The sequence below is a fragment of the Poeciliopsis prolifica genome, unplaced genomic scaffold (assembly GCF_027474105.1).
Source record: "Poeciliopsis prolifica strain line A6 unplaced genomic scaffold, Auburn_PproV2 SCAFFOLD015, whole genome shotgun sequence".
Lineage (NCBI taxonomy): Eukaryota > Metazoa > Chordata > Actinopteri > Cyprinodontiformes > Poeciliidae > Poeciliopsis > Poeciliopsis prolifica.
Window position 1 is genome coordinate 5,026,107 of NW_026562390.1, and position 234,117 is coordinate 5,260,223.

Below are 234,117 nucleotides of genomic sequence, written 5' to 3' on the forward strand. Positions count from 1 at the left end.
TTTCCTCTCTATTTCAGCTAACAGACAATATTTTAGAGAATTAAACAGCTAAATATGATGATAAAGAATAACCAGTGTTCAGCGTTCTGTAAAATGCGTAATGTAAAATTGTGTAAACTTTAGGTGGTTAATATTAATATTATCATTTAGAATTTGTAATTTTCCATCACCAATTAGCGATTCTCTCCAAATACAGTTCCCTAAGGCCACCGATTCCATTTTCGACTTTTAAGTGGGAGATACAGCCTGGATTATTAGTCACCCTCTGCAGCATTTGTGGATCATTTTTCTCCTGTGTGCCTCTAATTATGTCTCATTAGGAGACCCAACCTAAAGCCTAGATGGCAGTGTTAAGAGGCTGATAAAAAGCTAAATATATCTTTCGTGTTATTTAATCAATGCATTGATCCCCTTCTCATTATAAACACCTGAGACATACAGACTGAAGGAGCCAGCACACGACACACCTAATCTACACCACCTATGCAAACAAAATCCAGGAGGATTATGGGTGTTTCATCACAAAAAACATTAATATTTATAAATTAATTTCACACATTGTTTAACCTGAGTTAACAAACAGCTTGTCTCTTGTGTGAAATAATCGCTAGTGCATGGGAGGTTCATTAAACCTGAGAGTAATCCCACCATTCAACCCACGTGCCTTTCTAATTTTCTGGCCCAAACTGTCTATAGTCACACCTGAATACAAAAACAATTGCCCCGACTGTTCCTGGTATTACCACCTTCTTGTTGAAGAAAACAACTGGACACCAAGAGAGACAATCAAACATAGGTAAACTGATAAGTCATTTTTGTGAAGTATTATATACAGTATTTATCCAAACCTGATGGAAGTGCAGGAAGAATCATTCTCTTTCTATTGCTGGCACACTTTTGTGAAAATTGTGATATTAGCAGTGTATGAGCTGTTCATCTTTTTCTTATACCTTGAATATGTTTTTGCAGCCATGAATTAAAAAAAAAGATGCTTAAATGTCTCATGATGATTAACTTTTGCCCACACTTCTCCATTGTCTTATGGAAAGTAGTAGGAGGGTCCTGGAGTTCTTGTTAACAAAATATTTTAATGAAATCATGGCAAAAAAATAAATACAAATAGATGTAAAAACTATCCAGTCTCAGCTACAACAACACATTTCTGTATGCTGAGATAATTTGATCCCTGATCTCAAAATAAATATGAAAAACTGCCTGCTGGCAAGTGCTCTCCATCTTAGTCCCTTATTTCCATACTTTTCAGTTTTAGTACCATAAGAATCAATAAATGACAATTATTAGTTTAATATATTACACAATATGGGTAAAAGACGTTCCAAAACTTAATTCGAATTGTCAAGTGAGTGGTTCAAATGGTTCCATGGCAGACAACTCCTTTGAGATATTCGTTGGATTACCAAATATTTGAAAGTACTAAATGGAAACAGGGGTCATTTGACTATTAGAGTTATATGTGTCACTTGTGAAATCATTAGAATGAAAACCTTTACACACTTGTGGTGGCAGAAAGATACATCAACTTTAAAGAAGTTAGTTTATTTATATCAAATAGCTAAATCTGCAGGAATACAATATATATATGTCTCTGATAAAACTATTGTTAGTCATTTATTTGCAAAGTTGGTTACTTTGGTTACTTTGTCACAGAGATGTGTTTGAAGTTGTGGTTGCAGTACTGAATGACTATTACTCTCCAACAATCAGTGTTTAACTCAGGCAAACGCAATTTTCCTTTCATGATGTGGTGATTTTTCAACCCACTTGTCAATCTTGGAACAATCCTGACTCAATCCTCAGTTGCTTTGAGTTTGGTCTTGTTTATCTGTTTTCTTCCTTTGCTCTGCTAACAGAGAGTTCTCTTGTTTTGTCACAATGAGAAAATGGTTTTGTGTGACCAGACACCAAAGCTCTACCAGTGTTTCATCTATAAGCAGCTGTGAGGGGAGACTGATGAGGGGGAAGTGATTCAATTGATTGCTCTGTATTCTGACAGATGCAGTGGTAACAGCGCTCCAATGACTCACCACTCCTTTGCTCACACTTAATGACTTTTTTTTCTCTTTTTGAGGACATGAAGAGATAGTGCTGCAGCATAAAACAATATCCAAAGATAAGTTTGTTCAACAGCCTCCTTAATTAAACCTCAACAGCCTCTGCTTGGTGTGGGAACAAGAGATGTTTCCATAATGTCATCTGATTACTTATGATTCCAGACAGGACATCATTAGTGTGGATGAAAGTGGATTTCAGTTAAAGAAACAATTGGTTACCTACCAAGTAAGCCACATATCCAAATTGAAAAATAGATAATGTCCACTTTCTGGAGGGTTTTCATTGATTATGTGTAAGGAAAGGCAGATTTTGTATATATATATATATATAGTCAAAAATATTTTTGCATTTGCTGAATAATCTTTGAAGGCTAAATTTGAAAGATAAAGTTCCTGAATATGTCTTGTGTGAGAGCAGCTAAATGTTAATCAACTCAAAGATGTTCAGTTCACAAAGCTAAATATAAAACATAAGTTCTTTGCCATTCACAAATTGAGAGTGAACTTGATGTGTGTTTTTGTAGCTTCACAACAGATGTCTTTCTAGCCAAGGCATCTGGATAACTTTGTCAAAAGGCCTCATAAAATACACTTCTTTGAGAATTTGCAGTTATAAAAGGCAACAGTGTGCCATGCTGTTCCAGTGGTTTAAATGGGATGTCAGAGAAAATGACTGTGAGGAACATTGAGCAACATTGGGGTGTTCTCCATCTATCTCTTGCTGCAGATCGTAATCAGCTGACAGAAAAAAGGTTTCTACACTTTCTCCTCACTACCACAAACACAAATTTAGGATTTAGAATGTCTTTTTTCATTTGCAAAACATAAAACACAACCAATCTTATTAAGGTAAGATTGTCTTAAAGTACAGTTGGCAAACTGTGAGCAGCTTTTCCTGTTATGCAAGTGACTGATTGCATTCTCAATTTCCTTTCTTAAATTATTTTACTTTAAAATCTGCAGAACCACAAAAAGGACATAACTTTCTCAGCAATGAAAAAAGAATACCATATTATATTGGTTTATCATTATAAAAGTCAAAATTTTACACGTTAATGTTTTGGCATCCTACAGCTACAGTGTAAAGTTGCCTTTATGCCAATAAAACATCACAATCTGCACCTTAAGTAGAAAATAATTCCTAGTAAGTAGCAGAGAAGAATTTTAGACAATTTCTCTTTTGCTTTTTCAGAAATAGAAAGCTGAAGATTGGGCAGGAGAAAGATATGGAGGAATGAAAATGAGACTAGACAATGCATGGCTGACAGCAAGGGAAAAACCACAGAGGGAAGAAATAATCATAAGAGGTGAATACATTAATGAGAGGAAGGATGATGAGCATGAAACTGAAAAAAGAGAAAGGCTTCAAACAGGGAATTGTAAAGTGTCAGATAAAGACAGGAAGAGAAATTGAAGTGGTGCAGGACACCAACCATATCTGGACATTGTCCAGATATTGGACACTGTCCAGATATTGCAAAACATTTTTCAGAGCACTGCACTATAAGTGAAATAATATTTCAGCTTTGCTTGTTTATTTGTTTTCATAAAAATTGTAAACAAACTGAGGTTAGATGAATGCAGACATGAAATGTGAAAATGTGTAACACATGATCAATTTTGCTAATTTAAAGACATTCTCTTAAACATGAATTGCAGCAATATAAAAGCTTAGTCACTGAGTCTCATTAAATAAAATAGAAGATTACAATCAATAGACATTGTGAGATTCTCAAGATGGCAGCCTCTAGTAAAATGTACATCATTTCATTGTATTAACACAATACTTTAACCCAAAATGCAACCATATGGGTATCTTCTGTTTCTAGAAAAAACAAAAGAGAGAGAAAAGAGAAACATCCATCTGTTTTGGGGGAACAACAAAATGTTCTGCTGGTGTCTGCAAAGATGTCTGTATTAAAAACCTCTAAAAATTGTTGAGTCACAATCTGTCACCAAACAACCCCAAGTCAAGTTCAGCCCCTCACCTGGCAACCCAAGTGGATCTCCACCGACTTCATTCAGGATAATAAACTACAGCTGATATGGCTGCTTAGAAGAAAAACATGTTTTTTTTATTGGCTAGAGCAGGGGTGCTCAAGTCCAGACCTGGAGAGCTACCATCCTGCAACTTTCAGACGCATCCCTGCTCCAACACACCGGAATCAAATGAATGGCTCGTTACCACACCTGTTCAGAGTTGAATGACTGCTGGTGAGGGAATTTAGCCATTTGATTTGGGTCTGTTATGGTAAGGTTGCTTGGACTTGAGAACCCTAGAGAATGTGTGCATTTATTTTATCCCAGTCATAAGTATGAAGCTGTGTGGCTTCTTTTTTATTTTTGCTCACAATGTCACTGTGAAAATGCCAAAGAAAGTTGTAGTTTCTTTGGCAATATGACAAAGGAACTTCACAACAACATTACACAGCAGGATTTACCAAAAGACTTCGACTGAAGGAAGGTTCTGTTCCTAGTGTTTGTCACAAATCTGGAGATGTAAGTGCACAATAATGTGTTGTGTGTCTTGTATTGTTGTTCAGCACGGAGATGATTTGTCAGTTAGAAAATGTTAACACTGTGCTAAAGGACAGTCTGTTTGTTTGACCTCAGGTAATATATGTGCATTTACTGTTGTAAAATGGAAGTGACAGTCTGAGAAGATGCAGTATTTGTGAAAATACTGACACCTGGATACTGCTGACAATGTTTTCTTTTTTTTTTTTCTTTAATGTTGTATGTATACAACATTAAACATTGTATGTATATTTTTAAAAAGTTGCATTTCTGTATTAATTATTGTGCTTTTTGGTATGGTTCGGGGCCAATGATGTAAGGCTTCACCACTGTGTGTCTGTTTGCCATTTTTATATGTTTGAGGTACTAATGTAAATATTGAGTAGGAGGGTTTGGCCAACAGCAGCTTATTTGCATAATCGTGATGCAGTGCTAATACGGCGCAAAAAGCTGCTGCCTGACTACCATCAGTTTTTAGCTGTTAAGTTGTCAGTTTAACACGCAAAACCTTAATATGTGATGTATAAAAGGAATGCACTGCTTTGCTGCCAACTGTCAAAACTGCAGCGACTTGATGACAAGATTAGCAAAAAAGTTTTATTGAAGAAAAAAAACTGCAAAGCAGAGGGAAGTGGCTGAGTTACGCTTTCTTGACTTTGTAATCGTAACGTCTAGAAGTAATGCGAAATTTGGTGTTTTAGTTAAAAAATAAGAAGGCAACAAACACGCTGTCTATGACAGAGCATCAGTAGATTGTGTTTAAATTAACTAATCAATTGAATTGAACATTTTTGTTTTAAGAGCTCTACATAGCAAGAGTTCTCTGTATTGTTGGACCAGTTTAAGTCATACATTTCTCAAATGATGTGACTAAAAGCTCATAGTCATTATGTATCCTATGATTTAATTGCTCCTTTTAGGCAATTCCACCTTGACAGTGAATTTTTTTTTTTTTTACTTTTCACAAACGATGCAACAGCTATCAAAAATAAACTGTTTCTACTCTGATTTAAATAGATCTTTTTGTGTATTCTTTATGGCTCCAAAAAGTAGGATGTTACCAGAAGACTCTTCATTCGGTTTGCATAATACACTTTTGTAAAAAGTGCTAATAAATAAAAAGTCATGCCTGTAAATCTAACCACAGAGGAAATCAGACAGCCCACATGATTCCACCTGGTATATCCCCTGCGATTTTAAACCAAACAGTGAAGGCTTGCATTTTTTAGCACATCTATCACATGTGGCAGGAGACAAAAGGTTGTAGATTTCACTGGTGAGACTTGGAGGATTTTTATTTATCCCCTCAAAGGCAGATCTGTCTAATGACAAAATAATCCTCTTAGAGAAGGCATTAACTGTGATCAAAGAAAAGACTTCGGCATTTAAACTTCCTTGTTACGCTACTGTGGAGTGTTTCTGATCAGAAACTGTAGTTACTTGAACTCTTTTTTTTCTTTACATTTTATAATGGCATGTAAAACATAACCACATCCGATATATTTTTATGACAATGTCTCAGACATATTTATTCTCAAAAAGAAGACAAAGTAACAGAATAACCACAAGCCATATGTTTTTATTTCTTATTTGTGATCTTTAATACAGTTAACACGATTGTTTAATAGTAGCAGTCAATTTGAACTAATTATATTCAGTGTCTACATGCTGAATGCAAAGGAGAAAACAGGATTGAATGTTTGTTTTCAACTGGGACCTCAAAATTGAGCAGGGAGAGATGAGATGTTGACAATTAAGCCCTAAATCCGTCACTGCTGCCTAATCGTTTAGAAGATTTCTTGGATGTTTATCTATTCGGCGTGCAAAGTCAGTTGAAAGTTAGCCATACCAACTTATTGGCAAAATAATGCAAATCAAATAAATTTCAGCAGAATAAAAAAAACTAAATCTAATTAGTCTTAGCACATTCAGGATTAAATTGTATATCTTTGTTTTTAGGCTCCTTCATTAAATACAGTCAATAGTGATGTGTATTTTGGTGTGTTATGATAAAAATTGGCTATATTTTTATTTAAGTATGTAATAATTTTGATACATTATCTGACAAACTTGAACATACTGTAACTAAAGAGTTTGAGATTAGAATTCAAGAGTTAAGAGATTATATAGGATAGGCATCTTCAATAAAGTACTAACAACATTAAGTGTACCAAAAATATCAATGTATTTAAGCATCCTATAGACTCCTTTGTCAATTAAAGTTGACTCTTCCAAAGTAATTGCTGTTTAATCCATTATATTGAATAACACTGACTGCTACAACAGTGGTTACATGGCTGCTTCCTGAGTGTGTAGAGGAGGCCAGTCTCCTAAAACTGAATTATTCTCTGCTGTTAAAGTTTAAAGTTCAGCTTCCTCTGTTTGGTTGGCTCTTGTGTCGTAATTGCTGAATCTGTGACACTTGCAGACACAAAGACTGATGGAGATTCCACATGTTTGTGAGTTGCACACAGCTTAATAGTAGCTTTGACACTTGGAAAGGGGAGGTGAAGGCAAGCTATTGATCTCCAGTGCTGCTCCCCAAAGTATTTAATTGTAAATTTGAAATGATAGGAACAAAGCTATGGCTGCAAGAAACTGAGGAACGCCAGACTTCATTCTTCAGCTTTTACAGCTATTGTGCAAAGTTATTTTGACTAAACAAATCCAGTTTTCAAACACAATATTTTATTTTTAAATTATTGAAATTCTCAAAGTTTGCTTCACAGGTGATATTTAGATTCAAACTGTGACTGTCACTGACATTTTGTCTCCCATCTAAAAGGTTTCTTCAGTTCTGAACATGATGGGAAGTAACAGGCGTATAGGATAATTACTTATAAGACTATCAGTCATTAATGAGGCAATTGTGAGTTGTTTTGATCAGTATCTGCAGTTAAATTTCTCCAGTGTAGAATCCTAAACGTTTCTTGCTGCATACATATATCATGACATTAGTGAGTTTGTGCTGCAGTGCTTAATATTTAGTTTGAACTGGTTTCTGCCTGAGAGTATTGTTGGCTTAATATCCACTGAAATATGCTTACAAAATGATCTGAGGTAAAGATTCCCACCCCTGAAAGAGAACAATTTAAAACACAGTCCATTGGATTTTTCCAGTGGACTGTGTTTTAAATTCTCTTTCAGGGAAAATGTTTGATATTCAAGCCAAGCCAGCAATTGTAATTGACACGTTGACAGTGGCTTTGTGTGAAGCCTTGTTTCACTTTCTTGTGCAAAAAGACATGGAAAATAATAGAAAATTGTATGACTGCTATGTTTGTTATTGGTATTCCTCCAATAATATACTAATATTTCATTTATGAAGAAATTAAACTTGCAGAACTAGAGAAACCTAACTTTTATCTTAAAAGTGAGTTCTGAGTTCGCAACAAAATGCCATGGGTCCAGTAGGGAGCAAGAGTTCATGCATTTTTCATGTATCCCTAATGTAAGAGACTCACTGTGGAGAGACTTGATCTTTATTCTTCAAGAAAATACTGTGATTAATTCTTCACCACTGCAGACTTCTAATGCAGTGTGCACTGTTTGAAGCTCTGCTTTGTAATGTCTAAATTTTACAAGGCAAAAAACCAAAAAAACTTTGTCACTGGCCAATATAACTTGGGCTGCCCAAGGTCTCCAAAAAGACATTGGAAAATATGTTGTAATATTTTGAGTACCACCAAAAAGCTTTGAGCAGTTTGGTAAGCAGAGGATATTAAGTACCTCACTTTACAATAGTTCAAGTCAAATCAGAAATACTTTAATCCCAAATAGAGATTAAATGTTGCTGTCCCTCATATTATCTAAGTTTTTTTTTCCCCAAAGACTTACAGTTCACGTGTATAAAAAAAAAAAAAAAAAAAACTCAACAGTGAAAGTAATTGACTTTACTACAAATTTTGCAATTAGCAGCCATCTTGAAATCCTAACTTAGGGTGTTAAAAGTTCTGCCACTTTCTGTGTGGGAAGTCCAACTTGGGTGGGATGTTCCAGTTAGTTTCTCCAACTGGGAAGTCGGGACTACTGATTGCAAATGGAACGTGGCATAAAAGCAAACTGCAAAGAATGTGGCCGCTTGTGCACAAAAACCTCGGAAGTGGGGTGCAGTGGTGGCACAGGGGGTCAAGCACAACCCACCTTAGTTCTCGACGTGGCTGTCACAGATTCGATTCCCGGCGTGGTGACCTTTGCTGCATGTCTTCCCCCTTCTCTCATTACCCACTTACCTGTCGATTCACTATCAAATAAAAGCCACTAGAACCTTAAAAAACAAACAAACAAACAAAAAAAAAAAAGACTCTGGCCAATATTGTCTTGTTAGAACAAACATATCAGAACTGCTGCATTTCCAGAGATCATAAAGCAACATCACTCTCCTTTGGTACATTTATGTTCCAACTTCACTTGTTACTTTGCTAGTTAGAGTTCAACAAAGAGACCCTTGGAATGTCATTTAGGAAATTACTCTTAAGGTTATTGTGTTAATAAGGACTAACACTGCCTATCTAAATGATAGTGTGTTTATCATCCTCTTTCCTGTATTTTTTCTTTTAAAATGTTTTTGCCTTATGTTGTTTTCTGTATAAACTTCCCCCCTCTGATTTGTCGAGCAATAGTTTGTTTACTTATTAAACTGCATCTGGGTAGAAAGCAGCCTTGGATTTTCATTTCAAATCATTTTCACCATTTATTAATGTGCTGATCCTTTCCCATAGCACCTCTCTGAGAGCTTGTTTATCTGAAAGCCAAATATGAGGCGGATATTTAATCCAGTTCAAGTGGAATTACTGCCACTGATGTTGCTTTAGTTCTTTCCACACGCAGTAGGTGTTCAATCAAGGCTGGGAGCAGCTGTTTACTTGTCTTGAACGCATAAAGCCTACCCTATGTTTCAAAATATTACATTCATTATGAGGATGCTTTTTACTGATATGGAGGTTATGTTAGGGTACTTTTTCTTGCTGTAAAGACTAAATCCAAGCTCTCAAATGTCCCCCTGCGAGACCCTGAACAACGCAAGGTTACGTAAAGAGATGATTAAAATCTGAAAAGTCAGTAAGTCATCGCTGTCCTTCTGAACCCCATTGACTTGCATGTAAGAATTTTGGGGGCAACAGTTAATAAAGACTTTTTCTTGAGATTGAGTTTTCATTATCCGGTCAGTTTAATAATAAGCAGAACATTTTGTGTTAAAGCTTTGAGTAATTTCAACCCTTTTTCAGATGACTTATTTATTCTCTTTCTTAAAAAAAACACTATGTCATGTGGTCAGGTTGAGGACATGTGGTATAATAGTTCATGTCCAATTGTGTGTCCCATGGAACACCATTATACATGTTGCATGCGTTACCCTGCTTTAGCACACTTGGTTTGAATTGATTCTCCAGAAGTGTGCTGCAAAAACTTGATGGCATGTCTAGGATGTGATGACCAATTAAAAACCACTGATGTGTCAATATGTCTGACAGTCCTGTAGAGCCAGCATCCTGCATTTTTATGCAACTGGATAAAATAGTGTTTCATCAGCAGGCCCCTGCAGAGCTTTACATGCTGTGGAGGCACTCTGACCATTTTCCAGAACTAGAGCTGGACATCCACCATAAAGGGCATTGAGTTTGTATTCACTATTTAGCTTCATATGTTGACCTTGGTTCTGCCTGTTTATTAGTGTTCCAGATCTGTGTGTCTTTTAGTGTTTGTCTAGCCCAGTGGTATTTAATCCTGGGCCTCAGGACCCACCGTTGTTCCTGTTTCAGATGTTTCCCTGCTCCAGCACACATGAAGCATGAAGCCAGGTGTGTAGAGGCAGAGAAACACATAAAACATGCAAGACAGTATGTCCTCAGGATAGAATAACACTCATTTAGCCAATCCCTGCTGCTTGTTTCTTCAATTTGCCTTCAGCTTCTTCCACTCAATTAATTAGCCTCACCTGTTTTCCCCTCCAAAAATCCTCCTCCTCGGTGTGCTCACAGTATATGTTAAGGGTTATTTGGTTCATTATGACATCCTCCTGTTTAAACAACCATTTTTATACCACCTGGAGGTTCTGCCTCTCCCTTTGCAACAAGTTTGGACTTTTCATTTTTCTACCAACTTTTATGAGAGTACAAATCTGGGCTATGCCACACACCTCTGAGTTAATAAAATAAACTCACTCGGGGCAACATGGATTTAGTTTAACTGGACCTTTCTGCTAATGTCTTCATTAAAATATCAGTTTTTCTTTTCACTTTTAATCTTGTATATAATATTGTTTTATTGCTGGTCTATGTTCTGTTTATAACTTCCACGAGTCTTCACCACAAATTCTGTTTTTTTGGGGGGGGGTTTTCCCACAGAGCAACTGCAACAAAAGCTCAAAAGATACAATTATACTTGTCCAGAAGCCTTTTAAATCCTTTTTCCTGGTGTAAATAAGTCATATTATGTCACCAGCTTGCCTTTTAATGGCACTGCATTTTGCATTGTTTATCTTTTATTGTGTACTTTAACGCTCGTTCATTGTTAGGAATTCAATTACAAAGTTGCCCTGCTGGTGACAACTCAGATAAGTAAAAGCTCAAATAAACTCTTAATGAGCTTAATTTTATTGGACTTTTAATTTATTAATTAACCTCCTTTAGGCTATTTTTGGAAGTCTATTCTCAGCTGTTCACAATCTATTTAACAGAGGACAATTTATGCATGTGGTTTGCTAAGTGATTTCTCATGTCGGACAAAACAGTTGATTTGTGTGCTTTTTTTGATAAAGACATTCAAAGAACAATAGAATGCTCACTATAGTTTCAATGAATCTAAATATGACATGACATCTATGATGCAGGATTAACTTGTGAAGCACCCTCATTGTAACATGCATCTTTGAGATAAAATTTCCAATGTGGCTTACATAAGTCTAAATTAGGTAACTTTCAATATATTTGTCTATGTATTCTTTTTCCATATTTTTATTTTACTTTTTAGCCTGACTAGTGATTTTGCTTAAAGTTCTCATATGTTGAGAATCTCCCACATCCCTGTTGAAAAATCTGCGTAATATTTTTCTTACCGTTAACCTCATTACTTTTTGAAGGATCAGCGTATAATGCTTTACATCACTCCACGACGTAATGAATTTTGATTGCCAAAATTCATCTCCTCTGAGAAAATGTTTTTTTAAGCATTTCTTGTGAAATAACATGAGAAAAATTATATTGACTTTTGTTGCTCATTTCAAGAGGAGAAAAAGTTTTTTTTTTGTCACAGGATAGATTCCCGGTTGCCTGTGGGATTTGGTTTCTGATTTACACTAAGCCTGTTTTGTCTCCAGTATACAGTGATGGAGCTCCAGAGGGGAAAGAAGCTCTGCAGGGAGAAGGGCTTACAGGGTGGAAGTCAGCGGGAGAGGGATCAATGAGTGTCAGAGAAGCTCAGACTGAACCGTCTGAGTTGTAACGTAGTTATTCTTTCAGCCAGTCTTCTTTCGAAAAACTGAACTGATTTCTACGTTGAGTTTAGAGAAGCAGTTTGCATGCCTCAGTACTAGCATTTACACATTTGTTGCAACACCTATTTCAGTAACTCAGATGGGCGAGTTAAGATTATGTACATTCTCTGCTGTTGATGAAGGTGAGGTAAAAGTAGAATAAATGTTTCATTTAACGCTTATAATTCTTAAAAGTAATTAATGAAATGCATACATTTCTTATTTTTACAAATGACCTATCGGATGTTTTGATTCACCAGAACAAAACTTGAATGCTTGAAATTATTTCCCACGTTCATGAGATGTTGGTCAGGAGTGCATGTTGTCCATGATTGAATGTTTGGTGAATCAGATATCTATCAGATTAACTTTGAGCATGATTTTTGTACCATCGTTGGAAAACATTTTAGTGGCAGTCAAATCACAAGTATTGAAAGTAGTGGACCAGAAAGTGGGAAACTCCATCTACTAGTCAAATATTATTTCTTCCACCAGCAAATGACAATGAATTAATATTGAGGACATACATTAAGTTTTTCTGTAGTCAAAACTGTTTTTCTTATTTCAATTATTATTTTTTTTAATTTAACACTAGTTGGATGTGTAAGTATACTTTGAACAATTAAAACATTCCATTCATTGACATTTAGTTTCATATGAAACACATCTAGCAGTAAGCATACCTTGAAGAAACTCTTTGTAGTCTTCTAACTTCCATTGCTGTGTAACCAACAACGGAAACCATTGTTGGTTACACTGGATCCCAAAGGCCTCTGGAAAAATCAACGTGATAAAGATTGACATTTGTTAATTGTATGTGGTGTTACAATTTGCCATTCCCCCTCAAAGCAACAAGGCTTTTTCTCAAGCAACAAAAAGGAAAAAGTAAGTAACAAATCTCAAAAGTCTCCATTCCGAAGTAAAGATCAGATGGTTTCATTTTGCCAGCGTCCAAACTGTGATTTTAATCAATGTCATGGGGCCCCAGACTCACATGTGGGATTAATGCACCCCAGCAATCTTTAAAGCAAAACTATACATCTGTCACTCTTTTAAGAATCAATCAATGTCTTCAGGCTGCATTTCTCACACAAGCTCTGTCAGCCATTGTTTCCAAATTGCATGACAAGAATCATGAACCAACTGCTGTATCTCATACTTTTTTCACAGGAAGAAAAATTTAAAAGATGTCAAGAAAAATAACTAAAAACATTTAATTACGAATTAAATTAGTAGGAAGACATGTTCCCTGATTGATTTGTGAAGCTCACTTTCTGAAGTTTTATTATGCCTACTAAAAGGTCATTCTTGTCTTTTTTTTAAAAAGTATTTTAGCTTTTTTTCAGGCACATTGGACTCTGAAAGAGGACATTTCTACTGCAATAAGCCCTGTATTAGCTTATTGTATTAGAAGTCTCTACTTCAGGTATTTTCTGGTTCCCAAAAAGGGGGGAACTGGATTCACCCTATCCTGGATCTGAGGGCTGGCGTATTTATCTTTTCATTGTCTGTTACACTGGAGCAATCAGTTCACCTGTTGACCTGACATCTGTTTTTCAGGATGTCTGTTGCAATTGCACCGTGTTCTCCTTCAACCTGTGCTGTCCCTGAGTTAGCGGCTATCTGGATGCTGTAGATAGCTTGAGATAGCATGGCATCTTGTTTGACCACAAATCTGGATGACTGACTTCTTCTGAGAGAGGATGCTCAGAGCAGAAGCACACACACAGATACTCATTCGGCAGCTATGCAATCTGGGTTTCATGATGAACCACGGGAACATGTATGCCCCAGCACAGAATATTGTCTTTCTGGGACTATGCACTAGACTTCATTTATTTCCTTTCTGTCAGTGGTCATGCAGGACATGTTGATAGCCTACCTCACTACGATCCACCTGCTAAAATCAGTCCTTGTCAGGCTGTGCTGTTTTCTACTGGGATTGATAGCTTCTACGGCACTAGTGGTCCCACTCAGCCATTTGTACATGAAAGATATTCTGCACTAGGTAGCAATGCTGAGACTGTCGTAGTGCATGGAGAGCGCTAATCATGGCAGTGTGTGGTGCGACCTTAGCTCAGTTGGACGTTTCTCCAGCAGGGGATGCCTTGTAAGTCCCAATGTCATGAAAAGTGGTCACAAGTTTGTCAGAATTGGGAATTCATAAAAGGTACATAAGGCTTTATGCTTTCCAAAACAAGTTTGCTTCACCTCATTGCACATTGCAATGTGAGTTACAGTTCATTTGGAAGTGAGCGTAGAGCACCTCTTTTGTTTATATTAAATTTACTAAAACACCCTAATGGTTTGCTTAATGGTGATCAAAGATTTCAAGCTGTTCGTAAGTCTGAACCCCCTTCAAAATGATGACCAAGTTGCATGCATAAAACTTGTCAAAGTTTAGTTGGGGCTACTAGCCCTGACTCATTCTTATTTTGCCCTCCCAGCTTTCTTTGATTTGACAGGGTCAAATCATAATTGCCTGTGGTTGCATGGAAGAGCAAATGGTTCCTGCTTCAGAAGTCTCCCAGCATCAGCTTTCAGTACAAGGTTTGGAGGACAGAGGACCCACAGGAGAAAATTAGATATGCTTTAAAGCCAAGACCTTGGCAAACAGCCACAGTTGGTTTAAAACGTGTCAGTAACAATTAGGCCAGGAGACCCTGAAGGGCGGGTATTCTCTAAGCTGATTTAAATAGCAAAGCTAACTTGCCATTAAGAAATAGTTGTGCAGTTTTTTTGCACCTTTGATTGTATTTAAAAACCCTTGAATAGAATTTGTTTGTGTTCAGGTGGGAGCGAATTCTTGCTGAGAATCTCTGTTGAAAAAGTGTTGAACAAGTTAAATACTTTACTGACTGACAGGCATTGGTTAGGCTGCAAATATTGGACACATCCTAATATTTCTACTTTTGAAGTGTTGCATAGTTGTCCACCTTTAAACCCTTCACTTAATTAGTTTAAAACATGATTTCCTTTCTTAGAATAGGTTGCAGTATGTATGTACATAGATTTATGCTCTAAAATATTTTTAAATGGAGAAACATTTTTATATTTAATACCAGGTCCCTTTTTGAAGCCTTTGCCACCCGATCATATCCAAGGGATACACATTTTAAAGTGTATTCCTTTAAAATGGAATATACTTTTTGGCTACAATAATTTTGAGATAAAAATTGTACTATTGAGTTATACAATGTATCTGGAAAGTATTCACAGCACTTCACTTTATTCACGTTTTGTAGTTCCATCTTTGTTTCAAATTGTAATACATTAATCTCTTTCCAAAAAATTCTACCTATTATTTTTCCCATCATGACAATGTGATTTTTTTTTCACAAATTAATTTAAAAATAACAGTAATAAAAAAACAAGTAGTCATATTTGCATAAGTGTCCAAAGCCTTTGCTTGATATTTAGTTGACCTGCCTTTGGCAGCAATTGCAACCTCATGTATTGTTTTTAATATGCCACAAGCTCGACTTGTGTATATCTTTAGGCAGTTTTGCCCAGCCCATTCTTCTTTGCACTATTTCTCAAACTCCATCAGGTTAGATGGGACTCCTCTGTACACAGCCATTGTCAGATCTCTCCAGAGATTCGCTCTCGGAAGAGTCACGGTGGTTCCAAACTTGTTCCATTTCCAAATGATTGAGGCCACTGTTCCAGTTGGGATCTTCATAGCAGCAAAAAATTTTTGAGCCTAAGGGCATTCCCTTCTCTGAGGTCTACCGATTCGTAATTTCTTTGATGTTATGCTTTGTGTTTGCGCTCTGACAACTGTGGGACTTTATAAAAACAGGTGTGTGCCTTTCCCAATCAAGTCAAATCAACTTATTTTCTGTCAGGTGAACTCCATTTAAGCTGCAGAATCATCGCAGTGATGATCAGTAGAAATGGCTGCATTTTGGGATTCATGGCAAAGACTATTACTTCTTACATAATGTGGTTCTACTTTTAATAAATTAAGAAAAAGTTCCACATTGCAAAAAAATATGGGATATTTGTGTATAAAGCCATGAGGTGATTGACTTATATTTTCCCAGCATTGTGCTTTGTCTGATACCTTCTTTTCTTTCACAATAAAGCATGCTTTAGCATGTCATACTGTGAGTACTTGTGTTTCCATTACAAAGTCACTGCTGGGTCTCTGTTGCCTGCTGTGTGAAAAGCAGACAGGCCAGACAATGAACCAGGTTATATTGATGTCAGTGTTTTGTTTTTTTTTTCTTTTGGTGCCAAACAACCTTTTTAAATCTTCACAGTAATGCAATGCAGATATGTATTGCTGGTGTTTTGCATTGTCTATGTGAGAGTCTCACACCTGTTTGAATTAAATCTGTTTTTACTCTGATAATATAAATAAATTCCACTTTAAAACTTTTAACGTTCTACAACATTCAAAAAAAGATGCATATACAACAATATAACTTGGACTAAAACTTGCTCAATTTACCAGTACCTTTACTGATTGTTCTGTTTTGGCTATGAATAACTATTAAGTACCGAGGGCCATTATTAACAGAGTTGGTCATTTGAGTCAAAATTAATAAGTTGGAATTACCTTCTGTCAGGAATTAATAGCTAAGCAGCTCTCAGTCTCTGTTGATATGAATATCTGCCCAGTAGCGTGTGCCGTTATTAGAGATGGAGTGAATTGAAGCGATGGCATTCTCAAACAGAAAGCTCTGCACATGTTGACAGAATAAACACACATACTGCGCTCCAAAATATGACTCAAATATGTCAAGTTACAGTTAAAATACAGCAGTTAACAAATAAATTATCAAGTAAAAGGGAAACTACAAAACAGGTTTCAAAAAACTTATTTTATTGTACTTTGTAAGTTAGACATTTTATTCCCTTTAATATATTTTTCTTATTTATATAATTACCTTTTCTTATTTCAAAAGTAAATTTTATTTCTTCTGCCTAACAGAAATGCCAAGGTAGGGATTGACTCACAATCAAATCAAAGTTAATACAAGAATCAGAATAAACCACCTAAGGAAAATTCCACAGAATATTTACTCAAGATCACATTAACAGATTAGAAAAATATCAAGTTCATTGAACCTTTCCATCCATATTTCTATGTACTTTATATTCTATACTTTCAGTCACCGGAGGGCACGTCATGAAATTGTGAAGTACTCTATCAGAGGAGTCTTGCAGATTCTCCCACAGAAAATGATTGTAATTATAACTTTACTGCAAGTTTTTAATTATAACCCTAATACATTTAAAGCATTTTTAATGATTTGTACTGTAATAAAAATCTAATTATCTCCTGAAATAAAAATTTTGTGGTTCAAGAGCTGAATATTCAGGCTCTTTGAAACATGAGTATCTGCACTCAAAAAATGTTTTTTACAGAAGCATGCATATGGGAATTTGGCTGTCATCCAGATGTACTGATTTTATTGTATTTATTTTTTGTTTAAATTCCAAACTAGCCATCCAAACATAATCCATACTACAAACGCATTGTTGCTCTGTAGAGCTTGGAGCAGCTCTATGGAGGAAGTGTTCTTCATTAAACAAAGCTTTGCCCTGGTGTGTTGAACGGATTTTCTCAGTTAGTTCATTCTTTGGTATTATATTTACTCCTTCATTTGCAGATTGGCAGCATTAATCCTCTGTCAACAATTAAATTGTGCTGCAGTGTATGATCTCTGCAGGAGCTTCTAAACAGGGTGTGCTAAAGAACTTGACTTCTTGGTAAAATATATTTTCTCACAAGTCTTTAGGAAAGTTCAAGTTGCATCGTTTTAAAGTGATTGATTCAATTCTAACATCGCTGATGTTTACTCTGTAGTCTGCGAAGCAAAACATGCCACCTACAACAGTTGATTTTGATACAAAAATGAAAATATTCACAATAGTAGCATGGCATTGACTAACAAGACATTCTTTTTTGAGCAGAGAACAGAGTCTGCTGAATCATTGATTTAAGAGAAATCAATGGGAGGTGGTGGAAACCCCGGGACGACCTGATAGGGGAGGATGAAGCCGGAAGTCATAAACAGTGGACAACAAACATAAAAGTGTGCACAGATACAATGAAGCCAACCCCATGATGATAGTGGCGTCTGGCTTGTGTAGAGCTGTTTGTGGCATCAAAAGCTGACGGTTCAAACGATGAAGCAGAGAGGATAATTTAACATGCCCCCAAACACTGTGCACACTTCCACTTAAAAGCCCCATGCTTTGATTCAGATGTGGTCCTCTGTGCTTGGATTCTCCCTCATCAACTAAAGTTAGCTGCATTAACTCTGATTCCAGCAACAGGGAGACGAGAAGTTTCTGGAAGGAAACTCTACAATGTCATAGGCACCTTTAATTACCCTGGGAGGGACGCATGGGTTTAATAACACTTGCATGCCTGTGGTTGAATGCCCTTATTGATGGAGTTTTATAAAATGACCGATCGCCGTTTTGAGGCTTGAAGTTGCAGCAGAGAGTTTCATCACTATTTTATGCATCAAACAGAAGTTCAGATCAGTGATGGACAATGTACTCAACTCTAGTATTGATTCTCAATGTCAATGCTTACCAAACAACAAGTAAAAGTCGTTTGGTCAAAGGTTAACTCAGTTGTGAAGTACTTTTAAAAATATGTATATATTGAGAAGTAAATTCAAGTATGCAAAAGTAGAAATTATATTTTCTAATATTAGTACAGTGCTGTATTTTTTTTTTGAGTGATTCTACAGAACCTTGCAACTTCCTGAAATAGCCATGTGGAACCTCTGCTGCAAAAAGTCTGCAGTACTTGTAAAAACTTCAGCATGAAATGAGATGAAAAACCAACCCATTTTGTTTTTTTTTACTTAAGAACAAATGACTACTTTTCTCTCCCACATATGGTAACTACAAGTAATACCATAATTAACACAGAAGCTTACAAATATCAAACATTGAACTAAACCTGTATAAGCTGGACACAAATACAAACTTTATCAAATACAAAACATTATCTGATTTTCTTAAGTTGATGTAGCCATCCATGTGATGGCGCATAAATATTTCAACTAAAGGCCGAGCCATATTCTGCAAGAAGAGAGATGTTTTTACTGTTTCTCGAAGTGGTAAGCACAAGAACAAGGTTCCCTCTACGGTGAGCGTTTTATTCTTCAGAAGAACTCAAGTGCAGAATTTTTGCCTTGTCGATTTTGGTCTTTCCCACTGCAGCATTTGTCAATCTAGTAGTATCATCCACTTCAAATTTTATATCAGTCACACAGTAGTTAGACACCACACAAAAAAAGCTCTGCACAACTGATTTGTCAAACTGCAAGAACTCCAAAACCAGGACTGGAAGAAGCAAAGTTTCTTCACTGTTCAATGGTTGCCTCAAATAATCCTGAATGGACAGTTAAAAATATTTTTATAAATTATAGTTGAGTCAGAATTAAGCAATTATTCGACATCAGGTTCATTTACATCTGCCGGTTATAATTAAAGCAGTTTAATTTCCAATACTTAATGCATCTTTTGCAGTTGCCTTCCAGCCGCCTTTTATGCTGTGATTTTGCAACACAGGTTTAAATCACCTTGCTGACAAATATTAAATAAAACTAAATATTGTCTGTTTTTGTGATCAATAGTTATAATTCTGCAAGGAAGGTGACAATGGAAAACAGAGTAAATCTGAAATTTTTATGTTTTATTTTTTGCCTTAAACAGAAAAGGTGGTGATTTAGTTGGCAAAATTATGTTTGGCCCAAAAATTACTTTGGCCATTATTTTTAGGAAGGTGACAAACATATTGTTTTAGCTTTTACATGTTACTTCAAATAAATTTACCTTGCTTTAACATATAGATATCTCTGCTTATTTCTCCCTCTAGTCAGATTTCTTTTTCTTTTTCTTTTTTTGTTCTCCATATCATGAAATTTCCATTCTCACCCCCTCAGCAGTTGATGTTTATGGTTAGGAGTCAAGCTACTGTGTTCTGTAAGTATTTAGGGGGAGGGTTTCAATTTATCTGGTTTTTGCAGACAGGTTTTCAGTGGCAAGCAAGCTACTGATATGCGCAATGTGTAGGTACTCAACTGATGTGCAGGGAAGGGGGGTTTCTTAGTATTTGCTATCAATTGAGTTTGCCAGCTAGGTGACCAAGCAAACAGCCTGCAGTGCTATGCTAGTGATAAGTACAAAGCGGCTCAAGAAATGCAGCATATTCACTGCCAGCATGCTGGGAAAGTGTTGCAAACACACAGCATTGTGGGACACAATATAATTGGGTGATTCATTTCAGTTAAATTTGATTACTTTTTTTATTATAATGTATAATACTTTACTTCAAAGCATAATGAAGGGTTGAGATAGAAATTAGAAGACACTTTTCCCATAGTCCATAATTTCTAAGAAGAAAAAGGGAATTCTGAACAACTATTAGATTTTTTTCCATTAGTACTGAATGCAGAGCTTAGAGAGAGACAAAATAATGACACCTGGATTATTGAGAATGCTGTAGTTATCTACCTCAATTCTGGTGAGATATTTCCATGCACCCATCATAAACACAAAAATAGTTAGTAGATTTTATTGTTTAACTTTGAGGCTGCTTAAAATTATCTTAAAGTAAACAAATTTAGAGAATTTCTCTAAGCATAAGAAATGATTAAATTTGGATTTTGTGTATATATAGAATTATGGAAATAGTATCACATGTATACATGTACATTCATTCTACTAAATGGTGCGGAAGACTATTTTAAGTTCCCAAGGTCTTTTCTCATTTCGATGATTGAAAACGTTTCATAGCATTCAGACTGAAAAATATTCAGAACACTCATTGAAAATGTAAGAATTGATATTTTAAATTAATGTCAGTTATTTTTCTTCATATATTTTCTGTACAATTGATGATTCCAAAGTGATTTGTTTAAATAATTATGTGAACTGTTTATACATTTCGACTATTTTGTCGAAATGTAGAAGAAATTTGGTAACCTTAGATGGAAGAAACAACCTTGATGTCTCCAGTCTGCTGTGAACTGGGTAATTTTGGGATACCAGTATCACTGGTATACTGGTATACCAGTGATACTGGTATACCAGTATACCAGTGATACCAGTGATACTGGTATACCAGTATACCAGTATACCAGTATACTGGTATACCAGTGATACTGGTATACCAGTATTACTGGACTTTCCAACATAGTCCTGGAAAGGACTATGTTGAGTCCTTTCCAGTTTTCCAAATTTCTAATGTTCAACTTATGTGGATTAATTAAAATTCACAATAAATGTCCATTGTCTGCTTGGTTCTTGATTTATTCTTGAAGCACTGAAACGGTTTGTGTCATAATAATTCTCACCTGGAAAGTCAAACCGGAAAATAAATCAATAAAATCCACAAACTGACACCGACATTCCTACTTGTTGTTGGTGTATGTGCATTTCTAATCTGCTTCAAGGTTTGTACAAGAAAACCAAAAATCATTTCAGTGTGCTACATAAATGCAACCAAAAACGGAAATATGTACACCTGCTGTCAGGGGAAGGGATTAACCATCAGCAAGGTATAATCCCCAATCATCAGCATGCTGAGCACTTAACACAAAATATGGCCTGGTTTTGCCCATTCTGAATATGGGCGGATGAAAAGCCCAGACTGTGACATTTGTAGGATGCTTTTTTTTCTGCAAGAGAAAATCACATTTGATTAAGCAGACAGTTTCAGAGGCACTCAAAGAACATGGAGGGCTGCAATAAAAGACGGAAAAGGATTGAGAGGCCTGAGTGGCCAAAGCAAATCTCACTCATGGATGCCTTTAAAAGTGGAAGTGCGTGTCCACACAAGTGTTTTTGAGAATTACCACAGATGCCTGTATCTGCTTTCAAAGTGTAATTTTAATGTTACTTTGCACTAATAGCATTTGGCAGATAAAAATGTAACCTTTTCCTTCAATTTACCGCCCAGTCCTTTTTTATGTTGAGTCCTTTCATGGCTCTTTTGCCCATGGTTTCTCCTTCAGACGAAACTGTGATCATGACAAAATAAATTTTTGTTCTGATCTTTCAAAAAGGTTGTTTGGTGTCATACCTTTGAGTGATTGTCATCATCTTGAGAAATTCTCCACAATTATTCAGTAGATGACTTCTTTCTGTCACTGTATTGCATAATATGACAAATAGCAGCACCAAATCCACTAAAATCAGATTAGTCTGAGAACATTGACGGATTAGCTGTTGGTTTCTTATATTACGTCACCCTACCGTTATTTTATTAATCCATCTATTTATATACCCACATAATATCTATTTATAGATAGGAGCACTTATCTGGACTTCAGTCCTATCAATATATTTCAAATGTTTGTGTGTTTTCTGTTTTATTTATTTTTATCATTGTAAACCATTTATTTCTGGATTATTAACTGTTGATGAACTGTCATGTGTTTTAGCTTACTAATGTTATAGTATTAAGTACTCATGGCACAGAGAATTAATATTGATGAAATAAACATTATCCAAAGTAGATATAATTCTTATGAGACTCTTGAAATGTCATCAACTCAAGATGTTCATTGCAACACAAGTAATCTGGTAACAAAAACGGAAAAACACTAAATTTGTCTATCTTAATTAATAAACTGGGAATGGAATAAGTATTAAATAGATTAAAAGTGAAACTACAAAGAGGCTTGGAAAGTCAGCAAACAACTTGATGTCCAAACCAATTTGGAAAGGTTTCATATAAACTAATAGCATCAATGTAACTTCAAGTGTGAAATAACATAATGGTGAAATTAAAAGATTACTTTAAACCTATATCTGAAAGTGCATGAATAATTTTGAATTTAACTGGTAGTTGCATTTTAAGAGCTCAAAGTAGTTGACACTTTACATAGTATGAAATTTAGTGCTAACGTTGCACTAACTCCTGCTGACTAACGTTGCATATTCAGCAAAAACAAGATTACAATAGGCCAGCAGATAAAAAAAAATGGCATTATTAGCAGCATAAAAAGTAAGTAGAATTTGTCTAAGCCTTTATGTTTTTCATCTGACTCAAATCAATCACAGATCAATGCACTGAACGTCCCCAATAATATGCAGGAGAACAGAAATACCCCAAAAGAAAACATTCTGAGGGACAAAGGGAAAGGCAGAGAATAAGTTAGACTTTCTATTTAGTACAATGATTGTAAGATGAAACCCCTGAGGTTGTAACATAAAAAAGCTATTCACCAGATTGTCTTGAATGAACAGTACTCAGGACAATGCAAGGCAAGTATTCACACACATAAAATCTACTTCTACAGAGATGTGATGATAATGATTTTGTGTAATATTAGATGGAAAATTGGAAAGCAGGGTATATTGTAAGATCTTGCGTATAACTGCAGGGCACTGTTTCTGTTATGTGTTGGCCAGCAGTAGTTGAAATGAAGATATCAACAAAGGTGTGCATTGTGTATGTGCTGAATCTATTTGGAATGAATTTGGAGAAATATACTGCAAGGGACTGGTTTATTGCCAAGGATATTATGACACGCAAAACATCTGCTTCAATTACTACAAATTCCTCCTCCTCTCTTACTAGTTGGCAGATTGTTTTCAGGTTGTATTCCAGATGCGTAAACATACATCCCAAAATGCAACTTTCATTGTTTGCAAAGGAAAAACTTGAACTTAGAATGAAAAGTCAAATATTTTTGTGAACGTTTTTTTTTTTTTTTTTAATGTATTTATTTTATTATAGGTAAGATGAAATAGAAAAAAAATAATAATTAAACAACATAAAAACACATTTTCATTTGGATGGTGAGCTTATTTTTTTAACTTGAGTTTTACATATTTGTGTCATGTTTTGATTTACAGACTGACATTACTTAAAGCAGTCCCATGACTATGTGTATAACTTGCTTGCCACGTGGATTATGCTTGATGTGCTTTCTTAGATTTTTCCCATGTCCATCTTACCTCTAAAAAAACTAGTCAAGCCACAATCTTCTTATAACATCAGTTTACAATTGTTAGTTCGGATCTTTGTGCTGAATGAAAACTGCCAGACAGCAGATTGTCTCAAGGTTCTTGGACAGGCTCTTCTGGGGTGAAACAAGAACACACTGTACTGTTTTCCCTTTTAAATATAACCCCAAATGTTTGAGCGTGTTAAAAACCAGCGCAATAGTGGAGTCTCATAATAATTGTGGGTGCAAATATTTATGCTGATTCATTAAGCAGTCAGGTGGTAGTTTTGACAATTGGCAAAATGATCCTACCAAGCTAACTGAGCAATCTAGAGCTATGTTCACACAGCAGGCAAATGAGACTCAAATACGTGTATTTGACATTTTAAACACCCAATTCGAATCTTTTCATCCCCCAAGAAATCTGAGTTGTACCACTTCCATACTAAATCAAATAAATCTCTGATCATTTTCAGTGTTTTCAGTCTGAACAGTTTGTGACTTTTGTCATTGATGTGAGACATACATTATATTTCTGCACCAACCGAATCCAGACATAAACATTGGCTGGAAATTATAATTATGAACATTTGGACCTTATTCCACATCAAATCACAATCTATTACCTGCACTCAATAATTTGGTTTTCAAAACTTATCACAATCCAGCTGCATCTCAATAGTTTTGAAACTATTGAGTTTAGACCATAGGGCAGCCATTGTCTGGCACGCCCTCATACATGCATGGGTAATATTCTTTGAAATCTATTTTCTGCCACCACGTCTATGAATCAGCCCAGTGTCATGTTTGGTTCAGAGTCAAAACAGATGGTGGAGTCTGTGCTCCACCACGTCATTGGAAGCACACATTTTGATGCTCCCCAGAAGTCTACCTTTATAGTTGTGCGGTCTGAGTCCAGCGTGAATATGGCCTAAACCAATTCAAGAGAGGTTGGAAATATAAATATCATAATGTGTCTGCAGACAGAGTGGTCTCAAAGGTCACACCATAAATCATAGTTTTTTGGAAATATTTCTTTCTATCAGTCAAAGATCTGCCATTTCTGAGTTTGTCTTTCAAGCTGAAATGAATTCCCTTGTGAGCTTTTTGCTAAAGCTGTCAGTGACCTAAAACACAGATGTTCCCATTAACGTACTTATTTATTCCCATCTTTCTTCATGACCCAGTTTTGTTAGTTCTGTCTTTGAAGTCTGCTAGATTTGGTTTCAGGCTCAGTGTTGCTTCTTTTAGTTTGCTTACTTTCTAACAAGAACCTAGGAGACACTTTAGCACATACACTTACATAAAATCCCATAAAGTGTTGTAAAATTGAGGGCTGACCCTCAGTTACATTGTATAATTAAATATTTGCAGGACAATTCAGATAACAGGCCTCTTGGTAGCATATTTGTGACCCAAAACACAATTCCAGCCAGCTAAAAGTTTATTAAATCAAAGAAAACAATGAGAAATTATATGTTCATCCTGTTCTCTGTCCCTTCTTCCATTTAACAATATTACATATTGGCAATTAAAAAAAGAACAAAAAAATGTTCTGTAAATCTTGTGGCTGTCCTACTTTTTTAAGGGTCCACTAAAATAAAACAAAACTCTCAAATGAAACGAGTTGAACCGCTAAGAAAAAGTTTACACAAAGCTGCACGCTGCACTAATTACTGACCCAGGCCTCAGAGGGTTTTTAATTAGTTTATTCATTTCTAAATGCCGTTGGAAGATTTAAGAGGCCTCCCTTTAACTAGCCTCTCTGACCTAAATTGAACAAATTGGGATGAGATTTGTCCTCGGAACTACACTCATAATTGATGAAAGTGTATTTCTCCCAACTAGATACTACAGAAGCCAAGATACACAAGTATATATATATATATATATATATATATATATATATATATATATATATATATATATATATATATATATATATATATATATATATATATATATATATATATATATATAAAGCCAGGGATGAGTGACACTAATAATTTTATTTTTTCAACTGACTCACTATTATATGGATGTAATAATTATACATTTCATATAACCACCTGAAAACCATATAAAAATTAATTAAAAGTATATTGACCTCTACCGTAGTTGGTATTGGTATTTCATCAAGCGGTGCTTCAAAGGATGACATGGTTCGGGTGTTAAAAAATGTTGCCGGTGCACTGAGTCTGTGGTTAAAATTAAACCACTTGCATGCACTTCAAATTCTGCTTTTCTCAATTCTTTTCCACTCAGTTACAAAAGTGATGTAATTCAAATGTAATGTAAAAAGCAATTATATTTGCACTATACCTTTTAAAAAAATGGCTTTGTGGAAACAATTTTGAGTTTACTGCTGTTTCTTCAGCTTAGCACATGCATACAGGATGCTTTAAATTGTATTGATTTGACAGAGCTGATGTAATAAAGAGGGTTACATTGCTGTATCATTTGACATTGCCTGGTATCCCTTTCTTGCTTTTCATTTGCTTATAATGTATGTACTGAGAGGGAGTAGAAACAGACTTGGCATCAATTTGTGTGCAGAAAAGAGTCAATTAGGAATCTAGGCTAAAACTTTAAAAATGTTTATTTTAATAGAGCTATCATACTTTATTACAATAATATAATATTCAGTGACGGCCTAATAACAGATTCTGATGAAAAGCTTGATTGTATGAAGTTGGTAGCAAACTCATGCCCAGAATAAACTGACACAATTTCATTATAACTTAATAGCTGTAAATGAAATTGTTATCCATGAAAAGAGGAATCTGAGTTAAATTTTTAGTGATTATGTAAAAACTCAGTTCAATACAACAAATAAAACATATGAAACAACTGTTATTAAATGCACATCTATTATGTTTTCTGAATAGTTTTAAACTCCTTAGAATTTCAATTTGAAGATATCACATTTACATTAGAACGACACATTAAGTTATCAACCTGTCTAGAAATGAATTTATGCATTTTGTGAAAACCAAGTGAGTATGTATATATATATATTATATACATATATACTTTCACAGTTATGTGTTATTCTGTTGTGGTTAAACACTTAACATTTCCATGAAATGTACTGAATTTTGTGGTTGGAAACTGACAAAATGAGAAAATATTTGTTTCAGTATGTTTGCAAGGTATTGTACATGAGCACAATTTTCCAGAAATTGCAGGCAACATAAGAACATGACAATGAGCATGCACAACTTGTTGTAGCCCATTCATTCCTGTTTTGAACTGATAATTAATAATTTTCAGCAACAAACAGGTTTTCTTATGCAAATGTCATGCAGTGTAAAACAGCATGACTTTACAGTATTCAGGTGTTTGTCATTTTAGTAGTTTCAAAAGAAAGGAGCTGAGTGATTTCTTCCACTTTTTGTCAGAATTCTGGTGTGTAAATGTGTTGATTGTTCATTTTCAGTGTATTTGTAAATAATCTCTTTATATCTTTTTATTCTGAGTCCCTTGTGTTAGTCTGCATGTGGATCTGAAAAAAACCCTGTCTTGTAAAGTCTTGTTTCACTTGTAAATGCCAAAATTTTGTGAACAATGAACAGAAAACTTGAGATTTTTTACAATGCCCTTTTGACAGAAAATTACACACACCCCACACAGTTTTTGCCCAGTCTACTGATTTCCAATCAAAACCTTTTTATCTTTAAGCAGGAATTACTAAAACGTATTTATTTTTGTTTAAAATACCTATGTGTGATGTACTGCATATGCCACTTCTACATGTATAAAACATGTCATTAAAGGTAGAATGTTATCAGCTTGTTGTTATGGCATAAAAAAGAGTTTAGCAGCCCATTTATGCAAGTCAAAAGATGAATCATGACTTTCTGTTTCTCCAGCTGCAATTGTGAGTCTGTGAAGTTTGAGCTCCCAGGATCCTTGTGGTCTGTTTTGTGTTTCACCTTGTTTTTCCTGTGATGATACTTTGGTGTGAGAATGTTGCTGGTGAAATGACTGCACACTTTGCCTGTAATAATTTTTTTTTCCACTGTCCTGTGGGATAACTTGTCATTCCTACACAGGCAGCTTCATGCAAAGGCCTCAGGGTTTTGGCAGACTGCTTTAACATCTTGACACAACTCAGCCTGCTAATGAACTGCATTACAAACCCACAGGGCAGCAGGGACACACAGGGAAAACTTGTTTACGTCTTTTTGTTTCTTCAGAATTAACTTTGTAATTGATGATGGATAAATTGCTTGGGTAGATTGAAGTTTTGACAGAAAAATGAATGATAAATTAAAGAAAAAAAAAGGCTTTTTTAAAAATAAAAACAGAATCGGAGTCCCATTCTGTTTCTGTTTTAAGTGGGTATCTGTTCAATTTGTTTAAACCTCGACATTTCAATATATTCCCATTTGGATTCCTGTCGGATCTGACCAAGGTGAGTTTGCCCATGAATCAACTATATACATGGCTGGGCAAGTTTTATTATTTGCTTAGTCAGGTATGGACATAAATCTTACCTAGTGACCTCAATCAGCCTATTATGTGAAACCGAAGAGACAAAGTGTCCTTAATGACAGATGGACTCTGAGAACTGTATGTTCTTACTTAATATGTGTTCATGGTAATACAAATATTTAATCACTCAGTTCCTCACACTTTGTGGTAATGTTAAATATGACAATTTAGCTCTCATATCTTTCACAAGTGATTCTTTTTTTAACCTTGCATTTGTCAGAAGCCCATTTTATGAAGCCTAGAAACCCAATCTAATATTTAAAAAAATGTTCGTTTTTACTGTCTAACTTTGTGGGATTGCCTGATATTTGTTAACCCTTTTCTTTAATTGAACAAGAACGGCAAATTCTTTTCTTCCCCTTTTTATTTATTTTATCTATATCTTGGCTTTTTTGTCCTATAGCCTTAAAGATTGTTTAAGAACTCTTGAAACATCTGAGTCAACCTGCTAAAGCAGGCTTGCACAGGGCCTCAACCATCCTGCTTTGCTCCAACACAAAAAGCCATTTCATTTTTGGGGTCATGTGAGTGTGAATACTTGACAGAAAATGGCATGAAAGCAAATATTTTCCCAGTTTTTGACATGTTGTGGCTATGGTCTGAAACCTTTGATCAACTGATGAACATCCTTTTTGAGATGAAATGCAATTTCCAATCATTTGCCAACTCTTGATTTATTTTTGCTTCTTTCTTCCTTTTGAATTTTGAAACTACTTGTTCTACTTACAACCCAACAACATGAGGCATGCAAATGCATGCAGTTGCCCTTGTGGTTGTACTGTTTCATTCTGAAGTATACATGATGACTGAATTTTTTAAGTTCATCTGTGAAACATCATTAACATCACTCTCCTCTTTTATGAATGTCTAAAAGCTTTTTATGCAGAAACCGCCACACGAAAAAAGAGAACGAAGATGTGAAAGCAGCTTTAAATTTGAATTCTTGTTTCAAAGCTGTTACGGAAACAAACTGCTGAATCTCTTATTGTGAGAAATAAACCAAAGTCTGTTCTTGATTCAGTTTATTCTTCTGATTGTGCACAATTGCTATTCAAAGCTCTCTACTTTAATAACATTCTGGTTTGATTATGAGGTCAGTGCGTGATTCTTAGATGCAAAGCATTTAGCTGCTTTGAATCAACAGAGTCTGTCAGACTCAGCTAATTAGTGAGTTATTAAAATGGGGGTGGCAGTGCTTTGGCAGGACTTCACAGACTCCGGTCCTTTTGGTTGTTCCTGCTTTTGGCAGCAGCTGTGTTTGTTTTTGAAATGGAAAGCCAAAGTATAGTATGTCTTTCAGCAATACATTGTTTGTGTACATTAATCTACATAGCTGCATATGCAACTGCCTGTGATTTCTATAAATAAAAAAATAGAAAAAAAAAACTTTGAAGCGATTGTCAGAAAGCTACATTATAATAGCAGCAAACAGCTGCAAGAAGCAGTAAGCGTAAACAAAGAAGAAACGTGTTCGTATACACGTCAGGGTCCTTTAAGTAAATGCAGAACCCACTAACCTTCTATGCAGCGTGTCCCTTAACTCTAGTGGGAATGTAAACATTCTCATTTATATCAACTGTAGAGTGAGATTGTCAGCTTGGCCCCCCTGTCCTTTATGCATAAACCTCATTTTCCGATCTGCTGTGCAGAACCTGCAACATCTGCAGTGCAACATTTCAACTTCACTCTGAATGGAATTCATCTGATTCTCCTTCATCTTATTATTCTCCTTGAATTAAAGTAACTAGCAAATTCTTATTGCTTCAAAATGGAAATGACATTTTAAAGTAGTTTGTATGTCAGGAAGAGTCAGGAGAAAATTCTCCCATTCATAAATAATCTTGATCAGACAGGTTTTATTTAGCAAAGCAAACAAAAGATAAAATAAGGAAGCTATTTTTCAGCATTTTTGATGCTGAAAAAGCTTTTTATTCACTTGATAATTATTTCAGTCTTATTTAAGTATAATTTTCATGAGAAATTTGTTAGAACAGTAGAGGTTATGAATCATGCCAGATTCAGGATTAATGGTGGACTGTCAAACCCACTTGAACTACAACAGTGGTCTGCAAGGATTTCCCATGTCTCCACTTTTATTTCTCCTAAATCAAAACACTTCATATGAGGGAGCTGTGCAGTAGTTGTGTAAAACATAGCAGCGGGATGTGGACGAACGTGTCACTTTCCACACATAATCTTTCAGCTTTTATGAATATTTAATTGCACAACTTGTCCAGAGAAATTCTGTCACACTTTATAAACGCTACATGTAATTTTTTACAACATGTCTGTTCACCCTAAGAAAGTCATGTCAAGTTATTGATTCACATGCAGTTGAAGGAAGGAAGGGGAGTCAAAACGTTGACATACAATTTGACTCGGACACTAGGAAAAAAAAGAGGTTGTTGCTGGAACTTGTTTAATACACGGGTTATTATTTGTGGACAGTTGGTTTTGATCTAAGCAATTCATATATTCAAGCAATTAGTTTCTATTTACACAAACAGGAAAGTTTAAATCTTTATATCTTCACAGTGCCATACACTGAGGGATATTCTCAACACTCAGCCTTGTGTTTTCTTCCCTTAAAAACCAAACTTCAGCTGTTTTATCACCTCAGAGCAGAGATGCTGTTTTTGGCAAGTGAATAGAAATATATACTATTTTATTTTCATATATTTCACAAGACAAAGGTATTCAAGAAGATAATCACTTTTCTGTTTTATGTGTTAGGAAAGTCTGTTAGTCCTGTCTTGAAAAGAGATTTTTTTTTTTTTTTTTTTTGGTATTAGGGGATTTTGTTTCAGTTTTTTATTTTTTTGTAATTTACAGGATTACTTTTTAATATATATAACATTATTACATATTTTTTGGGTTTCAGTACCAGGTGTGCTGTGAATATCAAAGTTTGGTCATTTGTGCCCAGAATTACATTTTTTGTTATTTGTCCTTTTGACAGGGGGTGGACGGCCTTCACTGTGGAAGATAGAGGAACGAAATATGTCCAATGTGTGAGTCGATAACTTCTGATTTTTTTATTTATTTATTTTTTATCACAATTAGGGCTGGGAAGAATAAGGACATCCTTCAACCTCCCCTGTTTAGAGCCTGTTTTCGTCTTTAGCTGTTTTATTTTTGTCTTCTAATGAGCCATGACAAATGCCTCATAAAAACTAAACTGAAACCCACTTTCCTTATCTATTCTTGTGCTACCTTTTACTTTCCTTTTCCTTTTGGGTATGCAATTATAAATCCCTTTATGTATTGCTCATGTTCCTTGTTTTTAACATCACCTTGTGTGATTCTGTTTTTACTGAACTTAGATTTCCCTATAAAAAATGTTGAATGTTCTTTATAATTTTTCAGATGGCTGTCTGTTCTGTCCACACCATTTTTCTTTTTTCCCCTCTTGCTCTGATCTTGTCTTTCCAAATTCCTTTGTCTTCCAAAGTTGTTTTTGAAGGAACGATGCATTTCAGAGGGATTTCAAGAAAAGCCATCAAAGTGCCAGTTCTTAGTTTATCCTTGACTCTTTTTCCTTATTGTTTCATTATTTCTTCTTCAGCCGAAACACAACCAGCCTACACAAATACATATGTAACATAATCCTCTTATCTCCTGTACTGAGTCACAGTCGTGCTGTTTTCCAAGTACGGTTACTTGGTTTTCCTTCATGTCTCATTAGATATAGTATTCTTAAAATTAAGCAAACTAAGATCAAACATAAATAATCAACATGTAAGCACTTTTGCACCTGACTGGTTTGAATAAATAGTTTGAGGGGATCAAATCTGCAATATATGGTTCCAGTAGATGATGAATAAGTTATAAATTCAACAGAGTGACACTCTGACATGAAAAATGGCTTTTTCGTCATCTAGGCAAATGTATTTGAAAAGTAGAAGATGTTTGACTACCTCAATATAGTAGAAAACTTCAAACCAAACAAAGTGTGACTTCCACCCTGGCAGGGGACTTTTTGTGCTGTGAGGCTCATCAAAGTTTGGTTGTCAAATTTATGTTTGTTTTATAAATCTAGAGAAGGTTTGTAAAAATTGTCCTCTTAGTTGCATTGAGTGCCCCTTCTTTAAAGTGGCAGCATTATGTTTTATTGAGGCACATTGTGCCATTTTGTAGCACAAGCAATCAACTTTACCTTCAGTTGTTAGAAAAGGCTGCATGTGTCTAACATAACATAAAATCTATATATTTTTTTTCATATAAAACCTTAAAAATGAGTCTCTGTCTCTTTAAGAAGTTTCTGCTCTTTCTGACATGCTGCGTTCAGCTCATCATCACAGCAATGTTTCTTGATTAAGCCATTCAGTGTTCTTAGGAGTGTTGTAATGGGAAATAGTTGCCATGAAGAGATCAGCAGATGTGGAGTCCCACCAGGCCTCGCTTTTTGTTTAGGCTAAATTTTATACATGATGGTCTGAGCTACAGCACGTCCAAAAGGTCCAATGTCAGCCAATATGACTATGCACTTCTATAAATAGATTACAAACTGTGATAAAATTAGTAAATTCATTTCCAAAGTCGTATCCGTAAACCTTCCTCAAATTGGTGCTACTGATATAAATTTTAATCAGAAAATTAAATCGCTTTACTGTCTTGCAACTAAATTGATCCATTGTATTTTTCTACTTGTTTGCAATTAGAACACAATCAAGCATCCATTTATCCTCAGTCATGCATGGATAGGCAGCGATTATTCTAATGTAATTAAAACCATTTGGGGTTATACATTTAAAACTAACTGTGAAACCTTAAGTTGACATCCCACCCTTAATGTGCGTGTGTATGTGACTGAAGGGAAAGAAAATGATGATTGCCAACCCTGGTTGCAAAAAGGTTGTTTATGTTAATATTTCACCGTCGATTTGGCTTGAAGAAAGCCAAAATTTCTACCAATTATTCTGTATAAGTTGTGAGAAAAAGTGACATGGAATAATTCCTTATTTTTAAGCTGATCGAGTTTTTATTTTCTCCATATGTTCACCGAAAAACACTTATTTTGTTTTTAAAGAAATCAACATTTGGAGAGTTTTGGAGAGTTTTAACTTCATCAGCAAAATCGTCACTAATGGGGTATTTTCCATGTTCGTGGGAATGTAGTCTACACAGAAGCTTTTTGCTCTCCGGTTTACACAGATTAATCATGATGTGCAAGTACCATTTAGAAGATCAGGAGGAAATGGTCAGTTAAGTTTTTAGATTTTTTATTTTATTTTATTTTTTTCAGCAAACAGCTGAAAGAAAGCTATTTCAACAAAAGGCCTAGAGATATTTAAAAGTGATGTATTAGAGCTTGTCGATTTCATTAGAGGAGTCTGAGCTACTGATGGTCTTTAAATAGTCCAATCCTTTTTTCTATCCTCTAATAACAGACCAACGAGGGATTTAATGTCTGACGTGATGTCTGTAAGAGCTTAAAATTAGAGACAGTCCAGTTCTTCATTGAATTAGAAGTCATAAATCTGTCAGATATAATCAGCTGGAAGTTTAGGACTTTCCTACAGGCCAAGGAATGAGTTGGCAGGAGGAGTGTTTATAAGACGAAAATCTGTCATGGTTTGTGATTCTATAGGTATAAACTCAGAGAGATGTAATAGAGCATATAAGACTGATCATTCATCCTCAGGGGTCTTTAGTCAGGATTAATTGTCTAAGGTTTACAGGGAAAAGTAATATCAAACGAAGAGACAGATGTGATTAAAATCACATTTCAGTCCAGCAGGACTGTCTCACCCAAATTACTTCACATACATCAGTTGCTTTAACAGCTTCCAAGTGAGCAATTTCAGTATGCAGTTGAAAATATTAAGTTTTTTTTTTTTTTCTGTGAGAGCATGAAGTATTAAACCAGTAAACTCTATCAGAAATTCTATAGTGATATGGAGAAAAAAACAAGCTGTGCTGTGTGAGTTTTCTGGTGTTTATTAAAAAGCATCTGTCTCAGATCTCGAAGAAAAAAGGACAAAGCAGACCTTTGGGACATGACTAAAATGGTGCATAACTTTGAAAAAAAAAAGCAAATCTAAATATTTAAAACATGAAACTATCATTTTAAAATCGATTTGCTATTTATTGGTGTGCATTTTTTTTTTTAGATTCTTGTCCCTTAACTTATTGATAACAAAATCCAATTGAGTATTTGTGACATGTATTGGCTATATAGTTATTACTTCATCTACAGGAAGTCTTGGTAATCTATTTCAAGTTGGTCAAGCAGTGAAGAAAAATAAATAAAGTAAAAAATACCAACTAAAAGTAAGCTAGGGTAAACATATACAACTGTTGCAAAGTCAAGTCAAGTTTATTTGAGTAACAAAACATTTCAAAGTGCCTTACACCATAAAAACATAATACAGTGACCAATGGTGAAACATTGGTATCATCACCAATAAAAGGCAGAATAAAACTATTAGTAATGCTTCTTTAATCTGGCAAACAATTAACATTTTGACAATGATAAATTACCTGCTTTAGTCATACATGGCAACATGAGCACATTTTGCCTCTGGTTTAAAGTGATAAAGGTCTGAATGCTAACTCAAAGAGCCAGCATTTTTACCAGACATAGTGCAGTGTGACATGCTGAGTCAATACTTTAAAATCACAATAGTTCAACACGGGGACAAAAGGATGTTTCTTTATTTATATACATATATATCTTTATATGGCTGCAAAGAAAGAACACTTTCAAAAATGGTTTAGGTCAAAGCTCTATTGATAAATGATCAAACGCTAACTTTCTTTCCTTTGTTGTATAAGAGTGTAGCAAGTCATAAATTTGGTCTTCTCAAAGTTCAGAAACCATTTCAGACATTGCTGCAGTTTTTCATAAGGTTATTCTAGAAACTCCATATCTTGGGTTTTCTACTGTCTGAATGACTTTGTCAACCTAATAAGTCACATGGTTTTGAGAAATTTCAAATCTACACTGTATCTGCAAATGTCTTGAGTCTTTCATGTGAAAAACTGCACATTTAAATTATGAATATGCAAAACTCTTCATTTAATTCTCCCATCTGCAAGTTAGATTCCACTTGCTCTCCTCCCATTCTTCCCTCACACTCATTTCCTCTCTGAAATTCAAACCAATTTGTCATTATCAGTTGGATGTAATTATGCATATTTAATGGTGGCATTCAGATGATCCTTTGAGTAAATTCTACAAATGGAATCATTTAAGTGTGGGATTTCATAACACTTATGAATGTGTGAAGTTGCCAGAAATTAAGCAGACTGAAGATGGAGTCACTCTTTTCCTCTATCTGCTAATGCGTTTCCTGCTCCAGATATCCTGTGGCTGCTTTCATTTCTGTTTTAACAGATGGATCTCTCTTTATCTCCTTCTCTTCTTGGAGTTTCTGCCATTCTACTTCTCCAATCATTGATCTCAGATGCTTTTTTCTGTATTCTATTCCTGTCATCTATTTCAAATGAGAAAAGGTTAGGCATTATCAATAAAGAATATTGTATTTTTTATGGTTGGTAGAAAACTTTTTCTTTTTTTTTTTCTTTTTACTTTTACACATGCTGTTACATTGGTAGTTTTTGACATGCTGTACCAGTATTGTAGTTCATATTCCAGATTTTTTTGTAGCTGATATACCACAAACAGGTTCAGTTATGTTTTGTAATTTCTAAAGATTTATTTAATTTCTACTTTCATTCATCAATAGAGTTATGGATAAATCATAACTCCATTTGTGAGTTATTATCTCGACTTGATGTTGTATTTATTAAAGAACTCAGATGTGATTTCAATTTCCTCCCACTTTAATGCTCTTTCTGTAACCTGGTTTGTTTTGCAAATTGATTTACTACAAGAGGATTTATTTTTTTTTTAGCAAATTGTGGCTGTGACAGAGTATTAGCATTACTAGTTGGGGAGATGGTAAGTAAAATTTAGAATTTAGTGAAATGTGAATATGGATCCATTAAATTAAAAAGATGCAGTCATGTCCTTATGATCAAGGTCCTGTCCTGATTTATACACTTTTAAATTGATCTGGGTGTCCCTAAATGAGCTCAACCCTACCTCGTATACATATAACCTAATACACACACACACACACACCCACACACACACAAACACACACACACACACACACCCTCCATGGGCTGCCACCTTATCGTGGTGGGGGGGGTTTGCGTGTCCCAGTGATCCTAGGAGTTCTGCTGCCCAGTGCAGACGGTTCTAGGTGAGGGACCAGACCAAGTGCAGCCCAAAGATCCCTTATGATGATACGACCGTTGGAAACAGGGGTTGTTCTCTCCGTACATGAGGTCCCACCCTGGAGCCACCCTGGCCTGGGGCTGGGGCACGTTGGTGAGCCCCTGGTGGCCAGTGGTGGTATGACAATAAAAACCCTTGAATCCCTGAACTATATCAACAATATGTGCACCAAGCAATACATACACTTAGCATTCCACAGATAAATGCTTTTAATCTGGTTAAGAATAATAATTGTACTGTCAATAAATGACGTCTAATTGATGTTCTTAGTGACCAGAGGAACAGTAAGGCCTTAATCAGCCCACAGGTTCAAACTGATGAAACATGAGGATGGAGGCTCTCTATTAAAACATTCCTCACCATCTTCCATGTTCTTTCAGCAAACAGTTGAGACAGAGCTGGTTTTGGTTCCACCACTATTGGCCTGCTGCTTTAGCCGCCATTGAAAGTTTTCTTAAAAGTCTGTCTGTCAGTCTGCAGATCATGTGACCAAACCAGAAAACACACTGGAAATATAGATTACAGCATTCTTTGTTTTACCTGGCAGCCATCTTGGTAGGCGGTTGCTATGACAACAATAAACAAGCCACAACAATACCAGAACATTACAACCGTTGTTTACGTCTATTTATGATACATTTTCTTTCCCACTCTCGTTTTCTATCTGGCCCCTTAATGGAAATGAGTCGGATGTTCCTGATATACGGGATAAAAACAATGAATCATGAATTATTCTTGTTTTGAATGTAAACAAGAATAAAGAGTAGGATAATTGGTGGTGGAATGATGTCACTCCACCAGCAAAGGGAGATTCTGTGATGTCACAGCCGATGCCGTCAGTGATGTCATCAACGGGAGAATTGTATGTGACACAATTCTGCAAATTGGTCATTGCTTGCAATACCCCTGACTTGTTCAGACGCTCGCAAAGCTCTTTAAGGAAGTTTTCCAAACGACGATTTTAGCGAAAGCATTAGGAGAAAAAATGTCTCATCATTCACCAAGATTCAACTTTGAACTGATTGGACCCCACGGGAGAAGGGAAGCCCAGCAGAACCAGCAAGGCGGGTTCCCTCCTGTGCAGCCCAATGCCTCCCACGGGGAGATCGGAAGGCTGAGCTCCCTCCAGGAGATGGAGAGAGCTGGAAGGTACGAAGACCACCAGCGACTGGCCCACCTGGAGGCAGAGCTGGAGCGAGAGAGAGAAGAGTAAGGGCCTCCAGGAAGAAATGGAGGCACTTCAGACTTCGTACGAGGAGCTGAGCTCCAAGTACGAAGCTGAAGTAGCTCTGGTGAGGCTGGAGGCCCAAACACAGAAGGATTATGAAGAGGGAATCAAAAACCTGAAAGCAGAGAAGGAAGAGATCATCGAAAACCTGTCAAGAAACATCAACATCATGCGAAAGAGGGAGAAACAGATCCTAAATGAACTTGACCAGGTTTTCTATTCATTTGAGGAGCTGAAACGCAGATATGAGACGGACATCATCTATTTTCAGCAGCAGATTGAGTCGTTCCGTCAGAGGACGGAGCAAAAGGAAACCACTCTTTCTAACAGAGTCAAGAAAGGAAAACTTCTGCGGGAAAAAAACTTTTCTTCCCTGCAACAGCAAGTTGCAAAACTGCAGCAGCAAATCACAGCGGAGAGGAAATGTCATCAAGAGAAGTCAGAGGAGGACCTGGCCATTCTCCATAACATCAGAGCCGAGAATGCCGTCCTCCTGGAAGAGACCAGGCAAGAGATGAACATCCTGCAGGAGAAGGTCAGCAGCTCCCAGGATGACTTGCAGAAGGCTGACAGTAGGTACAAAGAGCTCCTCTGCCGGTACGAGACGGACATCATCCATCTGCAGCACCAGAATGAGTCGTACCGGCAGAGGATAAAGCAACAGACAATAGCCCTTTCTAACAGAGAGCAGCTACTCCAGGAAAGAACGTTTTGTGCCCTAAAACAGCAAGTTAGAAAACTGCAGCAGCAGATCAATCAGGAGAGAGAAAGTCATCAACAGAAATCCGAGGAGGACGAGGCGATGCTCCACGCCATCGAAGCCGAGAACGCCGTCCTCCTTGAAAAGACCAGGCAAGAGGTTAAGATCCTGCAGGAGAAGGTCAGCAGCTCCCAGGATGAGTTGCAAACGGCTGACGGTAGGTACAAAGAGCTCCACTGTAGATACAAGACAGACATCACTGATTTGATACAACTAACGGAGCAGTACCAACAGCAGGTGACTTGTCTGCAAAATGACTTGGAGAGAGCCAGCCTGGATCTGTCTGGCTCTTTCCAAGTCATTTCTGACCTGCTGAGACAACAGAAGGATGGTCCCCAAGAGAAGGAGGTAAGTTCTCTAATTCAACTCGACCTGGTCCAAGTTTCCAGCCAAGAGGATTCTTCGAGGAGGCGCTTTCTGGAGGACCTTGTTCCACGACCAAGAATCCACGGAGGAGATCCCTGGCGAATCTGGCATGGAAGAGTTGGACCATCCACACACTGACACCATGCAGGAGGGTGAGAAGAAAAAGTCAAAATTTTCAATTTGGAAAAAAATTCGTAACACTCTGCGACTGAAAAAGTAAAACAAAAAAAAGAGTGAAGGCAATTAGAGAAGGAGCAAGACATGCAAGAGAGACTGAGGACTGGAATCAGACGCAGGAAGGTTGTAGCGTCTGCGTTCGGGGCGCCATGCGACGCTCCGACAGCAGGACGTTTACAGCAGTTACGTTTTTTCCCCAAATTCGATCCCTTCCCCACCAAATTGAAAAAACGTGGGCAGCACGGTGGCGCAGCGGTTAGCGCTGCGTCTTCACAGAGACCCTCTGTGTGGAGTTTGCATGGTCTCCCCGTGTTTGCGTGGGTTTTCCCCGGGCGCTCCGGTTCCCCCCATCTCCTAAAACATGCAGGTCAGGTCAGTTGGTCGCTGCAAATCGCCCCAAAAAGAAACTCCCAACACATTTTACTGTGTTTTATTGCTAACCTTGTCAAATTTAGGTTTCATTTAGGACGTGACTGAAAGGTTTTGTTTGTCAACCTGCGTTTGATTCCCAGTCCTGGGGAATCTGCTGCATGTCTTTCCTTCTCTCTCCTCCCAATTTCCAAATATTTGGGAGGAGCCTAAAAACTTAATTTGAGCCTAAAAAACTTAATTAGACCCTAAAAAACTGAAACATTGACTTTATCTCACAAATGGACCCAAAAAAAAATCAACTTTCTTTCTCTCTCTCCCACAAAATTAACAGATTACTTAACACGCACACACACCCTTACAAGCATAACCAAGCCTTCCCACCCAATTGAAAAAACGTGGGCAGCACGGTGGCGCAGCGGTTAGCGCTGTGTCTTCACAGAGACCCTCTGTGTGGAGTTTGCATGGTCTCCCCTGTTTGCGTGGGTTTTCCCCGGGCGCTCCGGTTCCCCCCACATCTCCTAAAACATGCAGGTCAGGTCAGTTGGTCGCTGCAAATCGCCCCCAAAAAGAAACTTACTTAACATACACACACACACCCACACACACACACCCCCTCCATGGGCTGCCACCTTATCGTGGTGGGGGGGTTTGCGTGTCCCAGTGATCCTAGGAGTTCTGCTGCCCAGTGCAGACGGGTTCTAGGTGAGGGACCAGACCAAGTGCAGCCCAAAGATCCCTTATGATGATACGACCGTTGGAAACAGGGGTTGTTCTCTCCGTACATGAGGTCCCACCCTGGAGCCACCCTGGCCTGGGGCTGGGGCACGTTGGGGAGCCCCTGGTGGCCAGTGGTGGTATGACAATAAAAACCCTTGAATCCCTGAACTATATCAACAATATGTGCACCAAGCAATACATACACTTAGCATTCCACAGATAAATGCTTTTAATCTGGTTAAGAATAATAATTGTACTGTCAATAAATGACGTCTAATTGATGTTCTTAGTGACCAGAGGAACAATAAGGCCTTAATCAGCCCACAGGTTCAAACTGATGAAACATGAGGATGGAGGCTCTCTATTAAAACATTCCTCACCATCTTCCATGTTCTTTCAGCAAACAGTTGAGACAGAGCTGGTTTTGGTTCCACCACTATTGACCTGCTGCTTTAGCCGCCATTGAAAGTTTTCTTAAAAGTCTGTCTGTCAGTCTGCAGATCATGTGACCAAACCAGAAAACACACTGGAAATATAGATTACAGCATTCTTTGTTTTACCTGGCAGCCATCTTGGTAGGCGGTTGCTATGACAACAATAAACAAGCCACAACAATACCAGAACATTACAACCGTTGTTTACGTCTATTTATGATACATTTTCTTTCCCACTCTCGTTTTCTATCTGGCCCCTTAATGGAAATGAGTCGGATGTTCCTGATATACGGGATAAAAACAATGAATCATGAATTATTCTTGTTTTGAATGTAAACAAGAATAAAGAGTAGGATAATTGGTGGTGGAATGATGTCACTCCACCAGCAAAGGGAGATTCTGTGATGTCACAGCCGATGCCGTCAGTGATGTCATCAACGGGAGAATTGTATGGACACAATTCTGCAAATTGGTCATTGCTTGCAATACCCCTGACTTGTTCAGACGCTCGCAAAGCTCTTTAAGAAGTTTTCCAAACGACGATTTTAGCGAAAGCATTAGGAGAAAAAATGTCTCATCGTTCACCAAGATTCAACTTTGAACTGATTGGACCCCACGGGAGAAGGGAAGCCCAGCAGAACCAGCAAGGCGGGTTCCCTCCTGTGCAGCCCAATGCCTCCCACGGGGAGATCGGAAGGCTGAGCTCCCTCCAGGAGATGGAGAGAGCTGGAAGGTACGAAGACCACCAGCGACTGGCCCACCTGGAGGCAGAGCTGGAGCGAGAGAGAGAGAAGAGTAAGGGCCTCCAGGAAGAAATGGAGGCACTTCAGACTTCGTACGAGGAGCTGAGCTCCAAGTACGAAGCTGAAGTAGCTCTGGTGAGGCTGGAGGCCCAAACACAGAAGGATTATGAAGAGGGAATCAAAAACCTGAAAGCAGAGAAGGAAGAGATCATCGAAAACCTGTCAAGAAACATCAACATCATGCGAAAGAGGGAGAAACAGATCCTAAATGAACTTGACCAGGTTTTCTATTCATTTGAGGAGCTGAAACGCAGATACGAGACAGACATAATCTATTTTCAGCAGCAGATTGAGTCGTTCTCGCAGAGGAAAGAGCAAAAGGAAACCACTCTTTCTAACAGAGTCAAGAAAGGAAAACTTCTGCGGGAAAAAAACTTTTCTTCCCTGCAACAGCAAGTTGCAAAACTGCAGCAGCAAATCACAGCGGAGAGGAAAAGTCATCAAGAGAAGTCAGAGGAGGACCTGGCCATTCTCCATAACATCAGAGCCGAGAATGCCGTCCTCCTGGAAGAGACCAGGCAAGAGATGAACATCCTGCAGGAGAAGGTCAGCAGCTCCCAGGATGACTTGCAGAAGGCTGACAGTAGGTACAAAGAGCTCCTCTGCCGGTACGAGACGGACATCATCCATCTGCAGCAGCAGAATGAGTCGTACCGGCAGAGGATAAAGCAACAGACAATAGCCCTTTCTAACAGAGAGCAGCTACTCCAGGAAAGAACGTTTTGTGCCCTAAAACAGCAAGTTAGAAAACTGCAGCAGCAGATCAATCAGGAGAGAGAAAGTCATCAACAGAAATCCGAGGAGGACGAGGCGATGCTCCACGCCATCGAAGCCGAGAACGCCGTCCTCCTTGAAAAGACCAGGCAAGAGGTTAAGATCCTGCAGGAGAAGGTCAGCAGCTCCCAGGATGAGTTGCAGACGGCTGACGGTAGGTACAAAGAGCTCCACTGTAGATACAAGACAGACATCACTGATTTGATACAACTAACGGAGCAGTACCAACAGCAGGTGACTTGTCTGCAAAATGACTTGGAGAGAGCCAGCCTGGATCTGTCTGGCTCTTTCCAAGTCATTTCTGACCTGCTCAGACAACAGAAGGATGGTCCCCAAGAGAAGGAGGTAAGTTCTCTAATTCAACTCGACCTGGTCCAAGTTTCCAGCCAAGAGGATTCTTCGGAGGAGGCGCTTTCTGGAGGACCTTGTTCCACCGACCAAGAATCCACGGAGGAGATCCCTGGCAATCTGGCATGGAAGAGTTGGACCATCCACACACTGACACCATGCAGGAGGGTGAGAAGAAAAAGTCAAAATTTTCAATTTGGAAAAAAATTCGTAACACTCTGCGACTGAAAAAGTAAAACAAAACAAAAGAGTGAAGGCAATTAGAGAAGGAGCAAGACATGCAAGAGAGACTGAGGACTGGAATCAGACGCAGGAAGGTTGTAGCGTCTGCGTTCGGGGCGCCATGCGACGCTCCGACAGCAGGACGTTTACAGCAGTTACGTTTTTTCCCCAAATTCGATCCCTTCCCTACCAAATTGAAAAAACGTGGGCAGCACGGTGGCGCAGCGGTTAGCGCTGCGTCTTCACAGAGACCCTCTGTGTGGAGTTTGCATGGTCTCCCCGTGTTTGCGTGGGTTTTCCCCGGGCGCTCCGGTTCCCCCCACATCTCCTAAAACATGCAGGTCAGGTCAGTTGGTCGCTGCAAATCGCCCCCAAAAAGAAACTCCCAACACATTTTACTGTGTTTTATTGCTAACCTTGTCAAATTTAGGTTTCATTTAGGACGTGACTGAAAGGTTTTGTTTGTCAACCTGCGTTTGATTCCCAGTCCTGGGGAATCTGCTGCATGTCTTTTCCTTCTCTCTCCTCCCAATTTCCAAATATTTGGGAGGAGCCTAAAAAACTTAATTTGAGCCTAAAAAACTTAATTAGACCCTAAAAAACTGAAACATTGACTTTATCTCACAAATGGACCCCAAAAAAAATCAACTTTCTTTCTCTCTCTCCCACAAAATTAACAGATTACTTAACACGCACACACACCCTCACAAGCATAACCAAGCCTTCCCCACCCAATTGAAAAAACGTGGGCTGCACGGTGGCGCAGCGGTTAGTGCTGCGTCTTCACAGAGACCCTCTGTGTGGAGTTTGCATGGTCTCCCCGTGTTTGCGTGGGTTTTCCCCGGGCGCTCCGGTTCCCCCTACATCTCCTAAAACATGCAGGTCAGGTCAGTTGGTCGCTGCAAATCGCCCCCAAAAAGAAACTTACTTAACACACAAACACACACACACGCACACACACACACCCCCTCCATGGGCTGCCACCTTATCGTGGTGGGGGGGTTTGCGTGTCCCAGTGATCCTAGGAGTTCTGCTGCCGTGCAGACGGGTTCTAGGTGAGGGACCAGACCAAGTGCAGCCCAAAGATCCCTTATGATGATACGACCGTTGGAAACAGGGGTTGTTCTCTCCGTACATGAGGTCCCACCCTGGAGCCACCCTGGCCTGGGGCTGGGGCACGTTGGGGAGCCCCTGGTGGCCAGTGGTGGTATGACAATAAAAACCCTTGAATCCCTGAACTATATCAACAATATGTGCACCAAGCAATACATACACTTAGCATTCCACAGATAAATGCTTTTAATCTGGTTAAGAATAATAATTGTACTGTCAATAAATGAGGCCTAATCAATGTTCTTAGTGACCAAAGGAACAATAAGGCCTTAATCAGCCCAGAGGTTCAAACTGATGAAACATGAGGATGGAGGCTCTCTATTAAAACATTCCTCACCATCTTCCATGTTCTTTCAGCAAACAGTTGAGACAGAGCTGGTTTTGGTTCCACCACTATTGATCTGCTGCTTTAGCCGCCATTGAAAGTTTTCTTAAAAGTCTGTCTGTCAGTCTGCAGATCATGTGACCAAACCAGAAAACACACTGGAAATATAGATTACAGCATTCTTTGTTTTACCTGGCAGCCATCTTGGTAGGCGGTTGCTATGACAACAATAAACAAGCCACAACAATACCGAACATTACAACCGTTGTTTACGTCTATTTATGATACATTTTCTTTCCCACTCTCGTTTTCTATCTGGCCCCTTAATGGAAATGAGTCGGATGTTCCTGATATACGGGATAAAAACAATGAATCATGAATTATTCTTGTTTTGAATGTAAACAAGAATAAAGAGTAGGATAATTGGTGGTGGAATGATGTCACTCCACCAGCAAAGGGAGATTCTGTGATGTCACAGCCGATGCCGTCAGTGATGTCATCAACGGGAGAATTGTATGTGACACAATTCTGCAAATTGGTCATTGCTTGCAATACCCCTGACTTGTTCAGACGCTCGCAAAGCTCTTTAAGGAAGTTTTCCAAACGACATTTTAGCGAAAGCATTAGGAGAAAAAATGTCTCATCGTTCACCAAGATTCAACTTTGAACTGATTGGACCCCACGGGAGAAGGGAAGCCCAGCAGAACCAGCAAGGCGGGTTCCCCCTGTGCAGCCCAATGCCTCCCACGGGGAGATCGGAAGGCTGAGCTCCCTCCAGGAGATGGAGAGAGCTGGAAGGTACGAAGACCACCAGCGACTGGCCCACCTGGAGGCAGAGCTGGAGCGAGAGAGAGAGAAGAGTAAGGGCCTCCAGGAAGAAATGGAGGCACTTCAGACTTCGTACGAGGAGCTGAGCTCCAAGTACGAAGCTGAAGTAGCTCTGGTGAGGCTGGAGGCCCAAACACAGAAGGATTATGAAGAGGGAATCAAAAACCTGAAAGCAGAGAAGGAAGAGATCATCGAAAACCTGTCAAGAAACATCAACATCATGCGAAAGAGGGAGAAACAGATCCTAAATGAACTTGACCAGGTTTTCTATTCATTTGAGGAGCTGAAACGCAGATATGAGACGGACATCATCTATTTTCAGCAGCAGATTGAGTCGTTCCGTCAGAGGACGGAGCAAAGGAAACCACTCTTTCTAACAGAGTCAAGAAAGGAAAACTTCTGCGGGAAAAAAACTTTTCTTCCCTGCAACAGCAAGTTGCAAAACTGCAGCAGCAAATCACAGCGGAGAGGAAAAGTCATCAAGAGAAGTCAGAGGAGGACCTGGCCATTCTCCATAACATCAGAGCCGAGAATGCCGTCCTCCTGGAAGAGACCAGGCAAGAGATGAACATCCTGCAGGAGAAGGTCAGCAGCTCCCAGGATGACTTGCAGAAGGCTGACAGTAGGTACAAAGAGCTCCTCTGCCGGTACGAGACGGACATCATCCATCTGCAGCAGCAGAATGAGTCGTACCGGCAGAGGATAAAGCAACAGACAATAGCCCTTTCTAACAGAGAGCAGCTACTCCAGGAAAGAACGTTTTGTGCCCTAAAACAGCAAGTTAGAAAACTGCAGCAGCAGATCAATCAGGAGAGAGAAAGTCATCAACAGAAATCCGAGGAGGACGATGCTCCACGCCATCGAAGCCGAGAACGCCGTCCTCCTTGAAAAGACCAGGCAAGAGGTTAAGATCCTGCAGGAGAAGGTCAGCAGCTCCCAGGATGAGTTGCAGACGGCTGACGGTAGGTACAAAGAGCTCCACTGTAGATACAAGACAGACATCACTGATTTGATACAACTAACGGAGCAGTACCAACAGCAGGTGACTTGTCTGCAAAATGACTTGGAGAGAGCCAGCCTGGATCTGTCTGGCTCTTTCCAAGTCATTTCTGACCTGCTGAGACAACAGAAGGATGGTCCCCAAGAGAAGGAGGTAAGTTCTCTAATTCAACTCGACCTGGTCCAAGTTTCCAGCCAAGAGGATTCTTCGGAGGAGGCGCTTTCTGGAGGACCTTGTTCCACCGACCAAGAATCCACGGAGGAGATCCCTGGCGAATCTGGCATGGAAGAGTTGGACCATCCACACACTGACACCATGCAGGAGGGTGAGAAGAAAAAGTCAAAATTTTCAATTTGGAAAAAAATTCGTAACACTCTGCGACTGAAAAAGTAAAACAAAACAAAAGAGTGAAGGCAGTTAGAGAAGGAGCAAGACATGCAAGAGAGACTGAGGACTGGAATCAGACGCAGGAAGGTTGTAGCGTCTGCGTTCGGGGCGCCATGCGACGCTCCGACAGCAGGACGTTTACAGCAGTTACGTTTTTTCCCCAAATTCGATCCCTTCCCCACCAAATTGAAAAAACGTGGGCAGCACGGTGGCGCAGCGGTTAGCGCTGCGTCTTCACAGACCCTCTGTGTGGAGTTTGCATGGTCTCCCCGTGTTTGCGTGGGTTTTCCCCGGGCGCTCCGGTTCCCCCCACATCTCCTAAAACATGCAGGTCAGGTCAGTTGGTCGCTGCAAATCGCCCCCAAAAAGAAACTCCCAACACATTTTACTGTGTTTTATTGCTAACCTTGTCAAATTTAGGTTTCATTTAGGACGTGACTGAAAGGTTTTGTTTGTCAACCTGCGTTTGATTCCCAGTCCTGGGGAATCTGCTGCATGTCTTTTCCTTCTCTCTCCTCCCAATTTCCAAATATTTGGGAGGAGCCTAAAAAACTTAATTTGAGCCTAAAAAACTTAATTAGACCCTAAAAAACTGAAACATTGACTTTATCTCACAAATGGACCCAAAAAAAATCAACTTTTTTCTCTCTCTCCCACAAAATTAACAGATTACTTAACACGCACACACACACCCTTACAAGCATAACCAAGCCTTCCCACCCAATTGAAAAAACGTGGGCAGCACGGTGGCGCAGCGGTTAGCGCTGTGTCTTCACAGAGACCCTCTGTGTGGAGTTTGCATGGTCTCCCCGTGTTTGCGTGGGTTTTCCCCGGGCGCTCCGGTTCCCCCTACATCTCCTAAAACATGCAGGTCAGGTCAGTTGGTCGCTGCAAATCGCCCCCAAAAAGAAACTTACTTAACACACAAACACACACCCACACACACACACACACCCTCCATGGGCTGCCACCTTATCGTGGTGGGGGGGTTTGCGTGTCCCAGTGATCCTAGGAGTTCTGCTGCCCAGTGCAGATGGGTTCTAGGTGAGGGACGAGACCAAGTGCAGCCCAAAGATCCCTTATGATGATACGACCGTTGGAAACAGGGGTTGTTCTCTCCGTACATGAGGTCCCACCCTGGAGCCACCCTGGCCTGGGGCTGGGGCACGTTGGGGAGCCCCTGGTGGCCAGTGGTGGTATGACAATAAAAACCCTTGAATCCCTGAACTATATCAACAATATGTGCACCAAGCAATACATACACTTAGCATTCCACAGATAAATGCTTTTAATCTGGTTAAGAATAATAATTGTACTGTCAATAAATGAGTCCTAATCAATGTTCTTAGTGACCAAGGAACAATAAGGCCTTAATCAGCCCAGAGGTTCAAACTGATGAAACATGAGGATGGAGGCTCTCTATTAAAACATTCCTCACCATCTTCCATGTTCTTTCAGCAAACAGTTGAGACAGAGCTGGTTTTGGTTCCACCACTATTGACCTGCTGCTTTAGCCGCCATTGAAAGTTTTCTTAAAAGTCTGTCTGTCAGTCTGCAGATCATGTGACCAAACCAGAAAACACACTGGAAATATAGATTACAGCATTCTTTGTTTTACCTGGCAGCCATCTTGTAGGCGGTTGCTATGACAACAATAAACAAGCCACAACAATACCGAACATTACAACCGTTGTTTACGTCTATTTATGATACATTTTCTTTCCCACTCTCGTTTTCTATCTGGCCCCTTAATGGAAATGAGTCGGATGTTCCTGATATACGGGATAAAAACAATGAATCATGAATTATTCTTGTTTTGAATGTAAACAAGAATAAAGAGTAGGATAATTGGTGGTGGAATGATGTCACTCCACCAGCAAAGGGAGATTCTGTGATGTCACAGCCGATGCCGTCAGTGATGTCATCAACGGGAGAATTGTATGTGACACAATTCTGCAAATTGGTCATTGCTTGCAATACCCCTGACTTGTTCAGACGCTCGCAAAGCTCTTTAAGGAAGTTTTCCAAACGACGATTTTAGCGAAAGCATTAGGAGAAAAAATGTCTCATCGTTCACCAAGATTCAACTTTGAACTGATTGGACCCCACGGGAGAAGGGAAGCCCAGCAGAACCAGCAAGGCGGGTTTCCCTCCTGTGCAGCCCAATGCCTCCCACGGGGAGATCGGAAGGCTGAGCTCCCTCCAGGAGATGGAGAGAGCTGGAAGGTACGAAGACCACCAGCGACTGGCCCACCTGGAGGCAGAGCTGGAGCGAGAGAGAGAGAAGAGTAAGGGCCTCCAGGAAGAAATGGAGGCACTTCAGACTTCGTACGAGGAGCTGAGCTCCAAGTACGAAGCTGAAGTAGCTCTGGTGAGGCTGGAGGCCCAAACACAGAAGGATTATGAAGAGGGAATCAAAAACCTGAAAGCAGAGAAGGAAGAGATCATCGAAAACCTGTCAAGAAACATCAACATCATGCGAAAGAGGGAGAAACAGATCCTAAATGAACTTGACCAGGTTTTCTATTCATTTGAGGAGCTGAAACGCAGATATGAGACGGACATCATCTATTTTCAGCAGCAGATTGAGTCGTTCCGTCAGAGGACGGAGCAAAAGGAAACCACTCTTTCTAACAGAGAGAAGAAAGGAAAACTTCTGCGGGAAAAAAACTTTTCTTCCCTGCAACAGCAAGTTGCAAAACTGCAGCAGCAAATCACAGCGGAGAGGAAAAGTCATCAAGAGAAGTCAGAGGAGGACCTGGCCATTCTCCATAACATCAGAGCCGAGAATGCCGTCCTCCTGGAAGAGACCAGGCAAGAGATGAACATCCTGCAGGAGAAGGTCAGCAGCTCCCAGGATGACTTGCAGAAGGCTGACAGTAGGTACAAAGAGCTCCTCTGCCGGTACGAGACGGACATCATCCATCTGCAGCAGCAGAATGAGTCGTACCGGCAGAGGATAAAGCAACAGACAATAGCCCTTTCTAACAGAGAGCAGCTACTCCAGGAAAGAACGTTTTGTGCCCTAAAACAGCAAGTTAGAAAACTGCAGCAGCAGATCAATCAGGAGAGAGAAAGTCATCAACAGAAATCCGAGGAGGACGAGGCGATGCTCCACGCCATCGAAGCCGAGAACGCCGTCCTCCTTGAAAAGACCAGGCAAGAGGTTAAGATCCTGCAGGAGAAGGTCAGCAGCTCCCAGGATGAGTTGCAGACGGCTGACGGTAGGTACAAAGAGCTCCACTGTAGATACAAGACAGACATCACTGATTTGATACAACTAACGGAGCAGTACCAACAGCAGGTGACTTGTCTGCAAAATGACTTGGAGAGAGCCAGCCTGGATCTGTCTGGCTCTTTCCAAGTCATTTCTGACCTGCTGAGACAACAGAAGGATGGTCCCCAAGAGAAGGAGGTAAGTTCTCTAATTCAACTCGACCTGGTCCAAGTTTCCAGCCAAGAGGATTCTTCGGAGGAGGCGCTTTCTGGAGGACCTTGTTCCACCGACCAAGAATCCACGGAGGAGATCCCTGGCGAATCTGGCATGGAAGAGTTGGACCATCCACACACTGACACCATGCAGGAGGGTGAGAAGAAAAAGTCAAAATTTTCAATTTGGAAAAAAATTCGTAACACTCTGCGACTGAAAAAGTAAAACAAAACAAAAGAGTGAAGGCAATTAGAGAAGGAGCAAGACATGCAAGAGAGACTGAGGACTGGAATCAGACGCAGGAAGGTTGTAGCGTCTGCGTTCGGGGCGCCATGCGACGCTCCGACAGCAGGACGTTTACAGCAGTTACGTTTTTTCCCCAAATTCGATCCCTTCCCCACCAAATTGAAAAAACGTGGGCAGCACGGTGGCGCAGCGGTTAGCGCTGCGTCTTCACAGAGACCCTCTGTGTGGAGTTTGCATGGTCTCCCCGTGTTTGCGTGGGTTTTCCCCGGGCGCTCCGGTTCCCCCCACATCTCCTAAAACATGCAGGTCAGGTCAGTTGGTCGCTGCAAATCGCCCCCAAAAAGAAACTCCCAACACATTTTACTGTGTTTTATTGCTAACCTTGTCAAATTTAGGTTTATTTAGGACGTGACTGAAAGGTTTTGTTGTCAACCTGCGTTTGATTCCCAGTCCTGGGGAATCTGCTGCATGTCTTTCCCTTCTCTCTCCTCCCAATTTCCAAATATTTGGGAGGAGCCTAAAAAACTTAATTAGAGCCTAAAAACTTAATTAGACCCTAAAAAACTGAAACATTGACTTTATCTCACAAATGGACCCTAAAAAATCAACTTTTTTTCTCTCTCTCCCACAAATTAACAGATTACTTAACATGCACACACACCCTTACAAGCATAACCAAGCCTTCCCACCCAATTGAAAAAACGTGGGCAGCACGGTGGCGCAGCGGTTAGCGCTGTGTCTTCACAGAGACCCTCTGTGTGGAGTTTGCATGGTCTCCCCGTGTTTGCGTGGGTTTTCCCCGGGCGCTCCGGTTCCCCCTACATCTCCTAAAACATGCAGGTCAGGTCAGTTGGTCGCTGCAAATCGCCCCCAAAAAGAAACTTACTTAACACACAAACACACACACACGCACACACACACACCCCCTCCATGGGCTGCCACCTTATCGTGGTGGGGGGTTTGCGTGTCCCAGTGATCCTAGGAGTTCTGCTGCCTAGTGCAGACGGGTTCTAGGTGAGGGACCAGACCAAGTGCAGCCCAAAGATCCCTTATGATGATACGACCGTTGGAAACAGGGGTTGTTCTCTCCGTACATGAGGTCCCACCCTGGAGCCACCCTGGCCTGGGGCTGGGGCACGTTGGGGAGCCCCTGGTGGCCAGTGGTGGTATGACAATAAAAACCCTTGAATCCCTGAACTATATCAACAATATGTGCACCAAGCAATACATACACTTAGCATTCCACAGATAAATGCTTTTAATCTGGTTAAGAATAATAATTGTACTGTCAATAAATGACGTCTAATTGATGTTCTTAGTGACCAGAGGAACAATAAGGCCTTAATCAGCCCAGAGGTTCAAACTGATGAAACATGAGGATGGAGGCTCTCTATTAAAACATTCCTCACCATCTTCCATGTTCTTTCAGCAAACAGTTGAGACAGAGCTGGTTTTGGTTCCACCACTATTAACCTGCTGCTTTAGCCGCCATTGAAAGTTTTCTTAAGTCTGTCTGTCTGCAGATCATGTGACCAAACCAGAAAACACACTATGTGCGTGTGTGTGTGTGTGTATATATATATATATATATATATATATATATATATATATATATATATATATATATATATATATATATATATATATATATATATATGTGTATATATATATATATATATATATATATATATATATATATATATATATATATATATATATATATATATAAATAAATCCCTTCTCACCCACCGCGGGTGATTCTTATCCTCTGAGCTCGGGTCCTCTACCAGAGGCCTGGGAGCTTGAGGGTCCTGCGCAGTATCTTGGCTGTGCCAAGGACTGCACATTTCTGGACTGAGATGTCTGATGTTGTTCCTGGGATCTGTTGTAGCCACTGCTCCAGTTTGGGGGTTACTGCCCCGAGGACCCCGATGACCACAGGCACCACTGTGGTCTTCACCTTCCAGGCCCTCTCCAGTTCCTCCCTGAGGCCCTGGTATTTCTCTAGTTTCTCGTGCTCCTTTTTCCTGATGTTGCAATCACTTGGTATTGCTACATCTACCACAACGGCTTCCTCTGTTGTTTATCCACTACGACAATGTCTGGTTGGTTCGCCATTACCATTTTGTCTGTCTGGATCTGGAAGTCCCACAGGATCTTAGCTCTGGCGTTCTCCACCACCTTTGGGGGTGTTTCCCACTTTGATCTCGGGGTTTCCAGTCCATATTCTGCACAGATGTTTCTGTACACTATGCCTGCCACTTGGTTATGTCGCTCCATGTACGCTTTCCCTGCCAGTATCTTGCACCCTGCTGTGATGTGCTGGACTGTCTCAGGGGCCTCCTTGCACAACCTACACCTTGGGTCTTGTCTGGTGTGGTAGATCTGGGCCTCTATTGCTCTGGTGTTTAGGGCCTGTTCCTGGGCTGCCAGGATGAGGGCCTCTGTGCTGTCCTTGAGTCCAGCTTTTTCCAGCCATTGGTAGGATTTACTGATATCAGCCACTTGGGTTATTTGCTGGTGGTACATCCCATGTAGGGGTTTGTCCTCCCATGATGGTATCTCTGGCACCTCAACCTCCGTTCCCTGTTGTCTGAGACATTCACTGAGCACATTGTCTGTTGAGGCTTTGTCCCTGATGTATTTATGGATCTTAGTTGTTTCGTCCTGGACAGTGGTTCTCACACTCACTAGTCCTCTGCCTCCTTCCTTGCGGCTCGTGTACAGTCTCAGGGTGCTGGATTTGGGATGGAACCCTCCATGCATTGTTAGTAGCTTTCTGGTCTTAATATCTGTGGCTTTTATCTCCTCCTTTGTCCAGCTAATTATTCCAGCAGGGTATCTGATTACCGGCAAGGCATAGCTGTTTATCGCACGTATATATATATGTATATATATATATATATATATATATATATACATATATATATATATATATATATATATATATATATATATATATATATATATATATATATATATATATATATATATATATGTTCGCCATGTCATATATATATATATATACATATATATATATATATATATATATATATATATATATATATATATATATATATATATATATATATATATATATATATATATATATATATATATATATACATGTGTTGTGTGTGTGTGTAGGTAGGTGTGTGTGTGTTTTTTGTTTTTTTTCTTGCTTTTTTTGCATATTGATTATTTTTGTCTAATCACAATTGCTTATCTATCTTTAAAAATTATTAAAAGTTTTCTAATAACGTTTTGAAAAATATATTTTAGAACTGTCTAGGCTTTGAGTTATACTGTAAAACTGTCAAAGTAACCATAATTACTGTCTTAATGTGAGCTTCAATATGTTTGAATACTTGTTTTATTTTCTGAGATGATTTGACTGAAATGTTTATCCTCACCGCATATCTTTGCTTCTGTTTTGGCTTTTCCACACACAGTCACTGATGGCCTCAAAGTCGACCCGTGGCATCATGTCTGGAATAAATTGTTAAAATTCCTCTGTACCAACAAATTGAATCTTGGATCGAATCCATCTAAATCACAATGTGGTACTGCAAATCAGTTCAATCTCGCATTTCAAGCATGTTCGCCATGTCAAGTTTAAAAATTAATTTGTGAGCCATCAAGCTGGCAAAGACTTTGACGGTTTCTGAATCAATCTGAGGGTATGGAATGTAAATATGAGTTGACTATTGTACCGATTATATAACACAAAATAGGTGTATTTGTTCACTATAATAAAATATAGTTTTATCTGACCCTCACCGAACCATTCGGTGAGAGTTATACCTGTCTATTTGGAGCTTTTTTTGTCATGTAATCTTATTAAATTATGCAAGTAAATTGTCAAACATTATGACTTCTCTTGTTTAACATTTGTTGTGTTATTAATCTAATGCAAAAGGGTTGTAATGTAACCCTTTTGCACATAGATTATGTAATCATTGTAGCTGTGATTGTCATAGGATTTAGTGGCGTTCCACCACTCCTCAGTGCCTTTGTAGATGAAAATGGATACTTTTTGTGAATTAATATTCTTTTAAATTTCATATTAAAGCTTTATTTGACTATTTTTGTCAATGCACAAATGCCATCGCTTAGCCACCGGAGCACACAGAAACAGAGGAAAAAAAAATAAATAAATACGCAGAAAAATTACCAGTATACCTATACAAATAATAATATATTGTTACTGATGCTGATCAATCTGATGGCCAATAGGAAGCAACTATTCCTGAATCTGGCTATTCTACAGTGGATGCTTTAGTAATCAAGTTTGCTCTTTAGTTCTGCTAAATAAATAAAAATACATGTATAGTGTAGGTGTAATTTTGTATAAATATAATTTCCTAGAGGTTTATATTTGTTCAGAATCAGAGGAGTACCAATTCATTCTTAATTTGTAAATGCACAGTCCTTCATCAGTTTGAAGACTTTATTCAGGACTTCTTTAAGGCTTCAGACGTTCATGTGATGCATTTTTGTTGTAGTTCGTAAGTTGTGATGGATTAAAACATTAAAACAAGATATTTGATTTTTTTTTTCTGAACAGTGTCACTCTGCCAAGTTTCTAACTCATATACTTCATATATCCTTTTTATAGCAATGTCATAAAGTTTAATAGTCATATTCAATAAATGCCTTTCAGACGTTTTATTTCATGAGGTTCATTATACTATTTCTAAATAAAAATACCAAACATCAGCAGTATTTTACAGTCGATGTTTACTCACAGTCCTGCAGTTTTGCTCCCAAAACCATTATCATGATTATATCTTGACAAAGGCCAAAATGATGACTAACCCTAACCCTAACTGAATATTAGACAGCTGAATTCTAAATTTTAAGAAATGTCAGATATATAGCTACATGTTTACCTTTTACTAGATAGAATGTTTTATCAGCAGCTACATTTTCTTCAAAAATGGTCATATTATCAACTCCTATTACCATCTATATGCTAAGTGAATAAGGTGTAGGATGTTGAGACATCTGGCAGCACTTTAGAATCGACTGAACTCCTCCACTCGTTCCCCAAAGGCAGTGCTCATGAAGACAGTGACAGACTTGTTTCAAATCAAATTTTTCATATATCCCTCATGAGTTACTGTTATAAATGGCGTAGGAGGGAAGAAAACTGCAGACATTTTCATGTTTCAACAAATGGATTTCAGTTGTCATGCAGTTCTACACCACTAGAAATATACATGTCATAATTAGCATATCAAATTTCTGCTGACATTTAGCCAAGTCAGGTTAATGCCTCCTATTACATTACAAGTTCAAAAATGTATGAAATGTATTTTATTGCATTTAATCTTTCTCTCATTTACTAACAAAATGTTCAGCATATTTGTGAAGCACAACCAAAACTGTGATTTTTTTTAAAACATTTTTTCAAATAAAAATCTAGAAATGAATGTGTAGTTGTTTACTTTACTGTAATGAAATGTAGTGTTATCTGACTCTCTTGAGAAGTTTCCAAATTAGTAAACAAAAAAATAAAAAATAAAACAGAAACAACCAGAAAATTAATGGAAACTGTGAGGGAATATTAAGAAAACTCCTTTATTAAAAGAAAACGGTTTAATACAGAGCAACATGGAAGAAAACCTTTCAAACGTGACAAAAGACTTGACTGAAACAGAGATAGTTTAGATCAAAGTGAACAATAGAATCTGATAGATTGATCAATCAAAGTCCAGACATAAACCCCACTGAGAAGCTGTCTTAATTTTTAGTCCCTAGTGATGCATGATTAATAGAGAAATACAAGCAATAGCTTCTGCAGTGGAAGATGTTTGAATAACACACTGTAAAATGGAGGCTGATCATACTTCCAAGAAAAATCTTAAAGTTTTATTTGAAGAAAATATTGAAAGATGTCATTTTACTTCAGCATCAACATCATGCAGTATTTTGCATTGGTCTGCGACACAAACTCTCAAGAAAATACATCAAAATCTGAGATTGTAACATAATGAAAAATTGAAGTGTTAAGGGGTATGAATACTTTTTTTATTGTATATTCATTAATCAGACAATAAGTTAAAAAAAATCCCCCTTTACAATTTTGAAGCACTTTTAACATGGTTAAAGAAGCTACTGCAGCTCTCAATGCAGAGGTCCTGCGGTGTAGGTGAGAGTCCAAAAGGATTTTGTGCTCCAGCTGATGGAGGTCAGCAGAGTGTGAATGCAGAGTCTGCTTTGGGCCCCAGCAGGCTCTTAGCAGCAGCCCCTCTGTAAACACAGGATCAGCTTTCTGTGAACCAGATGGAATTCTGAGGATATTCTCCTTTGGCAATGGGCCACAGCATGTGTTGTAGTGTGTGAGCGCGTCTATGTTTGTGTGTCAGGATTGTACCCACACTTCCCTATTTGCGCCTGGACCTTTCCACTTGTTTAACTTCCAGCTGCTCTGTCACCTTCCGCTTAGCTTTGGTTAAATCGTCTGTTTTCACATGAATGCAAGCTTTACGTTTCCTGTAGCTGACAGGCGACCAGACCTCCCTTTATTTAGAGGATGATATTTTGTATGTGGCCCATTTTGTATCATCCTCTAACTTTCAGTCACTTCTCTTTAAAGATTTGTGTCGCACTTTACCCATTGCTTGCATGTATTAAAGATATTCCTTTCATGTATGTGTAATTTGCCTTCTGCAATCTGATTTCCACATGTGATTTTTCCTCTGTAGTTGATGAACAAATGATAGTATGTCAGCAGGAGTTTCTACATGCTTCAAAAATGCCTTGTTCTCATCAAGTTAAATTACATCTTTTCTTTGTTCTATGGCACTGTCTTGCTCAGTGTCCTCTTTGTCCTTCATTTCATACACGAGGTTCAGATGAAAAGAAAATTTACCTTTCACTGAAGTGAAAACTCTGCTCTGTTTTCCTCATGATTTTTTCCAGAGCATTTTCTTATTTAGCTTAATCAATATCCTGATAAATGTGGAAACAAAATTGATTGAGAGGAGGAAGAAACTGCCAAATACCTCCGAGAGAATAAATACTCTTCAGTATTACAAATTATTAAAGTCTATTTATATTTCTCCAATTTTCTTGTTTTTCTTTCATCTTATTTGCTTTTATTTGCTTTTGACATCAGTGATCACTCTGAAAATGAATGAAATGATTTTTTTTTTTTTTTAGCTACTGCATGCACAGCTAGTCATAACTAAACCCTTAAGAAAAAAAATATAAGGTATACAGGTATGCCAGCAAGTGGGGAAAAAATATGTTTTGGATAAAAAATGTATTTATTTTTTGGTCTGGACTAAAGAAATTATAATTTCCACAAAAAGATCAAATTTTTTTCTGGAAGGTGTTCATGGAAGTCAACATAACTTCTGTCACAGTATTCTTTAGTTAATGCTTATTACTGTTACTGACTCACACTTGGATAAACTTTTCCTTGTTAATCAGTCAACATCATTTGACTCTATTACTGTTCAGTAAACAGCAGAGTTCATTGTCAACTCTGAAAAATATATTTCTGTCGCAAGTAAAGGAAAAGAAACACTTTCCCACATTTTCAAAAAAAAGGTTTTGACTCTGCATTGGAACTGATGCTGCATCTGCATGTTTCATCATCAACAGAGCAACTGAAGAAGTGGTTTTCACTTTGTTAAATACTCCTTCTAATCTTCTTCTTACTGCATTTCTGTTCTAATGAAAAAACTAAATAGCATAATCCCCTACATGCGTGTTTATTGAATCAGACACTTAAAAAAAGCAATAGGAACAAAAGCGTAAGGTCAGAATTTGGACTCCAAACCGTCTTGCTGCAAGGGTGAAAGTTTCTCTTCTCAAACTAATTTTTTCTTTAGATGTTTCCTTTACTTGTTATAATAAATTGGATTCATCTGTAGTCTGAGAAGTTTGATCATGGGTACATTATGCTTGGGGAAGCACTTTTTGGGGAAACTAATGAAGATCATCTTAAAGCACAAAAATGTTCTTTCTATAGTTTAGTGGTAAAATCTTTCATCTGCTGAGTGTCTGACATGTTTGGGTGCAGAGAATTTTAAGTAGGGTAAATAATTTAAATACCACAGAGCTTTGGATCCTGCTTAAAAAATAGGGCTGCCTTTCTTTCAGAAAATAATTGTATTTTCCAAGATTGCTTAAAGCAGCCACATATTTTTGTTTTTGTTTTGTCTTGCCGTACAATAGTCATTTCTCTCTAGGTTTGCCTCACTGTTTTCTATAGTTTATTACAGTAAACAAATGTTCAAAATAGTTTGAGAGTGAGAGTCCAAAAGGATTTTGTGCTCCAGCTGATGGATGAAGCAGAGTGTGAATGCAGAGTCTGTTTTGGGCCCCAGCAGGCTCTTAACAGCAGCTAAGAGCCATTCAAAATAGTTTGCAGCCATCAATAGCTGGCTGCTCAAGTTTTCCTCAAAATTGAAAACTGCAAAATTAAGACCAAGTTTTGCTTTATTATTGAGAAAAACACAACAGCGCACATTCAGGTGCACAACACCTCATCGTGGTCAAACAGCACAATTCTGCTGCTGGGAAAATGTTTCTGCACAGGAAATCTGGTCAGAGGTGATGGATTATAGTTCAGACCTTAATGCTATAGACCATGATAAATCTATGGTCTATAGCATTAAATCCCCATCCAAAATATGCACTGAAATTTGTAACAATGTTCAAGTGGAATTTTAAAAAATCGCAAGGTACTGTAATTAGCAAACTGTTGAGTTGTCTGCTCTCTGATTGACCTTGAATAATTGTTTCTTCAATTTTAATCATTTATTTTTGATATTTAAAAAAAAAGGATGTGGCACGACTTACATGCTGCAGACTTTTGTAAAGTTTAGTAATTATCTTATATTTTGTTATTTTTGAGAAAACAAGTAGGTTGTCACTCTGAAACTTGTCATTATGCCGTGATTATGTCATTAAGCAGACTGGAAAGAAAAAAAGAGATAGAGACAAATGTCTCTCTAGTGTGAAATTCAAACACTTTCCATCTGTTCAAAAAACATTATTTATTCCAGCATCACTCAGTAAAGATAACACATCTTTACTGACGTGTTAGTAAAGACACATCAGTGTCTTTACTAAAGGACACTAAAGGAAACACTAAAGGAAACTGTGAGAGAAAAAAGGACTTAATACAGACATGAATTGAATCCAGTACAGCAAAGTTTCTATGTTTTATCTTTATGAGCTTTCAAATGGAACATGCTGGACATTGAACTGATGGCAACAAAGAGTCAGAAATGTTAGCCGTGCTTATGGTGAAAACTGCTGCACAAGTCGTGTCAGACAGTAGGTGATGTCTTCTAATAAGCAGAGACAGACTCTTCACAGCAGGAGAGGCAAAAATAAACATTTGAATAGTTTTAAGACTTTATTTTTATCTTATTGTCAATCAAAATTGCAATTGGCTAAACTACATATGTGCACGTGAAAGGATTTAAATAACTGCAGATCCAAATTGTTCTGGTCGTTGCTCTGGACTTTGTACCTGTTGTGACCTTTCTCAGAACTTTGTTTCACCTGCATTTCAATTCATCCCAAAGAGCTCCTGCAAGACCATTATTCCAAAAGAAAAAATGAATTTTAAAGAATTTATGAAAGCACATTTTCTCATGGCACTCAGAAGTGATATTCAGAGCCTGCCTCACAGATGATTTCCATCTAGATTTTAACAGCCATTCACACCAGAACTTCCAAAGTATACGAGATCTCGAAAGCACTTCAGGCCTCTGTTTTTGGCTTTTTCAGCACACATCTGTGAGTGCATTGCACTGATACAGTATGACACACAGGTCAAAGAAATCTGGCAGTCTCCTGCCAGAATCAGTGTATGTGTGTCAAAGGGGTTTTATTTGATTATTGTTGGTTTTTATCTGCACTTACAGCTGTGCTAGCTTTGATAAAGCAAAGACGTAAAGCTTTTCGACGTGTAATTGTCCTCTGCCTCTGTGGAGAAGATAACTTTGAGTCGAATGGAGCTGAGTGAAGTGGCTTTCTTGCAATAAGCCGTTATCTTTATTTTTTTTTTCCTTCCAAAGCAGACGTTCATATATTTTCTCTTCTGACGCAGAAAGATTGTGGAATGTTCAACTCTTTGAGTCACAATCCCAGATGTCAAAAGTAGAGGGAGGAAAACTCTCAGTTGCACAAAGTGGCAACCCTTAAATGCTATAGGGAATAAAACCTAGACTGAAGTTGTAAAGTCAAGATTTATTTATATTATGTGCTTTCAAATTTCCTTCCGACATGAACTTTCTTGCCAGGTTTTCATGTGGTTTTAATAACCTCTGACAACAAAGTTAACTTTGCAAGCTAAAAGTACAAGAAAAATTATGCTTGGTGAAAAGTTAAAGAAAGAAAGATAGAAAGAAGGGAGAAACCTTTTTTGGTTGTATTTTAATTACACCAGACATGTACACTTTGTAAGAAAGGGAAAGTGATTGTAAGAGAGCATGTAACTGGGTATTGGCAAGGTTATACTGAGAATTGAAAGTTTCATAACTAATATGATGGATTTGTTTTGTTGAGTGGTTTGTTGATCTTTGAATTAATATGTTTCCGAGAGTCCATTCATGTGTGAAATAACCAATTTGTACTCATTTGAGTAATTTTTCTTAACTTTGTATTTGCATTATTATCAGCTTGCTAGCTCTATAAATGTGTGCATTTATTGAGTCATTTCATATATGAGTAAGTTTCTGTTCCCAATCCTGCTCTTATTTTGTGTAAGCGTACACAATGCTCTTGAAAGGAAACATTTATTTTTTTCTGATGGGGAAAAAAATGTAGCCACAATGACACATTCCCAAACTTTTTCCATAGTGCCTCAAAGTAATTCAGCTCACAATGTTTTATTTCAGATATCCAAAGATTAGAAAAAATGCTTGTTTGCAAATGTATGCTTTAACTCTTAAAGCACATTGTGGTCAAGCATTTAGTCTTCTATGGTAAATATTTTGCTTTAATTATACTAAAATTAAAAAGGGGGTACGGCTAGCCCAAATTAGTGTAACGCCCCATTTGGCCAATCCAAAAGAAGACCTGGAACAACAACGGTCTAATCCTGACCATTTTGCATGTTTAGTAACTTTCTAAAATAAAAATATGAAGCTTTCCTCGTGCAAATTGTCATTAAAAATTGAATTCATATGCTGTTGAGTGACTTTATTTTCAGATTTTAATAAAATGTTCTCCATAGTTGAATAGTTCTGAAAGGGTACATTCTAGCCAAGGTGCCAGAATGCCATTATATATCATGTTCTATACAAGTTAATATATAAAAATGCCCTCTTTAAATGAAACAAAACTTTTTATGTTGCCTGGCAAAGAAAAAACACATGATGGAGAATTTGTGGGGTCACAGAACAAAGCATGTGGACATAAAAATGCAAGATCAATCTGACAGCTTTCAGGAATTTTTGTAAGGCTTGGTTGGTAAATATTTAAAAAACAATGTTTGACATGCTGACAGACTTCTAATGAAGGAGATTGAAGGATGCAAGTGAATTAAATCATGCATTCTGATTTTAGGATAAACACTGCATACATCCCAGGTAATTGCATCTTATTCATTGCTTACACTATTTCCCCCTTACAAGAGAAAAAGTCAAATCGGTCAAATTAGTTGGATGAAGAATAAATAAATTACTCGGATATGAATTCATTCTCCAGCTGTTACACATAATTTATTCATGATTTGAAGCCCATGTTGATTGTAAACACTAAGGTAATTTATTTTCCATTCTTATTGAAAATAGTTCATTTATTTATTTATTTTTTTATGCTAATTTGAGGATTGTAGCACGGGTCCAAGCAGCTTACGCACATCTGAACAAGAAGTGCAACAAATGTCCTCACATGGTTTCTAACAGTGGCTGCATGTCAGCTTGGATGGTTCTCTGAGTGAACAAAAACGGCAGCATGACCAAAATACCCCAAGTTTACTAAGCCCCTGATTTCAGCCAGAACAAACTATCAATATGAAAAGTCTCATCTCAAAGAAATGTGTCCTTTGATTACTATTCACACTGAAATCATTTTTTTTTTACTTTGGGGACTAAATTGCAAATTAATTATGACTTATAGAATAATAAATGTTACTGGATGGAAAGTGTTAAACCATGAAGTGTTGATTTAAGCTGTGAGCCATCAGTCTTTTGATTCAGCTCCTGTTGTGAACCCGACCTCACAATGTAAAGGTGCAAGGAAGGTCACTGAAACCGTTTGAGTGAGTCATTTATAAATCCTAGTGTATTTTTTCAGATTTCAATCTTTCGAAAATCAAGAGTAAACTGATCCTGTCATGTTTAGTCATTTTAACAATAACATTTAGATACTACAGTAATATTTCTATTTTGTGTCTTGAGTTGCTGTCTTATGTGTCTTGCAGTTAAATAAGTGCTTTCAATTCACGCTTCAATTGCTTCATTCTTGCTAGCAGAGCTACACTGTGGGAGCACGTTGTCTCTGGCGCTTTTCAAATCACTTAGCAGCTAGTGCACTCTGTAAGCACAATGTACAATGTATTACAGAGCCATTAATTTCTTTTTTTTTGTGTTCATGTGATGTTTCAGCAGCTCTTGCATAAAAGCATTTGTTGTGATCACAGTGGTTTGAGGCTCTCATGCTTTGTCTCTCTTTGTCTTCCAATTTGTTTCTGTGCCAGATTGCTCCACTTTCCCTTTTTTTTCATATTTGGGTTGTGTTTTGGTGTAATCGTTTCCCTGAAAAAGAAGTGATGGGTCTGACTGTGAAATCAACTAGTTAGGGAAACGGGAAGATTGCACTTTGTGACTTGGGCAAAGGCAGAAGAAAAAAAATAAAATAAAAGCAAATTGTTTCAGTCTAAATGAACATTGTGGTATGAGGGCTGCAGTTTCTACATGGCTGCAGTTTCTGTACAAAAGCGCAGGCTCCCCTCAGCGTCTCAGCTGGACGGTTCATGGTGCTTGCAAGAGTGCCAACTGACCAACTGGACTGTGACAGAAATTTGTGAGAACCCATGGAAACAAAATCGTCCATTGTTCCCTTAAAACATGAACTGTCTCTGATGAATTTTTGTCCAACCTCTGGAGCTTACAACACAATGGCCTCTGAAAGAATGCTGCTTTCAAAAAATGCAGCTCCTCTGTGACAGAAAGAATCTTGAATAAGTGTGGCTACAACCTGACCGGGAGTCATTAAAGGGTTAAGTATGTGTTGGACTAGTGTGAGAAATGTATGTGCAATGCATTTCTGTGGTAAATGCAAGCAATTTTACTTCATTTTGACATCTTTTTTTATTCCATGTGCATTAGCATTTTATAAATAGTGTTAATTAAGATGAATAACACTAATCTCATAAATGTATTACATTATTATTGTAATAAAAGTACATTAACAACAATAATTTTGATTTATTCTCTCTTTTTTTCCTTGGCAGATATATCACCGAGCTATATCTTTTGCTCGCTGTTGAATGGCCCACCATCCTCCTCACACATGAGGAAAAGTGAGGTTATAACTTGTGGAAGCTTCACCCTGAAATGTGGGTACTGCAGATATGCTGGGCTACCTTTGGTGGGTAGTGATGGCAATTATTTTTGAGTTTGATGAAGCAGAACTAGCAATGAGAATGTTTACCCTGAATGAGAGTGGCAGAGGAAGTAAATAAACCATGATAACGACCCCTCTGTGCTTGCACGGGAAAGCAGGAGTGTTACATTTGCCCATTCACAGGAAGTGTGTGAGTTCTATTAAGCTCTTGGGGGCTTTTTTTGCAACGTCATTGTACAGTACTGTCTCAGATCTGTAACGCCCTTGTTAACCCTGCTGTGCTTCAGACTCACCCCATCAAGCCTCAGCTTCAAAGGGCCAGCAGGACTTTGTTGCCCCACCAGATTGCTCAGCTTGGTTGCGATGATCAAGCTTTCAGCGTTAATACGCTCCAAATGAATTCCTTTTTTCACCTTGTGTCTCTAAAGTCCTTTTCTCAAAACACTTGAAGCTGTGGGTTTACCAGCAAGACTAAGGTGGTAAGGAGTGGTAAAGCAAACCCATCTCTTTTACCTCTGAGCTGCCAAGCAAAATATCATCTCTGTCAGAGTGAACTATTTTTGCAGCTTCGCTGTGTGATGTGGTGATAGATGCAGGGCTATGTGACTTTGGACAAAGTGATACCAGGGCCACTGAGGTGTGGTGTGTTAGGCACATCATTTCTTACAATTAACACACATTAAACGGGTCAAGGTGAAGTGCACCCACACATCTCATTTAGTGTTCTTTAATTATAAATGTTCACAAAGTGATCTTTAATCTTGTTTATCCATGGAAAAGTAAGAAATATTATACCACTTATAAATGAACTTATTTTCATTTTTAAACAAAAATATCACTAAAATACATTTTGATGCTGAGGACACCAACTGATGGTAGGTTTTTATCCATTTGCCTTAAATACCATAATTGGCCTGCATCTTTTAGCTTGTATCGGTCTCTGATATCAGTATGAGGGAGATGTGCCTCCCTCCCATCCTTCAGCTGTGAGATGTTTGAGTTTCTCTTTAAGTATACAGTCCATTTGTAGTCTCTCCATATAATCTCAACATTAGAATCAGTCCTTTGTAGACTTAATGGTATGCTTTGGGTCACTGCCATGTTGCAGGTTTCTGCCTTGTTTTTTGTTGTTGTTTTGTTCCCATATTATCCTTTAGCTTTCTCTGATACAGTGTAATTCATTTTGCATTCTATGATGAAGAGCTACCCATTTGACTATGACACTTTCATCTTTGTGCTTCAAAACTACCTTACGGTTCCTTTTCTGGAATGCTGTGTACAGTTTATAATGATTGTGTATTTCAGATTTCAAATAATTTAACTACAATCTTATCTGTATTATTATGCAGGTAAGAGTTTTTAGAATTGCATTACACACCATATTTAGAGCATACAAGACTAAAAAGCAGTGTGTTATGTGTCAAAACAAGACCCCAATCCATAGGTTCTCTTTAATTCCTTTTGCTAATTATGACCAAGATTTACTTAGTCACGCATAATCATAAGTTATTCTGTTTTATTTGGAAACCTGAAGAAAATGTGTGAAATATATTTCAAATGTCTTGGCAAACACTTTGCATCATTGTAAATCATTCACAGGGTTCAATATTCATTAGTATCAGTGCTCTAGGACTTTTTGATTTGCAGTAGAGAAGGTTCCAGAAAATCTATCTCTGCCTGCTCTTCCCTATTGACGGACATAAAAACGTCTTCATACTTTAGACAGTCTAAATTATGATTTTTTATGTCAAAGCTGTGGGGGGAAAAAACCCTTGCAAGCAAAATAAATTATTAGACAACCAATGCGCCCAATCATTCCCCCATGCTAGAATTTCAAACAAATAAACCAACCATTGCTGACCCTGCAACATAACAGCTTGGTACAGATTTATAACATTAGTGCAATAAAATATATCAGCTTTTTTATTTTATTTATTTTATTTTTTTTTTTAAGGATTTGCAGTTCTTCTCTCTGGATGTGTTATGGCTTCTGGCAGTGAATTGTAGCAATGTTATGCAAATGTTAAATCAAATATCAATTTTTATTGATATTTATGCGCAGACGTACAAATGGAGGCGCTACAAACACAAACAGTTTTTTTTATAACCTGGGGTTATTGTCTCTCCTCTGCCAATGATATTCAGTTTTTTATTTTTCACTCAACACAAGTGCAACAGCAATATATGTTGATTTATTCACAAGTAAGCCTCATTCAACTAATTTGAAATCTTGTCATTCATCACATTTTTGTCAAATAGAAAATATTCAACATACTGATCAAGAAATAAACATATATGATTTGTATTATAATTATTTACAGCAGATTTTGCCTTATGCTGTAACTTTTATTTCAAACTCAAGGTCCAAACAAAAACCAAAAGCAGAACAAAATGCATAACAATCAAGCAAACACACACATCCACAACTATCCAAAAATAAGATTAGATCCTATTAATATCCAAATCACCTAAAATGTAATCACAGACTGTAGACGTGTCTCCACAGCTGTGGCCCCAAGCCCCAATGTAGAGCTTGGGGGTTTGGGATTACTAAGGCTCATCTGATTATGTACAGTTATATTTAAAATGTCTTACCACAATTAAATGAGCAGCTTTATACATAATAGTCCAATACAATTCTGCAAATCTCTAAGGTAAAAGGTTCAATAATTTTCATTTTAAATACCATATAGTTTCATATTCAGAAATGTCCAGAAGAAGGAAACCTCTGCAATCAGTGCAGTGTTTTTAAACCCTTTCACCAAACACCTTAGCAGATAAATAAAGTCACCTGAGATTCACAATGAAAGAAATGTTCTTAATTAGCAACATTGTTTGGGTGGAAAGATGTGGAAAATGGGATGGTGTGGCAGACTGTTTCCTCTTCCTGTTATGGGTGAAGAGAGATGCAAAGGAGAACTGAGCAGCAAAGCTCACGTCACATGAATTCACAAATTTTTCTTCCAAAATATTTCCTCTTGGGCATCCTGTCCACAAAAATATTGTATATATTTGTATTTCACATAGAATATAAAATGCATTAGTATTACCATGTTGTAGGTTTATATATGTATGAAAAACCAAGGCCAAACAAAGAACATGCTTCAATCACTTCCAGACATTTGTTGTTTTGCTGTCTGCCAAACTATTTTAATCTACCTTCATCAGCATATAATGTGTGTAAGGGTTCAATCAAATCAGTCATGCTATCATAAATCTCACCCTGATTTCTCACTAATGAGACTGGAAACAGCTGCTCACAAATGCTTTTTGTGAATAATAGATGTGGTGAGTTGGTGCTTTCTCCTCTTATAGTCTTGTAACTTTCGTCAGATCCAGACTGCATTAGCTGGAAAGAAGAAAGGACAATTCTGAAAAGGCTTCTGGTGATATTTCTACAAGTGGAAGTGGACTTTATCTAAAAGTGAAAGAAAATCAATGCCAATCAGGCACAAACAACTAAAATATTGTTTTGCAATCTCTGAACATCCACAGTTCTTTCTATTATAGATGATATGTTCTTTTAGGTGATGATTGTTTCATACAATCATACAGATTGTATGATTGTTATCTTAACAGTATATTTCACAGTATTCATATTAAACTCTTAATTTTTCGTAATGCTGCAAGTGACTTTCCACAGAAATAGTATATTATCAGTAATTATATTCTGCATAATTGGTTCACGTTATTTTATGTTCACAACCTATTGTTAGAATCAGAATTTCATTGATTAGAAAGGTGAGATTATTTACTGGTATACATGACATATTTGAAGAAAATGGTTCACTTTGAACTGAAATCCCAAAGCAATTTCTATTATGCCAAATATTGATATCTATTCATTCATGTCCAATGTGTTAGATACCAAAGTGAAAAAAAACAAAACATATATATATATATAAAAAATGCAGTTATTTGTTTAAATGCATCGAAGTTGTCAGGTTGGTTTCCCAATCAGTGACTGACTCCAGTCCTTACCACTAACAAGATTCTTTGTGCGTCTGACCACAACTACTGCCGATTGGTGTCGATTTTCTCCAAAATCATGGGTGAAATCAAATGCGTAGTGTGTCACCAGCATTAGAAGGAATAAAAGTGTTCTTCAGTTTTCCTCATATGTTCATACTTTGACTGATAACTGGTGAAGTCAGTATCTTCCATTCTTTTGCTGTATTCTAGTTCATTACCCTTGCTAAGTGTGTGGGCATAAGAAACCTTTTTCACAGGAAATGTGGCCACCTATTTGCAATTTTCTTCCTAGATTTTGCAGCAATGACCAAAAAATAATACTTAATCGAATGAAACACCATATAGATTCCCTTTGTTGAGCAAAAGTAATTACTCACCTTCCGACTGATGTCTGTCCATATTTAATTTATCCATTTAAAACTTTTTAAATAATTAAACCAATGTTTTGACTACTTCTTAAAGCAATACACTGTCATATTTAAGATATTAAGACAATTATAAAATGTGAAGAATAAAACAGGACAAATGTGACAAGTGGGCCAATGCAAATACACCTCTCAACCCAGAAGCAGAAGTGGATTTCACACCATTCATCCCAATACAAATACAATACAGAAAAATGTAGATACACGTCCTTCATAAATGACCTCAATTTCTTCACATTTTGATCCACATAAGATGTTTTTTTTTATATTTATAATTTTGTATTTTGTCTTATCAATTTGTACTCTAAAATGAACCTTTCCCTAATTTCCTCATTTATTTTCATCAGGATAAATCTACTAAATGAGAACCTACTAAACAGCCATGCATACACAGCCTTGTGCCATGTGCACTTTCCTGTTACAGAAAGGCACTCTGGTTAATTGACAGCAGCCCATGATTTGTGTTTGGTGTTGAGCAGCCTCCCTAAGGGGCTGTTAGTGGAAGATACGGACATACCCCTGGCCAGCCAGAATAAATTGTGTGTCTCAATCAGCATTTCCACGACATCAGCAAACGGCAACAAACTCCCTTCTTAGCCAAAAGCTTCTCCTCTTAGATGTTGTTACACAGCTAACCAAGAATGAGTGTCAGCCGGCGTCGCTGGATTACACGCACACAAACATATATCCGGTTCACACACCATCTTCATGCTGTTTGCTTGTTTCCTAATCTAAAGCAAAGGTTTTGAGGGGAATTAGTTTTAAATTAGTTCCAGCCATGGCAAACGTAAGAAATCTTGCTCACTTTGTGTGTTTCTGGAAATTCCTTGATCTTTTCAGTCCATTTAAACAAGAAGTAATTCTCCTTAAATTGCCTTTGAGCTGTAACAATACTGACTCTGTGGAAAAAAAGAGGCATTTCTTACATAATTCTATCTGAGACACAAGAGGATATTATTTTTAGCTTAACCACTCTAATCTGTCTCAGACTGTAGGAATTTCACAGTTGTTTTTGAATTAATGGTCAGATACTTAGTATGTCACAAATTGTTAACATATTTTTGATGTTGAATAAATCCATCCGTTGGGATTGCATAATTATCTTGTTAAGGATGCCAGAGTTGGCAGGGAGTCTGTCTAAGCTGACTTGGAAGTGGCAAGGATCATTCCAGGTTACGTTTACACTGAGGAAATTCAGAATCTGTCCACTGTCAGAGCACTCAGAAGCAAAACAAAACAATTAGATTCTTGAAGATGTTGCAAACACTTTTACTGCTCTATAAAGATGGTGTCCTACGGGTGGTAAACTTTGTTCATTTTATTTTTTGGTTTAATCTGAGCCATTCACTAAATTGAGCCAATTAAATTAAGTGGCCTGAGTCATTGTTTTTAAGCACCTTCTGCTTGTGTCAATAATGAAATCAGGCCTGGCAGTATGGGCAGGCATTGGGAGTCTTTGCTCACCTAAAGAGTCAGCCATGTCCCTCCCCTGCACTGGAAGTTTTTTTTTTTTGTTTTGTTTTGGTTTTTTTACCTCAAAGTGGCCAGTTTTCTGCTATCCTCATCTCTGTTTGATACTGGAGGTGGCTCCCACACATCTCGATTTGTGTGTGGACCCTGCACTATTTTCAGTCGTTACAACTGTTTAATTCATTGGTAGGATGTCGAATCATCAGACCTCCCTTTAAACACAACATATGCCCTAAGAAGTGCAACAGAGCAAACCAGCAAAAGGCAAAGAACATTGCACAGTTTTTTTTCCTTAGTGAAACTTAGTGAATGAGTAATGCTTTTTGCTGCAGGTGATGTTAGATACATTATTACTACCTAATGCCAATATATCATGTCAAGCTTGTTAACAAGAATAAGTTACTAGTATTGTTGTTATTTATGTTCAAAAGTGAGTTGTACTGGTTGCTTTTACTTGAGTAACTTTTTTGGAAAAAAAAAGGTACTTGAAAGAGTAGTTTTACTGCACTGTACTTTTTTCTTTTACTTGATTGTTATTAGTATATCTACTCATAGTTAAATAAATTGATTTTATATTTAAAGAAATAGACTTCACAGATTGGAAACATTCAATTCTTTGATTTCTGAAATCTATAAATTAATGTTTATGCAAATTTGAGTATAATTACTTAGCATTTTTAAATGCTTATTGATTATTTTGTATTGACAAACATGCTTATTTTATTTGAAAGATTACATAAAGGTTTGTCTATGTATTTATGCAAAACCTTGATTAGTCTGTCCCATCAAACCCCCAAAATAAACCAATGCTCCCCATGCGAAGCTCCTCTGGAGCCATGGCTTAATGAAATGAGAGAAGAACAATTTACAGACTGAAAAGAAATAATGAACTGATTTCCTCAAAGCAAATCAATGTAGTTTTATTATTCTGATAATTTTCTCAAGATAGAAAAAAAGAATATTTTCCCACTCTATAAAAAATAAAGTCTATTTTCTGTTTATTTTTTGTTTCTGTTATGACTCTTATTTTTGTCTGTTGTGTGTTGCACCATTCTTATGCTGAGAGTTCTATTGTCTTCATTTCCACAGATAGTCAGTGTGGGTGCGGTTGGTCAACCTATGTAAACTGAATCTGCTGTCTTTCCAGAGTGTGTGCTAACTCTGGCAGCAAGCTAATTTGACCTAATCATTGGCGTCAGCCATGTTTTCATTAGTCGTATTTACAGTGAGTCCTCAAGTAAAAGAACCAGTTCAACATAATCATATCTGTCAGCAGTATTTCTGGCAAGACTGCTTTGTTTTCTAGTCAGTGCCTCACTGGAGCAAATGAACCAGATCAAGCAAATCAGCTGAACCTCCAGTGTTTCCAGTGGGTCTACCGTCTATGGGTATGCTGATTCCCCGTCTTCACTTTGCATTATGACCCATACTACTCCGGTTAATAATGGAGACCTCAGATTCAGAAATCCTGCTTCAGTTCAAGATTTGAACTGTTCATGAACCAATGACCTCTGGCCCTAAATTTATCCATGGTCATAACTTCCCAAATCTCTCAACACTCATGTATTCAAGAGTTTACATTTATCTTTGACAATTTCGAGCATTTATTTAAAAGATGGTTCAGCTCAATAAAATAGCTTTTTATTAGGGAAAATAGGAAAGGCAAAGACAGTTAATTTTTAATGAGGACGAGGGCTGCTGGAGGCACAGGAGCTCTGCTGACGGCTACGTACTTGTCAATCGCAGCCCAAACAATTTGTCTTTTGTTCGTTACATGCCCAGCCAGTGGGATGTTAGTAACCACAGTGTTGTGCACAGTGTGAGCTGTCACCTTGCACCTTTGCTGGGTAATGATGCTGGAGAAAATATCTGATTCACAGCTTGTGATTTATTTGTCAATGATTTTTTTTCCATTTTGTTTAAAGATTATCTACATTTAAAAATCTGAAGCGACTTTCTGTATAAATAAAAGATAAATATATGATAAAAATCTGTGCAAGATATTTTGCTCTGACCAAAGATTAAAAAATGGAAAAAAAAATATATTTACTTCTGAAAACCACAAAGCAAGCAATGCCAGTGCTGTTTTACCTGAAAGAATCACAAATATAGCCTATATGGACTGGTCAGACTTGGACTGAAATATCATAAAGAAACAACGTATCAGGCTTATTCGGGTTATATTACTGCAACATCCACAGCTTAGGGTAAATCAAATTATTTTTGCACAAAACCTTTAATTGCTTTGAACTCTTGAGCTTTACAAACAAATACTATTGATGTAATTTTCTTTATTTTTCTGCTTTATTTCAGCTACACTCTTTTATGCATCAAAAACAGGCTTTTGATTATCTACAGGAACAAAATGGGTTATGAAAATGAGCAAGAAAAGCATTTATATTAGTCATGAATTTACATTTTGTTTCCTGTTGTTAATCAAAAACAATCAGGAATTTACCTTCTGCTTATTTAAAATTTGTATTTGATGATTACTATTGAAAGTAAAGGACTGTTGCTGCAGAAGTATTCTTATTTCTTGAACTTTTTAAATAACAGGTCAATTAATTTTCTTGGGATTTCATTTGATAAACACAAAATAATGCTTGAGTGTCACTTGGAAGAAAACTATTGATTATTTCCAGAAAAATAAAAGTAAAATGTTGTGTGGTGTAGCTAACTCTCTGATTCAATACTTTGCAAAGCTACCTCTTACAAAATCACAATTTTAACTCTCTGGTTTGTGGAGTCCAAAACTAAAAGCTGGTCTGTCAACAGATTTTACCCCCTTAGGGTTAGTGAAACATTTCTTTTTCTCTCCAATGAATTGCACTTTTCCAAATAATTTTAGTGATTTACCGTAATTAAAATTGTATCTATACCCTATTTATGCAAACATTTATTGGGTGCCACATTCAAAGGTAAAAGCTATGACCATAAAGTTATTACCAACTACTTCTTCATGCAAAACACTGTGACTGAGGCCTGAATCTAAAAAAATAAAATATACAATTGTTAGACATTTGGACTGAGCTAGAAACAGCCAACACTTCCAAAAATAGTCGAACTCTTGATGGACTAACCATCTAACTGACAGACACGCTCCTGCAGGCTGCATTTGAAATATTTCTTTCTGCACTCCAGACAGCAGCTTTGAGGGCAATGACTGATTGCAAAGCGTTGAAGAGGGCCACCAGCCGGCCCCCTAGTCAACACTCTTGGAGAAATTTTGCCCAGACCCGAGGCAATGGAGAGCGGAAACTGGATTCAAACAGCTGACCTCTTTGTGTCCCTTTTCTCATATTGAACAACCTCCGCTTTTTCTTCATTTTAACTTTAGAACTTTAAGCTTGTTGGTTTACTGTGCTTTTAATTTTGCATTTAATAACACATTTCCCCCTGGGATGAAGTGATAGTGCATTAATATCTTTATTTTTACATTAATTTAATGTAAAACATCATATTTATTAAAATGTGATCAGAAAAACAAATGCAACCACTGAGTTTTCTTTGAAAAAATTTCTAGTTTTGTACTTTGATGAGTCCTGAAAGCTGTGAAAATCTATATTTTTTTCTGTAAATAAAGAAAAAGTCTTAACTGAGCAAATATAATAAATGATGTTTTAACTTCTGGAACCCAAGTGAGTTCCTTGAATAGCACGTTTAAATTCATGGCTGGACAGACCAGAGAAGAGGCAGAATAATGATGACAATCTGACATGTGGGGCAGATATATGAGGCCATAATAGATGATGCAAACGGGTGTATGATGGTGAAAAAAAAAAGATTGACAGAACAAAACACACCATACACTGTGACAAAAGCTTCATTTTGGCAGATATAAAATTGTGGGGTTTTGGTGCATGAGCTACATTTTCTGGTTTTTGTGTGATGTTGCGACTTTCATTAATTTAATTGCAGACTATAAGACCAGTGTATAATGTACAGCATTTTATTTTTTACCATGTATAAAAAATAATAACTCTTGAAGGTTTTGTTCGGTTGCATGATGAATCTAAATGTATCTCAAGATTTCTTTGGTTGAAAAATATAATGAGATTTGTTGCACTGCACATGAAAATAGGATCTGACTGCTACATTAAGATTGGCCAATTTCACGTTCCTTGCATTTAATAACTGGAACTTTAGCCACAGATATATTAGAAATCAGACCAGTGGAAAAGCTGTTAGGATTGTTGATTTGACAACAGTGTGACTGCTGGTGGCATTTGCAGCTCTGGTTATGGAAATATGTGGTTAATTAGAAATGTCAGAGAAGATTGGTAAGACTGACTGGAGCTGACAGAAAAGACAGCATTAATTTAGACAATTACTTTTTATTCCCTCTGTCACACATAAAGATCTCTAAAAATGCATCTTGCATTCAGCTGCCAAAGGTCAAATTGAAATCTTTTGACCAAAAATCTGATGCTTAGATGAAAACATGCCCACCAAAAGTGGATACATTACTGGAATCCCACAGTAAAATATGGCAAAACAGACATGTATTTGCACAGACAAATGCACAGAAACATAACTTTTCACATTGTCAGTACTTACAGAATATTTTTCATTATGTTCTCTCATATGTTTGCAGTCTTTATCACTAATGCACCATTAAGCACATTTGTGGTACTGTCGATGTAGAACAGCATTTTGCCAGAGGGAACCTCAGTAGAAGAATGCATCTTTGTTTATCTTATTGGATGAAAGCCACCCTGCCACTGGAATAAAGCTGCCCAATCTTTCTATTCTTAATGCTGCTGTCTGTTCACCCCTGATATTATTTATTCGTACAAATCAATCCTCAGACTAAATTATCAAGTTGGTTTTAATCTTAATACCGCTTCAAACCCCTGAGTGGAAAGCTCTAGTTTGAATGTTATTATTCTTTGTAATCCAGGAACAGAAAGGGTACAGGAGTGTGACTTTTTTTTTAATTACCTTGTAAACTGCCTGTGATTTGGGAGATATGGTTAATGGTGAAAGTTACAACGTAAAGCAGAGAAAGTGAACAGCAGAAGGTTGAGTGAACTTGACCAGACTGTAAGATTTACTACAAATTGGATGTGTAAATACATGTGACGATATTGTAGCAGCTCATTGTATAGAAAGCAGGTAATGAGGCTCATCTTATGAGCAATATAAAATAGAATATGGACTATAGAAAAGATTCCTGTCTGACAAAATAAATTTGTGGAAAAATACTAAGACGGTGTATGAGGACATTAGAAATGAGTGGCTTAGGGTGATAATGCATAGCTAAAAATAGACAGAAAGCACAATTATGCTGGCAGAACACCTCAGAGATTCTCATTTTCTCCAAGAATGCACAAAGGATTCTCAAATCCAGTGAGGGAAGAACAGAAGTGCTGAACCAGATTAAGCAAGCACAAGACATTTTTCACTGTCGGCCCTCTGACCAGTCAGTTGGGCCAAAGCTTTACAAACTTAAAAGAGATTTATGTCACCCAGGAGTGTTAAGTAAATAAGGACTTTGGTTTGCCAGATTCATATTCAGTTGTGAACCACAATGTCAGGAGTGTTTGGAGTCAGTTTTTAATACTGGAGGGAACATTTAGTATTCATAACAGTGGACATCTTGCAAGGGTGCAATTAGAAAAATTATGAGTGATAAGTAACATGAGTCAAACAAAGTTAAGCTATAATAAACTGCATCCATATCTTAATATTTCACCTTAGAAGAACATAAAATCATCCCATTAGTTGAAGTAATTGTTTTTTTTCCTTGTCTTCTGCAGTGCGCTAAGTGCACAAGCCCATATTTATTCATACCCTTGTCAGAGTTTGATTTTATGGTTAGGCAGGTTGGGTCAGCATTCTTCTGAATTATTTACACACATGTAACAACTCCATAAGCAGTCATTGTCTAAATGTTCATGTTTAGGTGATGATGCAATGTGTCATTGTGGTAATTTATTATACGAGACGATGCAAAACAGCATAAAGTGTAAAACCCAAAATCCAATTTGTGTCAAATTTCAATGTCACATTTAATAAGAGAGACAGTAATAATTAAAGTGTGTTTTCAGACAAAAACATCATAATCATGCTCTCTATTATCTCACTCTCAGGCAGGCATTCTGGTGTGTCACATAAACCCCATTGGGGTTTATGTGACAAGTAACTTGACACATAATTATGAGCTACTGTGGCACTGAAGTAGTGTTCAAAATGCAAAAACAACTAGAGAACCCTTATTATCTTGTTACTGTATAGACAAGAAAGAGTAAACATTTGGAGCACAGGTGTTCTGTTCTGATGAGGAGTAACAAACATCTATGTAAGTTTTACCACTTAAAGAGACGCACAGGACTAAGAACTATTTCCATTTTTGTGTCCTAAGACTGCACTCACTAGGTTAAACAAAACGTATACAGTCCAATCACACAATCCCTTCGGTTGATCCATTGTGCACAAACCCGACACTAAGTCTTCATCATACATCCAGAGAACTGTAGTAATACAGGAAAGCCAGATGAATCCAAATACAAATCAGCAAAGGGACACATTTAGCCTAAAGGATCCATTTAAGAGAGGCACAAATGTATTATTCAAAAAGGTACAAAAATAATAATAATAAATGCCTGTAGCATAAAAAACTGCAGTCACAGACATAAATACCCATATAAATACATCAAGATAGTGTAAGTATACTAAAAAAGCCACATTTGCGGTTAAGTAAATTATTTTCTCACAGACAATATTTCAAAACCAGGTGCAAATTTACAAATTCCTAAATTATAACAGTAAATTATTATTCATCAACTCTGGTTAAAACCTATGAAACTTACCAAAGATTATGTATTTTTTTTATGTAGTCGAAAGTGTAGAAAGAAAATCTGCTTTATAATTTAAGTAAAATTTCACACAGAAATGTGTACTTTATTTTGGCTACTACACTCAAAACCGTTCCAGGATTTGCGAAGATAGAATAGTGTTTGATGAAGCTTCCGTTTAAACCCATAGGTTTAGTAATTTAAAAGTTGGAAAGAAAGTGAAAACATTATCGATCTCACTGTAAGAGCTTTGTCTGAGGTTAATTGGCTGCACCGATGACCTGGTTATGTTCTTCCTAACCCTGCGTTAATTGAAATACTTTAAAACAACAAAGTGTATGTCTTACATAAAAACAAAGAAGATGAGCGTGACGCAAACTGAGAACAGCCTAATGCGTATAAAGTAGCAAATTTTACAACAGCTGAAACGATATTTTATCATGAGTCACTGAAATCTTTTGTTTTCTACAAACATACAGGCATTGAGTCACATGTAATAGCGATACAGGATGACTGTTGTCCACTCTTATCTCACTGATCACTGTTATGGATAATTTATCCAAATGAGAAACCCTCTCAGTCTCAGTCTGGACTCCGAAAAATAAGATGTGGAGAAAACAAGAACTGTGCCTCATCCTCCTGAGCTTCAGTGAAATGCTCTGAAGTTTGTTTACTTGCTCAGATTCCTTTAGTTATGTAACGTTAACTGAGAAATCAAAGAGTGAAATGGAATATGCTAAAATTCGAAGATGTTCATTAAAGTATGGTAATCTGAAAAAGTAATCAAACATGAGGCCAATTTTACAAAAAGCTGAATGACAAATGCTGTCTTTTTTCTCAGATTGTGTCAATATTAAACTATCCTAAGTAATTCTGACTAAATCAAGTAAGAAAAAAAAAGAAAAAAATGAAGTATTATATATAGGGCTGCATCATGAAAGTCTGGATCTGCAAGCGACTCTTTCCAAGGGTTCATTCTTGTCATACGTGCCCCAATGAAAAAACACTGGCCCTCTGGTAAACTTGGTCTAGAACTGCCAGTGAGAACTACTTCTTTTTTTCTTTCAAATATAACTCTTATAAGTAGATCAAGGGTGTCACCTTCAAAGCATACATCATCTGATCTAAGGCTCATTAAAACAGCTTATGTTTATTTCACAAGACAAAATCACAGGCTGATAGCAAGTGAATAACACTTGCCAGATATATAATGACGGTTGTACTTCAGGTCTACTCGCTATGGATCATTTCTCTAACGATCTCTTGGTACCTATAGCATGTTTCAAGGTGCTAGCTCACTAACTCTGAGATTCATCTATTCATTAACTATTACCTCAAAAAAGCTGCAGTATGCACCTTTTATTAAAAAATTGTATTTTTACAAATTTGTTAAACTGTCACTATGTTGTGACAGCATAACATGAGGCAGAAAAGATCTCTCTTCCTTCTCCTCTCTGACTTTCTATTGCAATCTGAAGAAATGCACCACTTCCGACCAAAACCAATCAATCACTTCTAGGAGGAGTGTCTTAGCGCTGTCAATCAATCTCTAGAATGGGCTGCTAAATGTGCTAATGGCAGAGAAACAACTCATCATTGCTAGAAAGCTATTAATCAGCCATGCTATCTCGCCTGGCCTCTTGGCTGTGATTTTTTTATTTTTTGTTCTACTCAGTAGGTGGAAAACTCTAATATAATAGGGAGACATGCAAACTCCACACAAAAAGCAGCGAGTCAGAATTCAGACATGGGACCTTTTTGTTGGGAGGCAATAGGGTTGACATCTGCTCCACTGTGCATCCAAATGTTAGATGTTGACAAAATCTTTAATATTTTTTTCTTTTTGGCAAGGGTTTGACTATTATTGCATTACAGCCATAACACTCTTTGTAAGCATTTTAATTTCAGAATTTGAAGAATAATTAAATGTCATTGTTTTAAACAACTGGTCTGCAAAGGGTGAGTTTTGGTCTGTTGAACACAAAGTCTGCTGTGTTTGGTTTGTAAAGCCACAGGGAAATGGCTACAACTTATTTTAGGAATTGAGGTATTTTCTTTTACTTATCTCTGTAATTACTTAGTCAGCATCTGACTCTACAATGAGGAGTGAGTTAGAATGGTCTATAATGAAACCTCAAGTCAAATGATTTTTCATTTTCCATGTGTTATATATTATCACTTAAAGATGGTTCATTATTTCAAAATAAACTTTTGTTTCAGTGGTCGTAGACTTCAGTTTTGGCTGAAAACATTTTTGTAGGTCTTGTCTTACTGTGATTTCCTCCAACAGTCCAAAACCATATGTCTTAGATTAATTAGAGATTCTGAATTGCCCTTCAGTTTGAAGGCAGACGCCAGCACCCCACCCACAACCGTACAAGCCTGTCAAACCGAAATCCTTTAAATCCACTGCATACCACGGCAACATACACGCAAAACAGACAGAACTAATTATATATAAAAACAGAGGAAGTTGGCCATGTGTGGAAAAAAAAAATGTTGCCTTTAGATTTATTTTTTAAAAATTGCAAAAGTTGTAGATGGAAAGTACTGCACTGTTATGACACATTGGTGGTATAGGAATGCCAGGGGAACACTTTAAAGTCTTCTTAGAGAACGCCAACTGATTACTGAGAAAGGATTGGATTGTAAACCAAACCACAATCTTTTCTTAGCCTCAGTCAAGCAATTGTTGTGCTGCAGTTAAACTGTTTGTGTGACTGAAACAGAACAAAACATCATTAACTGCATTAGACTGATTAGGCACTGTTCACAAAATTGAAGCGAGAATGAACTTTCAGTTCCTTCTAAAAGCAACCCCCAAAAAATTAACTTTTCGAGGTCAAGGACAAAGCATGTCTTCGATATATTGACCTTCAACACTAGCTAACATTGAATGATTTTCCATGCTTGCTGTATATTGTTTTACATAATTTCCACCCATTGGTCTCTCAACAGACCACTGAAAGTTTCCAGACAGGAAATATAATATTGCGGGAGGTTATGTCATACTTGGCTTAGTGTCAGGTTTCTCAGGGAGCTGCTGAACTGCCTCAGCTGTGACTGGATTAGCTGAAGGCTGGGGTCTTGTTGCTTGGGAAGTCAGAAAGCTGTATTTTACATCAATGTACTTCAACCTGTGCTCTGAATGGTGTTCAACTCAACAATTGTGCTCACCTGATTAGAAACATTTTAGAATGGGTTAAAAAAAAAAAAAAACTTTAAAACAATAAAGTGAAGAACTTTAGTTGAATCACTGACACACTCTTTGTGTAATTTGGGTTGACTGGCTTCTCATGGGAAGGTTCACCACCTCTGCTTATTTCCTCCAGTTGTTGATCCAACTTTGATTTGGTGGAATCACAAACTCTTAGAAATGGCTTTGTGTCCTGTTACAGAATAACAGTTGTCAATAGCTGTTTTTCAAAACATTGAAATTATTTTTAAATGTGTTGCTTACTGTGAACTTTCAGTTGTTCAACTTCAATCATTTAGTAGTTCATCTGCAGGTCAGGTAATAATCAGGCCTCTGTTTTGCTTGTGAAACTCAGCTCAGCTTTCAGGTTCAGTTTATAAGTAAGCTAAGCTTCATCGCAATTGTTTTAAAAACATCACTTACAAGAAATATATATCATTAAAAAGAAAAAAACAAAAAACAAAGGAACATTTAAAAGTTCCAAGCTCTTCTGTTTTTATGAGGTATTTGAGCACCACAGCGACTGCAGATGATAAATGTAGCCACGCAACCTGTCAGCAGATGTCTTTGCAAAATGTGTGAGCGGGACATGATGGGCATAGTGAAGATGAACAAGGAAGACGAAAAGCTCACTGCAGAGCGTAGCCCATGTGATGCATTGCCTGGCATCATCCCCTGTAGTGCAGCTCTTTGTGTTTTTCAGGGTCACTGTGCAGCGGAACTGCAGAAAACCAAGCAACTCTAACGATCCTTCCTGTGCTGACACTTATTAATGAAAAAAAAAAAAGCATGGAGTGAGCCACCATATAGAAAAGAGTTTGAGATCGACGTAGGACATGTTTTATTAAAGCACAACATGCAGATAAGGGTTGTGTTTTGACCAAAAGACAAACTTAAATATGATAAATAAAAATATCTGATAACAGAAGACGTGATTTGAGAGAGAGAAAAAGATTACCTCAGGGCAGGTGTAGATGAGCCTCAGGCAGCTTCAATGAACTACTTGCAAAACTAGGAGACAAAACACAAAGCTTCTGGGCTGGAGGGACCTTCAGGATTACTCTTTATCCTGTTTAGCATAAACAGAGGACACGCATATTGAATGCACAACTTAGCCTCTTTAATTCTCTTGTCCATCACTTGTATATTTTTTATAATTCCTATGTCTGCAGGCAGCATTCTGTCTGGCCAGCATTAAGATTTCATTATGCTCTGCTCGAGCTGATGTGGATTTAATCAAGGGTCTAATCGCACTGTTGCCACCAATCACAAATACGTTTTGAGATCAATATGCATTTCACACGTGCAGAACCCTGTTCACTGAAAACACTGCATAGTGTGCTGCATCTTGTGGAAAAATCAAGCAGCTGGAGTGTTCCATGAATTAAACATGAAAGTCATACTGGCACAGCTGAAACCCCCTGCATTCTTTGACGACAAATGTAACCTGTAATGAATAATACATTAGAGTGCTATAAATCTACTAAGTGAGCTGTAATTGGATTAATCTGGCCATTAATTAAAAGGGAATGACTGGGGGAACACCTCAGTCGCTAAAGTAAATTCATCCCTAAAAAAATGTATCCATTATTTATATCCAGGCCCAGATGCAGTCATTGTGAAAATAAAGTACACCTTCTGTTTCCTTGACAGAATTCTTAAATCTGACAAAATGCATAAAGCAGGCTTCACCACATCATTATTCATTAAACAAATACAAAGCTAATATGAAAATATATCTGCAGTATTTCAAAGGGGAGCATCTTTGTTTTTATTATGACAATTCTCAATCACTGTGCAAGACAAGTTTGGCTCAAACCGTCCAATAAGAGTTTGTTTAGTTGTCTTAAATGTAACGTTTTGGATCCAATTAGTACCAGAGGAGGAGACGGTGCCTGATTAAAGAATCTTACATTGCGAGAGCCCTAAGTAAACATACAACAATTTTACAGTCATCTCATTTACACAAAATTATAGAGCAAAAATTTACACCATGATCAAACTGGTTTCATTCAATTTATTTGCATCCATCGGTCTAGAAACTCTTACAAAGCCAATTGTAAGTTTACCAATTGGCTGCATAGCAGTGAGTCATTGTCCACAAATGAAGAACATATGGCCAACTGGTGAATCAAATCTAAAATTACTCTAAGAGCAAATAAATGTGTCATCTTGGAAGTTAGAAAATAACCCAGAGTGACATTTAAAGTGCTGCAGAAATGTCTTTCATCAAACAACTAACGTCAACTTTTATGGTCCAATTCTAAGAGAGACACTGCAAAAATTACATTAATGGAAAGTTACAAGGTGAGAACTTTTTCTCTATGACTCAAAAACTAAAATAAAAAAAAACACAATAAAGGTTTTGGAATGACCTAGTCAAAATCTTAACCCGAACACCTCCAACACTATTCATGCTTAGAAAAACGTCCATTGTCTGAAATGCGGAAATAATACCATGGTCAATGAGTTTGTTTTTTATTGTGTTTTATTGTATTTTATTGTTTTTGAATTTCTATTTTGTTTGTGATGTCCAGCTTTTTTTGGTCTCACATCTGCTTTTCATCCTACTAATTAGACTCACCTGGTTTCACTTTGCACCTCTCTTGCATTTCTGACTGTTCAAGGTTCTCTCATATTTCACTAAAACGTCTGTCTTCTCTTTGTTAAGCCAGTCCTTTGTGCCACTTTATGTTTCTTCATGTCGGTTTTGCTCTCTGTGATCTTGCATTTTGCATGGATTTCCATCAGTTTTTTGTGCATTTTGTGCATTTTGAACTCTTGTTTATCAAGCATCATCAACTCCGCTGTACCACAAAACATACGTTCTGCAGTGAGCAAACATAGTGATAATAATTAGGGAGCAATGCAATATTCCCATTGCAGCATGTGTTTTCTCTTAATCATCATTTGAACTGATGATGCATTTTGTATTATCTGATCATCTTTATAATTGCCTAAAAAGTAAACTCAGAGGGAATCTGTAATTGAGCCACTTCTTTAAGCAAAAATGTAAAATAAGCAAACCTCAGATTCTCAAGTACTACTGTCCATGACCTCCAAAACTTGGCAACAGTACTTTTGAACCATAAGAATAAGTGACACTTCTATTCTTCTCACAGATTCTAAGACAGTAGTTGTTTGTCTGTGTTTTATTTTCCTGGTTTCCTCTCCTGTCTCTGTGTATCTTATCTCCTCTATGTGTAGGCCTGCTCCCTGGGGTTGCACTCACCTGAAGATCATCTTTTTCTCAAGTCCTGGGTATATAGGATTGGCAGCCCTCTGCAGCAGATGCCTCATTGTCTGTTCTTATCTCAAATCTCTCTAAGGATTCTTCGGTTACACCGTGCAACTATTAATTTGTTTCTTGAACTTATATTTCATTCATAAGCCTTTCCAACATGTGTGTAGCATGAAACGTAAATCTAAAATTAAGGCCCTCTCTGCAAGTGAGTGTATATTTTTAAGCTTTTTATTCTTGTTGGGCATGGCAGAAATTGTACATAACCAAGAAATTGTTAGATAATATACTGTGAGCTTCAGAACTCCAAAATGTTTTGTGTTTTTTACTTTACTTCTGCATGCCTGGCAGAGAGAGCTTATCTACTTATGGAGTGGACAGATGGCAGTTTTATAGTCACTGAAAAGAAAAGTGACAGGATTAGTTAAACTTAATGTACATGTAAATTAGAATCATAAAACAACCATTTATGTGGGTAAATTCTGACCTCATTTTGCAAGCTGTAATCTTTGTATATCTAAATATTGTAAAAATCGATCCCTGTTGAAAACACTCTGACTGATTAAGCAGAAGGAAAGATGAAAATCATTAATGGACACAACAAAACTTGTATTTGAAACAGATGACAAAAACCACTGAAGAGCCGAATCGATGCCTACTCACTTCTCCAGCCTCGTCATTATGGTCTCATTATCCACAATATCAAAGACAGCTGTCAACCACTTTAAAATTATTCTGCCCATATACTTTCATAAGTAGTTAAGAAACTATGACATTATTGAATCACCTACATAGTCATTAGAATTACTCCTGATCCAATCCACGACAACCTACCTGCATACCTGACTTGACTGTTTGCCCTCGAACTAACCCATCATCAGGAAACTTTCTTACACACGTATCCGAGCTTGCAAGATTACAAAATCCAATTTCATACTCGGCAAGCCGGTGTGGGCCCACTGAACAGCCCAACAAATCTAATAATATTCACTTAACAGGCTCTTGATGACAATGAAACAGTCAAACTAACAGATGATACCTATCATGTTCTTGCAACACAGATCTTGCCGTCTCAGAGGAATGAAACTACATTATGACAGTCAGCATATGACTTGGCGTTTCAATCTGTTTGATGGAGCTTTAATTCACTGCCAGTTTTTGACTCTTATATTAAACAAAGGTTCTCATTTAAAAAGTGTGGTTGTCAGGGAAATCTGCACTTGTCGGCATCTTTAATATTGTTTTATGCCTCCAAAACACTCTAAAGGGAAATTTGATATGAAGTCGTAAAAGTATCACAGATTGTTGTAAGTCAGCAGTGGTGAGAAGCAGTCAAGCTTTGTACCTTATTGAGAATTATGTTTTTTGTTGTTTTTTTTACATAAAGTATTTGTACATTTTACTGTTCCCGGATTTGCTGGACTGGTTTGGGATTAAAAGTTTAAATTACAAAACCAGCCCACTTCTTGTTGTGACGGGAAGGAAATTGAATACCTAAAGCTCCAGGTTGGAGTTTGCTATCCTGTTTCAAAGAGATTATGAAGTTCAAATATTCCATCTCTTTCACTCCAGTTGAAACAGAATGCTTTCTTCTGTAGCTTTGTTTATTGTCGTCTCAGTCCAGTGGACGTTAGGATTTCCCTTTATACATAAGAAAAAGAAAGTAGGGTTTGCAAGTCACTGAACTTCTTTAATTTCTTCAACTTTCTCAAGTTTGTCTCTTCAAGGTTTCTGTTAAGCATGTTTGTGGGATTAAATTACACACACACACACACACACACACACACACACACATACACATATATATATATATATATATATATATATATATATATATATATATATATATATATATATATATATAACCCTGCCCTCTCGGGTCACCCGAGAGGGCAGGGTTCGAATCCAGTCTGGGTCCTTAGGCAAGACCCTTCAAGCTACTGCCTACCTCATACCATGAGAGATACTAAGTTGCATAACATGCCGGCTCAGACGTCGCCCGGCCAAACAAGGTCTGCGTCAGGTGTTGGGGAACCAGAGCACCTTGATGACAAATGGGCTACTGGAACAAGACGGAAATGGGCGAGAGATGAAAATGTGGATCTGTTGGAATGCTACTACTCAAGTAACCCTAGTGAGAGAGGTTACATGCAAAGACTGGGGAAGGAATGGTTACTTCGACATCCCCAGTCAACACTAAGCGCTAAACAACTAGTAGCTCAGTGTTCCAACATCCGCAAACGGCAACTGCTATCACAACTTGAGATTGACGAGATACAACACAAATGCTACGGCAAAAGGGAGGAACCCGGATGTCAGGACTGTGGGGACTTAACTACAAGTCCCCACCCAGTGAGGGGATACACGGCCCCAATGAGCGAAACAGAGCTGAACGAGACAGCTGCTGACCTGAGAGAGAGAATCATGACCCGAATGACAACCAGGCCTCCCCGGCGCCAATTACAACGGCTGAGTGAAGTACCATCTGAAAGTCTAATTGAGAATGTGAATGCAGCATTGAGAACGATCCCTACCAACACCATAACAGAAACCAATGAGCTGATCTACAACTCAGCATCAGTGATCCTTGAGATACTTGGCTATAAGAGCAACCATGAGACCCAATACCCACCATGGAAAAGACGGTTAGAGGCTAAAATCAAGGTAACAAGGAGGGAAGTGAGCCAACTGTCAGAGCTCCACAAGGGTGCAATGAAAAGACCAGTACCCAGAAAGTACAGGCAGATGCCCATACCTGAAGCACTCGAGACTGCCAAACAGAGGCTCCAAGCCTTGTCCAGCCGCCTAAAGAGATACACAAGGGAGAATGAATCCAGAAGGATTAACCAGCTCTTCTCCACTCAACCAGCTAAGGTGTACTCTCAATGGCAGGGTAACAATAACAACAGAGCAGACCCACCAAGGCTGGAGACGGAACAATACTGGAAAGGCATATGGGAAAGGGAGGCGTCCCACAACAGCAATGCACAGTGGCTGATCTCTCTACGAGAGGACCACAGCAACCTCCCTGAGCAAGCCCCGGTAACCATCACTGTGACAGATGTCCAAGAAAGAGTCTCAGGTATGAAAAACTGGACAGCACCAGGGCCTGACATGATCCATGCCTACTGGCTAAAGAAACTCACTGCTCTCCATGAGCGAATGGCAGCCCAAATGAACCAGCTGCTACAAAGTGGGACTCACCCTGAATGGTTAACTGAAGGGCGGACAATCCTAATCCAGAAGGATCCATCAAAGGGTCCAGTCCCACGCAACTACCGACCAATAACCTGCCTCTCCACAACCTGGAAGCTCATGTCAGGCATCATAGCGGCCAAGATAAGCAAACACATGGATAAACACATGAGCACGGCACAGAAGGGTATCGGTGTAAATAGCAGAGGAGCCAAACACCAACTCCTCGTAGACCGCACAGTTGCCCGAGACTGCAAAACCCGACACACCAACCTGTGCATGGCTTGGATTGATTACAAGAAAGCCTATGACTCAATGCCGCATACTTGGATCATTGAATGCTTAGAGATGTATAACATCAACAGGACTCTGAGAGCCTTCATTGCAAACTCGATGAGGCTGTGGAAAACCACCCTTGAAGCCAACTGCAAACCACTTGCACAAGTGTCCATCAAATGTGGCATATACCAAGGAGATGCTCTGTCCCCGCTACTGTTCTGCATAGGCCTGAACCCCCTCAGCCAAGTTATCAACAAGACTGGCTACGGATACAGACTCAAAAATGGGGCCAATATCAGTCACCTACTCTACATGGATGACATCAAGCTGTACGCCAAGTGTGAGCGAGACATCGACTCACTGATCCACACCACCAGGATCTACAGCACGGACATTGGGATGTCATTCGGACTAGAGAAGTGTGGTCGGCTGGTCACAAAGAGGGGGAAGGTCATCCACACAGAAGGGGTCTCACTCCAGAAGGAACAATAGCAGACATAGAGGACAGTTACAAGTACCTAGGTATACCACAAGCAAATGGCAACCTCGATGAGGCCACAAGGAAAGGAGCCACAGCTAAATACCTCCAACGAATAAGGCAAGTCCTGAGAAGCCAGCTCAATGGCAAGAACAAAATCCGTGCGATAAACAGCTATGCCTTGCCAGTAATCAGATACCCTGCTGGAATAATTAGCTGGCCAAAGGAGGAGATAAAAGCCACAGATATTAAGACCAGAAAGCTACTAACAATGCATGGAGGGTTCCATCCCAAATCCAGCACCCTGAGACTGTACACGAGCCGCAAGGAAGGAGGCAGAGGACTAGTGAGTGTGAGAACCACTGTCCAGGACGAAACAACTAAGATCCATAAATACATCAGGGACAAAGCCTCAATAGACAATGTGCTCAGTGAATGTCTCAGACAACAGGGAACGGAGGTTGAGGTGCCAGAGATACCATCATGGGAGGACAAACCCCTACATGGGATGTACCACCAGCAAATAACCCAAGTGGCTGATATCAGTAAATCCTACCAATGGCTGGAAAAAGCTGGACTCAAGGACAGCACAGAGGCCCTCATCCTGGCCGCCCAGGAACAGGCCCTAAACACCAGAGCAATAGAGGCCCAGATCTACCACACCAGACAAGACCCAAGGTGTAGGTTGTGCAAGGAGGCCCCTGAGACAGTCCAGCACATCATAGCAGGGTGCAAGATACTGGCAGGGAAAGCGTACATGGAGCGACATAACCAAGTGGCAGGCATAGTGTACAGAAACATCTGTGCAGAATATGGACTGGAAACCCCAAGATCAAAGTGGGAAACACCCCAAAGGTGGTGGAGAATGCCAGAGCTAAGATCCTGTGGGACTTCCAGATCCAGACAGACAAAATGGTAATGGCGAACCAACCAGACATTGTCGTAGTGGATAAAAATCAGAGGAAAGCCGTTGTGGTAGATGTAGCAATACCAAGTGATTGCAACATCAGGAAAAAGGAACACGAGAAACTAGAGAAATACCAGGGCCTCAGGAAGAACTGGAGAGGGCCTGGAAGGTGAAGACCACAGTGGTACCTGTGGTCATCGGGGCCCTCGGGGCAGTAACCCCCAAACTGGAGCAGTGGCTACAACAGATCCCAGGAACAACATCAGACATCTCAGTCCAGAAATGTGCAGTCCTTGGCACAGCCAAGATACTACGCAGAACCCTCAAGCTCCCAGTCCTCTGGTAGAGGACCCGAGCTCAGAGGATAAGAACCACCCGTGTGGGTGAGAAGGGAATTTTTTTTTTTTTATATATATATATATATATATATTTTTTTTTTTTTTTTTTGGGGGGGGAAATGACATTTTGAAGAAAATGTGTTTTTAGTGCTTCAAAAATGCTGACAATGTGACTGCATGGTAATTATCAGAATGTCAGTCTTTCCTTTGAGTCTTCTTGGTTTAGTGACTAAAAAAATCTCGTATATTTTAACAGATCTAGATGTGTCAATTTTTAAAATAGTTAGTGTTTTTCACGCTCTTGATTTTCAGCCTGTACAGTTGCAGTTTTTAACACCTTGTTTCATTCCAGTTTGTATGAAATCATAAGTACAGAGAACAATTTAGTTTAGAGGATCAGTCTGTGTGTGTTTCTGCACCAGCTTCACCTTAAGCTGCCCTCAGAGAACCAGTCATGATTTTTCCACTGATGTAATATGACTGGTAAAATCAAATTAAACTTAAACTTAAAGTGAAACTGTCCAAAGACACTGTCATTTGACAAAGTCAAAGGCTGAGATGCTTAAAAAATCTTTTCAGCAGTACCAGTAAAAGATGCAGCATAATCAATGATCAGTTCCTCTTCGCTGACCTCACAAACCTTGTGATGAACTGCCGACCTGTGCAGGGTGTATCTTGCCGCTCGCGCCCACGACTTCTGGTGGAGACGGCCCACCCCTCGGCAAGGATAGATGTGAATAGATGACCAAGGACGGATAGATGGATGGGTGATCTTATAAGAAGTGGCAGGCGTGTCACAATAAGACAGAAGAGTGCAGTTAAATTGAAATGATCACAATAGATCACATCGTTTTTGAAAATGGACAACAGAATTTTAACTTGCTTAAAAAAAAAACCCAACATAGATTAGATTCCTTTTTAGCTTGTCATTGTAGCATCTGAGGTTTACAAAAACAATAAGCTTTTTCTGCAGCATGAATGTCTGCATCAGATGTAAGGCAGGTCGACTTGGGATGCACCAAAAATCTAAGAATATAAAAACCTATTAAGCACGTCAAACTTAACCAAACAACGTGAAATTAATTGTCACCTTTATGAGTGTTCAGTCTAGGACTGTTTGATTTCTTGATGATATCACCTTAGGCTTCTACTCTCCATTTCAAAAGGAAGAACATGTGAATTATGAAATATAACCTCAAGCAAAGTCTTCTCACAGAAAGTTATCACAAAGAGCTGAAAGAAGCCACAGGAGGAACAATAAAGCTTTCATTGGAGAGTTAATGCTTGGAAGCTCTGAGCACTTGCAAACTTTCTAGAGCTATCACTGAGTCTGGGAATATAACCTGATCAAATGATCATGATCATAATCCCCAAAGCTTAAATTTATACAAGCCAGTGTGTAACAAACGTGTCTGTATTTTTACAGTAAACAATAACTTTTCTTTGCAATTATCTTAGACTGGGAGAAAACAAAGCACTGAAAGAAGCATAATCAACTTTGAACGTTTATCTAAGTTCAACTTCAGTCAATAAATCTGCTATTAGCAACATTTTTTTGTGTTTTAAGCTTTCTTCTGCAAGCTGTGCAGAGAGCAGATGTGCTTGTATTTTCCAAAATGAAAGGCATATGGAGGGAACAGATGTCACATTTTTGTTCTCTTTAAGACAGGACATGATTAGTTAAACTCAAAACTATATATAAAGTAGGTATGAAGTATGATGAATTACTTTTGTTGCTGGAGTTTCTTACATGGCTGAAATCTGTTCCACGATCAGAAGCTCTACGGTTCCACTGTCATTTAAGAATTTGTCCTGGTGTCTTCAAACTAATTCACTCAGAGATGGTCAACACAAATTTAATGACCAATTACTTAGGTTGTAAACACTTAATAAATCGTTAATAGGCAGTCATAACTCAAAGGGAAAAGAGGAGTTTGGGGACATGCATATTTTCTGGAAATATTTACCTCTAGAATAAATGCAAGCCTCTTTTTGATTGTTTTGTTGCCAACAGGAAATGGATGGTACTGCATTTTCATTACAGTTTTATTGATCTATTCACATTGACAAAAATCATCAAAGAAACTACTTTTTTCAGTTTCAGCAATAAAGCTGATTACTTTGTAAAAATGTCAAAATACATACTTATTACAAACATAAATACAACATTGTATGTTGATTATGTGATGTAAAGAAAATGGACACAATTTGTCCAATTATAAAGTGCCAGGCTACCTTACATGTTGCAGCATCGCAACATTGAGACACTTAAGATGGATAATGAAACATAATTAGTATTAACCAAACAATACTAATTTAAATAATTTCTTTAAATAATTTCTGATTTATGAATGTAAAATGTGAGCAAGAATTCCATTTCAATGATCAAACACAAACACGTCCAAGACTTAATATAAGTTCTTTGTGCAATATATTGTGCTAAAAAAAATGATGAAAGGTAATATTTCTATTTTACCATATAGCACAAGGACTTCCAGAACTCTAAGAACTCGGCACAGAAAGTGCTACAAAGAATATTCTGCACTATAGCTTAAATAGACTACAACATGACTCAAAAATTCAACTCAGGCTCCATCGATGCTGGCCAAAAGGTGGGTTTTTTTTTTTCCCAATCTGACCAAGATAATAGTTAAAATTTGCAAGGAAAATAGTCTGAAGACTGTGAAATACTTCAGGTAAGATGCACACAGCAGGCTGAGATGCGCAAATGGCTATTTTGACCTTCTCTTAATGTGAAAGCGAATAAAGTGTAGCTTTTTTTTCACCAGCAGGCTTACTGAGAGACTCAATGTTCAGATGCTACAATTAACGTAATGTTGTGGCTGCAAAACCAGTCTAACTGAGGCTGGGAGCTCAGCGGTAGCACGGCAAAACATAATACTGCTGAGCAAAAACATGTTTTTCATGTGATTTTCTTCTTCCTGTGATAAATGACTGCTGAGAGGCAAATGTGTACATATGAGCCATCATTCACCAGAGATGAGGTTTCAATAAGTAACAACTATTTCTCTCTGCTACTTTTTTCTTTAAGTGTATTAAAATTCTTTAATTTATTCCCTTAAATGAACTTCCTGACTGTTAAATTGTTAAAATGTACTGCAGAGGCATGTGGCTCTAATTGCTAATAATTACAATGTGTACTTCCATTACCTGGTGGATTTTACAGTTAAGCACAAAAAATAATTAGACTAATTATTTTTTCCTTTAAGGAAAAAAAACAATATTTGTTATGATTTTACCTGTTGTCCCATGGCGTCTTCTATTTTTGCTGATGTCCACTAATATATGGTAAAAATAAAGAATTAACGAGCGATGCAGAAAAATAACATCTTTGCATTTCAGAGGGTTTTTGTTTAGTGACCCAGCTTCTACTGTAATGCATATTTTATTCTATTTACTGTAACTCTTCTTATTATCCATGGCTAGATCCAGTTTGAGTGGTAGCCAATACCTTTATTTGATAGGCAAGACATATTCACAATAAAAAAACATTAAAAACCTGGACATCATGGGCTGTGAACTTGCTTTTCATTTCCTAACGATGCACTGACAATGCAGTACAAATTGTCAGTTCACGTCAACCCATGGCCCCTAGATTTTGAGCAATTTATGTAAAACTGGTCTTGTTAGAACTGCAGCATGGCTAGCTGAAATAGCATGTTAGAAAAGGAGAGACAATGATGAGCCAGATCACATGATTCATCAAATCAGAAAGTTCTCTGGTCGTCACATAACTTGATTCTTTTACCCTCTTTCTCCAGACTCTGGGACGTTGACGCCTAAAGAAAATAAACATTCGCTTTAAGATTAAAAAAAAAAAAAGACTTTTTAACATAACCATAAGGTCAGTCTTTTTCTCATTAGTCTCGCTTCTGCCATTGTCTAGTTCCTTAAAACAAAGATACTATGAAGTTATATTCTAGCTGTGTGTTTGTGTGTGGCAGCACTGATTCCAGCCACTCTTTGTGAATCTACTTGCAAGTCCCGACTGGTCGTTTCTTCATAACCCTATTTTCTTTGCTTTATCCATATTTTTTTTTTTTGTGCATATTCTTCCACTATGCTTTTTTTCCTCAAATATCCATCGATATGCTTGGTACAGCGCTCTGTAAAAGGCCACCTTCTTTAGCAGTGACCTTTTGTGGCTTAGTCTCTTTATGGTGGGTGTCTGCAGGACAATTTCAAGTTGGCAGTTTTCGCCATAATTGTAGGCCATATTATAACAATAACCTGGCATTTCTATGCTAAATATATCTTTTCTTGATCGTATGCAATATTCCAGTTTTCTTGGAAAGTGCCCTTTGGATTTTTATGATCAAAATCCTTTTTTATGTCACAATCATTTGGTCAAAATGACCAAATTCATTAAGCTTGTAAATTCGAATCATAAAACAAGTAATGAAAAATTAATGTTTTGAATGGAATTCCAGAAATAAAACAACTTTTAAATGATATTCCAATTTATTGAGATGCTCTAATTTAACCAACAGGACTCCTATCTGTAACCAGATTCTATGATACAGCCCTCCTTTCTGTAACGCTTTCCATCATGGAATTTTATTTTCTTCTTTCAAGATGACAAATGTAAAGATACTTGGGTAAGAAAGAAATCTGGTTTAAAAAAAAGTTCTGGTTGAATTCCTTGAGTTAAATATTATAGGATCTGAAATTTGTTCTTTTATCTATCAACATGTTCAACCATTCTGGGATCTACAGAACCTTTCCTGTATATGCAGCAACTCCACAACAAATAAGAGTCACCTTACTGAACATACAATGCAACTCGGTCAATCATCCTCAAGGTCACTGATTCCACTCTATTCTATAAGAGCTTCTCTTAAACTTAAAAAAAATGTTATTCAAAATTTGCACTTAAACTTTGTTTCTGAGCCTTACCTGTCAGTTTGCACTTGACTCCTGTGGATTCTTGAAGAACTTTGTTTTCCTTTAAAGCTTTGGATGAGTCGATATGTTTAGCGGTTTTAAATTTTCCTGCAGCTGACAGTATTGACTTATAAAACGGTATATATTATTAAAAACACTAGATAGAAATAATCACAAAAACGATTGAAACAGTATCATGAAGGCCAAGGAGCTCAGCAGAAATTTTAGGAGGAAAGAGGTGGAGAGATTCTCACAGTTAATGAGTTAAAACAGGTCATTCTGGGAACCCCCCCCCCCGAAAAAAAAAAAGAGTTTAAACAAGTTCACCTTTCAAATGGGTCAATGACCCAGAGCTATGATGAAATGGGTTAAATTAAAGCATGTAAATATGTTAGAATTACACAAGAAATCCAGATCCAAATATAGTTGTGATTCCAAGCCTTGAAAGTTGATGTTCACACTCCATTCAGTGTCTCTGAGTGAGACTTTGTGAAAATCGTGTTTTGTAAGGTGGTAGACATATAGCTACTCCAAGAGATGTTTTGGTCATTCCATGAAGTAGGATTTCAAGGATTTCCAGCTTTTTATTTGCTAAAAAAGTAAAACCAATTATTTCCCCTTCAGTTATCAATTGCTCCACCAGTCATATAATATCCAATTAAAACACATTGAAGTTTATGATTATGACGTGCCAAAGGAGTGTGAACACTTCTGAGACACTTCCATGCCTCTCCTTACTGATATCACAAGCAATCTGGAGAAAAGAGCAAGATATAACAGCTTAGAAAACCCAAAAGTTTTCTCTTTTTTTAATCTCCGAGATGTTTTTCTTTTGTGTGTGTGTGAGAGAGAGAGAACTGAAATTAATTGAAATGTACGTCTCGTTATGAACAGCACAGACAAATTTCGAGCGTAAACCCCAGCAATACTCTCCGATTACTCAGGACGCGCATCAGGAATCCGCCTGTCTCCAGGGTGGCTGAGAAAAGCGCTGGTCCCCACTCCCCTCTTCCCCCCACTCTCCCCCTTCCTCTCCCCCTGAGTGTTTCAGGACCGTGGCTGCGCTCCTCACTGCGCGCGTCAACAAGCGCTCTCCTTCAGCCCAAGACGAAGCCCCACGCAGCTGCTGTGGTTCCTCAGTGCAAGAGACTGCACAGACAGGAGCGGAGCGCCTCTCTCTCTCTTCCTCTCTCTCTCTTTTTCTCTCTCTCGCTCTGCTGGGATATTCACCTCCAGTGGACTAATCTGAGAAGGATCGAGACCTTTCCCGCGATCATGACCCATTAGTTGGTGGCTCCAAGTGTCATTCTGAGGAAAACCAAACTTGTATAAATCCGGAACGCACCCATCGCCACCGGTTTTAATGTGCTTCATGTGTTTGCGCTCCACTGTAAGGTAAACCGGCGCATTTTCACAGTGTTTCGGCGCGTGGTTTCATCCCGTGGATGCGGTCGTCGGGGTCGTTGTTCGAGCCCAGCAGGAGCGACCTGTCATAGGGCGTCATGATCCCTCTGCTTCTTCGCATGCGGATGAGGAGCGTGTCACCGGAGATGCTGATTTTTCTGCCAATTTTGTGTTTTTTACCTCTGACCGGAGCAGCTCCTTCTCTGGCCACCGAGCAACTGGACACGGGGGTGGTGAGTGGACATCACTATTTTTGTTTATTTTACCTGGAGGTGGGAAGTTTTGCTCTTTGAGGCTGTGAAGAAGTTGAATCCAGTACAGTTAAAAAGTGTTGGATGTGCAGTTGCCATTACTTTCAGACCGTCTCTGCATCCGGGGGGCTCTTTGCCTCACGGGCTGCTCCAAACATCTGAGGGGATAAAAGTGATATCTTGAGTTCAAATCACTGTTCATGCAATGGCTTCCAATGAATAAATGTAAATATATTTATTTGCCGAGGCGGGATATCGACCTCCCCCACAGCGCGCTGACATAGTATATATATACCCTGCAGTGATGAATTGCAATCGGGGCTCACTTCCAGCACAAAGACGCCTCAAGCCAGAAGGCGCTAAAGGAACATTTATCTCAACAGTTCAAACGGTGTTACTTACATCGAGGTGCCATAAACTATTATTTGGTGGCAATTTGGCTCTGAAATAGATTCGATTTTGTGATTTACAAGCTGAAGTCTGGAGAGTGTAACTAATTTCATTCACATTCCTGTACAATTTCCCAAAATAATGTTCTTTTTATTGAGTAATGTTTTAAAAATACTAAGTTGTTTCACTTTGTATCTGAAGTTACCTTGCATAGTGGAATGAGAAAGCAAGCTTAGCATTAGTAGTTTAATAGACAGCTGTGGTAACTGAGATGCACCAATTAATGCAATGATATAGGGGATAACCAATTTTCGCATGATTGACTCTGATGATAATTGACAGTTGAAAAATATTAATTTTAATTTCCCTTCATCCATTACCATGTATTCATTTAAGATTGGGTAATGATGCCAACAGGTCCAGTCCTTGGAAGGCCTGTCATCATCTTCCTAATTTGCAGTTTCCTCCACTAACTTTCAGTGGTGAGATTCAAAACCAGACAACACATTGTTAATATTATTTTAAGTCAGAATATGTTGGATATACTGTAATTGAAAGTATGTTTTAGACTAAAATTGCCTTCAAGGGAAATCTTGTTTAAACCAACTCAACTGACTCCTTTCAGTGCAGAGGAGCGACTCACACTGTCTCTAAAACTAATTGTTCCCACCCTACTGCAGAAGCTTATTTAAGCTATTTGTATCTGGGATATGGTTACAGCAACTCACGTTCACTCGTGAACAAGACACCACTTGTGAACTTCTCTGCTTGAGGCAGAGCTCAAACCCTGACCTGGGTGAAGCAGTCAATTTTTTTTTCCAGTTGAGAACCATGACCTTATGTTTTTCATCCTGGCCAGTTTGCTCTTATCTATAAACTGCTCTAGTGTAAACTGAAGGTCAATGCCAATGGAAACCCCACATACAAAGTGCATTGGATAAATAAACAAGGTAATCTGGTCATTTCTTGTATTTCTAATGGATTCAAGCCTAGTTCCTTTATTGAAGAAATCACAATGCATTGTTTTTCATTTTCCAATAATCTTTTGGAAAGGTGGACAGGAGTACATTGGTTGAAATTGGAATTGGCAGGTCAAACCTCAAAGAAAGCCAGACATATTTATTAGAAGAGAAAAGCCTATTTCTTGCATTTCTAAGAAAAACTCTTGATACAACATCTTATTTTTATTTTTTGACTGAAAATGAAAATGAAAATCACTCATTAACACACACTCCATCCTCAAATCACTGTTGGATTCTTGTCTCTCGTCTTCTCCCATTCTTGTCAATTGATGACAGCACTGCTGTCATCAGCTGCAGGGTTGGATTTGTTTCATGCTGTTTCCAACTTTAACTGTGGATGTATTTTTGATGGTGGACCCAATCCCAGCCGAGGAGTGCTGCTTTGTGAAAAGTCATATACCTTCTTCTGTTTACCAAACCTGCAGATACAACTTGACGACTTGACCACAATTTCACACCTTTGAGGATTACATTGTGCTGTGCACAGTGAAGAGAGTACCAAGCCATGCTCAAAGATGACAAGCTACTACTGATTTGTCTACTGTAGTTCAGGGCATATATCTTATTTTTTGGAATTTCTCTCTTTCAGTCATGCTTGGCGTTTAGCCCACATGTGAGGTCATTAACCAAAAATGTATCTAGAAATTTATATAATAAGGAGAAAAATAGAGGAAAAATTTTTGAGTAGTACAAAATTTCCCCACATCCAGAGATTTATAAGATATCTTTATTTTAAGCAGTTGCTATCTGTATTTTGCTATTGTGATGAAAAACTAGAATTTTTGCAGGCATCACGTAGATTGTGTCATTTTTGTTCAGGTTTCTGACCTGCATTTTCACTGTGATACAGATGGGATTTTCACTGTGATACAGATGGGATATTATGACTCAAAACTAACACATTTCTATGAGCAAACAAAGGTTGTGGAAAGCATTGCAGCAATAATAAAATGAAATAACCAAGACACTCAATTTCTGTCTTGTATTCTGTCCATGCTTTACTCAGGAGAGTTGAACTGTACTGCAGTAATGTTGAGGTCAAAAGGTTATTCTGAGGGAGTTCTGTGTTATTTCACTCAAACTCTGTAAAGCACTTACTTTTCTCACAAAAGTCACCTGGCCTTGAAAAGTCACTTGAATCTAATGATACATATTTAATTGGTGATGAAAAGTCAAAATCCTGATACGAATATGTAATCCATCTGCTGTCTGATTAGACAAAACATAAACCACTGATACAGATACAGGAGGAACATTTAGAGAAAATGATTATTAGTTTAAATAATAACATGTTCCACTGATATTAGCATGCATTTTGTACTGAGCAGATACAACAAAAGATACAAGCACTGTAAATGAAACACATTTCTTATCAGAGAAACATTACGCTCATAAACAACAAAACATTTTTGCAAAAATAATTTTAACAAGAAGAGTGTTATTAGTAGATGACAAAAAATATCTTCATCTGTTTAATTTTTTAAATCTCAACCCCCCTTTTTTCAGTTTTACAATCTTTGGGGGAAGTAAAAGCACTAACTCCATTTTTTTACAGAACCTATAAACAATCACACCTATTCATCACCCAGTGGTTTTATTCCATACTTTAAAGATGTTTAAGTTTTCTTGTTAAATTATGCTCATATTTGAAGTTGTATATATGTTAGAGTTTATTGGCAAAACTTTCTGAAGGTTTGGATCATCAACCCTTCGAAGCATAAGTGAGTTAAAAATGACAAGCTGTTGTTATTTCATATTCAAGATATTTTGCAAAAATGGGATATTAAAATTCTGCCATTTATAATTTGAGGTTACCCCTACTACATTGTGTAACATTTAAGTTTAAGCATTGCTACCCCAACCCACTATAAGAGGATCAATAAGGTCCCACATTCATTTCTTATGGAATTTCATTGGAAGATTTGACTCTGTTCAAGTTTGACTGACAGCAGCATATATTGTATGTTTAGATTTATACTATAAATTCAATATATTTAGGCATCATTTTGAGTTTTACCCAATGATTGTGAGCATTTGTACTCTGTGAAAAAAACATAGAGAAAGATTAGCACTTGCTTGCTAAGTAATCTCTGTCATTTTATTCAATTAAATTTAGTTTACATTATCACCAATTCACAACATATCATCTCAAGGCAAAGTTATTTTAACACAATCATGCATCCCAATTGATCCTACTTTTCAATCAGTGCATAGAGTTCAGATTATTATTGAAATTGGTTGAAACGTTTCAATCCAAGAAAACTGAGCATTTTGCATTGAGTTATGGACTTGTAGCATTCACTCCTCCTGCCCCAGCATGTAGAGACGATGGACAATCCCTTGGATTGTGTCGTTGACTTTATACAGAGTATGCATGTAGAAACAGTGGAAAGGAAAAACTATTATTGTATGTGCGTGCGCACATTGATTGAAACTCGTTGATTTTAATGCGGGTCCATTTTGACCCAGTTATGGAAGAGTATAGGGTCCAGTCACTGACCCATCTAAAGGTTAACAATTGCCAATCCCTTTATCCTGACACGTGTTTACATCATCTTGCAACTATTTACTGAGTTGTTGGTTTTTTATATGAGCCAAGTTACAAGAAGCACCTGTTCATGTTTTTTTTATAAACCTAATAACTAAAACCAGTAGCTTAGATTAGCTTGCAGCTTTAGGCAGCTGCCTGTGTAGTATTGTGACTTTTATTTTATCGTTTCTTTTACAAGGAAAGTTTTCTTTAACTCCTCACACCTAAAATATATATTTTTTTAATTTTAAGGAAGCACTAAAGATGCTCTTTCTAGATTATTTCCTACCATATAGACTTTTAAAAGGATGTGAAGGTATTCAATTTTAATCAAGTTAGAAATATTTGTTAAAAATATTTGTTAAAAAATCATTAAAATGTTATTTTGTTTTTGACATATGTTTGGATTATGTGGGTTATTGTTCGATTTTGCTAAGATAGAAACAAATAATAGATGCTTTTCACAGTCTCTGCTCCTCTATTGACATGCTTAGATATCATGATTCTCTCCCAGAAACCCCATTTAATCTATTATTTAAAAAAAAGAGAAAAAAACTGAAAAGATTTTCTGTCAAAAGATTTTTTAGTAATTGTCAAAAGAACGATTTTACACCTTTTCTTTTTCTTTGTTGTATATTTAATCTCTAGCTAGATGCTACTATGTTTACTTAACATTCACAGTTTGTAGTAGAGGGTAATTATTGTTTATCTTATCAAGGACAGAGACAGGTATGTCTGCTGTTGTTGCTGTTGTTCAGAGAGTTTACTGTGATCATGGGAATCAGACAAGCTGACTGACAGCTGTGCGCCCTTCTCCCCTGCGACTGGCTGATTGACTTTTAAATAAGACTTTCTCCCACATTGATGAAATTGCTCTCAGCTGTTGAGAACAGGTGGATAATTGGCTGTCTAGGGTTTCAGGGGCCTACTGCATCTCAGTCCATTTGTGTTCATAACTGCCATGCATTTGGGACTCAGCCTGCAAAAACAGTCGTCTACCCGCAGAAGCGTGTCCTGATGTTCAGTTCTGTTGCTCCACAGTCCTGTCACACTTCAAAGCCCTGACAAGGCATTTAGCTGAGCAAATGCGCTAGCTGTTTCCCAGTTTTAACTACTGTACACAGTATTAGCTGTGCTGTAAACTTCAGTGTAGTTTTGAGGCATCCAGTTTCTAATTTTACGTAGATTCAGCCTTGAACATGATTGTAAATCACCAATTTTGCAATATAGCATTTGAGGAAGCTTCTATACTGCAACTACAATGTAATTACCTCTATGTGTGCTCCATTTATAATGTCACTTAATCCTTCTGGGCGATCTTCAGTACAAATTTATAATGAGTGACTTCCTGTTTGCCTCCCAAACAGTACTGCACTTGTTGTAGCAGCAAATACAGATATCAGCACAATACAACTGTAGAAGTCGAACAGAAGTCACAAAATATTTGCTGCTATCTTGTTTGCCACAAGGTTTATGTCCGTTGTTCTGTCTTCTCACAAAGGTGCTAGAGGTGACAGAATTTCATCTCAGAGGCAACAAAAATGTGATTTGTAAGCTCTTTAAACCTCTTTATTTATTTATTTTTCTTTTTTATCACTATGCAATGTCACTGCCAACCTACATGAGCTTTAGCTGCTCAGCCACTAAAAATATAAATCAGGTGTAGGCATAAACCAGCCATTTATGTCCTCAAAAGGCAGAATGTGAATGAATGGCACGAAAGCGATAGTATTCTACCAAAAATTGCAGCCAAGCAGATTCAAAAACATTCTGGTCCACTTATTTACACATTCTTTGCAAAGGTTTAGTTACAAATGTTGGATTGATAGAGTTCACTGCAAGCTCACTCCTGATGCAAATACACATCTAAATATCAGACTGACAGACATCCCAACTTTTGCAGCTTTAGTAGAGACAATCATGTCACAACAATGTGAGTTTGTAGGGGTTTTTTTCAAAAGAGGATTGGGAGTAGATAAACATATGAATGATAAGTCTGCAAATTAAATAATAAACAATAAAGTAGGATTCTGTAACCAACTCTGATCTTAAAATGTCATAAATTAGAGTTGGACAAATGGATGTGCTTTTTGTATGCCAGGTTTATCATGGTGTTACTTGAGAAATAAAGACTTCTGAGAAGCCAAATACAGAGTTTACATAGATTCTACGTCCCCATTCATTGACTATGATGCTGGGTGGTCAAGCTTGTTTAAGAAAATTAAAGGAATTTCAAAATTGAACACCAATGTGCCAAAACACATCTAAATAATAAAATGTTCAGGCTATGCCCTATGACATTACACAGCTTAATGTAAAGAAAAGAAGCGCTGTATCTGATTTCTTTTCTTCCACGACTCATTAAAATCAAATATGTTTTTAATTTTATCCAGACTGCTTTTTGTTTGGTCCATTACCTTCCAATTTGCACTGAGCAGATGCACCTGCAAATACATATAGGTGTATGGAGGCAGTACACAGTTCTGCACGATAACATAATTTCAACAGCTTTTAAAGCAGTTTTGTTTGCTTTCAAACAAAACTGCTTTAAAATGTTAGGTATGTAGTCTACAATGATTGATAGATATTTTTTCAACTTGCAAAGTCTGGTTTTTATTAAAAAAATACTTGAAAATCAATAATTAATCTTCTAGTCCGGGTTTTTTAACTTTTCTTTAAACATTTACTTCCATGTCTCTCTAAAGGTTTCTCTCACACATAAAAAGAGTCTCATCAGAGCTCCCACTGCTTTTGAAGGTACCTCAATAGCTATTTGAGCTTGTAAAAGCTTAAAAAATGTTTTCATTGTATCAAATCACCTTCAGTGAATAAGATTAGGTTTGTCTGATTCTTGCACTTCATGTGTTATAGGAAATGAAAGCAAATGAATGTGTGTTGTATGCCTAAGGGGACAACCATTCCCTGCCAGGCTGCTTCTAATTCTCCTTTTTGCCTCCTAATTTCCTCAATGAGAATACCATCTGCTCTGTCCATTGAGTAGAACAGGGGGAAAAAAAGAGAAAAACCCAATTCCAAGCCACTTTCCTCCACCCACTTCTACCACTACCCTCTCATCTTCTCCCTTCCCCACTAGACCTCATAATACTGAACTCTCATGCAACTAGCCTCCTCAGCTCCACTGCCACCGCTCCTCATTAGCTCTGTCTTTGCCTCTCTAAAGTGCGTGTTTCACCACCATTATTTTCTGTTCCCCCTCAGCTTCTCAGTCTTTTTTCTTTTAGCTATCGTCTGACAATCCAGGTTGGATTGGAGGCTTTCCTTTCAGCAGCTCATCAAGGTTCTTCTGATTACTCCTGAAGGCTCAGGGACAGACAAAGCTGATAGAGGAAATCGGCTGCAGAAGCAGTTTCAGCTAGTTGGAATAGAAGGATTGCAACACACAAAAAAAAGAATGATCAATAAGGCATAAGGGACAAATTGATTTTCTAACTTTTGGAGATTAATTAGTTCTTGTAAACTGTGTCCAATAGTAGAAATAGAATTTTATTTGTAGATAAGCTGATTAGAGTGTCATACTGAATGAATAGAGGTACTGGGGGATCATTTAGGTTGTTTTTCAGTAGTACTGAAAAATATTTGGTATCAACCATTTAAGCTCATTAACTGTGACATAAAGCTAATAATCCACAGTTAAAAATAGCCAAAAAGGTGAGTGGTTCAAGCAAGAAATGCTCATTGCTTCAATCAGAAGTTGTTTAGAGTCCATGCACCTCAAATGAAGTGTTAAGCACATCATTTGAGTGAACCAAAAACAAGAGCTTTAGGCAGCTTCCTACTGCTGAAGTGAGAACATCATTCTGGGAACGACATCAAATACCATTTAAACATGGTCCAGTTTCACGTGGCAAAGTATCAAAAGGGTCAAATTGCCCTTTTGATACTTTGTAGTCCTGTTCCATGCTTGCTTTTCTGTTTCCACTTTGTCCCTCCAGTTATTACTTTTCCCTCATTAAAATATGTCATTTATTAGAGTCATAAAAGAACATTTCCTTATAATAACCTGTTTCGATTATAGAAGAACCATCTGTAACTGGTACATGATTTTGATGGTCACAAATTAATGGATGATTGGGACAAAACATCAGACTCCCTGACAAGCCAATGGCGGCATGTCAGGCCAGCCAGAGAGGAGGAAACCCCTCACAGAACACCACATCATTAGACAGACATGAGTCCAGCCAAAGATCTAGGCCTAAGAAGGAGTGAGGGATGGAAGGGTCCTGAGTTATCTCACCTGGTGAGCCGGCCCAAGGGAACCTGGGAGAAGGACACCTCCCATTTGAGGTGCTCTTGCACCTGCAGCATAATGTCAATCAGACAAAAACCCCAAAAGAAAAGGTTATCAGTCCCAACATGAAATTTCTCAAGCCCTTGTTATTAGTGTTATTCATAAATGCTGGTGCATAACAAGAAACCTTACTATTTACAGAAGTGGCAATATGATCAAAAGCTTGAAAACAACAGTGGTAAAGTCTTTCAGCACAGTTTTTCCTTCTTTTTCCCTTGCAGTCTTTGGTTTGTTTCTCCTAACACTCAAATTTATCATTTATACATGCAGTAGGGAGCAGGAGAATATATGTCATCCTGTACCAACAGTTGCTATAGAATTAGTTCATTTTGTGAAATATAGCATATTCCCAGTGAATTAAACCACTTCAGATTTGTCCAAACTTATCTGGGATCACAGATTTACTAAGTGTATTTTTTTCTTGAGAATTTCTGAAGAGAGTACCTGAGTCTTTGATAAACTCAGAAGCAATTTGAGGAAAAATCTTAAGCCCCCTGACTCATAAGTGGTTCATATAGAAGTAAATAGGTGACAATGACAACACTTTTACCTGATGTTTTCTCTCTGAGTGAACACAACATACTTTCCTATGAATTTATAATTTCAAATTGATATTATTGGCTTATCAGCTTATAGGCTGGAAGACACCAGTTCCTGATTTCTTTTTTGTTCAACGTAGTCAGCTTTTGTCTTTTCAGTCCTTTCAAATATCAATCTGACTGAACTGTGGCCTCATTTACAAAGACAGATCTTGTCCTTCAGTATAAGGTTTGTTGAATTGAACAAAGTTCAAGGTTCAATTCAACAACCTTGTTCTTCCTTTACATATATTTGTACATGAAATACCGTGCATATCTTTGCCAGGCTAGAAATTATATGTGAAATTTAGAAAATAAAGCTTGACAGTGGGTTGTTTTTTGCTAAATTAATTGGGACAGCCTGTTCCATTTTCTGTCAGACAAATGGTGGTTGATGACATCATAAACTGTCACTTTATCAGTGTTTTCAATGAGATATTTGATCTCTAAATATCTAAACATATTTAGACCTGGGTGTTTCCATGATGTGCTAGAAAAGCTAAATCCAAATGTCCTTTTCTGTCACTGAAGTATTAGTGCCAAAAAGAAACAAACAATTGGTGAAAGAATGTCAGAGACTGATGAGAAAAGGAAACTGGAAACAAGGAAGTGAAAACAACAAATGCCCTAAGCTGGTTTCAAGTTTAGGTACTGTGACAGCTCCCTCTAGCCTTCTTCTAAGTGCTTTATTATTTGTTCAGAAATAAATAGCCCAGTCTGTATTTTCTTTTGGTTCAAATAATGCTGTGGATAATAGGACAAGGCACACAAGTCAAAGTATAAATTATGATCTTTCAGATGTGCTTTATTTCCTATTAGTCAGGGTGAAACTGGACCTTCACAATCAGGCAAGGTTGGATGTTCAGTGTGAATGCTTAACAGCTTTGAAAGAAGCTATCTTATTATCAGTTGGTAAGCAGAGCTTCCCATTTTGTGTAGATAAATTAATACCAATAGCATTTAACTTTCATTTATGTCTGTAATATTGTAGCACTGACTCATTTTGTTTCATGTTTTAAGGCAAATGGTGTTTTAAACTGGGCTTAAGGTCTTAAAAATCCACAGCAGTCTCTTGCATTTACTTCTCATACACACAGTTTAAACATTAGGAGGAACGAGGAATGGTGTTTTTGTATTGGTTCTTCGTTGTGCATAGCTAATGGCTCTACCAGCCAGTCTCTATCTCCAAGCACTCCTCACTTGGTCTCATTAGCTGGGTGTGCAGGCCCTCCTTCACATCTGTATTAGGTCCTTTTCAATACAGAAGGTTATCTTTATCACAGTCGAAAACTGGAAAATTATTCCTCTTTGTAGCAGATGGACAAATAAATGTATTCTTCCTGGGGCTTGAGAGGCCGCTACAAATGTGGGTATAATCAAAAAGTGAATGCAGCTGTTGTTTTGAAAAGCTGTCATTTCTGTCCCTGAGACCTGGAATTACAAATACTACCACAGAACAGTGATGAGTAATAAAACTGACCACCATGTTTCATCTTCCTCTGACGCTGTGATTTTATTCAGAAGGAATCACAAACTGTAAGCCATATCTTCAATACCTGAAGATATAGCTTCAGGTAGTGAATGTGGAAATGCATTTTTCCACTTTGAGACATAGGTTTCCCAAACAAAGAGATTAGTTAAGACATTCATGTGCATACCTGTAAAATAGAGGGAACTCTATGAAACATGCTAAATCACATAACAGTTATCAAAATTGTCCGTTATTAAGGTGACCAACAGGATCGTGTGAGTCTTTGAAGTTGCATTATAATTTCCTAATTCAGGTCAGGACACCTTTTTGAAACATTTTTAAGCTATATGGAAAAGCTTTTAGTAAAAAGAGTTCTATATAGTTTCACAGTTTTACATTCCTATTTTGCAGATATGCCTGAATGAATGGTGAGGAACATCTAAAAAATAGCCAAACTGAATGATATAATGCAGCCAATATAGCAATCCAACTGATTAATAATGTAGTGAATATTAATGTCTCTCATGTGTCAAGTGGGCTGTTCGAGTTGAACTGCAGGCTTTGCTAAAACAGCAATATTTGACAGCCTTGGATGGGAATGTGTTGGATTGAAACATTCTCAAGAAAAGCAAACCTAGCCTAAAAACCACTGCTGACCACGCGCCACATCAAAACACATGGCTTTGTCGATGTTTGTGGAAACTGGAAAGGAAATCACTTAACAAGGGCATTTGACAGAAACAGGAAAAGTTGAAGCTGAAATATAATTACATTGCTAGTCTTTAATAAAATCATGTGTTTATTTTTCTTCAGCTGAAAAACAATTAAGGCAACCAAAGTAAGGCAGCTGAATATCTATAAAATGTGTGTGTGTGTTTTTTTTTTACAGCCTATAACTTAATAGGGAAAACACATGATTGTTTTGGGGGTTAATATGTTGGGTTGACTGCAGAATTTAGTCTTCATGTGAAGTGTCTGATTTCTATTTCCAAACTCCAAGTGAATCTGCAGATTTAACACAGTAGTTTTGTACCATCTATTTTTACTTAGTTTTTTCACCGGTGATGGTTTTTTTTCTACACAGACACATGCAGTGGTCTTTTTCCACTAGCTTTAACTGACTTCATTACTTTTGCAGACCCACTCCAGGGCTCCCCATATAGAAAACCTCAAATCAACTCCATGTGGGCAGTTCTATTTTAACCCACGGAGCCTCGCCTTCCTCCTTGTCTTTGACCACATCAAGACTTCACTGGCCATTGCTATTCAAAATGCCGACTAGATCTTGTAATTACAGTGGTTTCTGGTGTTGTGCTGGCTCATACGCCGAAGCCCGAAATAATCTATATCTTTGCCAACTGAGCTGCCAATAGACTTCTTTAATAGCTGGATCAAGAAAACCCAAAAGCAACAACAAAGCTACTCTGAAATTACTTGCAGAAGCTCCGGGAATCATAATAAATGTGGTTTTGTGTGTGTATGCATGTTTTTGCTGCATGATTTTGTGTCTGTATATGAATGCGTGTGTGTGTTTGTGTGTGATGGTTTCTGTTATACCAGTGATCTCATAGTTTGACTCTAAATATCAGGCTCTTAGCAAGCAGGGCCGATGATAGAACAAAAAAGAAAGAGAAATAGAGATGAAGATGATTGCTTATCGTCTTTGGAGTCAGCTTCATGGAGTTCGTAAGTTGTCTGTTCATGATCCCATTTTTCTGAAGGTGCAAGTGAATGGAAGAGTATTATAAGCGTGAAAGGAAGAACAAGAGAGGTTGAGTGGGTGGCAGAGATAAGCCTCCTCTCTGTCCAGCTATCACTGGCAATTAGACCAACTTTCTTCAGTCCAGAGTTGATGCTTAACTTCCTTTCAAGTGAATTTAATGAGGCACTAATAGTCCCCAGAAATACAAGGGGCTCTCATTATTGTGTGAATCATATTGCATTTGACTGCATGAAGGACAGTCTGGACTGAGCTCCATTCTGCAGCTGAGTTATTGTTAAGCATAGGTCTCTGCTCTTTTGGGGTCTGGTTTAAAATAGAGCCCACTACATATTGAACTGGACCTTCGCATGTAAGTGTGTGCATGTCAGCTGTGTGTTTGTGTATATTTTGTGGGAGATGCCAGTTGTCTGCATTCCACAGTTAAACCCCACGAGACATTGTAAAGATTGCTGTAGTAACATGGAGCATCCCGTTTCAGAGCTTGATGAAGTGTGTACAGGGGTTATCTATAAATACGCCCTGACATACATATTACTTATTCCCTTGTGAACAGTTATAAAAAGGTGCAAACTCATATTGTAGTACTTTGTTTTGAGACCACTTTTTGATGGTTTCATCTCTGACTGAACTCGCGATATTATTTCAAAACCAGTTAAAACCACAACTGGGAACAAATATTGCCAGAATATAGTCCCAATTTATTTGCTAACATTCTTACTTCCATTGGATGTAAAACATGCTGATTCAAATCCAAGCAATAACAAGGCTCATTGCTTATTGTACATTTCTGTTGCCGCTGTCACCCATACGCAAGCCATTTCACTCGCTCTCCAAGAAAGTGAACGGTGTTTGTCTGGGAGACAAAATCTTCAGTAATCCAAATCAGCCACACAAATCAGAAAGAAAATATTTGTAAAGCAACATCCAAAAGAAAGAATACAACAAGTTGCTAATTCTGCAGCGCCTCGCTTTCAGAGACACATTTAGGTATGTGGTTTTATAATGGGGCAAATATTTTTAAAAACTTTTTAAGAATGTGCAATTCTTGTAGAATAATTTATTCCAGATTTGATTGGTCCATCTACTAATGATATCCTGTTATCAGTCAAATATTTGCTGCTGCTTAAGCATGGCTCCAGGTCCATTTCTACATTCCTTGCAAGCATATTTTGTACTTAATTATAACAACTTCATTCATTTTGTATTACCGAACAAACCATTTTATACTCCTGTACTTAAACACCACCGATCATTTTCTTTTGGGGCAACATTTTTCCTTCATTTTAAGTATTTTTATATTTTGCTCATAATTTGCACTATCACTATTCTCAGTGATTGTGGTTTGAGAGCCAGTTTTGGGCATTTGACTCTAATGAGACATGACAGAGGATGGACCTTGAAAAAGCCAAAATAATGATGACCATCCCCCTGCTGCTAGTTTATCTGAGTCATATAGGAGCCTGTAAATTATTGGTTGTCAAAGTCGGCACAGAAAGTCATAAACATAGATAGGAATTGATGCATGGTCTGTACGAAATGATTCGCTGCAGATGGATCGTTTTGATACTTCAAAAAAACAAGATACAAAATTATTGAACCTGCAAAAGTATGAAGCGGAGAAGCAGCCCATAATTACTTCCTGTCTGGTTAAGATCACAACTATCACTTGTGTTTGTGACAATTTGTAGTTTTGATGATGAATATATTTAACGTGTAATAAACATCCTGACACAAAAAGTTATTTTTCATGCTTGTTTTAGTTGCACACATACATCTTCAATATCTTACTTATTTAGATGTGTGCTTGAATTGTGCATTTTTTTGTCAATTGATAATATGTATGCTTGGTTGTTTCATCTTGCTTGCATATTGTTTTATCATTCATCTAACCTTATATCTATTTGGGAGAATTTGGCTCCACTGAGCCAAGTTTGACTACACATGCAGCAGATTAGATTCACCTTGCCAATGACGAGGCAAGGACTTGATTAAAATCTGCAAAGCAGCGAAGTTTAATCCTTCGCATGTCCGCTGCTTGTATTTCACAAGAGTTGTACAACATTTGTGTAGCTGAATCTTCCATGAGATTCAACTATTCAGATTCAGCCATAAAATAATAATATCGCCAAAGATGCATATAATGCGACTTGAAACCACTACTGGAAGCCTGCCATCCACCATGCAATCCAACATGGCAATGTAAAAATTAATTTTGCTGGGAATACGCAGGCCTTACGCAACTTCCTTTCATTGTGGTGTTTTCTTTGCTAGAAGTGGTTAGCATTTTTATTGGAATGCTTGCTTCTTGTAAACAATACAATTATGTGTATAGATGTTTTTAGTAAAGGGGCGCTGACTCATCTTTTTTTTTCCTTCAAATCAAACATAATCAAAGGTTCAGCATGCATAAATCTTTGTAATGTTAGAAAATGGGCTGCTTTAAAACCACAATATTTTACTATGATAAAGAGTGACATTTTGTCATTTTGCCACAAATGACTTAAAGTTTCAGTTTTTCCTATTTAGAAATATTTTTAAATTATTTTTAGCAGCTGTGACTAACGCATTAAGTTGAATCAAAGATGCTCAAAAGCATAATGTTCTTCTGCATTTTTAGACCAACATATCTCCCTAGTCACAGATCTGCTGCAAAGATTTAAAAAACGCAACCTACAAAACCCTATGTCAGCTCTGACTAGACACTTTAATAGGTCCTCAGGCTTCTATACACAAAACCATCATTAGGAATGAGCAGCGACATCAGGCCCCTTACTGAGCATTCTCATGCTGACTGCATCTTGGCAAAAATAGCACTTTAACTTTAACACACCAGAAAGACATCTTCACTCTGTCAGTTTGGATGTATGATCTGCGCCTGTGCAAGTAAACAAGCCAATCCAGAGGGCAGCAGTGGCACATCTGTAATTGGATGAAGGAAACAACTCGACTGCATAAGGCAATATAAAGAAAGCATCGTGTTTTCCTTTTAAGAACTTTCATTCCTCTCTTTTACTTGCTCTTTCAAACAAACAGTGAGGGTGATTGACACAGCTGCAGTTCAGACAACTAAAATGTACATGTGTATGACAGGAAAGGTACATGGTACATGTACCTGTACTGACAATATTCATTGTGACTCCTTTGATATTTCAAACCAAGAAAGACACTTAAAACTTCTGTGATGATGGAGGAAGTAAGCTGGATTGAAGTTAAACATTGTATTGGTTTGTGGCTGGCTCCACATCAAGCTTAAACTTGAAATGTTGGTAATTAGCATAGTAGCCTCCCAAGTTGTATTTTGTTTTGAATATTTTACATATGTTCTATGGAAAAATCTCTGAATAGGCATATTTTCAGTGAATAATTGGAAGTTAAGTTCCACAGGAAAGTAAATAAATAAGTGATTGAAGTGAAAATATACACAGGTCTGCTGAACCTCCCTTCCTCTCTTCCAATTTCTGTTTCTTTTTTTTAAGGTTTTGCCATTTAAAAATAAAGAAACTTCTTATTCCCGAGTCAGCCTGTCTGTCACTTCATCAATCCAGCATTTTTATTTTTCACAGAAAAGTGGGTGCAGGAAGATAAGCATAGTGACAAACCGATAACTGTATTTCAGAAAACAGCGTTGTCAAACAATTTCTCAACAAAAAACAACTGCTTTGTTTCTTTTTCTCTTTTTAAAAAGCAGTTTCTCATATTTACATCATCAAAGATTTTAGCAGTTTTCACTTAGCTGCTCTTTCTCTCTAGAAGAAGAGCTCAACACCATGAAGGAGAGTCTCAGTATTGGTTCTTTCATAAAATGAAGATTTATAGTTGGACATTCTGTCCATAAAACATTTATGAGTTGGTACTCAGAAAAAATGCCTTGAGGCCTGACACTAATAGTTAAGAGCTGTTGTGCTTGTTTGTATGTGTAACGTCACGCCCCCTCTATTATCCTCATCATCAACAGACCCTGACTGAGTTTTATTCAACCCTTCTGTTCCTGTCTCTTTGAGTCTTTTTTCCCTCAGCACCATACCACATTACCACCCATAGAGAGAAGACCTTCAAAGAAGGGTTTTTGGGGGTTTTCCCCTGAGTGCAGTCACTGTTAAATCAAATCCAGTATAGTTTTTATTGACGCCATCAGTTTGTTTGACTCATGCAATTTAATATTCGGATTCCTTTGTGTCTTTCATTTGTTCACTTCTCAGTCAAACATTTCATGATACTGCACAAAATCCTTCTCTTCTGGCCATCTCTCATCCACATTTTACTTACTTTTACTTTTTTTTGTCTACCAGTTTATTTTATCTCCCTTGTATCAATTTTTGTTGAAATTTTCTCTTCTCTGACATGTCTTCTTCTTTTCACCTAAACCTCTTTCTCTTCACCTTTCTTGTTGCTTCCTGTGGGAATAGACAGGATTTCAGTCTCACCTCTTTGCAGACAAAAGCTGTTTCTAAGTCAAGGATTACATGCACATTTTAAAATCCTGGTCCACACATGTCCAAACAGGCAAACTAGGACTGATTTTCTTCCAAAGTGTCCAGGATCCAAGCACTCACAGATTCACCAGCATGGAAATTGGGTGTTCGAATAGGCAAGTCCACGAAAATGTATTACATTCTGTCAACGAGGCAGGCTTGTGTCACACTATATGCACATTGTGTCTGCACAAAAAAATAGAGTGATGGGTTCTCAAGTGGATGGTTCATGTGCCATCTGCTTGTAAAACAGTTCAGCGGAACATCATGGAATTCCAATTTATGACATTATTACTTCATTAAATTATGTTTTCTGTTCACTGCATGCTTGCAATTATTGAAAAAAAAGATAAAATTGTAACTCACTCTTAGTGTAGATTAGATTAGGCAGATTTACTAACAAAATGTTGAAAAATAACCAAATTAAACTTCAGTTCGTTTCACTGAACACATCGGCTCATATTAATGAGTTTTATCTTTTGTTATTATCTCTATCTGTTTGTAATTGATTTAAAGGATTAAATTAAGGCTAAAAACTACATGTTCTAAAAAAAAAATACATATCCAAGATATAAAACTATTGCAAGGAAAATGCTTGGGAAGAGAAAACGCATGCACTCCTACTAATGCTTATGTGTATGCTTTTTCACACCCACTTCTTAAGGAGGCTTTGTCACATACATTTTAGGCAGAGGTGGTGTTATGTGCCTTATCCAACATAGACACTTTGCAAATGCTTCATTACAAAGCATGTAAAGTAGAAGAGGTTGATCTAATTACATAACAATTCATTATACCCTGCATCCCTATGTTTTGCAAATATTAATCCAGAGATTTTCAAAACAATTGTACTAAAACAAGAATTATGCTGCAGTTCTGAGTGTAGCTAAAATCATTGTTTTGTGGACAGAAATGTTTGTAATATTTATTGTAGTAGTAAGAACACTGTGTCAAAACTCAAGAGAAAACTTTGAAAAATGTGTAAAACAATTTGTTTCATCTATCTGTCATGAACATTAGCGTTTTTTTGTTAAAGGGAAGGCATTTTAGGTTATAATTTTATAATGTTACTGCACTATTTTAAGGAGACCTCATCCATGCTGTTTTCTGCATCGTTTTTATTTTTGAGGTTACATCAACCAAACACCATGCCTTGATTTTGATTCATAGATTCACATAATGAGAGACAGAGAACACACTTGCTTGACAATTACTGATTTTAATAACCATTTAACGGAGATATGTTGAAGACGGGATCATTTTTAGTGTTTCTAAAATAGCAGATAATACATAGGTTGCTGAATGTTTGTAGTTTGTGAAGCAGCATTGATGGTAGCTGGGTATATTTTTTTTGGAAGCTACAGGAAATCTAGGAAATGGTATGCCCTTTTTCTTTAGTGTTTCTTTTAAAAAAGTTTAATTTCAAACCACCAACATCCAACAAGTAATAATTTGTGCTCCTGTGGTAGCCCCATTTTCCACCACTGGAAAAAAAAAAAATCAAACAGCAGGCCAAAACGTTTGTAATTTGATCTTGCTGTTCCAGCTGATGGTAATTCACACCATCCAGTGGAGGAGCAGGGACACGCTAGCCTAAAGAAATAACAGAAAATGCCTTTCTATTGCGCAAATGGAGAAAGGTTTGGAGTTTTTGTCTTTTACAGTCATCATGCACAGTTGACTGATGGCTTGAAGTAGCAGGTGGGTGCAGTGGAGCATTACTTTAAGCTCCATACAACCAGAGAAAACGCCATGTGCTATCTTTTTGCTATGAATTTAAACATGGTTTGACATAATCTTGAAACTCTCACTTTTTTTAAATTAATTAATTTTTTTTTTTATTCTTTTTCTGGTACATTAGAAATTCTCAAGTCTTTAATTAGCTTGAAATCAACCTCAACCGCTTTATTTATTCTGTAAAAAAAAACAAAAAAACACATTTCTCTGTAATTGTAAAGTGAGTCAGAAAGTTGATCTGTTTTTAAGAAAAGAACATTGAGACCTGAGATAAACTCATCCAGATTTTTCTTTTTTTTAGGCAACAGCAAGTTCAGGCAGTGAGTTCAGTTTGGTTGCTTGCCCTTGAAAGTAAGACTTAGTGACCAGATCGATAGTCATCATGGTTTAAACTATAACTGTCTCACTGATCCAGTTGCACTGGCAGCAGCTGTTGACCCAAATGCAGACTGATACAAAACCCCATCCATTTCCTTTCTGTCAGAAGACCGGTACACAAGAAAAGTAATTAAAATGATAAACAAGACAAGGGTCAGTGATAAATGATTTAATGCGCGTCAGTGATTTTTAATGCCAAACTTCAAGAAAAAGGCCCAGACTGATTCTTGCGCTGCTTCCATCTGACATTCCTGCCTCAATTTTCTCTTCCATTAAATTTGTCATTCTGGCTGCATGTCATCCCCAATTTCTCTCACTTTCTTCCCCCTGCCACTCTCCGTCTTTGAACTTATCTACTTGTACAAATGAGACTAAATCCTTCACTTCTTCATTAAACTGTTTACATTTCATACCATCGGATTGCTTTCAAGAGCTTCTCAGTCAAACACACTTGACGAGGCTTTCGTTCCTTGGATCCTCCATCATCTCAGTGTGGTACACAGAGTAAACTGTCTCCTGGGGTATTCGCTGGTGATATAATACAGGAAGTTCTCAGCTGCCTTAAATGATGACATCATTTTTGAATCTGCTGCAAGGCTCATGGATGTTATGATAGAAGCTGCTTGAAAGAAATGCTCTCAGTGGAGAGCAGCATCTAAGGTTGCTTGATGTGAGGCATTTACATCTATAAGATAGATGTAAGTGCTCAGCCGGTATGTTTATAGTTAGATTGTGTTAAATAAAATATGAGATTAAGATTTTTGTGTAGTCTAAGCACCTACTAGTCAAAAATCAATATGGGATCTTTTTTTGCTTGAAGTTTGTCTGATTTTCTTTTGTTCTTATCCTCATTCTGAGCTCCAACATCCCACATCGTAATGTTTAATTTGTTTCAATATTGACATATAAAATTGTGACATATGTTGTCATGATATGAAATTTGACAGGAATTGTTTCAAAAGTGCACAATGGAAAGCAGAAGAACCAGAACTGCACCTGTCAGCACTTTTCAGTTATTCAAAATCAATTAGGCTGGTTGATTGTGCGTAATGTTTTTCAAATTAGCTATTATTCTGATTAGAGGAGTCCGATGTTTCCAGTTAGTAGCAGCCCAGTTTAAATATTGATGTTTGTAATGGTATGCACAAGTTTGTAGAATAAAAACATTCCTGTACTGAATTTCCAAAGCAACTCAGAGACGAGAATCTGGGGCTTTGAGTAGATACAAGGATCTGATAACGTCCACGGAAGTATAAAACTTTAGAGCTACAGCTCAGTCACTTTGAAATAATATTATTACTTAATCCCAATCTCTAGTCAAACTATTTGGACTATTTGTCCAACTTATATTGGCATCTATGCAAAGAAAAAAATGTAATATAAAGAATACCTCCATAGTTGTTATGCACAGAGGTGTATTGATCATGCTTTGGGTTTGCACTAAAATCAAAAACCTTTTTTATCAATAGACAGTAAATGAGTTACATTAAAAACACATGATTAACTTGCAGAGTTTCTGAGAGCATTGTGGTCAAATTGTGTTTAATGGATCTGGAAAAGGCTTTGTGACTGTCCCCCTCTGAGCACATTGTGGCTGTTCAGTTGGAACAATGCTGTGGTTCATTTTAGGGGGCTGTCCTTTGCTCATAAAACTGGTGGTTTGAAGCGGGCTGAGAAGTGGCTGTCAGCTCCTATATATCTGAGCTCATGGTTCTCATTTGGCGGATTGGGACCAACCCTGTGGGATTAGTTCCTTGGGGTTGGGGGGCAATTTCTTCCTCAAGCAGAAGAGTTTTAGCATTGTGGAGTCCTGTTCACAAGTGGTGGTAGGATGGAGGTTGTCTCTTTCTTTTGGGTTTTCCACAACATGTCCCATTAACAGGAGTCCAAAGCTGAATCTCATGGACCATACACCTGGTTTTTCACCATTCCAACGGTGAAATACAGCAGGTTCAGATTGTTTGGACATGTGGAAAGCTCTTTGAAGTACTAAAATTGTCATTAATTAATAGACTTGATAATGGTATGTCAAAACTGTGAATATGGCTTTTTCAACAAAAAGTACTTTGTTCTTCTACCTCATGTAGCTTCTTAACCTTTTGAAAGACCAAGAGGTGGCTCACAGATCTGACCTCACTCTTGAGGTATTAAAGAACAACAAAACCCCATAATGGAGTGTGCTACTTTGTGACCCTTGGAGAGTCAGTGAGGTCTCGGGGTTAAATGCCTCCCAGAGAGTCATTTCCTGTCATGATGGAAAAGATGTAGGAACTTTGCAGCTGTTCATCAGGGCTAAACAGGGAGGTATTGTGAGATGACAGAGATCACATGCATTTATGTAAATCTGACTTTGGAAGTTGATGTGGTGATGTGAATAGTCTCATAGCTCATTAAGTGAGTTTCTGTCGACTGACAGTCTTACGACACAAAGACAACCATAGGAAACGATGCCACGGGTCCAATATTGTTAAAAGTGACACATTGAGAATGATCTTGCTGTAGAATAATGATGTAGTACAAATTGGATGATGTTACAGGATATTTTTGAAAGAAGGATCCCAGAATCAGGATCTTTGTGTTCTTGCTAACAAATCATCTTATATCTTATTAGCTGTTCAAATACAAAAAAAAAAAAAATAATAAATGCTACAGCATTGAATTGTATTTAATACAGAGAACTGCACTGTAGTTCCCTCTGATGCTCATTACTATTAGCCGTAATAGTAATGAGCCTCTTCAATAATTAGCAAATATTTCATTTTCAGGGCCAGGTTCTGACTTCAGAGTTGAACATAATCCTGGATTGGCAGAAACAGCACTTACTTGTTCACTTTCATCTACTTGTGTTTTATTATTTTACCTCGCTGAACCTCTTTCTCAGTTGGTTTTGACTGGAATTAATGTTATTGTGTTGTAGAAATTTGTGTAGCCTTAATGTTATTCTTAACTCAACATCTGAGTGAATCTAAAATAACCAATTGGGTTCTCTTTCCAGAATAAATTAACCTTTCAGTGAGTGCCATTAAAGTTCGTCTAAGTACTATGAACAGTTCTTGAAGCCACTGTTTGAAACCACTGGCCTTGATGTATTTATGGAATATAACATTTCAAAATTTGCCTGCTCTTCTGGATACTTTATGTGTCCCCAGCATTTAATTCTGTTGTAATTCTGTATAATCAGAAAACCCATTAGTCACATCCAGATCACCGTCTTTTTCTTGGTCATCTTTCTTCGAATTTTCTTTATTACTTCACCTCCTTCTGATTGACTACAACAAAATGCAAACACACATACACATCATTAATAACTAACGCATTAGCAGTTCATTAATATTTCATCCACACACGAGGTTTGAATTTTCTATTTCAAACCCCTTCTCTTTACTGAAATGAACAAGCAGCTCTGTTGTAGGGAGAGAATCGCAGTTGTCTCACTTTGTTTTGTCTCTTCACAGCTATTTAATTAGGGTAAGTCTGGGTTTTTTTTTTTTTTTTTGTGCCAGACAGCCCTGACTCCCATCTCCAACAGGTCCTAAAAAGGAATACTATAAATATACCACATCATAATGACTTATCAATAACTTATCTAGGGAGAATATATATCATCAGCACTGACATCAGGAAATATGTCGTCCCACTTATACTGAATATTAAACAATCCTCAAGCATTGTAAGAAACTCTATGTCCCTGTACCTTTGCTCCATAACTGGCTATTTAAATTAGCAGCATTTTCTCTGTTCTGGTCCGCTCTATCAGCGGATTACAGGGACAAGTCTTCGGGATTATTGAGGTAAATTATTTTATACATGTATAGTCTGTTGCACAGCTGTCAGGCCCTTTAATATTTGTTTCATGCTTCAATTACATGTTTATCTGTATGCTGGTGAAAGGCAAGAGATGTGAGAAGTGTCTGAATATGGTAAGATAATTTGAGATTGCAATTTACTGGGCGGCTTGTGTAACATTAAGCAAGTCTGATCTGTCAAAATACATTATTATGAGAGTTTGGACTGAAATACACAAGGATATTAAATTGGGTACCCACACACCTAAGATGTATTTTCTTCAATCCAGGCAGTATATTTGTTTTTGTTATATTCACTCCTACGCTCCTTTAATTCCTGTAAAGCACTTTGTATTGCTTTGTTGCTGAAAATGTGCCACATAAATAAAATTACCTTTACATTTACCTCACCTACATAGACTTATTTTTTTGCATTTAAAGTTTAATTTAGCAAAGGTAAATACAATACCTTACTATCAAATTTACATACTCAAAGTGGTGTATTTACCTGTATCTGAGTATGTAAATTTGAGAATAAGGTGTAGTATTTACACTTAGAAACATGAAAGTTGTTATTATTATTATTATTATTATTATTATTATTATTATTATTATTATTATTATTATTATTATTATTATTATGATTATGTTGTTGTTGTTGTTGTTGTTGTGTTGGCGAAATGTCATTCCATATTTATTTGGATCCGACGTAAAACCTGTTTAGTTTTGAGGTGAAACAGTTTGACAAACATTTGAGAAGAAAATGTTTTTAGCGCTTCTGCATTTGCTTTTTGCTTCAATCCATGAAGAGTGATAATTTCTTCATACTTTTATTTCTTAAAACTGTTATAAAAGGACATATTGATGTCCTTGATAGTCTTTGAAGCGCTCACAACAAGGGTTTGTCCAGTCTGAATTCTCAACCTCTCAGACATGTCAGCATATTGATGTAATTGTCAACCAGTTTATTTAAATTGGAAAAAGCATGGTCACTTTGCAAAATATTGCAGTTTTATGAACAAGAAATGACATAATTTTTTCCAAAACCTTTATTTTTTGCATCCTATCACTACTTCATAAAGGTTTTCATAATATCTTAGCTGTTTGTACGACTGTAAAATATTTGGTGTTCTTCCGGTTATCTGGTGGATTTACTTTCCCCTTAGTAGATCACAGCCCTGCCTGCTGCAATGACCGCTGGCACCACTGAGGCCTTGATTTTTTACAACTTTGTTGTAGGATCTTTGATCTTGAGGTATTTGTTAAGCCTCTTGTGTTTCTTCTGGGTGCAGTGATTGCTTTTCAGGTCAATCTCTACAGTCAGTTTGTCTTTGATCTGTTGGTTTCTCATCAGCAGTTTGGTTCTGGTTGGTGTAGGATTCTAGCCCTCCTTCACCTTTTGGTAATATGTCCGTTGTATTCTGGTTTACAGAGTTCTGAGTAGAGCAGCAGAGTAAAACCAAGCTGCAATTATCATCACAATCTTATATGTCAAATACTGCGTTTAGTAAGTACTTCTTGGTTGCAGTAGACGGTAGGCTATGATATTTCCAATACCATTCAAGTTCAGTTTGTGAAAAGCATTTCTGGTTAATTGGACAAATTCTCATTGCTTTTTGGTCTAGATTGTATTGATGAAGATCCAGGCGCGTGATAGAGGCTTTATGATGATGGCAAAAAATGGAAAGAATGAGAAAATTAGAGGTAATTACAATATAAGTTATTGACACAATGTTCAAAAATAATAGAACAGAATAGAATTGACTTTATTGTCATTGCACTGTCACATGTACAAAGCAATGAAATGTAGTTTGCATCTATCCAGAAGTGCTATACAGGATATATATATTTATAAACAGGTGTACACAGATATGGTGTATAAACAGAGAATAATAGTGACGTGCTATAAAATAAAATGTTTTGTACAAATATAGATATGAGAGCTATGTACATATTATATCTTAACATACATATCATAGTTTCATGCTTTTGCAACATTCTGAAGGTGTAGTTCTGTACATACCTTTGTCAGTCTGCATTGTTCAACCTGTACTGAAATGTTTCCAGGGTGCATCTTGGGTCTTTTCTGATGTGATACAGCTAGGTCTCTTTTACTCTTGTCTGACAATGATTAATGCCCATGTCTTGTCCAGGTTCCTCTTCCATTGAGTGTGATTTCTCCATGTAGGTCATTTTAGCAGCCTCTCAGTGACAAATCAAGTCTAATCCTTTCATGATGGTTCTCCTCTTCGACCACTTCTACGGTGTGTTTTGCTGCCTGAGACATAAAACCCATCAATCCTCCCGATTGCCCACGGTCTTAGGTTGCTGGACTTTGGGTGGAACGAATTGTGCATTCTGAGGAGCTTTCTTTTCTTGATATTAGTGACTTCAACCTTCTTGCTTTACTTGAAGAACTGACAGGACATGACTGATTGTAGCTGGTTGCTAGTTTCCCCCTTCAGCATTTTCCTCACTGTATGTAGATACTTGTTTTTTCTCACAGTTCTTTTTGCTTCGTTTTGGTTATCAATTCTGTTACCCTGTTGATCACTCTGCCTTTCTTTTGTGTACCATTCAGACACCCTACGAATTACGTCGTGGTTTCACTGCTCTACATTCATGTGATATGAATCAGTGAACTGATGTCTCACTCATGCCCCAGTGGGAGAAGCTGTTGAATATGAATAACAAAGTGCTTTTCAGATAATCTGATGAAATGAGTACTCAAGGTCAGAGTACTTTATATCATTACACCAAAAATCCATTACACAAAGACCCGGGGCGTCTTTCTCAACAGTAACAGCTGTAGTGTCACCTTTTCTTTTTAGCTTTAGTTTGAATTTTGAAGATGGAACCATGTGCTCTTTAGGGTTTGTAGAAAGTTATGCATATGTAACTAAAACTTTGTTATTTTAGTATGTTGAGATTTTTAAACTGATAGAAGGAAATACAATAAATGCTTGTTAAACAAAAAAAAAGTCATCCACCCTCTGATTAGCCTTTTCCACCTTAAGCTACCTTAAATTGGCGCTCAGTGCTTAATTCATGTTATACCGGCTTAATGGACCACAGGGAATCACGATTTTCTGTCTCATAAAGTCTTGAGAAATTAAAAACAGTCTTCCCACTGGCAGTGATTAAATATGGTTTTGATTGATTTTATACAGCTGCAACTAAGAAAACCTTCTAGAGAAACTGAATGTACCAAAAGTATTCTGTATTTTGCATGAGATTACTATAACATGGCTAATGAACGTCATGGTGAATAAATAGTGTTTGTTTTTGTTCTATAATAACTGTTTTGGCCAAAATCATGTATAAATACTTGGTAAATATGAATCAAACCTACTCCCCTTACTCACAACATACAGTCTCTGAATAACTATTTATGTGGGTGCATCTTTACAAGGTGAGTTTTCTCATATTTAAGGAAACACTATAAAATGCAGTTGACAAACCATGTGGCGAATTGAAGACAAGGTCAGGAGGTGAATCTTGGAGTCTTTGGGTCTTTCTTTGAAAAGTTTAAACATTGCTTGTACTGTCTTTGGATGTCTTGGTGCCGAATTTAATTCCACAAACCTTCATGTGCCACCTCAAAACAATATTTATGTTACTATTAAATTGAATAAATCCAAGTTAAGTTTAAGGGCTATTTGTTATACAAATCTACACGTTGTCCTCTAGTTGTAAACCGTAAACCATTGCTCAAGACCCTACCTTCTAGTCTGCAAGTAAGTTCATGATTTCATGTAGGTTTTGCTCTTTCCCTATCTCGTTAGAAAATCCTACTCAAGCTGCTGGAGCAGCAAGGCTTTTGCTTATATTTGACTGAAAGTGGAAACAGTGCAGTTATTTCATCTGCTCACTTTGAGAGTTGGAATCTCAGATCATTGTATTTTTTTTCTGTGTCTGTCTTAATTTTTCATAGTTTTATGGAAGGTTTTATAACTGCTAATACAGACATGGATGGTGCCTCAGACTTTATTTCAAAACAAGAAAAAGAAAATACAGTCAGAAGCAAAATCATATGATGGCCATTAAGAGATTTTTTTTTTTAGCTAATCAGTAAAATATTAAATTTTTATGGCTGCAGAGAGTTTCTTTATGCTAATGTCAGCATGTGCAGAGATGGAACTAATCAAATAACAATCCAAGTTAAAAAGGCACACAGAGCACATTGAGAAGCTGCCTGGGAAATTGTTTTGAACGCCTTGTTGCATGTAAACTGTAATTTTGTTTTGCTACTTGAGTATGTTGTGAAAGACTACCCTAACTTTAATGCACTAGCATCCAGGATTAAAGGATTCTCAGTGTAATTAGACTTGAATTTGTTAATATAATAGTTTTATTGCACTGATTGATATATAACAGAATATGATTTGCTTTAGTTGTTTTCTGTAAAGTTGTGAATTGACCCAAATAAACGAACGGAAGGACAGAGAAAAGCGCTATTCATCAACAGTCATTAAAATCCAGATGGGTGCAAATTTTTTCTCTCAAGTTAGTTCAACTTTTTTCAATGGTTTTAACAATAAAACCATTGAAGTTATAAAACATTAACTGCAGCATACCAAATCTAAACATTTAGACTTATCTGATTCTTAAATTTTCAGAAGCCTTTGGACTTAGGCCAGCACAAAATACATTGTCATCATACCTTACCAGGTTTAGCACTGTTATTTTTATATATTGATTCCCTGACACTTAAAGATCAACACACATCTGTCCTGTTTATATGGCATGCACTCTTATCTTTTCTATTTTGAACATTTTTTCAGGGTGACATTTTGCTACTGCAAACAAATTTGTTGCACAACTTTACTGGACTCTTAATAAACATCTAGTGGTTTTGGTGTTGTCGATATGTTTAATCATATAATAAAAGTGGCTCAAAATGAGAAGAAAAATCTGAAAAATACTTTTTATTGTTTATTTAACAAAATACATTAAGACTGTAATTCTATTTTGACTCAAATAACTAGATTTAGATGTTGGAGTTTAGACACAATAAACCCCCACCTATTCATAATTCACATATTTGCAGATTTTTCTGTAGAACAAAACTCCAAATTGTTTGTGAAAACGTTTCTGGTTTTAGAGGTCTGAAAAGTGACCATAGTGCTCATTGTGAGAAGAAACACTGAGAGATATCTAAAATACTTCTGGTCTCAATGGCACATTTGTTACAGCTTCCAGAAAGGATTTATGACACTTTTAATGTCTCAAGCTGTCAATTCCTAGAGCCCTCTCAGCTTATATTCTCTCACCTCCCCATTTGACCTTCACATCATATTATTTCCAAAAAACTTTGGTTTGTCAGGTTCTGCAGTGTTAGAGAGTGTTCAGTTCAGTTCTTGTGTCAATTCTTACAAGTCCTTTGGACAAATGGTGAAGCAAAGCATAGAGGTAAAAACCTGGCAGAGTAGTACTTCTGTAAACCTAAAGTCATTGGGTAAATGGGATTTTCCCTGCGTTGTCATTACAGAGGGGGTGCTTTGCTATCGATCTGTGTCACTCACCTCCAATGAGTGCTGATCAAAAACCTATTTAAAATCTGCCTTTTCTGATTAGCTGTCAGATCATGACGAAGGAGGAGGAGGGCAATTTAATGGAGCAGAGACAAATAAAGGTAGGAGGAAAAGAAAGAGAAGCTGGGAAAATGGAGACAATAACAGTAAAAGAGGAGAATGAAACTTAACCTCCCATACCTTAATCTTATGAGTTCCAAATCAATTGGGTGTATTGCCATTTTGCCCATTAGACATTGTGCCTCTTAGGCTTGGCAATATAAATTCATTATTTAAAATTTAGGATTTGCTTTGATCATTTTTCAACCTTAATATGGTGAAGAGAAATAAATGCAAAATATTGGTGTATACTTAACGAACAAATGCACTTTTTCAAAGTTTTCTTTTCAATTATGTTCATGCATATTTATAGTACTTTAAATGTCAAAAATAAACGTGGTATTTATTTGTATTTTACAAGAAACAATCGTCACTTCAAAATCGCAAAGACTCCGGCTTGTGATTTGTTTATGGGACAAAATGTGTCAGAGAGCAGAAGTTGTAGAACTAACATAATGGCAGCCTTCCGAGGACTTGGAAAAAGATTACATGATGAGGCCGTATTTTGCCAATTAGATGAAGAACCTCTTGTGACAAGAAAAAAAAAAAAAGAAGTAAACAAATCAAATTGTTAATCAATCAATTGCCTGAATTCTGACACTATTTATGTGGATGCTTTACTCTGTGCTATGCTACTGATTCACCCGTACACCAATTTTCTTCGAAACTCATATTGTGCGGAGGTAGCATCTTGCTTTTCTACATATTATTAGTGCATGCATTGTCATGCATTATTCATGACAGATTAATTGCATGACATAATATAGCTGTGTTTTGTAATTTGATGAAATTATATTATTTCATCTGCAGTTAGTTTTCTGGTTTAATGTTAAAAGTCACTTTAAGCTAGATGCCAAGCTATGCATATGGTGCCTAGAAGGCAAATTGGAGTAGAAATGTAAAGTTTGTCTTTCATTTCACTTGCACATTGTAGAAAAAAGATGCTTCTGCAACTAAGTATTGTGGGTAAAGTTGTAGGAGAATCATTTCAAGAAATTAATTTTTGATTTAACTAAATAAAAAAAACTAATCAAATAAACAAACACCACATTGTCTTACCTGAATTCTGGGGAAAATAAGTGTTTATTGCATTCCTTTATGTGTCGCCAAAAAGGGGTTTTACATTCAACTATCTATTTCCAGTATAACAGAACTGATCATTGTGGTCCCTTGTTGAATGTGCAATTTTACCATTTATATTTGATAAGGTTCTTTCTGTTTTAAAGGCGTTACTCCAAATACTCTTTTGTGTCAGAAATGTGTATTTCCGCTGAGTACCAATGAAAAGGTGGAATGTTTGTTTCTTACTTTTGAGCTTTTTAACATTCTTTCGCACAAAAACATGATAAAGTTTTTCCATTAAGTTCTAAAGAGTTATCTATCTGCATATCAACTTAAACATGAATTGGGGTTTGAAAAGTAATGGTGTGAAACTGTGGTTGAGAAAGATTACACAGGGATCCTGGGATCTTTATATATACATGCACATAGCGAAACAGTATCCACAGACAGTAAAGCACAGGTGTCAATATCTCTGCAGCTTTGGAGCTCTTTGAAATGCCTCAAATGAACTCTGCTGAACTTTGTATGCCTACTATTTTCATCTACAGGACTGGTTGAGTAAGTTTGGGTACCTCCCGCCCCCTGACCCAGTGACCGGACAACTTCAGACAAAGGAGGCCTTGACCAAGGCTATTAAAGCCATGCAGAAGTTTGGAGGGCTGAAAGAGACTGGAGTTCTAGGTATGTTTTGCAAAATCTACTCAGGTCTCAAATATTACCTTGAAGTTGGTTCACCACCTTTTTACCAAAATCCAAACCTTATACTTCTTTTTGCTCTTCACAGACCAAGCCACATTAGGGTTGATGAAAACACCGAGATGCTCGCTGCCAGATATGTCGCAGGTGGAGGTGACAATGCGCAGAAAGCGAAGTCCAACTCCTCAAAACAAATGGAATAAGAGGCATCTTTCCTGGAGGTAGGGCATAATTGATCATGTCCATTTGACAATGACTCTGGGTTAAATCTTTCATTTTATTTTTGACTTTCCCTGGAATTGTCCCTTCATGAATAGTGCAAACTGACATTTGTTATAATGGAAGTATATCTAAATAAACTGAATTCAAAGTAGCTTAATTGAAGCTTGCCAGCTCCAAAGTATTTACTTGGTCTGTGTATCATTGGAACAAAACCCAAGTAAAGGTACTTTATAACTCTTGATGTTCTGACCAGAAAGATGTTAATAAAAGGGAAATCAGCATATCACCCCAGTAGGATACCTGTTTAAATTTCAGCAGGATCCTCTCTCTCTTTGGATTAGCAAAGTACAGAAAGTTCATGAAAAGACTTACAATAGTGTCATTTGATAAACTCACAGAATATTAAGTGGAAAACTCATGCCAATGTTTTAATTAAAGGATTTCTTCTCTGAAGTCACTCCAGTTTATCTTGAATTTATTTCTGTCTTAGAGGAAGTATAACGTAATTAAAACTAAAGTCAACCCTTCCTGCGGTGTCAATGAACTTTGTTCAGAAGAAAATTAGGCTTAGCTAAATTCACTTAAAGGAATGTCTGCCTACACTGGTTGATATGTGTGTCCAGAGCTATTATCTAAAAGATAAAATGCTGGAGAGCAATCAGGATATCCCACCAGCAGAGATTAATTGTACAACAGTGCTTTGAGATTTTAAAACTGTATGCATATTCATTATCACCCAGGGGGGGACGTACCTCTAGAATCATCACATTCATCTTGCTCAGACTACAGAGCTGAGCAATATGATGGTTGCAGCTCAGATAGATTGCCAGGCAAATGTAGAGTTACCACATAGAGACAACCATGCAAACTCTCATTATGTTCAATTTAGTATCATCAGCAACTCTATTATCCCTATCGCTGGACTATGGGAGGGAAAATAGCTGTCAGAAATGCAGTTGCATTTCTTTTTCTTTTTTGTCTCTTTCCTAAAGTGTTATTTGAACATTAATGTAAACAGCGTCACACAAACAGTCTGCAGTGATTTAAACCCCAGTGAGCTCAGAGATGAGAGTTATGCAGTGACCTTTCAGGCAGTCTCGGCAGCCATTTTTTTCTGCTCCTTATAGCGCCTGTTTTCTCACCTGTACATTATCGTTTGGCTGCTGTTCAATAACAAATAACCCATATGACACCAGACTTACAGGGAGACATTCATCAAGAAGACTGCCCTTTAATAATATTAAAATCATCATCTATGATTTTGATATATGCCCAATCATCATTTATGATTGGGCATAGATTATTGGGAATCATTCATGCCCAATAAGTATTAACTTAACCATGATAAGTTAATACCTACTGTATCATGGTTAATGTTAAGTATTAACCATAGATATTCCTGGACTCTCTGCCACTGTCGATTGAAGTCAAAGTTACTTTAGGTTTTCTTTTTTACATTGCTGTTAATGGCAGATCTTCCTGAACCCAAGACTTACAAGCAGTTCATTTGTTATTTTATTGTGTACGGCTGAGTGTAAAGACCGAAGATAAGCATTACCTTTAAAAAATGGGTAAAGTCTAAAAGAGGTGTTTGGCTTCCTCTCAGAGGTATCCGAACTAAAGTGCATGAAATTGTGTCAGCTGATGAAAAATATAGCAGGATATTTTGCTTTGAAACAGTGGAGGTAGAAAGTATAACTTCAAGTCAACACATATGTAACATACACATGTGAATTGGAAAATAGGGAAATCCAAAATACACCTTCACAAATGAAGTATATGTTCCCCTGTGCAGATGTGTGCTTTCCTCCTGGTGGACTTTAACTTTCATTTCCTCCTTTGTACTCCTGCCAATCATACAGCTCTCCTGTCAGTTTGCTACACAGTAAAATAAGACACCCGTGTCTTCAGTTCGATGAAACACCTTCATATTCACAGCAGTCGGATTTGTAAACATGAACAGAGGAACCGTTGTGGGTTATGTACCAGGCTCCAATCCAGAGAGAGTTTCACGTGTGGCAGATTTGAAGAAAATCCTTTATATTCTACTCAGACTGGCCCAGCAGTTTTCTCTGTCTCCTCCCTTTGGTTTCAAGTGGATGATTTTCCACTTGCATGCTCATCACCTCACGGCTTGGTTTCATGATGCAACATTTAACAATACCTCTGCTTTATTACAATAAATATTAAAGTAAAATCTAGGAAATGTGATAAAGTAAAGCTGTGATTAACGAGGTGTAACCTGACACAAATAATAAATGTTCGTGTGATGATGCAACGTTTCAGAGAGATCAAAAAAATAATGACTGTTTTTAATCGCCATAAAATAGACATTTTGGTTTTCAATCTTAATTTTAGTTAGAAAGTAATTTTCCATTGCCAAACTCGAGTGGGGAACAGAAGAATGAGTTAAAATGAAACAAACAAACAAAAAAAACACTTTTATGCAATCACCCTCTGTCTTAGGTCTAGATTTTAAAGGGAAAAGCCAAACCCACATCAAAACATAACATAATCAACAAGTCGGTTCACATTTAACTTAGTAAACACTTTTAGCCTAAAAAAGCTAAAAGTAAGCAAAATATTAATTACTTCCAATTAAAGTCTTGCTTTAAAAAAAATAACATTGGTACCAGATGAGACCAGATGAGACAAAGACAACTTTGATGAGACAAGTCCAAGCCCAACTTTAAACCAATGAAAGACAATTTTCTGTAATCATAATAAGTTGATGAAAAGGCTTAAAGAAAATCTGAAAGTAGCAGCTCATTAACAAGCTAACCTAACACTTCGGTCAAACTGACTGTACTAGCTGTGCTTTCACAATATTTAGGTGAAACCAAACTTGTATGTAAGCAGACTCCCAACTACATTCCACCAATCTGACAATCTGGTACCACGTTGAAAATATAGATAGCTCTGAAGAGCCCCTACATCTGGCTAACATTAACACCCTTGCCAAAAGCTAAAAGCAGAGTAGATGCAGATGGATGACTTAGAGTTCTTCTTTTGTGCACTTTGCATAAAAACATACATGTACATATTCGCACATGACAATGTGTCTACCTATTGCTTTCTTGTCCATCTCACCTTTACATCCTTGGCATGAACGGGCACAAATGGCAGCGTTGACATTTTCAAACTACTGGTCTTCTGAGAAAAAATAAAATAAATAAAGACTTGGACATCTGAAACTGACAGAAGAACAAAGCTATCTGGTGTCCAGGTCTCGAGGTCCAAAACATTAAAAACAGACATTTTTCAGCTCTCAGCATCCAAATCATGCGACTACTTGAATTAATATAATTCATATTCACAATTGATCTGATATTTTGATGTGTCTACTTATCAATAGTCTGATGTATCCCAGCAGACAGAAAACAAATAAGGCTCACAAAGTCCAAGGTAAATTTGAAGCACTTCACATTACGAGAGGTTCGTTAAGTGATATTTTATTTTGAAACACTATATAACATTTAGGATATAGTGAAAACCGGAATATGTTTTTTTTTTTAAAATTATTATTATTATTTGTTTTATCAGTAGGTATGATAAACTGAATTTAAACCCAAGGTAATGTATTGTCTGACTGAAAAATTTTACTTATTTGTTGATATATCTCATTTTTAAAATTTGGCCTGTTTGTCTTGTAAAATGCCTTGATTTGAACTGCAACCTCTTAGTACAAAATGGTTTGATTACAAGTGGAAAATGGAACCGGAAAAGTAATATATAACAAAGTATAAGAACGAAATGGCAGTACAAAGTGACACACGGCCTATCCAGTTTTGTTGAGATATTATGACCTGCATAACATTGTAAAAATAGTTGTAAACAACTTGTCTTTCACTTGTACATTATGTGCGTCCTTGCAGATGCTGTCTTCAAATAAATTTGCTCTGAATACTAATGTCTGAAAAGTTCTGCAGTATGCATTTAGAAATTTACTGAGAGAGGGACGGTAATTATTTTCAGCACATAATGTAAAATGTTGCACATAATGGAATTGCCTAATCAAACAGAATTTTGAAGCATTATCTGCATGTATTTAATTAAAACAGCCCATTTACTTACAGTAGGACAAGCAGGATCACCCACTCCTTCCTGATTCAGCTCGCCACAGCACAATTGACAAGAGGCTGATTGGCACTTTATGCTCTTCTCTGCTTGTTCTCACATGTCATTCACATCATTATGTTCTGAAAATGTGCAAAGTTTGTGCTCAGTGGTTGTTATTTCACAGAAAAGAAGAAGGGATAAGTGGTTCAGCGGGGTTTAGTGGATGTAAACTCAGACAATGTCTTTTTCTTAATAGAAATAAGTAAATGATTTTATTTTATTTTTTTCTGATGGTGTCTTTTGTGAAGAGGCTGAGCCCTTAATCCCAATTTAACTCCACTCTGCCTTTTCTCTTTTTTCCACTTCTCCACAGTCTGTTTGGTCGAGTGTGTCGCTGACATTAAAAGCTGAGTGGTGTAATGGCTCACTGTTAGCCCATTACCTCATATTGTTGGGCCATTATCACAGCAGACAGCCTGGCAGTCATTAGCAGCTTGACTGATAACTCGCACAGATAGGTGTAGCCAGTTGAGCAAAGAAGGATGGAGGATGAGAGAAGGTGGTGGGAGGAGGGGGCGGGGCTGAAACATGCGGGGGAAGCTCTCTAATTTAATTTATTTCCCAAATGTAATAAAATAGTTCAGTTTTACTTGTAACTTGGACTCCACACTCATCAAGACTCATCTCTCCATTGACTTACCTTCCTTTTCATCAAATAAATCAACTTAAGTCCGAAAGTGAACAGGAGTCTCAATGCACTTAATGGCTGGAAATCTGCAGGTGGGAATCCAAATAGCCCTTTGCAAAGACCAGAGTATAATTATGATATTTTCATTTTCCAAATGTTAGTCTATGTTCTTTTTTTTCCCTTCACTTTAAGCCAAACGGTCAAAAAAAATTTAGCAATAAAGACTTACTAGGTTCATATTAATATTATCCTGTAACACAATTACGATTAGGAACCTTTGAGGAGAATGTCTGTTAGCAACTGGTTTATTAATGTTTTCTTTGTGTTACTTTAGAAAGAGCAGCATGATGGAACATTTTACAATATTTGGTCCAATAAGCTCTTGAAAGCTACTTCTGAATTAAACACTTTTATCATAATCAACATCATCCCAAGGCACTACACACACACACACACTCAAAATAAATAAATTCATTAACCCAAACCTACATTTAAACTGTGAATCAAGTTCAGTTCATTATTTAAATTAGTTTAAAACAACAAAACTTAAAGCAAGGCTTTTTTTTTTTCTATATTCCACACCGGATTAAAATATGGTTACCAGCCTGTGCTGAATAAACTAAAAGAATTGGCTTAAGACATAATCTCATTAGAGAAAATTGATTGAAAATGAATTTTTTTATTGATATTTGATATTTATAACAGAGTTATAAATATCAATACTAGCTTCACTTAGCAGAATAATGGAATAGAAAATTTATACTCCAAGCTTTGAACCATTTCTACACATTGCAATTCTTATCTTTACCATTGATTGATCAGACGTTTTTCCATTTTTAGCCAAAGCAAACCCCCTTATCGCTCTACTAAATGCTCATTCATCATTTCCCTGCTGTCACTTTGGGCCACTAACCTGTGAAATTACTTGGTAGAACTTTAGGAATGATCACAGTGTCATTTCATTAGAAACTTGTCAAAAATATATATTATTTTTATATCTTAAATGACTGTCACAGAGATAGACAACAGGGAGACAAAAGAGGCAAGCAGTATTTTTTGAGTGGGGGAGAGATTTCAGCATAGCCTTTTAATAAAGCGACTTTTATCTTCAGCCTTATTTACGCGGCTTGTGAATGTGTTTGCAAGAGCAGCAGTTTTCAGTGCTTGTTTCTCATCTGTTTGTCTTACATACATGTACAAATGCATACGAGCATGCATGACTGTTATCATTGGACCACTTCATTCGTCAGGTTTTGTCTGCAAAAGGGTAGGAAAGGATGAAATGGGATTATTGGGTCCCGTACAGAGGTACGTGTGTCTACTTTTTATCATCACTTCTGATGTCTGTGGAGTAGTGAAGCCACAGGAGGCAGGAACCTGCAGAGAAGATGAAGGCAGGGGACAGCAAAAAAGTCTTACAAGGTTTTATTTTTGCTCTTGTTTTTCCCTCCTGCCACATCTTATCTGAATCATAACTGACAGTGGAGATGTTCAAAGAAGCAAGTTGCATGTAAATTAATGTCATTCAGATGAAATGTGACTCTAAAATCTGTGTGTGTCTATATCTGTACCTGTTTGAGAATGCATTCAAACATTTACCTCCCACCGATCCCTGGTTTCCTCTGACTCATTTGTCAAACCAAGGTGAGACTCACATCTTGGATTTAAGTAGGTCAGGAAAATGAAGTCACTCCTAATCAGGCTTCTGCACATCCAGCTAATTTCAAAGTCGCTTTAATCCCCTTTACCCTGACATTTATTGCAGGAAGTTAGAAATGTTCATCAAGAACCTATACTCTAAATTCTTGAGCTTCCTGCTGCAATTGGAGGACTAAACAACTCACAATATGCTCCTTCAGGTTGATCCGCTATTTTGGGAAAGAAATTTGAGTCTCAATCTACGTCGTTCATCCATTCATCGTCTACACCTGATTACAAGTCAGATCACTTGCCAGTCTCTAGGTACACTGGACAAACTACGTACTTATTGATTCATCCCACGTCACTTCAGTAACTAGAGAGGTCAGAGGTCTTCCATACAGAGGCTTTCAGGTTTAACCTTTTGTTTTGTAGAACCTGTGGGAACTGAGTAATTATTTACACAACTAACCTTTTTTTAAAAAATGCATTGATTGTGATAAGCAAGGGCACACTATGACATTTTAACAATAACTTGAATTGTTTGACAAACCTGGTTGTCATCATCTCACCCGCACTTGACTTTATGCTCCCTTCCCTCATCCACTCACCCTTACCTTATGTTGTCTATCCCTCTATCCACCTTAAACATTTTCTAAACCTTTTTCATCCAATACATCCATGAAATCCTTTTCATCCTCCTTCCCACCCAAATCCTTTTCACCTTATCTTTCTTGTATCCTTTTTAAAATCCCTTCTTATTTCTTATCAGCCCTTTTTATCCCAATCATTCCCTACATCCACTTTTCATAAACTTTTTTTTTGTCCCACTCATCCCTCTTCATTCACTTGAAAGCTTTTACCTCATTTATCTTATTACCCTTTTTTTACAACCACTTTTCCTCCCATTCCTCATTCTTTATGACCGGATCAGCCTTCTGTTCCTATTTGTTCCTTTCATCCATACAGCACATTTTTACACACTCTTTTTACCCCGTTCTTCCTAACCATTCCTCTCTTACTACCCTTTTCACACTCTATTTAACCGCATCGCTTTATAAGTTACTTTTTCATCCTAGTCAACCCTCTTTGTGACCTCCTTTTGAACCTCTCCACACTTCCCACGCCTCTTTACAAACCCTTTTCATCTATAACTCCTCCTTCTTTATTACTTGTTTTTATTTCACTCATCCTTGTTTTTATCCTTTCTGCCCTGTTCATTCCAAATTTTACACAAACATTTCTACTCATATCAGTCTCTTTTACCACATACAGTCTATGTTGCTTTTGATGGTCCTCATCTCTCTTTATAACCCTTTTTGATCCATCCTATCTGTCTGTTTTTATTCTGATCTGTTCTTTTACTAACCTTTCTAATCTCATTTATTCTGTTCAAGAGTTCTTATGACAATTTTTCTTAATTCACATTCTCCTCATCGCATTTTACTAACCCCTTTTATTATAGTCTTCCTTTACAACATGATTTTATTCCTCTTCTCCTTCATATGTTTCATCCCTCTCTACTTTCTCCTCCCCTGTACATTTTCATCACTTTTTATGGCTTTTTTATTCCTCTCATTTACCTTGTCCATTTTTCTTTCATAAAAAGAACATTTTGTTCACTTCATGCTTCTTTGCAATCCTTTTTCATCACCTTACTCCTTTACTTTCCTTCTCTTGAACCCATTTCATCTTACTTTATATGACCTCCCCCTGTTTTTATCCTACTCTTCCTCCCTGATCCTTCCTTTCACCACTTCTTAATAATCATTACCCTCTATTTAAAAAAAGGATTTATTTCCAATTGACCGGAGTTCCAAAAAGTTTCCAAATCAATATACTTTAAAACTCTAATTAATAAATATCTAATTTACTTTACTAAGAATAAATCAATTCAATACGTTGTCCTTGTTCTTTCCTATAAGTGTCTCATGTAGTTTCTGGCTTCCTTTTTTCTGAGTTGACCTGAGTAGAGAGCGAGACACATATAACACTGTGTGTTGTATAGATCTCATCATTTACAACGCTTCACAAGTTTCACCAGGTTCCACTATAAGTTTCCATTAAACTACAAATAATGAGGCTTACCACAAAGTTCAACCTTCTCACCCATCTATTGCTTCACTTCCTCTCCTTTCATTGCTGGTGAAGTCAAATCGATGTGATAAAGGAGCTTTTCTGCTTTGCCCGTTCCGTGGATGTGCCATATCACCATGCTCCCCCATCCATGCCTCACTGGATTATTTGTTGGAGCATACAAACTCCCAGAAAACATTCTGCTCCTGAACAAAACTATGAATGAATCCAAAAAGAAAACAGTATTTTCAGTCAGTCAGTAACTGACTCAGACCATGTTAAACTAATGCATCTTCACATTTAACCTTTGGGTCATTTTTTTTTTTTTAATCTATGGGATTTGTAAATGGTCTGTGTTCGTTTAGGAAATGAAATCTTCTACTTTTCAGTTTAAAAATAATACAGTCATCGAGGTCGTACAGATTTGAATCTGTTTTCTCCGCTTCACTGAAAACCCAACACGCTTCATTTCTGGGGGTATGTACAGGCTGCCCTCACCATCTGGAGGAGCTTGTTGCATTGGGTGCTGAATAATAATGTGCCGTTTTCTGACATAAGCAGATTTTTCAATTGTACTCTTCTGTTTTGGAAATGCACTTTTTGGAACTCAAAGCATTATATAAGCACCATGACTAGGATTAGTATTTCCCTTCAAATGAACCTTAAATGTTTAGCTGAGATCTCTAAGTCTTTAAATATTCATCATTTGACTTTTTTCCAATTTTGTTTCACTGATACACATTGCACTGCTTTTCTGCACCAGATATATCTTTAGCAAAGGTTGTGAGGAACATTTTAAGTTTGGTGAGAAATGAAGGCATCAGCCCGTCTGTCAGAGATAGAAATGTGCCTGTGTGATCACTGATCCATCTGATTGGAGTAGCCGGGAGAAATGCTGAAACAAGGACGACGTCTTTCTCTTGGAGAACACACAGCATTATTCTCACTAAAGTTAGAGCTGTGGTACATGGAGCCATAGGGAGTTGTCAGAAATATGACTGCAATAGGAAAGTTGCTGCGTTTCTGCTTATTGCTCTCTGTTTTGCTTACTCTTCTGGTTGGATTTCACAGTTTCTCCTGGCATCCTTACCGCTTTCATTATTTTTCTTTTTTTCTGACAACTGGTCATGTATTGCATGTATTTTGTATAAGGTTCATATATATTTAAAGTTTTATAACTGAGTTTATCAACCCAGATATTTGGAAGCATGCGAATAACCAGTTTTAATTCGGTAAACACACTTTGCATTAAGCCTCTCTCAGATGATTTAGGGTTTATATTTAATGTGGGACATAGCAATTACCTTTAAAACAGGTTGAAGATAATGACATAAAGAGTGTAATCTTCTTAAGGAGACAGATGCAAAATTCCAATTTCAAGGCATCTTATTTTGAGCTCAAATCTCTTAATTTCTTTATATATATATATATATATATATATATATATATATATATATATATATATATATATAGCAAAAGACAGAGAGAGAGAGAGAGAGAGAGAGATTTTACCACAAATTAAGATAACAGAGTTGCTTTATTGCGCAGCATGAAATGACACTGTCCCTTCAAAGTACATAATACCACACCATTTGAGGTTTACTTTAATAAAGTATAGTGGAAACTTTTCTGTATTCACCCACTTTTTAGACACAAAAACAAACAATGGCAGGAAACGTCATTCAAACATATGAATCACCAGACCTTGTTGAAAAGTTCTTTATGATGAAGATCTTCACAAAAAGAGAACAATTTTCTTCTTATTTTTTGACAAGAAATAAGATCCAAATAGATTTGAAAAAAAGAAGAAGAAAGAGAATTGACATAATACTTCTTGTAGGGATTGTTTGTAGTGTCAGAATTTCTTTCTGAGCCGATTTGTGACCTCAATATTTACAACCATATTCATAGTTTGCATTTGACACCTTCACAGCTAGATCAGCTCGTTCAAAAGCATCAAAAATAATGAGGCGTTTGTTGTGTGTGCGATGAAGAACACAAAGAAAGCAATATTCTCAGCTGCAGTGGCCTGCAGTGCTCAAGAACACAGAAATGTGTTCCTTTCTTCAACGCCGCTTAAACAATAACAATGATTTCTCCGGCCAGGACATTTCATACTTCGCAAGAATTCAAGTGCAGGACTTGTGGGAATTGTCATATTTTTCTTTTCCTACAGCATTTGTATATTAAATTTGACAGACATCAGGAAAAAAAAAAGAAATCCCAAACCATGGTTGCAAGAACAGAATGACATTTTGCTTCTGTCAGACTTACGCGATTAGGAGGGGCTAATTTCCCTTGCAAAATAATTGTTGGTTTTCAGTCCTGAATGATTTATGACACCTGAGATTGGTGGCACAAAGGAGGTTGTTCCGAAGCTCAACGAGATAACATTATGAAAGAATACTACTGCAATATGTTTTACACATATTCATTTCAATTTATCAGTATTCAAAAATTTTATCACAGTATATTTTTGTTCTGAAGTTGATCTGCACATTTTGCACCAAAACAGGTTTATCTCTAAGACACAGAACCTGTCTCTGTCATGATTGTACATTCTCATGTTTGACATATTGGCTGATTTTTATTTTTTTCATAAAGAGACAATCTAAAGCATTGAGTTTGAGACGTTGCCTGAAAATACAGATTAACTAAAAGCTTACAATGTGTCTAAAATGACATGATAATTTCAGTGCATGTAAACTTCAAAGTTGGAATAAAGTAGCAAAGAATCTAAAAAGATTATTATTGTTATTATTATACTGAAGATACCGAACATGATCGTGTTGTTTTGGCAAATTGCAGTTGCTGCTTTTCATTAAAATCCACCAGTCTGTTGTTGCATTGCAATATTTTAATATGAGGCAGCACTAAAACATTAAATTCAAGGTAATGTAGCTTACACTTCACAGAGCTGCGCCAAGAGGCTTACACTACAGCTCATTCAAGGCTGGAATTATTACTCGGTTGCAGCCATTTTATTTCATGAGACAACAGTTCACTTTTTTATGCAAGACTATGACTTCCATTTGATTTGTCTATTTAATTTGTGGGCTAGTTTTAAAACCATTTTAAATCCTTCCACAACGCTAACACTTGGAAAACATCACATTTTACCAGCTGTAAAAAGTCTGTCTTCAATTTTCCTTTTCTACCAGTAGGAAAATAAATATGTAGCAAGTTTTTTGTTATTTATCATTTTATCCAGGCATGCTGGTGAAATTTGTTTGTTAGCAAAATAGGCATTGGTGCATTTTTAGCCATTATAAAAGGATTTTGTATGTGCTACATTGGTGTGGTACAACTTGTCTTATTGTTATAGTACTGTATAAAAATAAGACAGTACATGTAGAAACCTAGGACATCCTTCACTGTTACAGCTCTGAAAGGTTTCATTATTGCACATTATATCAATGAACAAGAAAGATTTATTTAACTTTATCTGTGGCGAGGTTGTTTGTATCTAACCACCTGGTAATGTAGAATTATTTTTATCTGGTTTCTTGTTCCAATTAGGTAATCTAGTTCTCTGAAATGAAGCTGACACACATTCTGAGAGCAAATCTGTTTTTTGAAAAAGGAAAGATTAAAATACCATCAAACCGGCCGAACTAACGCAAGATTTAGGAGTAGAACTTAAGCTCAACTTTTCTTCATCTCACCTTTATAATACACATTAGCTGTCATCCAGATTTGGCTTTTTCCTTTTCAGTGTTCTTGTCTTTTCCTTTATGAAAATTGCAGTAGAAATGAGTAATGCAGGTGTTCTGACAGATGGTCGCTGAAGCTTTGGTGCAGGTACAAGCGAAGCTGAGACTGAGAATGTGGGAACTCGCCCACTTTTGCTTTGCATATTGTGTTTGGGCATGTTTTCCCCTCAGACTTAACTCCTGTTAGATTTTGCATAATGTAACTGCTTAAGGTAGGACCTCTGACCTTATAATACTACAATTCTAATTCTTGTGTCTGCATTTAGAAATTAATCTGTGTTTTTATCGTATGATTGAATAAAAGATACAACAGTAGTAAAAGATGTTGAACTTACTATAATACTAATTTAGCTCACCAATAACTTACCATGGATATAAATAGAATTTTTTACACAGGCTGTACATTTTTGTTGAGTAAACGAACAATGTAATGAGTTTTAAGGTTGTTTTCACTATATTAAGTGCCTTATATGTTCATGAACTTATCTACTCTTGTGCTATACATTGGGTTAATCATGTGATACCCCTAAATGAAATCTTGGTATAAAGAGAGTCTATTTATATGTAATTTAATCTCAGCATATTTGGCAGTTAAGTTGAGGAGTTTAAAGTATAGCAAATCATGACCCAAGACCTGAAGATCTCACAATGTGGGATCTTGCAGTACTCCTTCCATTTAAAATGTTATTGGCTCCTTAAGACGTATTATTAGTGGGCTGCTTAACCTTCCAGCAGCACAGTGATTCTAAACATTCAGCCAGATCTATAATGAAACTGTTCAGATGAAAGAATAGTTGATAATCTTTCGCAAGACTTTAAAACCGTCTTCATTAATTTTGACTGAGTTTGGGCTACTTTACAAAGAAAAAAAAATCTGCAAAAATATCCGTCTTCAGACCTGCAAAGTTAGTAGAGATATTATTCCAAAGAATTGCAGCAAAAGGGGTTTCTCAATGTAATGACTCATATGGGATGAATGGGCTGTTTTGTGTTGATTTATCCTATGGAAACACAGCAAGAGCTGTGGTCCGAGTTGACAAAATATGAAAAAGCAAGAAGAATGGGCACTATAGTTCCAGTTATTTTTGTTTATTTATTTTTTTAGCATTTTCTGACTCTGTCTTGTTTGCATTGAAAAGTCACAACTTGTTCGCACTTTGGTGATTTCCAAGCAGATCGAAAACTAGTTGAGGCAAAGATCACTCCACTGATATATTTTGTCACTGCTTAAATGTCCTACGGCTGCCTGTAACAACGGCGCAGCTCCGTAGTTTTAGACCAAAACGCTCTTGCAGGGACACAGAAAGCAAGTCCATCATACAGAAGCAAAGGCGTAGAAGGATGCAAAGACCAATGAGTGAAAAGGAAATACTTTGGATGAAAGAGACCATCAAAGAATTGAAAAACCGAAAACTTTGCATGATGTCTGAGTGGTTTTCGGTTTGTACATGCCCCATTTCATTTGTAGCTGTCAGAAAGAAAAAGGCTGCAGAGCTTTGGAGGTGATATGAGGAAGAATGAAAACTTAATAAGGAAATGGGAAAGATGGGAAAAGAACTTATGAGTTGTTCCCAAAAGCTGACTCTATAATCTCTTCAAAGGCACATTGTATGCTCAGCATATTATGTGTAAGCAGCAGGAGCACCTGAGCATGAAATACTGAAACCAACGGTATTGCTAGAAATATGCAAACAGGACTTTTTGTGCAGCTCTCCACCAGTGGCAAACATTATGTAGTTGACCTTTGCTGCTTTAAATTCAGAGCAATTTCTATCCATCTCTTTTGCTGCAAGCCTTTCTTGCATTTCATCTTATTTTTCTGCTTCTTTGGCGGCACGTTCTATCACTTTTCTTAATCCGTAAGCCTGTAGGCAGATTGACAAGACTTTCCATCTACCTGTACATTTAGGATAAAAGCATAACAATGAGACTAAATGGATACAATCCAAATTATAAGATTTGTGAGAAAACAATTGCTCTTGTCTTTGTTTTTCAAGACAAAGCATCTTCCATGGTGAACATTGCATCACATTCTGACAGGTCAGTTAAACACACTTGATGGGTGTGCATAATGGCACCACTTTCAGATCAGATGGTGCGAATGTAACACATCCTACAGTCATCAGTCGACTGCTTAACTGCAATGGAATGGCAGTAGCTGCAGACAATAAAAGTAAGAATGACTCAATATATCAATTTCTTTATATTTTTAAATCCACTTCATCTGATTAGCAACATTGTTTCACTTTTTATCAAAACCTTACATTTGAGCTTTATGTTACAGCAAGCATGCAAATATGGTTGAGCTCTGAAGCATTAGCAGAAACCTTCGCTGTCAGAAACACTGATAGGGATGTGTAAAAAGATAAATTAATGCTTTATTTCATTAACGTAAAGCTGAACTGACAAATACATCAATCCATCTTTAAATGAATTTTACAAAGATTCATGTTTTTAATGTTTGCTTTGACTGCAGATAATGACAAGTCAATGATTTCCTAACATAGATAGTGTTAGGATGCTCTCTTGTCCTTCCCATTTTGTAAAGTAATTAATTGAAATTAGCGACTTTGTGTACCATTATTATTTATATATTTGTTTTTATGCTAGCTTCATTGTAAGACAGTTTAGACATCTTAATGGACCTCTATTCATTCAGGAGTGATATTTGTTCATGCCACAATATGAAGAACTTAATTTCTAAATCTCATGTGAATAATTCTCTCATTTACATGACAATGCTTTGTTGTAAGTATTGACATCAACCTTACAAGTGTCCAAAATGCTGCTTCACGTAATTTTTTCTCTTCTTTACTATAATGTGTCAAGTCTAACCTTCTGTTTCTTGTGAGTCATCTTGTTTTACTCTTTCCATCTTAGTCTTCTGCTCATCTATTCTCTTACATTTAAGATGTTTCGTTTGTCTTTCTTTCAGAGTGAGGACCTACCCAAAAGATTCAGCCCTACTTGGCAGGGACACAGTTAGGGCACTCATGTACTATGCTTTAAAGGTCTGGAGCGACATTGCACCTCTAAATTTCCATGAGGTGGCAGGCAGCAACGCAGATATTCAGATCGACTTCACTAAAGCAGACCACAATGATGGATACCCCTTCGATGGGCCCGGAGGAACAGTAGCACATGCCTTTTTCCCTGGAGAGAGGTTCACTGCTGGGGATACACACTTTGATGATGATGAGCCCTGGACCTTCAGATCACCAGGTGGGAAATATTTTAATATGCAATCATTTTTAAAGTGGACGTAATGCAGAAAACAACTAACAATTACACTCTGTAGCCTGAAAAGAGAGTTTTTTCAGCATGTTATTGTCCATTTCAGTGAGCTTGTACCCATTGTGCCCTTGGTTTTATTTTCTTAGCTGACCACAGTGGCATTTTTCTCTTGCCCTTCTGTTTAAGTGTTTACATTGTGTATGCCGAGATGACTTTCCACATACTTTGGAAGGAAAGAGTGATTATTTTAGTCACTGCTGCTTTTCTGCCATCTTGAACAAGTGTGTGCATTCTTGTCTGACCTTTGACATCAGCAAAGCATTTTTGACTTCCAATCAGAAATTTCTTTTCACTTCAGGATCATCAGACATACTTGTGCATGAATATCCCAGTAGATCTACTGTTTTGAGAAATCTAACTTGCCTGTCAGGAAACAACAACCTTGCTGTTACTTATATTCCCCGTTTCTCCTTTTTTGATCCTTTGTTTGAGCTCCAACAAAAATTAGTCTTCACTAAATGCTAATTGCTCGAAGTTGCTACCATATAGTTAGCTCTTTTGCTGTATGAACCAACTGAATGCATGTTGTGACGCTACCATATGTTGGTAGAGAAGTTTGGTTGAAAGTGGAATGCATTTTCTTTTAACATTTGCTTTCCTAGTATATACGTTGGTTGGGCTCAACACCTCATAAGCGATGTGGAAAACTTTGATCTTAAAATGTTCAAAATTCTGCAGCCTGGCATTTACTCACTTTTTACTTTGTCACATACCACCCACCTACACATTCATAGAAAGCATGCAGCTCATCCCCCATGGCAACAGCTCTTAGATAGAGGACAGTGTTTTTAACCACACTGACTGAAAGCCTCCCAAGAAAGTTATTGATCTTTTGTCTTAGCTAATTGAAATAATCATACGTCAGCATCTGTGGATAATTTGGTCATTTGGATTTTCTTTCAAAGAACTAGTGTACTTTTGCTATTTTTCATTCTTGTTTTTATTTACATACTTTTGAAATAAAACAGAAAAACAGAAAAAGTGAATTCAGAAATTCCACAGCTGAAGGATGTCGCCTCTACGCAGGGTGAAGGGCTGCAAACTCTTATACTTGTCTAAATGTCTGAAGTCTCTTAGTGTGAACTTTTGGATGAGTTGTACTGAAATATGGACATTTTCCATATAATAAAGTATAATCATTAATTCATATACTTTTTTTCACTACAGATTCATAAGAGGCATTAATGCACTGATTTGTTAACTGTCTACTTATGTAATATCGGTGCAATTTTTGTGTCATTGTGATCCTATAGATGCAAATTACCCAACAGCAGATCTCTGTTGCAAACAGGCATTTGTTTGTTTGTTATTTGTTTTTGGTCCCACGCTTGCTGCTTGTTTCTTGCTATTATGAGCAACCTTACTAATACAGCCAAAAAAATCTAGGCTTCTTTATGCAAATCTTTTTTGCAAAACATCTTGATGGACCCAAAGAAGGGATCAGATTAGAGCAGATCATAAAATTCACTAAGAGGCAGGAATTTTCTATTACTCATTGGAATGGTCCAAGGCACAGGTGTCAAACTCCAGCCCTGGAAGAACATTTAGTTTTGCCTCTGCTGCACCACACCTGAATAGAATAGGTTATTAGCAGGACTCTGGAGAACTTATCTACACAAGGAGGAGGTAATTAAGCCATTTCATTCTAGTATTTTGTACCTGTGACACATCTAAAAACTGCAGGACAGCGACCCTTGAGGACTAGAGTTTGACACCCCTGGATAACGTGAACATTTGTGCAACAAGTGTAACACTATTTTGGAAAGCAAGTAAAGGTATAATGCAAATTTAGTTAATCACAGTATACAACAGAAAAAGTTGTCTAATTTTGCAGGGGGCTTTTTATCAGTTCATCAATGAGGTCATAATTTCAATATTCAATTTATGAAAAAAAAAAACATTTGTAATTTTACAATTATCATCTTTCATGCCTCATATTTGAGGGATGTTCAAAGAGAGAAACAGGCAAGAAAAAAATTAATGATGATTCACTCTTCTTGTAATGACAGTAATATTGCTCTTTATGCACCTACAGATGGAAAGTGCCTTTTTCAGTTCCAGTTTCAGACACTGCTTTGTTAAACAAAAACAAAATCAACATTTCAAAACATTTCTAACTTTACCCACATATATTTTATTTGAATTATCACAAGCATTTCACTTTTTGGAAAGGTTCTGTAAAGCTGTCATAAAAACAAAGCCTGTGATAATGCCAGTGATGCATGTTCATTGTGTGTGTTTTTTTTTTCTTTGAAGTGTGTTGGCTAATAAATTGCCTTGGCCTCCTGAATGATCTGGCCTAATTTGTCTCATCAAACTGTTTGGAAAGAGGTTTATTACATACCAGGAGAGATGTGCGATTTTGAAATGAGGACGTAGTGACTGCTTCTCTAAAATAGAATTCAATCAGACCTGCCAATCAAAAATAGATGAGCCTATATTAAAGATATCCGTCATTCTTAGACAGTTCTGGAAAACACAGCAAGCCGTGGTCTCTGAGCCACTTATAACAACTGATTTATTATTCATTTGTTCACTCATTAACTATGCAATACAAAATATATCCCATCGTACGGACTTCAAGGTTGGTTAGCACTTTTTTTCCACTTCTGCAAAACTTGAAGATTTGTCTGTGCGTGCTCAGCTGCAAAAAAGAGGGCCGATGGAACAATGGGACCATTTTCTTGTCACTAAGCATCAACCTCATTTTGTGTCCCCTAACCTTTTTCCTCCCTGAGCTGAGAGGGGCTGGGAAATGGTAAAAGGTGGGGCAACATTAGGAGTCCACTCATCCGAAGTAAATAACCGGGTGGAGTGATGTAGTCCACTGAATGCATCACCAGGAAGGGACTGTCTCGGTGCAGCCACACAATTGACAGCCTTAATCATCAGTTCTCTTGCTTTTTTATTCTCCCTTTCCTCTGGATCTCTGAACTTACCTTGACCCTTATTTTTTTCATCCTTTTGTACATTTTGCCGAGCATCAGAACAAAGGGATATTTTGTCCGACATTTTGCAACGTTCCTTGATACGTTTAAATATATAACTCACAAACTACCAAACTATTTGTCCAAACGTGATTACAGAAATATAAAAATCCAACAAGTTAGTTTGGATGACTTTGTGGAATAACTCTTTTACATATTTATGCAATTTAGGGCAGCCTGGGTTTGCATGCAGTAAGCTAACAGCATATTCGTATTTGCCTGTATGCAAAGATAGATTCAGAAGCCACATTTGGTAAGAGTTATACAATGAGATGGTAGTGTGTAGATAGGAAGGGATAGATCCAAAGATCCAACCTCATTTTTGTACACCGATGCTTGTTAAATTTAAGTTGTTTTGCTTGTTTTGTTCTTTTTTTTTGACTGCAGGTACTCAAATTTAATTGGATATGGGTTGTGACATTGATAAATGATTCAAGAAGCTTACACATCTTGTGAAATAACAAGTAAAGCGTACATTGCCTAGAAAAGATTTGGTTTCCAGAAGGAAAAGAAAGTCAGTGGGTGATGTTGCAGGTTAAGTTCAATTTCTACAAGACAGATTGGTTAACTTTAATCTGAAATAGTTTTGCTTACTATTGATGTCTGTATTCAAGCAGGGTAAAGCAGTGGGGATTGTTCTCAGAGTTCTGCCTTACCACCACTGGTACTTTTAGTGAGTAAAGAAGATCAAAACTGCACTACATTCAAGATTTTGTTTTACATTTAACATGGTCACATCATCTGGGTAAATGTCTCTAACTCGAACTTCACAAATATTTTCTGACTGATGGATGACTCAGTGGCATGGGTGTTTGATCTTGGACAATAACATAAATCTCTACTCAAACGGAATCTCAGAAGGGGACAAAACTGTCAGTACTTTTTATGGAGACAATACCGTAAATCCCATTTACCTTATTTTCAGGTTAAATGGATTTAATTTCAAGAAATTTTATTAGATTCGTATCAAGTTGTATAGAATCCAGATCAGTCCAACCTGAAATCAAATCAAAGTGATTCTTTTTGATACGTCTAATCAAAAATTCTGATTCAGAAGAAATCACACGCATTCCTATTCATTTGAAAATGAATGCCAATTGTTAAAAAGGCCAAACAAGCACATTGAGTTGTTGACTTTGCATCAACAGCCTCATCCTGAGTAAGCATTGGGTGACAGTGGAGAGGAACCACTCCATTTTAACCTCCAATATAACCCTTCTTCAATTTGAGCAGGTGTCTAAACAGACTGACTGGAAGCTTAAGGATCAGCATATAATTTCATGTGGATCTTTGTGAGAGTTATTTGCTTCTGAAGTATATGTCAGCTTCCACATATGTTTGTTTATTTGATCAACTCTCTCCATAAGGTTGTATAAATGTTTGCAGAAAAGATGTTTTGTGCTGATAGAATGCTTCAAATTTCACATAGAAATCCAGAGCCTGGTAATCACATTCCATTCTAATCACAGCTATCCATAATAAGGGAACACTTCAGTGCCCTGTTGTGCGTTTAAACCCGAGTCTGAGCAGTGGAGAGTGCATGTATGCTTTCTAACCCAGCTGATGTCTGTGGAGAGGCCAGCACCCTTTCGCTGATCTCCCCTCTTTGTTTTGAGCTGCCGGGGCTGTAAACCATATGCTGCAGGACAGCAGTTCAATCTGCTCCAATCAGACCTCCCACCATGCTGCAGCACCAGCAGGGACGCAGAAGTGTAGTCTGGCTTTGATGTGTGTCTGAAGTGACGGCAGGGCCCAACAACAGCTGTGCAGACGAAGGTTTCATTCAAAGAAGTGAGAAAAGGAAAAAAAGAAGATACAAGTTTCTTTGTATGACCTCTTAATGTTATCTTACAGTCAGTTAAGTCACAGTAATGAACATGCTAGCTATAAACCTACAGATTTTAATATTATATTAATTTTAACCTAAATAAAAAAATTGACAAACTGACTGATGATTGCACAGGACCTACCAACTGCCCTTCGACATGAGAAAAAATGCAAAACCTGATGGATTCTTTGCACTGTCGCCAACCTCTTTAGACGTTGAAGTTCAAGGATACTCTGCTCATTCACTGTGATTTAGCTCTAAATATCTTTCATTTGTGACAATCTTTTTCATCAATAAAGCAAGGAGAATCATATTTTAAACATTCAACCTTCTATAAAGGACACTCATGATAGAGTCTGCACCTTCAATAAGTTTTAGAAGCCTCTGTGTAGTTCTGGAGAAAAGTTCCACTCACATCAAGTCTTCAAGGGAAAATCCCCCATAATTCTGTTTTTTTTCTTTTTTTTTTACTTCAAAACAAAAATAACAAAAGTTAAAAATTTTGACAAGTTTCAATGAAATTGCAAATGGATGAAAGCTTAATCCCCTCTTCTGGGATCTCAAAAACACTCACCCCTAGCATTAAGTGACTTTGTCTCAGGCTCCCTTTAATGAAGAGAGCTGAACAAATTGTGAGGGCAATGTTAGTTGCTGAGGATTAATTCAACCAATACAGTTATGGAGCAGACCCACTGTTTTTCCACTGTTTCCTCACCTGCATGAGATGCAGCCAGTTCAGCAGGATTACATAGTCACAAAGCACAGCCTTGCCTTACATTTGGGTGTATATATCTTGTGATCCAAGGTACAAATACCTTGAAGCATGAAAAAGGCAGCAGAAGTGCAGCTTTCTTTTTTTAAAAATTCAGAACTCAAGATTGTGTCTTTAATGATGCATTTTATTTGACAGTGCCTTTCAAAACACCCAAGGACACTTTAAAACATTAAAAACGCAAATTAAACAGTAAAGAAATGACTAGAAGACAGAACACACTTTGCTACCTAACCTACTCTTCAAGTCCGCTCCAGCTAACTAACTGAAGCATGAACAGTCTTACATAGACATTGAATGTTTACTTTTGTGTCTATTAAAAAAAACAAAACGTACACAGTCATACTTTCAGTAGACTGAAAAAACAATTATCAACTTATAAAAAGATTTACTGAAGTGTTAAGCCAAAGTCTTCTTGTAGACCAGACATGCAATTGGTTTGTTTCCGATAATTTCTGCTACTTTCTGCTACAAATTTAATCACTAGATGGCAACAAAGTGCTCCCAAAATTGCCTTTGGAGTGTACTAAATATGCATCAACAGGCATTGGTGTTACACAAACTTGGATATCTGGTGGTTTAAGGCAAACTTGGGATGAAACTTTAAATAGGGTTGAGGTGGAAAAAAGTTAGTTGGTTATGGTTATTGTACACTTTTGAGATCCATTGTAAAAATTTGTTCTTAGTTGCCAGAAGACATTTTGTTCTCTTTTAGGTTTTGACATCTTTCAGTTCTATTTATTTCCATAATCTGTTAATATCAACTTAGCAACAACAACTAGTTTAACAAGTGTCATAATCATATTTGATGGCCAAAATTGCCCCACATGATACATTGAGATTCATAGTTGGGGAATCTTGGCTTTTACTACATTGTTTAGCTGTCGAAATTTTTTGTATTCTACCACAGTGAAGCTGCCAACCTGATGTTCTAAACCTCAGGGAAAAAAGTTAATTAAACAGCCCCTAATTTCTTCACGTCACACTCTGCCAGTCTCACCTCGCTGCTATCTCACATCCTCCTTTAACATCATCAGTGTCTCTCTGAGACAATTGCTCAGTTGATGCAATATCCCTGCTTCTGCATATCCATCTTCTCGTAAGATGACACAAAAGCACATTACCACAGCCAGAACATACCCACATTGTTGACCTGTGCAACTTTTTCAGAGGTTTGAAAATCCCTTGAAAGGTTGCAACCTGATCAGGTTAGGCTGAAGATAAAAAGTCAGAGTTGGTGCTTCAGCAATTTGTGGAGCTGTGTAATAATCTTGAGGGGGACAAAATGAAGCTTATCATACAAATCCGTAGCTGAATAATTGCCTTTGCTAATTCCCTTCCCCCCATTTCCTGCTGCATTGTTCTCAGCGGGAGCCTAAATCCAGGTCCGCTAAGTCTGTCTCCCTAATGCGCACGATGATGCTGAATTGCGGAAATTAAGCACCACATTTAGGAGAAGAGTTCACCCCTGCTGTGCAGTCTGATAGCTCCCGTATCCATTAAAAGTTGTTGGGGGAGGGTTGGGGTCTTAGCAACATCAAAAAAAAGTTTCGGCTGAGCGTTGTTGTGCTTTGACAGGAAGCAGATTGCTTTTATTAATTATCACTGAGACAACAATCTGCCTCTGCAGAATTAACTCAAGTAAAACAAAAGCATCATTAGGCAGGTGAATTTTTCATGTCAGAGCATTTTTTTCTGTGCTTAAGGAAGGAACACATGTGAGGTTTATACTGTTTATGTGCAGAGGAGTTTTAGGGAATCGTTTACAAAACCTAAGCTTCGTTTGCACATGAGCCGAAACCTTAGCTGCAAAAAAGCACATCTGCGTGCATTACCTTTGTAAATATGTTCATGTGTGTTGAATTTAGATCCCAGCTTTGCCGGTATTTATTCTAAATTTCAAAGCCCCTAATCCATGTTTATACACACACAAAAATCCATGGTAACAACCTAGATCAAGGAAAAGAATTGTTCTACAACAAAAATCAAGTTCCCAAAAGGTCAGAAAGTCATCATAGGTCCTGCTTTTTTCCCCCCTTATTTGTTCTATTCCCATATATTTCTCTCAGTGCCCATCTATCCATTGTTCATCATTAATCACAAGTTTTAGCTCATTAGTGAGATATTTACACAGGACATGCGGGGTAGTCCTGCTTTTCAAAGCTCACCAAATTGAGTTCCTAGTGTTGTCACCAGTTCAAAATGTAAGTTGTAACTAGAACTTAAGGAGAATTTTTGCAATAGTTACATTGTTTCAAAAGTGTTTTTTTTTTCTTCTAAAACATAAAGACGAGTATTTACCACAATGTTCTCTATTGGAAAACATAGTGGTAAAATAACAGTCATTTGATTCCATATTCAGCCAAATCAACACTCACTCTACACATTGCGTTATGGTGCAGGAAACTTAATGCGTACTATTCGGAGGATTACTGCAAATGTCTCCAGAGAAGCTGCACTCGTTGAATTGCCAAATAACTGTGAGGATGGTAATGGAGGAGGAATATGGCAGCTCCAGCTGCACATATTTCCTACAAATCTACAGTGAGTCCCACCATACACACCACTGTTAAAAATACCTGTTAATTCTGACATAATTACATTAGATTATATTTCAGTATTTCAAAATATATTTTCAGCTGTAAGGCCCCACATAAAACCTGGAACAAATTAGCAGAAGAGCATATGGGTTTAGGGGTTTCATTTTTTAAAGAGGCTTCCATGACTTGATGGCTTAGGTTTGCATGCTCGTAAACTAATGCTGATCCACCTTTTGAGTCAGTTTCAGCATTTAATTTTCTTGTCTTAAACATGTACCAATAAGCATAGAGAATGTAGAGTTGTGATAACGCCAAATTGAGAGCATGCAACAGACACTGTCAATATATATGTATTTCTTTTTTTTCCTGTTGTTTCTGTTAGGCTTATGTGAAATGTGTCTAAGAAACTATTTGGGCTGAGAACAGAAGAGAAAGTTTTACCTTCGCAAATAAAAGTATCTGGGCTACTGATAGGTGTATTGAATCTCAAGAACAGTAGGCCTGTGTTTTACACTTTTTTACTTCAAAATTTTAGGTTGTGCTTTGAAAAAACAATGCTCCACTTGCAGTTTGTTTCGCAGTTTGTATTCATCATTGTCAGGTTTTTGCCTTCGCTTTCACTCTATGTTCAATTTATTTTTTTAAGTAAACAAAGAGAAATGACTCAAGTACAGTGCAAACAATTTAAGAAAAGGAAGCATAAAGTTCTGCAGAACAATTGAGAGCTAGAAAACAGACGCAGGATCAGCATCCATATAGACAATAAAAACAAACCACATTGTTATTGCAGATACAAAAAACCAAGGGGGCAGGAGAGAAACGTTCTGCTTCAGTAAACATTATTTACAGAATGTACTATATCTATTTTATTGTTCCTCTAAAACAAAGGGCATGTTTCAAATAGCGACTCTATCATACACCCCAGTAAAAAACTAACCTGCAAAAACATTGCTGAACATATTGCTGAACATTTTAGCATGTAGAAAAATACGGTGAAAATGTTGCAGCAACTGACAACATCACTGTAAAGACACCTTAGACTGCTTGCTTGAGAAAGTACTGACGGCCACAACGGTTACATCACAGTGGCAAAAAAAGTCAGTCGCTTCATCCGAAGCACAAAATGTGAAAGCCAGGCTGTTGTCATCACACTTTATGAGTTCAAGAAAGGTGCTGTATTGTTGTTATATTTGTTGGAAGCTTTAAACCTCAAGAACAAAAGTTTTCTCATGTGTTTTTTTTTTTGGGACTTTGTAGTGAGTATATTAAACAAGGTTTTATCACTGCAACATTTTGCCTTTGTAAAGTTTTGTTAGTTTCAGTACATACATGGAATATAAAAAATAAATTCATCAATAGTGTCGTGCTTCACTTAAACATTCCCGCATTTTGTCACATCTTTTGGAGGATTTTATGTGACAGAACCACACAAAGTAGGGCATAATTGTAAAGTGGAAGAAAAAATGATACATAGTTTTCAAAATCATTTTTCTATTTCATTCCTTTGAATCTTAAGATGTTAAATCTTACTGTAGAATGAAGGAGTTTGCTGTAATTACAGGCTGTTTTGGGTATGTCTTTGCTTACTCGAAATATACATTTTAACAAAATAAAATGATCCCCTTTATTCTGAGAACCCTAAATAAAATATCTATATTCAGCATGGACAAATAATTTTTCCCATTTTTGTTTTCAACATAGGTATATTGTCTAAGACAACATATTTCCAGTCCTACCATAGAATCAGTATTTGTATTATTTAGGTCTGGACTTTGACTGGGTTTCTAACCCATTTGTGCAGTATTAGTTTCTTCCCCCCACACAGTGCTTTATGTTGCAGAACATCTTCTAAGAAATATTTGCTGTGTCCCCCACATGGATTGGGACAAACTTTAAATTGATTTCTAATGGCCTCCTTTCAATGTCGGCTTTCTTCTGCCTACACTTAACATTGCAAGACTAATAGCTGTCCTATCAGCGGAGCTGTGGATCACTGCAGCACCACCAGAATTATCTCTGTCTGCTGCTCTAATGAATGCTCTCCTTACCTGCCCAATAGCTTAGCAGGACAGTCAATTCTTCGAAATGCTGGTACCCCAAACTCTTTCCACTTTCAGATGACAGATTGACCAGTAGTTAGTGAGATGTTCAAATTTTTGTATATTGATTTTTTACATCACTTTATTCATTACTACAATATTACCTGTAATACGTCTGCCTTGTTCTTTGGTCTTCATTATTATGTTTGTTCACAAATGTTCCCTATCAAGCCTGTCTATCAAAGATTAAGTTACATTTAATTTTCAGTTATATTTACTTTATGGGGTGTCTGCTGAAGTAAAATAGTTCCATTGAGTTTTATTTAGGGGTTTCAAAGTAAGGGGATATAAACCCACATGCATGCCACACTTTTCAGATTCACCATGCTGCCCTGGTCAGATAAGACCAAGTTTTGCATGTCAACATGCAAAACTCTAGATGCACTATGAGAGGGCATGTTTGGAAGGCATTCCAAATATTTCTGACCTCATATGAATTCAAAGGCTTTTTGTTTAATTGCTTTATTGATGATGGTGCTTATTTGAAACACTCATTCATTTACTTGGTGGACAAGTCTTTCATATGTCCTTCCAACCCAGATCAAAGCCGTTCTTAATACTTAAAGAATATAACAATTAGGGAAGGGAAGGTTTAGAGGTATCCTGTGAATAAGACACTTAATCTATTCTTAGCACTGTGCAATAAAAGCATTTGGTTTGGTAAAAAGCTACTTAATGGGTCACTGGTGGATGTAGAAGAACAAAGCTGGAGCCCCAGAGACCTCAGCAGTCAGTGGAGCTCCAAAAAAACTGTACTTCGTCTCTGTTCTTTGCCTTAGAGAAAGGAATCCGGTTCATCCACACAACACTTCCTGCTCCGCTTCTGTCCAGCAGGCGTTACATCTGTGCTGTCAGTTTCTCATGAACCATAAATACGATGACACACTAGATCCTCCGCTCTGAGCCTCTGTTCTCTCTCTCTTATCCTCCCTTTGTTCACCTGCACCATGTGCTCCTGTAGATTAGAGTTGGCATTTGTCTGTCGGATGCCCCTGGTGAACACTCTAAGCATGACTGCATGTCCCAAGCTGAAGCTAATGCTAGGTTAACGGAAATGCTGACTTGAGCCAAGTCACTGAGGAACTCTAAGCTAGCTTGGCCTGCCATGCTGTCTCACCATTTGTTTGCAAATCTACAGCTGGAAGCTCAAGGTTTTGTGTTTCCTCACAGACTCAGACAAGGAGTTCTGGGGGCTTCTGTTCATGCTTTGGCTTAACATGAAGGAAATGCACTTCAAAAGCCCACAGCCCTTTTAGGCACCTTTTCCCACTCAGATTTTGATTGGCGGATCAAGTACTCAGGCAGTATTACCACGGTTATCTCACCATGCCATACAGCCTATAGCCCTTATAATTTTTTTCAGCTATCTGTCACGCCTCTTAATTTTCATAAAAAGCAGATGAAAAGTAAGTGAAAATGGTCAATTTAGAGCACAGAGTCAGAGATGGGTCACTGTCATGATGGAGCTTTTTATTTAGCTGATTTTTTTCTTTTTCATTAATCAGTCAGTTTTGGGGGTTGAGATGGAGCTTCTCAGATTTTGTTTAGTTTGTGTATTTTATTTTCTTAATTTATCAGATACATGTTAAATTTACATTCACTAGGTAAAGATGCATTATCTTTTTTTTCCTGACTGCCTGGCATTAAATCATGCTACATTTTTTTATTCTTATTTTAGTTACATTAGGATTACTAAAATCCTTTCAATAACAGGATAAAGCAGATATCCTGTTATATATATATATATATATATATATATATATATATATATATATATATATATATATATATATATATATATATATATATATATATATATATATATATATATATATATATATATTTTTTTTTTTTTTTTTTTATTTTTTTGTGAAATAGAAATAAATAAAAGTTTTTGGAGAAAATCATCCAGCACATCCCAGTAGTCCTGTCTAAACTCCAGTGTAACGTTTGGATGCTGAATCCTCTCCTTTTGATGTTTAGTCATACTGATAAAAATTAAACACTATAATTCTTAGCTACCTTTTCATAACCTATTTTCTTGTCTTTTACAAAGATCAGTTTTTCAATTCTGTTAGCATTTCAGAAATGTCATGATTACCAGCTGAGTATAATTCGCCATTTATGCTTTTTTAGATAGCTATTAGTTCAGTTATTTTCGAGGGCATGTCATTTTGGCTTATTAAGCACATTAAATACAACACTGTGACAATCTGACTGTAAAGCTGTGTAAGACTTTTGTGCATTGAGTAGAGAGGCATTGCTGATTTGAAAGTGCTTCTCAATTTGAGGCAAAACAATTTGAAGCAGGCTTTAATCATTTCAAAGTACTTGGTAGTTACAGTTAATGTCTGTCACCAGATACTTCTGAGAAAACAGATGAATGTAGCAGTAATAAAAATAAAAAAAACAGTTATAATGAGTTATTCACACTGTATCCAGTACTCCACAGTCAACTATGTGGTTTGCATACAGGACATTCTGACAAAGACAGTTTTGCAGTTTTGTCAGAACTGGCATAACTCAGTCTGGTTTGTAGTTTACTTCACTCACCTTTTCAGAATGACCCACAACTTCTCCACAGGTGTGCGACAGGTGGGCTTCCAATAAACTCAAATGTGTCATTTAAGTTATCAAACTTTTGTGGAAGGAAACCCAAAATAACTGATAATTATAACTGACCTAAAAGAAGAGATGTTTGGTCTGATTTAACTTCAGATAGTGAGGGAAAAAATGCATGTGCGTCTTTTTATTAGGTGATTGTAAATATCTGGTTTCAACTGTAACTGTTGGTCATCTTCCAACTTTTCGTCGCTGTTTGAATGAATTTGCATTTTAAAGCCCACTGACAGAAATACATTTGGACCTTTATTCCAAGAGAGTACAGCAAGATCGTAGTAACAGATTCAAATAGATTCAAGTATCATACAACAACGTTAGATTTTTTTTTTCTTCTCTATGTCATGTTTTCATCCATAATTGATCCAGGCCTACTTTTTGTTTTGTCTGTCAGACTCTCACGGGATGGACCTGTTTGCTGTGGCAGTCCATGAGTTTGGTCATGCCATCGGCCTCGTTCACACCTCAGCCATGGAGTCCATCATGAGACCGTACTACCAGGGGCCTGTAGGGGACCCTCTGAAGTATGATCTACCCTATGAAGACAAAGTACGAGTGTGGCAACTCTACGGTATGAAGGAAGAGGAATTTCCCTGTTGTACATGTGCCGTTACATACAGCTCTGGAAAAAATGAAAAGTCCACCGCACTGAACCCCTTTGAAAACCTCCTGGTTATTGCATCAAATATTGATTTCTGAACTCTTCCTGTATTAAAACATTAAGATTGTTGTTTCTAAATAACAATTCATTCTACTCATACACGTACCTATTAAGAGTAGAATCAGAGAAACATGTGGGAAAGCTAAAGAGTTGAAGTAAACATGCATTTTAAATATTCAATAAATTTTAAGATATTTTGGTGAAAAATAAAGTAAACTAGGGATGTATATTGTTTATGTTTCAGTATAACCTGATTTAAATTAAAGAAATAGTACTCAAATGAGGACTTAATTTTTTTAGGGGAACAATATCTGCATAACTTCCCAAATCATATTGACTGTAATTAACTATATGCTTTAGGTTATGTTCATGTAAACATGCCCAGACTTGATCACAACAAGAATTGTAAAATAAATTAAAAAATGACTCCAACTTTAGCGTGATAACATGTAAGGAATACAATTTTCTTTTAAAAAAAACATCAAATTATATCTTGATCTATAGAAATTCAAGAAGATGAGAAACAGTCATTCACACCCCTCAACCTTGAGAAAGATGCAGAGCAATTTCTAAGGCTTTGTGACTCCCGCAACCTGCAGTGAGTGTCATTGTCCGCAAATGGAGAAAACATCAAATGGTGATGAACCCTACCAAGAATGGCCGCCTTACCAAAATTACTTCATGAGTGCATTGACAATTTGTCCAGCAGGCTGCTAACAACCCAGAACAACATCTCAAGTACTGCAGGCCTGACTTCCTTCAGTCAGACCTATTGATTGACTCATGATCAATCAATAGGAAACAGACAGGGCGAGGATGGAAGAGTTGTAAAGTGAGAACAACTGCTGACCATGACAAACAACACAAAGGCTGCTTCACATTTACTAAAAATATGTTTTGATGGTTTCCAAGAGTTTTGAGAATATATTTTTTGAACTGACAAGAAGTTATGTCTTACTATATCTGATTGAAATTTAAAACAGCATTTCAAACACGGTGGACAGAGTGTGGGGATCTGTAGCTGCTTTGCTTTTGCAGGACCTGGACAAATTGAAGGAAAATACCTGTCCATCAGTTTGTGTTATGCAAGACAAGCAACTTCTTTAGCAATTCAAGAAATTAAAATAAAGATTTTGTGGTCAGAGAGTCAAAACTCCAATTGGTATTCTGTGGCATGAAAAAAAGCAATTTTGCCTATCAAATTAGGTCAAAGTTATTCCACAACAATCAAAAGACAAATTCCCAGTTATGATATTTAATCTGTGTGATATTATAATAAGCTAAAAACCTAAAACACGTCTTTGGCAACAAATTAAAAAGAAACTGGAAAGGAGGAAATTCTTCTTCACTTCTTTGTAGCTGTGGAGGACACCTTTACAATACGGGATTAAAGTCCTACACCACTGCATCTCTTTTCACCTCAATAAGCCTGTGTCTTTTTTACAGCTAGTCATATTTTGCAGTGCTTCTAACATTATGCTTTCTGGCCAGATGATGTGTTCTCCAACCCATAAGTGCTTTCACACTCCCCTTCTTTACTGGCCTTGACTTACAAGCCCCTGCTGTCATTATGTAGTCTATCAGATAAGGACACCTGCTTATGGGGGACAGCTCAGGAGACGCAAGGTGCAGAGACCTCGTTGTGGAGGAAGCAGCTTTTGATGAGTTTTATAGAGCGTGGATATTGATTTAATAAAAAACATGGAAGAAGTTAATTGGACCCTGTTATGGAATGTGACCTTATCATGCTTTGCCTTTATGCAGGAAGTGTCAATGTGAGAAATAAAAAAAGGGAAATGATCTGCATGCAAAGTGTGTACCGCCGGGTTAGCGAATGTGGCAGGAAAGAAATTGAATTGGACAAAAGTGGAGTGGGTTGAAATATATGCATGAAGTGAGAAATGAAAGGATTTTACATTACTGAGAATTATCAAAACATTTTCTAACGTTTTTTTTTTTTCATCCGATCTTTTAGGTGTCAGAGACTCAGTTTCCCACACAAATCAACCAGGAAACCCCTCTCTTACACCTGAGCCTCCTGTCCTGCTTGATCTTCCTGAAAACAGATCCACTGTCATGTAAGTAAAAGGTTAAAATTTGTAGTTTTTCATGTGCCAAAAAAAAATAAAAAAAATGCCTTCAACATTCATGAGACCTGCTCTTGCATCATCATTCTTGTTTGGAATAGAGTAAGAATTTCTAAACCTTCAAATATTCTCTCAGTAAATGTTGTTCATCATCACTCTCCTTGAGGAGTGCAGCAGAGGGTAATGTTAATAAAACTACATTAACTATGTGAAATTGTAGCATCAAAATGCAATACCAGTTTGGAGCGTATACTGGCTCAGTCATATTTTATTGGTTCCTCTCCCGGTGTTTGGAACTGATCAAAGTTAATAAACGCAAACCCAAACAAATCTCTACCAAGTTCTGTATTTCTTACTTTTAAACTGCAACTTTGCTGGGTTTCTAGTTTATTCCATGTTCCTGATACAGGTACAGTCCTCATAAGAGGAAAGTGCATCTCTTTCACATCAATGGAATGAGCTTGTTAGTGTTTTGGAGCCATTGTGGATTTTGTATATTTTTTTCTTCCATAACATATTGTTACAAATGTACAGTTTATACAAACCTGACTTAATTATAACCAAATGTAATATATCTATACATCTGGTTACATCATAACCAGATGTATGTTATTTGTTATCAATTTGTTAAATTGATAACAAATTTAACCATATACATGTATTTTGTTTTGAGATATTATTATTGTTTTTCTTCTATCAGCAACACAATGGCCTCTACACTCCATATGGTCAAAAGGATTTAACTAAACCTAAATTTGCTTTACTAATATAACAAATAACAACCAAGAGAAGATCTGGCAGCTTTAATGTATATGGGCTTATTTGTTTGAAGTGTCTTTTGATTATTTGTTTAATTTATATTGTCTTTCCAGGTGACCACACTAACGATGTATAACTATGTTCCGACTGTAATCTCACCTAAAAGATTTATTAATGATCTCCTTAATATGAACATCTGATGTTTTGGTTGCCACCTCACACATACATGTACTTGTCACTCAAAGGTCGTTAGTTGAATAAGTTTCCATATATCAATGCTCGTTTAAACCTTTACTTTAATCAAAAAATATTCTCTGATTTCATTAAACCATAATGAATGAGACTGCTGAATAAGGCCTGACAAGGGCACCAATCCATCCACTAGGTAGTGATGTAGTTTTAATAGAGCTCTGAATAGAGACCCTTGTTGGTAATATAAGGCCTGGCCAGCTCCCACTCCCGCCCCTGTGGTGCTATTAGCTTCATCATTGGCAGGCCGGCCACGTCGGCGCTTTAAATCACTTAAAAACCCCAGGGAAACAGGCACCTAGGGATTCTGCTGGGTCTGACTGATAGGTTTTCCTTTTTTTGTTTAGTGCAGTATCACCAGCTTCTGCAGAGACCCGTTTTAAAAAACATCCCTAAAATATCAATAAATCAATCAATCAAGTTTATTTGTTTTGCACATTTCAGTAACAAGGCATTTCCAAGTGCTTTACAAAATAAAAACACCCCATAGTCAATAATTGAAGCATTACATTTTGTCAATTGCCATCATTACATACCAGAATGTTGATCAATATCTCATGTATAATGTCTAAAAAGCAAACATTATAAAATCTAGATTTTAGCCTAGATTTAAAGAAACTCAATGTTTCGGCTGTTTTGCAGTTCTCTGGGAGTTTGTTCCAGATTTGTGATGCATAGATACTGAATGCTGTTTCTCTGTGTTTGGTTCTGGCTCTCTGGATGCTGAGTAGAACAGAACCAGAAGACCTGAGAGGTCTGGAAGGTTCAGACAACAACAGCATATCTTGAATGTATTGTGGTCCCAAATAGCTGGTACTAGAAGAAAAATATTAATAATTTCTCCTAAAATACTCTTGTTTCTCCTCTTCCTTCATTTCTCATTTTTGCTGTTCTACCCTGTCTGCCAGGCTAGCGCGAGACGCCCCAGACAGATGCACCACTCACTTTGATGCAGTGGCCCAGATACGGGGGGAGGCCTTCTTTTTCAAAGGTACAGCAGCACAAAGGGAGAGATGAAGATGCAAAGCACCACAACAGTATGGGAGTTACAAAAAGTGCTTAACTAAATTAGTTTAGAAGGAATAGAAATAAAGGAGAACATAAATGGATGAAAATGACTATGAGAAGGAGGGGAGGTAGCTGTAGATGCTCAGCTGAGGCTGGCGAGCTGCTGAAAGACTCCAATCCAAAAATTACGTCAGGTTTTCATGCCTGGTCTCTGGAGGAATGACTCCAAGCTTCCCACTGACAATAGAAGAAGCAATAGACTTAAACTTTCAGAAGCACAAATGTCAGTGAAGCGTGCTGAACTCTACCTCTGCTGAAAGACCTGTTTTAATCTCTTGTATTTTAATAAGGCTGAAAGAACAATTAAAACTTTATGCATCGTTGCTGCTTTTATTTTGTCCATTAAATGTGGTTTCAACTGACAAGTCACACAAAAAAAAAATGCCAGCTATATTTTTGGTTCAGACTAATGCCGTAGCAATATCGATGTTTGGAAAATTGCAATTTAATTGGATATCATACTTTATGCTGCACTTTCTATGTCAATAATATGACCAGTTCAAAGATCTCTTAACTGGCCTGGGTGACAAGAGATTGAGAAATTGAAATAAAGAAGAAGAAAGAGAAGACATTCAAAAATGTGGCTTAATCAAATTGATATCGTCATTGCTATTTTCAGTAAAAGTATTGCAATTTTATGTTTTCTTGATTGGATTTAAATATACATGTAGAAAAAATGTTCAAGACATTAGAGTCAAAACTTTTTATCACCACCACTTCCAATATTTTGGGGTATGTTTACATCAGATTTTTTACATCTAGGGAAAGAAATTTGCTGATGATGTCATGCAAAGATTGTCAAGCTGTGCTAGATTGGATGGGAAGTGAACAGCAGCTTGAAATCTTGCCTCAAACTGTCAAACAGATATATGCATGGACTTTGACTGGACCATTTTAACCCATGAATATGCTTAGATATTACTCAATCCATATAAGGTATATTCATAAGGCAATGAATATACAAATAAGTTTGTTGTTGTCACATGACATAAGATGAAAAACGTTAAGAGATAGTTTGCAAAGTGCTGTACCTTCAGTTGACCATTAATAAAAGTCCTACATGACTGGCCCCAAGCAAATAAATAAAAACTTACAGCTGCAGCTACATTACTAAGGACGCGTAGTTAAGACCGACAAATAAATCGACATCCAGAACAGTGTTTTTATGCACATTTTTAGGAAAATACTTCTGGCGACTCACGAGGGAGAAGCACCTGGTGTCTCTGCGGCCTGCACAGATCCATCGTTTCTGGAGGGGCCTCCCAACCAATCTGGACAGCGTGGACGCTGTATACGAAAGGCCAGGGGACCACAAAATAGTATTCTTTAAAGGTTCATTTACAAGTGACTTCATTTTGTAAATACAACAAATTATGTAGCAAATTTATGGGCATTTTAATTGTTTCCCCATCTTTATTTTTTATGTTTTTCATTTTGTTTTATTTTATTTGCTGGTAACTTGCAGTAATATCACTGTAATTGCCACTGTTCTAGCTCGTTAGGAGAAGTGACATTGCATTAGATCTCTAACAGTAAGAAGTTTATTTCTTTTTTATTATGAGTGACATCTATTCATATTTTAAAGCAGTTATTATTACTGCCTGTGGTAAAGGTGTCCCCGAAAGCCCTAGAAAAATTAATTGGTGAACCCTAGATACTTCCCTTTGCTGAAGAATATTTTTCTTTTCTGCCGTATCATATTCTTCTCTCATGGCAAAAGAACTCTGGGAACCCCTTCAGCTTTGTTTGTCACACTTTCCCTGGATTAAAATTGTTTAATTATTATAAATAATAACTGAGACTGTGACATATTTTCATATGTTTCCCCACTTTGAAGTGTGTCTAAGAGAAATTGGTCTCTGTGTCATATCATTTTTATTTACCAGGGACACAGGAACTCATACGTCGTTAAAATAAAAACACTTTCTAGACACTTGGATACATTTAAGAAATAAAATGATGGATTTAAAAAATGGCAATGTTACATCTATTTTAAGCAATTTATTAGGAGTCCTGGTGTTGTTTATAAAAAACAGTTACTTATTTTTCCCCCCTGCATAAATGCACTTTAGATTAAGGTTGGATTTTCTCTGGGAGATTGTGTCACTTCAATAAAAGATGCATTTATTTTTATGCATTTACACATTTTTAGTAGTGAATACATGTTGAGACAACTATGAATATATAATGCATTTCTTAAACACATTTCTCTGTTTTTACTGTCTAGGGCTAAAATACTGGGTGTTCAAAGACAATATTGTTGAAGAGGGTTACCCACGTCCAATCAGTGACTTTGGTCTGCCCATGGAGGGTGTGGATGCAGCTTTTGTGTGGCTTCACAACGACAAAACCTACTTCTTTAAGGACAAATACTACTGGCGCTATGACGACCACTTAAGGCGCATGGACCTGGGCTATCCCAAAGAGAGCATCCTCTGGAAAGGGTTGCCATCTCAACTTGATGATGTCATGAGGTGGTCTGATGGTGAGTAACACTGCAGGTCATCTTCGATCAATCAATCAATCAATCAATCAATCAATCAATCAATCAATCATTTATGCTAAAACAAATATGTAACTTCATCACTTTTTGTACAATACAGCATTGCAGAATGCTTTACAGATTTTGAAAATAAAATGTATCAATATATACATTTTTTGTATGAGTACATAAAGAAAAAAAGTAACACAAACACACACATCCATCACATCAGCAGGTCTTCAGAGAGTTCCAGACCATAAATGTTTTAGTTTCTACTGAATCACGTTGACTACCGGTAGCAAGTTTAAATACTTTAATTGTTTGATTCTGAACAGTTCTTCAAAAATCTGCTTATAAAAAATACTAGAGAATTAATAGTGTTTAAGAACTTATGTCTTTTGTAGTTCTATAAATCTCATGAGAATAAGCAGTTTGTGATTATGTTTTTTTAGCATTCATGCAGTTTATTTACTTTAATTTGAGTTTACATAATTCTTTGGAATAGCTACAGTATACAGACTGCAAAGTATGCGGTGTAAAGTGTGTCAAAAGAGTTTATTTTTCCATCAATTTTTGTTTATTTTCACAAACACCCAGGCATCAAATTCAGAGTTAAACATTTTCAAACCTTGGAGCTAGCCCAGTTTGCACACTGTGCAGCTCCACCACACCAAGGTCACAATGACTCCCTCCATCGGAGCATTATACCTACAGTTATCTAGCCCCATGAAAGCAAGAGCTGTAAAATGGTTCAGAACATTTTGATCAAGAATCGGGACCAGTTTTATTCTGTTTCTAGGTTTATAGGTTGGTATTTTAGGATCGGAGTTGTGCTCATAATGTGGTGTGATCTGAAACACCCTCCCCTCAAAAATCAGCCAATGGGTTTTGCAGTTCCCAGGTCACACATCTGCTGCCAGGATGTCCCTACCCATCTAACTGCAGCTGCATGGAAGGAAGTCCTTTCCCTGTCAGGTGTTTAGTGGGTTATGTTCTGTTGACTGAGCTTGTAGACTCTCATGTTTGTATGAGTGTAACAGTGTGTGTGAGTAAAAAAGAGAGGGAGTGGAGTCCAGTCAATTGGAAGGCTCTCACTCAGTCTCACCTCCGGCCACTATCACCACAGAGCATAGAAGGTTAAACCTGCATGCACAAATGCACATAGACAGATCAGAGGGAGCCTTGGAACTGGAGCCACATCAAAGCCTGTTCTCAGTTTGTTTCACCAGCCAGAGAGAAAATCGAGTGACAGACACAAGAGGAGAAAAAAGAGCGATAGTGCAGCAGAAACAGGACACAGTGACTCCACAGAATGTTGGTATGCAAAGCTGAACAGAGGCTTAATCTTCATATATTTAACGATAAAAGAAAAAAATCACTTTTGAAATGAATGAGAATTCATAATCAGGCTCTGCGTATTGACATTAGGTGGTTCCTCTCATTTGTCCGTCAATGTGACAAATAGGAATGCAAAAAATCTAGGCCATTTAATATTAATATATTTGTTCTAGCCAATAAACAACATTCACTTATATTATATGTGTTATTTGATTTTTTCTAGTATGACAAAACTTTTACAAACCTGAAGAATTTTGTTTTTCCCCCGCTGGAAACATTATTGGTGTTGTTTTGAAAGACTTATTTTCATTAAATAATTTTCAAACTTTTGCATTTACTCTTTCCTACTAAATGAAATGTAACATATTTATAATATTTTATTAAACACTGAAGTTATACTCACAGGAATTTTGCAAGAGTGAGAAAATATAAAGACATTTGTGGGAAAATTATGACCTCACAAATGATGAAACGTAGACACAATTAACCTGAACGTGTGGGAAAATATTATGGGAAGGGGATGATTCGGATTATGTCCTGAGATCCGATATTTTATAGACAGCCGGGAGTTAAAACTCAATAACAGGAAAGAGCTGGATCAAAAGGAGGAGGAAGGAGTATGTTATTAACTATATCATAACAAAGATAGAAGCTGCTGGTAAATAGAGTTTGGGTTTCACCAAAGGATATCATACTGAGAAACTGACAATATCTTGGACATGAGAGTATTATATGGACTAGCAATTATGTTAATTTAGGCAAACAGAGTGCTACTATTGACTTCTGAAGATGAGAAGAAATTGGCACAGACTATACATTCATCTTTAGTTTAGATTTTTATGTTGACCGACCATATTATCAAACTATTACAGCATGATCAGATGCATATTAAATAATTAAAAGAGCTTTATCAGATTCACCTTGTAACTATGACATGCAACTTGGATACACACCCTAAAAGAGGGGGATGATGTGACTGAAATTGATTTCTCTATAAAATTATCACAACCAAAACTTCCTCAGGTCATTAATCGCTATAAAGTGACAGGTTTGGTTACAATCAAGAATACGTCCAAGATTCATTGTTGGATAAATTCATTAAGGGTGAACTATGGAATTGGTTTGCCCTCTTTGCAGAGCTTATGCAACACTGGCTGCAAGTAGAAGTCTGAGCCCATTTACTCAAAGTGAGGGAAAATCTTTCAAACAATAACCTTGTGGCAAGAAATATTTATTGTCTGGGGGAAAGAAATTTCAGGAAGTATAAAGATGGGTTTATGCAAAGTGAGATGAATTATCAATAGTTTTCAACGTTTGAAAAATCCTGTTTAGAGGAGAAAAGCTGTGAGCAAGCATTACCCCTGCCTTGCCAACAGTGAAGCCTTTTGCTAGAATGTTTTGGGATTTTTTGATCCAAGACTGTGGGCTTGCTTACTCTCAGTTCTGACCAAGAACAGCCTTTTTTTGGAACTGCAGCCCAGACACTTCTAACCCAGTTGTTAACTTGAAACCAACAACTTGTGATCAGTTTAACACCTCAATAAAAATATATATATATATAAAAAACATGGGTCAGTCAGAATTGCATTAGTTCCAGTGTCTCACAGTGAATTGCAGAATTTTAAAAGATATCAGGTAAACATTGTAAATCTAACATCAAAATACATTTGAATTTGCAAATAAAAACCTTTGTATTTTATGAAGCCTTCTTCAGTAAAGTGTTGAAACATAAATGGCAAAGACTCAAAAACATATGACACTAGCAAAACTTGTGACTGTAGATTTCTTAGTGAAAAAAAAACAGAAATTCACTGCATTGAACAGGCAGACGTTGAAGTTTATGAAGCAAACTTAAATAAGCATACTGCTAGTAAAGAAAGCAGTAATAAAGATAAAACTCTAAGGATAGAATACTAACTAATATTGAGGGCATGATGGGTTATTCTGAAGAAAGTAACAGCTAACAGTCAGAAGTGAAGGACATTTGTTCAGCAACATCTGACAGCTTTAGGTCTTTGCTCTTTTAGAAAAAAGAGGAAAGGTTGAAGAAGAAATTATTGTGTTTAATTATAAGCACTTAGGCTTTAAGTGACGATGAATGACAGTTCAAGAGGGTGACCTTCCATGGGTTTGTATTATTATATTTTTTTAGAATCTAAACCTTTGAAAAGTAATATTTAGAAAGCAAATGCATAACGTTTAGCCATCATTTCTGAGAAAGCTGCTTTCCAGGGAAAATGCAGAGAGAAATGGATGTCACAGATGGGCCTCTGAGACATGAAAGGACTCACATCCATCATAAAGTATTGCATATAAACAGTAGGGCTTATGTGAGGTCAGTAATTTCCATTCATATTCTAAAAGCAGTCGCGAATAAGTGAGAGGAGGCAGTAGAAATATCAAAAACAAAGCAAAGATTTAGTAAAATAATAGGGCCTGATTGTTGTAAGGTACATTAACCTACTCACACACGAGGATTACCCAACAACAACAAACACGCATTTTGTTTGTCTAGTTGCAGCTGAATCATAATAACTTTACTGCCTTGCTCGCCTATGTTATTGTAAAGCTACTCCATACACAAAAGGTACAGGAAATTAGTGAAATAATTTTACCTCAATTTAAATGAGAGGACATATTTATTGATTTAAAGTTCTTGTGTACTAATCTTGGTGAATGAAAAGCTGTATTATGTCATCTTTAAAACATATTATTGTATTCTATCCAATGTGGATTTAGGGAAAACTTGTCATTCAATGAATATTAAAGTTATTTGCATATGATTTTGTACAATTTAGTACATTCTGATATTATATGCTGAAAGTCTTAATCTCTCAACCTGAATAAACAAATGTTCAGACATACATAGCTGATTAACACACCTGAATGATCTTGAAAATACCAAGTGGATCCTCTACCCTCAGTAACAGCTTCCATACTAAGAAACTTTGCTGTTAGTGCAACCAGTTAGCATTTGGGTTTGGTGTGTTCTATTTAGGTCCTTAGTCAGGGCCACAAAGCTGAATATCAGCTGGTTTAAGTCACCAGGTGACTTGGTACATCTAAAAAATGCAGAACTCCACAGGATGTAAGGAGGTCTAGTAAATTCTACAGCTAAGATCCAAAGCAGTTTTGACAGCTTGTGATTAACTTGTATTCAATATATCTTAATTCAATAGGTTAGTAGGGGCTGTAGGCCAAACACTGACTTTTGAGCATTCTCATTGTTTCTATTACCCAATGCAAATGTCACAGATGCCATAAAGCAAATCTCTGTGTAAAATTTTATGTGATTTGCTTTCACTGTGTGACGTGTGTTTGCCATTTAATTTCAAGGCAAAAGCGTGGAGTTATATATCAAAGGCATCCGCCCTTACTCATCTCCCTTGCTGAGAAATTATTCACTCAAGTACTAAAGTGTTACAGACCTTGGATTTCTTCCAATGTGAGCTATTACTCGTGAGAGGACATTTTTTATTTTGCTCCTATTCTTTATTTTGTGCACCTTTATTAATGAAGCATACTATAATAACCTGTTTATTTCCTGCTCTGCTTGTTTGGCTTAGTCAATAAGTTAATGAAGAAAATGTATGTGACTCAGTTGGCCTTGGCCAAGGCAGTTTCATTCCACTCAACAAACTGTCTCAGGCCTGTGGGACAATGGATGAGTTCAGAAAGCATTATATTTCTGGTAAAACAGAGTTCATTACATTTATCGGTCAGTGTGAGAGCTGTGGACCTAATTCCAGATACACATTCTTACAAAAAACGAATGTGCTGACTTTTATGTTCAGCCCAGAACCAATTTTTGACTCTGGAATATTGACTTCAAATTCAACATCAGCACATCACACACTGACACACAACAAAGTGGCGTTTTCATCCAGAGCCAGACTACATTTGGTATTTTGGTGACTCCAATTAACTTCAGTGCCCCATAGTGAAAGAACAGACGGAGTGTTGAGTATATCAGTAACAGTCAGGTGAAACATCGCAGTTATGAGGGGAAAAATGCCCATAAGGTTTTGCTTTGTTGGCCAGCTGGCCAAGAAAATCACCCAAATTTATTTTTCCCAAGCAAAGCTGCAGTGCTATTCTTCAGATAAAAGTAACATAGATAAAATTCCACAAAGACAAACACATACCCACATATTGTATCTCTATTTGTCTTACTGTATTTGTGATAGTGACATTGCCTTAATTAGGATTGTTTTATAGATAGTTTGTGTGTTTGGGTGAAAGCTGTGCTGTAGTACATTTAATAACAACATACAAAATTCAAGCTTGTGATAATATATTATGTGTAACACTACAGGAGCTTGGTGTGGTTATTTGTTGTATACCTCCTGAATGAAGGTTGTACTTTAATTTGAGTTTTGTACTCCCCGTGTCAGCAATGGCTCAGTATTGACTTATCACACTTGTTCAGTCCACATGTTCTCAATGTGGACTGGAGAACATCCATAATGAATTATAACTTGTACACCTAATTGTAATTTTCTTAAAAATAAAAAAAAAAACAAGATTGAATTTCCATGTTTAAAAATTATTCCATTCACAGTAGAAAAACATTTTAATAAAATTGCCTATCCAAAAATGATTGTTGAAATGCCTAAGGATGAAAATTCTGTGAACTTACATGTTTTTATCACATTTGGTGTGATGTGACATCACACTTTCATAAATACATATGCATATGTAAGAGAAAGACGGCATTTTTAACAAATTAAAACATTAAATAATTTCAGAGTAAATCTCACCTTCTATCTTCGCTCCCTTAAGGCTCAACGTACTTCTTCAAGGGAAAGGAGTACTGGCGAGTGCCGGGCAGCGACATGGAGGTAGAGGCAGGATACCCCCACCTGACTGCGAAGGACTGGCTGCTCTGCACCGAGATGCAGTCGGACTCTCCGGACACAGAAGCCAAAAGCACGGAGACGAGGGTCAACGTGCCCCGGCACCCAGACCATGCAGAGAATGGATACGAGGTGTGCTCCTGCACCTCTGACACCGCCTCGCCTTTGGGCGCCCGGCCCTCTCCGTCATCACTATGGCTACTACCGCTTCTGTGGACGCTCTTACTGAGCTTCTGCTCTGAACTGCTTTGATGCTGAATCACGGGACGAAGTTCTTTCAAGCGGACTTACCAATAATTAATGTTGCCATGACACTTTTTGTAGCATTTTGCTCTTATTTTGCAGCTATTTATTCAGTATATCTTTTTTTCCAAGGTGGAGGGGTGGGGGTTTGCTGTCAGCAAAGGCACAGGTACCATTTGACTTTTAATGCTTTGGTATTTTTAATGGAATGATCAACAACGACATCTCAGCTAGAAAGATTTTGCAAAACAAGCATTTTCCAGATTTGTTTTGATTCCATGTGCACCTGGTTTACCTCAGTGAACTCTCAGAGAATTAAGAGTTTCTTCATTCAAAGCATTCATAGGTGCAAAAGTGAGCCACATTTCAATATATGGGGTAGAACATAAATTTAATAGGTGGAAGGAATTAGAAAAATCTAAAATAACTAAACATTATACAGTACAAAGTATTTCCCCTTGCATATTTTTCCTCTGTTTGACTATCTGTCACACATCAGTGGTTCTTCCCAAACAAATATGAACACCAGAAATAAATAGCCAAAGTATCTACAAATTGCAGTTATCGAAAGATGATGTCATTTTCTTATATCATGAATTAACTTTGATAAACCACGTTTTTACGGTTTAATATCCTTTAGTTGTTCCACCTTTAGGCAGCTACAACTTCCATTAAACATTTGGCATATTTGGCAATCTGTCTTTTAAATCAGTGTGGAGGGATTTTTCTCCGCTCTTCTTTAAGCATTACTTTAACTCAGCCACATTAGAGGTTTTCTGAGCATGGGCAGAATTCATGGCTCCATCAATTGAAAAAAAAACATCCAGTCCCCAAAGCAGTGAAGTAGTCATTGTATGATGTTCTTTTCTGAAAATGCTACTAGATCTCTTCCATTTGTAAAATGAAATATACCTTCCAAAAACATTATGCATCTTGTGCTCTTCCCAAAAGTTTAGCGGGGGATTATGAAGAAAACTGAGATGAGCCTTTGCGTTCTTGTTGGTCAGTAGAGGTTTATGAATTATCCCATTGGATGCCATTTTTGACCGTTTCTTTTTGATTGTTGAAAGGCAAATGAGTCCTGCATTGTGTTACATGTTGTTCTGGTTTCTTTTGTGAGTTCCTGGTTGAATTGTTGATTCAACCAGGAGCAAACTGTTCCATTTTTTTATTTTTCCCCATTTGTGGACAGTGGCTCATACTGTATCCCAAAACCTCAAAACTGATTTATAACCTGCCCTAGACTAATATACTTCAATTACCTTGTTAATCATCTGTTCTTAACCTTCATTAGAAGAGAGCATATCATGTTGCTTTACAAGACTTTTTTCAGCCTACTTCATGTTGCCAGACAGGGCCTTGTCAAACTGAACCAACAACTGTGACCAGAAACATTGATGTGTGACAAAAATAAAACAAAAACAGAAGAAATCTGTAAAAAGAAAAACATTTTCCCAAAACTATAAATTCAGTCTTGTCTTGCAAAGTGCTCCAGGCACAACACATTAATGTCTAAGTTTAGGCATCTAATTTCAAACAAAAATAAAATTTGAATCGCACAAACATGTTAGATTTTTAAAGATATTTAAATCACAAGAAAAACTTTCAAAGTGGACATTTGACTAAATCTACAATTAATTCAAACATGTATAAACCAACAGTTCCTAACTGCTTCTAAAGAGGATGAATGAAAGCTGCTCCTCCTGGTGGACCAGTTTTCTCTCACCACTTCAAAATGAGGACCTCCTGTTCATCTCCGAGCTGCAAGAATTTCTCACAACTTCCCTGCTGTCACCTGAAGGTTCCATCTTCCTGCTTATTTTATTGCCTGCAGCTGCATCATTGTGGGTGCTGGATTTATTCTTGCTGTAAAGATATATTTACCTATAAACTGATATATATGACTGGAGATGTTTTTTGCAGCTATTGCATCACCAAGTGGACTGTGTATATTTTAATCTGTGTTTTTAATGTATAATATTTTTGTAAAAAAATAATAAAATAATATAAACCACTCACATTTGTGAATTCTTTTTCATCTTGATTTCAGTTTAAATTCATTTGGACACACACACACACACACCCTTCAACCCCCCCCCCCCCCCCACACACACACACCTCTGGCTGTGTCATTTATTGTTATTGGGCAGACACAACCCAACCTCTACATACACTAACGATGCCCATATAAACATTTGAAGTTTCATTGTAGACTCAAGCAACTTATATCAAAATAATGTGCTTTTTGTATGTCAAATGTTATTTTCAAAAAGTTTAACACTTATTAGAAGTTGCTGTATTTGATGGTGTACATGTGTTTGTGATTTACTGAAAACAAGTTCAAACCTTTTCACTAAATTCACTGATGTTTTCAAGTGATAATACGCCCTAGTTGAAATGAATTGTTAAAAGTCCAAAACTAATTAGACTTATTCCCATGACAAACACTTTAAGCAGATGAAGATGACAAAAGCTGCTCTCCATCACTTTAATATAAGAATGTGCAGTAAATCAGTCACATCAAAAGAAATCTGGTGACAGAATATTGTACAGAATGCCAGTATTTCATCAGAGGGAAAAAGCTGATACAAAAATATACGCATGCTCTGACACATACGACTTGTGAATCAAAATCAAGTAGACGTCAAGTAATTATTTAAAATTTTTCAGGCATAAAGCACAAATCAAAAACCTATAGTGAGAACCACGAGTTACTTCGATTCAACCATCTTAAGATTCCACCATTAACAAGTACAGATTGTAGATGCTGACGAGGGTTAGTATCATTAAGGATGTTTGTTTGTATATCTGCCCCACGGCTAGAAATTCAACCCAACCCAGCAAAATGCAATCTCACAACTTTACTCCTTTAGAGGTAAAATTAAGTTTAAGAGTTTACAAAGTCACTCATTCACCGCTTCTGCCGACAGCAGCATGTTTTCCTTTCCTTCTCCTGACACACTCCACTGGTGTTAATTAACTGGTGGAGAGCACCTGTACCCACAGGCAAACACAGGGTGTTTTGGGTGTTTGTGCGTGTGTGTTAGTGGATTCTTAATAATTTTTCTCAATAAGGAGAATTATTAAGAATCCACATATTACATTTAGAATAATTTATTTCGGGGGAGGGGAGGTTAAATATATCCTCAATCGTTAAAACTTTCACTGTCAGAGGCTTAAGAGGGGCAGGGCAGAACCAATCAATCACCTTGTAACTAAAATATTCAGAACTTGGCGAAATTGCATGCAAAGTCCAGAGCCTTGCAGTGAAACTGCTGACAGAATGGGGTGGTGGAGGGTCGCATGGAAAAAACAGAAACAACGAGGCAGGAAGTGGAAGAAAAATTGAAAGTCGGCATAATACTTTGATACAGGAGTTAGACACAGACTCGCAAGCAGAATGAAAACTGCAAGCCAGAGAGCAAAACGACTCATAAACAGAGAAATGAGTGAAGCCAAAAAGTGGAAAACTTGAAATGTGACCTGAGGAAATGTAAAGCTATCTAACTGGTAGCACATGTAATGCTACAGGCAGATGGAGAAACTGTTTTCAGGTGATAGTGTAATTTTTTCCAAGACGTTTACAATGACAATGTTGTAAACAAGGTATTTTTACCTTGTTATCTAGCTAATGCAAGTTTAAAGAAAATTCACAGAAACCACTTTTTGTTCAATTCAGGAAGAAATTTATGAATTTTAGATAATAGATTTTAGTTGTATGATAAGATGCTTAACCCCTAAACTGAGCAATGAAATTCAATACATTTCTACACACCCTCAATTAGAGTTTTTCTTGTTTTTGTATTGAAACCATAGAATCATGGTTCAGTACACTCTTTGGTTTTTAGGTCATTTTTCATCAACAAAAAGAAAATGTTAAATGCTAAATGCTGGGTTTCTATTTGTTTCGTCTAAATAGCCCTAACAGAAACAGGGACTGAAAAATAAATCGTCTTTATGGGTAAAGTAGGCCATAGCAGGCTATATATATTATGGCAGAATTAGAAGACTAGAACCTTCTCTTAGAGGACTTGTAGCTTCACTTAGAAATGAAACTTGAAATGGCAAAAAAAAATAAAAAATAATAAAAAATAAAAAAGTTTCATTAAATATGAACTGGAAAAGTTTTATTTTTTTGTTTGCAAGATATAACAACACATATATGTCTCCAGTTAGTTTTGGTTTTAACACTGTGGGAAAAAAAAAAAAAAAAAAGAAATAGCAACTCCACCCATCACAGTGGTGGGTGGAGTTACCACATGGTGGGTAGCACATTGGCCATAGATTCTGAAAAGTAGTGTCACAAAAGTAGTGTGTTTGTTTTGTGTACACTCTGTTTGTGTACACAACACAGAGTAAAAATGGGGGGTATGGAAGCTACGTTGAAAAGTCTGCTCAGTCTGCTTTTTGTCTAATTCAAAGAGAGCCAAAAAGAAAACTGCAGGGAGGAAAATACAGCAGAGACAGAGCGAGAGAGATAGATAGAAAGAGAGAAAGTTGCTATAGTGACACAATCAGTAACTTATCCTTTAGCCAAAAACTTCAAATGTTGAGTTTTCAGGCAAACATGGCACTCTTGTAAACCCAGTGGCACAGGTTTTTAAACTGAGACTGGTACCATAGCTGCTACCAGTGGAAAACCTTTCCAAACCAAGCAGAACTGACTCAGACCATGCTGAGAAAAGGATCAGACCACATCTATAACCGGAGAGTCCAGGGAACTCTATTTGCTTGGTTGACACGCTGGAGGGACTATGTCTCTCAGCTGGCCTGGGAATGCCTTGGGATTCCCCCTGAGGAGCTGGAAGAAGTGGCTAGGGAGAGGGAAGACTGGGCCTCCCTTCTGAAGCTGCTACCCCCGCAACCCGACCCTGGATAAAGCGGAAGAAAATGGATGGATGGATGGATGGATGGATGGATGGATGGATGGAATGGATGGCGGATGGATGGATGGATGGAATGGATGGATGGATGGATGGAAGAAAAAATTTCACTCCTTCATTTGATTTTGTTTACTTTTATTCTGCAGTTTTTCTGCTTGGGGCAGAATGAAGAAGAAATCCATCACCTCTGACTGACTTGTTGACAGTGAAAACAAACAAAGGCATAATACGAAGTTTATGGATTTGAGGTGTTTGTTTGAGTGAGAAATGCTAAAAAATCCTTTGCTATTGGCCTGAGTTGATAACTGTTGCTAACTTGGTCATGTTTGAGGATATTTAACAGATATTACTAGATTTTAGCTTGGAACTAACACATTTTATATTTGCTTCATATTGCGTTGTGATTGAACACCTGATTGGCCATGATCTCAATGATGGTGAGGTCCAGACATATTTTCAACCAGGAATGTATTCTGAACAAAACCCCCTGTCTCAGTCTCATGCTATGCTCACTGTAGTTGATTGCATCTCTGCTTACGAATACAATGTTAAGATTTGGGCTCTAAGGGAAAACCCCCTAACGAAGTCTGGGAGGTGATGTTCTTTGGGGAGAGGAGCAGCTGTCATTCTTGTTGTCCATTCAGCTCTCCGTCTGCCCTCAAATGCACATCAAAGCAGGACCCCTGAAGTTGGCGCAGGTGCTGAATAAACAGCGCTGTCCTCTGAACGGCTGACAAAGAGCAACATTTGAGTTGTAAGAGATTGAGGTAATGGGGTTTTGGGGCCCTTGTATAAATTAATACTAAGTGGAAGAAACTCAAAAAGTCTGTAAATCCTTGTTCATAAGATTCAACATAAAACAGCTGACTCCCTATTAGCCTCTGATAGTATGCTTTAAATAATGATCACCACGGGTATGGAAATTTATTTAAATGTGTGAGGCACGTCTGGCGGTGCACAGAGCCTTTCCTTTAATCGGAAACGGCACCTGAAGGCCCACGGCTGCTATTATCACTGGCAGGGTTCCTGTAGGTCGGGTAGAGCCAATCGATCAGTCTGAAGTGAAGCAAACAAAGGCTGAAATACTTGCTGCTGGAGCAATTTCCTGTGAAACCAGTGTTGGTGTAAAATGATGTAACACTTTTAATTGTGGGGTACAATACTCATAGGAAGAATTTTCTTGAAATATGTAAGGCTTTTCCAAAGCAGTTGTTCTATTGTTAAAATAAACAAAAATCAAACAGGCAGAAATATTTTGTTCATGTTAGCATAACTCTGCAATTTGATTGTTTAGATTGTATGACATTAATTTGACGAACTAAAAATTAATTTCTGATTTTTGGATTCAGTAAAACTATTGATTTTTTAAAAATATATAAATTTCCTACACAAAAATAAAGTAGCAACTGTAATCTACAAATACTTCTTTCCATGTTCTCTCTATGTTTTGCTGCCCCCTGCTGGTTACAATGTGAATATATGTTTACGGCTCTTTTCTTTTCCCAAGAATTTTCCAATTTTTTTCTTGCGACACTTGTAAACTTCAACTTGATCTCCAGTATTTGGTGGCACATATGACGGCATTTGATGCACAAATTGACACTGAAGGTATTTGTGTTTTTTATTATCATGTCAACATCAAAGTATTGCATGACTCCACTATTCTGTTCACTCCTTTCTGTCTGTGCTCATCGACAAGATTTTTAACACGGTGACACACACCATCATCATCATTCACAGGTCTCTTTGAGCCACGTCTTTAAGCCAGAACCTTTCTATGTCAGAAAACTACCCAAAGCACTGCATCAACTGGCTTTGTTTGTCTGTCCAGTGAGAACCTTCCTGGACAGACTATGTTTGACTGGATAAAAGTCAAAGACATGACATATCAAAATAATTAAATTATATCAATTGACCAAAGTCTATTGTAGGCCTAATCCTGAAGTTTAATGTTGCATAATATTAGTGATGCCTTAATTATTTTCTAACAATTGTTTTTTACTCTTTCTAACACTTTTTATCTGGTATTATTGTTGGAATAACTGCTTGGGTAGGCAAATTTTTCTTTATGTACGCCAATGTGCCACAGTCAAAACATCCCTGTTAGGTTAACGAGAGATTCTAATTCACCCTTCGGAACAGTGTTTGCATGCATTGCTGTGTGTCCCTGTGATGAATGAACTGCTGAGTGGTCCTTGTCCAGAGTGTATCTTATTGACCTCAGGAGATAGGCACCTTCTCTGCTGCAAATAGACACTGGTCTGCTGTCTGATGTTTATTATGCACTGATTATGCTCTGTAGAGGTGCTGTCACTTATACTCATTAAATACATATTATAATGAAATATGTGTATCTTATATAGATAAAAGAAATTAGGCTGTGAAGAGGGGTTCTGCAGCCACTCCTCTTTTGGTGGTTGATGCGTAACTTAACTGCCTTTAACAAAGTGCCAAACAATTTCTAAAAGCAGAAATGCTGACAAAATTATGGAGAAGTGCAAAATAACAAAATCCCCACTTTGTTAAGCTTTGCAGTGTAGCTATACCCTCAAGATAGAGAGTTAGAAAAGTAAGTCTCATTTGGCATTTCTACAAAAATTAAACGGCTCATACTATGGCCATTTACCTACTTCCTGTTTATGTACAAGCTAGCATTAGCATGGCTGCACAGCTATCATAAAGATGGGGTTAGAAAAGTGGCAGTATAAAACATATTAAAATGTCTTTATTAAAACCTCAGTTTGATCCTCCTTTGTCTCAAATCTATGTTAAAACTTTTTTGTTCGGGGTATTCCAGCAGGTGGCATTACCAGCAAATAAAGACGTGTCTCTGTGGTTGCTCAACCTTTTTCTGTTCTCTGAAATGTGTTTGTCTACTCTGATGTATTATGCTTACAGTAATAAGTGGGGAGTGCAATGAACATTTTAATTTAGCATAGGTTTGCTTGTGTCTGTTTTTCTCTTTAGACTGTGCCGATTCATGTTTTTAGCTTCCAAACTGCAGCTTTTGGACACTGGACTTCTCTTTTTTGAAATATGTTGGACATCCTGTTTTTTAGTGAAAGTCACTTTCATTTTGGAGTTTGGTGACTCATTCAGAGCTTTCATTATTCTATTAAGATCAATTATCATTTAAGATCTATTTTTCCAAACCATTATCTGTTGCCAATCTCAATTGTGGTTCAGAGTTTTTTTGGGGGGAGATGTGGGTTTCACACTCTTTCTCTTCATGTAAATGAAATGCTTTTTTTTCTGGAACATTTCAGCATTTCAGAAGCTTCCAAATGTTTTCGTTTAAACTGTATCCAAAAATGGTGAACCAAACACACACCATATTTGATGCTTTACCAAAACACTACCTATGCTCTACATCTTCCAACTGCAGCTTAATGTGTTAACACATCATTTCCTGTGTTATAAGATACTTTGAGTGCAGCGCTATCTGATGCAGCTCAGCATGCAGAATAAATATAACACAAAATACCTGTAACCGATGGGATCGCACAAAATTATGTTTCATCTTCACAATTTAGCTACCCAGTTTGTAGAATGTAGACAAAACATTTCATGAATTTCTCTGAAGCAATCTTATTTTTTATTTTATTTTCTTCACAGTCCTACTCTGTTTGACAGAACATCATTAGCAGAGGCAGATGTGGTTGCATAGTTGAAGAGGTGACACCCGCCACAGGCTGCAACAGAGCAAATTCCATCTTCAGGCCTAAAGTTGATTCAGGCAGGAGAGGAATGTTCCAACTTGTCTTTCCTTGAAACCAAAAGTTCTTGTTAGGACACCAAGTCAGCTCCTTGGTAATTCAAAAGATACTCTAAAATGTAGAGAATGTGGTTTTCACAGCAATCATACAAGAACCTAATTTATTGCTACAACAGAACTGCATCTGGTTTTATGCGTTAAAACCTTTCCCGAGGCAAGAAATGTTTTCCTGACAAAGATCAATTTTTCTTAGATGAATGCTCTTGGTCTACTTTAATCAGACAACCACATCTGTAAGCTTATGAAAAAGTAAATAGACCCAAAGGATGGTTTTTTAAAGGTTGCAGTGACACTAGTAGGTAATGCATCCATAATTTTAATGCATATCACAGCTCTTCTAGAGACGTTCAATATTAAAGCAGCATACAAATGTAAATGTATTGAGAATGAGACATAATCACAGTCCATGTGTTTCAGTACTTCTCCATGGATGATCAGTCATCTTTCACCAGTCCATGTTTTAATAAATTATTTTAAGTTGCTTAGTATCTCTGAAGCTCAAGGTGAGTCTTTCAGAAAATATTTTAAATTGGACTGTAAAGATTTTAACATAAAGATCAACTCATTCTTTCATACGATCCTGCCTTTCTCCCCTTCCTCTTCTCACCCATCCTTGTGAACTGGCTTTTAAGCAGACGAGAGGCTGCTCTCCCCCCACGATACTTGAAAGATATGAGGATGCAGACATGGGGGATGGATGTGGTGAGGCCATTTGGCAGGATAAGCAGTGTTAACCATTGTCAAGGCCAGACCTAAAACTTCAGCTCCCTCTGTGATTTCACATCCTGCACCCAATACACATTCAAAGCAGCAGGGAAGAGGCCTTCCTGTTCCTCGGAAAGTTTAAAATTCAGATCACTTCAAGTCTTTGCATTTTCAGCATTGCAAATAATAAAGTTCCTTGCAAGAGTATTCAGTTTGGTTCAGTTTATTTATAAAGCTCCAGTTCACAACATATATCTCAAGGCACTTTGAAAGAAATATCTGTTTTATTTAATCATACATTACAATATTCCAGTTTCTCGATGCTTTGATCTTTTTCACTTTTTGTTAGATTAGAGTCAACAAACTTCAAAAGATGTTGTTGGGTTTTATATCATTGACCAACCTAAATAGTTTTAGGTATTTTCCACAAATAAAAATGTTAAAAGTGCAGCAGACATTTGCATTCAGCCTCTTTGACTTATTACTTCATAAAAACAACTGTTTGCTCCATTTTTGTCATCTATGCTTTCAGAAAACAGCACCATTTCAAATGAATGATTATTGAAGAGAATTCTCAGAATGTCCTCTGATCTAAATGATTTCCTTATCGACCTGGAGGGGATCTTCCACTCTAATCTCAGGACTTTTAGATTTTATTTTAGGATTGCCATTCATCCATCTTTCAATTTTTATGCTGACAAGATTGTGGAAAAACATCCCAGAGAATGATACTACCACCACCTTGTTTTACAATGATGAACGGCATGTTCAGGATAATGTGTTCCTCCATGCATTGCATCTGCTTGAAGAACAAAACCTTAAGTAATGTTTGTTTTCCACTACTGCTCATCCCTACAGAGTTATTAAGAGTCAACTGAATGTTTTTTTTATATATATAACTTAATTTTGCTTACAACCTCTCCACAGCTTTATCCTTGACATGTCCACAGTGTTTCTTGGTCTTCTCGATGACGTTTGTTCACCAATATTTCCCAACAAACCTCCAAGTCACCAGCTGTGTTTCTATTAAAAACCAGCACTGTACATAGTGTTTGAATTTGCACAGAACACATTTTCCCAACTGCCTCCTCTGACCCTCTCCCTGATTTTCTGTTCTCCCTCCAGGCGAGTTAGACCACACCTATTTCATGATGACCAATCAAGTTTAACCTATCCCAGACCTCTCCAGGAGAGAAGTCCCTAAAGTATCCCAACCCTGTTCAAATATTTGAAAGCAGTGGTTCCCCTGTGGTTTGGTTGGTGATGATAACAGCGCGATGCAGTAACATTTCAAACGTCCCTGGTAAGATGGATTTTTGAAAGGATGAATATGCATTTTAAACATGCTCTCAATTAATATTGATGTTGTTATATATTTGGTTTTAAAGTATTAATATAATTAACTCTTTAACTCAAAATTATTTTTATGCCTTACCAACCTGATAAAAATTTTATAGAAACTTATCAGGATTTAAGCACAGTCGAGACAAATGCCAGTTTAGTAGACTTTGCAAAATATTTTGCATATTACACAAAATTTTCTGCACTGCAATAAAGACATTTCAGTCATTTGGATGACAAATTTAGCTAATATACCTTTGCATGAGCATTTTTACTTTTCTTGTCAACTTATTTCTGCAGTTCTTACCGAACTCTCCAGCAGATCCAAGACTGAATCCTGGCATGCCGCTGACTTTGTCAGCCGCTAACTCTTACCAGCCAGGCTGCATCCGGATGACCCTGGAGGACTCGGAGCTATGGAAGTCTTTTCACACCATTGGAACAGAGATGATAATAACCAAACATGGAAGGTAGTGAGCTCCTCCAATGAACTCTAATTTATGCTGAGTTCTGTTTTAAAGAACAACACATTTCCAAAAAAAAAAAAAACAGCTTAAGCAACTTCTAACACTGTTTATCTTAGGAGAATGTTTCCACACTGCAGTATAAGCCTTTCTGGGCTTCAGCCTTTTGCAAATTATGTCGTCATGGTGGATATCGTCCCTGCAGACAATGTCAAATACAAGGTATGATCATATTCTTGCATGTTCTTTTTTTCCTCTCTCTGTGGATGTAACCCACCAGGCTGCAGAATAGAAGAGACAGCAGTTGGCAGTCAGACACAGTTCTGCCCTGTCTGCCTGCGACCGTTCACTGCTGCATATCAAAGCCTTTCATTGCTTCCTGTTTGTGCATTCACGGCTAGAAGCCCGATCAATTAGCATCTCGGCCTCATTCACAGACGATGAACGAGGAGCAGTCTGCCATCCCATACATTCAGCAGCATCCATCTTTTTTGCGGCCCATTTGGTCGAAGCGGTTGCTGTCAACATGCACTTGAAGACAGTGTGGTGCAAATCAAACCTCTCCAGGAGAGCTTTGGGGGAGGTCTGTGAAGATCAAGATGTAAAACTGAGTGATTACTTTCCTTTAGAAAAATGAAAGTATCCTCACAGTCCTGGAAATATGCCAACATTAAGAGAAATTAAATTGGATTTTTATTTTTTTTTTGCTACTTTGAGCATCTTGATTAATTACTGATATCCTGAGGTCTCTCATGTGGTAATGTTGGGCCTCTGCCTCCCCCCCATCTGTCTCTCTGTAGTGGAAGAAGGAGCAGTGGGAGGTCGCAGGGAAGTCTGAGCCCCAGCCCCCATGCCGGTCATACATTCACCCGGACTCCCCCGCTGTAGGAAGTCACTGGATGAAGCAGTCGTTGTCCTTCCTCAAGATGAAGCTCACCAACAACACCTTGGATCAGCATGGTCATGTAAAAACACTGTTTCACGCATTAAATCTTAAAACATAACATCATTATGCTGGGTGTCTTATTGTCACTTTCCTTGTTTTGTCTTTTAGATTATCCTTCACTCCATGCATCGCTACTACCCACGGTTTCATGTGATACAGGCAGACAGTCCACATACTGTGTGTTGGGGATCGTTTCAGACCTTCTCGTTCCCAGAGACGGTTTTCACTGCTGTTACTGCTTACCAAAATCCAAAGGTACCATGTACAGTACCTTTGACTACATACTTCAAGTATGTAGTCAAATTCCTTGTTTGCACACAAACAGGAAATTTGACTTTGGTTATATGGTGCTACATGACACTTTAAATATAATTGTACAAATAAAATATTTGGGAGATATTTTGTGTCATATATTAAGAATTTTTACAAAAAAAGGAAAACAGGATTAAATTAGTGCAAATATTCATAGAATCAATGTGAAAATGCTTGTTAGTTTTCACGAGAAACAACTTGGGGAAAGAAGACGCCTCTGTGGCGACTTGTTTTTCACAAATAACAATTTTTCAACCTTACCTCTAAATAAACATCTAAACAGTTTATGTCCAGGATGTGTGGAGCCTACAGAGATGTCAGCTGACCTGTTTTGACCTGTGCAAGTCGTGGATGGAGAGAAAGTGATGGCTGATGGTTCTCTCTGTAGGTTGATTGTTTGTTGCAGTCTGGAGCCATTGTGAGCCAAATCGCATACTGATAGATGTGCGCAAACCAGACTGAATAATGGCCCTTTCGAAGAAGATTTTTTAATTTGCTTTGCAAAATGTATGGCTGTTTCTTAGGAATTCAGTGGGATTTATTTTCTCCTGTCTTTGTTCAGATTACCAGGCTGAAGATTGACCACAATCCATTTGCAAAAGGATTTAGGGAAGGAGGAACCCATTCTCACAGTAAAAGGTAAATGCTTTGGCATTTTATGGAACATTAACAGATGCCTCTTCAGGTATTTTCCTCTGCCTGTAAGTGTCCTTAAGAGTTTCTGTTAACATTACAGTAATTTTATTTTTTTTTCAGATGCCGTTCAAATAAAGGTTCTCCTGCAAAGAAGTCCATAGAAGACAAGAAAAGTCCCTCTCACAGCGCAGCATGTATTTCTTTTTCATTTTACCCAAATAAACTGATTACAAACTCAAATTAGTCATGTGCTGTGATTATAATAGGTTCCCTCCAGAGCTGGCGACCTGCATTCAAACCTGAGGCTATGAAATGACCACAAGGTAGCATGGATGAATATATCTCACAAATAGATGTTGTATTTCCTCATCAGGCCTACAGAGGATGCCCTCTACCTCTCAGTCAGCACAGGTCGGAAAGAAGCCAGCCTCTACACAACAGTCACTGAAGGCAGGTCACCTTTCCCCCTGGGCCCCAGAGCAGGACTCATCAGAGAGCAGTCACACTGAGCGCGTGGAGCAGCAGGAGTACGACTACGGCTGTGAAGAACAGCTGGTGCCTGCATCCACCGCCTACCAACCATTCAGGTTAGAAAATCTAATGTAGGTGACAAATAAGCATCCAATCAAGATAGAATATAATAACAAGTTTCACATAAATAATTAACTAAATCCAAGCATTTTCTGTGTAACGTGCTACTAGATCTGTTTCTTCCCTTTAGATCAGTGGAGTACCCCAGATTCCCGTTTCCTCCCAGGAACCGAGATCCAGCAGAGCCGCTGCTCCATGCTCCACCTCACCCGCTCTCCACGTTGGAGCACGGCACGCAGCAACAGGAATACCGCTACAGCAACCAACAGGGTCCCCACAGCAACCCAGCAGACTGGAGCCAGTACCCGCTGTTCTCCTATTCCTGCTGGTGAACTTCTTATGGCCTAGTCAGAAGAGGGCCTTTAACTACATTTGGATGCAGTCAAATAAATTTGACAAACTTTGAAAAGAATTGGCTTTGTTTTTGTCTTTTTTTCTGAAGTTAGGAATGCTGGCGACATTCTCTCACATTTCTTCCATATTGCAAAATAATGCTTGGAAAAAGTGTTGGCTTTTTAACAGGTTGTCAGGCTGCATTCCTGCTCAGTTTGAGCCACATATCGATGACATTTTTATTTAGTAGGTGACTGAAACTGAACACAAATGTTTCAGGTTCAGATTTTTATTTGCAAAATAATTTGGAAATTTTTAATACTGTTCTGGTTACTTCCTGTGGTTGATCTACCACATAGATTTTACTAAAGTTTGAGGCTGTAATGAGACAAAATGTGAAATTCTTTTTTACCGCTTTAAATATAAGGCACTGTTTGGCCTTACATTATTCCGTTTATTTTGGTTTATTAACATGAGGGGTGTTTAATGGAATGTGGTTTGGATTAAATCTGTTTCTTGACCAATAGGATTCAGAATTTATTCAGTCTGCTGTGCTGCCACTCTGGTCTAAAGCTTAAAGCTAGACATGCAAATGAAATGTGCTGATTTGTATCACTCCTGTAAGATGGGTGACTGTTCAACTGCTTCAAAACAATAAAATCAGAAAACGTCTATTAAGCATCGACTCAAAATAGTTAGTGTTTGTTAACATTTTAGTAGGCATGAAGGTGCTATCATAGACCCTCTGCAACAATCAGATGCTAAGGTTGTATTTCTTTAACCATACATGTATCTCACTGGCTAAATTTCCATTTCATTCAGTTATGATTAATAATGAATGGTATTATTTTTTTTCTCCGTTTTCTTTGCAAGTCATATCAAGGTCCCGTTTTCATGTCTGCCGACACCTGCAGTAGAACCATATTGTAAGCTAAGATGTCATCCTGTGTGACCTATTGGTTCTCTCATCCATATTTGACATCCAACGCAACTACTTCACAATTAAGTAAGTTGCTCAACTTACTCAACAGCAAAGTTGAGCAACTAACAAAAAATAATTTATTTGATGCTAACTGATGAGTCAGTGAATGTGATTTTGTGAGTGTTTTCACAAGCAAAGTGACATTTGCAAGTCATGCAGTCATCTCAAGCTGTGCTGCTGCCTTTGATGTGATTTTTATCAAACTGTTGAGGATAAATTAAACATACCCCTAGGATTACTTAAGCTGCGAAACATCCAGCTGTACTCTGCATTTTATTTGCCTGCCTGCCAGCTTCTGCTTTGTTCTCTTCAGCTCCTCCACCACCAACCCAACCCCATATGTTTGGGTTCCAAAGTAAGAGACCATCTCACCTCCTCCTGGTATGTTGAGCAGGGTGATTTAAGTTTGATTTGACTCCCTGAAATACAAAAACATGCTTCAGAAATTCCAAAAAAAATTTCTTGTAGCAAGCAGAAATCGAGTAGCTGTTAGTGCCTCCACATTTTAGATATGTCAAAAAAGACCTAAACTGAAATCTATTGTGTAAAAGCAGGATATAGAATCACACTACTGAGGATTGAGAATGCATAACAGCAATTGGATTCTCCCAAAGCAAAGCATCTGACCTGAGAAAGAGATGACAGACAGCTCAATGTGGAGTCACCCTCACGCTCTGGCATGCTACCCCCAGCAGACGGCCGGAACGTCTGCCACTGTAAATGTTTCAAAAGATGGAAAAGAGAAGCTCTATCTGGGACACTTACAGAGCCTCAGGGAGCTGGGTTGCTCGAGAATATATTCTAAAGCACATTCACCAACATGTTTTTCGGTGAAAGCCATTACTTTTAAAGTCGGTGTACAAAGTGCTTTCAGAGAAGGATCAACTATGGAGGATATTTGGTTTTAGTCACTTGATGAGTTTGAGGGTTAAACAAAAAGACATGGCGGCTCGTGAATAAGAGGGAGTTTGTTTACACAATGATTATGTAACTGATGTTCCAGAAATGAAGTTCCTCACAAAAGTATTCACACCTCCATTCCAATTTTTTTCATATTTTCACAGCAGAATTCAACATATTTTATTAGATTTTCATGCAATAAACAAATTGTAGCACATCAAATAATACTTATCTTTCTTTTAAAACAAATAATTTCAAGATGCAGTTTTTCTATTCACCCATCTTTACTAAACGAAATCCAATGCAATCAATTCCCTGAGCTTTGGAGCTGGAAGAGTAGCACAATGAAAGCCACTGTTTACTGAAAGTCATTATGAAAACCTGTTTGTATGTTTCTTCAAACCATGTGGGAAACAGAAAATATGTGAAAAAGGTTCTCTGGTTATATAAGAAAAATACTGAACTTTTTTAAATGCTATGTGTGGAAGAAAACTGACAGATCACCAAGAACACAGTCATGACATATGGTAGTGGCAGCATCATGAAGTGGGGAGCATTTCTTCAGAAATTACAGGTAGAGTTCATATTTTAAGAATGTCAGATTTGAGAACTAAGAATACCTGTGAATATTTTTTTATAATTTTCCAGCAGCCTGCATAGCTACAGTTGTTACAGTCACAAACACTAATAGTACACCATGGTTTAAGATTTTACCTCATCATTCCATAAAACTAAATAGTATTAATTGTTGCTCTGATAGTTTTCCCACCAAATCAATTTAGGTTTACTTTATTTGACGTGGGAGCAAAGGTGCCAATTTTCAAACTTTACCGATGTCCTGCAGAATGGGATGTGGAAGGTTAAAATGTATATTGCATCTCTTGGATTCTGAAATGCACTTTAAAAACTTATGCATAAAAACAATGCTAATAAATAAGTTTTTATTCAATACAGACATCAATATAATTTGTTGCAGAAAGTTGTGGTAGCGGCAGCCTCAGAATGATGCATAACTACGTCAGCCAGGCATGCTAAATAAAGTTTCCTGCATAAATGTCCTGGGGTGCAAGTGTGCAAACTGAAACTTTTTTATTTTATAAGTTTGTTTTCATATTTTTAATAAATATAGGAGCTATATATTTTGATTTTGTTACTTATTATTTTTTAGCATAACAGATTGAAATAATGAATAAAACTCCTTGGTATTAGTATAAATGTTAATCAGCTACTTTTACCTGTCCAACTATGTTTATTTTAATTCTAGAAGTGCTGTTTTCAGACTGAGAAATATTGGTACTCTTTTAAGACAGAACTGGTGTGTTCGCTGCTATGCAAAATATATACAGCAGTGTTGTAGTCAAGACCACCTAACCTTGTTAAGGGGATGGGCTTGTTTTCTGCACGCATGCAACAAGAGGAAGTTTTAGGTCCTGGTTTATAAATATGTTTACCAGACGTGTCATCATAAAAGTTTAGTCTTTTGGACAGGAGTAACTTTAGCATATATAAGCTTACCCCATCTTTAATCTGTCATCAATTATTTGGGAAGGATGCTTATTCATAAGCCAGCATGATCTACATTCTTGCAAAGTCTTGAAACAAATTCTTGATCAGTTTTAGGTCTTTCTCACACATATAAATATATTTTAATCTAAATCTTTGCATTTCATCTCTGGCTGTATGTTAAGGCTTTTTGTCTTGCTGGAAGTATTTAATATTGAGGTGTTTTTATGGGAATGTGAATCTTTCATATCAATTTGATTAGCAATTCATATTTCACATTTTATTGTGTCATGTAGCGCGGGTCAAGTCTTGGTCTTGACTCGGTCTCTACTTCCCTCGGTCTTGGTCTTGACTTGGTCTTGGACCCTAAAAGTCTTGGTCTTCTCTCAGGTTAGCTTGGAGATATGAAAATGAACATTCATAACATCTCCCTTAGAGAAGCTCATCCCAACTCTTACATTTGTGGAAGGGATTTATATTTTCAATTCTATTTTTTTACCTTAATTTTGACTTTACTCGTTCATTTCCATGTGATACAATAAGACACAAAACAACAAAAGCAAAATCCAACGCCCTGTTCATATTTCTGCACAGTACTTTGCATCACTTGGTCAAACTGCATGTTCCCCGGCAGTGAAGCTGACTTAAAGGCAGCACTAATGGACTGCAGCACATCGACCCTGAAACACGCACACATGCATACAAGCTGTGCCCGGAGGAGAGGTCAGACTCGGCTAAGTTGGATTCATTAAGCTTGTTTACTCTGGAGCTGCAGCCAATCACATGCAGTTTTGAGGAATACATTGATTTGCTCCAATACCAAATCGGCTCGATACATAAAAATCTCTGAGATACACAGACAGAATGCAATAAAGGGCAAATATAGAAACAGGATGAACCATAAATCACTACAACTCATACACACACACCTTAAACTTCTTTATGTTTTATGTTATAACCCAAAACTGAATTTTGTGGAGATATTAACTTAAAAGCAAAGCTAAAGATTGTGACGTGAAAATATTTGGAAATAAAATCTGAAAACTATGGCATTTATTCAAACCAGTTACCATGCATCTCTACCAGTTACACATTAATATTAGTTACCCAAGTTATTTACCTAAACTTTGCTAAACAAAGCAGACGTTTTTGAAGCAGGAGTGACTTGTTTCTGTTACCAAGAATAAACTAAAAATACATTTCTAGACAAAGGAAATACAGGATATTGCTTTATAAAACAATCAACGTGTTTTGGATCTATGATTTACAAACCATTTGAACTCAAATTTGATGACTGGATACAAAATGTTTTGGGTTGGTGTGTGGTGTAGTGGTAAAGTGGGAGTATCATATACGGAGCTGTCCTCGGTTCGATTCGTCGCTGCATCTCTTCCCACTTCCCTCACTGCCCATTTCCTGTCCTAAGTTGCTGCAAATAAAAGCTACTACTGCCTCAGCCATCTTTAAAATGTTCAGTTTATTAAATAGCATAAAAAAAGAATAATTAAAATAAATGTTCACTTTCATGGCAGAAAGTTTGGACACCACTGCTCTAGTCATAGTAAAAATACTATGAAGCTTGTGGTTGTAACACGAGCAGCTGAAAAGTTCAGGCGCTATGAATACTTCTGCAGCACCCTGTAGCTGTCATCATTTCTAGTCAAGTCCTCATTAAAGCAAAGGTAGCAAATGCAATCATTTCATTTTCTCCTTTGCTTCCCTTTTACAGACACATTTCATGATTAACATAAAAATAAATTGACTGTATTGCAGAAATATTTTGGTTTAAAGTGTTGGGACTAGAGTCATCCTTACAGAATCATCTTCTGACCTAATGATATGATAATTCAGTGAGATATTTTCATATGACAAAAACAGAATTAAGGTTTCACTTCCTCCTAATCTCCACTGATGTTCACATATAAACTATTGAAATTTAGGTGTTGAACGCCACTTCGTTAGCATGACTTCTAAACCCACTCACATGCACATGTCACTGTTTAATAAATAACGTCCAACATTTGTCAAAATGTTTAAATCTTAAGTTTAGATTTTCAATAGCTTCTTTGTGTATAGAACGTTACCATCTAAATATACATCAGCCTTTCAACTCTACAGCATTGTGAGTTGAATAACAAATGCAAAGTGCCAGACAAACACGCCACATGGACACACGCGAAGCTGCCCTTGAAAACTTTTCCTGTTCCTGTCTCTGGGTCAGCTGACGTTCTTTTCTTAGCACCTCATTAAAATTCATTAATTGCTTTCGTTCTCCTGGGTGCAGACAGAGTCAAAACTGGAACTTTCTTTAAAAAAAAAAAAAAAAGAAAAAATAACTGTCCTGTGCTCCAGAAACACAAGCGGTGACGCCAGAGCTGCTGCAAACAACCACCCAACCATCTGTCACATCACATGTAGGGCACAGTGAAAAGATACCAGAGAGCAGCTTAAAGAAGTAGACATAAATTTTATTTACTTGTTCTGTACATAAAGGGTCATTACCAGCACAAGTGTTAACCATGGGAAATATTAACACATGTAAATGGTATTAGAAAATAAAAAGGCACAATTTGATTTTTTTGAAGGATAGTCTTCAAAAAAAGACTGAGGAATTAGAATTATGAGGAAAAAAATGAGCACAGTAATACTGTTAATGCCATTACAAAATAACTCGAAAGCAAGAGAAAAGAAATTCATCTCAAGTAGGGAAATACTCAAGGTGTATTGCTCAACTAGATTTAAATAATCCTGGCACGGAAAAAAAAAAATCTGGATTTATTTAAAAAAAAAAAAAAGGAAAACTTTGTTTTATGAAATAAATGACAATAAGCAGCATATGACCAGGCGAGACCACCGATGCTGGCCAAGAGGTCATGCACGTAGGCAACCAGCAGGCATTTTTTTTCCCTTTTAGTAAGTCACCCTTTAAATAACATTACTCATTTTAAAATACTTGATTCAAAACTGACCAAAACGATACAGTTCAAAGCTGCACAATACCTTGGAGTATTTGGCCGAGCGTCGATTTAAACATTATGCAGTATAAAATTAAAAAAAGATGGAGAAATGATTTTGTATATCAGAAAGCTGCATCATTTGCAGAACTGTTTAGTCTTTGGGGGTCCTGTTGCACAATGTGGACATGGATACTTTAAACTGCTCCACTAGGCCTGTTTCATTTTAAGACATGTGAAAATAAAATCATCTCAACTCAAGAGAATCAGCACATTAAATAAAATGTAAGAATTATTTCAAAAACAGAAAATTTAGATGCCAGAGTTCCATTTTTACGCTTGACAGGATGCTAGCGAAGTTGCTGATCTAGACTACAGCCACTGCTTAGCTAAAAATGCTTGGCACTTCTTTAAAAAAAAAATAAAAATTACTCCAATGGTTTGTTTGAACTCAAACAAAAGTAGATTTGGCCTCAAACATACACTCAGGTCTCAAAACAAGAGGAGGTAAATGTATCTTCTGGCACACCAAGAGAAAAACAGGATGACATTTTGGCCACATCATTTCTCACCAGCATAAATAAGTTCAATAGCCAGTCAGAATTTGAGATTGTGATCAATAATTAAATCTTTCCAGAACTCCCACCCATGTTTTTGCTTCTACTGACACATTCCAAGCATTGCTAAAAACATTTATCAAAATTCAACCTCCTCCTTGCCCCCCTAAAAGTAAAAAAAAAAAGTTCAACCCCATGACCAATTAGTTGAGAACTAAGGTACAACAGTGACTTGATTGTTTGCAGTAATGTCATTTTATTGGCTGGCCAGCTCCCCAGTGCTCTCCTGTATCCGTATGGACGCTGCTTTAACTCACTTACTGCACAATTTTTCTTACAAGGACAAAAACATTTTCAGAGGCCAAAGACAAAAAAAAAAAAAAAAAAAAAAAAAAAAAAAAAAAAAAAAAAAAGCTGACATGTCAAATATTCAGAGTCTTAGAGGACTGACAAGTTGTGATGCAATGTGGAAGAAATTGCTCACATGCGCTTCAACATACAAACACACTTACGCTGATGCATGCCCAGTGAAGCTCTGCAAATTAAAGAGAAAGAAAAATGGCTTGAAAATTTAACTAGAAATAGTCAGGTCTGGTTTTTAATTTAAGTCTGGAGTCCACAGCTGTAAACAGTCAGGAAGCCTTGCGAAGGCTGGCGGCAACAGAGGTGGTGGGGGGGATGCCGAGGGGAGAAGGGGGTTGTTTTTATTTCCTATCAAAGCAGGAAAGCGGATAACCAGGACACTGGCGGGACAGGTGGGGAGGGGCCAGCGGTTTGAGGTACAATTCAACACCGCCGAGAGGCTCTGGACGAGCCCCCGCGTCAGTCACTTTCATCCGGATTCTGAGGGTTTATGATTTTGACGTGTGTGAACGGGAAGAGGCCTTTGCGTCCGTTCACCTCTCCCTCCCACTGACCGCTGATGTTCATGCGTGTGACCGTGACAATGTCGCCGACCTGAGGACAGAAGGACAAAAAGCTTCAGTCTTTCCGCATGTTTCCATACATTAAAACACATGAACACATACAGTCTGGGGCTTCATTAGTATGACCTGAAGTTATGCAACAATCCACCTGCGGTGTTACACAACTTATGGGAAGATTTACTTTTGTGTCAGATCTCCACTTGCACTCTACAAAGCGGACGGCAGGAGAACGGATACACAGCCCAAAAAGTGACCTTGATCTGACCAGGTCGAATCGCCTGGTCAGATTAGGATTGGAGAAAAAGTCTATTCCACGAAACCAAGATTAAATCTTCAATTTTAAACTAGATTATTCACAGAATTAGCTAAACAAATAAAATAAAGCTTTAAAGATGTACAGATTAGGATTTTATCAGAAGCAACCTTCAGAGTGAAAGGTACGGTAAGGATAATCCAAATGGAAAAAAGTTTAGGTTTACATAAAACAAGGACAAACAACCATACACACTCACACCTAGGGAGAATTTAGAGAGACCAATTAACCTGACATTCATGGTGTTGGACTGTGGAAGGAACCCACGGATGCAAACCTTACCCTATGCACAGGGAGAACAGCCAAACTCCATTCAGAAAAACCCCAGGCTGGGAATTGAACCCAGGACCTTCTTGCTGCAAGGCAACAGTGCTACCAACTGCGCCACAGTTGGTAGATTTACAAACAGTTCAAATTTATAAACTGCTCTATAAATCTGAGCAGTCAAAACCTTGTGAATTAAAGATTAATTAATTTTACTTAACTACATTATAACTGCAATAAAAAGAAAAAAAAATAAAGAGACCATTGAATTTGACTCATTGCTTCTGCTTCCCAACTTTCAAAGGCCCCAATGTAGCCATGACACAGATCTAAAGGTTTTTTCTAGAATCTGTGATGTGTTCAGAACCAGATGCTTAAAGCAGACAAGGAGCAGAGAGGCGGCAGCCTGGCAGTGAAACAAATCACCAGCCTGCATATCAAAAACCCTAATGACTCTCCAGCCTTTCTGTCAGTTTGCTGTCGTTGCAGCTTCCCTCCTCCTCTTCAAACTAATGTGCAACAATTCCAGCTAAAATACAAACTTAATATAAACATTACCAGTTCATATTAACTAGTTTGTAGTTTATAGTAAACTACTAAGCTTGCATTGTAGCTAATTACCATTGGTAGTGAATTGAAACTTTAAAAAATACAAAATAAGAGTTAAGGTTTGGTTGATCAACAATTGAAATGACTCTTGATAGATTGAACAAAATTAGAACCAGCACTATGAGGAAAAAAACCCCCAAAAAACTGGAAACCGTTTCCCTAATGCTTTCTTTGCCAGTTGGGGAGAAACAAAAGCATCCCAAAGGGGCAGTGACTGTCCAGGCACTGCATTGCAGTATAGTACAAATGTCTGCTGCCTAATGGTTTCACTTGATCTGAACTGTTCCAGCAGTTATTTGTCTGGAATACTCTTTTCGTGTCACATAATGTCAAAACCATTACTGAAAAGTTTGAGAAGACAAAAAAGTAAACCAAGACGGTGATGGTGCAGATATGCCTGCTTGGATTATTACTTTATGCACATGAAGCGTGTTGGACCATAATGCACAGTACAACAGAAGAGTTTCCAAGCACGCTCTTAACTGAACGCATCTCAAGAAAACAGCAACGAAGTATGTGTTTTATTTCTTGGGAAACAAACTCTGAATTCTTTTGAACAGAAAGCAGGTAAATCAGAGAAGGGCCAGGTGAATAGCGCAGTTCTATATAGAGTTCAGAACACCATTTGTTACTGCCAACAATGAAACCAGACATTATTAATGTGGTGTTTACACACATTGAACTAATGGCACAAGAAAAAGGGAAGTAAAAAATGTCACAGGAACTTTGAGCTAATGACATACTTCAGCCAACCTTTAGCATTGGTTAATCTGATTAGATGCCCACAAACACGCATTCCATCAACAGCTGTCTCTTGATTTTTCAACTGAAAAACAGAAACCAACCATACAAAACCAATTTCTGCAATAATTGATCTCAATGCAAGTTCTACTTTCTAACAAAACCTGAGGTCTCCGAACTACTAGAGGCAAATTTCTTTGAAATTTCACGGAAAAAGTTTTAAGGTTTTTTTTTTTTTACAGCAAAACTTCACTAAAAATATTTAAAAATAAGTGGTATTCCTAAAAGCGTACATGAAAGCAATGTAAGGGTGAGGCAGTCATCTCTGAGTATTTCAATGTTTTAAAAGACTAGAGTATAAAAATTGCTTTGGCATGTTTTCAATCATAACATTCTTAACGTCTAAGTCCACTTAAGGAGACAAGGTTTTCTCTGAATGCATAAAGCACTAACCCTTCCTCTATTAGTTGTTGCTGTTCACCTTCAGCTGAGTGAAAGAACCGAACTAGACCTTTTTCTTGTTGGAAACACAAAAAAATTTTCTGTTTAGAAATACAGTGTGAGAAAAAAAACTGTAGTTTTTAATAGTAGTAGTTTGGAAACTAATCAAGTGACACTCATCTGTATTTAAGAATTAGTGAGTCAATCAAGACAATTTTCAACTAACCAGAAACACTGAAAGATACAATCTTCAATGCTGCTGCATAAACGATGCAAAACCCCCAAAAGTTTACACGGTTTTCATTGGAGCTAAAGATTGATAAGTTCCAAGTACACTGGCTTATTGACGCATTACTGATGACTGCATAGAAGCTCACAGCAGCACAGTGGTTACCAAAGCGGAAAACGTGACTAACAAAGAACAGAATAATAAACCACTGCAATATTTGCTGTAAAACGATTTGAACACTTCAGCGTGATTTAATGGTAATAAATAATATTTTTTTATTTAACAAAATACTGCGCATACCAACTACCGTACGCTGTACTATTTAAAAGTCAAAATATATTTGAATACAGCAATTATGTAAATCAAGTTTATACATAGTTGCTTCAATGATGGTGCAGTCATTTACTTCCTGTATTGAACTTAAAGCGAAGTTTGATCATTTTTATTAATGTAACGGGACTTCAATGCTGCTGCATAGGATCTGAACCTTGGTTGGTTCAGATGATGCCATAAGATTTCAAAGGAACACACACAGCAAACTACTAAAGTAGCGTCTTCTTTTTAGGGAGAGCAATCTAACCTTTGACATGTAGCTGATAAATCTTGGCTGCTCTGTTAATGTTTTCCACAGAGCTGTGTGCAAGAGTCACAGGAACCAAATGCATCTTTGTACACAAGATGCAAGCTACTTCATTTCCTCTTAACTGCTGACACACTCCGACGTCACTGAACGGCAGCCGAGGTGGCTCGAAAATAACTCCCATTCTCATCTCTCGCCTGGGGAAATCACCACAGCAAGACAGAGAGCTGCTGTAGCTCTCCAGCACACACCGTGCGTCGCAAGTTTCAACACGCTGTCATAAAAAGAGCAACTCAAGAAGACTCAGCTAAGAAATACAACAACGCTGCTGTCAGACTTGGACCTTTCTTTAGCATCAGATACAAAGAAAATGCACATGAATCGGTTTGGATTCGACATTTAACAAAAAGAAACTAAAACATAAAACTGACCCACCTGACCTCAAGTTAACATATTTAACTGGAGGCAAGATTTCAGAATTTTTACGCAACCCAGCAACTATTAAGTCATATCTTATGGTGTGACCACAAACTTCAAATGTGATGGTAACCAACACCAGCTCACAGGGTATAGTTGTACACCTTCAGCCTGCAGAACTGCATCCCTCAGTGTTGCTGTTCATCCCTCTTCTCTATGTGACATTAATTCATAATACTACGGATTCATAACAATACTCAGAGGATTGTTATTGGTAGGGTTTCGGTTTGAGCAAAATAATTTTAGAGGAGAAAAACTGAAATGTGCTGGCTAATTTTAGAAAAATACTTAAAGAACAACATCGGGTTCAAATTTGACCATAAGGAGAAGAAGAAAAAAAAAGTCATAAAAACAGTTTAAGTTTCCAGAACAAAATCCTGAAGAATAATTCATACAAGGTATCAGAAAGCTTTGTATCAGACTTTCTGATAAAAGAAAAGAAGCTTTGAAGACTTTTAATGTAGAAATTAGACATAAGAGTTGTTCCAAGGCTTTTAAAACAGACAATACTATACCTCTAGAGCCAGAGCTGTTTTGTCGTAGGCACAAGGCACTCGTTTCTGGATGGCCTTCGCGATGACTGGGCCGTTCTGCATGGAGGGCAGGGGTGTGATGACCGCGCCTGGCGTGCCCGGCGAAGACGTTTGGGGTTGAGCGTAGGCGTGGGCAGGCTCTGGGATCCCATAGCTGTTGGAGTTACGAGATCCATGGGTAGGCTGGCCGGGATGGGGAGGTGGTCGCACCAATTTCTCCACATATGGGACGGGGATCATCCCGATGCGGCCCTCTCGGTTTTTGGCGCTCCACCACTGTTCCTCCGGCTTCTCGAGGATGATGAGAACTTCCCCCTTCTTGAACGGGAGGTCTTCTGCGTCGCTCCCTGTGAAGTCATATAATGTCCGCACGTACTCCTGGTTCTCCTCAGGACCAATCATGGTCTGGATGGCGCCGGTGATTGTGCTTGGGTACCTTGGCAACACAAAGCAGTCGAAACGGATCTCAATTAGTCACTAGGACATCTTTGTGCATACATTTTTTTTTATTGTTTAAAAAGAAAAGTACACATTCCTGTAAAGAAATTTTGGCGTACAGCAACAACTTTCCTATGTGCCTCTGTCCACTGCCTGTCAGCTGGCAGAAAGATGTACGATACACTTTTACTCCCCCAAAGTACAAAATCAACTAGGGTGTTTTGAAACGTATCCAAATAAGGTTTTTCTGACTTTGTTCAGAAGAAGTCAACACAGTACTGCCCCTCCTGAACATGTTGCTGTGTCCCATCTGTCAGCTGGCTGAAAGAAGCCTGCTAAACACCTTCATCACTTACAAAAAAAAAAATGATTTCACAATTATTAACTAGTTTATACCTGTAAATTTGACCATATTCAATGTCAGCCACAATGGATCTTAGCTCAAGATTACTCCACATAATTTTATTTCTAATTGAAAACTTAGAAAATAAAATAGGAAAGCCCCATAACACAGGGCTGCTCCTCCCCCACCTGATGTTGACCACACTACCAGTTGTTTGAAAACTTAGGCATGGTGTGAAAACTAAAAGCATGCAACACCCATCAACCTTAAGGCAGTTTTACATTTGCTAGCTGCTGCTGCTGCTTTTCTCCCTTGGACATAAATGTAGTAGACACATTATTGTGTAAATATTTTGAGTCAATGCCACTGTACTTACCCAGGTCTAGTTGAACGATGCTGAATTTTAAGTTACACAAACAAGCATTTCACTGGCTTAAAATAAAATGTTGTTTTAATGTGAAGTCCAAAATAAATTGAAATCAGTCTCCTAGGAGATGTTTACATCTATGAAAGGTTTCTTTGTAAAGCAGAAAGCTTAACTCGAACAGTAATCTGAATGAGTCCAATGCAAATTAAGCAAACTTTGCTTTATGACAAAGCTCCCTGAAAGTAGGCTGGTTGTTATAAAGTAACTGTCTGGTTAATATTTAGTAAAGAGGGTATTGCGTGACTTCCTTACCTGGGGGCAGGCTCTATTAGCGTAGTCGTATCCAGATAGTGGATTTTGTAGAACTCCAGGAGAGCCGGGAGGTTCTCAAACTCCTGATCGCCTATCTTAAACTTCTTGCTGGGTAACGAGTTAATGATATAGTGAGACACTTTGGAGTTTTCAGACACCGACAGGACATAGTCGCCGGGACAGGTAGACGAGTCTCGAACCAAAAACATGCCATGCCTCTGTCCTTGTAACCTGTTCTGTGCCTCCTGTCGGGAGACGGGTCCAAAATACCAGGCGGACCGATCACACGAGTCAAACCGAGCCGTTGACATGTCTGTTCCCCCCAAAATAAGTTAGTAGATATATGTATATATAAATGAAGAAATTTACTGATAAAATTTCAGCGTTGATCCAAAGTGAATGATTCAGTAGGTGCAGGGCAGGGCATCCGTCCCCCCTGTGCGGTTTTCGAGTAGCTAATTTCTGCAGAACCACTGAAGGTTTCGTCGACCTGATTAAAACAAAATTAACAATAAGGATTACAAAACAGCCTGGGTTTTTTTTTAGGGACGGGTTAAGACTGACTTGATCCAACTTTGGACCATATTGGCTCAGCTTTGAGTGGCTGAGAATCGAGAAAACGATTAACTTACGAAAGGAAAATGCCGAGGAAGGCCGAAGTAAGAAATGATCAATTAAGCTTCCTCCTTTTCGTTCCGCCTTCCGAGAAAAAAACAAAACAAAAAAAAACACGGCTTCAAATAATTATCTCCTCCGGTCAGTGTCAGATAATACAAAAGCGGAAAAGGTGGTCTCAGTTTTCTAACTGTAAAATCATCATAGCTGTGGATAAAAAGGCTAATATTAGCCGCAGGTGGAGAAACACTGATAGTTACTTTGTATCCTCTCGACTTAACGGTAAGGCACGGAAGCAGGTCTGTGAGTTCCCTTTCCCGGGTTCGAGCAGACTTCAGAGGCAGCGCAAGAAAAAAAATGGCGGCCCGCAACACGTCTTCACACAAAAAGTGACTTCAGAGCAGCCGCTTGTCCGCTGCTGGTGCATCTCAGGAGCTGCACTCCCTTACCGTAAGCGAAGTATCCCGACCAGACGAGTATTTGTCCTGAACTTGCAGTTGTTTTGTTTTTTTTATTTTATCATCCGCTCGCTCGAGAAACCAGAAGTGCGAGCGTAAGAGGAAAAAAAATGGCGACGGGAGGGCTGGTCCCGCTTTCTATCAGCGCGTCACTCGATGACTGGTGGGCGGAGGAAGTGAAGTCTGGCTGAGAAAATGGGGGGTGGGCAGCTGGGTGACTGAGCACGGGTGGGGGTGGGGATGCGTTCACGGATACGGCTTCATGTTACTCTAATTTCCAAGATGCTGCACTGAAAAATCAAATAGCCTGCAAACTGTAATAATCACATGTAGTTATATCACTCACCAAATGCATGGTACAAATTACAGGCTAGCCTCTAAAAGCAGCTTCTTTTGTATTTGCTATCAACTAAAATTGTAAGCTGACAACAGCAGCATAAAAACCGTTACAAGAACAACAACATAAAATGCTGATAATTAATTAAAAAGTCGAAAGAAAATAGTTCATGTTTTGTTAGTGTCCAAAAAACCCCCAACTTTTTCAGATCAAATACCTTTTCAGGGTAAAAAAAATAAAACACACCATCTGCATGAAACAAAGCTGTAAAAATTAGTTTAAAACAATTAAGGAAAGTCATGCTCAGCTGAGATTAAAAAAAACAAAAAACATTTATTTTCAATTTATAAATCAGAACTGAACTTATAAATGTTCTGTGATTATGCTTTTGTTTGAATGCAATCCAGCTGGAAGGTAAACCTGGGCTCCAATCTCAATTGTTTTTTTTTTTTTTTTTGTCACTCTTTAACAAGTTAAGTTTGGCTTTACCTCCTTGCAGCTTCCCTCTAAGCCTGGCCATTTCCTTCCTGCAGTTCCGCTTGATTTTCTTCTCCCTTCAGTGCTCCGTATGGGATTCGTTTAATTGAGTTACATTTTTCAGGACGCATTTTTAATCAATCAGAAAACATAAGAAGAGGTCATGAATGGTGACAGTTGTAGTGAACCATTGTGTGTCACCTTAACCACATGCTTTCAATATGGTGTGCTGTGTAAATTTTTCACCATGTATAACATTTTGCATCTAGGTCAATAAGTAAATGTCTGCTTCATGGTTTGTTGAAAACTGCAAATGAGACTTCTCATAGCTTTTCTTAAAGACACATATTTTTCTAGCTACTTCCAGTAATTCTATGTTTGAATCCCAACCAGGGCTTTTTCGGCATGAAATTTGCATGTTCTCACTGCATGCATGAAGATACTCAGCTTCCTTCCTCAGTTCAGATAGGTAACTGTTAAGCTAATTAGTTTATCTAAAATTGTCCTTAGATGTGCATGTTTCTGTGCCCTGTTTGTTGCACTGCTATGAACTGGTGTCCTGTCTGGTTCTCAAAAAGCAAAACATAATCTTGTGCCACTCTGCTAGAGAAAAGAAACAGATCCAGAGATATTTGAAGAAACTTTAATCATTAAATTGAGACTCAAGGGTAACAAAAAAGGCAAAAACTTCGCACAACAAAACAAAACAATACATGTTCAGAAAATAGGAGGATTGGACAAACCAAGACGCATGAGAGAAGCAGGAAGTAAAAGTGCTGAGGAAGGAGATTACTGAGTGAGGACAATTATACTGAGCACAAATAAAAGACTATTGTAACGAGGTGTGAGTGTGAGGATCTACTGACAACTTATGTGGCAAGATTGTGAGACAAAATAAATCAAACTGCATAATGAATCAAATCAGAAATGGATTAAAATTACAGAAACAAATGCAAGATGATTAAAAGCTAACTCCACCTATTTTATGCAGCAATCCCTGAATTAAACCAGGATTATGTTTTACTATAACCCACATTTAGCAGAAACATGCCATGAATTGCAACCATGACATGACTGAGGAGATCATATGTCCATAATAGATACTGCTGATTGTAGTGGAGATTCCTTTGTTATAAATCGTGACATTAGCTGACCTCACTTAAAGTGTACTCGGTTTGTGCAGTAAACTCTTTCATACCACAAGTGAAACATTTTACATAATTCCCTATTTTCATTTCCTGTTGCTCTCCAACTTCTCCTTCCATTTAATCTCATAATGTGAATTCTTTGGCACAGAACTATGACACATTGATTTGGAGCTACTTCTCTACCGCAGTGTGCTGAAAGGGAGAAAGTCTATTTAAATTCACAGGGCAGTACCTTGGGGAAAAAGCCTTGGTAAAATGCAACATGGCTAAAATGATGCATCAGACAAAATTGGTTGAGTGTGACAAGATATTTAGTGCGCACCAAAACTACTGCTATCCATTGATAAAGAATAAGCAGTAACCCTGTGCTTGTGGTTTTAGTGGCCATGTCTCATGAGACTAGAGGTGGCACGGAGCAGCTTCCACCCCTGGAACACTGTCTGAATGTTAATAGTTTTGTACCCACTGTGTCTTAACCGCTAATGTCTGCCAATTCCCACATTCTAACAATGAAGTGTCAAGGAAACAAATTTGGGTGAAAAGGCTTGACCATCTTTAGAAATTTGCTTATGGATAAATATAGTTACTATATGTATTTTGCTAGTTTAAATTTATTTGGTTCCAATCTATTTATCTGAGGTAACTTATTACAAAGCTGTGACAAATAACAGTAAAGTTGTTTTTTTAAAGAGTCACAAGGAAAGATTTAAAGATCAAATTAAACATTTTTGAGGAATGTATGTGCATTACTCTACTGAGGCAGTGGTCACTGAAAACAGCACCATCTAGTGGAGGACTGTCTGATAAGAGATTAATCTATTACTGAAACTCATTTTATTTCCTTACACTCAAAAGTTTGAATTTTCCCTTTAGGAGATAATGAAGGCAGTCTCTATTCTATGCTTGGCAATACTGTTAGGTTTATTCATGAAACATAGATTGTAACACCAACAGTCACGGAAGTTAAAAAAAAAGCCACATAAAAGCCCCTCAGCTAAATCAAAAAATGTACAAACATTCGTCCCAGTAAATAAATAAATATATATATAGATATGTACTCTCCATATATGTACAATAAGATCAAAATAAGTTAATGAATTAAGACAAATCTTTCCAGTCAGTGTCATCAGCTATAAAAGCTACATTACTTTGGAAATGTAGCTTGGAAAAGGATTAATATTGTTTTTGTCATGTTTACATCGATAACTACAGAAGTTATCAAAATATTTTATGTGATAGATGGAACTCAAAGTAGTGCATAATTGTGAAATAGAAGAAAAATATGTTAAAAAAAAAAAACACATGGCACAGATTTGTATTAAGCATGGCTCTACATGTGTGGGTACCTACCTAGCGTTTAAAGTTTTGCTTATTTGGAACATTAAACTCAAGCGTCATTAAGCAGAAATTTCCAGTTGAATTTATTTAGGTATATGCTTTAGCTCATTCTAACACATTCAAAGTTAGGATATTGTTTTATAGTCTAGCACCATTATGCACTTCTTTACAACCTTAACTCTGGTCTGTTCGGTATGTTCCTGCTATCTGCAAGTGACACCTTTAGCTTGGCAGGATGTTTTCAGCTGTGCTAACAATCACACCTTCTCATTAAAAACACCTAACATGACTGCATCACTTACTAGCTGAAAAATAAGTGATGTGTCTACAACTTTATGGCAGCACTGAGAGAGTGAAGGATGTGTTATAGAATGTGTAGAGAAAGATATCACTGATGTGAGCTGATAATGAGGTATCGCTCTAAGATAAATAATGGTCACATTTAATGTATAAGATGTTGTAGGGGAAGTTCTTGATGTATTCTCAGAGAAGTGCAACCATTATTTTGTTTCTGAGCAAAGGAAAATTGTATAATTCTTTTATGGGTTTCATTACTTTCATCCTTCTGTCGACTTGTCAGTAAGATTTTAAACGTCTGATCAAGGCTTCATGACAAAGCTTAATCATACAAGTTCCTAAATTTTAGATGTTTAGATGTTTTATCAAACTGAGATTTCATCTGGATTCTACAAATCATGAGCAATATATAATCTAAGATAAAAAAAAATAGCATATGCCTTTTCTCTTTTACTAATTATTTCTTATTCTAGCTTGCATCCCCATGTTTTAGTTGCCGCTTGCTGTGTTGCTAATTTTGCAGTTTTTGTAACTCGATATCAATTATTTTCAGTTGACACAAATAAACTTGATAGATTGATTGATATATTGATGCAAACATTCATTGACTAATCCTACAGCAGACCTGTATTTAGAGATGGGGTTTCTTCTTTCTCAATATTGCCGTGTTGTTTCAAAATACAAGATTTGGTTAAGAAGCATGCACGGTGCAGCTTAATAATTCCATTTAAAGTTCGCATGACATTCAGCACTAGACTGTTGACGTCAGTGTGTAAGGGTCCAATGAGTAGGTGTCAGGTTGGAGAATAGGATTGGGTCAAAGACTTATTTACCTGCTTATATGTTGACATGTTATAACTTGAAAAACACCAGCATATTACTGCTGACTATGCTCCATTTATAAAAGGTCCTGCTATACAAACTGTTGGTTCACTGTGGTGGTTTTACTGTGAAGAGCAAACATCAATAAGGATATCAAGAGGGAGGTTTTCAAAGTTATATTAAAATAATATTTCAATTTAATAGAATATTATTATGGCTTGGTATTTGTTTTTAATGAGTCTTTAATAAAGATGTCAGTAACCAAAGTTTTTGACCATGAAAACACACAGGCTTTGACCTTTCTAGCCAGTCAGCGTAAACTCTGTTGGAAGTGGGGTCTGTGAAATGACATGACTCTCTTCTCTCTGTTTGCAGCACTGGCACTGAGGCTCTGCTTCAGGCCAGGTAGACCTACACCGGGGTGAGAGGGTCTGGGGAAAGATAAGTAGATTTGACTTAAAGAATACATTTTGTTAGACAAAAAATACTCTTTATTTCTGCTTAAAATTATATTTTTTGGTAATCTGAAAACAAAAACATAATTGTGTTTTTTTTTATAGCTACAAATGTATTTATTTTAGAAATAAGTAAATAAGACATTGCATTTTGCTATTTGGGCATCACCCCAGACCCAAACATCACAGAACCATTGGAAGACAAATCAATACATACACTATTGGTGGAAGTAGGTGAGAACCAAGTTTGGGACATATCTTCTTTTCATCAGGTTTGCTGCAACATGGAAAACAGATCAAATTATCAGAAAGATTAAAGTATATTTAAATCTGATTCTATGGTTCCAATAAAGCACATGTTTATGTCTCCTTACCATGGTTCATTACCAAGGTAGGCCTTGCTCAACATTTGGTGTTCCCGTGTGATTTTCTTTCTTAGAATTATATCACTAAGCAGCGCCTTCAGACGTGCAATCTATGCAGCAGACACAAATAGATTCAAGTCAGTTTTTCCTAAATAAATATAGCGAAGGTTCTAAAAGGGTATCGTCAAGTACATAATTACAACACTTTTAGGCATGTAAAGGGATGCTTTACAGCATATGATGATGTGTACGTACTTCCTGAGTCTGTGAACTGTTTACATTGAACAGATGTTGGATGATGGCCTCACACTCCTCTACTGTAGAAGGGTGTGACAGATTGGATGGACCACTGTGGATTCTTACAGGTGCTAAAGTTGTCTTTCGTATCCCTGTTAGTTCTCCACCATGGTTTAGTCGTACAGATCGGGGACTTTCGCTAACCTCCCTAAGAAGAGTAAAATATTATAAAGTAAACAAACATGAAAAATAACAGTTTCGGTTGTGTAAGTTAAATACCAAAATCCACAAATTTACACATTTTTTTAAGACTATGCCAAGTTATTATTTGTTTATAATAACTCATATAGAGTAGGATATCCAGAGCTCTCTGCATGATTATGCAACTCCAGACTTAGCCTAATTGAGGACATATTTTCCACTTTTTGCCACATCTTAACTCCTTGATCTTAATAATGTGCATTTTTTGATACACCTGGCCAGGTGATTGTGTTTTGCTGTGTTTTTCTCCTACAAATGGAATTGTTGCTGCCACTCCAGTTGTGTTCTCACCTTGTTTTTTTTTCAAATAAAAAAGTAGTCCTGACTCAGATTTTGTGTTTAGCACTGTCTCTTTTTGTCATTCACAAAGTTATGCTGTCATTGTGGAGTTTTACTTCCAGAGAGATTCAGGTGACATGAGGGATTCTGTTTAGCTGTATCTTGAAATAAATATAAATATGAAATAAACTGGAGCCTAATTGATTGGCTATATGTAATTGGATACTAACTGTCTGTATGTCTTGTTGGCATTTAAAACATTAACCTTATTTTTATGTGTTCAGGAAGTAAATGATTATTGAGATTTTTCCAACAGATTCTATGTGCAAATTAATTACATCCCAGAGTCAAATAAGCAATTATGTGTGACTGTAGGAGTCACTGTATTGCACTGATGTCATAAACAGCAAAGGAAATGTGTCCAAATTGTCAAAACAAAATAGCACTGCACACTGTTTTCACATAGTATATTTGCATCTTGCTCTTGTCTCTGCTATTAATATGCAAATAATTCAAAAGCGAAACAGTGAGCGCCTTTAGTTAAAAATTTAGAAGCTATATATGACTGCGAAAAACTAATTTTATTTGGGTGTAATAAAACAATCAGCAGCCCTGCCTCTTTTGCATATTCATGTTTAAATTGACCGCATCTGCAGTTTGGATCTCATTGTTAATACAGGATACAGTTCAAGTACAAATACATGATGGTTGGACAGAACTTCACCTTAAAGCTTGGTCTTGAGGCGCTGTGTCTTCAGGCAGCTCCTCCACGCAGTGTCCGGATTGGGCCCCTTGACAGGGAGACCTTGCAATTCGGCTCAACATTATTCCTACAAAAACAATGACTAAGCTTAAGCAATCTTTCTAAAGGCTTTAATATTCTGTCATGTTACAACCAAAATAATCAGTGTTATTTATGGACATTTTACACAATAGACCTGCACAAATTAATGTATAATTGTGAAGTGGGAAGAAAATCATACATGGTTTTCGAAGGTTTTTAGAAATATGTATCTAAACAGCTTGGAGTGTTTTTTTTCCCCCAGACCCCTTTACTATGATAACTCTAAAATATATATGTTTATCCACTTAAAAACATGAGTGGAAAAACTGGATAGCTACCAAGAGATGCCTGTCCCCTTAAACTGACAGGTTGGGCAGGTTGATCAATACTAGGAAAAGCAACCACAAGGTCTGATGAGGATTCAAGGTCTACAGCTCAGAGGAATCTGAGCTGTAGACATTGTGATATTGTGATAAACTCTCCAATTTAATTCTTCATAGGATAGTAGTGAAAAGAAAGCATATGTCTCATTTTCAGTTTGCCACAAGCCATGTGGCGAACACAGCGAAGATGTTGAAGACACGTCTGGTGCATTCATTCAGCAACCTAAAAGCACAATTCCAAAAGCATAATAGGGGTAGTTCGCTTAAGCATGCACAGGTAAAATGGATGAAGCCAAGTGCATTGCAATACTGAAAAAAAGCCTGATTGTTGTTGCATAAGACTTAAGGCTTAAGCAGAGGCAAAATAGCAGGACAACAAGCCTAAGCATGAGCCAGAGCTAGACTGGTATTGTTTTAGTCACATGTTACAATGGCCCAATCAAAGTCCAGCTCTAAATCTATTTAAAAACACAGACTAACTCCATCCAGTCTGACTGAAAATATCTTTCAGTTTCAAGAGGCGTTAGATTGGGAAAGATGTACCCCAAAAGACTGGAAACAGCAATTTTAGTTAAATGTAGCTCTAAAAAGTATTAACTTATATAAATGAAGGCCACACTTATCAGATAATTACTTTGTTTATTGTCTTACCTAATAAAATCTGAATACACAGAATTTTGTGGTTGTAACATGACGGTATGGGAAAAAGTTTCAGGCAGATGAGTAAGGTTAAAGTAACTTAAAATCTAACAAAACTTCCACTGAAAGTGCAATAGAAACATTAATAAATCAGGATTGCATCTTTTACCTTTTTTGCCTGCTTTGTTTGAGTCCATAGTCAACCTATACTTCAGCTCTGCAACAGCCATAAAAGAAAACAGTTAGTGTCAATAGTTTTCATTGAGGGACGACCCCTGCATAAGATCAGGGTGCAAAAATTGGGGAGCTAATGTCTCACCCAGGTGGCGAGACACTAAGACCTGCTCAGACACCAGGTCCTTCATGGACTCCCAGCTGAGGACCAGTCAAAACCCCAGAGTTGCTATGCTAACAATGTGCCCAGATTGAGTGCTTTTCTTGTAAGTACTTTATCATGGGGACAGTCAGGTCTCAGGCTTGAATTCATTATACTCTGAACAAATCCAACCTTTGTAGATGGAAAATAATGATGTACAGCCCGTGGCTGATTTGTTTGGCATTAGGTAAATGAAGCTGGCTGATTCATTAATAAATGTCAAAACCCTGTGGATTACCCACTGAGAATGATTAAATTCTATGTAACCATCTTTAATGAAACAGCCAAATGGGAAAAATTAGAAATAACACTTTCAGACTAACATTTATTACAATGCATGTTTGTGTGTGTTTTTAAGAACATAAATTTGCAGCATTATGGACAAACCCAGGCTGCTTTGATAGCTATATTTGTTGTACAGAGAAAATACAATTACTCAGTGATTAGGATACATTCTAAGAAAAAAAAAAATGTCTGGAAAAGCCACCTTTATTCTCCCTTTTGAGAAGTTCCATTTCTGCGTGGAGCTTCTGGAGAGTTTCCGTTTGTTGTCGTTGCAGATACTGGATGTTCTTCTGGAGGGATATGATTTGAGGATCCACGTCGGTCAAACGGGACACATGTGACCCTCTTCCTCTGACAAGCAGAGAGAGAGCAGGCACCGCTGTCACCGATGGGCGACTTCTTGGAGAACTCGCTTTCCTGCTCAATTCGAATCTGGTCCTGAAAGACGATGGATGTATCGATGGGAGGTTTTTACCTGCCATTTTCCCCCCTTTCTGTGCAGCATTCAGTGGAACTAGTTGGCTTCTTTCCTTCACGGTTTAGCTGGCGGCTCTTTTCCACATCCTGTTAAAAGTTCAGCTTGACCCACATTGTTGTATTACAACAACCAATTAGACAGCACAAAAGCAGTAAACGGCTGAGTGAGCCTCCTGGGTTTCTTTGGCTCTTATTTGACTTGCGTTGCACTCAAACTGTAAGTGCAAAGAGAACACCAACGTTGCCATGACGACCCTCAAGCAAGCTTCTTCTTTGGGGAAAGTTTTGGGTTGTATTCCTCCCCCTACTGGTGGCTTAACAATATAGCAGCTTCAGACAAGCAAAAAGTTCATGTATTTTCTGTACGATTAAAAAGTAACAGTGGGATTCCTAATTGTTCTCGTTTACAAGTAGGGTTGGGTGATATATAGTTTTTTTTTTTATCTCCTACAAAACCATTACTCGTAAGGGTGCATCTAAATTAATAGGAACATTAATAAATTAATTATTTCATTAATTTCAATTAAAAAGTGAAACTCAATAGGTTCACAAAACAGAGTGGTGTATTTTAAAAGCCTTTTCAACTTAGCTTGAGGATTATGTTATACAGCGAATGAAAACCAAAAATTAAGTTACCATTAAAATTTGAGTCGCATACATTCACAAAAACAACAACAACAACAACAACAAAAGCTTATTGAAAAGTATGTTTATGTACTGCTTAATAAATGTTCTCAACAGCCAGCCAAGGCTCCTTTTGCATGAATGGCATCAGCTTGTGGTATTGATGTTAAGACAAGGAAATAAACCAACTCTAATAGTATTTTTGTTCAACTGAAACAAGAATACAACATCCTGAAGAAATTTCCTTTCACTTTATTCATGACAATGCTCCCCAAACAGTAAAGATTACATTACCAGCAGGGGTACAGGAGATAGCAAGTCTATTATGGATATGAAAACAATAAAACTGCTTTTGCAACAGCAAGAGAGAGAATATGGAAGATCAAGCAAAAAGTTTAATAGTCTTTGGGAATGTTCGGGTGGCCCATCAACTTCCCAGAGTTGAATATACAATAACTTAATTCACGACATATAAAAGGCAACATCGAAATAGTGAAAGGGAAAAAACCTAAAATGGAAACATCCCGGTATGTTAGAAAATATGGAAAAGGAACAAACTGAAATAAAATCAACATGATGGTTATAATCAAAGGGCATTGCTTTCACTAATCAGAATAAAGATTGTATGGAAAAATAAAAAGTGACACATGCATCAGTTTTTTCTATCATCTGATTTCTTGAAGGACAGCACAGCAAGTGTAATGACAAAACGTCTGAGGAGGAATTAATTAATATTCGGAATGTATACTTGGAGACAAAGACATCATTTAGGACACAACATGAAAGGCAACAAAGTAAACACAGAAAATGTCTGTTCAGATAAATTATCTCTCCAGTTTGTCCTGCTGATTGCAAAGCTACAAAGGCGTCTCAGCACAGCCTCTTGAGCCAAAATCGCACGCAAACATTATTATATAAAATATGGACTCAATTTCTGCCTTGAGCAGCAGAAGGAATGACATCTTGAGTAAAATAAGGTAGTGGTGGGTTTCGATGTCAGTTACACCAGAGTAACGTGTTCTGCTTCTCACAAGAGCAGATCTATGCAGCAAGTTCTGAGCTTAACGTGTTCCTCTCATGTTAACGTGTTAACTATGAGGCTTACCAGTTCACACTTGCATGCACACAGCCCATAAAAAAAAAAAAAAAAAAAAAAAAACTAATGTAGGATTTAAACTTTCAAAAATCAAATTTAGAAGAGTAAAAAATGTTTTGGGGAACATGTGAAAAAGCCACAATTAAAATTAATCAAGCAAGTATAAAATGACATATAGCCTTAAAAAAACCCAAACCAAACAATAACTGTTAAAATAAAACACAAAACAAGAACTGCAACATTTTTTTCAGTGTGAATTTTTTTTCTTTCATCTTCTAGAAAACTAGCTTATACAACTTCCTTCTCAACACTCTTTAACATCAAAACATACACAATTTATGAAGGTAAATGCAAAAGCAACTAAAACTACACTCAAATGAATAAGCAGAAGTCTCTAAATGAGCATGGCTACACAAACTGCACACTTTTAGCATACTTCTCTATCTATACAGTACGTCAACAGTGCAAAAACATTCAGCCCTTAAGATCAGCTTAAATGTTGACTTCCCCCCTTCAACATTTGGCCTGATTTTAATGCTGCTTCTTTCCTGACACCCCTACATTCATATTTGACTAAACTCGCTGAACACCCACAAGATTGAGAGATAAAATGCAAAAAATCCCAGTGACAAAGTCTGGAAATTAATTGCAGGACATACCAGCAGTAAGTGTGAAAGCCTACGAGTGTCAGATGAACATAGGTGCAGCTCAAGAAATTTGAATGTTACTAAAAAGTCATTTCAGTAAACTTAATTTGGATAAAGTCATATTTTCAACACATTTGTACAATGTGATATTGTTCAAGCATTTATCTTTGTTAAGATAAACTTATTTAGTTAACTCATACAGATGGCGTGTGAGCAAAATAAGCAGATTTTTAAAGATAAAGTTAGCTGCTCACAGCATAGAAGGAAGAAATTGTCAGTCCATTTTTAATCACTGTGTTATTGGTTAGCAAGCAAAATCACCTGACCTAAACTAAACAGCGAACATGTGGACTAATGCCAAGAGGAAGATGAGATAACCAAGAGACAATGACGCACAACAGATAAAGACTCATACTGAATCTTGTAGTGTGAAAGGCAGGTTGTGACCTTATAATTTTAAGCACATAATGAATGAGCAAATTCTTATTCATTTATGTTTTTCTTTTGTTTTTATCAAAACAGATATTGAATCTACTTCAAAAGTCTTTCTAACATAATTTGCTTGTGGTTTTGTAATAGTGCTTCTATGTACTACTGCAGATTAAATTTCACTATGCTTTATAAATGTATACTTTCTGACAAAAAGTATTAAAGAATCAGAGAGGACACAGAACAAATGTTTGGGGAAATTAGAAATATAAGCCAAAAAAACACATTATGGGAATATTTAGACACAGGGAGTCCGTATCGGAACGTGTCACCCACTGTGCAGCTTCTACTGAATTAATCTTCTCTTCCCACTGCTTTTTAGAATGAATCCTAAAAAGCTGTTTTCTTATGCTAGATAAGCACAACATGAAGGAATGTGACTTCTTGGCAAAAACTGCTCCTTCTTATTAGACCAACAGTAACTAGGTGCAAATCTTTTTCTTGGCATTTCCATTTTCAGCAGCAGAGTCCTCCCTATGTCCATTACTGGTCCAACCTCCAGAGAAGAGATGTTTCTGTCACAGTCCAACCCTGAAAACTGAAAGATCTTCCATGTGCAAAACCCTCCAGTGTCTGAGTAAACTTTGTGGTTTTCTTGTGAAAACGAAAGCATTTCTATGTGAAACCGTGAAATGTGGGTGGAGATTTGGTTAGTTATGTGTCAGAGTGCAAATGGAGGGTTGCACGGCTTCACATGTCAAACACAGAGACCCGACTGCAGAGCTGTGAGGCGGCGTTCAATGCACTCCTTGCCTGCAGAAACAGGGTCAAAGAAAGACAGAGAAGATTTAGTGCAGCGCATACAGAAGCCTCCAGTTCTCTAAACTGAACAAGATTTCCCCCCCAAGAACAACAAATACTACAACTGTTGAGCAGCTGAAAGAGATTCTTACATTTGCTAACACTAAGGATGTCATCCTGTTCAGTGAGGAGCAGAGACAGGCCCTCCATTAGCAGAAGAGCTTTGTGGTAACGCAGGATCGATGCTTCCCCCTGGTGGAACATCTCATCCAGCGCAGTAGCCTGAACCTAGCATCACAACAGGAACATTAATAGACTATTTCATTAAATTAAAAATAGTAAAAAAACATTTATTATTATTATTATTATTTATTTATTTTTTTTTACAAATAAATGACTGAGGAATGTAGTGGGTTTTTGTTTTTGTTCCCCTAATTTATACTTGTAGAATTACTTTTGGCTGAAGGATTTTCACCAGTTTTGCACATTTAAAAACTGACATTTACCCCTTTTTTCATTTACAAAATAACTCAAAATTTGTCTGATCCAATAGAGAGAGTTTGTAAACACAAACTTTCACATCTTGCCTCACAGTTTTAATCAATTTTACTCTCAACTCTAATTAGCTTTCTCTTCGCTGCTGCACCACTACATTTCTCAGTAGTAATGGTGTGTGGTTACGTTGTGTTGCCATATACAGTATTTTACATGTCATGGCTTAATATGGGCTGCAATTGTTGGAGATTAGTTTGGCTTTCTGTCAAAGCTGTAAAATAAAGAGCCATGCGAAACATTTTTTCTCTGCTTTTCTTTTAGCCTACCATCTGCACTGTGTGGCTAAAGAGCAGACGCTCAGCTGTGATAGAGCTGATTTGGTCCATTAGACGATGCTTCCTGGAGAAGAAATGTTCCAGATGAGTGCTGAGAGAGCGGCAAGATGCCACGCTGGACTTGTACAGCTCATTCAGCCGCCTCACCACTGCAAATACAGAGATTGGAAGAAAAGAGGATTCTGCTTTTGGTGGTTCACAAAGGAAAAGAGATCTTATAGAATTTTTGTGACATGAAGAGCCTCCTACCTTGTTTGACAGTAGCAGAGGGGTAGAGTTTGCCCTGTTTAACTCGCTCCATGGCCGTATGTAAGGCAGTAGACAATAGTTCTGCGGTTTTAAGGTAGAGAACCAACTGTTCCGCGTGACTGAGGAGATAAACACAAAAACATGTCACTTGAGACTTAAGTAAAATCGTCAGAAAAAAAAAAAAAATGAAATTACTACTTTCTGGGCCTGAATTCTGAACTACAAGGATGTGTATCCACACAAGTTAGACACAAAACTTTCCCCTTTAGCTCAATCAACTAATTCCAGGCACCTACGGCTCAATTTCCTTTTTAGGTAATATAAAAAATAAACATTTATTGCTTAAAATTTCAATAATGATATGATTTTTCTGACTTTTTTTCTGACAATATACCCAAAACTGTACAAATATAAAATGGCAAAGAAGCAAAATATCAAGCAAATGCTTCTCAATGAAGTAATAAAATAAACTCACAGCCAGACTATAATAACTAAATATCTGACAACCATTTCAGACAAAAAGATGAAACATTATGTTTTTAAATGTTAAATCTTATCATTTAAAAAGACTGTTACACAGTTTTAAAGTGAAAAACACAATCAAAGCTTCATGCTAGACATCTACAGTACTTAATTGTTTCTAGATATGTAATTATAGAAAATATATAGTTGTTTTTTGTTTTCCAGACTGTCACTGTTCTTTTGTTACTATAACCACATCAGAGACATAAGCAAAAACAAACTAAGTAGCTGTTTCACACACACAGTTTATGTCTGGGGGTTTTGGGTGGTTTTATTTGTCTAAACAGAGCAAAACTGAATCATCAACAAACAGTGACATTGACCTTACCTCCACTCTCGGCTCAGTGAGCTTATCTGATCTGCCACCAGGCTCTGCTGCTGAAGGACAACGCGGTGAGAGCCGTCTCCCTGTCCCCCCGCTGTGACTGCCCCGCGAGTGCTTGCCACCTCCATCAGACAGAGGACAAACTCCAAAGTGAAACGCAGGCGCTGCACCGTGTCTGTGTGCTCTTGCTGAACTCCGACGAAAGCAGAAAAAGAGTAAAGGGCGGTAATTTAGAGACAATTTATGTCCTGTGACAACAGAGTGTGATGTTACAGAATCTACTTTGCTCGAAAGAAAAAAATTGATTCCTCATTTTATAGGTAAATGATTCCTAAAGTAAGCTCCAGTCCTAAAAATGTCTACAATCACACTAGTTTATGTGAAATTAGTTCTTCACCTCCATCAGCGTCTCCTCAGGCAGCTCAGGGGCCTCAAAGGTCACAGCGCCACCCATGTTAGCGGTGATGGGATCAGTGAAACTGTAGCGAGGGCTGGGCGGGGCCTCAAACCCTTCGGGAAAGTTGCCTGTATGAGGGTAGCGACTGGTCAACGAGCCTGGAGGACTGCCTGAACTGAAGGAGCCTGCGTGAGTCACCAAAAAGGAAGACATTTTCTTCAATTCATCTACTGTGAAATTACCAAAAATATATATTTTAAGCAATTATAATGTATAAGCCTTTTGAGGAAATTGCTGTTGATTACTAAACCATATATGAGTTTTAAACAGGATTGCTTGGTTTGGGTTTTCTACTCAGATATGTGAAATTAGATGTTAGCCTTAAGGACAAAGAATGTTTCATCTCTAGATATTTTTTTATTTGAATATTGTAATCTCAAAAAAGAAAGAACATTTCTCACTGTATAGTCTCATGTTGAAAAATGTTAACATAAAAAACACATTTTCTTCTGTGTTAACTTATTCAGACATTTTTATAGTGTTACCTGAACATTTCCTGTGTCTGGAGGTCTGAGGTGGGGTACTGCCGCTGGGGGGAGAGCCAACAGTAAAAACCACCTGTGCAGGGCTGCAAGAACCAGGTGCAAAGCCACTACCAGGAGGAGCTAATGAGCAGAAAAACATTGGCTTTATTGATTTTTGTTTTGTTCACATTAGAGAAAAAACAAATATACAAGAATCAATTAGGAAAAAAAAAAAACACAATGGAAGTGTTGATAAAACAGTTCCCTCAGGGTTTAACTTTCAGTTCTGAAAATTATAAAAACGTTCAAACTCATGGCTTCAAAATGGACAAAGAAACCTGATGATGTCTGGAACCATTTAATTCTAAGCTTGCTGAAAATTTAATTCTAAGCTTGCTGAAGCAAGCACATGAGAAACAGCCTGAATTAACCCTGAACTGTCATATGCTTAGCAAAAAGAAGAAAAAAATATTTGAAATCGACATCTTAATCCATCCTCTGTAAGAAACATGCACACCTGTTATGTCTATGGCTTTTTCTGAGGCCAGGTTCTCCATGCTGCCTCGTTCTCCTGCATGTCCTGCTCCAAACGCAGCCATTAGCAGCATGTCAGACAGACGGCCGGCACTCTGTGACCTGAAGCAAGCACATGAGAAACAGCTTTGCTTTCATAAATCTGTCCACTTCCCATCAATTCTCTTCATCTGTTTACTTTATGTTCGTCCATATCCATCTAGTCTGAAAAGGTTAAACACTACTCTGACCTTTTCCCATGAAGATTAAGAAAAAAAAAATCACTTCAACTGCAGTTTTGCAAATGATAATTAATTTCCAACTAAAACTAATAAGTTAGAAACAGTTAATTGATAACGATGGAGACACAGGGATCTTTACTTAAAGAAAAGGTTCCTGTGTCTAAACAACTCATTTGTGATTGAAAAGGTAAACAGTGAATGAATGAACCTGACCTTCCAAAGCTCCTGCCATCATCGTTCACTCTGTGGACGCAGTAGGCTGGGTGGGCGGACGGCGCCAGCGCTTGTTGCCCCAGGTCTCTGAGCTCTCCTGGGGCAGTCCTACTGGCAGGCGAACCAACAACCAAACCCTTCTGAGTCAGGAACGTCACAATGTTTGGAGAACTTGGCGGCTTTGGGAACTCAAAAGGAGGGATAGCCTGAGAACGCGGACAAGTAAGGAAACATTACATTTATTTTTTTTCCTGTGCATGTGGAGTAAATTCATGGAGATAGTCGTCTCACCCTGGACGGGGATCCCAGGATGGTCGGCAGAGGGTTACGCTGCATCAGCTCACTGAGTCTGGGGGAAGAGTGGAGCGGCCGGATGGTCATCAGCCCAGACGGAGGGACAGCGACAGGGTCTGAATGCTGCTTCTTGATTTTCTGTCTGCTGCTGCCAGTCGCGCAATCCAACAGACAGGGGGCACTGTGAAGCCGTGTGCCGAGCCCTGGTGCCTGTGGCTGCTGCTGAGAGGTCTGCCTCGACTCAACGTCCTGAGGGCCTGGAGAAAGAAAAGTAACTTTGACCCTCTAGTATTGTGCAATGTTTGGGATTGTTTCTATTTATGTAGGTTTAAAATTATATTAAAACAAAAAAGCAGAAAATAGGGGATGTTCAACCTACAGATTTATCAATTCAAATCATTTCTTATCTGCATGTCGGAATACAACAAAAGGTTAAAGGGAAACCCCAAGAGCAAACTGTTTTCAATCATTCATAAAAACCCTAATCATATTTAAAAGAGAAGTGTTTGAAATCTTCTCATGAAGTGGAAAAAAAAAAGGTTTATATAACATACAGCTTCCTTTAGTACCTTGAGGAGAAATCTGGATTGTTCTGGTCCCTCCCAGTGAAAGCCTACGGGAGGAGGGGACCGCTCCCTGCCATGGGGCCGAAGGTCCTGCTCTTGCATGGCTCACCAGACTTCCACTGCTGCCACGACACACCGCTGTCGACAACCTGGTGTGTCAACAAAAAAAGCAGTATATTACTTAAGTTTAGCTGAGAAACTCTAAAAAAAAAAATCTTCATCGTTAGTGTCAGAATTTCATATGTGCAATTGTTTGGTTGTGGGATGTGTGCTGGTTTGGATACAGACCGTGGAGAGCCATCCTGCTTGGTAGACTGAAGGTTCAGCTCCAGGCGATGGTAGTTCTGGACCTGAGAGGGGACTGGGATAGGCACTGAGTGAACATGGCTTCCACAGCTACCATAATTACTGACAGGGAACTCGGTGGGCCTGGAAACAGCAGACAGAAGGTGAGAACATGAGGAGGGGATGTTCAGAGCACAAACAGCAGACAGTTATGTTTTCATGAAAGCTTTTTGGGAAAGCCCAGCATCATCTTGAAGCTGTGGCATTCCGCTTATACATGGTCAAAACTTTCAGAGGCTGTTATTGGGTTTTAAACCAAAACTCTTGAAATCTCAATAAAAGGACGTCACCAGGCTAAAGCTAAGTAATTAGGCAGGGAATATTATCTTTCAGCTAAAGGCAAGTTAGTGGCCAGCTTCCTAGAGACGCAAATGGAAGATATCACCTCAGGTTGTGGAAAATGTTTTTTCTCTGTTTGAGAAGGAATGAATTACTGGCCTGTTGTTAACAAATCAAACAGCTGTGAAGATTTCTGAAGACAAGATTGGGCTGAAACAGTCCAATCTTAACACCTGAAGGATTAAGGTAAACTTTAATGAAACAAGTTTAACAACTTCAGTTTAGATGTGTGAAAGTAAATCACAATGTTGAACAGTTTAAGGATTTCAACATGGACTGTAAGGGTAAGCTTATGTCTTAGGACTTTCATCTGCTTTACCTTCAGAAAAATAAAACAATATTTGAGTTAACTTGAAAATTAGAAGTTTCGGTTTTTAAAGGAGGATAAAGACAGGATGTGGGTGGAAAAAAAAGAGAAAGTTGTGGGTTTTTTAAACTGCAGAGAGAAAAAAATGAAGTGATGTTTCAAGTCTTATTCACAGGCTTATTTTGGTAGTTTTAAAATCTGAAGTTTATTTGAATAATCAGCTTTGGAAAAAGAAAGTGAGATCAGATGCCAAAACTTCTGATGACAGGGATTTTTTAATCACTAGATTTATTTTCTGTTCATCACAACAAAGGATTTTTCAAACTCTGAAAAGAAAGAGTGGAAATTGATCCAGAAACTGATCTTCAAAAATCAGTTTCTGTATGAAAAAGTTGCCTTAAAAAAGTATCTGGTGAACTTTTCTTATGTCACTTTACAACTACTGATTCCAATGTATTTTGTTGGATTTTATGAGACAGACTAACACAAAGTAGTGCAGAACTGTAAATTGGAAGGAAAATAACAGGTGGTTTTGAATAGCTTTGACCAATAAAAACATGAAGAAATACCCTGGAAGCCTCTTCTTGGTTAAATTGCTTTAGCATGCCGTTTAGGCTATGTCTCAGCCAGTGTTGCAAAACATTCTTTGCAAAACAGCCGAAACTCGGTCAGAAAGGATGGTGAGCGTCTGTGAAAAGCAATTTTCAAGTCTTGCCAAAATTTGTAAATACAACTGAGGTCTGGATTTTGACTAGGTCATTCTAACACATTTTCAGTGTAAAGTTTCAATATCCTTTTGTGCTTAACTTAGTACTTTTACCTGACAGGACTTGGAGATCCACTGTAAGAAGGAGAGTGTGGTGGTGTTTTCGCTTGGTTACACAGACCAGTTGAAGCCAAAAGAGAGCTAAAAAAGTTCAAACAAAAAAAGACAGAAGAGAAAATCAGACTATAAAGAACTGTATTTTCTTAGATTTTTTAAAGAACTATAAATGTTCTGAGATGAAAAAACATTTATTTTCCATGATAAATCAAGTCAGTGCCTCTCACCCACTATTCATCAAACTGTCCTGCAGCACTTTACTCTCACAAGTCAGTTCACCTGCTGGAAAGTCAATCATATGAAAATAACACACAACAATGGAAAAAAGCTTTTCTAATAATCACAACAATGTATTTAATAACTTTTGCAGTTTCATCAGATGTTATTTATACATATCCTCACTTGTAAAATGAGCAGGCACCATGACAAAATCATCTGTATCGCAAGAGGAGGAGTTTTTGCTGCTGCCGCCTGCTCCAGACGAGTCCTTTAGGAGAAATCCTGCAGCTTCTTGCGTCGGGGAGGCCAGAACTTTGGCACGCAGATGCTGAGTTTCAGCTAAAGACTGCTGCAGAAGGAAGCAGACACAAAAGAACCAGAAGAAAAGTATGAACGTATAAATCACATACCGTTTAGGAATGGTTGAAAAAGCACAGACAATAACATGCAAATAAAAAGAAGCAGCGGAATAAGAGAAAAGGTGAGTACGAACCGGTGGTGAAGCAAGGTGAGAAGTGGAAGAGCTGCTACAAGAGCTGACTGATGCCGAACTGGGCAAACAGGTCATGGTCACTGTAGGGATGGCTACGATACAATGCAAAACGATTGTTGTTATAGTTTATGAGTCACATGAATAAAAGAAAAAGAAATCTACTTTGTTTGCGAGAAGCAATCAGAATCACTTTTCATCTAACATTTGGTCCAAAAGAAATGTGAACTTTTTCTCTTAGAATTCAAGAAAATATGCCAGATCAGACCCAACCACGCTTTATATAGAGTAATATTTACTTTTACTTACACTTTTTAATGGATGAGCTTGCATCCAAGAAAGGATGGGTAAAAAACTCATCTGCCAAGGAGAAGAAAATAAAAAATAAATACTGAACAGTGCTGAAAATACTGAGCAGAATTCAAATTAATAAACAGAACTAGTTTAGAGAGTTTACACTTGCTTCATCAAGTTTTGTGATTATTTTCATATATGTGGAAGAGTTTTATCTGACTCTTTTTATGACAGTATGACATGTGTCAGAAAGAGAAAGGGTTAAAAATGCTAACTGCCACTGACCAAAGTCCATACGATCCTTATGGTTGCGTTGCAGCAGACCAAGCAGCAGGTTCCTCAGATGGCTGGAAGTCTCTCTGGGGATGCTGCAAAAAACAAAACCTTAAAATCTAAAGAGGAATTTTTTTTGCTGTAAATGTTCTACCTTACATAATCATGTTCGTCAACAAAAAATCTCAAAAGCTATAACTTAAATTATTTCTAACATATCAACATGGCTGTCAGTATCAGCTTTTATGAGACACGGTAAACAGCTGGCATGGCTGACCTACTTGTTTTATAACATTTCAGTTTGCAATCCAAGACTAAATTCAAGCAAAAGTAAGGCAGCCAATGAAAAACAAATTTACTAGCAACAAACCAAGGAACTTCACATTTATTATTCCTCTTAACCACAAAACACTGTTGTGCTAACATTTCATTGCTCAGTTTAAAAACTGCAGTTCTTACTTGGGACTCAGATTCTTGTTTTTCTCATAGAACAGCCGGAGGTCCTGGGGACTGCTGGCCTAAAGGCGATGATGCAAAATATGCAAATATCAATGGCATGTTGACACATAGCTACTGTATCGCACAAGGGAAGTTTACGACTCATCCTTCCTTTGTGTTTCTTACAAATGAAAAAAACAAACATGTTTCACATTTACTTGCTGCTGGGCCAGTTTAGATGAAAGATAAATCACATGCACTTTAATACAAATTATATTCAGAATATGCATTTATAACATGTAATTAAATTGTAAATAAGTCTCAGTTATAATGTTTTCTCATTCCTTGTACATGATCAGTAACCAGTATTACTTTTGATTCGGTATATAAAGTGCTAGACCTAAATAAAAGTCACACACTAATATTTCATGGAATGCTTTAAGCTTTGACTGCTTTCACTGTAGCCCTGTTTACATATGCTTCAGCAATGTCACAAGATCGATTTCCGTCTAGTGTTTCATACTTTTTTTTTTTTAAGGTCTTGCATTGGTAATGGGAGAGTCCAACCACTGTGCAAAACAGTCTCCAGAACATCCCAAAGACATTCAATGGGGTTAAGGTCTGAACTCCATGTGTGAAAAATGATGTGTCATGCTCCCTGAACTCCTCTTTCACAAATTGAGACAGATTAATCCTGGCATTGCCATCTTGGAATATGGCCGTGCCATCAGGGAAGGAAAAATTCATTGATGGAATAACCTGGTCATACAGTGTTTTCAGCTGACCTCATTCTTTGGGTACATAATGTTGCAGAACCTAGGGGACACATGCATCACTTCATCTGCCTCTCTTCTCACCCTGATGCACTCATCACTCAGTCAGAGGGTAAATCTGGACTCATAAGACTACATGGCCTTGCTCCAGAGTCCAATCTTTATACTCCTCCGCATCTTTTTTCTCCAGATAGCCTCTCAAAATGTATTAATATTGCTACTCAGCTACTCAGTCCCAATCCCTTACGTTTCCTTCACATTGTGCATGTGGAAATGCTCTTGCTTTCACTATTGAAAATTGCCCTGAGTTCTATTGACTGTCATTTAGGATTTTTTATATGAGCACTTTTTTTTTTTTTGTCAAAGATGTTGCTTGCCTTCTATCCTTCCAGTTTTTAATGATACATTGGATAGTTCTCAACCCAATGTTAGTAGGTAGTAGCGATAGTCTTATACGTTTTCTCTGCTTGATGCCAATAATTTAACCCTTCATGAAAAGCTAAGATCAATCTTTTCCACAATCATGGGATGTGTCCCACATGTTTGTTTAAGAAATGAGAAGATACTCATTCTGTCAGCTGAGGGAAAATACTTGTTACCGGATGACAGAAGACATTTGTCCATGCAGTAATCATCCAGTAGGACACATATTACATATTATTAGTGTTACTTGTGCAGTGAAACTTGTAACCTTTAGTCCTGTCTTGTTTTAAGTATTTAATAGCAGAAATGCTGCTGGGATAATACATTTTTTGTTTCCAATTTTGTTGATGTGTTTTCAGATGCACAGAAAAATATATCAGCACAAATAATAATGAATCTATTATCTTATCTAGTAAATAATCTCTTATGGACTAGAAGGACTGGATAGTCAAGTTTGTATTTCCTTCTTCATAAGCTTAGAAGAATGATGCAAAAAGGCTTCCTCCACAGGGAGGGGCAATACTCCACACCTACTCTTGCAAGATCATATTTAAGCACTTTGAGAAGCTTTTGAGATTACAATCAATGCAGTAAGGGATGTAGAACACAGTCCATTGAACAAACATAATGATCTGTCATGACATTCTTCACTATCATATAAAGTGTGTTTTTACCTGAAAAGGAGCTTTACCAGTCAGACACTGAAATACGATGGTTCCTATACTCCACAAGTCAGCCTTGGCATCATAGTTCTGGGACATAATAACTTCAGGAGCCTGGTAAGGAAATAAAACATGAGATTTAACAATATGTAATTCTGCTCACATGATTACTTCTACGTGAGTGCAGTAAATACAGATGAGTCAAAAGAAGACTCATTCATTGATGTTGACATTACCATGTACATGGGAGAGCCACAAAGTGTAGCTGCCATCATGTTGTTCTGAAGGTATCTGGCAAAGCCAAAGTCCGCTACAAAGAGACGGGAAAAAGATGAGAGGAAGGACAAGAGAACATTTGACGCAAAAAAGATACAAAATATGCATATTGCTTCAAATTCAAAATGGAACTTCAAATTAAAACAGAATATTATTGAGAAAGTATAGAATGAACTTATTATAGGAGGTTTTCTAACTTCAAAGACTTGGAGCTTATCTTCAAAGATAGTCAGTCAAAAATATCAGATAAATTATGTACGTAACTAAAGAGACTAAAGACAATATCTTTCCCTACAGAAAGTTGTGAAAAATTCTTCCTTTACAACAAGGAAGTGTGTGTAATCCATATTAAGAAGAGAAAAAATAAACCAAAATATGGACACAATAAATAAAATAATTTTAAGCTGGACTGGACCTCAATATTAAAATAATAAATCTAAAAAGTCAAGCATGTTTTTTCTCCATTCTTACTTTCTAATAAATGTATTCCCTGTTATACGGCACTCCATTAAATGTATTTGGTTCAACCCCAACTTGTTTTTATTCTCGCATGCCACCAAGTTTGTTGTGAAAACAAATATCTCGGTTAAATAGAAACACAGATAAAAGATTGTTAGAAACTAGAAAAGGCTGTAATCATTTTTAAAGTACACATCTAGCAGGGACAAAGAAAATAACCTTGATAATAATGTATGTCGTACTTTGACACAGATAGGAGAACAAGAAAGAGGAAAGTCTTAACATTTCCAGTAAACCACATTTAGACAGAAATTTCTGACATTTTTCCATCAGTTAAAAACTGTTTTAATAGTAAAGAGGCTTTCACAATAGTGATAGATCTTGTCACAGACCTCTTTCCCTCTGTCTTGGTTATTTATTTATCAGGTGTTAATGTAATTCATTTTTAGGATGTGCTCTAAACAGCTGAATCGAAAACAGAGAGCCAACAATGAGGTAACTCATCATAACAAACCTACCGATCTTGATGCAGGTGTTGTTGGAGTGAGACTTTCGGCCCGGTGTGTAGGAGAGCAGAATGTTCTGGGGTTTGAGGTCCCGATGAATTATTCCTTTGGTCTGCAGGACTTTCATGGCCCCTGCAATTTGTTGCAGGAAAACCCGAATAGTGTCCTCGCTCAGTGTGCCTTTGGCTGCAGAGACCAAACGGAAAACAAAAAGTGTTTGCTGATGTCAATAATTGCTTTCTGTTTTCCCATAAGAAGCTACCAATCTCTAATGTCAGACAGTTTCACTATAACGCATTATGTAAAACAGATCCCTGCTTCTAAGAAGTAAAGAGTGATGAAAATCTTGAAGCTAAGAAAAAACAGAGAGAAAGAGAAAGAAAGAGAGAGAGAGACAGGGTACTGAATCGTTAAATTATTCTCCCTGTAAAACTTAAGCTGTCACTGAAACAGAGCAGAATTTTAGTATTTTAAGGAACTGTTACACCTAAAAGAAAAAAAACCTCCTAATGTGAAATCTGCTTTCTTCAGCTAAGACCATTAAGAGAGCTTCTCCCAGCTCGTGTAACAAGCAGGGACTTAGGCATGCATTAGGTTGCATTAACTTTCAGCCAAGTAATAAACTTCTCCTTCAATCAACAATATTTCAAATGAATTATGTTTCACACATTTTCTTGAAAATATTATTGTTTTTTTTATGTTTTTTTCTATATTTTTTATATCCGATAGCTACAATATCAGGAAAAAACACAAAATGATTGATGGATTGATATTTTCCCATATTCTATACTTGTTTCAAGTATAGAAACAATCTAATCTAATTCCATATACTTCCCCTGGCAGCAGAGAAACAAACATAGTATTTTATTGATGTGACCTATTTATCTTTCATGAAAGATGCAGTGATTTCCACTAAGAAAACACTTATTTGCTTTGAAATACATTGGCTGCTAATCGAACAGTAGATCAGTTTTTATACTTACAGTGTAAGTAGTCAGCGAGATCTCCGCCATTGCAATACTGAGATCAAAAAGAAAAAAAAGGATTGTTGAAAGATATCTTAAAACAATGACTTCCTCAAGATTTCAGAGAGGCTAATGGAGTGGAGACAATAGAAAGGATTCTCCATGAATGTGATCACACATTCACACCTAGTATTAAAATAAATTTAATGAAGTGTGGCAAGTGAGGTTGTAATTATACTTTTATTCACTAAGATAGAAAAATAGGAATTGAGTACTTAAAGTAATCCGCAGTGAGAATATAAAAAGCTCCCATAATTAATTTTTAACTGGACTAGAACAGGTGGAGCACCAGAAAGTATACAAATGACTAAACTGAGCGATGACGGATTCAAAGAAACATTCGAGTTTCTTTGAGAAGGTTCTGTTGGAAAAGATGCCACAAATGATAGCTAAGAAAATAAATATCCAAAACATATAATAAATAATAATAATAATAATAATAATGGCATCTAAAACCATGATGAGCTAAACATTTTTGCCATTTATGGTGATCATAAATCTGCATCTTGTCACTGTTTATAAAGTTAAGTTGCATGAGACTACAGCAAAAGCAACAAATAATTTTTGGACTGGAAACCATTAAATCCCTCACTCCATGCCTGAGGGGTTAACTAATTTTAGCTCCTCCCCTCAGATTATTGAGACAACACAGTTCTAAGCAAACAAAGCAAAATGTTGTAGCTAAGCTTACCTCCATTACCAGGTACACTGAGCTGGCAGTTTCCTAAAGAGGGAACAGATAAGAGCAGTACACAAACACATTTCAGTCAAACAGTAACGAAAAACAGCTTGCAAGAGAACAAACTGAACCAATATCTACAGAGTATCATATATAGCTTATCATAACCATAAAATATTTGCTAATTTAATCTTTGGTAGAAGATGCATGAACTTTTCTCACAATTTGATAAAACAATAAGTTATGCAAAACAGTGTGAATATAATAAGTATGTTGGCTTTGGACCAATTTAACCCTAGTTTATCTAGACCTGGTTAAGTATTTTGATCATAGTAGATAATTAATCATCATCATATGTATTCAAATTTAATTTTAAGCAATTTTTTTTTTTTTAGCATATTGGTATTTTTCCATTTGAGTTTAACAATTACACCTGTGTCTTTTACACAAAATGCTCTGATGGGCAGTCAAAAGTTATAAGGGACTTCCCAATTTTAATCAGTAAATTATATAATAAAAATCAGTTAATTATTTGGAAATCCAATTTGGCATATAACAAATTGGATTTGTTATATCCAATAACAAATCCAATTTGTTATTGCACATAAGTTAAACATTATGTGACATAATGTTTAACTTGTAAACATTATGGCACATACACAAATGTTGAATATTTGGTTTTCCATTTACAATTAAGATAAATAAAGCCAACAGAAAAGGGGTTTGGTCAAGCTAGATAGTTAATCTAACATGGAACATCCTTTTTTTTTTTAACTAAACATAATATCTCTCTCTTGACTAACAAATCTGATTGGTCACTGTTCAATTAATTTGAGCAGCAAAGACTTGACAAAAAATTGCACTTGTATACCAATGGACTCATGCAATGGGTGTTTTTGTTCAGGATTTCTTTCTGAAACCTTCACAGTCAGAGAAAAATTGATTTGATATTTGTTTTACTAAGCTACCAAATTTGATCTACATTTGAAATAAAAATTTGGTCCAAAGAAAAGGGAAAACTGATCAACATTTCATTGTTTTAGTTGATATCAGTCATATCAAAAGCGACAACAGGAAAAAAAACAAACAAACCAAAAAAATAAAACACTTGAAATGGAGACTTCAATGTTAACATCAACAAGTTCAATTAACTTGTTTATATGAAAAACAAAGAAATATATGATTATTGTTGTTCAGAGAAATTGAGAGCTCCAAAAATGTTCTTGATTTTTCTTTAGTCTGTCACAATCTTTTCGAAACAGTTTAGAGGAAAACATAAACAAACAAAAAACATACTTCAGCTAACTTCAAAATACCCTCTTATCACATAGCAACAGATGACAGCCGTCTCTCACTCTGACCCCTATTCAGTATCTGTTTGAATGCAGCGGTCAAAGGCCAGGCTGTTTTCTGTAGTTTAGCTGAGTAAGGGCTTCTAACGCTGGCTGCTTGTGGCTTCACTGAGAAAAAGGACAGCAAACAGATTCTGGCAGAGAGCAAGCAGAGAGCCAGAGGTCACAGGCTTTCTCAAAGAACTTAGACAGAACATCTCTGGTGGATAAAACGTTTGCCCTTGTTGCTAACGGTTTCACAAAAAGGGGAGATAACATTCAGCATAATGTCAAACAATTTTGTCACTGCAGAGTTTTCAATGAATATTTTCTTGTCTAGAGAAAAGTCCCATAACAGGACCAAATTGCAATCAAACTAATACAAATATCAGTTTAACTACATCCACTTCATTTACTAGTGTTTTCTCATTGTGGAGACCATTTTACTCCTTGCAATTCTGACTATTACAGTTTAACACCGAAAATCAAACAAACTTAAAATTAGCTCGTTGATTTAGTTGGGCTATCTGCTGAGGTAATTAGTCTTCAGTTAGTTTCTTAAAAGATTCAGTGCCAATAGTTTGTCCACCGTAATTTTCAAACTTCATTACCCTAAAAAGAGTGGTTGTGGCACTTCTTTCGACCTAATCCATACATCCAAGTTCCCTTTACCGCCCGCCCAACCGTGAAACCTGTGTGACATTACTTCTACCATCTTTACCAGCCAACTTGGATTTGCAAGGCACTTTATCTACTAGGAACCACAAGAACACAAAACAACATTATATTCAGATAAGAAATTATTTTGCATCTTGTCCTTTGGGTAAACAGTGTAAAAATCCGCTCAATATTGCCCTGTAAGACATCCAAGTAGAGCACTGTAATTCAACTGACCTAGAAATTGTTTAAAAAGGAACCATGAGATCCAACCAGCTTGAGGTCAAAGATGTGGAGATGTATGTCAAAGCCTTAAACTTCCAGTTGTTAATGTTTTTATGCAACAGTAAAAAAAAAAAAAAAAACTCAATCTTTTTTTTTTGCAACCAAAGGAAACAGGACGTATTTTGTAGGAATTACATTTAAAATTATTTAAGATTTTGAGCTGGCTTTCATCTTTCTTTGCAGGACAGTCTAAAAAGCAGATTTAATATGAAAGCCAGAATTTTGCTGGAGTGCAGTTCTTTGTTTGGTGTCATTTTCTTTGTGACCTTCTGAGGTGTGGATCAATGGACAGATTAATCCCCAGCTAAGAATGTCAACAGAAACCTGTAATCTTAGAGGCCTGGCTTGGACTGTCCTAGACTGTCCTATGAAGAAACAAAGCTCCTGTCGCTCTCAGCCACACGCTGTCAGTGAGGAGTGCAGTTCAATTGAGCTTGGCAAAATGGTGACAACTTTTTTAAAGAGTTTTATTTTACCAAGCTACTGATGATGACCTAACAAAGCAGTCGAATACTTCACAACACCACCAGGCTACGGTTTTCTCAACAGTACTGTAGCTTGGTTCATTTGAACCAGTCATGCAAAGCCAGCAGTGTCTGTAGAAAAATAGAGTTTAGAGAACAAAGGTATTCTCAGAGGTGGAATCAGAAATCACGTGCACAACATGGTACACTTTTGAATTATTTGCAAATTAAGTATTTAAAAAATGAAACTCTGAAACATTTGAACTCATTCAAGAGATTAAAAATAAAAAAAAATAGCAATGCTTTATCGCAAAGTAAAATGAGTCTTCCATCACACAGTGAACTGTTGTCTTATTAACATAGCTTAGGCTAGCATGATGTAAAGAAGCATTGTGTTTTTCTCCCAGCTGGTAGGGTGTTAATTAAGGTCTAAAAAACAAAAGGAACACCTGCTGAGATCACATAACATTTTGTGAGGAGACGTGAAGGATGTGATATAACAGCGATCCAGGAGGTGTTGCAACAGGCCGCTTCAGATTGGTAACTAGGCTACAGGCAACAGCATTAATGTCACTTAGGACTCAGGTTTGTCCCCCAACAACTCAACAGCTGCCCAGACAGCAAGTTAACAGATCAATTTGTATAGCTGCCCGATGTCTGGATGTAAATACTGCAGAGAATGCCAAAACGTATGATTCATGGGTAAAATTTGCACTACAGATCCCAGAAAACTTCTTAACAATGAAGACTGACAGGAACGGGTTATATGACTGTGTGCAAAATGTAAACACAGGAAGTGATGACGGTGCTCAAAGGAACATAAAGTCAGGGTGTAAACTGACTTTGTGACAGTTTACACCCTGATTAAGATCTGTTTTCTTCTGAAGAGTGAGAATGAGGGTCAGTCAGAATATAGCCAACACTTTTTGCAGCAAAGAAATGAAGAAAATTCTCTTTTGCAGAGTAAAAATAAAAGGAAACATATTCAGTAAAAGAGAGAAAGGGGGAAGGCAAATATTGAACAAATATGCAAGCATATCTTCATTTTCCAATTATAGACCAAGGGAAATGCTACATAAACGAATGTGATGTATTGGTATTTCTAATAAAACAGAAACACCAAATTTCTATTTAGCACACTGCAGCCCTAAATAAATACATATATACATACCTGAAAGTCCAGTAATGCAACAATGTTCTCATGTTTCAGTTCCTGTAGAAATGTCAGAAAATAAACATTGACTTTAGGTTGTAGCCTTGACTTTTCACAGAAACAGAGTGCCATAAAGTATGACATTTTGCAACAACCAAGTTTTAAGTATTTTATTTGCATTTTATGTAACAGATCAAACACATAAATTGGGTATAACTGTAAAAATGGAAATAGATAGATGAATTTATTTGCTCTCTATCAGCTTTGCACATGCCAGACATTGTTCTTTCCAAAATAGCTTACCCACTTGAGATGAGACAGTGTCTGTGATCGAGCCTTCCCACAGAGTCCTTGAATTTTGGTGTGGACATTGACTGGACTATTCTAATACACAGACTATGCTTTAATCTACATGTTCCACTGTAGCCCTGGCAAAACATGTATACTCATTCTCCAAGAAGGTTTTCCTCCATGTTTGCTCTGTATTTAGAACTATGAGCAGTTTCCCCATCAATGCCGAAGAAAATAATCCCCACAGAATAATGATACCACCACCATGTTGCAAAATGTGGAAATATGCTGATAATTTATTGCAAAAAAATATGGATTGTTGATCAATTAGGTATTGCTAAGTTTCCACATGTATTTTCTTGGAACAATCCCAATAACTCTGGCTCACCTTCAGTATTTTGATCTCCTTCCCCAGCAGCGTCTGAGATTTGGCCAAGTTCTTCTTGTTTATGCATTTTACTGCCACCTCCCAGTCAAGTTTCTAGAAGGAAACACATTTCACAGAAATCACCTTCCGGGTGAAGGGCACAAACGGTGAAAAGTTTTCCACTCTTCTCAAAAAATAATGTAGATTTTCATCCAATATATGTTGCAAACTAAATTTGCCAACATTATGCATTTAAGTTACAATTTGATATTTAAAACTAAAACATAGGAATATGACGTCTAACATGCATTTTTTGTTTTAGTTACATTGTGTTATTATTTAGCCACCTTCAAGTTTATTCGACTTGACACATTGTTTGTATTATAATAATAATTGACACGCATTTGTGTTACGTGTTTCAACATGTCTATCACTGGCCTTAGTATATACAGCTTTCATAGGAAACAATACGAGTCTACTGGCCTATATTTCAATTTGCAAAGCCGACGAGCAACATCTGCACATTTCTATGCCGACAAAAACAGAAAAAGCCACAAAGCAATCATATGTGCCTTCTTTAAACATTTTTGCAAGAATTGCGAAGATTATTTAAGCGTTTTATGTGATAGCTTTGTGGTTTTCAGGGAATATCCTGTCTTTTAGACCAGGCCCCTTAAGGCCGTACAGTAATAACAAACGTCCTAAATGACCAGAAAATGAGGATAATTCCTCAACGATGCATCAAAAGCATTTGGAAATCCTATATTAGTCATTAATAATTGTTACATTGTAAGTGTAAAAGAACAAATCACCTCCTGATGTCTGCCTTTGAAAACAACAGCAAATGCGCCATGTCCTATCAGGTCCTTCCGACTGAACTCAAATTTCCCCACCGTCTCCATATCGAAAGTCCGAATTTCTCCAACTAAGACCTGGACCAATAGCCAGGGAGCCTCAGGTCGCCCTCCGCGTTGGACAGTCTTTTCTCCCGAGTCAAGTGGGGGCTGCTGCAGGAACGTTCACCCCCTCTTTCGCTTGCCATCGACTGGCTTCCCAACAGCAAATTGTCCTCTTCTCTCATGTTCGCACGGTTCCCTGTAGGGAGTTTTAACTCCTAGCAGAGCTGCACGTTTATTTCCATCACGGGCAAAGCGACTAACACGAAGTTAGCTAACTTGACAAACTGGAAGCCGACGGCTGTAGCCCCTTTAGAGCTGTGCCACCTTAAGAAGCAGCTTGCTGCGTTTTGTTTATATACAGGAGGTCCAGACTTCTGTCGCCTGAGATTTCCACCCGGCGAAAAGACGTCAAACTGAGCTGAAAACAAGTTGACAGCATTTAATGTCCAGTGAGTGCGATGAAAAAAAAAGTCCTCGCAATGCCTTGCACAATAGCAGCTGACTTCGCTGAAAGTCACAGCATCGACGCTCACAACAAAGCAGACTCTGCTTTCGGTGGCAAATGCGCATGCGCATCTCAATTACAGCTGTAGGTTTGACGTCACTTGGTTTTCCTTCGAAGCAGCCATAAAGCGAAAACGACAGGTCGAAGTGTACGATAAAATCCACTTAGGGAAATTGTTATTACAACACAGATGTTTCCGATAAAATACTTGAAGTCAAAACACGCGAGATTTCTGGAATATATAAAAAGGCAAACAACTCAGAAATAAGGATACATTATTACAATGCCATCAAAACATTGATTTCGTTTCTGTAACTAATAAGCTCGTTATGCACATTGCTGTCCTTCATTTCTGTTCATTTTGATGATTTTGACTTTCAGTTAATAAAAATATGAAAATTAAACCAAGATATCAGGATGAAAACTATATCCCTACACAACTTTGGTAGGTACACTTTCCTGATGAATGAAGGTTCTGCATTCACCATTTTGAATATTGAAACGTCTTGTTGGCTCATGATGACCATCTTTAGATGTGAAAGAAAAAAAAGGCAGAAGCAAGTCTGAGACTGTCTTTCCAACTGCGAAGTACAATGGCGGCCTTATGTTGTGAGGGAGTTTTGTGCAGGAGGAACTGGTGCACTTAGCAAAACAGATTACATCAAATGGAAAGTACTTCATCTGCAAATTCTTAAATAACATCTCAAGACTTAAAATAGAGCTTCTGTCTGAATAGGCAATCACTCTGAGCAAATGACTCTGTGACGTTGAGTCATTGACAAGCAACCACTGCTTAGAGTATACTTATTTGGGAAAATATGGACATTGAAGAGAAACTAATAATTATACACTCAACCAATAGTTGAGGCTGCTGTTATTTGGTTGTTGAAAGATTTTGGAAAAATGCACAGAAGAAAGAAAACCTAACCCAGAACATGCTGGGTGAAAACCATAATGTAGAAACTTGTGTGACTTGCAGTTCTTGACTCAAACTACATAGTGTACCAAATTAGTCTACACAACATATATATATATATATATATATATATATATATATATATATATATATATATATATATATATATATATATATATATATATATATATATATATATATTTTTTTTTTTTTTTTTTTTAGTTAACAAATTTTTATCATTGCATGTGTTTTGGACTTGTAAGTATCACAACCTCACAGAATCTCTGGTTTGTTTTTATATTACTCTATTTACTGCACCTTTAGACACTAAGAAAACATACTGCTCAAAGGAAAAACATGGACTTACCCTCAGTGAACCATATTTATGCACAATTACAAATTATATGCAACAATGCATTCAGCATCAATATGCATGAGTCAGCTGATGAATGTTTACAAAAGGTTCCATATGACTACCAGAAGAGGGCAGTAATGTAATGTAAACCAGTTCAGTTCAACATTTTTACTGTTGCGTGCCTTAGTCTGGGAAAATCCCAGAAATAGTGAACATTTAAATTCAGCTCGATACTTCCTTGCTATTTTTCTGTTTGTTTGTTTCTTACTTTTCCTATACAAATCAAAATAATATTACATTAACAATATAAAATTATAAGCAACATAAGCAAAGAAAATGTAAGACTAAACTATAAAAAAAACTACATTATTGGATTTATATCTACTATTATTACATACAATCCCTGCAGTCACATTGATTAATCTCAGTTAAAAACAGCTGCAAGAATGTGACTCTGACAAGATGCAGCCTGGCAAAGACAATGACAGATTTACAAAATAGTAAACAAATGAAAATTCTGCTTTTAGTCCTGTGCTTGATTTAACACGCCAGACAGTTTTTGCCTGAGCAGGACAGTTGGTGTTTCTGCAGAAGGATACACACCACACAACCTTACAGGTGTCTAACTCTGCAGGAGTTCGCTTTGGTGTTGACTATTTTTGTCGCTCTGTGGCTCCAACAGTATGATTGATTGGTTCTTCCTGGCCTACTTCAACTTTCTGTTTGTGTCAGTCAGCGGAAGAGCCTTCAGGTGTTCGCTCTTGGTAGAAATGGAAATTCCTAGCCAGATGGGTCCCAAAGTACGAGCACACTGCATACAGATTCTGAAGGTGGGTCTTGTTGATTTTGTGTGTGAATGAAATATTTACATTCACTCACAGCAATCATGCCTGTAAAAAAACAAGAAAAATCACAGCTCCTACAGACACTATCACCTTTTCTTTAAACCTCTTGATAGCAAAGTCAAACATTTTCTATCAGTAAAGTTTCAGGGAATAAAACTGTCACATGGGCCTTGTCCTGTTTACAAGTTTTAAACACCAAAGACAATCTTTACTTCTGTGAAATTCTCTGTGATTTCACCTGTAAGCCAGGCTGTGCAAGCCTGAATGCAAATGCAAAGACATCTGAGCACTGCATCTCACAGTAGTGTCCAGTCCTTGGCTGAAAAACACGGATCTAGTGAGGTATGGCTTATTTTGATGGACTGTGCAAGGCAAATATTTCCTTCCAAAATAACACACAGATTTGAATACGACGACTGAACTACCACTTTTGATGAAAACTGATCACCTAACATCAACACAAAAATCGTAGCTGGAAAACATGGTAGTGTAAGAATGATGATGTGGGCTTATTCTGCTGCTATACCTGGGCAACCTTAGTGAATGACTCAACCATGTTTGCATGTGACAGCATTCACTTGACATGTTTCAGAGGTAGTTTGGGATTTTCATTAAAAACTTATAAGCAGTTACTATCTTGTCTTAAACATTGTTAATTGCCCATTCACTGAAACAACTGTGCTGTTTTGACCTTTTATGCTGCTCTGCTTTTGTATGAGACATTTACTGAGCGAGCAAAAGAGCACATTTCACACAGGAAGATTAAAAAAACTGACTCTATTTCCAGCATTGCTTTTGCAAATAGTCAACTGTTGAATGTGATGATACTTTAATTATTTATAAATTGCACACACAGGATGTTTATGAAGCTGAATTTATCTTAAGACAGTAAAAGTTTCCTTTGCTCTTAGCTTTTCTTGGACTAGCAGTTAGCATCAGCTCCAGCTTCCTTCAACGGCGCCACCTCCTGGCCATAAATGTCTATTTTTTTTTTTTTTCTTAGGCCCTAGCAGCAAAGCGCTGGCAAAGGCCTATTGAAATCACAAGATTTCTCTTTTATTTGTGTTTGAGTTTAAACTTGGAATGTTTTCTAATTTAAGACAATGCTTCTTAAGATTTAAAGTTTTTTTAATTTTGAGTGCAAAAGGTCAATATGGAAGATGCCTGTTGACTTCCTGTCTTTGAAATTGTTTAGTAGCTCCTATTTTTCTCTTTCTGTAGGTTACCTCATGTGAATCATAAAATCATACTCTAAACAAACTTAACATCTGCTGAAAGAGGCTTTACAAGATATCTAATCTTTAGTTGTAGTTTTTTTCCCCTAAATGTTCACAAAGTCTTTGCTAAAGAAATACTGATATGGTTTAATAAGTCATGCACTGATAATTTTTAGAGTAGAATATATATTATTTTCAATTATGTATTGATAAGTAAATCCATGCAACAAAATATTGGAGTTCATTTTTCATCCTTGCAGGATTTTTAATTTTTTTTCTTGCATACAAGACAAACTGCATCTTAAACTCTTCCAATTATAAGTGTCATGAAATATAGTATCACCTGCTAACTTTAATCTGTTCACTACTCTCTTTTCTACTTGTAAAATCCCTCCAGCTGTCCATCTTGTGAATTATAAGCTGTTTATGATAAGCTTTATTGCCTTCTTTGCTTGCCAAAGGGTGACTGCCTCCTGCAATCTTCTCTTTGAGTAACCATTGTTGGGTTTTGTGGCACCGTGCCTTACTCATCTCCTCAGCTTTTCCTTCAGACAGATGGCTAGTAATGTGGCCAAGAAGGTCACCGCCTCTTCAACTCTGCATTGCAATGCACGTACAAGACATATCAGGATAACACTTTTATCTGCGCAACGCGCCGCGACGCTTAACCTTGTAATTCCTGCCAATAGGTCATGGCAGATGATTAAACTGAGAATCTCAAGGAAATTCAATACTCTCTACTACAAACAGGGGAGAATTATACATGAGGGAGGCATTCTGTATTCACAAACTGGATTTTAAGCTTTTACATGGTGATAAGTAGCTCCAGATTCAGGTGAAAACATCTTTGTTGGATTCCCCCCCCATTTTAGGCAATTTAATGCTGGACGAGCACCAGTGCATCTGACAAATAAAGGCTGCATTCTGTTTAGCTGGACTAATTTCAGGATGGTAGTGTTGTGTACGGTGACTCACTGAAATTGGTCCCTTTTGACTTTGCGCCCATTTTCTCTAAGTTAGATTAAAATGGTCAGAGGCGTTCCAACTGCTCATTATCTGTTTAAAAATGCTACTTTGTCCTGCAGGAAAAGCCTCGATCCATGCCTTTTTATTAAAAAACAAACAAACAAAAAAAAAACTTTGCACACTTGCTTCATTAAAGTGAGTGATCTCACATATATCCCTGGAACTCCATCCCTACATCTACAGTGGAGGTGAAACCTCTACTCAAACTCTGGGCTAAGTCCTAGTATATTCCTCGGCTTGTGTGTAGGCAGAAGTTAAATCCAGTACGACCTTTCGTGGAATGTGACAGCGGAGAACTGCTGGAGCTCGACAAGTCTGCAGATTCAATGGTACACCAAGCATGACTTAAGAAGAAGCCAAGCTAAGCTTTCTGGCAGCATCTCATCTCCATGGTGGAGTGTGACACTCAGATAGACAGTCCGTAGGTCAATTTTTTTCTTCCCATACTGTATCAATTTTTCTTTTACTTCACCATGTCACTGAAAGTTTGGGAGTAGGATCTGTTTGCCATGAGACAGACATTGGTTTTGTGAATACATTATGTGAAAAGTTCCAATGAACCACATCTTGACAAAAGTGAATCTCATTCATATTCAGTAAATGTTCTTTTACATTTGACAAATCTTATGTTTTGCTATAAAACTGGTCCTGTGGGACTGAAAGCCAAGTCAAAGAGTTTTTTTTTTTCTTTTTTTTTCTTTTAGAAAACCCTTTTTGACAGTATTCATGATCTTTGGGAAACTTTGGGACAGTTTTCTGCTTTGCCTGTTCCCAATTCGGTTTTGCTATATTGTCACCTCCTAATTCCTTTTCACATCGATAAATAAACCATTTGAAACCAATTGACGTGACCATCACACCTCTTTGGTACCTACCTGTTTCACTCCTAACCATATCCTAACCAAGTACTTACACCACATTGTATTTAAGTATTGTATTTGTGATTAAATCAAATGACTATTTTTTCTAACAGCAGACTACACTTATGATATCGAAAATTGGAAGCTTTAAAGTTTTGGTTGTGAAAGTCAGAAACATCCCCTTGTACTGACCATGAACTGATGCATGATCAGTACAAAATGTGCAGTGAAAGGCAGCAACATTTGAAATGATAAGAATCACAGGTGTCTGAAGTGAAAGAGGTTGAAATGTCTAACATTGGCAATGAAGATTTTTCATCCAATAAAGAGCTATGTATTGTTTCCATCAGGATGTGTGTGTACCCCTGCATGAACTATCCAATTCAGGAAGTCACTCATTCAATCAGTTATGTGTTTTTGAATTTGTTACCATAAATCTTGAGGATAAGTAATCATAAAAAGGCTCAAATCTGACTTCTAATATAATTCAATGGCAAATTATTTTTGAAGATTTTATACAACATCTAGTTTTCATGGCCTGTGGTTCTGATTCTTGTGCTGCCCCAGATACAAAGATGACCTTGGCAGTGAGTCATATTGTCCATGGAAAATGTATTGTTGAAATAGCTGCACTCTGACATCCCATCCAATTCAGTTGCTGTCCTCAAATTGCATTGTTCAATGTTATTATATTTTGTTTTATTTGCACTCCCTGTGGCACAGAGTGAATTTTATTTCAGTGTAATTTATATGGACATGAAATTGCAGTAAATCCTCCCTGAATATTTAGGTGGAGCAGGCAAAACCTCTCTGGGGACGCTGTCAACTTCATTCCCTAAAGACTTGGGGCTACCCTTGAGGGAAAATGTGATTTTGAATTATATGTAAGCTCTTTGAATGCTATATTTCAGTTTTTCACTTCCTATAAATTTCCAACACACTCAGAAGTCATTTTTTCTTTTCCATTGTGGAGAACTGATAAGTAAAATGAAATATATTTTAAGAGGGGTTTGAGACACAACAATGTGGAAGACCTGAAGTTTAAAAAGTTATTGTTTGCGCTGTTCAGTAATTGTTTCCAGAGTGCAGAGAGCAGAGATAAAACATTACATCTGAAATAGCTGCACTCTGACCAGAAGAGCCAGAAGAAGCCATAGTACAGACGCCTCAGGTGGATCCTGGGTGTGATTAGTTAAGTATTATAAAAATGAAATTGTTTATATGAATTAATGCCACCTTGATGTTTGACATATGAATCTCAATAAAATATTCATACCTCTTGAACTTTTTAAAAAATATATTCTATTAATTTGATAATAGAAACAAACATTCAAATACCTATATGGCACATACTGCTGACTCGATCGCTTAGCATCCGGCTCAAACAGGATCAGCTGGACAAAGTGATAAGGACTGACCTGGTATCATTTTTGCTCCAGGGAGTTTTGTGCTCGTCTGGTGGCCACACCAGTTAATTAACACCACTCAAGAGTGTCAAGAGGAAGGAAAAATGCTCTCAGTGCTGTCACACCGTGGCCTGTAAGTTGTGTCAAAAGGAGCATGAGGGGAGAATACCAATGGATTCATTTATAATGTTACATGGGTAGTTTTGTTCACATACTGTCAAAGTTACAAACTTAGAGTTACTTAAGAATGTTATTATAGATAAAATGTAATCTTAACATAGATGGATGGATGGTTGGATGGGGAAGTTAACTGATGAACTTGCAGATCGATGAATGGTTGTGGTTAAGATACTTTACTGTTGTTATAACCAATGATCTGAATTTTGCAAAAAAGTTATTGTAAGTGAATCTGACATGATGGCTCTTAACCTTGTTCAGATAATATAGATCTTTTGGTATCATATACTTGGAAAAAGAATCTCAAACAAGAAAAAAGAAATCTGAAAATAGAGATACATCCTCCTAATTGTGAGCAAGATAAATATTGCCTAAAAGCTGATATTTTCTTAACATAAATTCTCAAAATTGCCACTGTGACTTCCCCAAAAGTTCATAAAGGGTCTTTAGTGAGTCGCCTTCTTCAATTCATGCACATCTTCAGAAACTACACAGCGTTTTCACCTGAGAGTCAACATAAGTGTCAAAGAACAAAAA

At 37.3% G+C, this 234,117-nt stretch overlaps 6 protein-coding genes across 8 annotated transcripts; 3 read left to right on the forward strand and 3 right to left on the reverse strand.

The window, feature by feature from the left end:
• Positions 1-37,970: 37,970 nt before the first annotated feature.
• On the forward strand, positions 37,971-94,058 carry LOC129366670 (golgin subfamily A member 4-like). The gene is made up of 8 exons (XM_055040643.1): positions 37,971-39,077; positions 39,112-39,247; positions 41,345-42,888; positions 45,072-45,470; positions 45,641-45,897; positions 45,986-46,533; positions 48,713-50,182; positions 93,961-94,058. The coding sequence occupies exons 1-8, from the start codon at positions 37,971-37,973 to the stop codon at positions 94,056-94,058; spliced, it is 5,559 nt and encodes a 1,852-aa protein (XP_054896618.1).
• An 84-nt stretch (positions 94,059-94,142) lies between these two features.
• Positions 94,143-168,749, forward strand: LOC129366637 (matrix metalloproteinase-17-like). Of its 3 annotated transcripts, XM_055040612.1 has the most exons (12): positions 94,143-94,653; positions 124,310-124,442; positions 124,546-124,678; positions 139,789-140,075; positions 153,387-153,563; positions 155,629-155,731; positions 157,657-157,739; positions 158,996-159,148; positions 160,044-160,301; positions 166,419-166,624; positions 166,868-166,904; positions 168,397-168,749. In XM_055040612.1, the coding sequence occupies exons 1-12, from the start codon at positions 94,519-94,521 to the stop codon at positions 168,411-168,413; spliced, it is 1,722 nt and encodes a 573-aa protein (XP_054896587.1). In that variant the 5' UTR covers positions 94,143-94,518; the 3' UTR covers positions 168,414-168,749. The 3 variants fall into 3 exon arrangements, 2 of the variants coding, with proteins under 2 accessions (XP_054896587.1, XP_054896586.1); XR_008606643.1 differs by having other exon boundaries at positions 166,419-166,904; XM_055040611.1 differs by having other exon boundaries at positions 166,419-168,749.
• A 9,032-nt stretch (positions 168,750-177,781) lies between these two features.
• LOC129366638 (T-box-containing protein TBX6L-like) lies at positions 177,782-180,757 on the forward strand. The gene is made up of 8 exons (XM_055040613.1): positions 177,782-177,909; positions 178,023-178,125; positions 178,704-178,868; positions 178,958-179,104; positions 179,724-179,800; positions 179,918-179,991; positions 180,171-180,384; positions 180,519-180,757. Exons 1-8 carry the CDS (start codon positions 177,782-177,784, stop codon positions 180,718-180,720), a joined length of 1,110 nt encoding a protein of 369 aa, XP_054896588.1. The 3' UTR covers positions 180,721-180,757.
• Positions 180,758-186,553: 5,796 nt separating this feature from the next.
• crkl (v-crk avian sarcoma virus CT10 oncogene homolog-like) lies at positions 186,554-195,390 on the reverse strand. The gene is made up of 3 exons (XM_055040615.1): positions 194,191-195,390; positions 192,713-193,166; positions 186,554-188,574 (listed from the first exon to the last, which is right to left on the reverse strand). Exons 1-3 carry the CDS (start codon positions 194,499-194,501, stop codon positions 188,440-188,442), a joined length of 900 nt encoding a protein of 299 aa, XP_054896590.1. The 5' UTR covers positions 194,502-195,390; the 3' UTR covers positions 186,554-188,439.
• A 4,500-nt stretch (positions 195,391-199,890) lies between these two features.
• On the reverse strand, positions 199,891-204,469 carry si:ch211-222n4.2 (uncharacterized protein LOC101885505 homolog). The gene is made up of 7 exons (XM_055040614.1): positions 203,949-204,469; positions 203,255-203,302; positions 202,004-202,109; positions 200,758-200,947; positions 200,512-200,612; positions 200,355-200,414; positions 199,891-200,113 (listed from the first exon to the last, which is right to left on the reverse strand). Exons 1-7 carry the CDS (start codon positions 204,226-204,228, stop codon positions 199,993-199,995), a joined length of 906 nt encoding a protein of 301 aa, XP_054896589.1. The 5' UTR covers positions 204,229-204,469; the 3' UTR covers positions 199,891-199,992.
• A 614-nt stretch (positions 204,470-205,083) lies between these two features.
• On the reverse strand, positions 205,084-226,817 carry ulk1b (unc-51 like autophagy activating kinase 1). Its single transcript, XM_055040608.1, has 27 exons — positions 226,187-226,817; positions 225,396-225,488; positions 224,735-224,776; positions 220,839-220,871; positions 220,106-220,142; positions 219,135-219,308; positions 218,118-218,191; positions 217,894-217,995; positions 216,045-216,103; positions 215,598-215,680; positions 215,328-215,378; positions 215,022-215,113; positions 214,712-214,877; positions 214,537-214,591; positions 214,307-214,393; positions 212,784-212,924; positions 212,499-212,644; positions 211,927-212,186; positions 211,636-211,841; positions 211,185-211,303; positions 210,689-210,808; positions 210,144-210,328; positions 209,750-209,934; positions 208,900-209,018; positions 208,642-208,799; positions 207,973-208,108; positions 205,084-207,832 (listed from the first exon to the last, which is right to left on the reverse strand). Exons 1-27 carry the CDS (start codon positions 226,274-226,276, stop codon positions 207,777-207,779), a joined length of 3,069 nt encoding a protein of 1,022 aa, XP_054896583.1. The 5' UTR covers positions 226,277-226,817; the 3' UTR covers positions 205,084-207,776.
• Between the last annotated feature and the right edge of the window lie 7,300 nt (positions 226,818-234,117).

Excerpts from the sequence above, each read along its gene's own strand:
- LOC129366670 (XM_055040643.1), top strand. The coding sequence starts at position 37,971 with ATGGAGGCACTTCAGACTTCGTACGAGGAGCTGAGCTCCAAGTACGAA. Across the intron at positions 39,248-41,344 it reads CACTGACACCATGCAGGAGG|CGAAAGCATTAGGAGAAAAA; the intron begins GTGAGAAGAAAA and ends CGACGATTTTAG. Across the intron at positions 45,898-45,985 it reads CTGCAGCAGCAGAATGAGTC|CAAGTTAGAAAACTGCAGCA; the intron begins GTACCGGCAGAG and ends GCCCTAAAACAG.
- LOC129366637 (XM_055040611.1), top strand. The coding sequence starts at position 94,519 with ATGATCCCTCTGCTTCTTCGCATGCGGATGAGGAGCGTGTCACCGGAG. Across the intron at positions 94,654-124,309 it reads AGCAACTGGACACGGGGGTG|GACTGGTTGAGTAAGTTTGG; the intron begins GTGAGTGGACAT and ends TTTCATCTACAG. Across the intron at positions 124,679-139,788 it reads AAGAGGCATCTTTCCTGGAG|AGTGAGGACCTACCCAAAAG; the intron begins GTAGGGCATAAT and ends TCTTTCTTTCAG.
- LOC129366638 (XM_055040613.1), top strand. The coding sequence starts at position 177,782 with ATGCCGCTGACTTTGTCAGCCGCTAACTCTTACCAGCCAGGCTGCATC. Across the intron at positions 178,126-178,703 it reads CAGACAATGTCAAATACAAG|TGGAAGAAGGAGCAGTGGGA; the intron begins GTATGATCATAT and ends GTCTCTCTGTAG. Across the intron at positions 179,801-179,917 it reads ACCCATTCTCACAGTAAAAG|ATGCCGTTCAAATAAAGGTT; the intron begins GTAAATGCTTTG and ends TTTTTTTTTCAG.
- crkl (XM_055040615.1), bottom strand. The coding sequence starts at position 194,501 with ATGTCAACGGCTCGGTTTGACTCGTGTGATCGGTCCGCCTGGTATTTT. Across the intron at positions 193,167-194,190 it reads CTAATAGAGCCTGCCCCCAG|GTACCCAAGCACAATCACCG; the intron begins GTAAGGAAGTCA and ends TGTGTTGCCAAG. Across the intron at positions 188,575-192,712 it reads AAACAGCTCTGGCTCTAGAG|GTCGGCGACATTGTCACGGT; the intron begins GTATAGTATTGT and ends TTCTGTCCTCAG.
- si:ch211-222n4.2 (XM_055040614.1), bottom strand. The coding sequence starts at position 204,228 with ATGGCAGGTAAAAACCTCCCATCGATACATCCATCGTCTTTCAGGACC. Across the intron at positions 203,303-203,948 it reads TCTCAAAAGGGAGAATAAAG|AGCTGAAGTATAGGTTGACT; the intron begins GTGGCTTTTCCA and ends TGGCTGTTGCAG. Across the intron at positions 200,415-200,511 it reads TACCTTGGTAATGAACCATG|CAAACCTGATGAAAAGAAGA; the intron begins GTAAGGAGACAT and ends TCCATGTTGCAG.
- ulk1b (XM_055040608.1), bottom strand. The coding sequence starts at position 226,276 with ATGGAGACGGTGGGGAAATTTGAGTTCAGTCGGAAGGACCTGATAGGA. Across the intron at positions 212,925-214,306 it reads GGATCTCCAAGTCCTGTCAG|GCCCACCGAGTTCCCTGTCA; the intron begins GTAAAAGTACTA and ends TGCTGTTTCCAG. Across the intron at positions 210,809-211,184 it reads AAAAGCCATAGACATAACAG|CTCCTCCTGGTAGTGGCTTT; the intron begins GTGTGCATGTTT and ends TCTGCTCATTAG.